This window comes from Pristiophorus japonicus, chromosome 22 (genome assembly GCF_044704955.1).
Source record: "Pristiophorus japonicus isolate sPriJap1 chromosome 22, sPriJap1.hap1, whole genome shotgun sequence".
NCBI lineage: Eukaryota > Metazoa > Chordata > Chondrichthyes > Pristiophoridae > Pristiophorus > Pristiophorus japonicus.
Window position 1 is genome coordinate 5,553,174 of NC_091998.1, and position 288,358 is coordinate 5,841,531.

Here is a 288,358-nt window from a genome sequence, read left to right on the forward strand (position 1 = left end):
CCCATCTCTCCTCCACCTTATTCTAAGACTGCCCGCTGCGCTTGGTCTTGTTGACTCCACCCCTGCCTGCAGGTAGTGGTGCAGTGTTTCTCTGGTTGGTACCAAGCTTATTCTTTCGAACATCTCGGGTAATGTGCACTTTTTGATGGGGTGGGGGGGGGGGGCTCAGGTGGTAATGTGGAAGGCCTGACTTGGGCCTCTTCAGAGGCTGGTCTGGGGATTGGAGTGGGAGTGGCCGTTGATTCTGTCAATGGGCGCAAGGTCTGGGCATGTTCCCTTATTGCAACAGCTAACTTTGACATTCCCTCCCTCATGTGCCCTGACAGTGTTTCAACTACCTGCGACATTCCCTCCCTCTGCACAGACATTGTATCCGCTGCCTGAGACATTCCCTCCCTCATGTTCCCGGACAGTGTCCCCATTTCTCGTGAGAGTGTTGTTACTTCTCCTGACAGTCCCGATACCTCATCACCCACCCCACTGATAGTGTCCAGGAGTGATCGCGTAAGGTCAATGCTCTCCGCACACATTGCCATCACCTGAACCACATCTGTTAGATCCTGCACCTCAGGAGAGTGCTGTCGAACTCTCCTTTCCCTCCTCACCCTGGATGTGGCTCACTGCATCATACTGGGACCCACTGGGACTGTGAGAAACCATGGCATGTCCCAAACTCGCACCACTCAGGAACATAAGAACATAAGAATTAGGAACAGGAGTAGGCCATCTAGCCCCTTGAGCCTGCTCCGCCACTCAACAAGATCATGGCTGATCTGGCCGTGGACTCAGCTCCACTTACCCGCCCGCTCCCCGTAACCCTTAATTCCCTTATTGGTTAAAATCTATCTATCTGTGACTTGAATACATTCAATGAGCTAGCCTCAACTGCTTCCTTGGGCAGAGAATTCCACAGATTCACAGCCCTCTGGGAGAAGAAATTCCTTCTCAACTCGGTTTTAAATTGGCTCCCCCGTATTTTGAGGCTGTGCACCCTAGTTCTAGTCTCCCTGACCAGTGGAAACAACCTCTCTGCCTCTATCTTGTCTATCCCTTTCATTATTTTAAATGTTCCTATAAGATCACCCCTCATCGTTCTGAACTCCAACAAGTAAAGACCCAGTCTACTCAATCTATCATCATAAGGTAACCCCTTCATCTCCAGAATCAGCCTAGTGAATCGTCTCTGTACCCCTCCAAAGCTAGTATATCCTTCCTTAAGTAAGGTGACCAAAACTGCACGCAGTACTCCAGGTGCGGTCTCACCAATACCCTGTACAGTTGCAGCAGGATCTCCCTGCTTTTGTACTCCATCCCTCTCGCAATGAAGGCCAACATTCCATTCGCCTTCCTGATTACCTGCTGCACCTGCAAACTAACTTTTTGGGATTCATGCACAAGAATCCCCAGGTCCCTCTGCACCGCAGCATGTTGTAATTTCTCCACATTCAAATAATATTCCCTTTTACTGTTTTTTTTTTCCAAGGAAAGGGCCTGGCACCTCAATGGGCGGCATCTGCACCTCCTCCAGAGTGAGTACAAGAGTGGGGGCTACATCCTCCTCCTCCCCCTCACTCCCATGGTCTGGAAGGTGGGATTGGAAGATGTTCTCTTCAGGCTCTGCATCATCAGGGTTGATCTCAAGTTCTGCAAAATATAACAGAACAGACAAATGGTTAGCAGCAGAGGAGGGGCCAGGGTGAGTGCCATGATTAGCCTCACACAGCGCAGGCAGCAGGCTGATTTGAAGGACCACGATGATTGATAGTACATTGCATCAACCGAAGTGTAGCTGATGGAGACATCCCCATGAACCGAAGCATGTCTAGCCCGCTCAGTACTTAACATTTAGCAAAGCCAGACTATGGAATTTGCAGGACTTGCCCTCTCCCTCGAGTGTGGGCCCAGCTTGTGCAGTGGTGATTGCTTTTCTCCAGGCAGGACCCATCAAAGCAGCGACCCTCTCTTCGAAGGGTGTCAGTGGCTGCAGATTTGCCGAGCCTCCTCCTGTTCGAGTTCTTTCCCTTTTGTTGTGTGCCACCTTCCTCTGCAAAGGTGAAAGTATAACTTTTTAGAGTGTCTTTCAGCTGGGTGGGACATATACAGATGGTCACATTTACAATTGCAATTCCATTGAATAAATTAAAATGTTACTTACAGTGGCGACTTGACCAAAGTCCTGCCACTTCTTTTTGCACTGGCCTCCAGACCTCGGGCTGGTCACCATTACACAGTTGGTTCCAGCGTTTCTTCATTTCTTTTGGTGAAACTTTTATGTGACCTCTGCTGGTGTCCAGCTCGTGCCATCTGGCCTCAATCACAGTGACCAGTGCCCCCACTTCATCCTGGAAGAAATTCTTGGTCCTTGAGCTGCAGCTCCAATTTTTCCAATGAGAATTAAAGTTCTCACACACAACTGGCTCTTTAAAAATGGCTGAATGCAGACTAGGAGCTGTACAGAGCATGTGCGCCCATAGCAATCACCTCAAAAACATCATTTTTTTTCCGCGCATCGCGGGTGGCATTGTATTTTCGTTGCAGACATTAGGCTCCACCCCCCCCGAAGCTAAAGGACAATCTGTGCGCCACCACTTTTGAAAATTAGAACGGGAAAACTTGCTAGTTATTTTTTTGGAGCAGTCGGGGCCACAAAAAACGAGAGTAACTCTGGCAATATGCCAAAAAACGGCATTGGGGAAAATTGAACCCCTTGTGTTGAAGTGCTTCCACGAGGCGTGAAAAGGTGCTGTTTCATACGATTATACGAATAATGACGGACAGGTAAAGACCCTCTGGTCCATTGAGCCCATCTCACATAATCCCAATACCTTGTGTATCACAACATATATACTCTCCACCCCATCCCAAAACCACGTGATCTCCTGGGAGAGGCAAAGAAACAGATTGAAAAAACCCAGGCCAATTTGGGGGAAAAAATCTGGGAAATTCCTCTCCGACCCATCTAGGCGATGGAAACTAGATCACTCTCGCCTTGAATTCCCTGCAGCACCTACCCTTCTGTAAGAGGCGATCGTCACCCCTGCCAGAAACTAATCCAGCTTTCGCTTGAAGGAATTCAGCGACTCTACATCCACTACATGAGAGGGCAACTTGTTCCAGAGGTCTAATATGCTCTGGGAAAAGAACCACTTCCTGACATCTAACCTAGATCTAACCCGATACAACTTAAATTTGTGCCCCTGGTCCTGCCTAACTTACTTAATTGATATAAACTGTTTTGATACAAATCATGTTTGGCGATTTTCCTCTATGTTTCTCTCTAACATTTCGCTTTTGATTCACTTTCGGAGATGGAACTTAAAGCACCGTTGGGTTCACGTTTCAGCACTTGTACAGACAGGGGATCAGGAGCAGCAGATTATGGGGATTAGTCTGTTTTTCGGTTCCATACAAATACCTCAGTAATGACCGGCAATCTCAGCTAAATCCAACAACTTGAGCGTGTGTTTTTTGGGTAAAAATTACATACCAATGTACATCAAAGAACATTTAACGCTGTCAGCCAATGGCTCAGTGGGCAGCACTCTCACCTTGGAGTCAGAAGGTTGTGCGTTTGAGTCCCACTCCAGGGACTTGAGCACAAAAATCCAGGCTGACATTCCCAGTGCAATGCTGAGGGAGCGCTGCACTGTCGGAGGTGCCGTCTTTCAGATGAGACATTAAACCGAGGCCCCGTCTGCTCTCCCAGATGGATGTAAAAGATCCCATGGTACTATTTTGAAGAAAAGCAGGTGAATTATCCCCGGTGTCCGAACCAATATTTATCTCTCAATCAACTTCATTACAATAGATTATTTGGTCGTTATCACATTGCTGTGTGTGGGATCTTGCTGTACACAAATTGGCTGCTGCGTTTCCTACATTACAACAATGACTGCGCTTCAAAAAGTACTTCATTGGCTGTGAAGCGTTTTGAGACGTCCGGTGGTCATGAAAGGCGTTATATAAATGCAAGTCTTTTTGTTAATCACTTAATTGGATACTCAGATCCCATAATGGCACTGCTGTGACCATTCACATTTTGATCATCTCTTTTAGCAAATAATTTTTAAGGAATTGTAGGATCACAGCATGATGCAGCAGAGAAGGAGGCCATTTGGCCGATCGTGCCTGTGCCAGCTCTTTGAAAGAGCGATCCCTTTAGTCCCACTCCCCCCGCTCTTTCCCCACAGCCCTGTAATAATTTTTCCCCTTTGTATTTACCCAATTCCCGGTTTGAAAGTTACGATTGAATCTGCTCCCACCGCCCTTTCAGGCAGCGCGTTCCCGATCACAACAAGTCGCTGCGTAAAAACCTTCTCTTCATCTCTCCCTCTGGTTCTTTTGCCAATTATCTGAATTCTGCGTCCTCTGGTTACAGGCCCTCACGCCAGTGGAAACAGTTTCTGTCTATCTACTCGAGCAAAAACCTTAACGGTTTTGAAAACCTCTTTCTTTTAATAACATTATTTTTAATTTTCGGCAAATATTAATTCACAACGTTCTTGAAATAAACTTGAAAAGAAAAAAGGAATTGCCACTTGTTCAGTCTTGAACTTGTGCGTACAGTTCAGTGGGAAATAAAGCTGTCACTTTAGTCAGTGCACTTAAGGTGCAGTCAACTGGTGCCTTTACCTGAATTGGAGTTATTTTAAACACCTACACCGTCACGCTATTTAACTTCATAACGAACGTTGGAAACAAAGAAGTCGGGTTCATTTTCTTTTATTTAATAAAGTCACATTTTAGCGAAAGGTTAAATTAGACGCTCCCCGGTGCAGTTGGCCATGAAACGGGCACAGTGGGAACCTCGGCATTTCTGCTCGACAGTTTGAGGTCAGACTTTATCCTGAGTGAGGTCAGCTGCTTCACAGCCCAACACATTTCAGTCAAAGGAGAGTTGGAGCCTGCTGTGAGATGCCGAACACTGAGAAAGGCGCCCCCCCACCCCACCCCCCCACCACACACAAACCGAGCGAGTGGGAGGATGAGAAGGTGGGTAGGCTAGCACAGAGGCAGCGGCTGTTACAGCCACGGCGAGACAGGCTACTGTTTTTTATTTTAGAAAAATATATATGGCCCTGAAATCCCGGCCTTCCCGGATCCGTACGGAGTGTGTACGGAGCGCGTACGGACCCGGGAAGGCATCGCAAAAGCCGGTTTTCAACGCACAATGCGCATGCACTGAAAACCGGCTTTTACGATCTGTCAAGCTGGAGCCTGACAGATCCTCCACATGTCAGGAGCGAGGACATTTACAAGGGCAATATTGCGGGATTTACCCATACCTTGCCCAGCAAATGTCCTGAAGACTCTTGCGCCTGATAAAGGCAGACGCGTCGCCTAATTTTACAGGCGGAAGAGTCTTAAAACACAATTAAACAAAAAATTAAATTAAAAATACACTTTATTTTTAAAAACCCTGTTCACTACATTAAATTTATTATAAACCATAATTTAAAAAAATATTTAAAAATTCGGAATTTTTTTTTCTTTAAGGTATTTATGAACTTTAATTTCAATTAATTTTAATTATGTGAGGTGTGTTTTTTATTTTTTATTTGGTGTTTTTGGGTTTGTTTTTTTTTTCTCCATTAACAGCAATGAGAACGGGTAGATAGGGAGTTCCCGTTGCTATTAATGAGAAAGCTGTGGAATACAGTACCTGATTGGCTGAGCAGTCACACGTGACTGCACCGTCTCCGTGGGAACCTGGAGGACGGGAGCGCGCTCCGCAGCGTGGGAAGAGAAGGCCTCCCCACCGGAATCCCACGCTCCTCCCGGTCCGCCAGGTACTGTCGGAAAAATTCTCCGGTCGGAGGCCTCCAGCCAGAATTTCAGGGCCATATATTATCCTCCAAGAAAAGTGATCAATGGGATCGCTTGGAACTGCCTGTGAACTTAGCTCGCAGGTTGTACACGTCTGACCCACTTCCCATCACATTACAGGAGCTGTCACCACGGATGTTTGGGCCCAAACAAATGTGTTCACTTCGGAGAAAGGTGATAGCTTTTAATCAACAGGAAATGTACAGCGGGTGAGAAACGTCACTGTAGAACAGATGTCCCTTTATCACCAACACTCAGGTATCTGCAGACGCCGGTCTTTGTCCCGTTATCAGTATTGTTCAGCAAAATCACACAGTATTTACAGCACAGAAACAGGCCATTCGGCCCAATGCCGGTGTTTATGCTCCGCACCAGCCCCCTCCCACCCCTCTTCATCTCATCCCATCACCATATCCTTCTATTCCTTTCTCCCTCATGTGTTTATCCAGCTTCCCCTTAAACGCATCGATACTATTCGCCTCAACCACTCCCCATGGGAACAAGTTCCACATTCTCACCACTCTCTGGGTAAAGAGGTTTTTCCTGAATTCCTTATTGGGTTTATTAGTGACCATCTTATATTGATGGCCCCAAGTTCTGGGCTCGCCCATAAGTGGAAACATCTTCTCTACGTCTACCCTCTCAAATAGCGCCTTTCACGGCCAACGGACATCTCAAAGTGCTTTACAGCCAATGAAGTACTTTTGAAGTGTAGTCACTGTTGTAATGTGGGAAACGCGGCAGCCAATTTGTACACAGCAAGCTCCCGCAAACAGCAATGTGATAATGACCTGATAATCTATTTTTAGTGATGTTGATTGGGGGATAAATATTGGCCAAGACACTGGAAGAATTCCCCTGCTCTTCCTCGAAATAGTGCTGTATGAAACCATACGAGGCACATTCTGGGGACAAGGTCACTCTGTGACCTTAACTCTTTATTCACAGGACTCCAAAGATGATGATCCTGCATGGGACCTCCCTTTATATACCTGTGTGATCAGGTAAGGAGTGTCTCCCACAAGTTCACCCCTAGTGGTCAAGGCGTGCATCTAGGTTGAGTGCATACAGTAATACAGTAGTGTTACATTGTGGTTACATACATGACAGTGCCATGGGAACTTTTACATCCACCTGAGAGGCCAGACAGGGCCCCGGTTTAATGTCTCATCCAAAAGATGACACCTCTGACAGTGCAGCAATCCCTCTGCTCAAGTGCATGCCCACAGATCCCTGAAGGTAGTAAGCCAGGTGGATAAGGTGGTTAAGAAGGTATACGGATTGCTTGCCTTTATTAGCCGAGGCATAAAATACAAGAGCCGGGGGGCTTATGCTTGAACTGTATAAAACACTGGTTAGGCCACAGCTAGAGTACTGCGTGCAGTTCTGGTCACATTACAGGAAAGATGTGATTGCACTCGAGAGGGTACAGAGGAGATTTACGAGGATGTTGCCAGGACTGGTGAATTTTAGCTATGAGGAAAGTTTGGATAGGCTGGGTTTGTTTCCTTTGGAACAGAGGAGGCTGAGGGGTGACCTTATTGATGTGCATAAAATTATGAGGGACCTAGATAGAGTGGATAGGAAGGACCTATTTCTCTTAGCAGAGACATTAACAACCAGGAGGCATAGATTTAAAGTAATTCATAGGAGGTTTAGGAGGGATTTGAGGGGAAATTTCTTCACCACCCAGAGGGTGGTGGGGGTCTGGAACTCACTGCCTGAAAGGGTGGTAGAGGCAGAAACCCTCACCACATTTAAAAAGTACTTGGATGTGCACCTGAAGTGCCGTAACCTACAGGGCTACGGACCAAGAGCTGGAAAGAGGGATTAGGCTGGGTAGCTGTTGGTCGGACAGCACAGACACGATGGGCCAAAATGGCCTCCTTCTGTGCTGTAAATTTCTATGATTCTCTGATTCCATGAAGAGAAGCCTCAAAACAGTTTCAGTTGATTGTAAGACTATGTTTGCCGGGTTTAGACAATGCTTAGATTCAGCAGCATCAGTGGGCTGAGTTTGGTGTGTGAGTTAGGTACAGTGGGTTGATGGATGACTTTGCCCCTTTAATGCACATTCCTGTGGAGGGAGTGTTTGGGGAATAGTAGCAGGCGAGTAAGTCAGGCAAACCACAGCAGGCACTGACTGCAGTCTCTCAGTCGCTGCAAATTAACTTAATGACAGAGTTCAGCACTAAGTATACAGCAGCACACACAAACTGTGCCTGGCTGAGAGTGAATCACATATAAGACACACCCGTTAAAAGTTGAGAATGAAAACTATCAGCCTGGAACTGTCTTTATGTGATATTATTGCCTTTCGTTATAGTCCAACCTTACCTGCAGTTTTTGGGGTCGAGCTTTGTCCCTGATATTCAGTTCCATTGCAGCCAGAGCCTTCCAAATAATCGGGGACATTATTGTGTCCTAATATTGCACAATATCTTTGCTAGACCTAAGCACAAAAATCTAGGCTGACACGCCCAGTGCAGTATCTAGGGAGGTTTCTTTATATTTGTTCCTGGGATGTGGGCATCACTGGCAAGGCCAGCATTTATTGCCCATCCCTAATTGCCCTCGGGAAGGTGGCGGTGAGCTGCCTTGTACAACCGAGTGTCTCGCTGGGCTATTTCCGAGGGCAGTTAAGAGTCAACCACATTGCTGTGGGTCTGGAGTCACATATCGGCCAGACCGGGTAAGGGCAGCAGATTTTCTTTCCGAAAGGACATTAGTGATCCAGTTGGGTTTTTCTGACAATCTGATAGTTACATGGTCACCATTACTGGTACGAGCTTTTTATTCCAGATTTTTTTAATTAACTGAGTTTGGGGAATCCTGGTGGGGTTTGAACTCGGTTCTCTGGATCATTAGTCCAGTACCATAACCACTATGCTACTGTACCCGATGCAAGTGCTGCACTGTTGGAGGTGCCGTCTTTCAGATGAGACGGGTGGTCCGTGCATCAGCGAGGGAGGGGGAGGGGAAGGGGTCCAGCGATTACCAGCAGCCCCCCTTAAACCAGTCAAACGAACCCCGACTCCTCCATCACCGCTTGCTCTGACCTCAAACATCATCTCCTCTGTGACGGTGGGCAGCTAACTCACCCAGTGTACCACACATGTACAGGGCCGCACAGCTGCAGGTGTGAGTGATCTGTCAGTCTTTACCGTGCATATCCTCTCCGGATTGGACACGTCTTTGCCTGATGGGAAGCAGCGACAACAACCTGTATTTATATAGCGCCTTTAACCTAGTGAAACGTCCCAAGGCGCTTCATGGGAGCATTATGAGACAAAAAATTTGACACCGAGCCACAGAAGTAGAAATTAGCGCAGGTGACCAAAAGCTTGGTCAAAGAGGTCAGTTTTAAGGAGCGTCTTGAAGGAGGAAAGAGAGGTAGAGAGGTTTAGGGAGGGAGTTCCAGAGCTCGGGGCCCAGGCAACAGACAAGGCGATGGTTGAGCGATTATAATCCGAGATGCTCAAGGGAGCAGAATTAGAGGAGCACAGTCACCTTGGGGGGGCGGGGGGGCGGCTGTGGAGCTGGAGGAGATTACAGAGATAGGGAGGGGCGAGGGCGATGGAGGGATTTGAAAACAAGGATGAGAATTTTGAAATTGAGGGGATGCTTGACCTGCAGTTCCTTTTCAAGAAGTGGTCTTTATTCCTGCGAACCCCAGTCTATCGAGGGTACATTGGCCATGTTAACCAGGCAGTCATTGAAAGAAGGAAATGTGCCTATTTCTGCAGCTCATGAAGTCTTCTAATAACTCACAGACCCAGTGAATGAATCCCAGGTGAGGCCTGCAGATAGAGTTTCCAGGGCTGGAGTTTTGTCTCCAACTACTCGATGGTTACATTTTGATTGGTAGCAGAGCACCAGAAGTTCAGAGGTCGCGGTAAGGTGGTTGGATTTCGAAGTAAGAATGTTTTGTTAATGAAAGCAATGTCTGGGCTGTACCTCCTGGTCCCCTTCCTGTGTTCCTGCCCCTGACTCCCACCTATACGGGCGGCATGGTGTCAGGAGGCACTAAGCAGAGCCAGGTCATCCCGACTTCATCCCTGAGCTAGTTTTCAGCAGATGCGCGAGTTAGAAATTCACCCGCTGCTTCAGAAATGGGGCTCCGGCGGTATTTTAACTGGCCGACCTCCCACCCATTCCCGGGGGGGGGCGATGGTGGGCCTGATTGGATCGCCCGTTCAAAGGGCCGGCACAGGCACAATGGGCCGAATGGCCTCCTTCTGTGCTGTAAGATTCTGTGAGCGTTTTCATACACCGCAGTTTTGAAGTACCCCTGGTATATTTATGAAATGAACTGAAGCAACGGGGCAGACACAGGTAGATATTGCAATATGTTGCTGGCATCGCTGTTGTAGCTTTACCCAGCATTCACCTGCAGCAGGCTGATAGATTGTAAGACTGGTAAATATGATAGCTCCTGTCCAGTTTCATCACGTCCTTCTGCTAGACTTCTACGTTCCTCCAATTCTGGCCTTTTGCAAAATTTTGATTTTAATCGCTCCATCTGTAACGTGTGCACCTGTGAGTATGCTCACGGGTTTGTGGAGCTGTTGCGTTGTGAGTGGCTTAGCCAGTCACGTGATGTTCACAAGATTCAATAAAACCCCAGCCAGTTGGGTTCGGGGGATCCACGATGAGGCAGGTGGTTGTGAGCCTGGTGGATGAACTGGTAATGTGTAGTGCGATTGTCAAACCTTTTGCTAATAAACCAACTAGTTCTTAATAGCAATGTGTTACTATGAATTACGATTGAACATAAGAATTGGGAGCAAGAGTCGGCCATTTGGCCCCTTGAGCCTTCTCCGCCATTCAATAAGATCTGATCTGATCATTGACTCAGCTCCACTTCCCTGCCTGCTCCCCAAAACCCTTCACTCCCTTATCGCTCAAAAATCTGTCTATCTCCACCTTAATGCATAATATGCAATGACCCGGCCTCCACAGCTCACTGGGGCAGCGAATTCCACAGATTTACAACCCTCTAAGAGAAGAAATCCCTCCTCATCTCAGTTTTAAATGGACAGCCCCTTATTCTGAGACTATGCCCCCTAGTTTTAGTTGCCCCTATGAGGGAAAATATCCTCTCTGCATCCACCTTGTTGAGCCCCCTCATTATCTTATATATTTTGATAAGATCACCTCTCATTCTTCTGAACTCCAATGTGTATAGGCCCAACCTACTCAACCTATCTTCATAAGTCAATCCCCTCATCACCAGTATCAACCTACTAAACCTTCTCTGAACAGCCTCTAATGCAAGTATATCCTTCCTTAAATACGGAGACCAAAACTGGACTCAGTTTTGCAGGTGTGGCCTCACCAATACCCTGTACTATTGTAGCAGGACTCTGCTTTTATACTCTATCCCCTTGCAATAAAGGCCAACATTACATTTGCCTTCCTGATTACTTGCTGTACCTGCATACTAACTTTTTGTGTTTCATGCACAAGGATCCCCAGGTCCCTCTGTACTGCAGCATTTTGCAATTTTTCTCCATTTAAATTATAATTTGCTTTTCTATGTTTTCTGCCAAAAAGTGGATAATCTCACATTTTCCCACATTATACTCCATCTGCCAAATATTTGCCCACTCACTTAGTCTGTCTATATCCCTTTGCAGATTCTTTGTGTCCTCCTCACAATTTACTCTCCCACCCATCTTTGTATCATCAGCAAACTTGGCTACATTACACTCGGTCCTTTCATCCAAGTCATTAATATAGATTGTAAATAGTTGAGGCCCCAGCACTGATCCCTGTGGCACCCTACTAGTTACTGTTTGCCAACTGGAAAATGACTCATTTATCCCGACTCTCTGTTTTCTGTTAGTTCGCCAATCCTCTATCCATGCTAATATATTACCTCCAACCCAGTGAACTTTTATCTTGTGCAGTAACCTTTTATGTAGCACCTTATCGAATGCCTTCTGGAAATCCAAATACACCACATCCACTGGTTCCCTCTTATCAACCCTGTTCGTTACATCCTCAAAGAACTCTAGCAAATTTATCAAACATGATTTCCCTTTCATAAAACCATGCTGACTCTGCTTGATTGAATTATGCTTTTCCAAATGTCCTGCTACTGGTTCCTTAATAATTTTCCCAACGACTGATATTCTTAAGCAAAGAACCCATGAAGCAAATACATTACACCACCATTTCTTAGTCATGCCTTCGGATGCCTGGGTCCTAAACTCTCAAATTTCCTCCCGAAACCTCTCCGCTTCTCTCTTCTCCTTTAAGATGCTCCTTAAAACCTACTTCTTTTACCAAGCTTCTGTCCTGATGTCTCCTTATGTGGCTCGGTGTCAAATCGGGGTTGATAATGCTCCTGTTAAAGGTGTGTTGTTCAGGGCTGTGCCGTGGATCTTGATGACTGGGGGGGCAGTGCTGTGTGACGGGGTCAGGTTGGTGGAGGACCTTTGTCTTACGGATGTTTAGTGTAAGGTCCATGCTTTCGTACATCTCGGTGAAGATGTTGTCTATGACTTGGAGTTCAGTTTCTGAATGTGTCCAGACGCAGGCGTTGTCCGCGTACTGGAGCTCGACGACAGAGGTTGGGGTGGTCTTGGACCTGGCCTGGAGACGGCGCAGGTTGAACAGGTTCCCACTGGTTCTGTAGTTTAGTTCCACTCCAGCGGGGAGCTTGTTGACTGTGAGGTGGAGCATGGCAGCGAGGAAGGTTGAGAAGAGGGTTGGCGCGATGACATAGCCCTGCTTGACCCCGGTCCGGACGTGGATTGGGTCTGTGATGGATCCGTTGGTAAGGATCACGGCCTGCATGTCATCGTAGAGCAGGCGGAGGATGGTGACGAACTTTTAGGGGCAGCCGAAATGGAGGAGGACGCTCCATAGACCCTCGTGTCAAAGGCCTTTGTAAGTTCAAAGAAGGCCATGTACAAGGTTTGGAGCTGTTCCCTGCATTTCTCTTGCAGCTGTCTCGCTGTAAAAATCATGTCCGTTGTACCCCGTAAAGAACGAAATCCGCACTGTGACTCCGGGAGGAGCTCCTCAGCCACAGGGAGAAGACGGTTGAGGAGGATTCTAGCGATGACTTTGCCAGTGGCTGATAACAGGGAGATTCCTCTGTAGTGGCCCCACTCTGGAGTTGCCGCACCTGTGACGGAGACTGTAATTCCCGTATTGGACTGTTCAGTCACCTGAGAACTCACTTTTAGAGTGGAAGCAAGTCTTCCTCGATTTCAAGGGACTGCCTCTGAATGAATATAAATGCAAGTTGTTGGTAATTTATCAGACGTTTTAAGGAAAGTTATTTATTTACGTTGGAGTTTTCTGGGATGATTTCCAACTGAGAGTTCTGCCAACACACTGTGGCCCTAATTTGCCGTCATTATCGTTCAAGATGAGTTGGCTCTCTGGAACCTTTCCCCCGCCCCTCTCCGCCCCACCCTCACCTCCCCATCCGGCCCGTCTGCCCTTCACCGCACTCCATGACTAGCTGGCAGTGAGTCTAACCCTGGATCCTGGCATCGCCGATCCTCCCTTCATTATCTCATAGCCTTGCTTCATTCTCACTTTGTTCTCTGAAAGGCCGGCATTATTTCTGATCTTCTTAACTTGTCAAAACCAATTTCCATTCCTATTAACAGACAGTGCAGTTCACAGCTCGACCCAGCTCAGATCCTTCCCCCCCCCCCCACCCCACCCCATCAGTGTTAATTTCCCCCCCCCTCATTCATCTGCAATTGAGAGGCGTGGCTGTGATCGGGACCTGCACCACAACAAACAGAGGAACCAACCAATTAGTAGCCAACTCGAATGCCAAGAATCTTAATTAGGAGAGGAGTCAATTATATCAATTGATATTTTTCCATATTTAATTATCTACACTGCTGTGCATTCAAAAGAATCCATTGTCCAACTGATTCAAGGCGATGACAGTTAGTGATGGGATTTGGCCACGCAGTAACCCAGGCACTGGGGACTCGACAGAAAACGGCCTCCTGTCACTACATCTTTCCAGGGATCCAGGGCAGCTTCGCTGGGTTACTAGACCTCGCTGTGAACTTTGCCCGTTGTCAGCCGTAGCTCAGTGGGCAGCACCCTCGCCTCGGAGTCAGAAGGATTGTGGGTTCAAGTCCCACTCCAGGGACATGAGTGCATAAATCCAGGCCGACACTCCCAGTGCAGCGCTGAGGGAGCGCCGCACTGTCGGAGGTGCCGTCTTTCGGATGAGACGTTAAACCGAGGCCCCGTCTGCTCTCTCAGGTGGATGCAAAAGATCCCATGACACTATTTCAAAGAAGAGCAGGGGAATTATCCCCGGTATCCTGGGGTCAATATTTATCCCTCAATCAATGTAACAAAAAACAGATTATCTGGTCATTATCACATTGCTGTTTGTGGGAGCTTGCTGTGCGTGAAATGGTTGCTGCGTTTCCCACATTACAACAGTGACTACACTCCAAAAAGTACTTCATTGGCTGCAAAGCGCTTTGAGATGTCCAGTGGTTGTGAAAGCCGCTGTATAAATTTATTTCTGCAATGACCATTTCCTCAACTTTTCCAATGGAACTTTTTAAATTTTGTGTAGACTACAGGCATACATCTACAACAGCAATAACAACGTATATTTATATAGCGCCTTTAACACAGTGAAACATCCCAGGGCACTTCACAGGAGTATTATGAGATAAAAAATTTGACACCGAGCCACATAAGGAGAAATTAGGGCAGGTGACCAAAAGCTTGGTCAAAGAGGTCGGTTTTAAGAAGCGTCTTGAAGGAGGAGAGAGAGGTAGAGAGGCGGAGAGGTTTAGGGAGGGAGTTCCAGAGCTTGGGACCCAGGCAACAGAAGGCACAGCCACCAATGGTTGAGCGATTATAATCAGGGATGGTCAGGAGGGCAGAATTAGAGGAGCGCAGAGATTTTGGCGTGGGGGAGGGGGGAGGGTTGTGGGGCTGGAGGAGATTACAGAGATAGGGAGGGGCGAGGCCATGGAGGGATTTGTAAACAAGGGTGAGAATTTTGAAACCGCAACCTGCTTGTCCAATCGGGCTGGTCTCCCGACTGCCACTTTGCAGCAGGAGGGGGGAAACGGCTGACACACACACACACACATTTCTCGGTTTGGTCTAAGTGCATACAAGATGCGCTGATTGACTGCCCCGGCATAATAACGTCGCTGAGTTGCACGCAAACACGGAGCCAGTGCCAGCTGCTCTGTTACATCGCACCTCTCTGCTGCATTAATCGACACGTCCCCACCACAAAGCGGGCCACAAGTTGTGACAGGAAACTGACATGACCCAAACGACAGGGTATCGGCGGGGGTCCATCTCCACTCCAAGTGTTTCTGAGTACTTTATAATGCCGTGTGATGGCAGAGAAGAATGGCATTGAAATTCGGCTTTTAATTTCTCTCCAGCTCCTTTGTGCGGCTGTAATCTATTTTTAATAAGAAGCATTCACCTTCGACACAAGGTCCCTCTGCCCCAGCTGACAGTTGTTCCCCCGACTTTACTCCTCGAAGGATTTTAATTTGACTACTTTCCAGAAATAGAGTTTGATTGGAGTCGGTGGGCAAAGATTCTTAGGCCTGCTGCACTCAGCAGCGAGGCAAGTCGACCTTAACAATGAAATGCTGGCAGAACTTTATGTGCTGCGGCAGACTATACTCGCACTTTGGTTTTCCGATCGGCTTTAAGGCCCCCGAGTCACTTGTACTTTCTGTTTTTTCAAAAAACTTGTTTTTGCACACCATTACCCTCTGAGTTAGAAGGCTTGTGGGCTCAAGTCCCACTCCAGAGACGTGAGTACAAAATCCTGGCTGACACTCCCAGTGCAGTACTGAGGGAACGCCGCACTGTCGGAGGGGCAGAACTGAGGGAGCGCCGCACTGTTGGAGGGGCAGTAGTGAAGGAGCGCCGCACTGTCGGAAAGGCAGAACGGAGGGAGCGCCGCACTGTCGGAGGGGCAGAACTGAGGGAGCGCCGCACTGTCGGAGGGGCAGTACTGAGGGAGCGCCGCACTGTCGGAGGGGCAGTACTGAGGGAGCGCCGCACTGTCGGAGGGGCAGTACTGAGGGAGCGCCGCATTATCGGAGGGGCAGTACTGAGGGAGCGCCGCATTATCGGAGGGGCAGTACTGAGGGAGTATCGCACTGTCAGAGGGGCAAAACAGAAGGAGCACCGCACTTTCGGAGGGGCAGTACTGAGGGAGTACCGCACTGTCGAAGGGGCAGTGCTGAGGGAGCGCCGCACTGTCAGAGGGGCAGTACTGAGGGAACACCGCACTGTCGAAGGGACAGTACTGAGGGAGCGGCGCACTGTCGAAGGGACAGTACTGAGGGAGCGGCGCACTGTTGGAGCGCCAGTACTGAGGGAGTGCCGCACTGTCGAAGGGACAGTACTGAGGGAGCGCCGCACTGTCGGAGGGACAGTACTGAGGGAGCGGCGCACTGTTGGAGCGCCAGTACTGAGGGAGTGCCGCACTGTCGGAGGGACAGTACTGAGGGAGCGCCGCACTGTCAGAGGGGCAGTACTGAGGGAGTGCCGCACTGTCGGTACTGAGGGAGCGCCGCACTGTCGGAGGGGCAGTACTGAGGGAGCGCCGCACTGTCGGAGGGGCAGTACTGAAGGAGAGCAGCACTGTCGGAGGGGCAGTACTGTGGGGAGTACTGCATTGTTGGTTGTTGTCTTTCAAGTGAGACATTAAACCGAGGCCCCATCTGCTGTCTCAGGTGGACATAAAAAATCCCACGGCACTAATTTGAAGAAGAGCAGGGGAGTCCTCCCCGGTGTCCTGGCCAATATTTATCCCTCAATCAACATAACATTGCAGTTTGTGGGAGCTTGCTGTGCGCAAATTGACTGCCGCGTTTCCTACATTACAACAGTGATTACACTCCAAAAAGACTTAATTGGCCGTGAAGCGTGTTGGGATGTCCAGTAGTTGTGAAAGGTGCTATAGAAATGCAAGTCTTTCTTTGTTCAAGACCCTCCTTAAAACCTACATCTTTGACCAAGCTTTTGGTCATCTGTCGTAACATCTCCTCCTATGGCTCGGTGTCAAATTCTGCTTGACAATCGGTGCTGTGAAGCGCCTTGGGACACTTTAGTACGTTAAAGGCGCTATATGAATACAAATTATTGTTGTTGGCCAATGCAGACAGATTGATTGAATGGCTTTGAGCCGAGAGAGACCTGCACAATACTGACTGAGGGAGCGCGCTGTGCTTTGCTGGCTCTAGACTGCGTTTAATGGAATTCTTTTCATTGCGAAGTACAAACCCCACATAACTTTGAACATTTTAATTGTACTGTGTGCACACTTCCTGTACGTTTGAAGGAGTTAGTGAAATTAGAGCGATAGAATCTCAACATCTGGTCCACAAAAACCCTAATGAAAGCCTTTAAGTTGTTAGCAGAGCTATAAATGAAACTGTGTGTACTTGAGATTAGAGGGTAGAACATTTCTCAAGACAGAAATTGCGACTGGCTCACTGTTAAATTACTGCAATGTGCCCATAAAAAGACCCAGCCAGTTTTAACTGCTCTGCACGTCTAAACTGGGGGGCGTTGCAGTTCCAGTTTAATATCAGCTTCGGGCATAAATTATTGCAAGTCAAACAATTCTCAACAACCCCTCAACCCAGTGGAGGAATCCACTGAGAGATTTGACTGTGTTTGTGCAGCAATCGTTGGTGCAAATGTTATCCTTGCTTTACAAATCACGTTTGTCGCTGAAATGAAATCAACCAGTGCTCTGGGAAACAACTGCCGTCTGGTTTCTGAACAGTGCATTCTTACATCGGATTACATCGCGTATACGGCACAGAAACAGGCCATTCGGCCCAACCAGTCCGTGCCGGCGTTTATGCTCCACTCGCGCCTCCTCCCGTCTTTCCTCATCTAAATCTATCAGCGTAACCCTCTATTCCATTCTCCCCACATATACTTGTCCAGCCTCCCCTTAAATGCATCGATACTATTCTCCTCAACCACTCCCTGTGGCAGTGAGTTCCACATTCTCACCGCTCTCTGGGTAAAGAGGTTTCTTCTGAATTCCCCATTGGATTTCTTGGTGACTATCTTATATTGATGGCCTCTAGTTATGCTCTTCCCCACAAGTGGAAACATTCTCTCTGTATCCACTCTATCAAAACCTTTCACCATTTTAAAAACCTCTATTAGGTCTTCTTTTTTCAAGAGAAAAGAGACCCAGCCTGTTCATCCTTTCCTGATATGTATACCCTCGCGTTTCTGGTATCATCCTTGTAAATCTTCTCTGCACCCTCTCCAGTGCCTCAATATCCTTTTTATAATATGGCGACCAGAACTCTACTCTCCTCTCTCAGTATTTCTTAGTCACCCACAAGTGCTGAGAACAGAGGCCAGAAATGATGAAGTTTTGGCAGCATGCTTCAGAAGCACCAAGATTCTGATGGCTTCATCGGAACGTCCTCCAGCTCTTGAGAGCTAAATAACACGTTGGAAATATTTTCATGCTGCAGTGCAGTCGTTCAAGGTGGTGGTCAGCGAGCTGAATTTACAGAAATATTTCCGACAAGTATTAACCAAGGAAATGAAACTTCTGTTACACTGCGATAGAAAGCAGGCTCACACTGGTCGAGTTTCATGTGGAGAGTTACCGACCTCAGCTGGCCTGTCGCGGTGAAGACCAGTAGAGAAAAGAAAAAGAAAGACTTGCATTTATATAGCGTCATTCACGACCACTGGACATCTCAAAGCACTTTACAGCCAATGAAGTACTTTTTGAAATGTTGTCACTGTTGTAATGTGGGAAACGCAGCAGCCAACTTGCACACAGCAAGCTCCCACACACAGCAATGTGATAATGACCGGAAAATCTATTTTGTTGTTATATTGAATAAGGGATAAATATTGGCCAGGACACCGGGGATAACTCCCCTGCTCTTCTTCCAAGTAGTGCCATGGGATCTTTTACGTCCACCTGAGAGAGCAGACGGGGCCTCGGTTTAACGTCTCATTCGACAGTGCAGCGCTCCCTCAGTAATGCTCCTCCGACAGTGCAGCACTCCCTTGGTATTGCCCCTCTGACAGTGCAGCACTCCCTCAGTACGCCCCTCCGACAGTGCGGCGCTCCCTCTGACAGTGCAGCACTCCCTCAGTACTGCCCCTTCGACAGTGTAGCACTCCCTCAGAACTGCCCCTCCGACAGTGCGGCTCTCCCTCAGTACTGCCCCTCCGACAGTGCAGCACTCCCTCAGTATGTCCCTCCAAGAGTGCTGCACTCCCTCTGACAGTACAGCACTCCCTCAGTACTGCCCCTCCAACAGTGCAGCACTCCCTCAGTACTGCCCCTCCAACAGTGCAGCACTCCCTCAGTACTGCCCCTCTGACAGTGCGGCGCTCCCTCAGTACTGCCCCTCCGACAGTCCGGCACTCCCTCAGTACTGATCCTCTGACAGTGCAGCACTCCCTCAGTACTGCCCCTCCGACAGTGCGGCACTCCCTCAGTACTGCCCCTCCAACAGTGCAGCACTCCCTTAGTACTGCCCCTCTGACAGTGCAGCGCTCCCTCAGTACTGCCCCTCCGACAATGCGGTGCTCCCTCAGTACTGCCCCTCTGATAACACAGGTGCCTCTCCAACTCTGCTTTTACCCCTTTCCCTGTGGGGAAGTGTCGGTGTCAGCCGTGGCTCAGTGGGCAGCACTCTCACCTCTGAGTCAGAAGGTTTGGGTTCAAGTCCCACTCCAGGAACTTGAATACAAAAATCCAGGCTGACAGTGCAGTGCAGTGCTGAAGGAGTGCTGCACTGTCAGAGATGCGTCTTTCGGACAAAGTTAAATCTCTCACAGCACTAGTTTGAAAAGCAGGGGAGTTCTCCCCGGTGTCCTGGTCAATATTTATCCGTCAACCAATGTCACTAAACCAGATTACCTCATCATTTATCTCGTGGCACCTTACTGTGCACTAATTGGCTGCCATGTTACCGACTCTACAACAGTGTCGACATTTCAAAAAGCGCTTAATTGACTGTGAAGTGTTTTGAGACGTCCAGTGGTCGTGAAAGGCGCTATATCAAAGTAAGTTCTTTCTTTGTGCAGAGCACTGTTGGCCCTTTAACCAGCTAAAGCTGCCCAGCTTCCCAGCACAGAACATGATGAAAGTTCCTGCTTCTTCTCCAACCCTGGCCTGTCCAAGCATTGGTTTCAGTGATATCTGGAGCCAAGTGGGTACAATGCCCAGTCACATGACGACCTCTCTCGGTCCCAACAATGGGCCAGGTTCATTTGGCAACAGTTCCCTGGATTACTGCGAGTGATCACCACCAGCCAACTCTGTGTTCAGAGAGAGAGAGAGACCCTCTACCCCGCCGCCCCAAACCCTTGAAAACTGGGGAATCTGTGAAGCAAATGACATAGAAATTTACAGCGCAGAAGGAGGCCATTCCGGCCCATCGTGTCCGCGCTGGCCGACAAAGAGCCGCACGGCCCTCAGTCAGCAGCCCTGAAGGTTACATATAAACCTATGAACAACGAAGGAAAGGCAAAGAGCACCCAGCCCAACCAGTCCGCCCCACCACAACTGCGACACCCCTTACACTGAAACATTCTACACTCCACCCCAACCGGAGCCATGTGATCTCCTGGGAGAGGCAAAAACCAGATAAAAACCCAGGCCAATTTAGGGAGAAAAATTCTGTGAAAATTCCTCTCCGACCCCTCCAGGTGATCAAAACTAGTCCAGGAGATCACCCTGGCTGTATTCTATTCCCTGTAGTACTTACCATTATATCTGCGCCGTCCAACAAAAGGTCATCCAGTCTAATCCCAATTACCAGCTCTAGGTCCGTATACCTGCAGGTTGCTGCATCCACCACTCTTCCAGGCAGCGAGTTCCAGATCCCCACAACCCTCTGCGTAAAGAAGCCCCCCCCCTCAAATCCCCTCTAAACCTTCCACCAACCACCTTAAAACTATGCCCCCTCGTAATAGCCCCCTCCACCAATGGAAATAGACCCTTACTATCCACTATGTCCAGGCCCCTCAATATTTTGTACCCCTCGATGTGCACCTGTCACACCGGGACACAAGTCCGTATACCAGGGTGCAGAGGAGATTTAGCGGAATGGTATCAGAGCTGAGTGTCTTCAGTTGTGTAGAGAGACTGGAGAAGAGAGTAGATAAGGAAAAACTTTCCACTGGCCAAAAGGCTGGCAGACACAGATTTAAAATAATTGGCAAAAAGGCCAGAGGGGGAGATGAGGAGAACTTTTTTTACCGCAGCGAGTTGTGATCTGGAACACGCTGCCTGAAAGGGCGGTGGGAGCAGATTCAATGGTAGCTTTCAAAAGGGAATTGGATAAATAGTTGAAAAGGGAAAAAGATTGCAGGGCTGTGGGGAAAGAGCGGGAGCGGGGAGTGGGGCTAATCGCTCTTTCGAAGAGCACGGGCACGATGAGCCAAAATGGCCTCCTCCTGTACTGTACCATTCTATGATTCTGCAATCAGCAGGGTGCATCACTGGCCCTTCTGACAGCTCGTCACCCAGCCCAGAGCGCAAAATCAACAAAGCCACAAGTAATCTCGTGATTAAAAGCCCTTTGAGAATGTTGCGTCATTCCTCGTAAAAACAAGAAATCCTTGCCAACTGCCACTGACTCCAGTTAAAAAATAAACATCTGTTCAGCCTCCACTGCTGACGGAGATGTACAAGGCCTGACATGTGGCTGTTTGTGTAAGCGAGCGGGGGGGTGGTGGGGGCATGCTGTCGACTGTGGCCTGACGGAAATAGCATGACGCAATTGCAGCTGCTGAGCTCACTCCCTTGGAGACGTTCCCTTCAGAATTGTCCGCGATCCCACGCACGGCTTCCCCTCTCCCTCCTCACCCAGGAGCTCGGCCTGTTGAGTCTTTGAGACGCGAAAAACCGAGTTTGTCAGATGGAGGGACGAGCCAACGACTGCGATCACGAGATGTTGCACCCACCTTTCTCTTTCATCCCCTTTCCGGCACTGACAAGGAAGATTACAACTGTGCATAAAGGCACGGAAATAATGAACTTGCAGATAATAGCTTGAGGGCACAAAATAACTAACTCTGTGGAATCCAAATCAGACGTTCGATGACATTTTACGGCTTATACAGTGAAGCTCAAATGAGTTTTCAGTCCATTGAGAGAAGGGGACATCCGTTTCAGCACCAGCAGATATAAATACCGTTAACTCTCCCTCTGCCAGATCTTCAATTCGCTTTGGTACCATCTTAATAACAGTGAGAGTGCACTGGTGGGATTCCCGCTAATTAGCACATCTTGTCTTCTCGTGTGATCAAGTCCTTTGGAAATCCTTCGCGCACTCACTGAACATAAGAACAAGAATTAGGAGCAGGAGTCGGCCATTCGGCCCCTCGAGCCTGCTCCACCATTCAGTGAGATCATGGCTGATCTTTGAGCTCAACTCCACTTTCCTGCCCGATCCCCACATCCTTTGATTCCCCTTAATATCCAAAAATCTATCGATCGCAGCCTTGAATATACTCAAAGACTGAGCCTCCACAGCTCTCTGGGGTAGGGAATTCCAAAGATTCACCACCCTCTGAGTGAAGAAGTTTCTCCTCATCTCAGTCCTAAATGGCTGACCCCTTATCCTGTGACTGTGACCTCTGGTTCTAGACTCTCCAGCTCAGGGGGAAACATCCTCCCTGCATCTACCCAATCAGACCCTGTAAGATGTGTTTTGCTAGCTCCTTGTAGAAACACACTCTCTGGGAATAGTTCTATCTTGCCTGAGGTAGTGATCAACCCTGTGTTGGTCTATGTGAGTCTACATGCCCGACACTGCCCACACACAAAGCAACAACAACTGGTATTTATACAGCGCCTTCAGCATAGTAAAACGTCCCACGGCGCTTCACAGGAGCGTTATCAAACAATGTTTGACACCGAGCCACATTAGGTATTCGGGAAGTAAAGAGGTTTTAAGGAGCATCTTGAAGGAAGAGAGTGAGATAGAGAGACGGAGAGGTTTAGGGAGGGAGTTCCAGAGCTTGGGGCCTCGGCAACAGAAGGCACGGCCACCGATGGTGGAGCAATTAAGATCGGAGATGTTCAAAAGGGCAGAACTGGGGGCAGCACAGACATCTCGGGCGGGGGGCAGGGAGGGGGTTGTGGGGATGGAGGAGATTACAAAGATAGGGAGGGGCGAGGCCACGGAGCGATTTGAAAACAAGAATGAGAATTTTGAAATCGAGGCGTTGCTTAACTGGGAGCCAATGTAGGTCAACGAGCAACAGCAAATTTTGGATATTGAGTGAATCAAGGGATATGGAGATCGGGCGGAAAAGTGTTGAGGTTGATAATCAGCCAGGATCTTATTGAATGGCGGAGCAGGCTCGAGGGGCTGAATGGCCGACTCCTGCTCCTATTTCTGATGTTCTTATGTAACAGGGGGTGATGGGTGAGCGGGACGTGGTGCGAGTTAGGACACGGGGCAGTGAGCACAGAGGGTGATGGGTGAGTGGGACTCGGTGAGAGTTTGGACACGGGGCACAGGGGGTGATGGGTGAGCGGGACTCGGTGCGAGTTTGGACACGGGGCAGCGAGCACAGGGGATGATGGGTGAGCGGGACTCGGTGCGAGTTTGGACACGGGGCAGTGAGCACAGGGGGTAATGGGTGAGCGGGACTTGGTGCGAGTTCGGACAGGGGGTGATGGGTGAGCGGGACTCGGTGCGAGTTCGGACAGGGGGTGATGGGTGAGCGGGACTCGGTGCGAGTTTGGACACGGGGCAGTGAGCACAGGCGGTGATGGGTGAGTGGGATTCGGCGCGAGTTCGGACACGGGGCAGCAGAGTTTTGGATGGGTTGAAGTTTATGGAGGGTGGAGGATGCGAGGTTGGCCAGGAGAGTGTTGGAATAATCGTGTCTGGAAGTAATACAAGCATGGATTAAACAAATCCCATTTAATTCGTTCTCTGAGTGACTGAGGCTGGGTTTTATTGTGTCAGAAGTGTTTATCTATCAATAATTTTCCCGTGCCAGCAGGTTTGTTTTGGCACGGTGCAATACCAAAAACAATTACTGGCATTGAAGAGGTGAACGGTGATCTCCCCCAATAGCCCCCTGCCCATGTTTGCTTCATCAACACTGGGTATCAGGATCTGTGTTGGTTTTTAAAATAACTGGATAACAGTTTCTGCGGAATCCGATGTGTTCAAGCTTTTCCGTCAGGGCTGCTCATGAATATTAATGTCCATTAGTTGTAGCGACACTGGGCCGGGGGTTTAAGTACAGGTCGGTAATTAGAGTTTGCAGTGCATTAGTCTGAAGGAGTGTGCCTGAGCGATTTTATCTCACTGAGTTTGCTCATCGTGGCATTGCTGGCCTCGAATTTACCGTGACCGCTGCTCCAGTCAATCAATTCATTAAATATTTACGTCTTTCGCAATTGATGCCGTTCGATTTCCTCACACAACGCTGGTGCAGATCAGGAGGACAGTGTCGAATGATTCTGCTGTCGGGACCTTTCCCGATCGCATTGCTACCAGTAAACGGCTGCTGTAACACCAGGCATGTCAGGAGCAAGTAACGACCCTCATTTTCCCGCACGTGTGAGCTGTGGAAGTCCCAAGGCGCGTCACAGAGCGTTATCGGACAAAGGCTGACACCGAGCCACATAAGGAGATGCAGGTTGTACGTCCGAAATCCAGAGTTCCGAAATTCGGAACGTTCCGAAATCCAGACTCTCCCGCCTCGGCCGCCCGCCCCTCCCTTCCCCTACTTACCTCGGCCTCCCGACCCCCCACCTCCCCACTCCCTCCCCTCCGCTACCTATCTCAGCCCGGGCGTTTCCGGATTCGGGATGACGCAAAGACGTTCCGAAATCCGGAAATACCCGAGGCCCGGAGTTCCGAAATTCGGAACGTTCCGAAATCCAGACTCTCCCGCCTCGGCTGCCCTCCCCTCCCTTCCCCTACTTACCTCGGCCGCCCGACTCCACCCCCACCTCCCCTCCCCTCCCTCCCCTACCTACCTCGGGCCGGGCGTTTCCGGATTCGGGATGTCGGAAAAACGATGAGGAAATACCCGAAATCCGCAACGGTTTCGGTCCCAAGGTTTCGGGATTTCGGACGCTCCAACTGTATTCGGGCAGATGCTTGGTCAAAGAGGGAGGTTTTAAGGAGTGTCTTAAAGGAGGAGAGAGCGAGGCAGAGAGGTTTAAGGAGGGAATTCCAGAGTTTAGGGTCCAGGAAGCTGAAGGCACAGCCGCTGATGGTGGTGCGATTAAAATCGGGGATACGCAAGAGGTCAGATTTGGAGAAGCGCAGAGATCTGGGGGGGGTTTTGGGGCTGGAGGAGGTTACAGAGATTGGGAGGGGTGAGGCCGTGGAGGGATTTGAGAACAAGGATGAGTGTTTTACAATCGAAGCTTGCTTCAGCAGTGCCGATTGCGTCATGTGCCTGGGTGATGCATCGGCATAATCGTTTGACTTGGCAAGAACCGATTTCACAAATGGCGCGCAATGGACAGTCAAGCTACTGACTGAACAAAAAATCTATTTGAACTTAATATTCAAAATTGTGCAGAACCTCACCACCTCTACCCGCTAAAAGAAACAGGAAAGAAAGACTTGCATTTATATAGCGCCTTTCACGACCACCAGATGTCCCAAAGCGCTTCACGGCCGATGAAGTACTTTTGAAGTGTAGTCGCTGTTGTAATGCAGAGAAAGCTGAAGGAGTAATGCCCGGAACAGATGGTGTTTCTGGAGCGAAGCGGTGTGCTGTACCTGCCCTGCCTGTTACCACACTGAGAGCTGAGGGTTCGATTCCTGCATCGGACCCCTCTGCCCCTCACTCAGTCAGCTGTGCCTGTAGTGTTAGATAAATAACTCAGTGGCCTTAATTGACCTTTACAAATCCATCAATAATCTGACATAGCCGTGACACGCCTGTCGTTTATAATATAATTCCTTTTACTCATCCAGGAGTTATTTGCACAACAGGACGTGCCTCTGTGAAATGTGGCGGTGTTAGCCGAGCCTTCGCTGGTCTGACAAATTACAATCACACGGCAAATCACTGCAATCGGAGAACTGCATTATCTTTATTTGAGATGATCTCCTGTCAAGTGCAGGGGTCACAGAGTGGGTCTCACTGTATTATCATCACCGACTCCCTTCCAGACGCACTCCCGCTAGTTTGCCTGGACAGTGTCTGACGCAATCCCAGTGGGGCCGAGACTCAGGGTCTCGGTAAGACCCCGTTACTGCCCGTTTGCGGTGGCCGTGCGCCGCGATCTCATGGCCGCCGCTTTGTGGTCAACTGGCTGCCCCGACCCAAATTCAGCGCGGGGATTTTTCGGGCGGTCCTCATGCCGGCCCCGCTGCTGCCGATCGCCGCAAACGTGTCATCAAAGCGCGCACCGCCGTGTTCCCGCGCCTCCAGAATACACCGACCCAAATTCACTGGAAAAAATCGCTGCCCCGCCGCGCGGTGCCCCCCGAGCTCTCTCTGTCGGTGCACCCTCTCCTCGCCGTGTGCGACCCGACAGCACGGCGGTCCTTCCAGGGGCGGGGCCACCGCCGCGGCCGCCATGTTGTTATTTTTTTTGCCGGCCAACTTCCCGATCGGCCGGTGAGATAGGGCCCGTGGGTTCGGCCGGGCCACCACCAAGCAGCCCGGCAACCCCCTTGGGCCCGGCCGAAACACTCCCTGGCGGCCCAGTAGCCGAAGATAAAAAAAATCCCCGATTCTCTCCCCTTTCACGGAGGGGAGCGAGTGTGGTGACGCACACGCGCAGTGACATCACCACCGCTCCGCACACGCTGAGTGACAACGGCCGAGACTCGATCCCGCCACAACCTCCGCTCCTCAGCCTGGCTTGCCGCCGCATGTTCTCCCCCACTTTGACCGACTTCCGGTCCAACGTCAAAAAAACGGCAGGGTCCCGAAAATCGACGGAAAGGCCGTCTCAACAATGCCGGTGGAAAACACTTGACGAAAATGTTCGGTCTGCCAGCTTTCTGCCGGCCCTGAATTTCGGCCCCAGTAAGTCTTCAAACCCCCGGTAAGCACGTGTCTGTGAGAATGAGAAGAGGCAATATAAACTGAAGGGTACAATCCTAAGTGGGGTGCATGAACAGAGAGACCCGGGGGTATATGTGCACAAATCATTGAAAGTGGCAGGGCAGGTTGAGAAAGCGGTCCTGAGCTTCATAAATAGAGATACAGAGTACAAGCACAAGAAAGTTATGATGAACCTGTATAAAACACTGGTTCGGCCTCAACTGGAGCATTGTGACCAATTCTGGGCACCACACTTTAGGAAGGATGTGAAGGCCCTAGAGAGGGGGCAGAAAAGATTTACGAGACTGGTTCCAGGGATGAGGGACTTCAGTGACGTGGATAGACTGGAGAAGCTGGGGTTATTCTCCTTGGAGCAGAGAAGGTCGAGAGGAGATTTGATCGAGGTGTTCAAAATCATGAGGGGTCTGGACAGAGTAGAGAGAGAGAAACTGTTCCCATTGGTGGAAGGGTCGAGAACCAGAGGACACAGATTTAAGGCGATTGGCAAAAGAACCAAAGGCGACACGAGGGAAAACGTTTTTACGCAGCGAGTGGTTAGGATCTGGAATGCGCTGCCTGAGAGGGTGGTGGAGGCAGACTCGATCGTGACTTTCAAAAGGGAGTTGGATAAGTCCCTGAAGGAAAAAACATTGCAGGGCTGTGGGGAAAGGGCGGTGGAGTGGGACTGGCTGAGGTGCTCTTGCAGAGAGCCGGCACGGGCTCGACGGGCCGGATGGCCTCCTCCCGTGCTGGAACCGTTCTATCATTCTCGGAGAGAGAGAGAGACTGAGGCCACATCTCCCGAGGCCATTCGCAATCTCCGAGATGGTGCACAGTCCCATCCCGATACTTAATCCGCCATAAAATCTTTCTTCGTAAAGATCGTAAAGGACCGACGATTTGTAAAATATCTTGCTCGGCTGTTAGTTTTGAAGCAGCGTGTTGTGGTAACGGGTCATCAGTGTCCGTGGGTCATGTGATCCGGGCCATTCGCACATGGAACATTCCGGCACCTGGAGCTTTTCCACTTGGCCTTTCATTTGAATTTTTGCAAAGTTCAAAATCAAAACATGTAAATGTAACAATAAAGAACGAGAAAACACAGACTCTCACACTCACTCCCATTCTCTCTCTCACACCTCACTCACTCACTCACTCTCACACAATCCCACTCTCAATCTCTCACACACACAACAGTCACTCTCACACACTCACTCACTCTCACACACTCACTCTTACACTCTGTCACTCTCACTCACTCTCACACACTCTCGCTCACTCTCTCAAACACATTCACTCTCACACTCTCTGTCATTCTCTCACACACAACACACACTCTCGCACATTCACTTGCACACACTCACTCACTCTCTCGCTCTCTGTCTCTCTCGCTGTCTCTCTGTCTCTCTCGCTGTCTCTCTGTCTCTCTCTGTCTGTCTCTCTGTCTGTCTCTCTGTCTGTCTGTCTTTCTGTCTCTTTCTCTCTCTGTCTTTCTCTCTGTCTCTCTCTCTCTCTCTCTCTCTCTCTCTCACTGTCTCTCCCTCTGTCTCTCTCTCTCTCTGTCTCTCTCACTCTCTCACTCTCTCTGTCTCTCTCTCTCTCTGTCTCTCTCTCTCTCTCTCTCTCTCTCTCTCTCTCTGTGTCTGTCTGTCTGTCTCTCTGTCTCTCTCTCTCTCTGTCTCTCTCTCACTCATACACGCACCACGGGACCCCTTGAGCGCTGCATGGCCGTGCAGCTTAAAGGGACCATCATCAGTATAAGGTAATCGCTCATAGATCCAATCGGCAGTTCAGGAGAAACTTCTTTGCCCAGAGTGTGTTGAGGATGTGGAACTCGCTGCCACATCAGGTATTTTAGTGGGAGCGGTAGCGTAGTGGTTATATTACTGGACCAGTAATCCCGAGGCCTGAACTAACGATCCGGACATATGTGTTCAAATCCCACCACGGCTCACCACCACCTTCTCGAGGGCAATTAGGGATGGGCAATAAATGCTGGCCTTGCCCGTGACGCCCACATCCCGAGAATGAGATAAAAACAAGTTGAGGCTGATAACAGAGATGTATTTAAGGGGAAGCTGGATAAACACATGAGGGAGAAAGGAATAGAAGGATATGGTGATGGGGTGAGATGGGGTGAGGTGGGAGGGGGCTGGTGTGGAGCATAAACACCGGCACGGAGCGGTTGGGTTGACTGGCCGGTTTCTGTGCCATACATTTGCTGTGATTGGTGGAGGAGAGTTAGATTAATCAGCTGGTACCAGTGGCAAGACCGGCTGATTTGCGACCGAGACTCGGTTAGTGTCACTTTGAGTGCATCATTTAGACACAGTCCCTGACACTGTAACAACTGGGCGATGGGTTAGAGACAGTCCCTGACACTGTAAACAACTGGGCGATGGGTTAGAGACAGTCCCTGACACTGTAACAACTGGGCAATGGGTTAGAGACAGTCCCTGACACTGTAAACAACTGGCCGATGGGTTAGAGACAGTCCCTGACACTGTAAACAACTGGGCGATGGGTTAGAGACAGTCCCTGACACTGTAACAACTGGGCAATGGGTTAGAGACAGTCCCTGACACTGTAAACAACTGGGCAATGGGTTAGAGACAGTCCCTGACACTGTAAACAACTGGGCCATGGGTTAGAGACAGTCCCTGACACTGTAAACAACTGGGCCATAGGTTAGAGACAGTCCCTGACACTGTAAACAACTGGACGATGGGTTAGAGACAGTCCCTGATACTGTAAACAACTGGACGATGGGTTAGAGACAGTCCCTGACACTGTAAACAACTGGACGATGGGTTAGAGACAGTCCCTGACACTGTAAACAACTGGACGATGGGTTAGAGACAGTCCCTGACACTGTAAACAACTGGGCCATGGGTTAGAGACAGTCCCTGACACTGTAAACAACTGGACGATGGGTTAGAGACAGTCCCTGACACTGTAAACAACTGGACGATGGGTTAGAGACAGTCCCTGATACTGTAAACAACTGGACAATGGGTTAGAGACAGTCCCTGACACTGTAAACAACTGGACGATGGGTTAGAGACAGTCCCTGACACTGTAAACAACTGGACGATGGGTTAGAGACAGTCCCTGATACTGCAGCAACTGGACGATGGGTTAGAGACAGTCCCTGACACTGTAAACAACTGGACGATAGGTTAGAGACAGTCCCTGATACTGCAGCAACTGGACGATGGGTTAGAGACAGTCCCTGACACTGTAAACAACTGGACGATGGGTTAGAGACAGTCCCTGATACTGCAGCAACTGGGCGATGGGTTAGAGACAGTCCCTGACACTGTAAACAACTGGGCCATGGGTTAGAGACAGTCCCTGATACTGCAGCAACTGGGCGATGGGTTAGACGGGGCTGCACCAAGCAGTTCGGCACATGGAGATAGTTGGTAGCAGAAACTGAGGTGCTGACTATGAGGTTGTTTCAAACGGGAATCAAGTTATTATTTTTTTCATTCAATCTTGGCGTACAATAAACCCTAAATAAGTTTCATTTGACACAAGCAATGTGCCTGTCACACCATGGAGCAGAAACAGTAATGACATCTCTGTAGAAAGAAGAGTGTGAAAGAAACGGAACTGAACTCTGAATGCTCAACGCTGAGAGTTTCACCTTTACAATTAGCCACAGCGCACGAAACTCGTTAAACTTTCAACTAATTATGAGCAGGGCGGGATCTGACCATTTGTTGGGGTGTGGTGTGGGCTGGAGTTAACATTTCAAGAGAACAAACTAATTATTTTATGCTATCGTTGACCTCAAACAGCTGTTGGCACAATATTTAAATGAAATTCATATAGTTGGCAAAGATCTGCAGATCTGGACATCGGACGTGCACCCATCCTCGCAGATCACCATCCCTCTCATCACACTCACTTTTTCTTATTCGTTCTGGGATCTGAGGATCGCTGACAAGGCCGGCATTTATTGCCCGTCCCTAACTGCCCCTTGAGAAGGTGGTGGTGAGCCGCCTTGAACCGCTGCAGTCCGTGTGGTGAAGGTGCTCCCACAGTGCTGTTAGGGAGGGAGTTCCAGGATTTTGACCCAGTGACGATGAAGGAACAGCCGATATATTTCCAAGTCAGGATGGTGTGTGACTGGGAGGGGAACGTGGAGGTGGTGGTGTTCCCATGCGCCTGCTGCCCTTGTCCTTCTAGTTTCACGAATGTCTGGTTCACTAATGTCCTTTAGGGAAGGAAATCTGCCGCCCTTACCCGGTCTGGGCCTATATATGACTCCAGATCCACAGCAACGTGGTTGACTCTTAACTGCCCTCTGAAATAGCCCAGCGAGACACTCAGTTGTGTTCAAGGCGGCGGCTCACCACCACCTTCCCGAGGGCTATTAGGGATGGGCAATAAATGACGGCCTTGCCAGCGACGCCCACATCCTGTGAATGAATAATACCTTTTTTAAAACAATTATATTTTGGAAGCTGTGCTTTCTACCATGAAAATACAGTTGTTGGTGATTCTGATTCACAAACATTTAACGTGGTTATAGAGCCGGCACAGGCAGAATGGGCTGACTGGCCTGCTCCTGTGCCGTCTGATTCTGAGACTGATCTGTAACTGTGCACTGATGTCACTGTGTAGAGCTACAGGCAAACAGAAGGTTTGTGTGTGGGTGAAACTCAAAACCAAAATAACTGGTGCTTGATCCAGCCAGGTCGGAAAAATCTTACACCATTCACACAACCCTCTGCTCTAATGGAATAACCTTTTCAGCCAAATGAGCATTCTTTCCCCATGTAGAGTAGGGTGCAGTGACAACTTAAACCGCTGCGGTTTTCCCCGGTTACACCAACTTCTCTTCATTCATTTCCTGACATATTTTCTTCCATCTCCTCACACTTCCTTCTATGTTCCAGCCCTGAACCAAGAGGGAAGAACGTTAATCTGTTCCCAACACACACGGGGAGGGCTAATGAGGCAAGGGAATACACAATAAATGGGAGGGTACTGAGCAGTGTCGAGGAACAGAGGGACCTTGGAGTGCAGGTCCACAGATCCTTAAAGGTAGCAGACCAGGTCGATAAGGTCGTTAAAAAGGCATACGGAATACTTGCCTTTATTAGCCAAGGCTAAGAATACAAGAGCAGGGGGATTATGCTTGAACTGTATAAAACACTGGTTAGGCCACAGCTGGAGTACTGCGTGCAGTTCTGGTCACATTACAGGAAAGATGTGATTGCACTAGAGAAGGTACAGAGGAGATTTACGAGGATGTTGCCAGGACTGGAGAATTTTAGCTATGAGGAAAGATTGGATAGGCTGTATTGTGTATGCAAGCACTCTCTTAATGACTCCACGAGGCAGAGGTATGGCACTTGAACTGTAGTGACCTTAGTCCTTTATTGCAGCTCCTGGAGTGAGGACACCAAGAGGCGAGCTCCCTTTTATACTGGGTTACCTGCAGTGTACAGGTGACCCTTGGGTCTCCATCAGCAGCACCCTCTGGTGTACAGGTATGGTATATACAGGGTGAAGGTACATTCAGGTCTAGTGTTACAGTACATACATTAACATGCATACACAACAACTCTCCCCTAAGCATTTCCTAAGTCCTTATTGCCATGACATGGGGAGGTGATCAGTAGTGAGCTGTGGGAGGTTGTGGTGAGGGTTGTGTGGGTGCCGGGTGTGATCCCTGTGCTCGTGGCTGCCCTCATCCATTCCCACCCCCGCCCCGCCATACAAAGACTCTGGGTGTCACTGTTGGAGGATTCCGCAGTGGTGGAACAGGTGCCATGGGTAAGGTGCATACACTGTAGAACGGGTAGGTGGTGGCGTTTAGTGGTGGGCAGAGCCACAGGGCTGGTGTGGCCTCCTTGTCCTCCATTGGCGGTGGAAGTCTGGTCATCCCAGGTTCCGCCGGGAAAGCTGGAGCGTACTGACCTCTCTCTCCAGGTGCTGGCCCTGGTGGCCAGGGGGTTTAGGGCTGATCTGAGGCAAGTTGCCAGTGGTGCCACCGCTGTCCCTGCAGTGGGTCTGCTCCCACTGGGTGTGTGTGAGACCTTCCTGGGGCATCACATTGGTCCCGAAAGCGCAGGCTACATGATCAGGTAGCCCGCTGGACCTGGGTGTTTCCCAAGGGGGGTTTCCTTTGGCATTGACATTATACCTGTAGAACCCGGTGTCATTTATCATTCTATCATTAGCGTACATGATACATTGGCTCCGATCGCAACTAGTCGACTCGACATTGTTATATCACTTTGCACTTTCACATTTTGCACTGACAACGCTTTCTTGTGCATTGGTATCACTGTACAAGGTTACATTTCTCCCATTAGCATTGCCGGCATCACTATTTAACAGTACATTTGTAGACCTGCATTCATTTATTACACTTTTATCTTTAATATCACTGGCAGCGCTGTGCCGAGAGTGGAACTGTCCCTTTAATTATTTTGGGTTGGCGGTCTCCTTTAAGAGGGCCTTGCAATCTTTACCCCAATCCGGTTCGCCGCTCGGTAACACATGTTGCTCCCTCAACGCTGCCCCTTGTGGTCTGATCATGGCCATCTAGATTCCAGGTTCTTCGCCTCGTGGTACGGGCGCCATCTTCTCTCTCTCCGCGAGGTAGGCTGCGGTGATCCTTTTCTCCTCAGGTTCTGCCACGGACACCGGGAATCTACCTTCTGCGCCGATCTTCTTCCCTCAGAGTCCTGCCACGGCCCGGAAAGTGAGGTCTGGTCGTTCAGGTTGGATCATCTCGCCACAGAGTTGTGCAGACTGTGTCGTCGCCGTGTAGTCGAGTCGGACGGTAGGATTTCCAGGCGCTGCGATGGATCCATGTAGGATGTTGATCACCGGGGCCTGAAGGCCTTTGTCGCTTTGACCGATTTGGATTTGTTTCATCCATCTTCTTCCCAGCAGCGTTGGACCATCACCGGCAACGATCCACAGGAGAAGCTTGTGCATCGCGCCGCCATGGGACACCTGGACCTCCACGCTGCCAACGACTGGGATGGTGCCTTTTGTGGAGGTGAGCAGCTTCGCCTGGATTGGGGACATTTTGGGTCGCTTGGCGGGGTTGTCCCAGAGTTTCTCAAAGGCCGTCTGACTCATCAACGACTGGCTCGCCCCTGTGTCGATCTCCATCGAGACTGGAACACTGTTGATTTCTACTTCCATTTTCCACGGGGAACTCTCGGTAGAGCAGGTATACACTCTGTCCACCTCTTCCAGGGGCTGAGCCACTCCGTCTACATCAGTGTCGGAGCCCGGGTGATCGGCCAACTCACCAGCGACTAGGTGAGTAAAACTTTTTCTACACATTCGCTGAAGGTGACCTTTAGTGTTGCAGCCTTTGCAGGTATAGTCTTTGTATTGGCACTGGTGGGCCCTGTGGTTTCCTCCACAGCACCAGCACGGGGCTAGCCGGTTGGCCCGATGTGGTGGACTCAGGGTTGCGGGGCTCGGGGCAGCATTCTTGCCTCTGAAAGACGCCATTCGGTTCACTGTGCTCGTCGGGTTCGAGTCCTGGGTGTGGGTCATCATCCGTTTGGACCTGGCTCAGTTTGATTGCCTTCTGCAGGGTGACCGTAGTGTCCGCAGAGAGCAGCTTGATGAGGAGGCCCTCGTGGCCGATTCCAATAACGAAGATGTCCCTTAGTGCTTCGGTGAGCTGGTCGCCAAAATCACACGGTGCAGTCAATCTTCTCAGATCTGCAGCATACTTAGCAATTTCTTGGCCTTCGGGCCGCCGGTGGGTGTAGAACCGGTGTCTGGCTGTGAGGATGCTCTCTTTAGGTTTGAGTTGTTCTTGTATTATAGTTACGAGCTCCGCATAAGTCTTGGTTGTTGTCTTCGCTGGGGCTAGCAGGTGCCTGACGAGGCCGTGAACATTGGGCCCACAACTGCTGAGCAAGATGGCTCTGCACTATGTCCGCCAGCGAGATCGGTGAGCCCCCAGCCAGGTCGTTCGCGATGAAAAAGTGTTCAAGTCTTTCCACAAAGGCATCCCAATCTTTCCCATCAGCAAATTATTGGATGTTGCTTAGGTTAGACATATTGTGCGTGGAAATTCATAGCCTCGTCGCCAATTATTGTGTATGCAAGCACTCTCTAGTAATGACTCCACGAGGCAAGGGTATGGCACTTGAACTGTATTGACCTTAGTCCTTTATCGCAGCTCCGAGAGTGAGGACACCAAGCTGCGAGCTCCCTTTTATACTGGGTTACCTGCAGTGTACAGGTGACCCTTAGGTCTCCAGCAGCAGCACCCTCTGGTGTACAGGTATGGTATATACAGGTTGAAGCTACATTCAGATCTAATGTTACAGTACAACATTAACATACATACATAACAGACTGGATTTGTTTTTTTTTGGAACAGAAGAGGCTGAGGGGAGACCTTATTGAGATGTATAAAATTATGAGGGGCCTGGATAGAGTGGATAGGAAGGACCTGATTCCCTCAGCAGAGGGGTCAACAACCAGGGGTCTTAGATTTAAAGTAATTGGTAGGAGGTTTAGAGGAGATTTGAGGGGAAATTTCTTCACCCAGAGGGTGGTGGGGGTCTGGAACTCACTGCCTGAAAGGGTGGTAGAGGCAGAAACCCTCACCACATTTATAAAGTACTTGGATGTGCACTTGAAGTGCCGTAACCCACAGGGCTACGGACCGAGAGCTGGAAAGTGGGATTAGGCTGGGTAGCTCTTGGTCGGCTGGCGCAGACACGATAGGCCGAATGGCCTCCTTCCGTGTGGTAATTTTTCGATGATTCTGTGAGCGCACTCGGAGATGCTGCCGGAGAGTGAGCTGTTGGAATTCCCCCTTCTCTTCCTTCAGCGAGATTCCTTCTCTCCCGACTCCACTCTCGGACAACCCGCCTGAGGTTGGAAACGACCACACGTGACAGTTCGTTTCTGCACTTCACTGTGCGGTGGTGAAATATTAAACTGCAGCACTTGGCTGCTTAAAGCTATTCATCTTCGTAGTTTACTGTGCTTTTTGTTACATTGACTGAACTGCCAAATTGATGTCCATTAAATACCCGCTGTACTGTGAGAGCGCAGTGTGCCGTGAGACAATCAGAGAGAATAAAAAAGAAAGAGGGAAAGACTTGCATTTATATAGCGCCTTTGACGACCACCGGACGTCCCAAAGTGCTTTACAGCCAATGAAGTACTTTTGGAGTGTAGTTACTGTTGTAATGTGGGAAACGCGGCAGCTAACTTGCGCACAGCAAGCTCCCACAAACAGCGATGTGATAATGACCAGATAATCTGTTTTAGTGATGTTGCTTGTGGGATAAATATTGGCCAGGACACCAGGGATTGTCCTAGAAATAGTGCCATGGGATCTTTTTTGTCCAGCTGAGAGAGCAGATGGGGCCTCTGTTTAAAGCATCATCCAAAAGCCAGGTTTTATGTCGTGTCTTGGAGGAGAGAGAGGTGGGAGGGTGGAGGGAGAGGGAGGGGAGGAGAGGGGTGGAGGGAGAGGGGCAGAGAGATGGGTGGAGGGGCAGAGAAAGGGGTGGAGAGATCAGTTGTGGGACAGAGAAAGAGGTGGCGAGGAGCAGAGGGAGAGTTGGGGAGAGGGGCAGAGGAGGAGGGGCAGAGGGAGGGTGGGGGGAGGGGCGGAGGGAGAGTTGGGGAGAGGGGCAGAGGAGGAGGGGCAGAGGGAGGGTGGGGGGAGGGGCGGAGGGAGAGTTGGGGAGAGTGGCGGGGGGAGAGTTGGGGAGAGGGGTGTGGGGAGAGTCGGGGAGAGGGGTGGGGGAGAGGGGCGGAGGGAGAGTCGGGGAGAGGGGCGGAGGGAGAGTCGGGGAGAGGGGCGGAGGGAGAGTCGGGGAGAGGGGCGGAGGGAGAGTCGGGGAGAGGGGCGGAGGGAGAGTCGGGGAGAGGGGCGGAGGGAGAGTCGGGAGAGGGGCACAGGGAGAGTCGGGGAGAGGGTCGGAGGGAGAGTCGGGGAGAGGGGCGGAGGGAGAGTCGGGGAGAGGGGCGGAAGGAGAGTCGGGGAGAGGGGCGGAGGGAGAGTCGGGGAGAGGGGCGGAGGGAGAGTCGGGGAGAGGGGCGGAGGGAGAGTCGGGGAGAGGGGCGGAGGGAGAGTCGGGGAGAGGGGCGGAGGGAGAGTCGGGGAGAGGGGCGGAAGGAGAGTCGGGGAGAGGGGCGGAGGGAGAGTCGGGGAGAGGGGCGGAGGGAGAGTCGGGGAGAGGGGCGGAGGGAGAGTCGGGGAGAGGGGCGGAGGGAGAGTCGGGGAGAGGGGCGGAGGGAGAGTCGGGGAGAGGGGCGGAGGGAGAGTCGGGGAGAGGGGCGGAGGGAGAGTTGGGAGAGGGGCAGAGGGAGAGTCGGGGAGAGGGGCGGAGGGAGAGTCGGGGAGAGGGGTGTGGTGAGAGTCGGGGAGAGGGGTGGGGGAGAGGGGCGGAGGGAGAGTCGGGGAGAGGGGCGGAGGGAGAGTCGGGGAGAGGGGCGGAGGGAGAGTCGGGGAGAGGGGCGGAGGGAGAGTCGGGGAGAGGGGCGGAGGGAGAGTCGGGGAGAGGGGCGGAGGGAGAGTCGGGGAGAGGGGCGGAGGGAGAGTCGGGGAGAGGGGCGGAGGGAGAGTCGGGGAGAGGGGCGGAGGGAGAGTTGGGGAGAGGGGCGGAGGGAGAGTCGGGGAGAGGGGTGGAGGGAGAGTCGGGGAGAGGGGTGGAGGGAGAGTCGGGAGAGGGGTGGAGGGAGAGTCGGGAGAGGGGTGGAGGGAGAGTCGGGGAGAGGGGCAGAGGGAGAAGGGTGGAAGGGTTCAGCGAGGGATTGAATTACCATTGTGTAAATACCTGCACAAGGCATTGGCACCCACACCAGAGGCTCCAGCAGGAACGTGCGTAACAGACCTTGCTCACCCAGCTCCTTACCGTTTACTTGTTGAAAGTTTTTCATTTCTTAACTTAGGGAGATAAAGAGTCAGAGAGCGGCAGACAATTGTCCCAAGCACCATTAACCTTGTCAACATCTATCTCTGGAGGATCTCGTGCCTTAATAGCAATTCAGTAGCCACTAGGGTTGCCTTTTCTTTTCTCCCTCTGTTTATTCAGCAGTCACAAACCTCATTTAAAGAGCGAAACAAGCAGATGTATACGGTACTGAAAGCCATTACAGAAACATTACACATTGCTCTTAGAACAACCCATAACAGACGTCTCTGGCAATTGGAGCAGTAATTAGAACCAGACTCCAGCCCACTTACGGCTCAGAGAAGCACTCCCCCTTTCATGGTTATTAGATTTGCGAGGGCCTGTGAGAGTGGCAGACAGTCCTGAAATGGCTGCAGGGAGAAGGAATTATTTCACCATTTAGACTGTCCTTAACTGAAGTCGTTTTTCATCAGGAACCATGTGGAAAACAGGCTGAAGTCTGAATGTGAGCGGCGGTGACTTTAATACCAACCAGGCAGTTCGAATCGCCCGGGTTATTTGTCCGCCAGAATCTTGCCGGCCGCGATTTTAACCCGCTCTCCCAAGCAGGCAGCAATAAGGCCGCTCGCCCAAAGCCAGCGGGGGTCCTTCTCGACAGGTGACGGTGCTTTACCAATATGATGGCCGGCGCATATATCGGAGGACAGTTTTGCTCCAGAAAGACGAGTGCAGCCCCATCGAATCTCTCGGCCTTCCTGTCCTACCTTCGCGTCGAGCGGGATTTGTCACAATGAAGATCCTACAGTGAATGGAGCTCATCGTAGGCGCGGGTGTGACACCCATAATGTGCGGGGGGGGGAACTGGCCCGACTGCATGAAGCTCACCTGTGTTGGTCGTGAGATTTTTATAGTCCATTTGCTGTCTCTGTTGGACCCTCTTTCAGCAAGAAATGGTTTGAAGACCCCCCCCACAGCCACCATCAATACCAGTCCGGATCGGAAGCAATGCTTCTCCGGTGTGGCAATGGAATTCATGACATCTTTGCTCCCTCCCTCTTCCATGGCGCAGTTTGCGTTAGTACAGCAAGGCACTCCGACCAGTACACACGCTGAGATCGCGAGTGTTGCCAACAGCAGACGCAGCCCTGTTGGGAGCATAAGCAATGACGTGGTACTCGCTGGGAAAAGAAAGAATGAACTTGCATATTCTACAGCGCCAATCACAAACTCAGGACATCCTGAGCACTTTACAATCAATGAAGTTCTTTGTTGAAGTGTTATAACGTAGCAAGCACGGCAAGCTCCCACAAACAGCAATGTGATACTCACCAGATAATCTGTTTTTGTCATGTTGATTGAGGGATAAATATTGGCCCCCGGACACTTGGGATACTCAGAAATAGTACCATGAGATCTTTTATGCCACCTGAGAGAACAGACGGGGCCTTGGTTTAACGTCTCATCCGAAAGATGGCACCTCTGACAGTGCAGCGCTCCCTCAGTACTGCCCCTCCGACAGTGCAGCACTCCCTCAGTACTGCCCCTCCGACAGTGCAGCACTCCATCAGTACTGCCCCTCCGACAGTGCAGTGCTCCCTCAGTACTGCCCCTCCGACAGTGCAGCTCTCCCTCAGTACTGCCCCTCCGACAGTGCAGCGCTCCCTCAGTACTGCCCCTCCGACAGTGCAGCGCTCCCTCAGTACTGCCCCTCCGACAGTGCGGAGCTCCCTCAGTACTGCCCCTCCGACAGTGCAGCGCTCCCTCAGTACTGTCCCTCCGACAGTGCGGAGCTCCCTCAGTACTGCCCCTCCGACAGTGCAGCGCTCACTCAGTACTACCTCTCTGACAGTGCGGCGCTCCCTCAGTACTACCCCTCTGACAGTGCGGCGCTCACTCAGTACTACCCCTCTGACAGTGCAGCGCTCCCTCAGTACTACCCCTCTGACAGTGTGGCGCTCCCTCAGTACTACCCCTCTGACAGTGCGGCGCTCACTCAGTACTACCCCTCTGACAGTGCGGCGCTCCCTCAGTACTACCCCTCTGACAGTGTGGCGCTCCCTCAGTACTGCCCCTCCGACAGTGTGGCGCTCCCTCAGTACTGCACTGGGAGTGTCGGCCTGGATTTTGTGCTGATGTCTCTGGAGTGGGAATTGGATAGGGCATGTCTGTGAATGCCAGAGCTGAAACATTAGTGCATGGTTACGCTGCACAATTAATGAATCAATAACATTTTCAAAGCACCTCGTTCTATTGATTTCCTTGTATCTGTACATCAACTGTCCCCAAAGCGGCTTCTCAAGCACAAGCTACACGGGGAGGATGGCCTGAATAGTTCGAGGGAGCACGCAGAGATGGCATAATTAACGGGAGGACATACTGTCAACTTGCCCAGAGAGAGAGAGACTGGAACATAAGTTGAAGCGAGAGTAGGGGATTTGTCGATTATCTGTAGCGAGCCTGAAATCAAAAAGCAAGTGAAGGCAGAAATGAAATTTAAAAAAATGACTGGCAAAGCCTCCAGGAAATAAAAAATAACCCCCAACCATCGGGAGATCTTAAACTTTGCACCACGCGGCATGGGGTCAATTTTAGTTCTTTAACCCAAGCCTCCCCTGGGAGGTAATGCATCCAGTGCAGACAAGCTCTTTCCATCAGCGAGTCTGATGGAGACCAGTTTCTCAGATTGCTGCCTGTTAGTGTAATCCACCCTGAGCCGTGCTTTCAGTACACTCTCCAAGTGTCGTGACACAGATCCTCATGTTTTCCTTCGTTCTGTTTTCGATCAAAGCAGCGACGTGGGTTTTTTTTTTTCTCCCCGTGGCAAACGCCCCTTTCGCTGTGTGCCGCAAACTCTTGAAAGTTCTCACGAGGCAGCCGAAATATTTTCCGCAAGTGTTGAAAGCTGCAAAGTTCGGACTCCGCCGCTCGTTAATGTCTCCGCAAAGGTCAATAAAATGTTTGCAAGCGAGATAAATAAGTCCCTGGGTATCTTGACATGCACTTCCTTTATTGAGTGTCAGGGGCTGGATTACCTGATCATTAAATGAACAGAGAATTGGAGGCTGTAATTCCTTGACCAGCAGTCCCTGCCAGCACCAAGCCCTGCTCGGATGCGACCAAGGGGAGAAGCTGGTGCTGGGACATGTTCGTGGGTGGAGTGACAATCGTCTCTTTGAAATGACTTCCCTTTGTTAGCTATTTCAGTGTGGCTGTTTAATGGGTCATTGCCTCTCTTGACGGGGGCAGATGGAGAGCAACTATTCCCTCTGGTGAGGGCAGTCCAGAACAAAGGGGGCGTAACATTAGAATTAGAGCCAGGCCGTTCAGGGGTGATGTCAGGAAGCACTTCTTCACACAAAGGGTCGTGGAAATGTAGAGGAACAAAGGGATCTTGGAGTGCAGGTCCTCAGGTCCCTGAAGGTAGCAGGCCAGGTGGATAAGGCGGTTAAGAATGCATGCTGAATGCTTGCCTTTATTAGCCGAGACATAGAATACAAGAGCAGCGGGGTTATGCTTGAACTGTATAAAACACTAGTTAGGCCGCAGCTGGAGTACTGAGTGCAGTTCTGGTCACCACATTACTGCCTGCTATACCTGCAAGTTAGGCATGCAGTTACAGCAGGCGGTGAAGAAAGCAAATGGCATGCTGGCTTTCATAGCGAGGGGATTTGAGTATAGGAGCAGGGAGGTCTTACTACAGTTGTACAGGGCCTTGGTGAGACCACACCTTGAGTATTGTGTGCAGTTTTGGTCTCCTAATCTGAGGAAGGACATTCTTGCTATTGAGGGAGTGCAGCAAAGGTTCACCAGACTGATTCCCGGGATGGCAGGACTGACATAGGAAGAAAGACTGGATCGACTGGGCTTATGTTCACTAGAATTTAGAAGAATGAGAGGGGTTCTCAAAGAAACATATAAAATTCTGACGGGACTGGACAGGTTAGATGCAGGAAGAATGTTCCCGATGTTGGGGAAGTCCAGAACCAGGGGTCACAGTCTAAGGATAAGGGGTAAACCGTTTAGGACCGAGATGAGGAGAAACTTCTTCACTCAGAATTGTGAACCTGTGGAATTCTCTACCACAGGAAGTTGTTGAGGCCAGTTCGTTAGATATATTCAAAAGGGAGTTAGATGTGGCCCTTACGGCTAAAGGGATCAAAGGGTATGGAGAGAAAGCAGGAATGGGGTACTGAAGTTGCATGATCAGCCACGATCATATTGAATGGTGGTGCAGGCTCGAAGGGCTGAATGGCCTACTCCTGTACCTATTTTCTATGTTTCTATGTTACAGGAAAGATGTGATTGCATCAGAGAGGGTACAGAAGAGATTTACGAGGATGTTGCCTGGACTGGAGAATTTTAGCTATGAGGAACGATTGGATAGACTGGGCTAGTTTTCGTTGGAACAGAGGAGGCTGAGGGGAGACCTTATTAAGGTATATAAAATTATGAGAGGCCTGGATAGCGTGGAGAGGAAGGACCTATTTCTTTTAGCAGAAAGGGGCATAGATTTAAAGTGATTGGTCGGAGATTTAGAGGGGATTTGAGGGGAAAATATTTCACCCAGGGAGTGGTGGGATCTGGAACTTGCTGCTTTTGGCACCTGCGCTAATTTCTCCTTATGCGGCTCGGTGTCAAATTTCTATCTCATAATACACCCTCAAAGTGTCTTGGGATGTTTCACTATGTCAAAGGCGCGTTATAGAAACATAGAAAATAGGTGCAGGAGTAGGCCATTCAGCCCTTCGAGCCTGCACCACTATTAAGTAAGATCATGGCTGATCATGTAACTTCAGTACCCCTTTCCTGCTTTCTCTCCATACTCCTTGAACCCTTTAGCCGTAATGGCCATATCTAACTCCCTCTTGAATATATCCAATGAACTGACATCAACAACTCTCTGCGGTAGAGAATTCCACAGGTTCACAACTCTGAGTGAAGAAGTTTCTCCTCATCTCGGTCCTAAATGGCTTACCACTTATCCTTGGACTCTGACCCCTGGTTCTGGACTTCCCCAACATCGGAAACATTCTTCCTGCATCTAACCTGTCCAGTCCCGTCAGAATTTTATATGTTTCTATGAGATCCCCTCTCATCTTTCTAAACTCCAGTGAATACAGGCCCAGTCGATCCAGTCTCTCCTCCTATGTCAGTCCTGCCATCCCGGGAATCAGTCTGGTGAACCTTCGCTGCACTCCCTCAATCGCAAGAATGTCCTTCCTCAGATTAGGAGACTAAAACTGAACACAATATAAATACATGTTGTTATTGGAACGCACTCCAGCAGTTTGGTGATCTAAACAGCCGCAGTGACTCACTGTCGCCCAGTAGTGCTCCTTGTCTAATGGTTGGCACAATACCACTTCACTTCTGCTATCCATATTGAATATGAGGCCATGGACCTTGAATCCACGAAGTGTGTCTCTTCAGCATTTTAATTAACAAACAAATAAACAGAATGGGTGATGCGAGTGTGTTCAGGGCCATTGGGATAATGACCCTCTCCAACCTCGCAGAAAGTGCACTCAGAGGTCTGTTTAGCTTAATGGAAATAACTCAAACATAAATGCCCTAATGCTCCAAATGCAGATAAAGGACACTATCTAACATGTTTGGCACTGTTTGAAATGTGTTCTGCATTTATGCCGAGAGAAGAAACACCTTTCTTTTATGAATCAACCTTTTATGCTCTCGGAATATCCCAAACCACTTCACAGCCAATGAAGTGTTCTGAAGTGTGCAGTCACTGTGGTTACACAGCCAAAAGGGCAGTTTCTGCAGCGAAAACACGAGCAGCAATTTAAGAACATAAGAAATAGGATCAGGAGTCGGCCATTCGGCCCCTCGAGCCTGCTCCGCCATTCAATAAGATTATGGCTGACCTGACCTTGGACTCAGCTCCACTTCCCTGCCCACTCCCCGTAACCCTCGACTCCCTTGTCATTCAAAAATCTGTCTATCTCCACCTTAAATATATTCAATGAACCAGCCTCCACAGCTCTCTGGGGCGGAGAATTCCACAGATTTACAACCCTATGAGAGAAGAAATTCCTCCTCATCTCAGTTTTAAATGGACAGCCCCTTATTCTGAGACTATGCCCCCTAGTTCTAGATTCTCCCACGAGGGGAAACATCCTCTCAGCATCCACCTTGTCAAGTCCCCTCAGTATCTTATATGTTTCAATAAGATCGCCTCTCATTCTTCTAAACCCCAATGAGTATAGGCCCAACCTGCTCAACCTTTCCTCATAAGACAACTCCTTCATCTCAGGAATCAACCTAGACATTAGCAGTTCTAAGCATCCTATCTAGTCTGAGGAGACTTTCAGTCTGTAATTCGAACATAACCATTTAAACACAGCATTCTTCATCCCACAGTTTTAATCAAATATACATTTTTAGGCATCTTTAGTTTCTAACAACCTGTACAAACACTTAATGCACGCATTCTAAATTCCTCTGCGCGCTCTCTTGCATCCGTTACACCAGTTATTTCACGTTGTGCGTTCGTGTAGTAACATCGCTAGTCGGCACTAGATCATTACTAGATGTAGCCCAGTAACTACCACCAACAGCTTGCATTTATATAGCGCCTTTCATGTAGTAAAACGTCCCAAGACGCTTCACAGGAGCATCATCAACCAAAGTTTGACACTGAGCAACAAGAGGAGATATTTGGACAGGTGACCTAGAGCTTGGTCAAAGAGGTAGGTTTTAATGAGCGTCTTGTAGGAGGAATAAGGTAGAGAGGCGGAGAGGTTTAGGGAGGGAGTTCCAGAGCTTGGGGCCCAGACAACAGAAGGCACGGCCACCGATGGTGGAGCGAAGGAAAAGTAAAAGGGTAAAAAAGAAAGACTTGCATTTATATAGCGCCTTTCATGACCCAAAGGTCTTTACAGCCACTGTTGTAATGTAGGAAACACAGCAGCCAATTTGCGCACAGCAAGCTCCCACAAATAGCAGTGTGGTAATGAACAGACAATCTGTTTTTGTTATTTTGATTGAGGGATATATATTGGCCCCAGGGCACCGGGGATAACTCCCCTGCTCTTCTGAAAAATAGTGCCATGGGATCTTTTACATCCACCTGGAAGGGCAGACCTCGGTTTAACGTCTCATCCAAAAGACGGCACCTCCAACAGTGCGGCACTCTCCCTACAATTCCACCATTCAGTAGGGTTGGAATTCAAAAAGGACAAGCTGAAATGGGCTGAACGGCCTTTTCTGTCTGATCTGACGAGGGAGGGAGTGAGTTGGCCCAACATGCTCCTTCAGCCGTACTTCTACCTCTCCGTGACCATTTGCCTTCTGTGTGAAAGCCATTCCACTTCCAGAGACTCCCACGTGACTACCAGGGCCGGGAAAAGGCTCCACTTCTGCATGGTGTGAGCAACTGTACAACCTAACACTGGAGCTAAATTCATGCCATGAAATTTGTGTCAGTGATACGAGTGGAGAAATACTTTCTACATTCTAATGACATCCCGCCGTCCGTGATTTGAATGCAGGCGATGAGCCATTTAAAATAATAGAGCTATTGAAATAGCAGACATAATGTTATCATCGAATCCCACAGTACAGAAGGAGGCCTTTCGGCCCATCGTGTCTGTGCCAGCTCTTTGGTGGCGTTATCCAATTAGAAAGAAAATAAATAAAATATAGCACCTTTCACGACCACTGGACGTCCCATAGAAACATAGAAACATAGAAAATAGGTGCAGGAGTAGGCCATTCGGCCCTTTGAGCCTGCACCACCATTCAATATGATCATGGCTGATCATTCAACTTCACTACCCCACTCCCGCCTTCTCTCCATACCCGCTGATCTCCTCAGCCGTAAGGGCCACATCTAACTCCCTTTTGAATATATCCAAAGAACCGGACTCCACAACTTTCTGTGGTAGAGAATTCCACAGGTTGACAATTCTCTGAGTGAAGAAGTTTCTCCTCATTTCAGTCCTAAATGGCTTACCCCTTATCCTTAGTCTGTGACCCCTGGTTCTGGACTTCCCCAACATCGGGAGCATTCTTCCTGCATCAAACCTGTCCAGTCCCGTCAGAATTTTATATGTTTCTATGAGATCCCCTCTCATTCTGCTAAATTCCAGTGAATATAAGTCTCAAAGCGCTTTACAGTCAATGAAGTACATTTGGAGTGTAGACACTGTTGTAATGTGGGAAACGCGGTTAGTTTTAATTAGTTCCACTCCCTCCGGCTCTTTCCGCATTGCCCTGCAAATTTTTCCTTTTCAAGTAGTTGTCCAATTCCCTTTAGAACGCTATGATTGAATCTGCTCCCACCGCCCTTTCAGGCAGCGCGTTCCAGATCACAACAACTCACTGCGTAAAAACATTCTCCTCATTTTCCCTCTTGATTCTTTTGCCGATTATCTTAAATGTGTTCAGTACTACTCCACTAACATCAGCAACATAAGAAATAGGAGCAGGAGTCGGCCATTCGGCTCCTCGAGCCTGCTCCGCCATTAAGTAAGGTCATGGCTGATCTGATCTTGGGCTCAGCTCCACTTCCCCGCCCGCTCCCCATAACCCTCGACTCCCTTACCGTTCACAAATCTGTCTATCTCCACCTTAAATATATTCAATGACAGCCTGTAGTTTTTGCAAACGCAAGATATTTGATAGAATGGTACAGCACAGAAGAAGGCCATTCAGCCCATCGGACCTGTGCCGCCCGTGTGTCACTGCTGATATTTTCCAGAGGGCAGAAAGGACCTGGTTTTGTCGGAGAACGTCCCGAGTTCTCGGTCTTTACATCTTTAAACCAGCTGATCCCTCAGTCATCTTTGCTGGCGGATATCTGGATTTGATGTAAAACGTACTTGTAATATAATTAATAGCTTTGATTCTGTTCAAAAAAAGCCCTATTATAACTGCCCTTTCAACTTGTGTTTAACTGTCCCATTATCATGATTAAAACAAAACTTTGTAAAATAACATTACTAGAATTAATGAAAACAGAATTCATTTTAATTCCAGACTGCTATAATTCAGGACTGTTAATGTGAGCCTTCAGGCTATGCAGCCACACGGCAAATGTAGAAGGCTTTTTCTTCTTGACTTCTCTGCGTTTTACAACATATTTAAATAATCAGGGGTTTTGCGCTTATTTATGCCGTGGCTCGATTCAGAGATTGCCGTTAGCTGACGGGCCAAGTGGTTATACAGTGGGTCTCAATCAATCAACACAATCCTTTATCCCTCCCCATAATCTAATGAAAGATAAACCGACTTATGATGTGGTAAGCGAAGTAACTCGTTGTGACTCCCTCATTCTTCAAATTGATGGGTCACTTCCTTGTAAGGCCAGTGAGAGATCATTTTTCTTTATGGTAATGAGCCGCTGGTGACATTTAACCTTTGTTTATACTACTACAGGAATGAGAAAGAAAGACTTGCATTTATATTGCGCCTTTCACGATCACCGGACGTCCCAAAACGCTTTACAGCCAATGAAGTACTTTTGGAATGTAGTCACTGTTGTAATGTGGGAAACGTGGCAGCCAATGTGAGCACAGCAAGCTCCCACACACAGCAATGTGATAATGACCAGATAATCTGTTTTTGTTATGTTGATTGAGGGATAAATATTGGCCCCAGGACACCGGGAATAACTCCCCTGCTCTTCTTCGAAATAGGGGATTTGATAGAGGTGTACAAAATCATGTCGCCTCTGGTTCTTTTGCCAATCATTTTATGCCCACCTGAGAGAGCAGACGGGGCCTCGGTTTAATGTCTCATCCGAAAGACGGCACCTCCAACAGTGCAGCACTCCCTCAGCACTGCACTGGGAGTGCCAGCCTGGATTTTTTTGCGCTCAAGTCCCTGGAGTGAGATACATCATTGAAGGAGGCCATTCGGCCCATCGTGCCTGTGCCAGCTTGTTGAAAGAGCAATCCAATTAGTCCCACTCCCCCCCTCTCTTTCCCCATAGCCCTGCAAATTTTCCCCCTTCAAATATTTATCAATTCCATTTTAAAAGTTATGTTTGAATCTGCTTCCACCACCCTTTCAGGCAGCGCATTCCAGATCCTAACCACTCGCTGCGTAAAATAATGTTTCCTCATCTCGCCTCTGGTTCTTTTGCCAATCACCTTAAATCTGTGTCCTCTAGTGTCAGCCGTGGCTCAGTGGGCAGCACTCTTGCTTCTGAGTTAGAAGGTTGTGGGTTCAAAACCCACTCCAGAGACTTGAGCACAAAAATCTAGGCTGACACTCCAGTGCAGTGCTGAGGGAGCGCCGTATGTTGGAGGGACCGTCTTTTGGATGAGACGTTAAACCGAGGCCCTGTCTGCTCTCTCAGATGGACGTAAAAGATCCCATGGCACTATTTGGAAGAAGAGCAGGGGAGTTATCCCCAGTGTCCTGGGGCCAATATTTATCCCTCCATCAACATCACTAAAACAGATTATCTGGGTCATTATCACATTACTGTCTGTGGGAGCTTGCTGTGCGCAAATTGGCTGCTGTGTTTCCCACATTACAACAGTGACCACACTCCAAAAGTACTTCATTGGCTGTAGAGCACTTTGAGATGTCCGGTGGTCATGAAAGGCGCTATATAAATCCAATTCTCTCTTCTTTCTTTCTTACCGGCCCTCTTGCCACTGAAAACAGTTTGTCTTTATTCACTCTATCAAAACCCGAAGCTGACTGGCAAAAGTACCAGAGACGACGTGATCTTGGATACCTCTATCAAATCCCCTCCGCCCTGAGGAGAACAATGTCCGCTTCTCCAGTCTCTCCAAGTAACTGAAGTCTCTCATCCCTGCTACCATTCTAGGAAATCTCCTCGGCACTCTCTCTTTTGTTGGCGGAGATTATACACTCAGGTCTTTGAGTGGAGCTTAAACCTACAACCTCCTGATGTCGAGGTCAGAGCGTGCTGGCAACTATAAGCCAGGAAATACAACGCTGGAAATAATTAAGATTGAGGGTTTTAATGCCCTCCCCTGATCCTCCCTTGTATGAAGTGCCTGAGCTGTGCTGGTTATTGAGTCAGGGATAAGCAGACGTTATCCATTTGCTGAGCCCCTTACGTTGTGGTGACTCTCCTGACCCCAGCAGAGGTAGCGAAAGTACTTTTGCCCGTTCATCCCGTTTCTGGGGGTGAGTGCAACTTGCAAGCAGCAAATTTGTAAGTGACACGGACACGTGTCATCGCTGAACAACGAGCTCAGTCTGCCTGTGGGGCATGAAGCTATACCCCTCTCACCCTTCTCCTAAAGGGATATATTGTACACAGCTATTGTACCTGGCTAATCACAGTGACACAGAGCAAGCCAGCACACACTGACTGATAGCCCCAATGCCCATAAATAAATTAGCCGCTTTTAAAGTTTAACATTAAAATACTGCATTTTTTTCCACCTCTCTCCGTAAGATTGAAGTCTATTGTCTCTACGCATTATTTACAAATGGCTTCTACTGATCTCAGTCTGAGGAACTTGCATTTATATAGTGCCTTTCACGATGTCCAAAAGCGCTTTGCAGCCAATGAAGTACTTTTTGGAGTGCAGTCACTGTTGCAATGTAGGAAACGCGACAGCCAATTCGGGTTAGGGTTAGCTCCCACAAACAGCGATGTGATAATGACCCAGATCATCTGTTTTTGTTCTGTTGAGTGAGGGATAAATATTACCCCAGGACACCGGGGAGAACTCCCCTGCTCTTCTTCGAGATAGTGCCATGGGATTTTTTACATCCACCTGAGAGAGCAGACACGGCCTCGGTTTAACGTCTCATCTGAAAGACGGCACCTCTGACAGTGCAGCGCTCCCTCGGCACTGCATTGTGAGTGTCAGCCTGGATTTTGTGTCAAGTCCCTGGAGTGGGACTTGAACCCACAACCTTCTGGCTCAGAGGTGAGAGTGCTGCCCACTGAGCCACGGCTGACAACTTAGCAAAGCTACTTCTTATTTTCTTCAATGGTACTGACAATCAAACCCTCAATATCTTTTAAGTGAGGACAGTCAAGAAGGAGCATGGGGCATTCGGTGAATGCACACTTACCCCGCCCCTTGGCATTTATTCGGAATCATGTCAACCCTCTGTGGTGGACTAGACAAGCCTGCGAGATTCTGTGGCACTGTTGGTGATTGGCCGGGCAGCTTGGCTCGTTAATGAGCCGGGGAGGAGTCGGCCCCACAGGCTCGGCTGTTGGGATTCTGCCCCATCCACCGGGCTCACAACCACCTGCCCCATCGTGGATCCCCCTGAACCCAACTGGCTGGGGTTTTATTGAGTCTTGTGAACATCACGTGACTGGCTAAGCCACTCCCAACTCAACAGCTCTACAAACTCGTGAGCATACTCACTGGCGCACAAATTACACTCTTTAACGTAGTAAAAGGTCTCGGGGCGCTTCACAGGAGTGTAATCCATGGATTTCCCTGGTGTGACCAGAGGAAGGGGGCACCCATGGATTCCAAGCAGCGTCCGCACAGAAGGAGGCCCTTCGGCCCATCGTGCCTTGTCAGGACTAGCTCTCGATTTTGCTCTTTCCCCGCCAACCTTTTTTAAGATTTTTCTTCATCGGAGAAGATGAGGAGAGAATAATCAAGTACAAAAATTAACTGCCGAGTAAATGTGTCTGAGCTTTGTAAATGGACATGGAATCCTGAATGTGCGACAATTTAAAATATATTAAAGATGTGGAATTTCTCATTTAACAGCTGCAGATTACATCTCGAGCGATCTGCAGTAATGATGCAAAAAGCCATTAAACTTCTCCTATGAATGGAGTCACGCTTCGATGCCACAGAGTGTACTGGCAATGATAACCACTGCAGGCTAAGGTGGCTTGGAAGGCGGATAAATCCCTCAGATAATATTCAGGCAGAGTGTCCTCCGCACCATCTCAGGATTCACACAACAGCAGACTTGTATTGTCTTTGCTTTATGGATTCTTTGTTTAAGAATTCATAGCAAGATAGAAACATAGAAACATAGAAAATAGGTGCAAGAGCAGGCCATTCGGCCCTTCGAGCCTGCACCACCATTCAATATGATCATGGCTGATCATTCAACCTCAGTACCCCACCCCAGCCTTCTCTCCATACCCCCTGATCCCTTTAGCTGTAAGGGCCACATCTAACTCCCTTCTGAATATATCCAACGAACTGGCCTCAACAACTTTCTGTGGCAGAGAATTCCACAGGTTCACAATTCTCTGGGTGAAAAAGTTTCTCCTCATCTCGATCCTAAATGGCTTACCCCTTATCCTTAGACTGTGTCCCCTGGTTCTGGACTTCCCGAACATTGGGAACAGTCTTCCTGCATCTAACCTGTCCAGTTCCGTCAGAATTTTATGAGATCCCCTCTCATTCTTCTAAATTCCAGTGAGTACAAGCTTGGCTGATCCAGTCTTTCCTCATATGTCAGTCCCGCCATACCGGGAATCAGTCTGGTGAATCTTCGCTGCACTCCCTCATAGCAAGCACGTCCTTCCTCAGATTAGGAGACCAAAACTGCACACAATATTCCAGGTGAGGCCACACCAAGGCCCTGTACAACTGCAGCAAGACCTCCCTGCTCCTATACTCAAATCCCCTCACTATGAAGGCCAACATACCATTTGCTTTCTTCACCGCCTGCTGTACCTGCATGCCTACCTTCAATGACTGATGTACCATGACACCCAGGTCTCGTTGCACCTCCCCTTTTACTAATCTGTCACCATTCAGATAATAATCTGCCTTCTTGTTTTTGCCACCAAAGTGGATAACCTCATATTTATCCACATTATACTGCATCTGCCATGCATTTGCCCATTCACCTAACCTGTCCAAGTCTCCCTGCAGCCTCTTTTAGCATCCTCCTCGCAGCCCGCACTGCCACCCAGCTTAGTGTCATTTGCAAACTTGGAGATACTACATTCAATTCCTTTATCTAAATCATTAATGTATATTGTAAATAGCTGGGGTCCCAGCTCTGAACCCTGTGGCACCCCACTAGTCACTGCCTGCCATTCTGAAAAGGACCCGTTTATTCCTACTCTTTGTTTCCTGTCTGCCAACCATTTCTCTATTCATGTCAATACATTACCCCCAATACTATGTGCCTTAATTTTGCACACTAATCTCTTGTGTGGGACCTTTTCAAAAGCCTTTTGAAAGTCCAAATACACCATATTTACTGGTTCTCCCTTATCCACTCTACTAGTTACATCCTCAAAAAACTCTAGAAGATTTGTCAAGCATGATTTCCCTTTCATAAATCCATGCTGACTTGGACCGATCCTGTCACTGCTTTCCAAATGCGCTGCTATTTCATCCTTAATAATTGACTCCAGCATTTTCCCCACCACCGATGTCAGGCTAACCGGTCTATAATTCCCTGTTTTCTCTCTCCATCCTTTTTTGCTATTAAGAACTAGTTGGTTTATTAGCAAAAGGTTCAACAATCACACTACACATTACCGGTTCATCCACCAGGCTCACAACCACCTGCCCCATCGTGGATTCCACGAACCCAACTGGCTGGGGTTTTATTGAGTTTTGTGAACATCACATGACTGGCTAAGCCACTCCCAACTCAACAGCTCTCATCATCATCATCATAGGCAGTCCCTCGGAATCGAGGAAGACTTGCTTCCACTCTGAAAGTGAGCTCTCAGTCCAATACGGGAATTACAGTCTCTGTCACTGGTGGGACAGATAGTCGTTGAGGGAAAGGGTGGGCGGGACTGGTTTGCCGCACGCTCCTTCCGCTGCCTGCGCTTGGTTTCTGCATGCTCTCGGCGACGAGACTCGAGATGCTCAGCGCCCTCCCGGATGCACTTCCTTCACTTCGGGCGGTCTTTGGCCAGGGACTCCCAGGTATCAAACCGACAACTACAATTTTAGTTGCACCTGCAAATCAAATTTAAATCAAGTGCCCCCTGATTAAAGAGGGGGCTGGGGGCACCATAACCGACACATTAAATAAATTAACTTTTAATAATAATGGTTCAAATTAAAGTTTGGTTGCCGGGGGTGATGATGCACTTTAGTCCTTCTGGTGTACACCTCTCGCGGAAGGCCGCGAGCATACTGGCGGACACCGTATCAAACCTACAAACCTGTGAGCATCCTCATAGGCGAATACCTTACACCTTTAATATCGTAAAACGTTTCAAGACCTTTCACAGCAGCGTAATCAGAGAAGATTTGACACCGAGCCACATAAGGAGATATCGGGACTGGTGACTTGGCCAAAGAGGTTGGTTTTAAGGAGCGTTTTAAAGGAGGAGAGAGAGGTAGAGAGGCGGAGAGGTTTAGGGAGGGAATTCCAGAGCTTGGGGCCCAGGTAGCTGAAGGCACGACCACCGATCGTAGAGCGATGAAAATGATGAATGCACAAGAGGCCAGAATTGGAGGAACAATCCAGGACAGGGTAGAACCACAAAGACTTAGAAAGACATTTTTTCAATGAATCTTTTCTTGCTTATTAAGTCTCAATGCCAACTCTTTTCTCAGAACATCTTTCTTTTGCCACAGAATTGGGGTCAGTACACATCACCTTTTCACCGTTGAAAATTACACTGGGGTTTGGGAAAACAGGCCCTGGATGGCACGAGTCTGTATACTGGTTGCACCATAGTCTGCTGTTGCACCAATAGTGGGCTGTAGTGAGAACTTTACCGGGCTATGGGGAAAGAACAGGGGGAGTGGGACTGATTGGATCGGTCGGTCATAGGCACGTTGAAAAGAAAGAAAGACTTGCATTTATATAGCGCCTTATATAACATGCTGCGGTGCAGAGGGACCTGGGGGTCCTTGCGCATGAATCCCAAAAAGTCAGTTTGCAGGTGCAGCAGGTAATCAGGAAGGCGAATGGAATGTTGGTCTTCATTGGAAGAGGGATGGAGTACAAAAGCAGGGAGGTCCTGCTGCAACTGTACAGGGTATTAGTGAGGCCGCACCTGGAGTACTGCGTGCAGTTTTGGTCATCTTACTTAAGGAAGGATATACTAGCTTTGGAGGGGATACAGAGACGATTCACTAGGCTGATTCCTGAGATGAGGGGGTTACCTTATGATGATAGATTGAGTAGACTGGGTCTTTACTCGTTGGAGTTCAGAATGATGAGGGGTGATCTTATAGAAACATTTAAAATAATGAAAGGGATAGACAGGATAGAGGCAGAGAGGTTGTTTCCACTGGTCGGGGAGACTAGAACTAGGGGGCACAGCCTCAAAATACGGAGGGGCCAATTTAAAACCGAGTTGAGAAGGAATTTCTTCTCCCAGAGGGTTGTGAATATGTGGAATTCTCTGCCCAAGGAAGCAGTTGAGGCTAGCTCATTGAATGTATTCAAATCACAGATAGATAGATTTTTAACCAATAAGGGAATTAAGGGTTATGGGGAGCGGGCGGGTAAGTGGAGCTGAGTCCACGACCAGATCAGCCATGATCTTGTTGAATGGCGGAGCAGGCTCGAGGGGCTAGATGGCCTACTCCTGTTCCTAATTCTTATGTTCTTATGTTCTTGTTTTATTTCATGACCACCAGATGTTCCTAAGTGTTTTACAGCCAATGAATTAATTTTTGAGTCTAGTCACTGTTGCAATGTGGGAAACGTGGCAGCCAATTTGTGCACAGCAAGCTCTCACACACAGCAATGTGATAATGACCCAGATAATCTATTTTTTGTGATGTTGGTTGAGGGATAAATATTGACCCCAGGACACCAGGGAGAACTCCCCTGCTCTTCTTTGAAATAGTGCCATGGGATCTTTTACACGGCCCGAGAGAGCAGACGGGGCCTCGGTTTAACGTCTCATCCAAAAGACGGCACCTCCGACAGTGCAGCACTCCCTCAGTACTGCCCCTCCGACAGTGCAGCACTCCCTCAGTACTGCCCCTCCGACAGTGCGGCACTGCCTCAGTACTGCCCCTCCGACAGTGCGGCGCTCCCTCAGTACTGCCCCTCCAACAGTACTGCGCTCCCTCAGTACTGCCCCTCCGACAGTGCAGCGCTCCCTCAGTACTGCCCCTCCCACAGTACTGCGCTCCCTCAGTACTGCCCCTCCGACAGTGCAGCGCTCCCTCAGTACTGCCCCTCTGACATTGCAGCGCTCCCTCAGTACTTCCTCTCCGACAATGCGGCACTCCCTCAGCACTGCCCCTCTGACAGTGCAACACTTCCTCAGTACTACCCTCCGACAGTGCGGTGCTCCCTCAGTACTGCCCCTCCGACAGTGCGGGGCTCCCTCAGAACTGGCCCTCCGACAGTGCAGCGCTCCCTCAGCACTGCCCCACCTACAGTGCACCGCCCCCTCAGTACTCCCCATCTAACAGTGCGGCACTCCCTCAGTACTGCCCCTCCAACAGTGCAGCGCTCCCTCAGAACTGCCCCTCCGACAGTGCAGCACTCCCTCAGTACTGTCCCTCCGACAGTGCGGCACTCCCTCAGTACTGCCCCTCCGACAGTGCAGCACTCCCTCAGTACTGCCCCTCCGACAGTGCAGCACTCTCTCATTACTGCCCCTACTTCAGCGCAGCACTCCCCCAGCACTGCCCCTCTGACAATGCACGCTCCCTCAGCAATGCCCCTCCGACAGTGCGGTGCTCCCTCAGTACTGACCCTCCGACAGTGCGGGGCTCCCTCAGAACTGGCCCTCCGACAGTGCGGTGCTCCCTCAGCACTGCCCCACCTACAGTGCACCGCCCCCTCAGTACTCCCCATCTAACAGTGCGGCACTCCCTCAGTACTGCCCTTCCGACAATGCGTCACTCCCTCAGTACTGCCCCTCCGACAGTGCAGCACTCCCTCAGTACTGTCCCTCCGACAGTGCGGCACTCCCTCAGCACTGCCCCTCCGACAGTGCGGCACTCCCTCAGTACTGCCCTTCCGACAATGCGTCACTCCCTCAGTACTGCCCCTCCGACAGTGCAGCACTCCCTCAGTACTGCCCCTCCGACAGTGCGGTGCTCCCTCAGTACTGCCCCTCCGACAGTGCGGCGCTCCCTCAGTACTGCCCGTCCGACAGTGCGGCACTCCCTCAGTACTGCCCCTCTGACAATGCGCGCTCCCTTACACAAACATTTGACACAAAAACAAGCTGTTTTTTTAACGTCAGCGAAGAAGAAAAAGACAATTTGAGCTCAGCACAATCGCACAGCGATGATTGGAATGCAGGAGCAGGGTCAGTGAAGGGATTAAGTGTAATTGTTTTTGCATCTCACATGGAGAGAAATAAACAGTCTATGGATGAAAAACTTGGGCTAATTTAACGGTCCCCGTGGCTAATCGTGCTCCAGAGAGGCGCAGACACAACACGGAGAGGGACCACAGCTCACATTTGTTGCAACTGAGCAACGTGCAGCGTTCTCTGTCGCTGGCCCCGATACTGCACGTGCTCTCTGACCCCCCGGGGCCTTAACTCCTGCTCAAACCAGGGTGTCAGGGTAATGTTACACATACATACAGTCACTCACACTCACTCACACACACACTCACTCACACACTCACACACACACTCACACACACACTCACACTCACTCACACACTCACGCTCACACACACACTCACACTCACTCGCACACACACACACACACTCACACACTCACACATACACACACTCACACACACTCACACTCACTCACACACACTCACACTCACTCACACACACACACTCACACTCTCACACACACACTCACTCTCACACTCACACACTCACACACTCACTCACACACACACTCACACTCACTCACACACACTCACACTCACTCACACACACACACTCACACGCGCACACATACATTCACTCACTCACTCATACAATCACACACACACACACACTTACAGACACACTCACACACTCACTCACACACTCACTCACACTCACTCACACACACACACACACTCACACTCACTCACACGCACACTCGCACACACTCCCTTACTCACTCCCTCACTCACTCACACTCACACACACTCACTCACACACACACTCTCACACAGACTCACAGAGTTATTTATATAATTGTTTCATATTGGCAAAAAGCAGCATCTGCTATTCAAAAGGCTCGTTTTTGCTGTTGCTTTTCAAATCTTGAAATGAATACAAATATTTAATACAATGGACGGCTTAAATGTTTTTTTCCTATCATTTTCCCCTCGGATCACCACCTCAGCGTGTCCTCCTGCCTCTTGGTGCTCCCTAAACAGAAAACCGCGCCGATTGTGCCTGAATACTGGATTTAACGTAGTGAAACACCCGGGGCGCTTCACAGGAGTGTTACAAGACGAAAAATGTGACACCGAGCCACATAAGGAGAAATTGGGGCCGGTGACCAAAAACTTTGTCAAAGAGGTAGGTTTTAAGCAGCGTCTTGAAGGAGGAAAGAGAGGTAGCGAGGCGGAGAGGTTTAGGGAGGGAGTTCCAGAGCTTGGGGCTCAGGCAACAGAAGGCACGGCCACCGATGGTGGAGTGATTATAATCAGGGATGCTCAAGAGGGCAGAATTAGAGGAGCGCAGACATCTCGGGGGGGGGGGGGGTGTGGGGCTGGAGGAGATTACAGAGATAGGGAGGGGCGAGGGCCATGGAGGGATTTGTAAACAAGGATGGGAATTTTGAAATCGAGGCGTTGCTTAGCCAATGTAGGTCAGCGAGCACAGGGGGTGATGGGTGGGCGGGACTTGGTGCGAGAGACACACATGTACACACAGTGGCCTGGATTGTATTTGGGATAGGATCGGGTATTGCAGTTCAGCGAAGTCATTTGGCTATCGTTCCATCTCAATTGTAATGTTGCAGCTTTTAAGAGCAGGGGAAATGACAATCTGTGGGCTGGAGCTTTACACAGACCAGCTTCTGATGACACGGATCCTGTTACCGACACACAATAGATACATTTACTTGTTAAAAAGGCTCAGGTCACGGTGGGGGTCTCGCAAGATAAATAGGTGTCAGCGAGTATTGGATAGAGATGGAGAGAGAGATCCCGTGGGTAAATGGTCCTGCTCACACAAGGCCCTCTTGTTCTTGCTTGTGTTTCTATTCAGATCTGACTCACTGCCTAATTGACTTCGCTGTCCTTTGGAAATGTGAAACTACTTTCCACTGTTTACAGTTTAAAAAAAACCTTCACATATTCTGTTCCTGGAATTGTCGACTGCTACAGCACACAAGGAGGCCACTTGGCTCATCGACTCCATCGAAGAACCATCCCGTCAGTCCCACTCCCCCCGATCTTTCCCTGTACCCCTGCAATATTTTTCTTCTGCGGGTACTTATCCAATTCCCCTTTGAATGCCACGATTGAGTCTGCCTCCACCACCCTCTCAGGCAGCGCATTCCAGATCCTAACCACTCGTCCCTGGGATGGGTTCTTTTGCCAATCGCCTTAAATCTGGCCCCTCTGGTTATCGACCCTTCCGCCCCTAGAACTTTCTGCTCTGGAACATTGTTAGTGTAATTACTGCTTCAGGTCAGAATGGTTGTGGGGAGGTGGGGGGGGGGGGGCGCTGGGGTTGGATAGGGGGGGGGGGGGCTGGGGTTGGATTAGGGGGGGGGGCTGGGGTTGGATAGGGTGGGGGGGGTGGGTTTGGAGAGGGGGTGGGGGTGGGGCTGGAGAGGGTGAGGGGGGTGGGGAGCTGGGGTTGGAGAGGGTGGGGGGATTGGGTTGGGTTGGGGGGGGCCTGGGGTTGGAGAGGGTGGGGCTGGGGTGGGTTTGGAGAGGGTGGGGGTGGGGCTGGAGAGGGCGGGGGGGGGGGGATTGGGTTGGGTTAGGGGGGGTGCTGGGATTGGAGAGGGTGGGGCTGGGGTGGGTTTGGAGAGGGTGGGGGGGGTGGGGAGCTGGGGTTGGAGAGGGTGGGGGAATGGGGGGAATAAACCTGAGGCACAAAGAGCCACTCAAGCAACGACAGAGGAAATGAATGTGACAATCTCTAGCAACTGTAAACTGCTTTCGGCGAGAGATCGTGGCGGAGGTGCGGTGAATGTTTGTGGCGGAGGTGCGGCGAATGAGAGTACGGGGCCCAGAAGAGCCGAGGGCCCAGGGGCAGCACGGGCCCAGCCCACACTGTGCGATATGTGAGCGCACTGGGTCCGTGCAGCAGAGCAGGTCTCCAGTCGTCCTGGGTTAACCCTTACCACTGGACCAAGACCTCGCTCTGTCAAGCCCCGTGTGGTGGCTGGTGTGCAACGGCCACCCCACGTTAAAAAAATCCACGCACAGGCATCTTCCACCTTTCAATTGGAGTTCAAGACTGGAACATCGGGACCTCCATTGAAACACCTGCGAACTCTTGTGGAAGCAAGTCATCCTCGCTCGAGGGACCGTCGACGATGAAGATGGTGAACAGTCGGCACAAACTGAATCCGGGGCGAGCAACCTGAATACACTGAACAGATAGCAGAAGCTGGTCCCATCAGTCATTTTCAGTGGGATGTGGACAGGTCCTGGAGGAGGTGGAACTTACAGGGTTACAGACTAAATGGGGGAAGAGTTGCACAATGAGCGTTAGGTGACCACGGTACGATTCCCATCCACACACAGCCTACAGGTGTGCTTCAGACTCTCGACTGTATGCTCTCGAGCCTGTCCTGTGGTACAGAACTGTCTGTGTAACTGATTATATCCACAGTGGGAACTGTTCCAGCTGATCAGACCATCACAAGTCATCTTCGGCAACTGGAATTGTTTGTAAAAAAAAGTCTTCATTCTCAGAGGGAGGGCACCACTGGCAAGGCTGGTGTTCATTGGCCATTCCTACTTGCTCCAAGAAGGAATTGGACGTTGGTGAACCAGTTGGGTTTTTAACAACAATCTGACCGCTTCTTCCACTGGCGGCAATTGATGCAGCGTCAATTGTAAATTTTCAATCTGAGATCAATAGGTTTTTGTCAACCAAGGGCATTAAGGGATATGGGGCAAAGGCGGGTAGATGGAGTTAGGTCGCAGATCAGCCATGATCTCATTGAATGGCGGAACAGGCTCGATGGGCTGAATGGCCTCCTGTTCCGAAGTTCTTGGCCACTTTTACTGATGCCAGTATTGTATTAATTTCCAGATTTCCAACTCAAATTCTCCAAATGCCGTGGTGTGATTTGAACTCATGTTTTATCTGAATTATTAATCCGGGCTTCTGGATCGGTCCCTTGAAGCGAGGATGACTCGCTTCCACGTCAAAAAGGGATGAGTTCACAGGTCTTTCAATGAAGGACCTAATATTCCAGATCCTGAACTACATCCTGAAGGGTGGAAGATGCCTGTGGGTGGATTTTTTTAACGTGGGGTGGCCGTTGCACACCAGCCACCACACGGGCTTGACAGAGCGAGGTCTCGGTCCAGTGGCAAGGGTTAACCAGGACGACTGGAGACCAGCTCTGCTGCACGGACCCAGTGCGCACACGTATCGCACAGTGTGGGCTGGGCCCGTGCTGCCCCTGGGCCCTCGCCTCTTCTGGGCCCCGATCACATCCCTCTACGAGCTCATGCTGCTCCTTCGCCCCGACCTCACCGCTCCTGCTGTATCTGCCCACGCGCCAATCACCGACCTGGACCTTGATGACGTCACTCTTCGCTGCTGTCGCCCTCCTGCACCAGCTCGCGCTGCCCCCTGGATTACCAGTGCAGTAACACAACCACAACACCGCCGCACGTGGTCAGTGCACTGGCCATGGTCCTGTGATTTGCACTGCTGATTGTTGCAGACCGAGAATCGGGTCTCTGGCTCCAGGTCACGAATCTGAAATGTGGGTTTTCATTTAAATCTCAATCTGGTGCATTCGTGGCGAAGTGATAAAAGGCCCATGTCGGAGAGGGTTCTGTGAGGACGCGGAACTATCTCAGGTGCATATGTAGACACCAGCCAGGCCACGGGTCTTGTCAGCCGTGGCTCAGTGGGCAGCACTCTCTCGCTTCCCCTCAGAAGGCCGTGGGTTCAATCCCCATGCCAGAGCTGTGAACGCAAAAATCTAGGCTGACACTCCCAGTGCAGTGCTGAGGGAGTGCTGCACTGTCGGAGGTGCCGTTCTTCGGATGAGACGCTAAACCGAGGCCCCGTCTGCTCTCTCAGGTGGATGTAAAAGATCCCACGGCACTATTTTGAAGAGGAGCAGGGGAGTTATCCCCGGTGTCCTGGGGCCAATATTTATCCCTCAATCAACATAACAAAAACAGATTATCTGGGTCATTATCACATTGCTGTTTGTGGGAGCTTGCTGTGCGCAAATTGGCTGCCGCGTTTCCCGCATTACAACGGTGACTACACTTCAAAAAGTACTTCATTGTCTGTAAAGCGCTTTTGGACGTCTGGTGATCGTGAAAGGCGCTATATAAATGCAAGACTTTTTTTTGTCAATACCACATGATCAAAATATCCTCTTCATGTGGCCATGGCTTACTTGGTGTTTGAATTTTACACGACCTTGGGTTTTTTGGTGCGTGTGTGAGTGTCGATTTTCCAACTCTGCTCGAAACTTAATCATCTTCATCGCTTTGATCTGATTGGATGAAGTTAATGTTGATGTCGAGACACCTGAAGTCAATGGTTACAAGGAACCAGTTTGGGGAGAAGGAGTTGATGGACATTGGGAGTGATGAGTATCCACAGGGCCGGAAATTCCCAACAATTCAAAATACTAGGAATTGTGAGACTGCAATTTGGGCAAATTTACATTTTCATGGGAAAATCCCACAATTATTCTTGCGTATTAATTATTCCTTACACTGTGCTAATGCATTTCTTCACGGTAAATCAGAAGATGCATTTATCCGAGCAACATTTCAGGGTAGATTTTATGAGTTTGCACTCCCAGTGTAGAGTTTGACCAATGGGGTCACAGGTCAGGAAGTACACTTGGATCACAGCCGTTCCCCGCAGGGTCTTCCATCCGTCCTTAACAGATGGAACTCTGCACCCCCCAGGCCCACTAACCTCCTGCTCTGTTTCAGAAGCATGAATTTACCAAAACTCTCAACCTGGCCTCCGTAACCTTGTCAGTCTGCTCACTTTTGGCCTTCATAATATCCAGTTAGTTGAAGAAGGAAAGAAAGATTTGCATTTATATATGCCTTTCACGACCACCGGACTTCTCAAAGCGCTTTACAGTCAATTAAGTACTTTTGGAGTGTAGTCACTGTTGTAATGTGAGAAACGCGGCAGCCATTTGCGCACAGCAAGCTCCCACAAACAGCAATGTGATAATGACTCAGATAATCTGTTTTTGTTATGTTGATGGAGGGATAAATATTGGACCCAGGATACCGGGGATAACTCCCCTGCTCTTCTTCAAAATAGTTCCATGAGATCGTTTACGCCCACCTGAGAGAGCAGACGGGGCCTCGGTTCAACATCTCATCCGGAAAAGGCTGCAGAATACGATCTCTCTCGTACAAAGGCTTGTACACCCAACAGCCCAGTTCTTATTTAGCTCCAGCAGTTCCCCCTGAGTCACCTTGAGGATAATCTTTCCATGTTTTCAAATTGCTTCACAGCCTTACTTGAGTGATCTCCAACAACATCTCTGACCTCAGCCTACCTGGATGTCTCATTCCAGGTCACCGCTGAATGCCCACCTCCTGTGCTCCACAATTGAGCTGTATGTCCCACAGTACAACACTAACCACACCTCTAATGTGCTCCATTGGTTGCAAGGCGCTTTGGGACCTTCATGGGCCTCTACTCTCTGCAGTTTAAAAGAATGAGAGGTGAGCGCATTGAAACTTATAAATTTCTGAGAGGGCTTGGCAGGGTAGATGCAGGGAGGATGTTTCCCCCCGGGCTGGGGAATCTAGAACCAGGGGTCACAATCTCAGGATAAGGGGTCGGCCATTTAGGACTGAGATGAGGAGAAACCTCTTCACTCAGAGGGTGGTGAATCTTTGGAATTCTCTGCCCCAGAGGGCTGTGGAGGCTCAGTCTTTGAGTATATTCATTTCATATATTTTTATGTATAGATTTTTTATTATAGATTTATATATAGATATATTTTAATATATAGATTTTTGGATATTAAGGGAATCGAGAGAATTGGGGATTGGGCGGGAAAGTGGAGTTGAGGTAGAAGATCAGCCATGATCTCATTGAATGGCGGAGCAGGCTCGAGGGGCCGAATGGCCAACTCCTGCTCCTAATTCTTATGTTCTTATCTCTCAATCGCTGTTCAAGCTCTGGCGGTACTATTTCTACAAGTAAGCTTGGTGAGTTGCTGCAGTGTATCCTGTAGATGGTATATACTGCACCCACAGACCACGAGTGCTGGAGCGGGTAGATACTAAGTAAGCGCCTTGGGACATTTTACTATGTTAAAGGCGTTACGTAAATGTAAGAGAAAGTTAGATAAGTACATGAGGGAGAAAGGAATAGAGGGATATGCTGATGGGGTGAGATGAAGAGGGGTGGGAGGGAGCTGGTGTGGAGCATAAACACCGGCACGGACCCGATGGGCCGAATGGCCGGTTTCTGTGCCGTATATTCGCTGTAATTAATATTGACCTACAAGGTCAGGCTGAGAGAGGGACTGGGGCTTTCCTACGAATGTTAAGTGTTGATGTCTTTGAAGGCAACAAGAATGACGTTAGACCTCTGCTGAATGAGGAAGCAAGATCTTCAGTATCAGGCTCGGTGACAGGAAGAGGAGGAGGAGAGGGTGGGAATCTGCATCATAGAATCAGAGAACGGTTACAGCACAGGAGGAGGCCATTCGGCCCGTCGAGCCCGTGCCGGCTCTCTGCAAGAGCACCTCAGCCAGTCCCACTCCCCCGCCCTTTCCCCGTAGCCCTGCAATTTTTTTTCCTTCAGGTTCTTATCCAACTCCCGTTTGAAAGCCATGATTGAGTCTGCCTCCACCACCCTCTCAGGCAGAGCATTCCAGATCCTAACCACTCGCTGCGTAAAAATGTTTTCCCTCGTGTCGCCTTTGGTTCTTCTGCCAATCGCCTTAAATCTGTGTCCTCTGGTTCTCGACCCTTCCACCAATGGGAACAGTTTCTCTCTACCTACTCTGTCCAGACCCCTCATGATTTTGAACACCTCGATCAAATCTCCTCTCAACCTTCTCTGCTCCAAGGAGAATAACCCCAGCTTCTCCAGTCTATCCACGTCACTGAAGTCCCTCATCCCTGGAACCATTCTCATAAATCTTTTCTGCACCCTCACTATGGCCTTATCAGTTCAATAACTTCTCCTCAAATGTCCTCATCTAACATTCTCCATATCTCAGACGTCCTGATGTTTGGGCTGGGGGAGGTAAGAACATAAGAAATAGGAGCAGGAATTGGCCATTAGGCCCCTCAAGCCTGCTCCACCATTCAATAAGATCATGGCTGATCTGATCTTGGGCTCAGCTCCACTTCCCCGCCCGTTTCCCATAACCCTCGAGTCCCTTATCGTTCAAAAATCTGTCTATCTCCACCTTAAATATAATCAATGACCCAGCCTCCACAGCTCTCTGGGGTAGAGAATTCCAAAGATTCACGACCCTCTGAGGGAAGAAATTCCTTCTCATTTCCGTTTTAAATGGGCGGCCCCTTATTCTGAAACGATGCCCCCTAGTTCTCGATTCCCCCACGAGGGGAAACATCTCCTATTCTCCATCATTCAGATGTCCTGATGTTGGGGCCAGGGGTGATTCACCATCGTGTTTAACATCAATTCTGAAGCATCAGTTTCCAGGTGTTTGTTGGCCATCTTGCCATCGTTCCAGAAGTATGTGTTTTTTGAAGTGCAGCACAATGAGATTTTTAAGTATTCTTCTCGTTTTTAATTGCATCCGTCTCTCGATCCTATTATTTCATGTGTGCGAAATTGCCTGCCGAGCTTTTCGGTATCTGTACCTCCAGTATTCAGCTGATTGACAACACTTGATGCACCAGAGGAGTCACCAGTAGTGAAGCCATTAATGAGATTGATCTGAAAGTCTAATGTATTAAATTGCCAGAGTACCTTTGCAGCATCTGTCCCACTTTAACTGGTCTAATTGCCTGTGACTCTGTTCACTTCTACCCAGCTGTCAGTCCTCGTCTTGGAACCACTTCCCCACCATCCCAATCTTGATCAACTCACTCAGTATGTGTCACAGTGTGCTGCCAAATAATTTGGTGCAATTTAACTCTTCAATCCTAAAACATCGCTGAGGAGAAAAGGGAATTTTGTACAATATTTACAGCAGGATCTCAAGGCAAAATAAACCGTCATGCATGGATTAATGGGCACGGGAATCAAATCTTTGGTGACGGGGTCAATGGCAGACTTTTAAAACTGTGGTTGGAACTTTTCGATGTCCACTTCAAGAAAAATCGTTAAAGGGTGCAATGTGTGCACCTATGAGTATGCACAGGTTTGTAGAGCTGCCGCAATGGGAGTGGCTTAGATGGTCACATGATGCTGACAAGACTCAATAAAACCCCAGCCAGTTGGGTCTGGGTCATCCACGATGAGGTATGCAGTTGTGAGCCTGGTGGATGAACTGGTAATGTGTAGTGTGATTGTTAAACCTTGTTAATAAACCAACTAGTTCTTAATAGCAATGTGTTGCTGTGAATTCTTAAGCAAAGAACCCATGAAGCAAATACATTACAGAAGGGAATGGCATTCATTTTAAATCCCAATTTGCTGCTGGAAGTGGGTGAGAACTAGGGCTTATCCTGTCACACTCTTTGTCCATCCATTTATCCCCGGGAACCCCTCATCCCCGAAGCAGTGTCCTGTCGCGGTAACTACAAAGGAAAGGAGGACGATTAGGTGAAAGCAGAAGGCCTTTAATGGGGCCTGAAGTCTCTCTGGAGGAATCGAAAGCTGTGGGATTATGTTACAGTGCGCTGTGAAGCCAGGAGGACTATTAAGGAGATGAAGTGGGCTCAGTAGAACGTGTTTATCCTTAAGGGTGTTCTTTTGCTGGCTGAAGTTGTTGGTCAGATGGGTTCTGCTGGTCGAGTGATTGACAAGTCTCCAACAGATCTATTGGGAGACCCTTGAGGTCTGAAGATAAGATTATGCTGAGTTGGTGTCATAATGTATTTGCTTCGTGGGTTCTTTGCTTGAGAATTCACAGCAACACATTGCTGTTAAAAACTAGTTGGTTGATTAACAAAGGTTTAACAATCACACTACACATTACCAGTTCATCCACCAGGCTCACAACCGCATGCCTCATCATGGATGACCGAGAACCAACTGGCTGGGGTTTTATTGAGTCTTGATGACCTTTTATTGGACGGCGCAGATATAGTGGTAAGTACGGCAGGGAATAGAACACGACCAGGTGATCTCCTGGACTAGTTTCGATTGCCTGGATGGGGCGGAGAGGAATTTTCTCTTTTTTTTCTCCCCCAATTGGCCTGAGTTTTAAATCTGGTTTTTGCCTCTCCCAGGAGATCACATGGCTCCGGTTGGGGTGGAGTGTAGAATGTTTTAGTATAAGGGATGTCGCAGTTGTGGTGAGGTGGATTGGTTGGCTGGGTGCTCTTTGCCTTTCCGTCATTGTTCATCGGTTTATATGTAACCTTTAAGACTGCTGACCAAGTGCCGTGTCGGCCAGTGCGGACACGATGGGCCGGAATGGCCTCCTTCTGCATTGTAGCGTTCTATGTTTCGATTACAGTGTCTGATTCAACAACACGTAGAACAACAACAACTTGTATTTATATAGCGCCGTTAACGTAGTGAAATATCCCAAGGCGCTGTTCAGGAGTGTTATGAGACATAAAATTCTTGAAGGAGGAAAGAGAGGTGGAAGGGTTTAGGGAGGGAGTTCCAGAGCTTGGGGCCCAGGCAACAGAAGGCACGGCCACCAATGGTGGAGCGATTATAATCAGGGATGCTCAAGAGGGCAGATTTAGAGGAGCGTGGACATCTCGGGGGGTTGTGGGGCTGGAGGAGATTACAGAGATAGGGAGGAGCGAGGCCATGGAGGGATTTAAAAAGAAGGATGAGAATTTTGAAATCGAGGCGTTGCTTAACCGGGAGCCAACCGCGAGCACAGGGGTGATGGGTGAGCATCACCTACATTAAGCAACGCCTCAAGTTTGAAATTCTCATCCTTGTTTTCAAATCCCTCCTTGGCCCTCGCCCCTCCCTATCTCTGTAATCTCCTCTAGCCCCACAACCCCCCGAGATGTCTGCACTCCTCTAATTCTGCCCTCTTGACCATCCCTGATTATCCATCGGTGGCCGTGCCTTCTGTTGCCTGGGCCCCAAGCTCTGGAACTCCCTCCCTAAACCTCTCCGCCTCTCTATCCTCCTTTAAGATGCTCCTTAAAACCTGTCTCTTTGACCAAGCCTTTGCTCACCTGCCCTAATTTCTCCCTATGTGGCTCAGTGTCAAATTTATTTGTTTTGTCTTATAACACTCTGTGAAGCACCTTGGGACGTTTCACTAAGTTAAAGGCGCTATATAAATACAATTTGTTATTGTTGAGTCTCGAAGCAGAAGACTGTCCCAAACAGCACATAGACAATAGGTGCCTTGAAATGATTTCAAGCCAGTAATCTAATATAGAACTTCAAACATTGTCCACAAAGAATAATGGATACCTGAGAGTAATTACAAGCGGATAATCTAATCAAGATGTTCAGATGGTTTATATGTATTTAATAATGAACCTTCAAGATATCAGGAGGCAGTAATCTAATTGAAGAGATCAGATAACATCATAAACCCCACGAGTTAAGCTCAAGTTGTTGATAACTGATCTGAACACTCAGATTAAAAGCCAGCTTGCAGTATCTCTGAAATATCTTTCATATCAAATCTTTCCATCATCAAGATGTGATAAGAAAATTATTGTGAAATCACCTTCGTAGGCTGAGCAAGAAATAACTTGCAACTCCTTGGTGAGAGAGGTTCAGTATTCATATAAAGGTTCATTTTATTCTCGATAAACTTCAGGATGCACTGGTGCCTCCCTTCGCTTGGTCAGCCCTTCCATTCTGAGCGTGTCTGCGCTGGAGGTGGACTTTATATAGGACCGAGATGAGGAGAAATTCTTCACCCAGAGAATTGTGAACCTGTGGAATTCTCTACCGCAGAAAGTTGTTGAGGCCAGTTCGTTAGATATATTCAAAAGGGAGTTAGATGTGGCCCTTATGGCTAAATACGAAGGTGATTTCACAATAATTTTCTTATCACATCTTGATGATGGAAAGATTTGATATGAAAGATATTTCAGAGATACTGCAAGCTGGCTTTTAATCTGAGTGTTCAGATCAGTTATCAACGACTTGAGCTTAACTCGTGGGGTTTATGATGTTATCTGATCAGGAGGCATGGTGAGAAAGCAGGACTGGGGTACTGAAGTTGCATGTTCAGCCATGATCATATCGAATGGTGGTGCAGGCTCGAAGGGCCGAATGGCCTACTCCTGCACCTATTTTCTATGTTTCATGGCCCAGTAAATTGCGGTCAGAGGCAGGGAAGTTGGACTGGCTGAGGGGCTCTTGCAGAGAGCCGGCACGGGCTCGATGGGCCGAATGGCCTCCTGCTGTGCTGAAACCTCGATATGATTCTATGATTGGAATGGGAGTGATTGACCCCCCCCCCCCCAGAGTGGTCTCCTGCTTAGGGTACTGCAGACAAAGACTCATTCAAGAAGCAGGTCGATCCTGCGATGAAGGGATTCGTAGGCTTCCATGGACTGAATGGTCTCCCTCGCCTATGCTTCTCTTTGTCACCTTTATCATTCACTCTGGACCTTCATATCCAGTGGAGGAAGAGACATTTATTCCATCTTTCTCAGCCTTAAGAACAGTGTGCCAACTCACAGTGCGTTCCATTCCCCTCCCCCTTTACCAGAGCAAAATACCGCGGGTGCTGGAAATCTGAAATAATAACAGAAAATGCTGGAAATACTCAGCGGGTTTGACAGCATCTGCGGAGAGAGAAACAGAGTTAACGTTTCAGACAATAGCCCTTTACCAGAACTGGAAAAAGTTAGAGACGCAACAGGTTTTAAGCAAGTTCGGTTTTCTTCACTTGTCCCATTACCCATCTCCTTTTGCCTCGCACCATCATCCCTCATGTCTCTCTAATCTCTCCTGCCTCCCGCCCTATCACAGACCTTCCCCGTTGTCCTTTCCTCCCCTCCCCCACTTTCCCTGCCCCCGACACTTGCTTAAAACCGTGTTACATCTCAAACTTTTTCCAGTTCTGACGGAGGGTCACCGACCCGAACCGTTAACTCTGTTTCTCTCTCCGCAGATGCTGCCCGACCCGCTGAGTGTTCCCAGCATTTTCCGTTACTGTTTCCCCCCTCTCCGCTTTATCGTTTGCCGTTACGTCTGAGTGCGCTGATCAAAGGAGAGCTTGCTGGGCAGGTGGACACGTCTGCAAGCCATGAGGTTGATCAAGTGGAAAAAGAAACACTGTTTGCAACTGAGAAAATAAATAGCTTTAACTCATATCTTTCTGCCAACTGAATATTCGGGGATATCGATTGGACTGTAAAATACATCAGTAGATTTATAGCATCATTGTGAGGCAAGCGCTCTTAAACTTTAAAGTAATGTGTGGGCAACCTTTAGTCAGCTATGTTTTTGTATTTTATGGAGGCAATCAAACTGGTCCCCACCAACTACCGCCGTGATAGAGCTAATTAAGCTTGTCCTTCGAAAAGTCAAAGCTCTGTTCCCTTGTCAATTTATTCAGATAAAGATCAGCAACAGATTCCATATTACTAGACTTTAGAGAATAGGGACAAGGTGTACGCGGGAGTGATTGAGTTATTTCAGATAACGACACATTTCCATTTTGGGAATTACCCGCGTACTGACCTTTTAGCGGTATTTCATATCACCGCACCAACCATAGACAGAAGAAAGAAAGACTTGCATTTATATAGCGCCTTGCACGACCACCGGACGTCTCAAAGCGCTTCACAGCCAATGAAGTACTTTTGGAGTGCAGTCACTGTTGTAATGTGGGAAACGCGGCAGCCAATTTGCGCACAGCAAGCTCCCACAAACAGCAATGTGATAATGACCAGATAATCTGTTTTCGTGATGTTGGTTGAGGAATAAATATTGGCCCCAGGACACCGGGGATAACTCTCCTGCTCTTCTTCAAAATAGTGTCCGTGGGATCTTTTACATCCACTTGAGAGAGCAGACGAGGCCTCGGTTTTATCGTCTCAGACGGCACCTCCGACAGTGCAGCGCTCCCTCAGTACTGAACTGCAGTGTCAACCTAGATCATTGTGCTTGTGTATTTGGAGTGGGACTTGAACCCACAATCTTCTGACTGAGAGACGAGGGTGCTACCCACTGAGCTACGGTTGACACTGTGGCTGAGTGGGTAACATTGGGGGTATTGAGCCCATCGTACACTGAGAGACTGTACATGGAACGAGTGTGCTACCCACTGAGCTACATTGGCTCTCGGTTAAGCAACGCCTCGATTTCAAAATTCTCATCTGTGTTTACTAATCCCTCCATGGCCCTCACCCCTCCCTATCTCTGTAATCTCCTTCGTCCTCACATTGCCCCAAAATATCTGCACTCCTCCAATTCTGCCCTTTTGAGCATCCCTGATTATAATCGCTCCTCCATTGGTGGCCGTGCCTTCAGCTGCCTGTGCCCCAAACTCTGGAACTCCCTCCCTAAACCTCTCCGCCTCTCTACTTCTCTCTCCTCCTTCAAGATGCCCCTTAAAACCTCCCTCTTTGACCAAGCTTTCGGTCACCTGCGCTAACTTCTCCTTGGTGTCAAATTATTTTTTTAAAATCTCATAATACTCCTGTGACGGGTCTTGGAACATTTTGATATGTTAAAGGCGCGATAGAAATACAAGTTTTGTTGTTGTAATAAGAGTCTATTGGCACTCGATTGGCCGTGGGGAGGCGGGGCTGGACACGGCAGGCAACCAATGGTGGGAATCTTGGGGGCGGGGCGGTTGGAGGCAGGAAGTCATGTGATGAAGCCTCCAGGATCACGCCCAACCAGAGTCGGCGAGCTCGCCGGTGACACCTTGTGGCAGAGAATGAACACTGCGACTCAGGGTTTCTTCGCTTCACAAGCTGTGTGACTGGCACAGCTTGGGCCCGCTGCTAATGGCGACTAAGTGGAATATCAACCTTTCATTAGACAGAGCAACATATGGCAAAGGCCCAGTGCCACGCATAGCTATGTTGCAGTTTGTAAAAATGAACAGCTTGTCTCCAAATCCTCAATTATTCCAAAGAAATTATACTTTGAGATAAAGCTCAGCAGTACCAAGTCATCATTACGAGGTACGTGACTGTGATTGTTATCGGTAGAAGAGATGCTGCTGTTATTGTGCAGTAACCCAGGATAACTGGGCGGGCTCTCATTGTCCTGAGAGATTGTCTTGCTTTCTTGCCCTGTTTGCGCCTCTGGCACAGGCGAGTGAAATAAGTGGCATCTCATCGGGAATTCAGAATAAAATACTTTCCTGCCAGTGCCAGCTGTGGCTCAGTGGGCAGCACTCTTGCCTCGGAGTCAGGAGGTTGTGGGTTTCAGTCCCACTCCAGAGACTCGAGCACAAAAATCTAGGCTGACCCTCCCAGTGCAGTGCTGAGGGAGTGCCGCACTGTCGGAGGTGCTGTCTTTCAGATGAGACGTTAAACCGAGGCCCCGTCTGCTCTCTCAGGTGGATGTAAAAGATCCCATGGACACTATTTTGAAGAAGAGCAGGGGAGTTATCCCCGGTGTCCTGGGGCCAATATTTATCCCTCAATCAACATCACTAAAACAAATGATCTGGTCATTATCACATTGGTGTTTGTGGGAGCTTGCTGTGTGCAAATTATCTACTGCATTTCCCACATTACAACAGTGACCATACTTCAAATAGTACTTCATTGGCTGTAAAATGTTTTGAGACGTGGTTGTGAAAGGTGCTAAATAAATGCAAGTCTTTCTCTTTCAGAGGGCGGTGAGAATGTGGAACTCGCTACCACAGGGAGTGGTTGAGGCGAATAATATCGATGCATTGTCATCATCAGTGCAGAGGGACCTGGGGATTCTTGTGCATGAATCCCAAAAAGTCAGTTTGCAGGTGCAGCAGGTAATCAGGAAGGTGAATGGAATGTTGGCCTTCATTGCGAGAGGGATGGAGTACAAAAGCAGGGAGGTCCTGCTGCAACTGTACAGGGTATTAGTGAGGCCGCACCTGGAGTACTGCGTGCAGTTTTGGTCACCTTACTTAAGGAAGGATATACTAGCTTTGGAAGGGGTACAGAGACGATTCACTAGGCTGATTCCGGAGATGAGGGGGTTACCTTATGATGATAGATTGAGTAGACTGGGTCTTTACTCGTTGGAGTTCAGAAGGATAAGGGGTGATCTTATAGAAACATTTAAAATAATGAAAGGGATAGACAGGATAGAGGCAGAGAGGTTGTTTCCACTGGTCGGGGAGACTAGAACTAGGGAGCACAACCTCAAAATACGGGGGAGCCAATTTAAAACTGAGTTCAGAAGGAATTTCTTCTCCCAGAGGGTTGTGAATCTGTGGAATTCTCTGCTCAAGGAAGCAGTTGAGGCTAGCTCATTGAATATATTCAAATCACAGATAGATAGATTTTTAACCAATAAGGGAATTAAGGGTTACGGGGAGCGGGCGGGTAAGTGGAGCTGAGTCCACGGCCAGATCAGCCATGATCTTATTGAATGACGGAGCAGGCTCGAGGGGCTAGATGGCCTAGTCCTGTTCCTAATTCTTATGTTCTTCTGTTCTTATTAATGTTGGGGAAGTCCAGAACCAGGGGTCACAGTCTACGGATAAGGGGTAAGCCATTTAGGACCGAGATGAGGAGAAACTTCTTCACCCAGAGAGTGGTGAACCTGTGGAATTCTCTACCACAGAAAGTTGTTGAGGCCAATTCACTAAATATATTCAAAAAGGAGTTAGATATTGTCCTTACTACACGGGGGATCAAGGGGTATGGCGAGAAAGCAGGAATGGGGTACTGAAGTTGCATGTTCAGCCATGAACTCATTGAATGGCGGTGCAGTCTCGAAGGGCCGAATGGCCTACTCCTGCACCTATTTTCTATGTTTCTATGTTTCTATCATCATAGGCTGTCCCTCGGAATCGAGGAAGACTTGCCTCCACTCCTAAAGTGAGTTCTTTGGTGGCTGAACAGTCCAACACGCGAGTCACAGACTCTGTCACAGGTGGGACAGACATTCGTCGGGGGAAGAGGTGGGTGGGACTGATTTATTGCACGCTCCTTCCGCTGCCTGCGCCTGACCTCTTCACGCTAACAACTTTGAGATTCGAAGAGCTCAACGCCCTCCCGGATGCACTTTCTCCACCTCGGGCGATCTTCGGCCAGAGTCTCCCAGGTGTCAATGGTGATGTCGCACTTCACCATGGAGGGTTTGAGGGTGTCCTTGTAACATTTCCGTTGCCCACTTTTGGCTCATTTGCCATGAAGGAGCTCCGCGTAGAGCAATTGCTTCGGGAGTCTCATGTCTGGCATGCGAACTAAGTGGCCTGCCCAGCGAAGCTGATCGAGTGTGGTCAGTGCTTCAATGCTGAGGATGTTGGCCTGGTCGAGGACACTGATGTTGGTGCGTCTGTCCTCCCAGAGGATTTGCAGGATCTTGTGGAGACATCGTTGGTGATATATCTCCAGCAACTTGATGTGTCTTCTGTAAGTCGTCCATGCCTCTGATCCATATAGGAGGGCAGGTATTATTACAGCCCTGTAGACCATGAGCTTGGTGGTAGGTTTGAGGACCTGGTCTTCGAACACTCTTTTCCTCATTGAAGGAGAGGCTGGATAAACATATGAGGGAGAAGGGAATAGAGGGTTATGCCGATAGATTTAGATGAGGAAAGATGGGAGGAGGCTCGAGTGGATCATAAATGCTGGCATGGACTGGTTGGGCCGAATGGCCTGTTTCTGTGCCGTATATCCGAGGTAATCCAGTGTAAAGTGTCAGCTGGACAAAGCTGCTATCACACTTGCTTCTGTATCGTACATTTTTGGGGTTCAAGCCCCATTGCAGGACTTGAGAGTGTGAACCTGGTATAAATCGTATGTTCCTAACTCTGGATCGAATCTGGAGCCACCAATATCAGATCAGGAGCATGGTCCAACTGCAGCCTCAATTAAATTAGTGAGAAAACAAGTCCCAAAACTCTTAAAACCTCTTTACAAACCTGTGGATGTGCTTGCTGTGCCTTGTGAAAGCTCATCCAATGATTGCTGAGGTACCTAAATATCGATCTGACCCAACAGCCCTGTTCCCACCACTTCCCCATTGACTGATAATCGGTTGACAGAAATATTGGGGTTTATTCAGCTTCTGTTAATATTGCATGACTTTGTTGGACTATTCACTGGCTTTTCTTATATTTATACCAATATTTAACCCTCAACCAACATCACTAAAACAGAATAACTGGTCATTATTGTACTGTATGCACCTGTGAGTATGCTCACGGGTTTGTAGAGTCGTTGGGGCTCGTGCAGCCCGACTGCCTGCCTCTCTTCCGCGGTTCCATCCGAGCCAGGGTGTCCCTGGAGATGGAACACGCGGTGTCCACCGGTACGCTCGCGGCCTTCCGCGAGAGGTGGGCGCCGGAGGGACTGGAGTGCATCATCGCCCCGGCAACCAAACTTTAATTTGATGATTTTTGTCTAAAGTTTAATTTGTTTATTGTGCCACTTTTGTGCCCCCATTTTAGCCAGGGGCACATGTATAATTTGTGTTTTAGTGCCCTTAAAAAAAAATAACAAACAAGGGGACACTTGATTTAATTGTTCACAACAAAATAGTTGTAGAGCTGTTGCATTGTGAGTGGCTTAGCCAGTCACATGATGTTGACAAGACTCAATAAAACCCCAGCCAGTTGGGTTCGGGGGATCCACAATGGGGCAGGTGGTTGTGAGCCTGGTGGATGAACTGGTAATGTGTAGTGTGATTGTTAAACCTTTGTTAATAAACCAACTAGTTCTTAATAGCAATGTGTTGCTGTGAATTCTTAAGCTAAGAACCCATGAAGCAAATACATTACAGTGATCACATTGCTGTTTGTGGGAGCTTGCTGTGCGCAAATTGGCTGCCGCGTTTCCTACATTACAACAGTGACTACACTTCAGAAGTACTTCATTGGCTGTGAAGCGCTTTGGGACGTCCTGAGATTGTGAGAGGCGCTATAGAAATGCAAGTTCTTTCTTTCTATGGTCGAACCAGCTGGCCCCTTGAATTTAGTTTAGGTATAAAAATAACCTCGGACTACCCAGTGGGGAATATTCACACTTGGGCTTTGAGGGACTTTTAGGAATAGTCGCCAGTGTGGAATGCCTGCCCTGTAAAGTGCAGGAGGATGCTCCTGTGGAACTACGGAAATACTGCAAGCCACAGCATTAACTGGTCATAGGAGGGAAAGAGAATCGTTTCAGAAACTGCCTCGTTGACTGTAACTGCAGTTGGGAGAGTCACGCTTGCAAACACCAAACACATTATAACACATCCTCGAACTGTGAGTCACTGACCTTACATAGAAGGCTACAAGTAAACATTTAGCACGCACCATTAACCTTGTTAGAGAATTGCAGCAGTATTTTATTTTTACATCCTTTCTGTTGGGTTTTATGTTGATGACGTGCTCATCCTTTATCCCGCTGTAGAAGGAGGGTTTATTTAATTTTTCATAATTCCGCCATTTCCTTAATTTTAGCTGAAAGGCCCAATCCTCGGTAATGGTGTCTTCAATCAAGGGGGCTGGGTGTTGTGTGACTGGGCTACATTAATCAGAAGCTTTTGACAGTCAGGCTGCAGGCCCCAGGAGAAGCCTGAGGCCTTGGAGGTATGAGCAGGATTGGGGGCCTTCTGGGACGGCAGTGGGATCACTGTTGCTTAGCAACTATTTCCGGAACGGAAGGAGGCAAAGTAAATGGGGAAACTCCTGATTTGCTGCACATGGGAGTTGTCAAAACTGCTTTTGCTTTTCGAAGCTGGATTTCGCTTCATTAAAGCTACAAAGAAATTACATCGGATATACAGCACAGAAACAGGCCATCCGGCCCAACCAGTCCATGCTCCACTCGAGCCTCCTCCCGTCTTTCCTCATCTAAATCTATCAGCATAACCTTCTATTCCCTTCTCCCCCATATACTTGTCCAGCCTCCCCTTAAATACATCGATACTATTCGCCTCAAACACTCCCTGTGGCAGCGATTCTCACCGCTCTCTGGGTAAAGAAGTTTCTCCTGAATTCCCCATTGGATTTCTTGGTGACTATCTTATATTGATGGCCCCTAGTTATGCTCTTCCCCACAAGTGGAAACACTCTCTCTGTATCCACTCTATCAAAACCTTTCAACATTTTAAAGACCTCTATTAGGTCACCCCTCAGCCTTCTTTTTTTAGACAATGTTTAGGCGTTCATTCACAGTTCCCCAACAACCACTGTTTGCTAGTGCTTTTGGGGAGGGTTTAAACTAATATGGCAGGGGGATGGGAATCTATGCAGGGAGGCAGAGGGTTGAGCTTCAATGGGCTGAGTCGCTTTTCCTCCCTGGGCAATGGAGTGACCCCCCTCCCTGGGCAATGGTGGTACCTCCCATCCATTGGGCAATGGTGGTACCTCCCATCCCTTGGGCAATGGTGGTACCTCCCATCTCTTGGGCAATAGTGGTACCTCCCATCCTTTGGGCAATGGTGGTACCTCCCATCCCTTGGGCAATGGTGGTACCTCCCATCTCTTGGGCAATGGTGGTACCTCCCATCCTTTGGGCAATGGTTGTACCTCCCATCCTTTGGGCAATGGTGGTACCTCCCATCCTTTGGGCAATGGTGGTACCTCCCATCCCTTGGGCAATAGTCGTACCTCCCATCCCTTGGGCAATGGTGGTACCTCCCATCCCTTTGGCAATGGTGGTACCTCCCATCCCTTGGGCAATGGTGGTACCTCCCATCCCTTGGGCAATGGTGGTACCTCCCATCCCTTGGGCAATGGTGGTACCTCCCATCCCTTGGGCAATGGTGTGCCCTGGAAGACCATGACCATTCCACGAAACAAAAACCTTCGGGAAATCCCTCTCTGACTTCTAAAGCTCCCTGAAGCTAATATTGTTTTCAAAATTGAAATGATAAAGTGCGAGGACATGAGAGCGTGGAGCTCACACCATCATGTCTTTGTATAGTTAGCCATTTGCTGCGGACAGTATCATCCGCTGTAATCGGATAGTGCAGGGCGCATTCATGGAACCTGGCATATCCAACAACTTGTATTTATATAGCGCCTTTAATGTAGTAAAACGGCCCATGGCGCTTCACAGGAGTGTTGTAAAACAAGACAAATAAATTTGACACTGAGCTGCATAAGGACAATTAGTGCAGGTGAGCAAAACCTTGGTCAAAGAGGTAGGTTTTAGGGAGCGTCTTGGAGGAGGAGAGAGAGGCGGAGAGGCAGAGAGAGTGGCGGAGAGGCGGAGAGAGTTAGGGAGGGAGTTCCAGAGCTTGGGGCCCAGGCAACAGAAGGCACGGCCACCGATGGTGGAGCGATTATAACCAGGGATGCTCAGGAGGGCAGAATTTGAGGAGTGCAGACATCTCGGAGGTTGTGGGGCTGGAGGAGATTCCTCTTCTTCTTAGGCAGCCCCCCGGAGTCGAGGATGACTTGCTCCCACACTAAAAATGAGTTCTCAGGTGACTGATGAGTCCAATGTGGGACCTACAGTCTCTGTCACAGGTGGGGCAGACGGTGGTTGGAGGGACGGGTGGGTGAGGTGCTTGGGTTGCCGTGCACTCCTTCCGCTGTTTGTGCTTGGTCTCCGCGTGCTCCCGACGAAGAGGCTCGAGGTGTTCGGTGTTTTCCTGGATTATTCTCTTCGATTTTAAACGGTCTCGGGCCAGGGATTCCCAGGAATCGGTGGGGATGTTGCACTTTTTCAAGGAGGCCTTGAGTGTGTCCTTGAAGCGTCTCCTCTGCCCACCTGGGGCTCGTTTGCTGTGCCGTGGAGGAGATTGCAGAGATAGGGAGGGGTGAGGGCCATGGAGGGATTTGTAAACAAGCATGACAATTTTGAAATTGAGGCGTTGCTTAACCGGGAACCAATGAGCACGGGGGTGATGGGTGAGCGGGACTTGGTGCGAGTTAGGACACGGGGCAGCCGAGTTTTGGATCACCCCCAGTTTACATCGGGTAGAATGTGGGAGGCCAGCCAGGAGTGCGTTGGAATAGACAAGTCTAGAGGTAACAAAGGCACGGATGAGGGCTTCAGCAGCAGATGAGCTGAGGCAGGGGCAGAGGCGGGCGATGTTACGGAGGCTGTTATAGTTATGCTGCGGATATTTCAGGGTCAAATATGACACTTGGGTTGTGAGCGGTATGGTTCAGCCTCAGACAGATGCGAGGGAAGGAATGGAGCCGGTGGCTACAGACTCCAGCAACAAACCTAAATTGTAATGGCAAGATTGCGAAAGCATCTTGCGTTAATGATTGTATCTCGGCAGTTGTTAATTCAGCTCCCACACACTGTTGGGTTTAGAAACCCCAAGCCAATTCCCACAGCAATAACATCAACACTGACTGTTCAAATATTCAACATGAACGTGACTGGAGAGGACAAATGTTAAAAAGACCGTTAATCATGGCTTTTTGAACAGTTTGATTGCTTTGTTTAACAAAAAAAGAGGGCGCCCACGGCAGGACATCGTCCTGAAAGAATTGGTTTGGAAAGTAAGGAATCCCTCGATGATGACATCAGTTACTAAATGGCGTCTGAATGTGCAGCAACTGGCACTGGGAAAAGAATTGCTTTCAGGCTGTGGGGCTGAGGAATTGCAGTTGGAGAGGGTCTGGTCCTCATTTCTAAGCTTCCTCCGAGTCTCGGGCATTCCGACGCACAGATCATCCTGCTGATAGGCTGACCAGACAAGCGACCTCTGACCCTGTGGCTGCTCGCACCTTCTCTGCCCGAGGGGGTGAGAAATTGGGTGCGTTTGCGCCTCGCAGGGGCGCTAACTGGGCGCAAATGCCTCTGTGACTGGGCGTGGTGCTGACATGGACGTCCGCCATAGTGCGCGGGGGTTTAGCGGCAGCTCTACGGCAATGCGCCCCGCTTCTTGCGCCCGGAGATCGTGACGTCATCACCATGGGGGGGGGGGGGGGGGAGCTGGGAGGGAAGTAAACGAACCCACTGAGACGGTAGAAAGATCACCTGCCATGCTCTTGTTAAATGGCGGAGCAGGCTCGAGGGGATAGCAGTGGCCTGCTCCTGCTCCTATTTCTTACGTTCTCATTGAAAAGGTTTGTATGTCAATGGGGAAAATCCATGCCTTCAAGCAGATCAGCCCTAAAACTCTAGCGGGCGAAATTCATTAAATAGTTGAAGGGCAGAAATCTGCAGGTCTGTGGGGAAAGTGCCAGGGGGAGTGGGACTAATTGTTCTTTCAAAGAGCCGGCACGATTGGCCAAATGGCCTCCTTCTGTGCTGTAAGAGTCTACGATAAATAAATTATTATTCAAGTTTTCATGTTGGGAACCATGTCTCGAATATCATGTCTTACAGGTGCGCTTCCGTCTTAAGTTGTAAGCCAGCTGCTGCATGCTCGGTGCAATGTTCGTGCCCCTGTGTGTCGGGTGGTGCCGGGCGCAAACACCGAGAGCGGCAGGAGGCGGGGATCGAGCGGCCGGCCAGCTGTTACCGGGGCGATCATCAAACGCGAGGTGGCCGAGGTCGGTAAAAAAAATACCTTACCTTTGTTGATGCCGTTTGGCTCGTGGGTCCCTGCGAGCAATCGGCGAGAGCGATCGGCCTGACCGCGCGGGAATGCCGCTCCCTGGGTGGTCCAGGTCGGTGTCCTTTATTTTGCAGAGACTGCAGCGAGAGCCCGTCCCTTTCAGGGAGGGTAGAGCCCTTTGAATGCAGTGTGTTCGCACGGCCCAGTGTGCAGCACTGATGAGGTCTCTATCCCGCCCGTGTCCTTTAGTGCTCCACTTCCTTCCTGGAGCGCTAAAGCCAATTTAAAAAAAAAAAAGCTGGCACACATTAGCACCTGCCGCGAAGTTTGCCGCTTTCAAAACTTACCGTCCCCAATCGGGGCGGCAATGAATTTCGCCCGCTAGAGTTTTAAGGCTGATCTGCTTGAAGGCATGGATTTTCCCCATTGACGTACAAACCTTTTCGATAAGAACATAAGGAATAGGAGCAGGAGCAGGCCACTCTTATCCCCTCGAGCCTGCTCCGCCATTTAATAAGATCATGGCAGGTGATCTTTCTACCATCTCAGTGGGTTTGTTTATGCCACAGCCCCCCCATGGTTTCTTGTGTACAAATTATCCCGAGTACTTGCCTCTAATTATTAGAATTCCTTGCTCTAACAGGCAGCAATTTTCAGTGCAGTCATTGGGAAAAGACTCAGCTGATGGCAGTGCTCCCTGTCGAAGTGATTTACAATGGGGACGCCAATGTATAATACATATACAGGGGCAAGAACATTGCACAGAGCATGCAGCAGCTGGCTTAGAACTTAAGACGGAAGCGCATCTGTAAGACATGATATTAGAGACATGTTTCCCAACATGAAAACTTGAATAATAATTTATTTATTGTAGACTCTTACAGCACAGAAGGAGGCCATTTGGCCAATCGTGCCGGCTCTTTGAAAGAACAATTAGTCCCACTCCCCCCCGGCACTTTCCCCACAGATCTGCAGATTTCTGCCCTTCAACTATTTAACCAATTCCATTTTGAAAGTTACGATTGAATCTGCTCCCACCGCCCTTTCAGGCAGCGCGTTCCCGATCACAACTCGCTGCGTAAAAACAGTCTCCTCATCTCCCCCCCACCCCCAGCAATGTGAAAATAACACGTTTATTAAGAAACAAACTTTAATTAGTTCTGTGGCTCCTGGGTCAGCTCTGCGATTAACCTGCACATTTTAAAAGGGTTAGCATGAGCACCCCCCCTTAAAATGGTGAAAGAGGGCAATGCGGGAGAACGGACTCAACATTGACACAAATATTTGCACAGCGTGCTTTTTAAGACATTTGTCCTGCACGGCAACAGGCTTTTTATATGACTTTCTAAACCCAACATTATAATGAGCGCACTGCATTTAAATGAGTGGTTGTGATATTGAAAGGTCACATCGACCTTTTCTGAATACCAATAAGTATCAGTCGGCTTTCTCTCTTCCTTTTAACTCCGTGCCGAGGGACGGAAGGTGTGTGCCCTGCCTGGCTGTGTTCCACTTTCAGCACAATGCTCCGTTTGCTAATAGAGTATTTTTAACATAATCTTGTTAATGACAATGAAGGTGCTTTTAAATCGAAGTTCTTAAAGCCTTGATTGCTGCAAGCTGTCGGAACCTTTTAAAATATTTGTTCCTGGGATATGGCCTCGCTGGCAAGACTGGCATTTATTGCCCATCCCTAATTGCCCTCGAGAAGGTGGTGGTGAGCCGCGATTTCAGAGGCGACCACATTGCTATGTGTCGGGAGTCACATATGATCACACTCGATCAGCTCCGCTGGGCGGGTCACATCGTTGGCATGCCAGACACGAGACTCCCAAAGCAAGCGCTCTACTCGGAACTCCTTCACGGCAAATGAGCCAAAGCTGGGCAGAGGAAACGTTACAGGGACACCCTCAAAGCCTCCCTGATAAAGTGCAACATCCCCACCGACACCCGGGAATCCCTGGCCCAAGGTCGCCCAAAATGGAGGAAGAGCATCCGGGAGGGCGCTGAGCACCTCGAGTCCTGTCGCCAAAAGCATGCAGAAATCAAGCGCAGGCAGCGGAAGGAGCGTGCGGCAAACTAGTCCCACCCTCCCCTTCCTCCAACCGCTGTCTGTCCCACCTGTGACAAGGACTGTGGCTTTTGTATTGGACTGTTCAGCCACCTAAGGACTCATTTTAAGAGTGGAAGCAAGTCTTCCTCGATTCCAAGGGACTGCCTATGAATGAAAGAAAATAGGCCAGACCGGGTAAGGGCGGCAGATTTCCTCCCCTAAAGGACATTAGTGAACCAGATGGGTTTTTACAACATCCGGTAGTTTTATGGTCACCAATACCTACTTTTTATTCCATTTTATTGAACTAACTGAATTTAGCCCAGGGAACTGAAGCAGGTGGCTGTTGAACCAGGAAGATGGGAAGTGCAGTTTTATTGTGGGCATCACTGGCATGGCCAGCATTTATTGCCCATCCCTAGTTGCTGGAAAGGTGGCAGCTTCAACTGAGTAGCTCATAAGGCCAATCCGGAATTTTCACAGTCACCGTCAGGCTTTTTATTCCAGATTTATTTGACTGAATTTAAATTCCCCAAGCTGCCGTGGTGGGATTTGAATTTGTGTCTCTGGATTATTAACCCAGTAACATAACCACGATGCTACCACACCCAGTGCAATACGATCAGCTCACTCTGCACTACTTTACACACAGGCTGATCAACAGCTGCTTCGGGTGACCAGAAAGAAAGCCTTTGACATCCCGGTCCGCTTCACAGCCAATGGGATGAAATCCCGCGAGGGTTCTGCCAAGTAGGCTCTGATTTTGGCAGAAGGTTGACTGAAATCCCAGGGAACCGGCATAAACGGATCAGCTTTCCCACAATCTCCCACCAGTTACAGCGGGATATTCAGAGCACAATTCCACACCGATGATCCACCTTGAGGTGCGGTCACTGATACAAAGCCAACAAGCAATCTGTGCACATCCAGGTCCCACAAACAGCAGTGAGATAATGACCAGCTGTTTCGTTTTGGTGGTTTGGGTTGAGGGATGAATATTGGCCAGGACACCGACGATAACTCCCCTGCTCTTCTTCGAATAGTGGGGCGCTCCCCCAGTACTGCCCCTCCAACAGTGCGGCACTCCCTCGGTACTGCCCCTCTGGCAGTGCGGCGCTCCCTCAGTACTGCCCCTCCGACAGTGCGGCGCTCCCTCAGTACTGCCCCTCCAACAGTGCAGCGCTCCCTCAATTCTGCCCCTCCGACAGTGCAGCGCTCCCTCTGCACTGCCCCTCCGACAGTACGGCACTCCCTCAGTACTGCCCCTCCGACAGTGCAGCGCTTCCTCTGTACTGCCCCTCCAACAGTGCGGTGCTCCCTCAGCACTGCACTGGAGTGTCAGCCTGGATTATATGCTCAAATCCCGGAGTGGGGCTTGAACCCACAGCCTTGGATGAATGTTCTTTGTTGGCACTTCCGCCAGAGAACTTTGGCCGATATTGGGAACTTGCTCTTCGAGGTCTGCATGGTGAGAATGTTATAAATAATGAAATTCCACCGGAACAATGATTAAGTAAGCTCTCACATTCTGTGAGGATCTGTGACCTTGCCAAGCGCATTGTTACATACATCATCAGCACGCTGCGAAACTTTGAGGGGTATATGATTGTTTTATAATAAACTGAGTTGGAGTCCAATCAATGTTCACACCAGATAAATATAACTTATATTTAGCTCCGACACGTTAAGCATTCTAATTGTATGAATAGGTGGGGGAGGGAGCAATTTACACATTGGTTTGCTTAAAGTAAGCAAGCTTAAGGTTTTTGGTGTTAAATTGTCCACATTGTCCATCTAGTACATTTGTTGCAAAGTACCTCTGTGAATGATGACAGCCACAGTCGGGAAAAAAAAATGAAAGCCTTGCATTTATATAGCACCTTTCACAAACACCAAACATCCACAAAGTACTTTTTGGAGTGTGGTCACTGTTGTAATGTGGAAATGCAGCAGCCAATTTTCACACAGCAATCCCCCACAAACAGCAATGTGATAATGACCAGATAATCTGTTTTTTAATCATGTTGATTGAGGGATAGATATTGGCCCCAGGACACCAGGGATAACTCCCCTGCTCGTCTTAGGACAAGTGTCATGTCCACCTGAGAAAGCAGATGGGGCCTCGGTTTAACAACTCATTCAAAGTACTGCCCCTCCGAAAGTGCAGCGCTCCCTCAGTACTGCCCCTCCGACAGCGCAGCACTCCCTCAGTACAGCGCTCCCTCAGTACTGCCCCTCCGACAGTGCAGCACTCCCCCAGTACTGCCCCTCCAACAGTGCGGCACTCCCTCAGTACTGTCCCTCCAACAATGCGGTGCTCACTCAGTACTGACCCTCTGACAGTGCTGCACTCCCTCAGTACTGCCCCTCCGACAGTGTGGCATCCCTTAGCACTGCCCCTCCGACAGTGTGGCACTCCCTCAGCACTGCACTGGGAGTGTCTGCCTCGATTTTTGTGCTCAAGTCCCTGGAGTGGGACTTGAACCCACAACCTTCTTGACCCAGAGGCAAGAGTGCTGCCCACTAAGCCACGGCTGACACTGAGCCAAAGCCAACACAAGAAGACAGTAGTGTTAGCAACGGAGCCACAGGCAATCGGTCACACTTTCCAGAACCTTCTCCTTTCTGTAAAAGCCTGGATGTTATTTTACTTTCCCCGGTCTCCAGTCGTGGCCTGCTCTCCGCCAATGAGGTGCGGATTGAACTGCCTGTCTGTGCTGCTTGATAAGATCTGATGGACGTGTTCTGATTGGAGATGTCAGACAGTGCAGCAAGCGCGCAAATCAATCACAGACTGCAGCCTCAAAGCAAACACAATCAGACAGCTGACAGAACTCGGGAAAGATTGAAGCTTTTGAGAAAATATTACCACGAGGGTGTTAAGGACCTTTTGAGGACAAAGCATGAGAACATTTTAAGTTAAGACAAACACAATAAGACGAGTGCACCCCTCATATTTATGAATTCTATCACTGATGCCTGTTACTGTTTGCTAGCTAGTTTGGGAAGCAACTTCCTTGGCATGTGCTTTGATGCCCCTCCCTAGCTCTGTAATCTCCACCGGCCTCACAACCACCCCCTCGAGATGTCTGTGCTCCTCGAACCCTGCCCCCTTGAGCATCCCTGATTATAATCGCTCCACTATCGGTGGCCGTGCCTTCTGTTGCCTGGGCCCCAAGCTCTGGAACTCCCTCCCTAAACCTCTCCCCCTCTCTCACCTCCCTTAGAACCTGCCTCTTTGACCTCACCTGTGCTAATTTCTTCTTATGTGGCTCGGTGTCAAATTTATTTATTTTGTCTTATAACACTCTGTGAAGTGCTTCGGGATGTTTTACAGGTCGAACTTTGTTATCCGACACCCTCGGGACCTGGCCTGAGCCGGATAAGAGGATTTGCCGGATGACGGGAGGTCAGCATTTGGAGCCCAGCTTCGGTCGGCCCGGAGACGGCAGTGAGAGGAGGTTCTGCGGCGAGAAGCTGGGACTTCGCGTCGCCTGACTATTTGCGACCAGAGCACAGCCGGACTACACCGGGGCGGTGGGCACCCAGGACAGCCGGCGCGTCGGGCTGCAGCTCAAGCCTGCATCTGGGCAACAATGGCCGGGCGCGTGTGCAGGACGGGGCGGCCACCGAGTGGGCCAGGCTGCTGCAGACCCTCTCCTTCCGTAACAACCGGCGCCCCGTCACCCTCGAGCCCTCCCGGGGTCAGATCGCCGTCTCCGGCAGCACCGGGCCGGCAGCACCGGTCACGGCTTCAGCGCCGCCCACCAGATGAAAGGCTACCGCCTCCCGCGGGAGAGGCCGCGCGGCCAACGACGGGCGCTTCTTCACCGACGTGCAGCGCTGCGACGGGCGGCGCCAAGGACACGGAGAGCTGCGCGCGCGGCCTGCCAAAAGGACCAGTACCCGTTGCGCGGGCAAACAGCGGAATGTGCTACCCACCGGCAGGCGGCCGCATCAGCCAGAGGACCCTGCCCCGATGGCTCCGCCAAGAGGAACTGCTTCTCCTGCCAGCCGGGGAACTTCCACCACGGCACCAAGATCTGCATCTTCGAGCGGTGACGGTGCGACGGGCAGGAGGATTGCCAGGGCCAAGCTGACCCGGCCTCGGAGCGAGCACCGGAGGCGGCGGAGAGAGGAGGAGCGGCTAGTCTCAGGACACAGCGCCGGTCTGATGCCGGACGAGGGAGGTGGCCGGATAAAAAAGTGCCGGATTGGAGAAGTTCAACCTGTTCTACGTTAAAGGCACTAGACAAATACTAGATGTTGCTGTAGTTGTTTTTATACCGCGCTGGGGCTGGTGGGAATGTGGACCGGACACCAGACTTGTGCTGCCCAGTGGGCGGGGGTCGGGGGCAGGGAGAATCCAAACCTCCGACCCCATCATCATCATAGGCAGTCCCTCGAAATCGAGGAAGACTTGCTTCCACTCCTGAAGTGAGTTCTCAGGTGGCTGAACAGTCCAATACAAGAACCACAGTCTCTGTCACAGGTGGGACAGACAGTGGGTTGAGGGAAGGGGTGGGTGGGACTGGTTTGCCGCATGCTCCTTCCGCTGCCTGCGCTTGCTTTCTGCATGCTCTCGGCGACGAGACTCGAGGTGTTCAGCGCCCTCCCGGATGCACTTCCTCCACTGAGGGCGGACTGGTCTTTGGCCAGGGACTCCCAGGTGTCAGTGGGGATGTTGCACTTTATGAAGGAGGCTTTGAGGGTGTCCTTGTAACGTTTCCTCTGCCCACCTGGGGCTCGAGTTCCGAGTAGTGCGCTTGTTTTGGGAGTCTCGTGTTGGGCATGTGGACGATGTGGCCCGCCCAGCGGAGCTGGTCGAGTGTGGTCAGTGCTTTGTGCCTCAAGCGGTAGCGCTAGGCTGTAAAACTGAGCGGAATATCGGGCCCCTGCGCCTCCCGTGCTGGTCCACCCAACACCTCTGAACTGTCCTGAGCCTATCCATCTTTGTCAAGCCGTGAATCTTCCGAGGTTACCATTGCCGACAATTACGGGAAAATAAATCACATCATACTTTCAATAAGAAAGGTATAATTGAACATGGAGCCTTAAAAAAAAAATCCTAACTTCAAAACCCCAAAGGCAAAACACAAAACGGTTGCTAAGAATGTAAAATTAAATTAAATGTCATATTCCACCGGTGGAAATAATGTATATTTGAAACATGCTTATTTTTTTCAAGCACTCGCGGATCACCCATGTCATCACCGATAGTAAGTACTGCAGGGAATCGAATACAGCCAGGGTGATCTCCTGGACTAGTTTCGATCGTCTGGATGGGTCGGAAAGGAATTTTCACAGATTTATTTCCCCCAATTGGCCTGGGTTTTTATCTGGTTTTTGCCTCTCGCAGGAGATCCCATGGCTCCGGTTGGGGTGGAGTGTAGAATGTTTCAGTGTAAGGGGTGTCGCAGTTGAGTGGGGCGGACTGGTTGGGCCGGGTGCTCTTTGCCTTTCCGCCATTGTTCATTGTTCATCGGTTTATATGTAACCTTCAGGGCTGCTGACCGAGGGCCGTGCGGCTCTTTGTCGGCCGGCGCGGACACGATGGGCCGGAATGGCCTCCTTCTGCGCCGTAAACTTCTATGTTTCTTCTATTGCTCACAGTAAGTTGATGTTAAATTGCTTCCTCATGACCAAGAAAGTTACATCATGAAGCGTCTTGGGATGCTTTACTACCTTAAAGGTGCTATATAAATGCAAGTTGTTGTATAATAGATACGTATTATTTTGCTGCAATGACGTGTTTCAGCTGTGACCTTCCTTTTAGACCAAAAGAGTTGTCATTGAGCACAAACCTGAGATCGGTTGGAGTTTAATTCCTGTTGGTTGTTTCTCTTGTATCTCTGATTGCTTCTCCAGTGAGGCGGGGTTTGATAATGGGGCTGCAGTCTCGTGGGATTTCACCTCCAGTGTCAGCTGTGGCTCAGTGGGCAGCACACTCGTCTCTGGGTTAGGAGGTTGAGGGTTCAAGTCCCACTCCAGGGACTTGAGCACAAAAAAACCTAGGTTGACTCTCCCAGTGCAGTACTGAGGGAGTGTCGGAAAGGCAGTACTGAGGGAATGCTGCATTGTCGGAGGGGCAGTACTGAGGGAGTGCCGCACTGTTGCAGGAGCAGTACTGAAGGAGCACTGTACTGTCGGAGGGGCAGTACTGAGGGAGTGCCGCATTGTCGGAGGGGCAGTGCTGAGGGAGTGCCGCACTGTCGGAGGGGCAGTGCTGAGGGAGTGCCGCACTGTCGGAAAGGCAGTACTGAGGGAGTGCCGTACTGAGGGAGTGCCGCACTGTCGGAGGGGCAGTACTGAGGGAGTGCCGCACTGTCGGAGGGGCAGTGTTGAGGGAGTGTCGCAGTACTGAAGGAGCACTGCACTGTCGGAGGGGCAGTGCTGAGGGAGTGCCGCACTGTTGCAGGAGCAGTACTGAAGGAGCACTGTACTGTCGGAGGTGCTGTCTTTTGGAGGAGACATTAAATCGAGGCCCTGTCTGCTCTCTCAGCTGGATGTAAATGATCCCACGGCACTATTTCGAAGAAAAGCAGGGGAGTTATTCCTGGTGTCCCGGCCAATATTTATTCCTCAATCAACATCACAAAAACAGATTATCTGGTCATTGCTGTACGTGGGAGCTTGCTGTGCGCAAATTGGCTGCCAAATTTCCAACAGTGACTACACTTCAAAAAGTACTTCATTGGCAGTAAAGCGCTTTGAGACATCCAGTGATCGTGAAAGGCGCTATAGAAATGCAAGTCTTTTTTTTCTCCGACACTGCGACATCAGCACGCCCACCCTTCACTGCTGGGATGTGGGTTTGTATCAGCACGGGCTGAGAATGAAAGAACCCTCTCTCCTGCCTGTGAGGTCCTTCAGTCATATGTGTGTGGCCAGCTTTTAGCTCTGGCTTGTAGAATCATAGAATAGTACAACACAGGAGGCCATTCGGCCCCTCGAGTCTGCGCGGGTCTTTCGAAGAACAATCCAGTTAGTCCCACTCCCCTGCTCTTTCCCCGTATCCCTGCAATTCTTTCGCCTTCAGTTGCGTCCTGGGGGCGTGCAGGCCCTTGGTGCCGAGGCAGGGTCTGTTCAGCGCCCGCTCCATGTAGCACAGGATGAGCGTATGGCCCGGCAGAGTGGGGGGGGCGCGGGGGGGACATTGCGCGTGGCCAATATCACGATGGCCGTGTCCAGGGTTTATTGTTGCTTTGGGCTCACGGCAGAAAATGGCACGAAGGCTTGCCGATAAATTGCCCGTCTCACTCAGAGACCCAGAAGGAAAGGGAAAGATTCGTTAATGCTCTTCTGAGTCTGAGGTCGGGGTACAATTTTGTGAGCAGAGTAAATGGTGATTCATTCGCAACCCCCGCAGATAATGGAGCTCTCCGTGCCTGCATGCAGCAAGACCTGGACAACATTCACGCTTGGGCTGATAATTGGCAAATAGCATTCACGCCACACAAGCGCCAGGCAATGACCATCCCCAACAAGCGAGAGTCTAACCTCCGTCCCTTGACATTCAACGGTATTACCATCGCCGAATCCCCCACCATCAACATCCTGGGGGTCACCATTGACCAGAAACTTAACTGGACCAGCCACATAAATACTGTGGCCACAAGAGCAGGTCAGAGGCTGGGTATTCTGCGGCGAGTGTCTCACCTCCTGACTCCCCAAAGCCTTTCCACCATCTACAAGGCACAAGTCAGGAGTGTGATGGAATACTCTCCACTTGCCTGGATGAGTGCAGCTCCAACAACACTCAAGCAGCTCGACACCATCCAGGACAAAGCAGCCGCTTGATTGGCTCCCCATCCACCACCTTCAACATTCACTCCCTCCACCACCGGCGCACCGTGGCTGCAGTGTGTACCATCTACAAGATGCACTGCAGCAACTCGCCAAGGCTTCTTCGGCAGCACCTCCCAAACCCGCGACCACTACCCCCTAGAAGGACAAGGGCAGCAGGTGCATGGGAACACCACCACCTCCACATTCCCCTCCCAGTCACACACCATCCTGACTTGGAAATATATCGGCCGTTCCTCCATCGTCGCTGGATCAAAACCCTGGAGCTCTCTCTCTAACAGCACTGTGGGAGCACCTTCACCACACGGACTGCAGCGGTTCAAGATGTTATGTAAAGCAATCATAAGAACATACGGATCAGGAGTAGGCCATTCGGCCCCTCGGGCCTGCTCCACCATTCTGTAAGATCATGGCTGATCTTCGACCTCAACTCCATCTTCCTGCACTATCCCCATATCCCTGGATTCCCTTAATAGCCAAAAAATCTATCGATCTCAGCCTTGAATATATTTAACGACTGAGCATCCACAGGACTCTGGGGTAGAGAATTCCAAAGATTCACCACCCTCTGAGTGAAGAAATTTCTCCGCATCTCGGCCCTAAATGGCCGACCCCTTATTCTGAGACTGTGACCCCGGTTCTAGACTCCCCAGCCCGGGGGAAACATTCTCCCTGCATCTACTCTGTTAAGCCCTGTAAGAATTGTGTACATTTTAATGAGATCACCTCTCATTCTTCTAAACCCTAGGGAATATGAGCCTAGTCTACACCATCTTTCCTCATAGGACAATCATAAATTATCACTCAGGCAAGCAGACAATGGGACAGAAATCCTGATTCTAGTAATGAGATCATCTTTTGTGAAATATGTATCACTTATTGGGCTGAATCTTGCTGGAGAAATAGCGATGCACAGTGTTATTGATACGCAAATTGGCCACCCGGTTCAGGGGATTGAGAGATACGCCATGAGTTGCGAATATCCAGAACTTGCTGTTTGATTTATGTCCCTCCACTGTTTGCTTCTGTAGTGTATGCACCTGTGAGTATGCTCACAGGTTTGTAGAGCTGTTGTGTCAAGGTGGCCATTAACCGGTCCAGGCAGCGGGCGGTCGATGGGGTCGTTCAGCCCGACTGCCTGTCTGTCTTCCACCACTATGTTCCACACTAGGGTGTCCCTGGAGATGGAGCACGCGGTGTCCACCAGTACTCTCGCGGCCTTCCACGAGATTTGGGCACCGGAGGGGCTGGAGTGCATCATCACCCCCGGCATCCAAATTCTAATTTGACTTGCAAAGTTCCCAGTTAATTTCTAAATTTGTGGGCTCTAGTACCCTTACCAAAAGAGGGTGCTTGCTTTAAAATTATGTTTTAAAATAGTTGTAGAGCTGTTGCATTGTGAGTGGCTGAGCCAGTCACGTGATGTTCACAAGACTCAATAAAACCCCAGCCAGTTGGGTCTAGGTCATCCACGATGAGGGATGTGATTGTGAGCCTGGTGGATGAACTGGTAATGTATCGTGTGATTGTTAAACCTTTGTTAATAAACCAACTAGTTCTTAATAGCAATGTGTTGCTATGAATTCTTAAGCAAAGAACCCATGAAGCAAATACATCACAGTTTCCTTAGCCTCCGTTATTTTTCAGAATGTGTGCTAGATTTGCACATTACTTGCCCGTTAAACCCACCGCAGAATCTAACGTCTCACTAACGGGGCAGGGCCTGAGATGTCTTGCTCCTGCAAGCTGCGGCCCATTATATTTAAGACCCTTATTAGGGATCACTTTGGTTGAAAAGCCAGAGTCTGCACGCCTTTGAGGACTGGACTGTGATCTTAAACCTTTACTGTACGAGTTTACGGGAGTGAGATAATCCAGACGTTGGTTTCCCTCCAGCTGAGTCCCAAATAAAAAGAAACCCACAATGTTATTAATGTCAGAAATAATTTATTCTCTTCTAATAATATAACTAATAGTTTGTTTGAGACAGCAATTAAAGCTCTCTTGAAAAGCAGTTATTAAAAACCAGCTTTTTTCTGTCAAGTGATGATAAAAATCTTGCAGCTACTGATGCTTTACTATTGTTTCGAAGGTTCAAGAAAGAGGGAGAAGAGGGAGGAGAAAGAGGGGGGAAGAGAAAGAAGACTTATGTGGGAGAGAGGGGGAGAGGAGAGTGGAATCGGTGAGAGTGGAAGAGAGAGAGGCTAAATTAAGAGGTGAGGGAAGTGGATAAAGGAGATGTGAAGGGGTGAGTCTGTTTGACCGGTAATTCTTTGCCTGAGGCTAGCAGGTGCTCCAAGCACATGCCTTCTGAGTGTCAGGTTGGGCAAAGCAGCGGTTAAAGGGCTGCAGTGCTGGGCATGAGCTGCAAGTAAAGGACTGCAGTGTGAGGGACAAGCAGCAGGTAAAAGGCTGCACTGTGGGGCACAGGCAGCAGATAAAGGGCTGCAGTAAGGGGCATAATCAGTAGGTAAAGGGCTGCAGTAGTGAGCACAAGCAGCAGTTAAAGGGCTACAGTATGGGGCATGAGCAGCAGTTAAAGGGCTGCAGTAGTGAGCACAAGCAGCAGTTAAAGGGCTACAGTATGGGGCATGAGCAGCAGTTAAAGGGCTGCAGTAGTGAGCACAAGCAGCAGTTAAAGGGCTGCAGTATGGGGCATGAGCAGCAGTTAAAGGGCTGCAGTAGTGAGCACAAGCAGCAGTTAAAGGGCTACAGTATGGGGCATGAGCAGCAGTTAAAGGGCTGCAGTAGTGAGCACAAGCAGCAGTTAAAGGGCTACAGTATGGGGCATGAGCAGCAGTTAAAGGGCTGCAGTAGTGAGCACAAGCAGCAGTTAAAGGGCTACAGAATGGGGCATGAGCAGCAGTTAAAGGGCTGCAGTAGTGAGCACAAGCAGCAGGTAAAGGGCTGCAGTACTGAGCACAAGCAGCAGGTAAAGGGCTGCTATTGTCTGTCCACTTTGCGTGGTTTTACAGTGGGGAGGAGGCGAGTTGCCATGGGACATGTTTGTTTCCCCTTCAGTGCCCAATGGCTGGTGTGCCACAGAAGCACTGAGCGGACAATCCAGCCCATTACGGGGCGGATGCTAACTCGCCTTGTGCATCGTTTTTTAGCACTCGGGGCTCACACTAGGGTACGCTGTAGCCTCATGCCAACACTTCAGTGCATCAGGAGCCCACCAACATGCGGCAGGGAACACAGCAGCCAACTTGTGCACAGCAAGCTCCCACAATAACAGCAATGTGATAATGCCCAGATAATCTGCTTTTGTTATATTGATTGAGGGATAAATATTGGCCAGGACACCGGGGATAACTCCCCTGCTCTTCTTCGAAATAGTCCCATGGGATCTTTTATGCCCATCTGAGAGAGCAGACGGGGCCTCGGTTTAACATCTCATCCAAAAGACGGCACCTCTGACAGTACGGTACTCCCTCAACACTGCACTGGGAGTGTCAACCTGGATTTATGTGCCCTCCCTGGTGCAAGGGTCAAGGATGTCTCCGAGCGAGTGCAGGACATTCTGAAAAGGGGGGGAGAACAGCCAGTTGCCGTGGTGCACATTGGTACCAACGACATAGGTAAAAAAAAGGGATAAGGTCCTACGAGACGAATTTAAGGAGCTAGGAGTTAAATTAAAAAGTAGGACCTCAAAAGTAGTAATCTCGGGATTGCTACCAGTGCCACGTGCTAGTCAGAGTAGGAATCGCAGGATAGCACAGATGAATACATGGCTTGAGCAGTGGTGCAGCAGGGAGGGATTCAAATTCGTGGGGCATTGGAACAGGTTCTGGGGGAGGTGGGACCAGTACAAACCGGACGGTCTGCACTTGGGCAGGACCGGAACCAATGTCCTAGGGGGAGTGTTTGCTAGTGCTGTTGGTGAGGAGTTAAACTAATATGGCAGGGGGATGGGAACCAATACAGGGAGACAGAGGGAAACAAAAAGGAGACAGAAACAAAAAGGAGACAAAAACAAAAGACAGAAAAGAGATGAGTAAAAGTGGAGGGCAGAGAAACCAAAGGCAAGAAACAAAAAGGGCCACTGAATATAAAAGGGCTGCAGGAGGGGTAAAAACTAAAAATCATGGTTTAAAAACTAGGATGAAAACACTCTACCTAAATGCACGCAGCATTAGAAATAAAGTAAATGAGTTGACGGCACAAATCATTACAAATGGGTATGATTTGGTGGCCATTACAGAGACATGGTTGCAAGGTGGCCAGGACTGGGAATTAAACGTACAGGGGTATCTGACGATTTGGAAAGATAGGCAGGAAGGGAAGGGAGGTGGGGTAGCTCTGTTAATAAGGGATGATATCAGGGCAGTTGTGAGGGATGATATTGGTTCCAATGAACAAAATGTTGAATCATTGTGGGTGGAGATTAGAGATAGTAAGGGGAAAAAGTCACTGGTCGGCGTAGTTTATAGGCCCCCAAATAATAACTTCATGGTGGGGCGGGCAATAATCAAGGGAATAATGGAGGCATGTGAAAAAGGAATGGCAGTAGTTATGGGGGATTTTAACCTACATATCGATTGGTCAAATCAAATCGCAGGGGGTAGCCTGGAGGAGGAATTCATAGAATGCATATGGGATTGTTTCTTAGAACAGTATGTAACAGAGCCTACAAGGGAGCAAGCCATCTTGGATCTGGTCCTGTGTAACGAGACAGGAAAAATAAACGATCTCCTCGTAAAAGATCCTCTCGGAATGAGTGGTCACAATATGGTTGAATTTGTAATACAGATTGAGGATGAGGAAGTTGTGTCAGAAACGAGAGTACTATGCTTAAACAAAGGGGACTACAGTGGGATGAGGGCAGAGTTGGCTAAAGTAGACTGGAAACAAGGACTAAACGGTGGCACAATTGAGGAACAGTGGAGGACTTTTAAGGAGCTCTTTCATAATGCGCAACAAAAATATATTCCAGTGAAAAAGAAGGGCGGCAAGAGAAGAAATAACCAGCCGTGGATAACCAAGGAAATAAAGGAAAGTATCAAATCAAAGACCAATGTGTATAAGGTGGCTAAGGTTAGTGGGAAACTAGAGGATTGGGAAGATTTTAAGCAACAGCAAAGAATGACTACAAAAAGCAATAAAGAAAGGGAAGATAGATTACGAAGGTAAACTTGCGCAAAACATAAAAACAGATAGTAAAAGCTTTTACAGATATATAAAACGGAAAAGAGTGACTAAAGTAAATGTTGGTCCCTTAGAAGATGAAAAGGGGGATTTAATAATGGGAAATGTGGAAATGGTTGAGACCTTAAACAATTATTTTGCTTCCGTCTTCACAGTGGAAGACACAAAAACCATGCCAAAAATTGCTGGTCATAGGAATGTGGGAAGGGAGGACCTTGAGATGATCACTATCACTAGGGAGGTAGTGCTGGACAGACTAATGGGATTGAAGGTAGACAAGTCCCCTGGTCCTGATGAAATGCATCCCAGGGTATTAAAAGAGATGGCGGAAGTTATAACAGATGCATTTGTTATAATCTACCAAAATTCTCTGGACTCTGGGGAGGTACCAGCGGATTGGAGAGCAGCTAATGTAACGCCTCTGTTTAAAAAAAGGGGGCAGGCAAAAGGCAGGTAACTATAGGCCGGTTAGTTTAACATCTGTAGTGGGGAAAATGCTTGAAACTATCATTAAGGAAGAAATAGCGGGACATCTGGATAGGAATAGTGCAATCAAGCAGACGCAGCATGGATTCATGAAAGGGAAATCATGTTTAACTAACTTACTGGAATTCTTTGAGGATATAACGAGCATGGTGGATAGAGGTGTACCGATGGATGTGGTGTATTTAGATTTCCAAAAGGCATTCGATAAGGTGCCACACAAAAGGTTACTGCAGAAGATAAAGGTACGCGGAGTCAGAGGAAATGTATTAGCATGGATAGAGAATTGGCTGGCGAACAGAAAGCAGAGAGTCGGGATAAATGGGTCCTTTTCCAGTTGGAAGTCAGTGGTTAGTGGTGTGCCACAGGGATCAGTGCTGGGACCACAACTGTTTACAATATACATAGATGACCTAGAGGAGGGGACAGAGTGTAGTGCAACAAAATTTGTAGATGACACTAAGATTAGTGGGAAAGCGGGTTGTGTAGAGGACTCAGAGAGGCTGCAAGGAGATTTGGATAGGTTAAGCGAATGGGCTAAGGTTTGGCAGATGGAATACAATGTAGGAAAGTGTGAGGTCATCCACCTTGGAAAAAAAGCAGTAAAAGGGAATATTATTTGAATGGGGAGAAATTACAACATGCTGTGGTGCAGAGGGACCTGGGGGTCCTTGTGCATGAATCCCAAAAGGTTAGTTTGCAGGTGCAGCAGGTAATCAGGAAGGCAAATGGAATGTTGGCCTTCATTGTGAAAGGGATGGAATACAAAAGCAGGGAGATCCTGCTGCAAATGTATAGGGTATTGGTAAGGCCGCACCTGGAGTACTGCGTGCAGTTTTGGTCACCTTACTTAAGGAAGGATATACTAGCTTTGGAGGGGGTACAGAGACGATTCACCAGGTTGATTCCGGAGATGAGGGGGTTACCTTATGATGATAGATTGAGTAGACTGGGTCTTTACTCCTTGGAGTTCAGAAGGATGAGGGGTGATCTTATAGAAACATTTAAAATAATGAAAGGGATAGACAAGATAGAGGCAGTGAGGTTGTTTCCACTGGTCGGGGAGACTAGAACTAGGGGGCACAGCCTCAAAATACGGGGGAGCCAATTTAAAACCGAGTTGAGAAGGAATTTCTTCTCCCAGAGGGTTGTGAATCTGTGGAATTCTCTGCCTATGAAGCAGTTGAGGCTAGCTCATTGAATGTATTCAAATCACAGATAGATAGATTTTTAACCAATAAGGGAATTAAGGGTTACGGGGAGCGGGCGGGTAAGTGGAGCTGAGTCCACGGCCAGATCAGCCATGATCTTGTTGAATGGTGGAGCAGGCTTGAGGGGCTAGATGGCCTACTCCTGTTCCTAATTCTTATGTTCTTATGTTCTTATTAAGTCTCTGGAGTGGGACTTGAACCCACAACCTTCTGACTCAGAGGTGAGTGTGCTGCCCACTGAGCCACGGCTGACACTCTTTTTTTTTTTTTTCCGTAGCCAATCTTTCCAATTCTTTGTCAGATCACAAACGCCAGAGGTCACCTTGCACACATCAAGGATCACCCTGCGCTAATGCTCTTAGCCAAAAGGCCTCGAGCCCAAGCACCGTTCCTGGAAGTACTGCAATACCAGGTTCGTGCCATGGAGGTGGATGGATCAGCAACCCCACAGCCCTCCTATTTCCACAAAGCATAGGAGAACCACCTTCCTGATCCAGGGAGAACCACGTTGGGGTCATGGTTACTCCCCTGTCAGGTCAGTTACGCATGATCTTAGCCAAAAGGCTGAGCTACGGCTGACATTCTATGCCAGTCAGTGTCTCTCACCCTGTAAACATTTCCAACGTAGCCTCACTGTTCACCTGGGTAACGAAGACTGCGCACCTCGGGTCACTTATACAAACTGCCAGGTTTAAATAAATATGTATATCTCATTAGAAGCAGATCAGAGATAGAAATTGGGATTAGCTTTGTGACAAATGGCTAGACCACACAGCGACTGTTAGTGTTAAACCCCGGACCTTGATGGAACAGCCCCAATACCTGAATAAATTATGCAAACGCACTATGTTGAAGAGGAAACTGTATTGAATAACCTTCCTCTTCTTCAATGAATGGAATAAAACTGTTGAAACCACAAATGTGGGGATATGGATGTAGGGCAAGTTTGTTCCGCTTGTTATTTATTTTCTGCTCCCGTGTTCCCTCCAATTGTCACACTCAGAACTCCAAAACTTTTATACTTCACTAATTTATCGCCAGGACCGTAAATCCATAGTTTTTATTGCATTTCCCTGCAATAGCTTCTCTGGGCGAGTTCACTCTCCCTCCTCTCTTCCTGACAGTGTACACTCCTCCCTGACTCACAGAATACACAGCACTCAGGAGGCCATTAGACCCGGCAAGCCTGAAACAGAATATCTTTGAAACAGATATTCAACTAGTCCCACCCCACACCCCCCGGCTCTTTCCCCATAACCTCCAAAACTTCTCCTTTTCAAGTATTTGTCTAATTCCCGGTTTGAAAGTTACGATTGAATCTGCTCCCACAGAGATTTCAGTCAGCGCGTTCCCGATCACAACAACTCGCTGCGTTAAAAAAAAATCTATTCATCTTTCCCCTCGGGTTCTTTTGACAATTATCTTAAATCTGTGTCCTCTGGTTACCGACCCTTCCACCAGTGGAACCAGTTTCCCCTTATTTAACTCTATCAAAACCCTTCATAATTAAATCTGCCCTTAGCCTTCTCTGCTCCAAGGAGAACAATCCCAGCTTTACCAGTCGCTCCACGTCACCAAAGTGCTTGGTAACATTCTGGGCAAGTATCAGCCATGGCTCCGTGGGTAGCACTCTCGCCTCGGAGTCCGAAGGTTGTGGTTCAGGTCCCACTCTTTTGTGCCCACTTGAGCACAAAAATCTAGGCTGACACTCCCAGCGCAGAGCAGTGCTGAGGGAGTGCCGCACTGTCAGAGGTGCTGTCTTTCGGATGAGACGTTAAACCGAGGCCCCGTCTGCTCTCTCAGGTGGACGTAAAAGATCCCACGGGCACTATTTTGAAGAAGAGCAGGGGAGTTATCCCAGGTGTCCTGGGGCCAATATTTATCCCTCAGTCAACATAACAAGAAACAGATTATCTGGGTCATTATCACATTGCTGTCTGTGGGATCTTGCTGTGTACAAATTGGTTGCCGCGTTTCCCACATTACAACAGTGACTACACTTCGAAAGTACTTCATTGGCTGTAAATTGCTTTGAGACGTCCGGTGGTCATGAAAGGTGCTATAGAAATGTAAATCTTTCTTTCTTTAAATAAGATGCAGATCATGATAGGTGGTCCCTCGAACGAGCACGACTTGCTCCCACGCGAGTTCACAGATGTTTCAATGAAGGACCCGATGTTCCAGTCCTGAACTCCAGTTGAGGGGGTGGAAGATGCCTGTGCGTGGATTTATTTAACATGAGGTGACCATTGCACACCAGCCACCACACGGGCTTGACAGAGCTCGGCCTTTATCCAGTGGCAAGGGTTAACCAGGACGACTGGAGACCAGCTCTGCTGATACAGACCAACTACGATCTAATTGAATGGTGGAACAGGCTCGAGGGGCTGAATGGCCTTGTCCTGTCTCTGTGTTCCTTTGCAGTGGTTTATCGACCCGGAGGGCAGCTGTGTAAGTCCACACTGTGGCCAGTGGGTGATGGATCCACCGGTGAACAGACTGAGCAAGGGCCTGATCAGGCCAGCCACTTGCACTGCCGCCTGAGTTTTTGCAGTAGCTTTGCCTGAGGGACGATTTGTGCGTTGCAGAGCTGGACTTTGAGGGCGTTGAGTAGAATCTCACAGACAACACCACAGAACTCTGGGCTCTGTTTGAGATTGTGTGCGTAAGCTGCAGTCTGTGCTGGACCCATTTGTTCCTTCACTCTAGCCCAGGGTAATCAGATTGTCAGACCTGTAAAGGGCAGGTCAGTGCAAGTTGCCACTACATTAGGCTTCTCTCACATTGACTTCAGTCTGCGAATAAAACCATTCTGTATATATGTGTATTGAAAGAGAAAAAGATCGACCATTATTACCCAGTTATCAGAATTTATAAGTTGGGTAATCTCTCCTGAAGTCATACTCACTTCAAAATAGTTAATTTGTGTTACTCTTTGAATTGCGTTCGACACGATGATGCTTGAAGGCTTTTTATTTACTCAAAACACAATACTTCCACCAACAGTTCTTTTGCCGGGATAAGATTCCTGTATATTAATTTGCTTCCTATCATTCTCAAACCTTCTACTTAACCTTGGCAAGTTTGATTGATGTGTTTCGGGGGATAGGCTGATGCATGCTGCCTGGTATTTTAAACATCTTTCTATTAAATTGCAGTTCACAGAACATGATTTTCTCATTTAGAGTCATCAAACCATAAAGATGAGAATGTTGACACTTTAATTTTTTTAGCGCTGGGAGCAGGAGTTAGAATGCAGTAAGCTGATTGCCTGCAGAGAGAGAGGGAGAGAGAGAAAAGATGCAATTAGCTTTTACCGAGCCGGACCTGGTTTCAAGGGACAGCAGACACCAGCTGTTGCAAGGGTCTCTTGACAGATCATCAGGGAGCAGTAAAAGATATTATTGCAGGTGGCAAGATGGAGTTTTCTGCACAGGTCTGCACTGGTAAAGCCTCCCGGATAAAGTGCAACATCCCCACCGACACCTGGGAGTCCCTGGCCATAGACCGCCCTAAGTGGAGGAAGTGCATCCGGGAGGGAGCTGAGCACCTCGAGTCTCATCGCCGAGAGCATGCAGAAACCAAGCGCAGGCAGCGGAAGGAGCGTGCGGCAAACCTGTCCCACCTACCCCTTCCCTCAACCACTGTCTGTCCCACCTGTGACAGGGACTGTGGTTCTCGTATTGGACTGCTCAGCCAGCAAAGAACTCACTTCAGGAGGAGAAGCAACTCTTCCTCGATTCTGATGATGATGATGCACTGGTACACGGGCCGCTGTCTAATACACCCTCAGCATCCTCATTGTATTTTCCTTTCCTTTGCTGAGACAGGACGGGAGAACCTGCACAATTTAGTTTTTTTTAAGTGCGGATGTTAGAAGATTTACGCCGGCCAATATCGCGCTGGATGTCGCCTGGGTTTCTGGCGCAAGAGCAGGTAATCATTTGCAGAGACTGGTGGGCGCAGTAATCACCCCGGACTCTGCCCGAGACATGTTTCCAAACAAAACTGTCACCACTGTTCAGCGAAAGAGGGAAAAAAAAGGCAATCTTTGAGGCAAAATAATCAAATTGAGTTTCGTGTGGAACATAATACATCAACAGAAAAGAAAACACATTGGATATAATAAAGTTGTCAGTGAAATCAAGATTTTGTTCCCCTGATCTTTATTAAAACTGCTTTTCACACTGACTGGTCGCTTTTCTCAAATACCTAATCCTGCCAGCCACATAGGAACGGAGAACTTGCATTTATATCATCACAGGCAGCCCCTCGGAATCGAGGAAGACTTGCTTCCACTCCAAAAGTGAGTTCTCAGGTGGCTGTACAGTCCAATACGGGAATTACAGTCTCTGTCACAGGTGGGACAGACAGTGGTTGAGGGAAGGGGTGGGTGGGATTGGTTTGCCGCACGTTCCTTCCGCTGCCTGCGCTTGTTTTCTGCATGCTCTCGGCGACGAGACTCGAGGTGTTCAGTGCCCTCCCGGACACACTTCCTCCACTTAGGGCAGTCTTTGGCCAGGGACTCCCAGGTGTCGGTGGGGATGTTGCACTTTATCAAGGAGGCTTTGAGAGTGTCCTTGAAACGTTTCCTCTGCCCACCTGGGGCTCGCCTGCTGTGTAGGAGTTCCGAGTAGAGCGCTTGCTTTGGGAGTCTCGTGTCGGGCATGCGAACAATGTGGCCCGCCCAACGGAACTGGTTGATGCTGGGAATGTTGGCCTGATCGAGAACACTGACGTTGGTGTGTCTGTCCTCCCAGTGGATTTGCAGGATCTGGCGGAGGTAACGTTGGTGGTATTTCTCCAGCGATTTGAGGTATCTACTGTATATGGTCCATGTCTCTGAGCCATACAGGAGGGCGGGTATCACTACAGCCCTGTAGAGCATAAGCTTGGTGCCAGATTTGAGGTTCTGATCTTCGAACACTCTCTTCCTCAGGCGGCCGAAGGCTGCGCTGGCGCACTGGAGGCAGTGTTGGACCTCGTCGTCGTTGTCGGCCCTTTATATAGTGCCTTCCCTACATTACAACAGTGACTACACTTCAAAAGTACTTCATTGGCTGTAAAGTGCTTTGAGAAGTCCGGTGGTCGTGAAAGGCGCTATAGAAATGCAAGTCTCTCCTTTCTCCCTTCCTTCCTTCCTTCTTTCCCTCCTTCCCTCCTTCCCTCCCTCCTTCCCTCCTTCCCTCCCTCCCTCCCTCCTTCTTTCCTTCCTCTTTAGTTTTCCCGCCAATGACGTGCTTGTTGAAGAGTACTCGCTGTAGTACTGTCGGAAATGCGGCGGCCAATTTCCGCACAGCAAGCTCCCAAAGGCAGCAATACGATATTGTATTCAAAGCTCCTTTAACCTTTTCTCGAGTTGGAAAACTTTGGCCACCCAAAAAAGAAATGTTTTTTGGATGAGAGCTTCATTATGCAAAGGGTTAAAATGCTGCATTTTATTTTAGAAATGTGGAACAGAGCAGACGATGCCCCGATCAGCCACAATTCCTCGTGTTGGAAAAACGAGACAGAAGACGAGTTACCTGATACCTGGGGGATAGTCTGCTGTGGGCAGACAGAGCCACTGAGATAGCAAGTACAAATTAAATTCCTGTGAAATGCACCAGAATAGTTGAATAGGAGTCACTTGTGGCCTCAGGTGCTGTTATATGACTGATGCTGAGTCTCTACGCTCTGCCCTTTCTACATGTGAAGCACAAATCCATCGAATGCTGTTACACAAGGCAGTAATGTGATGGTTCATAGACTTCAGTCAAAACCCCCAAAGTCTGACACCTAACAAAGGGTGGAATATTTATGTATGTCATACATGCAACATTTTCAGAAAATCTTCTGGCTCAGAGAGAAGACATTAGCTGAATTTGCAATACCCATCGTTTCAAACTCTCTGAAGTACGTGTGTCTTTGTCCGGAGCTGTGTGTAGACTTTGCAAACTATTGCCTTGGCTGTACATTACTTTATAACCTTCTGGACTCAACGTCGAATGCAACAATTTCAGACCATAACCTCGGCCCATGTTGTTTCCTTTTCTCCCTTTTTTTCTTACAAACCCCCTGCCCCTCCCCCACCCTTTTATTGTATTCTTCTCTCTTTCCCGCGACAGCTGGTGATGATTCCGCCATTCACACCCTCTCTGGATTCATCTTTTGTCTCCTAACTTGTCCCGTTACCATCGCGTTTTTGCCCATCGTCCCCTTTGTCTCTCTAATCTCTCCTGCCTTCCACCCTATCACAGATCTTCCCTTTTGTTCTTCCCTCCCCTCCCCCTTCCACTGCCTCTGCACTTCCGGAACAATCTGTTACATCTCAAACTTTTCCAGTTCTGACCAAGGGGAACCGTTAACTCTGTTTCTCTCTCCGCAGACGCTGCCCGACCCGCTGAGTGTTTCAAGCATTCTCTGTTTTTATTTCAGATTTCCAGCCTCCGTGGTATTTTTCTTTTGTACATTACTTGCCCTGTGTGCAGTGACTCACGATAAGCATGCAGGTAGTCCTGATTTGAATTGGCTTGTGCACCGGGTCTGGTAGTTTAGTAGTTATGCCAATCCAGAGTCCAGGACTAATAGAAACATAGAAACATAGAAAATAGGTGCAGGAGCAGGCCATTTGGACCTTCGAGCCTGCACCACCATTCAATATGATCATGGCTGATCATGCAACTTCAGTACCCCACTTCTGCTTTCTCTCCATACCCCGTGATCCCTTTAGCCATAAAGGCCCCATCTAACTCCCTTTTGAATATGACCAACAAACCGGACTCAACAACTGGAGACATGAGTTTAAATCCCACCATGGTAGCTGGGGAATTTAAATTCAGTTAATTAAATAAATCTTGACAGAAAAAGCTAGCATAAGTAATGAAACTACAGGATTGTTGTAAAAACCCAACTGGTTCACAGGTGTCCTTTAGGGAAGGAAATCTGCCGCCCTTACCTGGTCTGGCCTATATATGACTCCAGTCCCATACCAATGTAGTTGATACTTAACTGCCCTCTGAAATGACCCAGCGAGACACTCAGTTATATTCAAGAAGGTGTCTCGCCCCACCTTCTCGGGGCAACTAGCGATGGCCAATCAATGTTGGTCTTACTGGCGACGCCCACATCCCTTAAATGAATTTTTTTTAAACTACACTGTCCGATTCGACAGCTTCAGTGCCCTGGACCAATGTCCCCTCAGTTTTTGGGTGAGTGCGATCCTTTTAACAGGCTGCGCGGTCCATTCAAGATTTTGCACATGCACGGAATCGCCCATTGAGAAGCCGGGACCTCCAGGTAGCTGCGTGGCCGGCCAGCTTAGCGGAAACGTTGATCTGGGCTATTTCCTGAGGTTCTGGTCACTGTGAACTACATGGGGGATATCTAGATGCTAGGAGCAGCTCAGAGTTGTACAGTTACACAGTGGTACAACACAGAAACAGGCCATTTGGCTCGTCTGGTCCGTGCTGGTGTTTATGCTCCACACCAGCTTCCGCCCCCCTCTCTTCATCTCACCCCATCAACATGACCTTCTGCTAGAGGTTATCCAAAGCTTAGCAGCCCGTGTCCTAACTCGCACCAAGTCCCGCTCACCCATCACCCACTATGCTCACTGACCTACATTGGCTCCCGGTTAAGCAACGACTCGATTTCAAAATTTTCACCCGTGTTTCAAATCCCTCCGTGGTCTCGCCCCTCCCTATCTCTGTAATCTCCTCCAGTCCCACAACCCCCCGCCCTGAGATGTTGGTGCTCCTCCAATTCTGCCCTCTTGAGCATCCCTGATATAATCACTCAACCATCGGTGGCCATGCCTTCTGTTGCCTGGGCCCCAAGCTCTGAAACTCCCTCCCTAAACCTCTCCGCCTCTCGACCTCTCTTTCCTTCTTTAAGACGCTGCTTAAAACCTACCTCTTCGACCAGCTTTTGGTCACCTGCGCTAATTTTTCCTTATCTGGCTCAGTGTCAAATTTTTTATCTTATAATACTCCTGTGAAGCGCCTTGGGACATTTCACTACGTTAAAGGCGCTATATAAATACAAGTTGTTGTTACTCCCTTCTCCCTCACGTACTTATCCAGTCTCTCCTTAAATGCATCTATACTATTCGCCTCAACCAATCCCTAGGATATTGGTTCCGATCTTGCCCAGATGCAGACCGTCCGGTTTGTACTGGTCCCACCTCCCCCAGAACCGGTTCCAATGTCCCAGGAATTTGAATGTTTCTATTCTACCACAGAAAGTTGTTGAGGCCAATTCACTAAATATATTCAAAAAGGAGTTAGATGTAGTCCTTACTACTAGGGGGATCAAGGGGGTATGGCGAGAAAGCAGGAATGGGGTACTGAAGTTGCATGTTCAGCCATGAACTCATTGAATGGCGGTGCAGGCTCGAAAGGCCAAATGGCCTACTCCTGCACCTATTTTCTATGTTTCTATGTTTTTATGTTTCTATGTGGTAGCCAGTTCCCCCTGACTGCAATGGAACTGAATATTGGGCTATGCATATATGGGACGGCCAATCCAATATGCACCACGGCCCGAGAGGAACTTCTAGGCCTAAGTTTCTGAAGTTTGCACTGCCTGATCCTGTCCTACTGTTGGTGCAACTTGGGAAATATTTTTATCTGAAGTCAGCATTGTGTTTTTATTGGTTTGACATTTACAAGAACTAGTAATGTTTTTCATAATCCATATGACTGAGTATTTCAGGTCTGTATCAAAAAGATTTATGCGCTCTATAGTATCTGCTTCTCGACATCATCTAGTAAAAGACCTCTTCCCTATCACAGCAGGGCACGGTGCATCATCACTTCAGTCCAAAGCTCTCTCTATATTCAGGCATTGCGCCTGCGGATTGGAAAATTGCAAATGTCTCTCCGTTATTTAAGGAGGATGGGGCAAGAGGAAACGGATAACTACAGACTGAGCTGATTAACACCAGCTACTGGAATCTATCATCAGAGACAGGCTGAGCACTTGGACAAGTATGAGCGGGTCGCAGAGTGTCAGTGTGGATTTGTGATGGGTTGGTCATCTCTGATTGATTGAGTTGGATTTTTTGAGGATGTCACTTCCCCAGCATGGCGGATAGGGGAGTGTCTATGATTGACGGGATGTGATAAAGTACTGTTCCCCAGGCTTCTGTATTGTGTGTCAGCTGTGGCTCAGTGGGCAGCACTCTTGCCTCTGGGTCAGAAGGTTGTAGGTTCAAGTCCTGCTCCAGGGGCTTGAGCACAAAAATCTAGGCTGACACTCCCAGTGGAGTGCTGCACTGTTGGAGGTGCTGTCTTTCAGATGAGATGTAAAACCAAGGCCCTGTCTGCTCTCTCAGGTAGATGTCAAAGATCCCATGGCACTATTTTGAAGAAGAGCAGGGGAGTTATTCCTGGGGCCAATATTTATCCCTCAATCAACCTCACTAAAAAAATATTATCTGGTCGTTGTCACATTGCTGTTTGAGGGAGCTTGCTGTGCGCAAATTGGCTGCCGCGTTTCCCACATTACACCAGTGACTACACTCCAAAAAGTACTTCATTGGCTGTAAAGCGCGTTGAGATGTCAGGTGGTCGTGAAAGACGCTATATAAATCTAAGTCTTTCTTTTCTTTAGGTCTTGTCCTGTTTGTAATGGATGCCAAGAGATTCCATAGTAGCTTTCAAAGAATAAGAGCATGTTCTCCCGGTCTCATTGGAAATATTCTTCCCAACAAACCACAGAGTTTGTGAAATGGCTGCTGTATTGGCCAGAGGAGCAGCCACAATACTTCATGGCCATTCATTGTATTTGTGTCTCTGTGAGGTGTCTCAAGGTAAGGTCTTTCTTTGTTTATAGCGATGTCATTCTACCAAAAACTTCAGAAAAGTGTATTTGCGGTATTTCAGCACGAGTGCAACCACCTCACAGAGCACAGAAAGAGCCCAGCCGGTGACAGCAGGCACTTTGCTGGAACCCACTTATTTCCAAGACTGTGATGTGTTTGCAGATCTTTGTAACAACAGAACATTTTTGAAGGCTGTTGCAGACGGCCCATTTTAACCTCGCGAATGGCCTAAGGCACAAAGGGAAGTTAAGCCCCTTAAATCTATTACATGTCTTGAATAAGATGCTAGGCAGTCTTTTGGGCAGTGATGTAGGTTGCTGTGATGTGCTTTTACCCTAAAGGTATGCTGTTTTATTGTTAGAACATGAAATGCCTCATTCATAAGAACATAAGAAATAGGAGCAGGAGTCGGCCATTCGGCCCCTCGAGCCTGCTCCGCCATTTAATAAGATCATGGCTAACCTGATCTTGGGCTCAGCTCCACTTCCCTGCCCGCTCCCCATGACCCTTCACTCCCTTATCATTCAAAAATCTGTCTATCTCCACCTTAAATATATTCAATGACCCAGCCTCCACAGCTCTCTGGGGCAGAGAATTCCACAGATTTACAACCCTCAGAGAGAAGAAATTCCTCCTCATCTCAGTTCTAAATGGGCGGCCCCTTATTCTGAAACTATGCCCCTAGTTCTAGATTCCCCCACGAGGGGAAACATCCTCTGTGCATCCACCCTGTAGAGCCCCCTCAGTATCTTGTATGTTTCAATAAGAATGGAAACACAAGTAAATGGAGTTACTCTTTTAACCTTCCTTCCCAAAGTGGTTAGTCAAAGAATAAAAAGTAGAGGGCATGTTTGGTGCAAAAAGTTTATTTTCATCGGCTCCAACACAAACTGATGGAGAAAATGTATTTTGATTCACGAGTCGGTGATACGTTCAATCGTACAACTTTCAATTTTGGGATCTGACGTTTATCCAGCCCGCATTAACCGGGCAAATGCCTCTGCCCTCTGCCGAACTTTAGGGTTCTATGTGAATTGAGGTGACGTCTGTTATATCTGTAATGCACTTATGGATGACTCCACGAGGCAATGTGTTGTACTCAAACTGTCGTGACCTTGGTCCTTTATTCGTAACTCCAGGGTGAGGCACAAGCATAGTGGGTAGCCTTTTTCACTGGGCCCTGCACACCTATACAGGTGACCCTCAGGTCTCCCACCGCAGTGCCCTCTGGTGATCAGTCTCTGCCACAGGGACAGGAAACCCCGGTCTCCACCAGTTGCACCCTCTAGTGGTGCCAGCTTAGTATATACACAGTGTAAACCTTATTAATAGTACATCAGGTAACAAGTCTCCATCTAATGCAACTATACAGTGACTACACAGAGAGTATATCTATAGTCGGCATATATAACAACGTCATTCCCGTCCAGTTGGCAACCCAAGTCTGCAGCTCACAACAGTTCATAGTTTGGACACCCAGTTGTTGTCGTACAGTCTCACTCAAAGTGTGGAGGGGGAAATGGAACTGGTGCACTGGACAGTGGGAGGTGCCCATCTGAGATGGGGGTCAGAACGCAGTGAGGCAAAGAAAGTGGGTACGGTAATGTCCATGTCCGATTGTCCAACCTGCCTTCCCATAGGAACAAAGAAAGACTTGCATTTCTATAGCGCCTTTCACGACCACCAGACGTCCCAAAGTGCTTTACAGCCAATGAAGTACTTTTCTGAAGTGTTGTAATTTAGGAAACGCAGCAGCCAATTTACACACCGCAAGCTCCCACACACAGTAATGTGATAATGACCAGATAATCTGTTTTTTAGTGAGACATGAATATTGGCCAGGGCACTGGGGATAACTCCCCTGCTCTTCTTCAAATAGCGCCGTGAGATCTTTTATTTCAGCCAGAGAAAGTAGATGGGGCCTTGGTTTAATGTTTATCCAAAGACTGCACCTCCGACAGTGCGGCACTCCTACCAGTACTGCCCCTCTGACAGTGCGGCACTCCCTCAGTACTGCCCCTCCGACAGTGCAGTGCTCCCTCAGTACTGCCCCACCGACAGTGTGACACTCCTCAGTACTGCCCCTCCGACAGTGCGGCACTCCCTCAGTACTGCCCCTCCGACAGTGCGGCACTCCCTCAGTACTGCCCCTCCGACAGTGCGGCGCTCCCTCAGTACTGACCCTCCGACAGTGCGGCACTCCTCAATACTGCCCCTCCGACAGTGCGGCACTCCCTCAGTACTGCCCCTCCGACAGTGCGGCACTCCCTCAGTATTGCTCCTCTGACAGTGCGGCACTCCCTCAGTACAGCCCCTCCGACTGTGCAGCGCTCCCTCAGTACTGCCCCTCCGACTGTGCAGCGCTCCCTCAGTACTGCCCCTCCGACTGTGCAGCGCTCCCTCAGTACTGCCCCTCTGACAGTGCAGCGCTCCCTCAGTACTGCCCCTCCGACAGTGCGGCACTCCCTCAGTACTGCCCCTCCGACAGTGCGGCGCTCCCTCAGTACTGCCCCTCCGACAGTGCGGCGCTCCCTCATTACTGCCCCTCCGACAGTGCGGCGCTCCCTCAGTACTGCCCCTCCGACAGTGCGGCGCTCCCTCAGTACTGCCCCTCCGACAGTGCGGCGCTCCCTCAGTACTGCCCTTCCGACAGTGCGGCGCTCCCTCAGTACTGCCCCTCCGACAGTGCGGCGCTCCCTCATTACTGCCCCTCCGACAGTGCGGCGCTCCCTCAGTACTGACCCTCCGACAGTGCAGCGCTCCCTCAGTACTGCCCCTCCGACAGTGCGGCACTCCGTCAGTACTGCCCCTCCGACAGTGCGGCGCTCCCTCAGTACTGCCCCTCCGACAGTGCGGCGCTCCCTCAGTACTGACCCTCCGACAGTGCAGCACTCAGGTGCGCTGGCTGTTTTTGCAGCTTCAGTTTTGGCTTTTTGTAAAATCGTTTTGGTGATATGGCGATGAGAACTGTGCACAGGGCTCCTAGTGTTACCTAACCAAGGTTCTTTACACGTTTAACAAACCTCTGCTTTTCACTGCTCTTCCTGTAGAAATGAACCCCAGTGTTTTATTTCAATAGTGCCACTTGTTTTTTGGCATTACAGCGCAGAATAAAGTGACAGGGCTCTGGGGAAAGAACAGAGTTGTGGGGCTCGTTGGATCGTTCTACCAAAGGGTCGGCACAGACACGATGGGCTGAAGGGCTTCCCGCAACGCTGTATCATTCTATGATTCTCTGAAAAGTAGGCTGAGCCCTTGTTTAACATTTAATCTGGTCATCATCACCTTGAGCAGTCCCTCGGAATGGAGGAAGACTTGCTTCCACTCTAAAAGTGAGTTCTCAGGTGACTGAACAGTCCAATACAGGAATTACAGTCTCTGTCACAGGTGGGACAGACAGTGGTTGAAGGAAAGGGGAGGGTGGGACAGGTTTGCCGCACGCTCCTTCCGCTGCCTGCACTTGATTTCTACATGCTCTCGGCGACGAGACTCGAGGTGCTCAGCGCCCTCCCGGATGCACTTCCTCCACTTAGGGCGGACTGGTCTTTGGCCAGAGACTCCCAGGTGTCGGTGGGGATGTTGCACTTTATCAGGGAAGCTTTGAGGGTGTCCTTGAAATGTTTCCTCTGCCCACCTGGGGCTCGCTTGCCGTGAAGGAGTTCCGAGTAGAGCGCTTGTTTTGAGAGTCTTGTGTCGGGCATGTGAACAATGTGGCCCGCCCAGCGGAGCTGGTCGAGTGTGGTCAGTGCTTCGATGCTGGGGATGCTGGCCTGATCGAGGACGCTAACGTTGGTGCATCTGTCCTCCCAGGGGCTTTGTAGGATCTTGCGGAGGCATCGTTGGTGGTATTTCTCCAGCGACTTGAGGTGTGCAGGGCTGTGTCATCGGGCCAGCCATCTAATTTGAAGCAGAGCACCTCAGACAATGCAGCACTCGTTTGGTGGAATGTTGGCATGTTTAACAATGCGTCTTTTATTTTTAAAAATCAGATTAAGAATCACAGAAATTTACAGCACAGAAGGAGTTTTTTTTCAAGCATTCGGTCAAAACTGTTTTTAAGGTCAATGCTTGGCGGAGGTTGTGAGGCCTGCTCGGGAAAGGGAGCTAAATTCAGACACGGTTGTGGGTGAATTATCCTATGCGCTATTTGCTTCTTGCGTGCAGAGTAATTACCAGCCAAGCACTAATATGAAATCGAGGAATTTATTTTTCAAGTTTTAATTTGTTGCCAATGGCAAATTAAACCATTAAATGGAGCATCAAATGCAGCTTTGACCAAGGTCAACACTCGATGCAACAGGAGGCGGCCATTCAGCCCCTCGGGCCTGTTCTGCCATTCACTGAGATCATGGCTGATCTGTGACTTAACTCCATATACCTTCCATATACCCCTTAATATCTTTGGTTAACAAAACTCCCAGATTTAAAATTAACAATTGATCTCGCATCAATTGCCGTTTGTGGAAGAGAGTTCCAAACCTCTCCCACCCTCTAGTGTAGAAGTGTTTCCTAATTTCACTCCTGAAAAGTCTGGCTCTGATTTTTAGACTCTGCCCCTAGTCCCAGACTCCCCAACCAGCGGGAACAGTTTCTCTCTATCTCTATCAGTTTCCCTTAACATCCCGATAACTTCGATCAAATCACCCTTTAATCTTCCAAATTCTTCGAGCGACACAAACCTTAATTCACATTTTCTACTTTTGAAAGCCATCACTTTGTCGTGACATTTATACACAGAATAATTATCATTTACCCCAGGACTCCCTTGACTTTGTATTGCTTTTTATTCCCTAAACTACAACAGCTGCTCTCTGGCTGATGTTTATTCAGTCGTGAATGAGACGTAACAACTGAAAAAAAGACCATTTACTCTCAGTACCGTTCCTGTCGATGCATTTCATTCATTTGCTGGCAGCCCAGTGCTCACCTTAGCATTTGTAGAGTTAAACCAGGTTCCCATAGACTAAAAGAAAGACTTGCATTTATATAGCGCCTTTCACCATCTCCCACAGCGCCTTACAGCCAATGAAATAGATTTGAAGTATAGTCACTGTTGTAATGTGGGAAACGTGGCAGCCAATTTGCGCACAGCAAACTCCCACACACAGCAAAGTGATAATGACCAGATAATCTGTTTTTGTGATGTTGGTTGAGGGATAAACATTGGCCCCAGGACACCGGGAAGAACTCCCCTGCTCTTTTTCAAAATAATGCCATGGGATCTTTTACTTCCACCTGAGAGAGCAGACGGGGCCTCGGTTTAATGTCTCAACCAAAAGGCAGCACCTCCGACAATGCAGCGCTCCCTCAGTACTGTCCCCCCGACAATGTGGCACTCCCTCAGTACTGCCCCTCCGACAGTGCAGCGCTCCCTCAGTACTGCCCCTCCGACAGTGCAGCGCTCCCTTAGTTCTGCCCCTCTGACAGTGCGGCACTCCCTCAGCACCGTCCCTTCGACAGTGCGGCGCTCCCTCATCACTGACCCTCCGACAGTGCAGCGCCCCTCAGTACTGCTCCTCCGACAGTGCAGCGCCCCTCAGTACTGCCCCTCCGACAGTGCGGCGCTCCCTCAGTACTGTACTGGGAGTGTCAGCCTGGAATTTTGTGCTCGAGTTTCCAGAACGAGACAGTGGGGAATGACTTCAAACTGTTAGTGTGCAACAGATGACATTTGATTAAGGGCGGGTGTGCCTTGTTCTGGAGTTCAGTGTACATGCCTTTCACAGGGAATAAGTAATCGAAAACATTCCAGATATTCAACAGAAGAGAACCACTATATCCAAACAGATGTTCCATTGCCTTGATATCAGTGTGGAAGGACAGTAGTTGCTTTTGCCAAGTGTTAATCGGGTTGTGACAGAGCCAAAACCAATGAGAACTAAACGCTGTTGAGGCTAGGGGCGGGGCGGAGGGTGGGTACAATTGAAAATGTAAAAACTGAGACCAGTAGGTTCTTGTTCAGCAAGGGTATGAAGCGTTAAGTCAGGTGGATGGGATTAAGATACAGATCAGCCATGATCTCACTGAATGGCGGAACAGGCTCGAGGGGCTGAATGGCCTCTTCCTGTTTCTGTGAGGGTCAGCTTATTTATATGCGGAAAATAAAATCAAAAGCTGCTGGAAACATTTGCAGTTGTGCTGAGAGATGGACTTGGCTGAAAGATTAACCTTTCCTTCCGAGACTGACTGAAATGTTGTGTACGATTCAACATCTGCTGTTTCCATTTCGGATTTCCTGCGTTTACAGTTTTTGAACGTTACATCTCCAGTGGTTAGATTGTTTGTTGTTTTGTTACAAAATAAATTGCCCCAAACTTACCGTAGCAACACTGCCATTCTTATTGCTTTCTACCAGACATGATCTGTTCCCCCTAACCTCATTAATTAAGGTCGGTAGCTCGTTCCCCTGGTGGAAAAGGAGAGAGGTGTGCGATTAAAGCAGAGCAGTGGCCTTAGTGGGATTGTATGAGCCCCATTTAGCCGTTCTCGCCATCAAACACCGCCCCACCCCGCCCCAACATCGCTGACACTGATTCATCATTGAGGTGGCACCAACTGCTCCAGCCCTCCCAAACCCAATCTTTGGCCTCTTGCTATCCATCCAACTCTTGTTTCCATTGCACAGAAACTGCGCTGAGCTGTGGCACAGTGGGTGGCATTTCCCTGAAGAAGAGCAGGGAAGTTATCCCCGGTGCCCTGGGCCAATATTTATCCCTCAACCAACATCACTGAAAGCAGATGATCTGGGTCATTATCACATTGCTGTTTGTGGGAGCTTGCTGTGCGCAAATTGGCTGCCGCGTTTCCTACATTACAACAGTGACTACACTCTAAAAGAAGCTCATTGGCTGTAAAGTGCTGAGGTGGTGAACGGCGCTATATAAATGTTAATTTAGCCGTAGCAATAAACCTTCAAGCATTTGACTGTACAATGACTTCACCCTTGGCATCAGAGCAGGATTGTCGGCATTGTTTGAGGGATAAATATTGGCCCCAGGACACCGGGGATAACTCCCCTGCTCTTCTTTGAAACAGTGGCCGTGGGATCTTTTACATCCACCTGAGAGAGCAGATGGGGCCTCGGTTTAACGTCTCATCTGAAAGACGGCACCTCTGACAGTGCGGCACTCCCTCAGCACTGCACTGGGAGTGTCAGCCTGGATTTTTGTGCTCGAGTCCCTGGAGTGGGACTTGAACCCAAAACCTTCGGACTCCGAGGCGAGAGCGCTGCTGGGATTCTATAACGTAGACGGAAAAAAACGCAGAAAGCTGAATTTTTTATTGATGGAATATTTAATTTCTTAACTAACGACCCCACTGTGCATTCTGAATAATAAAACAGATTGTCGGTGCACTATTACCTCTCGTGCAGTTCTCAAGTTTCATTTTGTAACTGGTGCACGATGTGCCATTTTCACACCACACATTTTTTGCTGCATGCTGCATTGACGCTTTGCTTCCGTTCCCTGTTTCGGAGCCAGTGCCAATTGTAGAGAAAGCCGATAGACTGAAGCGAGGCTCAGCAAATAATGACAGCTGAATGTCGGTGATGGGGGATAGGTAGACTATCCATCATCCACTGCCAACAGTAGGTTTCCACTGCCTTCCTTTGCTGGCTGGTAATTTTTGCAGCCAGGTCCCTGGTGGCCTGTCCTGCTCTCTGGGTCAATGCAATGTCTCAAGTTCCTTCAGTAAGGACAGTTGCCCACAGGGCTGTCATCAGCTGTTAGTTCGAATTCCGGCCTCTCGGCTTCCCAGACAGTCTTTGTCTCTCTCTCTAACTTTTAATGAAATCCTTATTAGCCCATCGTTTCTTTCGGGGCAGCTTCTTTAAGCACTTGTCTTGTGTAGCGGGTGAATCTCTGCACGTACGACGCTGTTCGTTTTCTGCGATTTGTACGGCGCTGGTTGCTGATCTGGAGCTGCTCAATTATTAATATTTGGTGACTGACCCATCGCTGATAAATTGGCAGGCACTTACTTCAATTATCATGCAGCTCCATTTAGAGACTGCGGCAGATTGTGACAGTGTCATATTCGGGGAGTTCTGAAAGGGATCGTCACTGGGGGATGGACAAAATGCTGGTCAAGAAAAGAAATTGGAGTCTGGGTCATCCACTCGATCATTAATCAGGTGGAAGTGTAGCCACGGGATGTATGTTGGGGGGAGGGGGGCCGCTGGTTGTGTCCCAAACACCAACCGATTTTCTGACAAGAGAGTCATCTGCATAATCCTGCTTTGACCAGAAACTTAACTCAACCAACCACATGACTATTGTGGTCAGAGGCTGGGTATTCTGCGGCGAGTGTCTCACCTCCTAACTCCCCAAAGCCTTTCCACCAGCTACAAGGCACAAGTCAGGAGTGTGATGGAATACTCTCCACTTGCCTGGATGAGTGCAGCTCCAACAACACTCAAGCAGCTCGACACCATCCAGGACAAAGCAGCCGCTTGATCGGCTCCCCATCCACCACCTTCAACATTCACTCCCTCCACCACCGGCGCACCGTGGCTGCAGTGTGCACCATCTACAAGATGCACTGCAGCAACTCGCCAAGGCTTCTTCGGCAGCACCTCCCAAACCCGCGACCTCTACCGCCTAGAAGGACAAGGGCAGCAGGCGCATGGGAACACCACCACCTCCACGTTCCCCTCCCAGTCACACACCATCCTGACTGGGAAATATATCGGCCGTTCCTTCATCGTCGCTAGGTCACAATCCTGGGGCTCCCTCCCTAACAGCACTGTGGGAGCACCTTCACCACACGGACTGCAGCGGTTCAAGGCGGCGGCTCACCACCACCTTCTCAAGGGGCAATTAGGGACGGGCAATAAATGCCGGCCTTGCCAGCGACGCCCACATCCCGTGAATGAATAAAAGAAATACTTCTCAATCTCCTCCAGAAGGATTTTCCTGGAGTGGGGAAGGGTAGAGGGGACAGATTGGTGGCTACAAGCCTCGACATAATGTGACCAGCAACCTCCTCGATCCAACACCGATACAATCGATCACACAGGAGCCCTCGGACACCCAGAGTCGTGATGGGCAGGTAGAGAGCTTTTGTGTGTCACCATCCCACAGAGTAATTCCAGTTGCACCGTCCCGGGAACCAGGAGCCAATATTGATTTGCCTTTCACCACAGTAGATTGCCGCAGACTTCAGCATAATCTCAGCACCATATTCGACATGTGGATTGCTTTTTCTTTGTTGAGTGTTCCTTGTACAATATTGTAAGCGGTAAAGAGTGGGCGCAAGGCCACTGAGTAAGCTCTATGCTTCAGATCATGTCCATAATCATTTGGGGGGGGAAATTGATTAGCGACCATTTTGTGGCATTAACGTCGCCAGGATGCTAATTTTAGCACTGGGTGTTAAGCCTTTAGCACCCCAATAGCGCCCTTCACCAACACTAACAGGTAGCGCTAATCTATTCAATTTCTCGCCCTTGAGTTTTAAGTGTATAAGGTTAACATGCTTTCTCAGGATGATTTGCTAACTTGTGCACTATAGTACAGGTCTCAGTGTAATGCATACAATGAGGGTCACATCTATATATATATGTGTGTCTCCGTCTCGCCTCAGCTATTCTGCTGCTGAAACCCTCATCCATGCCTCTCCAGGCTCGATATTTCAACATTCGCTTGGCTGGCCTCCCATCTTCCACCCTCCATAAACTTGAGCTCATCCAAAACTCGGCAGCCCGTGTCCTAACTCGCACCTATTCCCGCTCACCCATCACATGCTGTGCTCGCTGACCTACACTGGGACCCAGTCCAGCCAGGGCTCGCTTTTAAAATTCTCATCCTTGTTTTCAAATCCATTCCATGGCCCTCGTCCCTTCCTAGCTCTGTAACCTCCTCCAACCTCACAACCCTCCGAGATCGCTGCGCTCCTCCAATTCTGGCCTCTTGCACATTCCCCGATATAATCGCTCCACCATTGACGGACGTGCCTTCAGCTGCCTGGGCCCTGAGCTCTGGAACTCCCTCTCTTACCACCCCCCCGACATCCCCGTCCCCCGCCTCTCTACCTCGGTGTCTTCCTTTAAGATGCTCTTTGAAACCTGCCTCTTTGACCAAGCTTTTGGTCACCTGTCCTAATATCTCCTTAATGCAGTGTCAAATTTTGTTTGATAAATGCTCCTGTGAAGCACCTTGGGACGTTTTGCTACCTTAAAGGCGCTATATAAATGCAAGTAATTGTTGTGTAAGCGATGTAACATGGGTTGCTCATTCAGTATCACTCACTATCGCCGTTTTACACCAACTTTTTTTAAATTTCAAAATATATTTTATTCATATAAAAAATTTGCACAATATATTGGAAGACAGTTCAGTAAATTTGGATGCGGTCAGCAAGTCCATTCAATATATTTGGACGCTAACGGCAGTTCCGTTCAATTCATTTGCTTGCTTTACATTTTGAGGTACATTTCAGTACAATCCAGGATACATTGTAATACAGTCATCAAATTAATTTACTAGTGGCACAATACGGTACACGGAATGGTACAGTTACATTTCTTTGCAACACACATTACTAAACAGAACTTGCATTATACATGGCACTACATAGGTTTTTTCAGATCACGGTGCTCTATGTATACAGAAAGTTTACAAGTACAGCCCAAGGGGAGTTTTGTACTGATTCCATTCCCTGGGTTTACCGTGACGGAAGGGCTTTAAACTGTGGCTCTTCCCCACCGTGCCTTTGCGGCGACTGCACCAACTTTTAGTGCTTACCCTCAGCACGTACCAACACGCAGAGTCAGAATCAATCCGCTTGACTCCATTTACAGCGATATTCTGAGCAGCACCTATCGGAAAATAGCCTTTCCTCCCTTTAAAGTCATGGTGTCCTCTCGGAGAACTCCTTGCACTCTGTTCTCAGTTACCTCTGCATAAATAAATTGTTAGGAAATTAAGCGACTATTTCAGTCCTCGGGTCGTGCAGGTTTTAAATACAGGAATGCGGTTTTTGCATGAAGTGTAATTTGATGCCCGAACGTTATTTGACATCTGGTTCTCTGGTCTACGAGTAAATGGAAGTCAGGCTCTGACACAGTGATAAGCTGCTCCCAACCCTCGGCTCACACGGAGTCTGTCCACCTACTTGCCTGTGTCGCAAAGGCCTCACATTATTCGAACAAGTAACATAAGTGAGAATCGCCAAGTCCCATTGCGAGCCCAGGCCGCACTGTGCCCTGATGTGGTTTATCTTCACGTGAATTTGGTTGTTTTTGTGGGAGGAGGAGGAGGGTGGAGTTCAAAGATATGTCCAACCCACAAGCCCACCCCCACCCCGCTGTGACTGATGGAGTAGGGGCTTTATACAAGTAATCTGATTACAGCCCTTTGCTGCAGCTTTTCGTCAAACACTGAATGAAACATGCTGGGGATTAAACAGTTACAAAAACAAGGCCAAACAAGCCTATGTTCCGTCGCTGAAAACACAGGCGAATAGTTCTTTGTGGGAATCACAGAAACTTCGGGCTGAAGTGGCAGATTATATCGAAGACCAAACAGAACATCTTTGAGAGGACTGAGCTGTCAAGGCAGCATTGAAAGCTGAATACTGTAATTCTGAAGGAATTGTCCAGGCCACTCAATAGCATTTTGTTTACAAGTGGCGATGTATAATCAGGTTTCATCCTGGGCTCGGTGATAACACTCTCACCTCTGAGTCCAAAGGTCGGAGGTTCAAGGCCCACTTCAGAGACTTGAGCACATAAAGTGGAGTTGAGGCGGATGATCAGCCATGATCTTCCCCCGTCCTCCCATCTCCATAATCCCTTGATTCCCCTATGGGGCCCCACTATATCCCGAGGATCTGAGTGATAGAACATAAGAAATAGGAGCAGGAGTCGGCCATTCGGTCCCTCGAGCCTGCTCCGCCATTCAATAAGATCACGGCTGATCATTGACCTCAACTCCACTTTCCCGCCCGATCCCCATATCCCTCGATTCCCCAGACCCCAAAAATCTCTCGATCTCAGCCTTGAATATATTCAGAGACTCCGCATCCACAGGCCTCTGGGGCAGAGAATTCCAAAGATTCACAACCCTCTGAGTGAAAAAATTCCTCCTCATCTCCGTCTTAAATGGCCGACCCCTTATCCTGAGACTGTGACCCCCGGTTCTAGACTCTCCAGCCCGGGGGAAATATCGTCTCAGCATTTACCCTGTCAATCCCATTCACAATCCTGTATGTTTCAATGAGATCACCTCTCATTCTTCTAAACTCCAGAGAGTATCGGCCCATTCTACACAATCTTTCCTCATAAGGCAGCCCTCTCACCCCGGGAATCAATCCAGTGAGCCTCCGTTGTATTGCCTCCAAGGCAAGTATATCCTTCCTTAGATAAGGAGATCAAACCTGTGCACAGTACTCCAGGTGTGGTCTCACCAGGGCCCTGTACAATTGTACCAAGACTTCCTTACTCTTATACTCCAACCCCGTTGCAATAAAGGACAACATGCCATTTGCCTTCCTTATTGCTTGCTGTACCTGAACGCTCGCTTTCTGTGTTTCTTGCACAAGGGACACCCAAATCTCCCTGAATACTAACATTTAAAAGTTTCTCACCATTTAAAAATATTCTGTATTTTTATTTTTCCTACCAAAGTGAATAACCTCACATTTCGCAACATTATACTCCATCTGCCACCTTACTGCCCACTCACTTAGTCTATCTATAATCCCTTTGCAGACAATTTGTGTTCTTCTCACAGCTTACTGTCCCACCTAGCTTTGTATCGTCAGCGAACTTGGATACGTTATACTCGGTCCCTTCATCTAGGTCATTAATATAGATTGTAAATAGCTGAGGCCCCAGCACTGATCCCTGTGGCACCCCACCATTTACAGCCTGCCAACCTGAAGAAGACCCTACTTTCTGTTTTCTGTCCGTTATCAAATCCTCTATCCATGCTAATACATTACCTCCAGTCCCGTGAGCCCTTATCTTGTGTAATAATCTTTTATGTGACACCTTGTCGAATGCCTTTTGGAAATCCAAATATACTACATCCATGGTTCCTCTTTATCTACCCTGCTAGTTACAACCTCAAAAAACTCTAATAAATTTGTCAAACATGATTCCCTTTTCATAAAACCGTGTTGACTCTGCCTAACCATCTTATGGTTTTCTAAGTGCCCTGATACCACTTCCTTAACAATGGATTCCAGCACTTTCCCGACGACTGATGTCAGTTTTACCAGTTGGGTTTTTATAAGAATCCAGCCGCTCTTCGTAGGCCATGCTCTGGTTTTATAGTTTTGCTTTCCAATAGCAGCCCTCCCGTGGTTTGTTCAAAGGGAATTTCCCCAAAGGCTGAGTTGCTGCTCCACCACCGGGGGCATCATCGGCTGACCCACTCCAACCACCAGCTCGCCTGTGCAGGAGAGACAGCAGGAAAGCGGTTAGGAACCGGGGACCGGGCTATGTCTGTTGTCCTCTCTCACCAACCCATCAATTCGGCAGTTCCGGTAGCGCATTCCAGAACGTAACAACTCGCTGCATCAAATAAATTCTCCTCATCTCCCTCCTGGTTCTTTTTCCAATTATCTGAAATCTGTGCCCTCTGGTACCTTTAGTGTTTTTAATAAAAAAAGACGTGAAATGAAATTAGCCAGCTGTAGGGATCACTTTTATCACAAATGTTAACAGCAGTAAAATTACAGAAAAGAACGTCTTTGTCTGCCAAACTATGGTCGATATGAAATGCAAGTCAACTTTGGATGAGGAGTTGAGATTAATTTTACGAATATGCACTGATGGGGCGGGAGCCAAGGATGGACCCTGGGGGGAACTCTAGAGGTTATAAGAATATAAGAATTAGGAGCAGGATTTGGCCATTCATCCCTCGAACCTGCTCCGCCATTCATCGAGCTCATGGCTGATTTTATACCTGTGCTGCCCCTGGGTCCTCGCCTCTCCTGGGCCCCGATCACGTCACTCCACGATCTCTCGCCCCTCCTGCTGTACCTCCCCACACTCCACTCACTGACCTGGATTATTTTGACGTCCAATCCAGATGCCCTCTTCACAGCCGTCGCCCTCCTGTGCCAGCACGCGCTGTACCTTGAAGTGTTACGCCTCCACACACTGCTCCTTTGACACCGACCTGCTGATGGTCCTTGCAGGTCGGGGGCGTCCGGCGGCTACTTAAAGGGATGAGGAAGTGCTTCCCTCGGAGGTCACAGTCAGTGCAATGTTCACACACAGCATGGTGTGAGCCTCAGTCACAGACAGTGCAAGGTTTACACACAGCACGGTGTGAGTCTCAGTCACAGTCAGTGCAAGGTTTACACACAGCACGGTGTGTGTCTCAGTCACAGTCAGTGCAAGGTTTACACACAGCACGGTGTGAGTCTCAGTCACAGTCAGTGCAAGGTTTACACACAGCACGGTGTGAGTCTCAGTCACAGTCAGTGCAAGGTTTACACACAGCACGGTGTGAGTCTCAGTCACAGTCAGTGCAAGGTTTACACACAGCACGGTGTGAGTCTCAGTCACAGACAGTGCAAGGTTTACAAACAGAGCACGGTGTGAGTCTCAGTCACAGTCAGTGCAAGGTTTACACACAGCACGGTGTGTGTCTCAGTCACAGTCAGTGCAAGGTTTACACACAGCACAGTGTGTGAGCCTCAGTCACAGTCAGTGCAAGGTTTACACACAGCACGGTGTGAGTCTCAGTCACAGTCAGTGCAAGGTTTACACACAGCACAGTGTGTGAGCCTCAGTCACAGTCAGTGCAAGGTTTACACACAGCACGGTGTGAGTCTCAGTCACAGTCAGTGCAAGGTTTACACACAGCACGGTGTGAGTCTCAGTCACAGTCAGTGCAAGGTTTACACACAGCACAGTGTGTGAGCCTCAGTCACAGTCAGTGCAAGGTTTACACACAGCACAGTGTGTGAGCCTCAGTCACAGTCAGTGCAAGGTTTACACACAGCACGGTGTGAGCCTCAGTCACAGTCAGTGCAAGGTTTACACACAGCATGGTGTGAGCCTCAGTCACAGTCAGTGCAAGGTTTACACACAGCACGGTGTGAGTCTCAGTCACAGTCAGTGCAACGTTTACACACAGCACGGTGTGTGTCTCAGTCACAGTCAGTGCAAGGTTTACACACAGCACAGTGTGTGAGCCTCCCAGTTTGCAGCGGCAGACAGACATAAGAGTCCAGCTTGAGAAAAAGTGATTTTGAAAATGTTAATGGGTGCGTTACTATGCCGCGCCTGGAAGACTTGGCTTTTCCCGGGATCTGACTCAGAGTTCTGCGCATGCGCAATGATTGGTCAAATTTAGCGCCGCCATTTTTGTTAGTGCCCCCCCCCCCCCCAACTCTGGCGTGCAACGACTGATTTTGCGCCCCTGTCAGCTCTTTGACCGATTCTGGCGAATTTGTGGGCGAAGGGCGCAAACTTTTTCAGGCGCTAAATTTACCGCTTGGCCTGGGTTACCGCCCCGAATGAGGCACGACCGACTTTCTCCCCCAATGGCTCAGTCTTCCCAATAGTTCAGTGAAGCAAATTGTGGACCATCCAAGCCTGGATGGCGGACAAGCAGTGTGATGACATGCTGGCAATGGAGAAGCTCAGAGAGGCAGAGCCGGTGTCATCAGCACACGTCTAGAAGCTCACTCTTTGGAGGTGCAATTTTACCTGGGCAGTGATGCTAAGTGTACAGAGTCTCACCTGTCCGTCAGTTATATACCCCATCCAATATTCAGTTCCCGTCACTTCAGGCGGGGTATATAACTGGCAGCAGATAGAATACCCCATGTTTCACACTCCAGCCCACATTGAATTTCACCCCCCTCTGCCTTCAGGTGATGTCGCCAAGGAGCAGCATGTAGATGACCAAGTGTGGCCAAGGACAGATCCTTCTGGGAAGGCAACCTGTCACTCCGAGCTGATCTGACCTACTTGTGACTCCAGTCCACACCGTGATTCACTCTCAGTACTCTCTTTCGGGGTCTAGAAAACCAGTCAGTTATTTTTACAGAAAACTGATTTCAGATTAGATGGTGCTTGTAGGGGCCTGCAAGGTTGATCGGGGCAGAAAAAGTATTTGGCTATGCACTTGAAGGGCCGTAACCTACAGGGCTATGGATCAAGAGCTGGAAAGTGGGATTAGGCTGGATAGCTCTTTTTCAGCCAGCATGGACACGATGGGCCGAAATGGTCTCCTTCTGTGCCGTAAATTTTTATGATTCTATGGTAACATTGCAAACCCTGAAAGAAATTCCTTCCTTTCTCTTCTCTTCGACACTTCGAATAGGAAGTCTAGTGTGAAGACCATTGTCCAGAATGGTGACGTTTTTCTGTTAGTCATTGCAACACTTGAAAATCTCCATCACTATTTTTATATCTCCAAGCCAAGTTACAAGGAAATCCACACCAACAGAGCTAACATATGCCGAATATGCAAAAAGAGATCTATTAGCCGAGAAGGTTTCGAGAGTAAAAAGCTCCACTGGATTCCGGTTGCGCGACCAGTCACCTTGAGTCATGTAAGGTTTGGATCACGGGTCACACACAGATTACCAAAACGGTCTTAGGAGTCATAGGTCATTACCCAAGAGGGTCTTAAGAATCATAAGGCATTTTATTGAAGAGTGGTAGTTCAAATATAGTCAAACACAACACACAGTCAGGCTAGACATAGTAGACATATGACCATGACAAGTAGCTGGTACCAATCCCGATCGGACAGATGGCTGGTGGCATGAACAGCTCTCCTCTGCACCATCTGCCCTTTAAAGCTCTTTCAATATCTCTGTTATTCTCTTTTTAGGGATAGGCCTGGGGTAAAATGAAGGACAGGACCATTTAACCTGTAAGGGCTCTTCCCAAACCAAGGTGCCCAATGGCTCGTCGAGTTCTTTGTCCCAACTCTTCGGTGAAACCTTCCTCTCCACATGTCTTTCCTGACTATACTTTCTGAAGGCCTATCTCTCCTGTCCTTACCCTCCCACGGTTGGAGTCAGACAGGCCATTCTTAGCCTTCAGATATTTGGAGCTGCCCGTTATCAGTTATTGATGTTCACACTGTTCGAGTCGCTTTAGCTACCCTGGAATGAATCCTCAATTCTAACACCAGTCTGAGGAGACTTTTTTGCCTCAAATTATTTCTTCCAATCCACGATCCCTTACAGTCAGTCGACCCATCCCTCGATATCTGCTTCCGTCTGAGGAACGTGAACTGAAAAAAAAGATTAAAACTGGGCGGGGGGAGGGGGGGAATGGGTGGGGGGGGGGCAGGAGTGCGGTGCGGCGGGGGGGTGGGGGGGGTGGGTGAGGTGGTGGGGGTGGGTGGGGGCCGCGACGGGTGAGTGGTGGGGTAGTAAGTGGGGGCGGCAGGGGAGGTGGTGGATGGGGGCTGGGGTGGGGGGGTGTGGTGGGGGTGAGAGGGGTGGGGGAAGGGGGTTGGGGGGCAGGAGGGGGGTGGGGCGGAAGTGGGTGGGGGCGAGGGGGGAATGGGTGGGGCGGTGGGTGGTGGGCAGGGGAACTGCTTAAACAGAAGAACATTGCATTCTGACAACTCAAAATGGATTGGATATAATTAGCGAGTGATTTACCAACCCTTTACACAATGCACTTCCTACGGACTTATTGCTTTACAAAGACTTTATACAACATTTCCTCCTGGTTCACGGATAGAGTTAAAACCGACTTCATTCTTTGGCAGCCAATGTTGGCACCAGTGCCACTTTGACAGAGAAGCAAGTGTTTTCCATTTCTCAGTAGAAAATATGAAGTCATAGTTTGTGAATGCTTTTTGTTTTTTTTATTCCCCCTTTGGAAAAGCGCTGAGAGCTAATGAGAGCGTGGATATTTTTAAACGTTAATCACTTCACTCCCTTTGCAAATAGACAGGAAGAGCAGCGTTGCCAATGGCCGCTTGTTGGCATCACCAGAATTGCAGCGTTCCATTGCGGGGGTGTCCATGGAATCCTACAGCTCAGGAGGAGGCCATTCGGCCCTTCGAGCCTGCACCGCCATTTAACATGATCATGGCTGATGCTCTATCTCAACACCATAATTCCCGCTTTCTCCCCATACCCCTTGATGACTTTTGTGTCTAGAAAAGACGTTTGAAAGAGCCTTTCAATTAGTCCTAACCCCCGCTCGATCCCCACTGCTCTGCAATTTTTTTCCTTTTCACGTATTTATCCAATTCTCCTTTCGAATGTTATTACTGAATCTGCTTCCACCTTTCAGGCAGCGCGTTCCAGATTACCCCTGCTTCATGGGCTCTTTGCTTAAGAATTCACTGCTACACATTTGTTGTCAAGAAATAAGAACATAAGAATTAGGAACAGGAGTAGGCCATCTAGCCCCTCGAGCCTGCTCCGCCATTCAACAAGATCATGGTTGATCTGGCCGTGGACTCAGCTCCACTTACCCGCCCGCTCCCCGTAACCCTTAATTCCCTTATTGGTTAAAAATCTATCTATCTGTGACTTGAATACATTCAATGAGCTAGCCTTAATTCCCTTATTGGTTAAAAATCTATCTATCTGTGAATTGAATACATTCAATGAGCTAGCCTCAACTGCTTCCTTGGGCAGAAAATTCCACAGATTCACAACCCTCTGGGAGAAGAAATTCCTTCTCAACTCGGTTTTAAATTGGCTCCCCCGTATTTTGAGGCTGTGCCCCCTAGTTCTAGTCTCCCCGGCCAGTGGAAACAACCTCTCTGCCTCTATCTTGTCTATCCCTTTCATTATTTTAAATGTTTCTATAAGATCACCCCTCATCCTTCTGAACTCCAACGAGTAAAGACCCAGTCTACTCAATCTATCATCATAAGGTAACCCCCTCATCTCCGGAATCAACCTAGTGAATCGTCTCTGTACCCCCTCCAAAGCCAGTATATCCTTCCTTAAGTAAGGTGACCAAAACTGCACGCAGTACTCCAGGTGCGGCCTTACCAATACCCTATACATTTGCAGCAGGACCTCCCTGCTTTTGTACTCCATCCCTCTCGCAATGAAGGCCAACATTCCATTCGCCTTCCTGATTACCTGCTGCACCTGCAAACTAACTTTTTGGGATTCATGCACAAGGACCCCCAGGTCCCTCTGCACCTCAGCATGTTGTAATTTCTCCTCATTCAAATAATATTCCCTTTTACTGTTTTTTTTCCCCAAGGTGGATGACCTCACACTTTCCGACATTGTATTCCATCTGCCAAACCTTAGCCCATTCGCTTAACCTATCCAAATCTTTTTGCAGCCTCTTTGTATCCTCTACACAACCCACTTTCCCACTAATCTTTGTGTCATCTGCAAATTTTGTTACACTACACTCTGTCCCCTCTTCCAGGTCATCTATGTATATTGTAAACATCTGTGGTCCCAGAGCACCGATCCCTGTGGCACACCACTAACCACTGATTTCCAACTGGAAAAGGACCCATTTATCCCGACTCTCTGCTTTCTGTTAGCCAGCCAATTCTCTATCCATGCTAATACATTTCCTCTGACTCCGCGTACCTCTATCTTCTGCAGTAACCTTTTGTGTGGCACCTTATCGAATGCCTTTTGGAAATCTAAATACACCACATCCATCGGTGCACCTCTATCCACCATGCTCGTTATATCCTCAAAGAATTCCAGTAAATTAGTTAAACATGCTTTCCCCTTCATGAATCCATGCTGCGTCTGTTGATTGCACTACAGGCAACTCTCGATTATCCGCACATGGATCCAACGGGAAACCGTTGTAACGGGATTTAAAATTTCGGCCCGGGAAGACATCAGGTTTTAACTTTATAATGTCAATTGCTCTAATGGAGAAATCATTTAGCCGGCATAGCCCAATCCCCGAGGGACCCGGATAATCGAGAGTTGCCTGTAGTTGGTTTATGAGCAAAGGTTTAACAATCAAGCCGAACACTACCAGTTCATCCACTAGGCTCACGACTGCATACCTCATCGTGGAGAAGCTGAACCCAACTGACTGGGGTTTTATTGAGTCTTGTGAACATCACGTGACTGGCTAAGCCACTCACAAACCTGTGAGCATACTCACAGGTGCAGACATTACAACAACAACTAAAGAAATGCTGCTGTCCGCCCGCACCGCCCCCCCCCCCGCCCCCGGTTCTTTCACCAATCTAAAATCTTTGTCCTCTGGTTACCGATCCTCCTGCCACTGGAAACAGCTTCTCCTTATTTACTCTATCAAAACCCTCCGTGATTTGGAACACCTCTATTAACTCTGACCTTAACCTTCTCTGCTCTAAGGAGAACAACCCCAGCTTCTCCAGTCTCTCCATGTAACTGAAGTCCCTCATCCCTGGAACCATTCGAGTAAATCTCCTCTGCTCCCTCTCCCAGGCCTTGGCTCTGCTAACGTATAGGCAGCGCCGACACTTACAAATAGGCCTCTTTTATTCGTAAGTGGACAGGAATAGGTTAATTTCCTGTGATAGTTTCAGCATCCCAACCAGGTGCTGTAAGAAAGGACCCACGATGTCCACATTGAATCACCGAGCCACATGGACAAGCCTGCCATCAGATGCAGAATATCGCTACGTCAATGTCTTACTTCAACTTCTTAACGCCAACGGTTCACTCTTACAACCTGAATTGCAACTTTAAATGGATTCTTACATTTCTGAAATCGTTGCAGCATTTTGAACTGTGTTTTGATCTATTTGTGAACATTTTTCTCCATTATTTCATGACTTTTCCCCCTCCTTTTCCAGTTTATTTTCGATAGCCACGACTTTCTTTCAGTCAGGAAGCAAAGCAACTATTGTTAACCCTATTTCATAGGGGAAGGTTTTATTTTGTGGACCATGGGAAAAGACCTTCACACAAGATCACAAGATACATGCAGATGAGAAAGGCCACTCAGCCCATCTTGCTTTCAGATGAGACGTTAAACCGAGGCCCTGTCTGCTCTCTCAAGTTGCCGTAAAAAATCCCATGGCACTATTTGGAAGAAGCGCAGGGGAGTTATCCCCGGTGTCCTGGGGCCAATATTTATCCCTCAAACAACATCACTAAAACAGATTATCTGGTCATTATCACAGTGTTGTTTGTGGGAGCTTGCTGTGCACAAATTGGCTGCCACGTTTCCCACATTACAACAGTGACTACACTCCAAAAGTACTTCCAAAAGTTCGAGAAAGCAGGAATGGGGTACTGAAGTTGCATGTTCAGCCATGAACTCATTGAATGGCAGTGCAGGCTCGAAGGGCCGAATGGCCTACTCCTGCACCTATTTTCTATGTTTCTATGTTTCTATGTACTTCATTGGCTGTAAAGCGTTTTGAGATGTCCGATGGTCATGAAAGGCGCTATATAAATGCAAGTCATTATTTCTTTCTTGCTTCATCCATCCAAAGACATCCGACACTCTCCATTGCAGCACCCAATTTTTTCCTTTAATAATGTGAGGGTTCTTGTCTCCATTGCTCTGCCTGGAAGCCTGTTCCATCTCCTGATCACTTTTACTTTGAGGAAGAACATTCTGATATCGATCATGAATTTTCCTTTTGAACTGGCCTTTCTCCTTGCCCCGCTCTCACAATTTACTATTCCTGATTTTTCTTTCTGCTCAAGTTTCCCTTCCTTTTTCTTGGATAGCCTGGGCCAAAATCGACAGACTTCAGCTCAAGGCAAAGTTTGGACCTCGTGAGACAGCGGTTTAGACTTTCCATTAGTTTTGCATCGATACCGCCCAGATATCGCCCATTTAGCAACAAAATGGAAAGTAGGGGTTTTGAAAATGGGCGATAATCCAGCAATCTCAAAACCCATAATAAACGCTAGCGCTGGAAATAACGCCCATTTTTGGGCGATTTGAACAATAATGGAAAGTCTAGCCCAGGGACCCAACTCAATGACTTCCAGTTGGTAACCTGGAACTCCGGTGGTGTAAACCTTTTATGCGCTGGCTTCCTATTCATGTGGGTCTGAAACTAATGCAGGTTAGCGGGGAACAGGCCTATTTGCACCTGACTACGGTGCTGTGGCTGCTGTGGTACCCGCCCTCCTGTATGGCCCAGAGACGTGGACCATGTACGGCAGACACCTCAAGTCGCTGGAGAAATACCACCAACGATGTCTCTGCAAGATCCTACAAATCCCCTGGGAGGACAGACGCACCAACATATTGCATCCTCGACCAGGCCAACATCCCCAGCATCGAAGCACTGACCTCACTCGACCAGCTCTGCTGGGCAGGTCACATTGTTCGCATGCCAGACACGAGACTCCCAAAGCAAGCGCTCTACTCGGAGCTCCTTCATGGTAAACTAGCCAAAGGTGGGCAGCGGAAACGTTACAAGGACACCCTCAAAGCCTCCCTGATAAAGTGCAACATCCCCACCGACACCTGGGAGTCCCTGGCCAAAGACCACCCTAAGTGGAGGAAGTGCATCCGGGAGGGCGCTGAGCAACTCGAGTATCGTCGCCGAGAGCATGCAGAAATCAAGCGCAGGCAGCGGAAGGAGCGTGCGGCAAACCAGACTCCCCACCCACCCTTTCCTTCAACCACTATCTGTCCCACAAGTGACAGAGACTGTGGCTCTCGTATTGGACTGTTCAGCCACCTGAGAACTCATTTTTAGAGCGGAAGCAAGTCTTCCTCAATTCCGAGGGACTGCCTATGATGATGAGGGTAACTGGCTTGACTGTTACAACAAACATTTCGTGTCGTGTTTCCAACTGATTTGAAAACCTGTGCTCGGTAAATCACCTGACGTAGCAGAACACTGAAATGAGTCACGGAGGAATTGTTTACATCTTGGCTGGAATTTACCGCTGATCGCTGCTGTCATGTTCAAACATCCGGCTTCACAATATAGCTAATGAGTGGCGTCATATACCTGCTGAAATTTACAGCAGTGAGGTGATGATGCATGAAGGGAAGTCCAGCCAGAGTGTTCAGAAGAGAAACAGGCAAAATGTGCTAATTTTTCATTCTGATAACCTCATGCCCCAAAGGCACTGCAGAGTTGATGGATTCTAATCCCACAGTGAGGTTGGAGGTCTAAGTGAATAGATGAAATGCAGCCTAAACGTGACCCCATCTCTTTGACCTCAGTTTAATTGATCAAAATGCTGCCATATTTTCCGCCCTGCGCCCTGCGTATTACCATCCCGTAATGAATTGGAGCAGCAATGGGACTGGCATTCCCATTTTGGAAAATTACATTAACACAATTCTTAAATGCGATGAAAGGTTTTCCTGAGAATGAAAAATAACCGCGCCACTTTGCTACAGGGACAGGTGACGAAAATAGGAACTGCTCCCATTGTAAGAAGGGTTTGCGTCAAAAATATTAAAGCTCAGTGTTGTCGAACGTGACCCTTGGGCCACCGTGAGAATCTCACCAGGATGAGGGCATCTTCTGGCCCGCACATAATGCGGGCTGATTTTTTTTTCTGACGTGTGATGAAATTGTAGACACGAGGTGGAATTAACAAGGTAAATCCTGTTGGACAATTTCAACAAAAAGCGTGACTCCAGGACAAGGGGAACTCGGCAGAAAGCATCAAAGGGTTTATGTCAGGAACCACCTTCTTCACACAAGGAACAAATGCATTACAACAGTGACTACACTTCAAAAGTACTTCATTGGCTGTACAGTGCCTTGAGACTGCCCGAGGTTATAAAAGGTGCTATATAAATGCAAGCCCTTCCTTCCTTCCTATATTTCCGTTCCTCCGTCCCTCCCTCCATCCCTCACATTACAACAGTCACTACACTTCATTGGCTGTAAAGCAATTTGAGACATCTGGTAGTTGTGAAAGGCGCGATATAAATGCAAGTCTTTCTTTATTCTTTTGTCTCTCTGTCTATCATCCTATCTTCTTCCTGTTAAAATCTGGAATGGTCTTCTGGGCAAGGACATGAGGCAAAGTTGCTGGACATTCCAGAAGCAGTTTGATACTGAGATGGTGGAGGGGGATGGCAACGTATTCAGTTCAAGGTTGAACTAGATGGGCCAAATGAACTTCCTCATCTGTCTTTATCGATGTTTTTCTAAATTCATTCTTTGGATATGGCCATCTTTAGCAAGGCTGGCATGTATACTAATTGCCCCTTGAGAAGGTGTTGGTGAGCCGCCTTCTTGAACCGCTGCAGTCCGTGTGGTGAAGGTGCTCCCACAGTGCTGTTAGGGAGGGAGTTCCAGGATTTTGACCCAGCGACGATGAAGGAACGGCCGATATATTTCCAAGTCAGGATGGTGTGTGACTGGGAGGGGAACGTGGAGGTGGTGGTGTTCCCATTCCCCTTGTCCTTCTAGGTGGTAGAGGTCGCGGGTTTGGGAGGTGCTGCCGAAGAAGCCTTGGCGAGTTGCCACAGTGCATCTTGTAGATGGTACACACTGCAGCCACGGTGCGCCGGTGGTGGAGGGAGTGAATGTTGAAGGTGGTGGATGGGGAGCCAATCAAGCGGCTGCTTTGTCCTGGATGGTGTCGAGCTGCTTGAGTGTTGTTGGAGCTGCACTCATCCAGGCAAGTGGAGAGTATTCCATCACACTCCTGACTTGTGCCTTGTAGCTGGTGGAAAGGCTTTGGGGAGTTAGGAGGTGAGACACTCGCCGCAGAATACCCAGCCTCTGACCACAATAGTCATGTGGTTGGTTGAGTTAAGTTTCTGGTCAAAGCAGGATTATGCAGATGACTCTCTTGTCAGAAAATCGGTTGGTGTTTGGGACACAACCAGCGGCCCCCCTCCCCCCAACATACATCCCGTGGCTACACTTCCACCTGATTAATGATCGAGTGGATGACCCAGACTCCAATTTCTTTTCTTGACCAGCATTTTGTCCATCCCCCAGTGACGATCCCTTTCGAGCTTCTTGAGTGACCTTTATAAATGCAGCTATTACTTTATTATATATAGCAATCTTCTTCGAATGTGATTTTATAAATGATAATGTATTTTAGTATTGTTATTCGGCCCAGAAAACGTAAGTAGATTCGGATCAGAATGACAAACAAATGGCCAATCCAGCCCGAACGTTTCTGCAAAAGGACTCAAAACCTGACTCCCTATGAACCGATTAGATTTGAGCATGAATATGTGATTAGCAATGGGACTGAAGGAGAGAAGGATAAGCATAAACAGATGGTCAAATATTATATGGACTATGATAGTTCTTCTGTTGTTGGTACATGGGAATGTCATCTGTGGCAAACATCTGGCAATGTAGGTTCGAAGGTCATGTTCCAAACTGACTTTGAGGGCCAGGGAACATTTATACATAATTTAATCTGGCGAATGAATAAATTGGGTAGTCCATTTAAATAATAACTTGTTCTTTGATTTTTTTTCTGACAAAGTGCATGACCTCACACTTTCCAACATTACACTCCATCTGCCAAATTTTTGCCACTCACTTAGCCTGTCTATGTCCTTTAGCAGATTTTTTTGTGTACTCCTCACACATTGCCTTTCCTCTCGTCTTTGTATCATCAGCAAACTTGGCTACGTTACACACAGTCTCTTCTTCCAAGTCGTTAATATAGATTGTAAATAGTTGGGGTCCCAGCACTGATCCCTGCGGCACTCCACTAGTTACTGATTGCCAACCAGAGAATGAACCATTTATCCCGACTCTCTGTTCTCTGTTAGTTAGCCAATCCTCTATCCTTGCTAATATATTACCCCCAACCCCGCGAACTTTTATCTTGTGCAGTAACCTTTTATGTGGCACCTTGTTAAATGCCCTCTGGAAGTCCAAATACACCACATCCACTGGTTCCCCTTTATCCACCCTGTTCGTTACATCCTCAAAGAACTCCAGCAAATTTGTCAAACATGACTTCCCCTTCATAAATCCATGCTGACACTGCCTGACCGAATTTTGCTTTTCCAAATGTCCTGTGGAATATAGTCTGTGGAAAGTACAACACCAACTTGTATTTATATAGCACCTTTAATGTGGTGAAACATCCCAAGGCGCTTCACAGGAGTATTATGAGACAAAAAGAAATTGACACCGTGCCACATAAGGAGGAATTAGGGCAGGTGACCAAAAGCTTGGTCAAACATTGCTTCCTTTCTCCCAGAGGACAGACCCTGGTCTTTATTTTTTTTACTTAAAGAACATAAGCATTAGGAGCAGGAGTTGACCATACGGCCCTTCGAGCCTGCCCCACCATTTAATATCATGGCTGATCTTCGACCTCAACTCCACTTTCCCGGCTCATCCCCATATCTCTTGATTCCCCTCGAGTCGAAAGGGATATGGAAATGTATTCATTCCTGGGATGTGGGCGTCGCTGGCAAGGCCGGCATTTATTGCCCATCCCTAACTGCCCCTTGAGAAGGTGGTGGTGAGCCGCCTTCTTGAACCGCTGCAGTCCGTGTGGTGAAGGTGCTCCCACAGTGCTGTTAGGGAGGGAGTTCCAGGATTGTGACCCAGCGACGATGAAGGAACGGCCGATATATTTCCAAGTCGGGATGGTGTGTGACTGGGAGGGGAACGTGGAGGTGGTGGTGTTCCCATGCGCCTGCTGCCCTTGTCCTTCGAGGCGGTAGAGATCGCGGGTTTGGGAGGTGCTGCCAAAGAAGCCTTGGCGAGTTGCTGCAGTGCATCTTGTAGATGGTGCACACTGCAGCCACGGTGCGCCGGTGGTGGAGGGAGTGAATGTTGAAGGTGGTGGATGGGGAGCCGATCAAACGGGCTGTCACTGAAACAGTTGCTATGCGCGGGGTTCGAAACCTTACGAAGACAAGCACTTCCAAGCTCTTACTTTTAATCTGAGAACTGTGAGCATCAGAGCAAAATATGTTCCATAAATGGAAGCTAGGTAAGTACATGGGGGAGAAGGGAATAGAGGGATATGGTGATGGGTGAGATGAAGAGGGGTGGGAGGGGGTTGGTGTGGAGCATAAACACCGGCACGGAGCGGTTGGGCCCAATGGCCTGTTTCTGTGCTGTAAATACGATGTAATTCTATGTAATAATATTCCTTGTGGAGGGTTATGTCAGCCCAGAGATACCCGCAACCTACTGGAGCAGGAGCTGGAGTCGGCCATTTTGGCCTTTCAGCTTGCTCCGCCATTCAATAAGATCATGGCTGATCTGATCTTAGCTTTAAGATATGCAGTAGCAATGTTTAGACTGCCCCATAATCTCACAGTTCCTTTTCAATTTTATTCACGTGAAGAATAAATGACAAAGTTGTCCCAGTGACAAAGTCTCGGAGTGTCCATTCATATAGTAACAGGAACCAGACTCCAAGTCACTGACCTCTGACATTTGAAACCAAAAGCTCATTTTGATGACTGGCCTGTCATCTTAAACGTGGTTGAAATTGGGTTAAACTCTCATCCTTATTTGGAGTACATATTTTTGGATAAGTACATCAATTTCAAACATGCATTTTATTGAGCTTGTCAGCTGTGGCTCAGTGTGTAGCAACTTTGCCTCTGAGTCAGAAGGTTGTGGGTTTAAGTCCCACTCCAGTGACCTGAACACAAAAATCCAGGTGGACACTCCAGTGCAATGCTGAAGGAGTGCTGCACTGTCACAAGAACATAAGAAATAGGAACAGGAGTCGGCCATTTGGCCCATCGAGCCTGCTCTGCCATTTAATAAGATCATGGCTGATCTGATCTTGGGCTCAGCTCCACTTCCCTGCCTGCTCTCCATAAGGGGTATGGAGAGAAAGCAGCAAAGGGATACTGAGGGAATAATCAGCCATGATCTTATTGAATGGTGGTGCAGGCTCAAATGGCCTACTCCTGCTCCTATTTTCTATGTTTCTATAACCCCTCGACTCCCTTATCGCTCAAAAATCTGTCTATCTCCACCTTAAATATATTCAATGACCCAGCCTCCACAACTCTCCTAGGGCAGAGAATTCCACAGATTCACCACCCTCTGAGAGAAAAAATTCCTCCTCATCTCAGTTCTAAATGGGCGACCCCTTATTCTGAAACTATGCCCCCTAGTTCTAGATTCTCCCACGAGGGGAAACATCCTCTCTGGATCCACCCTGTCAAGCCCCCTCAGTATCTTATATGTTTCAATAAGATCACCTCTCATTCTTCTAAACTCCAATGAGTATAGACCCAACCTGTTCAACCTTTCTTCATAAGTCAACCCCCTCATCTCAGGAATCAACCTAGTGAACCTTCTTTGAACTGCCTCCAATGCAAATATATCCTTCATAAGGGGACTAAAACTGTATGCAGTACTCCAGGTGTGGCCTCACCAATGTCCTGTACATTTGTAGCAGGACCTCCCTACTTTTATACTCCAACCCCCTTCCAATAAAGGCCAAGGCTCTGTCGGAGGTACTGCCTTTCAGATGAGACGTTAAACCGAGGCCCCATCTGCTCTCTCAGGTGGATGTAAAAGATCCCACGGCACTATTTCAAAGAAGAGCAGAGGAGTTCTCCCTGGTGTCCTGGGGCCAATATTTATCCCTCAATCAACATAACAAAAGCAGATTATTGGGTGATTATCAAATCATTGTTTGTGGGAGCTTGCTTGTGCGCAAGTTGGCTGTCACGTTTCCTACATTACAATAGTGACTACACTTCAAAAAGTACTTAATTGGCTGTATTTAGATGTCCGGTGGTCCTGAAAGACGCTATATAAATCCAAGTCTTTAATCTTTCTCCCAATCCCCTTTTCAGTGACTGCTTGTTTAGTACTGGGAAGGAGGAAGGCAGTGTTGAGGAGAGAAGTGTTGTACACACAGTACCAGTTACGCGTTGTCATATTGAGGCAGTGGGGAAAGCTACACTGCTGGCAGAAACGTCTGTAAATAAACTAGGCCTGTCAGCATCTGTACAGAGAAAAGCCAGGTGAGTGTTTTGGCTGCTGAAACCATTCACAGTTAAGATCTGTGTGCTGTTCGTTTTATTGGAGACCATTTGGAGAATGAGAGCATGGTTGTAAATGTTCCGACAGCCAGAAACCTTTGCAGTGAATAAAGCTCAGAATTGCCACCGCTGCAATGGAACATCGAAACATTCAGCACGTCTGAGACCCGCCTCCCTCAACAACAACTTGCATTTAAATAGCGCCTTTAACATAAAATGTCCCAAGCAGATGTCAACTCCATTACCATCGCCGAATCCCCCACCATCAACATCACCATTGACCATGAACTTAACTGGACCTGCCACATAAAATTAAAGCTCCCCCAGCCAAGGGTCCTGCTAAGTAGGTTGTTTATCTTTCAGTTACCAGTTCTGGCCATCTTTTCTCTCTACACACTGATGGTCTTTGTAATGTATTTGCTTCATGGGTTCTATGCTTAAGAATTCATAGCAACACATTGCTATTCAGAACTAGTTGGTTTATTAACAAAGGTTTAACAATCACACGACACATTACCAGTTCATCCACTAGGCTCACAACTGCATACCTCATCGTGGATGACCCAGACCCAACTGGCTAAGCCACTCACAGTTCTACAACTATTTTAAATGTAACTTTAAATCAAGTGCCCCCTTTTGCAATAAACAAATTAACCAATAATCATTAACGGGAGCCTTACAAATCGAATTCAATTAAAATTTTGTTCCCTGTTGAAATGATGTACTCCAGTCCCTCCGGTGCCCACCTCTTGCGGAAGGCTGTGAGCGTACCGGTGTACACCGCGTGCTCCATCTCCAGGGACACTCTGGCGCGAACATAATCGCTGAAGAGAGGCAGGCAGTCAGGCTGCAACAGCTCTACACACCTGTGAGCATACATTACCGTCTCGCTGTGTATTCCCACCATTTTCTTTACAGTCCACATTTGCATCATTCACAATTTCTTTTATCCCTCAGACACTGTTATTTTGTTTTACACAACAACAATTAAAAATTCCTCTCTGCCAACTGAGTGACCTCTCCCTCATGCTCACTCTACCCAAAGTGGAATGCTAAGTGGCATCTTCCACTGGTCAACAATAGGCGGGGTGAGGTCAGCTAACTGGAGGTTTCATCACATGACCTCGAACCGCCCCACCCCCCGCACTCCCGCCATTGGTCTGACCTGCAGAAGCGACTGCCCGCAGCCAATTGGAAAGGTAATGGTCATCTCTGTGACCCAATTGGATTAATCTTCGACTTTGTTCGTGAAACAGCATTTTCTTACAACCCCCAGCTCTCCAATATCTTTACAACTAACAAAAGAAAGTGTTGAAAGAAAATAAAATAAAAAAACAATTTTTTAAAAGTGCTCCCAATAACTTTTCTCCTGAGTGGTGCTGGCAACAGCGTCCCGGAGATTAATCTTCAATTGCTGGAGACACTTTGAACTATTCTGGAGGGCTGACAACCCTAAATTGGTGGAATGAACACAAAATGGAGGAACTCCCAACGGTGGGAAAGCGAGAGACTAATTTGCAGCTCCCTTTCATGGCCGTGTGCCATGTATGGTTGGAATCTCGCTTTCCCCCCTTTTTTAAATTCAGTGCGGTCAATGTCAAGGACACATTTAATAGAGTCTTTTTATGTATTGGATTGCGACAGGAGAGAAAGCCCTTTACTGTCTGAGGACCAGCCCCTGATCCCCATAGCAACAAAGGTCAAAATGCTGCTGAATCAATCACTTCCCAGGGTTCGGCAGTTAATATTACCAATGTCACTTGAGGGTGTTCCAAGCAATAGGTGTGCAACAGATAGAGTATATTTTGTGTAATTCTGTTCGTGTTTTGTTTGTTTTAAAGTCCCACTGTGTTGCTATTGCAGAAAAGATTTGTTTAAAGAGCTTCCAAGTGTAGCTTGCTGCTGAGCTTCAAGTAGTGTATTGATCCCCCCCCATCCACTATAACCTCTCTACTGTTTATGATAGATTGAGCTGCCCAACCAATAATTAGTTCCCATGTTGCCTGATCTGAACCCAGTTCTCAACTCTGGACTGTTTAACTTGAGCATTCACGGTCTCTACGTGTTAGTGATTTAGACACAGCACCAAAGTTGGGGTCAGCCTGCTGGGGCGGGCGGGGGCAGGGGGGCGGGCAGGGGCAGGGGGGCGGGCGGGGGGGATCTAGACACCCAGAGCATGTATTGGACAAGATACATCTCAGCCCCATTTTAAGCAAGGTACGTAAATCAATCTTATTAAATTGTGTACCGCGATGAATTAGTTGACCCAATCAACCCCCATGGCCACAAGACTGACGGGACAGGACGGGGTTAGATGCAGGAAGAATGTTCCCGATGTTGGGGAAGTCCAGAACCAGGGATCACAGTCTAAGGGTAAGGGGTAAGCCATTTAGGACCGAGATGAGCAGAGAGTTGTGAACCTGTGGAATTCTCTACCACAGAAAGTTGTTGAGGCCAGTTTGTTAGATATATTCAAGAGAGAGTTAGATATGGCCCTTATGGCTAAAGGGATCAAGGGGTATGGAGAGAAAGCAGGAAAGGGGTACTGAGGTGAATGATCAGCCATGATCATATTGAATGGTGATGCAGGCTCGAAGGGCCGAATGGCCTACTCCTGCACCTATTTTCTATGTTTCTATGTTTCTATGTTTCTGTTATGGGCCCAAGTTGCAAACGATCCTTAGAACGGCGCACCTCCGAGAGTTTCTGGAATAAAAAGCGCGCCTATTCCTTACCGCGGTATTCTCAACGTTCATCAGGCCTCCATCGGACTCGGCGCAGCGCAACAGGAGCAGCGGGGGGCGGAGCTATGGACGTGCTGTGTCAACACAGCCAGCGGGGGGGGGGGGGGAGGGGGGTGCTGGGGCCCAGCGCGTCTCTGAGAGCCGGCAACGTTGCGCATGCGCGTTGGAACGTGTGCGCATGCGCAATGGCTCTCAAATATTGGCAATCGGCCATCTTTACAGGTAGCCCCTAGCCCCTGGCCGAACAGCTCAAATGGATAGGCGTTGCGTGCTGCAGTAGACGAGATAGGAACTTTTGATTTTTTATTTATTGATTTATTTATCAATTATTTATGATGGTTCTTGATTATTAAATGTGAAGTGTTCAATGCTTTGGAAAATTCTCTAACTTCCCTCCCTCCCCCCCACCCCCTACCCCCCTCCCCCCGCCTATCTCTGGCTACCTGCGCTCATTTCTTAAGTCTATACAAGGTTTTTCTGAGCATACAAAAGTGGACACATACGCTGGCCTAAGTTAGTTTGGAGTAACTTTTAGCTATCTAAACTTGCTTAAATGGCCAAAACAGGCATAAGTGGCTGGTAACACCCACTTTTGAAAAAAAAACTGAACTAAAAAGAAACTGAACTAACTCACTGAAACTGGAGCAAACTAAATGGGGAGAATTGCGATTTTTAAGATACTCCAAAAAAAACTAGTTGCACCAAATTACTAGGAGCAACTCCTGTCGAAACTTGGGCCCTGTACAATTCTGAGCACGTGGCCTTATTGAGGAGAAAGCATCCACAAACTCGACACATTAGTCTGACATTCCTCTCTCTGCTATTTCAGTGCAATCGCTCACCTGATTAACATGAAAGGATTAGCACTTTCTTAAACCACAGCTAAGCGAAGAATGCCAGACTTGCATTTATATAGCGCCGTTCATGTCCTCAGGATGTCCCAAAGCACTTTACAGCCAATTAAGTACTTTTGGAGTGTAGTCACTGTTGCAATGTGGGAAACGCAGCAGCCAATTTTCACACAGCAAGCTCCCGCAAACAGCAATGCGATCATGCCCCAATAATCTTGTTTTTGTGATGTTGATTGAGGTAAAAATATTGGCCCCAAGACACTGGGGATAACTCCCCTGCTCTTCTTCGAAATAGTGCCATGGGATCTTTTACATCCACCTGGGAGCACAGACAGGGCCTCGGTTTAACGTCTCGTCTGAAAGACGGCACCTCCGAAAATGCAGCCCTCCCTCAGCACTGCACTGGGAGTGTCAGCCTGAATTTTGTACTCTGGAGTGGGACTTGAACCCACAACCTTCTGACTCAGAAGGCAAGGGTGCTGTCCACTGAGCCACAGCTGACACCAAAAACTTCAAATATTGAAGAGCTATCATCCAACAATGCCATTTGTCAAATCTATTGTACATTAAGGCACACAAGTTCTGAAGAAGCTTTCTCTTTAAGTGGATTGTGTCAACTGGACCAGTTTTACAAACCAAACAGTTAAAAAAAAAATTAAGATTTATATCAACACCCCTTATTGCGTTAGTCTTTATCTTTGCTAATTTCTGGGCTATTTTTCATACTGATGACATTATGAAGGATACGAGCTCCCTCTTTGCACACTAATTGTATGAGCGAGCTGATTATGTTCATTTATCTCAAGGTGATTTGGTATCTACTGTGAGAAATAATTAAATGCCGTTGCACTGTCAGACGCGATGACATTTCCAAACCAATATTCCTGATGAAGTCATCTTAACTTTCTGTTTCAGCCTCGGCTCAAACCAACCTCGGCACGACCAAAGTAAAGGAAAGTGATCATTAGGAACAAAGCTTTGAATGGTGACTGCAATGTATTTGCTTCATGGGTTCTTTGCTAAAGAATTCATGGCAACACATCGCTAGTAAAAACTACAGGTGCAGCGGTGAGAGAACCGGTGGCAGGGTCGACCGGACCGTAAAATGTTCCAGAATCCGGACCCCCCGATCTCGGAGCCCCGCCGCTGCCCTACCTGGAGGCCTCGGCTCGCCGGCCTGCCCTAACACCACCTCCACGGGGCCGGATAGCCCGATCATCTCCTCGGCGGGAACCCCCAGCCCTACCCTTTTCTGACGTTCCGAAATCCGGAAATACCCGAACCTGGGCTCGGGTGTTTCCGGATTCATGACGTCAGAAAGCAAATCGAAAGTCCGGAAAAGCCAGGAATCCGGAACGGCCTCGATCCCGAGGGTTCCGGATTTTAGGCGCTGCCCTCGTAGTTGGTTTCCGAGCAAAAGGTTTAACAATCACACGACACATTACCGGTTCATCCACTGGGCTCATCCACCACCTGCCTCATCGTGGATCCCCCGAACCCAACTGGCTGGGGTTTTATTGAGTCTTGCGACCATCACGTGACTGGTTAAGCCACCCACAATGCAACAGCTCTATAAGTATTTTAAATAAACTATAAAGCCGAGTGCCCCCTTATTAAAAGGACACTAGAACTGATAAATTAACAAATAAAACATTGTGAACCTTAAACGGTCAAATTAAAATTTGGTTGCTGGGGGTGATGATGCACTCCAGTCCCTCCAGTACCCATCTCTCACGGAAGGCCGCGAGCGTACCGGTGGACACCGCGTGCTCCATCTCCAGGGACACCCTGGCTCGGATGTAACCATGGAAGAGAGGCAGGCAGTCGGGCTGAACGACCCCCTCGACCGCCCGCTGCCTGGACCGGCTGATGGCACCCTTGACCAGGCCCAGAAGCAGCCCTACAGGGAGGCCCTCGGACCTACCCGCTCCCCTCCGCATTGGGTGCCCAAAAATCAAGAGTGTGGGACTGAAGTGTAGCCAGAAATCAAGGAGCAGCCCTTTCAAATATTGCCAGGACACCGAGGAGAACTCCCCTGCTCTTCTTTCATGGGATCATTTATGTCACCTGAGAGAACAGGCGGGACCTCGGTTTAACGTCGAAAGACAGCACCTCCGACAGTGCGGCACTCCCTCAGTACTGCCCCTCCGACAGTGCGGCGCTCCCTCAGTACTGCCCCTCCGACAGTGCGGCGCTCCCTCAGTACTGCACCTCCGACAGTGCAGCACTCCCTCAGTACTGCCCCTCCGACAGTGCAGTGCTCCCTCAGTACTGCCCCTCCGACAGTGCAGTGCTCCCTCAGTACTGCCCCTCCGACAGTGCAGTGCTCTCTCAGTACTGCCCCTCCGACAGTGCGATGCTCCCTCTGTACTGCCCCCTCCGACAGTGCAGTGCTCCCTCAGTACTGCCCCTCCGACAGTGCAGTGCTCCCTCAGTACTGCCCCTCCGACAGTGCGGCGCTCCCTCAGTACTGCCCCCTCCGACAATGCGGCACTCCCTCAGTACTGCCCCTCCGACAGTGCGGCACTCCGTCTATAATGCCCCTCTGACAGTGCGGCACTCCCTCAGTACTGATCCTCCGACAATGCGGCACTCCCTCTGTACTGCCCCTCCGACAATGCAGCACTCCCTCTATAATGCCCCTCTGACAGTGCGGCACTCCCTCAGTACTGCCCCTCCGACAGTGCAGTGCTCCCTCAGTACTGCCCCCTCCGACAGTGCAGCACTCCCTCAGTACTGCCCCTCTGACAGTTCGGCGCTCCCTCAGTACTGCCCATCCAACAGTGCAGGGCTCCCTCAGTACTGCCCCCTCCGACAATGCAGCACTCCCTCTATAATGCCCCTCTGACAGTGCGGCACTCCCTCAGTACTGCCCCTCCGACAGTGCAGTGCTCCCTCAGTACTGCCCCCTCCGACAGTGCAGCACTCCCTCAGTACTGCCCCTCTGACAGTTCGGCGCTCCCTCAGTACTGCCCCTCCGACAGTGCAGTGCTCCCTCAGTACTGCCCCCTCCGACAATGCGGCACTCCCTCAGTACTGCCCCTCCGACAGTGCGGCACTCCGTCTATAATGCCCCTCTGACAGTGCGGCACTCCCTCAGTACTGCCCCTCCGACAGTGCGGCACTCCCTCAGTACTGCCCCTCCGACAGTGCAGGGCTCCCTCAGTACTGCCCCTCCGACAGTGCAGCGCTCCCTCGGTACTGCCCCTCCGACAGTGCAGCGCTCCCTCGGCACTGCACTGAGGGTGTCAGCCTGGATATTTATACAACATTGCAGTTCAAAACCATTGGATGGTGAGTACTTGGAGACATTTCTGAGAGATGTGATTTACATAACGGCCAACTCCTTTCCTGGAGGGATTTGTTTATCTCTGTGGTGACGTAAATTCAACAGTTCGCCATGGATCATATCTCCTGATCCTCGGTCCATGTGATCAGACTGAGTTTAGCCAATAGACCTTGGCCCCCACCATGATTCTGCTTGCATGCGAGTTGGGAAATGAAGTTTCCATCTTGCTTTTTGTACTGTCGGCTCAATCCCAAAGCAGTGGACGCTCTCTGATCCTGAATGAGCCCTATCGCTGAGCATAGGTAAACACGCCAATACTATCACTCCTTAATGCCTGTTAATGCTTCAGCCTTGTAGATTCATTTAGCTTAATAGAATATTTATAATTATTCTCCTCTAATTTTACGACAATTAGCTGGCTAAAGTAGATAATTCATTTCAACTAATAGAATCTAATCTAATGCTACTTATCATTCCTTGGCACCAAGTCAAAACATGTGGAACACACTGTAATAAATCTATTGCCGCTACACTCACTGTGCACCTTTCATTCAAATGAGTGACACGTCTAAATTGTGGCCAAGTTTCAATCTTGTTTTTCCAATTTTATTAAATCCAATGGGGAGTTGAGGAGAAACCTCTTGACCCAGAGAGTGGTGAGAATGTGGAGCTCGCTGCCACAGGGAGTGGTTCAAGCAAATAGTATCGTTGTATTTAAGGGGAAGCGAGATAAACTCTTCCATCTTTTGGATGAGACGTTAAACCGAGGCCCCGTCTGCTCTCTCAGGTGGACATAAAAGATCCCACGACACTATTTCGAAGAAGAGCAGGGGAGTTATCCCCGGTGTCCTGGGGCCAATATTTATCCCTCAATCAACATAACAAAAACAGATTATCTGGTCACTATCACGTTGCTGTTTGTGGGAGCTTGCTGTGCGCAAATTGACTGCCGTGTTTCCCACATTACAACAGTGACTACACTCCAGAAGTACTTCATTGGCTGTAAAGCACTTTGGTACGTCCGGTGGTCGTGAAAGGTGCTATATAAATGTAAGCCTTCCTTCCTTCCTTCCTTCCTTCCTTCTCTCTCTCTCTCTCTCTTTCTTTCTTTCTTTCTTTCATCCATCCATCTGATGTTTGGGGACCTGGGGCTAAGGTACATTGCTGGGCTGGCACAGACAATCCAGCCCTCGCGATTGCAGTAGAGAAGGTACAGAGGAGATTTACGAGGATGTTGCCAGCACTGACGAATTTTGGCTGTGAGGAAAGACTGGATAGGCTGGGGTTGTTTTCTTTGGAACAGAGGAGGCTGAGGGGAGATTTAATTGAGGTACTGTATATACAATTATAAGGGGCCTGGATAGAGTGGATAGGAAGAACCTATTTCCCTTAGCAGAGGGATCAACAACCAGGGGGCATAGATTTAAAGTAATTGGTAGAAGGATTAGAGGGGAGTTGTGAACTTTTCTCACCCAGAGGGTGGTGGGGGTCTGGAACTCACGGCCTGAAAGGACGGTCGAGGCAGAAACCCTCACCACATTTAAAGAGTACTTGGATGTGTCCCTAAAGTGCTGTCACCTACAGGGCTACGGACCCAGAGATGGAAAGTGGGATTAGGCTGGGTAGCTCTTTGTCGGCCGGCACGGACATGATGGGCCGAATGGCCTCCTTCCGTGGTGTAAATTTCTCCATTTCTGCGATAATGGGTTAAAGCGAGTAATTCAACTTTAAACAGTAGAAGCAAAAATGACAATCAAAAGGGAAGGCAGATAGATGGAGGTTAGCGACTGGGTACCTCAATCTTACATACAGTGGCATCGGTGCTTAATGTGCCACTTGAACAGCATTGATCCAGCAGTCAGTAAATGAGACAACTACACTCAGTGATAGAGTCCGAGTTAGGTTGTTAATGGGGAGAAATTGCAGTCGGAGGCTTGCTGCGGGCGAACGCCTCCAACCGGAAACGTTTTTACGGAAATACTCGATGGTCCCGGAGGAACGTAGGATTGCGGTCGGAGGCGTAGTTTCGCAGTCCAGCATATGGGAACATGTCTTCCAGGAGCGTCTGCATATCCTGGGATCACCTGGGCCTGGACTACAAATCACAATGGAGCATTCTCATTGATAGTAACGGTGAGTGCCGTTTGTACGAGCTCCCATTGCCATCAATGAGAAACCCCCAAAACACAGAAACACAACACAACAAATTAAAAAAAACACCTCACATATTTAAAATTAATTGAAATTGAATGCTTTAGAAAAAAAAATATTTTTTTGACATTTTCTTAATGTGTTTTAATAAGGTTAAAAATAAACTTACCTTAATGGACAGGGTTTTTAATATAAAAATTATTGATTAAATTAAATTTTTCTATGTTTTAAAACTCTGGCGCTGGTAAAGACAGGTCTTACGCTTGCTTTTACCAGGCGTAAGAGTTTGAAGGACATTCGCTGGGCAAGAGTTGGGCAAACAACCCAAATCTCCGCCTGGGAATGTCCTTCTCCTGGGGATGTGTGCGATCTGTTCAAAGACATTTCGACGGATCGCAAACGCTGGTTCTCTGCGCATGCGCATTGCGCGCCAAGAACCGGCATTTGCGGGGCCTCTTCAGGTGCGCAATTTTCGGCCCAATATCAGCTTTCCAGGCCCGGTGTAAATCAGCAAAGCTTTAAATCCACTCTCGCTTGTTGAACCACGGTAGCAACGTGTGAGAATAAAGAAAGAAAGACAGACTTGCATTTATATAGCGCCTTTCATGACCACAGCCAATGAAGCACTTTTGGAGTGTAGTCACTGTTGTAATGTGGGAAACACAGCAGCCAATTTGCGCACAGCAAGCTCCCACAAACAGCAATGTGTTAATGAACAGATAATCTGTTTTTGTTATGTTGATTGAGAGATAAATATTGGCCCCAGGACACCAGGGATAACTCCCCTGCTCTTCTTCGAAATAGTGCCGTGGGATATTTTACCTTTACCTCAAAGAGCAGATGGGGCCTCAGTTTAGCGTCTCATCCGAAAGACACACTTGGGAGTGTCAGCTAGATGCAATGTCTCAACATTAATGTGCAGTGTGCCTGCAGATGGCCAACACTCTTTGCTGTAACTATTGCTGTATCGATCATCATTACCGAAGTTTGTTTTCACAGGTTTAGGGTTAAGTGCATGAATATTATTCATTTCAGATTGGAAAGAGTGAGGCATCAGGGTATGCATTACACCTTGAAATTAGGAACACAACCCCGTTATAAGCCTTGCCGAGGACTAATCTCGGAGCAACCTCCACTCAGTGAGCAGTGTACGTAACCAGCTGTGTTATACACTGATAAGTGTAAATCTCCCTGAATAAACGCAGCAATCTTTTTCTGAAGAGGGGGTGGGGTGGGTTGGTGGGGTTGAGGGTGATCCATCAGTTTGATAAATTAACCGTAAAATGCCAGAAATTAAAAAGCAGAGTTCAGAGCAGCCAATGATGGCCCCCATTAATACTTTACGATTTTGACTGGTAGCTGTTCAGAAGCCAATTATGACTTACCTCATTAACATCCAGGTTAATTATGTAGAGGACGTGGGTATTTTGGCACACGCATTCTGCCCGTTGGATCTGAGGAGAGGATTTTAAGCTTCCCTTCCCTGGTAATGATTTTTAATGGTTCTCTATTTATAATGGGCAGACAGCTAGAACAGAGGCAATTTTTCAAATCGTGAATATTGCAATGGTTTTAGCACATCCCAGTATGCCACAGCTTCCCATCCTGCTGACTGACATTGAGTTAATGGCAAAAAAAACACATTCAGGGCCCGGAATTGGTTCTGGCCATTTCTAAGACGGTGTCACTGCCTGAGTGCTGATAGCCCCGGGCGTTAGGCACAGCCTCAAAGTCCTAAATTCAGTTTTTACGCCCAAAGATGAGAGAGCAGCGCTAAAAAGTGTCGTTGCACACTCCCCCTCGGGCAGGGGCTCAGGGGGCCGACTGAATTTCCCCGCCGGAGGTTACCGCCATGTTAGGAAAAAAAACGGAAAGTAAAAAAAAAAGAACTAAAACTTCTTCTGAGTAGTGATCTTATCGAAACATATAAGATAACGAGACGGCTCGACAAGGTGGATGCGGAGAGTGTTGTCTATAGAAGAACTCTACGAGGCTGAGTACTATGAGCTAAACTTAGTGTGACCTTAGTCTGCTTTATTACAACTCCAGAGTGCCTAAACAACATGGCAGCCAACCTTTTATACTGGCCCTGCACATGTGTGCAGGTGACCATAAGGACTCCAACAGTCGCGCCCTCTGGTGGCAAGTATTACATAATTACATACATAACATCACTCCCCCACCCCCCCGCCCCCCCCAACCCCAAAGTCTTCAGTACAAGTTATTTATAAGTTGAGGCGATCCAGAGCCCTTTGCTCCCTGGTTGATTGTCTAAGTTCAAACCCTGGCGTGTGTGAGTTGGTCGGACCAGTGCTGCACTGCACCGCGGCTGGTCTGACCGGGCTGTCAGGAACAGTGGGTTCATCCTCGTGATTGACAGCGAGGTCGATTGCTGGTTGGGTGTGTGTTGGTGGATCGTCGATGGGATGTCCTCTTCAAGTCGTTCCTGGTTGTCAGTAAATCGCAATTTGGTCTGATCTAAATGCTTCCTGCACGTTTGGCCATTTAACAGTTTGATTACAAACACCCTTTTCCCTTCCTTGGCCAAAACAGTGTCAGCAACCCACTTGGGACCATGACCACAATTCAGGACAAACACAGGGTCGTTAACATCAATGTCACGTGAAACAGCCGCGCGATCGCAGTACATGTTCTGCCGATGTCGCATGATCATTTACATCTGGGTGGACTAGGGAAAGCCTGGTTTTGTCGGCTCTCTTCATTAACAATTCTGCTGGGGAAACCCTGATGAGTGAGTGGGGTCACGTCCGGTAACTGAGCAGAATGCGAGACAAGCGGGTCTGCAGGGAGCCGTCTGTCATGCGTTTCATGCTCTGCTTGATTGTTTGGACTGCCCGCTCTGCTTGACCATTAGACGCGGGCTTAAACCTGACATGCTTGATGCCACTGCGGGTCATAAACTTGTTGAATTCCGAGCTGGTGAAACATGATCCATTGTCGCTGACAAGGATGTCGGGCAAGCTATGGGTGGCATTCAATCCATTTGGAGTAAGCGTCCACTACCACTAAAAACATCTTTCCTAGAAAGAAGCCGGCAAAGTCTACATGGATCCTGGACCACGGTTTGGAGGGCCATGTCCATGGACTCAGTGAAGCCTCCCTTGGTGCATTGCTCAGTTGCGAGCAAGTGTTGCACTGATGCACGCGTGACTCCAAGTCCGTGTCAATGCTGGGCCATCAAACATGCGACCTGGCAATTGCCTTCATCATGACAATGCCTGGGTGGGTACTGTATAGGTCGGGTATAAACATTTCCCTGCCTTTTTTTGGCAAAACCACACGATTACCCCATAAGTGACAATCCGACTGGATGGACATTTCATCTTTGTGTCAGTGAAATTTCATCTTGCATTTCCCTGGGAACGGCCGACCAGTTCCCATTTAGGACACAACTCTTTACTAATGATAGCACAGGATCCTGGCTGGTCCGGGTCCTGATCTGGCGAGCTGTGACGGGTGACCCCTTGCTCTCCAAAGCATCCATGACCAGTAGCAAGTCTGCGGGCTGCACCATTTCAACCCCAGTGTTGGGTAATGGTAGCCGGCTGAGAGCATCGGCACAGTTTTCAGTGCCTGGTCTGTGGCAGATAACATAGTCATCAGCAGATAATGTTAGTGCCCATCTTTGGATGCGGGACGAAGCATTGGTGTTTATACCTTTGCTCTCTGAAAACAGCGAAATGAGCGGCTTGAGGTCAGTTTCAAGCTCAAACTGAAGTCCAAGTAGGTATTGGTGCATTTTCTTAACCCCATATACAGATGCTAACACCTCTTTCTCGACCATACTTAGCTCTCTCAGTCTCAGACAGACTTATAGACGTGTATGTAACCGGTTGGAGGTTGCCCGATACATTGGCTTGCTGTAACACACAACCGACCCCGTACGATGAGGCGTCACAAGCTAGCACTAAACGTTTACATGAGTCATAGTGTACAAGTAACGTTTTTGAACATAGCAGGTTCCTGGCCTTCTCAAAGGCTGTGTCTTGAGATTTGCCCCAAACCCAGTCATCACCCTTACGTAGCAACATGTGCAAAGGCTCTAACAACGTGCTCAACCCGGGTAAAAAGTTATCAAAGTAGTTGAGGAGTCCCAGGAACAAACACAGCTCCGTCACATTCTGTGGTCTGGGTGCATTCTTGATGGCCTCTGTCTTTGAGTCCGTGGGCCTGATGCCGTCTGCTACAATCTTTCTTCCCCAAAAATTCGACTTCTGGCGCCAGGAAAACACAGTTGGAGCATTTCAGCCTGAGTCCCACTCTGTCTAGGCGACCTCTTCCAGGTAATGTAGGTATTCGATGGTGTCACGACCGGTGATCAGGATGTCGTCTTGAAACACAACGGTGCGCAGAACCGATTTCAGCAGATTCTCCATGTTTCTCTGGAAAATGGCGCCTGTGGAATATAAGCAGTACTTTGTGTGTGTTGATGCACGTCAGTCTTTTCGCAGATTCAGCCAGCTCCTGTGTCATGTAGGCGGAGGTTAGGTCCAACTTGGTGAATGACTTCCCCCCCCCGCTAACGTTGCGAACAGGTCATCTGCCTTGGGCAGCGGGTACTAGTCCTGTAGTGAGACTTGGTTAATCGTTACCTTGTAGTCTCCGCAGATTCTGACCGTGCCATTGCTTTTCAACACTGGAACAATTGGACTGGCCCACTCGTTGAACTCGACTGACGATGTGATACCTTCACGTTGGAGTCTGTCCAGTTCAATCTTGACTTTCTCCCTCATCATATACGGAACCGCCCGAACCTTGTGATGGATGGACCGTGCATCGGGGCCTCGATGGATCTGTGAAGTTACCGATGCCTGGTTCAAATAGCGAGGGAAACCTGTTCAGCACTTGAGCACACGAGGCGTCATCTATTGAAGATAGTGCTTTGATGTCGTTCCAATTCCATCTAATCTTTTCTAGCCAGCTTCTGCTGAACAGCGTTGGGCCATTGCTTGGAACAATCCACAATGATAGGTCATGCACAGCTCCATCATACGATACCTTCACTGCCGCACTCCCAATGACTGGTATGAGCGCTTTGGTGTAGGTACGCAGCTTTGCATTAATCGGGCTCAGTTTGGGCCTATGTGCTTTATTGCCCCACAGTATCTCGAAAGCCTTCTGGCTCATTACTGACTGACTCACATCTGTGTCCGACTCCATGGATACTGGAACTCCATTTAATTTGACTTTCAGTATTATGGGAGGGCTATTTGTGGTGAAGGTATGTACCCCATACACTTCTACCTCGGGTTGAGTTGCCTGTGCTGCGTGATCCGCGCCGGATCGATCATCCTCTGCCACGTGGTGAGTCGCAGCATGTTTGCACATTCGCTGGAGGTGCCCCATTGTTGCTCAGCCTTTGCACACGTAGTGCTTGAATCGACATTGATGGGCTGATGGTTACTCCCACTGCACCAACACGGTGCTAATGGATTCTCATTCACCCCCGATGGCGGACTGTGAGTCATCACAGGTCTTGCAGCCGCAGACGTATAGGCCCTGCCATATGCAGTTCGGCCTGCTAGTGACGTCATTTTATGCACAGTACTTGCCGGTGAGCTTCGATGTTGCGAAGATATCTGTTTGGTGTTATCGCCCGTGGCCATGCACGCCTGGGCGATCGCGATGGCCCTGCTCAGGTCTAGGGTTTCGACAGCCAGCAGCTTTCGAAGAATGACCTCGTGGCCGGTGCCCAGCATGAAAAAGTCCCGCAGCATTTGCCCCAATGCAGCTCTGAAATCGCAAGGTCCCGCGAGGCGTCTCAGGTCAGTGACATAATCCGCCACTTCCTGGGCCCCCGGAGCGATGGTGCGTGTAAAAACAATATCTGGTCATGAGGATACTCTCCTTTGGCTTGAGGTGGTCCCGAACCAGCGTGCACAACGCTGTGTATCCCTTCTCCATTGGGTTTGTCGGTGCGAGCAGATTCTTGATAAGGCCTTATATTTTAGGCCCACAGCCGGTGAGGAGAATCACCCTGCGCTTGGCCGCATTAGTGTCTCCTTCCAACTCATTAGCCACGAAGTACTGGTCGAGACTCTCGACGAAGGCTTCCCAATCATCACCCTCTACAATTCTCTCAATATTCCAACGGCAGCCATGATTGCGTGAAGGTTCGTATTCTGTTACTCGTCGCCAATTGTTATGTATAGAAGAACGCCACGAGGCTGAGTACTGTGAGCTAAACTGTGTGTGACCTTAGTCTTCTTTATTACAACTCCAAAGTGCCTAAACAACATGGCAGCCAACCTTTTATACTGGCCTTGCACGTGTGTGCAGGTGACCATTAGGACTCCAACAGTCACGCCCTCTGGTGGCAAGTATTACATAATTACATACAGAACAGAGAGGATGTTTCCACTCATATGGGAAACTAAAACTAGGGAGCATAGTCTCAGAATAAGGGGCCTTCCATTTAAAACTGAGATGAGGAAAAATTTCCTCTGCCCCTGAGAGTTGTGGAGGCTGGGTCATTGAATATATTTAAAGTGGAGATAGACAGATTTTTGAGCGATAAGGGAGTAAAAGGTTATGGGGAGCGGGCGGGGAAGTGGAGCTGAGTCCATGATCACATCAGCCGTGATCTTATTGAATGGCGGAGCAGGCTCGAGGGGCCGAATGGCCGATTCCTGCTCCTATTTCTTATGTTCTTATGTTCTCCGACCCACACACACACTTCCCCACTCTTAAACCTAAGGAAAATACACAGAAATAAATAAAGAGAAAAGCTTACCCTCCTCTCTGGGCGATTCCGCCCGAGATCCGCTCTTTCACCACCACTTTTCCCGGGCTGTACGGCCGCTTGTCAGCCGCACAAAGCAAATGTCGCGACAGAGGCTCCAGGGAGGCGATGCACGCTGGATGATGTCACCACGCGGGCGGCGATAGCCGGAGCAGCCTTGCCTCGTGGCGCCTCTGCCAAAGAGCCGACTGAGTTTAAGACGAGACGTTGAAGCCGCTTACCGTCGAAGGTTGGCCTTTGCCGCCCATTCACCGCCGAGCATCGGTGCTAACGGGCGGAGTTATAGAGCGAATTTTGGCCTCTCATTGCTTTCCATGGCCAACTTCCAGCACCTCTTACACGTCTTAAATTATGTTTATGTTCGGAGTTAAGCAATTAGGAAAATGAAAGAGGACTGAGAGCAGAAAAATGGCCGTTTCCATCACTCCACCATCGGCGGCCGAGCTTTCCGCTGCCTGGGCCCCAAGCTCTGGAACTCCCTCCCTAAACCTCTCCATCTCTCCACCTCATTCCTCCTTTAAGACGCTCCTTAAAACCTATCTCTTTGACCTGCATCCCCATGTGTGGCTTGGTGTCAAATCTTGTTTGATAACGCTCCTGTGAAGTGCCCTGGGGCATTTTACTACATTCATGGCGCTGCGTAAATTCAAGTTGTTGTTGTATTTGTAGCGAGCCAAACCACATCTCAGAATCGCAAGGCGTCTTACTTATTGCGAGCGACTGTTGTCATTTTAAGCACAAGGTTCCACAAACAGCAATGAGTTGAGCCGATTCTAATTGAGGGAGGAACTTTGACCAGGACACAACAACAACTTGTATTTATATAGTGCCTTTAACATAGTGAGACGTCCCAAGCCGCTTCAAAGGAGTATTATGAGATAAAAAAATTTGTTACCGAGCCGCATAAGTAGAAATTAGCGCAGGTGACCAAAGAGGTAGGTTTTAAGGAGCGTCTTGAAGGAGGAAAGAGGTAGAGAGGTTTAGGGAGGGAGTTCCAGAGCTTGGGGCCTAGGCAACAGAAGGCACGGGCACCAATGGTTGAGCGATTATAATCAGGGATGCTCAAGAGGGCAGAATTAGAGGAGCGCAAACATCTCGGGCGGTTGTGGGGCTGGAGGAGATTACAGAGATAGGGAGGGGGGGCGAGGTCATGGAGGGATTTGAAAACAAGGATGAGAATTTTGAAATCGAGGCGTTGCTTAACCGGAAGCCAATGTAGGGCAGTGAACACAGGGGTGATGGGTGAGCGGGACTTGGTACGAGTTAGGACACGGGGCAGCCGAGTTTTGGATCACCTCTAGTTTCCGCAGGGTAGAATGTGGGAGGCCAGCCAGGAGTGCGTTGGAGTAGTCAAGTCGAGAGAACGTGTTACTTTTCTTCAAGAAAAATGGCTCTTTAACATTGACCTAAGTCAGGGGGATAGATGGGACCTTGGCTTAATGCCCCGTTTGAAAGAGGCTAATTTCGACAATGCAGCACACCCTCAGTGGCAGATTGCGTGCTGCAGTGGTTCTCAAATCCACAACCGTCTGGTTCCAAGGCAAAGGTGCTGTCAAATAGCCCGAGCTGACACTGCTCAGTAATTGCTGAACTGAAGATATCCTATTTGGATAAAGCAGAGAACAGGTTTAATACTGTGCTCCATATTCCTCTAATGTACAGCTACATGTCTGATTGCTATCTGGATAAATTTCCATTAACACAGAATGAACATTTTGCCTTTGAGGAATGCATGTACGGAGTTTCTTTCAAATGCTGAAATCCGGGGAAGGACGCCGCACTGCTTGGATTGAGCATGAGGCCATTGAAAAGGAGGCATTTTCTCCTTTACAGAAAATACGTGTTAAAAGACTTTTGTGTTTGACGCCAGCAGCTCGGAGCGCCTGTCATCAACGGGAACGCAAATCGAGTGCGGAGCTTTTCTCAGAGCCGCCGCTTCGTGTGTGTGTTTTCTGCCTCTCCCACCTTGCTGTGAGGAGGCTGTTTATGAATAAGCTGCGGTTGATGCCGTTAGCAAAGAAGGAACTGTTTGCTCAACAAAGGGCCAATTTGTGAGGCTTCTAGCAATGTCGAAAAAAAACAAAGAAAGAATTGCATTTATATTGTGCCTTTCACAACCTCAGGACGTCCCAAAGCACGTTACTTTTTGAAGTGTTGTAATGTGAGAAACACGGCAGGCAATTTGCGCACAGCAAGCTCCTACAAACAGCAATGTGATAATGACCAGATTATCAGTTTCTGGTGATGTTGATTGAGGGATGAATATTGGCCCCAGGACACCGGGGATAACTCCCCTGCTCTTCTTCGCAATAGTGGCCATGGAATCTTTGACAGCCAGTTGAGAGAGCAGACAGGGCCTCGGTTTAATGTCTAATCTAAAAGATGGCACCTCAGCGCTCCCTCAATACCGACCCTCCGACAGTGCGGCGCTCCCTCAGTACTGCCCCCCGACAGTGCGGCGCTCCCTCAGTACTGCCCCTCCGACAGTGCGGCACTCCCTCAGTACCGCCCCTCCGACAGTGCAACGCTCCCTCAGTACCGCCCCTCCGACAGTGCAGCGCTCCCTCAGTACCGCCCCTCCGACAGTGCAACGCTCCCTCAGTACCGCCCCTCCGACAGTGCAGCGCTCCCTCAGGACTGCCCCTCCGACAGTGCGGCGCTCCCTCAGGACTGCCCCTCCGACATTTCGGCGCTCCCTCAGTACTGCCCCTCCGACAGTGCAGTGCTCCCTCAGTACTGTCCCTCCGACAGTGCGGCGCTCCCTCAATACTGCTCCTCCGACAGTGCGGCGCTCCCTTAGTACTGCCCCTGCAACAGTGCGGCACTCCCTCAGTACTGCCTCTCCGACAGTGCTGTACTCCATCAGTACTGCCCCTCCGACAGTGCGGCGCTCCCTCAGTACTGCCCCTGCAACAGTGCGGCACTCCCTCAGTACTGCCTCTCCGACAGTGCTGTACTCCATCAGTACTGCCCCTCCGACAGTGCGGCGCTCCCTCAGTACTGCACTGGGAGTGTCAGCCTGGATTTGTGTGCTCAAGTCTCTGGAATGGGACCCAGAGGAGAGAGTACTACCCACTGAGCCACAGCTGACGGTGACCAAGAGTAAGTCTCCGAGCTGAATTTTCCCCTTCTCACTCCAATGATTATAAATTGCCGCCTCGATTTAACGTCTTATCCGAAAGACGGCAAAAGGTAATGAGTGTATTATGGCTGAAACCACAGTATCTACGGCAAACAGAGCTTTTTGCATTATTAATATTTGTATTTTTCCTGTGGTGGTCAGCCGATGAATATGTTTAATTTTATATCCTAGGAAGCGTTGGGAGGGAGACTTTGCAAATTTGCTCTACAGGCCCACCTACTGGCCAGTGCCTGCAACTGCTGGGCTGCAGGACTTCCGTTGTTCAGGCCGCTTCAATGTTAAATGTTGGATGCCGAGTCCGAGCTGCTGAATAGTTTTAAATGTTATTGAAGCGATGTTTTCAATCAATCTTGGAATGAGTCTGAAGCAAAGTACGACTGAAAACTTGACAGTTACATCATCATAAGTGCCGCAATTCTGTCATCGCACTTTGGGTTTAGAGAAAGACTCACAAAATTGCTAGATTTCATTACTTCATGATGGACTGGACTGAACTCCTTGCCTAAACCGCGGGTTTAGATCCCAGACGTTCCTCTCCAACACTCAAGAGCTACTTCCACTTACTGAGGAGAAAACAACATTTCTTTGGTAAACAGAGGGAATAAATTTAATATCCTCCCCAGAAGAAAAGAGAGGGATCCAGGAGATTGCTTTATCTTGAGTGTTTTGACTATTCCAGCGCACTCTTGGCTGGCCTCAGCTCATTTGCTGCTGAAGCCCTCATCCATGCCTCTCTTACCTCTAGACTTGACTATTCCAACGCACTCCTGGCTGGCCTCCCACATTCTACCCTACGTAAACTTGAGGTGATCCAAAACTCGGCTGCCCCCGTGTCCTAACTCGCAACAAGTCCTGCTCACCCAACACCCCTGTGCTCGCTGACCTACTTTGGCTCGCTGTCCAGCAAAACCTCGATTTCAAAATTCTCACACTTGCTTTCAAATCCCTGCAGGGCCTCGTCCCTACCAACTCTGTAACCTTCTCCAGCCCTCTGAGATCTCTGCGCTCCTCCAATTCTGCCCTCTTGAGCATCACTGATTATAATCGCTCCACCATTGGTGGCCGTGGCTTCAGCTGCCTGGGCCCCAAGCTCCTGAAACGTTAACTCTGTTCCTCGCTCCACAGATACTGCCTGACCCGCAGAGATGTCCAGCATTTTCTGTTATTATTTCAGATTCAGATTTTTATTTTTATTTCAGATTCCAGCATTGGCAGTATTTAGCGTTTGTCCCCGAGCTCTGGTACTCCCTGCCTAAACCTCTCCGCCTCGCTACCTCTCTTTCCTCCTTCAAGACGCTCCTTAAAACTGACCTCTTTGACCAAGCTGTCCTAATATCTCCTTATGTGGCTCGGTGTTAATTTTGTTTGATAACACTCCTGCGAAGCGCCTTGGGACTTGTTTACTAGGTTAAAGGCGCTATATAAATGCATTTTGTTGTCCGCAATGACCAAACACTTCAGTTTGTTGATCATGAATTGCTCCAAAATATAATTGATATATAATTGCTCCTAATAGAATACTCCATCAACCAAAGTCTTACACTGAATTTTAATATTTTGTTTTCAGCTCTCTTGAGGGGTAACACAAGATATTTCAAAAACCATAACATGACATTTTTGTTGTGTTAGAAGCAAGTTACTTTTCCCAAAAGGAAGTTACTGCAATTATAATTCTGCAAAGAAACCAAAACTGTCTGCCTCGATACAGTAAAGTTGCTAATTGCCGTTACTTAACCTTCATTGACCAAACGTGGGCGGAGGACTGTGCAATGCTTAACGAAGGCAGAACTTCACCACATATCTGCTTTAATTAGCTGGAGAGCTCGCTTTCCAGTTTCATGTCTGTAATTCTGAAGCAGGATGCCTGCAGGCATGCACAGTCATCTGAAGCATTCCTGGGCAGCTGACTGATTAATAGGCCCTTTTCAATCACTGATGTTAAAAGCCAGGCCTTTATTATCTCAGTTAGGAACCCTTTTATGACAAAAGATGCAGTGGCGAGCCTTAATGTACACATTGTGCCCCTATCATTATGCTACAAAACAGCTTCCTGTGTCCTTGACACAAAACAAGCTACAGTATTGCTCCATCTGACAACCATTTATTTCCCCCACTGCCCCCTCCCCCCGTCATCCGTGCCCGCTGCCAGACTTCTGTTCCTGGCTGGGTCTGTTCGATTGGAGAAGCAGCGGGAGTGAGAGCTGTGTGCTTTTTATAAGAACCCCGAACTTCTGGTTTGTGAGGTTGACGTAAAATCCACCTCCCTCCCCCCCACCCCCAAGAAATTGGCTTTATGGCTGATTACTGCTAACGCGGGTGCTGCAGTTTTAATTTTAACTCCGCGTTGACTGAGCTCACTGCCTTGCTGCTCACGGTTGGGGCTGATCGAATTATTAAATATTACTTCGGGTAAAAAATTCAATTTAAAAGCATAAACGACAGTCAGAGTAGAACGGCTTATATTTAGACAGCAATTCGTCACATCTCTCTCAAAGGTCCCAGAGTGTTTCACTTTGTCTGTTGGTTTGACGTGCCGTGGCTGTTATTGTGTACGGATATCTGTGACATTTTACTACCTTAAAGAAAGAAAGACTTGGATTTATATAGCGCCTTTCACGACCATCGGACGTCCCAAAGCACTTTACAGCCATTGAAGTACATTTTGGAGTGTAGTCACTGTTGTAATGTGGGAAACGCAGCAGCCAATTTGTGCACAGCAAGCTCCAGCAATGTGATAATGACCAGATAATCTGTTTTTGTTATATTGATCGAGGGATAAATATTGGCCCAGGACACCGGGGATAACTCCCCTGCTCTTCTTTGAATAGTGTCATGGGATTTTTTTTACCTCCATCTGAGAGAGCCTCTGTTTAACATCTCGTCCGAAAGATAAGCGATTAAGAGATATCCGGTTCACGTCTCATCAACGGTGCGGTGCTCCCTCAGCACTGCACTGGAGTGTCAGCCTAGACTTACGTGCTCAAGTCTCTGGAGTGGGATTTTGCCGTCGCTCAGAGGGTGGGTTTGGAGGCATGTCTGCGCTGAACCCGCCTCCGTGTCAGTTTCCCAAGCTTCGCAAACCCGGCACTAAGCGACGGGTCAGGCAATTAAAATACTTAAAAAGATGTTTGAAGGTATTTAAGCAGCATTTTACCAGCTGCTAAACATTTTCTCAACTTTTTCAGGTGTTTCCTGTCACTCGGGGATCACGTCAGGTAAGTACGTTGGGTTTTTGGTGACTCTCATAGAAACATAGAAACATAGAAAATAGGTGCAGGAGTAGGCCATTCGGCCCTTCGAGCCTGCACCGCCATTCAATGAGTTCATGGCTGAACATGCAACTTCAGTACCCCATTCTTGCTTTCTCGCCATACCCCTTGATCCCCCTAGTAGTAAGGACTATATCTAACTCCTTTTTGAATATATTTAGTGAATTGGCCTCAACAACTTTCTGTGGTAAAGAATTCCACAGGTTCACCACTCTCTGGGTGAAGAAGTTTCTCCTCATCTCAGTCCTAAATGGCTTACCCCGTATCCTTAGACTGTGACCCCTGGTTCTGGACTTCCCCAACATCGGGAACATTCTTCCTGCATCTAACCTGTCTAAACCCGTCAGAATTTTAAACGTTTCTATGAGATCCCCTCTCATTCTTCTGAACTCCAGTGAATACAAGCCCAGTTGATCCAGTCTTTCTTGATATGTGGATCAACTGGGCTTGTAACTCTCCATTGCTTTGACTAGGTGACAGCTGCAAAACTGGTATAAATGCTACCATTTCATAGTTGTTCACTTTCCAATGTTAGAAGCTGGAGCCTTCAGGGTTTGGAATACACTTTTGAGCTTTATGTAGGTTGGAAGTGTTTGGAGTATACTCCCTGTCCACTGTCACCTCCTTGGAGCAACCTCTCTCACCATTGACAGATCGCTTCTGTCATCTCAATTTCAGCTGCCATCTAATCCATCAGCATCGGTGCCCTTGAAAAAAATCTCACCTTGGTCCTCAGAATCCCACCACGATCAGCCCCAACACCAGCAGCACCAACAACAACACCAACCTTCTTCGCAATCACCTGATGCTGCACAGGACACCGGACATCAGCACCCGACCACATTGCTGCCTGCGGTGGCCACATTCACTTCACTTGATGCTGAACACCCTGGCTGCCACATGATGCGCCAGGTTGGCACTACCCCACACCAGCTCCATACAGCATCCCTACAATGTCCAAGCCATTCCTTTCACACTCAGCACCATTACGAGGGGTACCGTTATGTCTCACCATTCACTACAACTCATTAAGCCACTTTCAAAGGAGTACACAAATTTGTCCAAGAAGGACAAAGTGTTGAAAATAAAGATTTAAATGTTTGACAACACTTTAACAGAAACTTTACATGAATACTGGCTAAAAGACACAAGTGCCTACCCTTGTGTGTTGTTAGTTGGTATGATTGGACAATGAGGGTAAGTGTGAGAGGTGGCTAGTGAGATGGGGAAGTGATAATGTAGATAGAGGGAGAGGGATGGGTGGAGGTGCAAGGTCAGTTGGTGTGAGTAAGGATCTGCAGTTGTAGGGTAGGGAAGGCAGAGTGATGGCGATGTGATGAGTGACACAGCAGGATGAGGTTGAGTGTGGCATTGCTACATCTACTGAGATCATTGAAAGGTTTACACCACTGCAGTGTGGTCCTTCTGACCACATCCCTGCTTGTGCCCTCCTGTGCAATGTGCAAGCAGGCTGCGTTGGTCTCCTGGGGAGGTCTCTTCCGCCCATTGGAAGGGAAGAGGAACTCCCTGCTTGCTGTGACTCCCTCCATAAGCATATGGAGTTAAAATTACAGGTGGGTTTTAATGATGTCATTGGGCTGCACCATGCCCGTGTAAAGAAGGACCCTGTTGGCTTCAGGTGCCTGTCCTTGCTGCCCGCTCAGGGAGAGCAGGTGTTGCTATCGTGAAGGCATTTGGACAGGTAAACGAAAGAAAGACTTGCATTTATATAGCGCCTTTCACGACCAGATATCTCGAAGCGTTTTACAGCCAATGAAGTACTTTTGGAGTGTAGTCACTGTTATAATGTAGGAAATGCGGCAGCCAATTTGCGTACAGCAAACTCCCACAAAAAGCGATGTGATAATGCCCAGATAATCTGTTTTTGTTATATTGATTGAGGGATAAATATTGGCCAGGACACCGGAGAGAACTTCCCTTCGAAATAGTGCCGTGAGATCTTTTGCATTCACTTGAAAGAGAAGACGTGGCCTCGGTTTAACACCTTATCCAAAAGACAGTGCGGCACTCCCTCAGTACTGCCCCTCCGGCAGTGCAGCGCTCCCTCAGTACTGCCCCTTCGATAGTGCGGCGCTCCCTTGATATTTCCCCTTAGACAATGCGGCGCTCCCTCAGTACTGCCCCTCTGACAGTGCAGCATTCCCTCAGTACTGCCTCTTCGACAGTGCAGCACTCCCTCAGCACTGCCCCTCCGGCAGTGCAGCGCTCCCTCAGTGCAGCATTCCCTTAGTACTGCCCCACCGTCAGTGCGGCGCTCCCTCAGTACTGCCCCTCTGACAGTGCAGCATTCCCTTAGTACTGCCCCACCGTCAGTGCGGCGCTCCCTCAGTACTGCCCCTCTGACAGTGCAGCATTCCCCCAGTACTGCCCCTCCGACAGTGCGGCAGTCCCTCAGTACTGCCCCTCCGACAGTGCAGCATTCCCCCAGTACTGCCCCTCCGACAGTGCGGCGCTCCTTCAGCACTGCACTGGGAGTGTCAGCCTAGAATTTCGTGCCCAAGTCCCTGGAGTGGGACTTGAACCTACAACCTTCTGACTCCGAGGCGAGGGTGCTGCCCACTGAGCCACGGCAATAAATGGCAACAACAGAGCCATCACCAGCTGTCCAAAAAAATAGAAGGTGCAAGAGGTGGTTATGATCCAAAGTTATTGAAATCAATGTTGCAGCCGAAATGCTGTAACGTGCCGAATGGAAAGATTGCGGTAAGTTTTATTGGAACAGTGGAGGAGGCCGAGGACGGAGAGGTCAGAGTTTTCAGTGAAAGTCTCCATGGTTGAATGATGCTTGAAGCGGAGCGAGGACCTTTGCTGGTCGATGAATATTCTGCTCATCGCCTGCTGTTTTGTCAGTTGTGCTTTGGGTGGAAGCACATGACTGGGTTCGATCTCCTGTTGCCGTGTTGAGGGGGCTTGAGAGCTCATTTTCGAGCAACCTGCGAGCTCTCACTCTGACACTGCTGTTGTTTTCTGCAGAATGCACGTATTAGTTACGCTTGGGCACCAAGACTGCGTGCGAGCTTTGAGAGTGAGGAGCGGAGTGAGTCTGTGTTCAGTCCGGATCGAGTAACGCACGTCCACAGACAGGAATGGCTTGCTCTTGACCACCCGGCATATCGCCACTCATGAAAGACAGAGAGAGCGAAATAAAAGCGAGCTAAAAATACCCAGAAACACAATTTCCAAAGGCATTTCTTTCCCAGCCTACAATTAATTAGACCTACAAAGTAACCCTGAATTCTTGAGGCAGCAGAGAGTTATGAACCAGCGATCGGAAACATATTAACAGTCTGATGCCAACTATTCATTAAAGCGTTGAGGCGGTACACAGTCCAAAATTAATTGGAGGATTCTAATCTTCCCTCCGACATAACAGCAATATATAAGGGCAGGTTATCCGGACGCGATTATGTTGCTGAAACTCTGGAATGGATTAAAACGAGTGGTCAAATATATCAAATGGCAGTTTTCAACCGTAGGTTGAGATCTTTATTCGGTGGTGAAATCAAAGCTGATAGAATCAGTTGAAACGTGATATTGCAAAGAAGAAATTGTATTAAAGGCATAAATTTTGCAAGGGAGATGGTTATTAAAACCGGATTTTGCAAAAGGCACGCAGTTATGCAGCCCAGTATTGTGTGTCAAGTTAACTCGCCCAAAAGAAAAGGAATTGTCCTCAGTGCTGTGTAACAGGATCCCACCAACGCTAATGAGGTCGCGGACCAGTTTTGGTGATTATAGGAGAGATGTTGGCGGGCACCACACCAGGTGCACTTCCTGCTCTTCACCTTTGGCACAGGGCCTTCAACGTTCACTTGGACCAGCAGCACAGGCAAGTTGGGCCTGACTGGAGCAATTCCTCTGAAAGATGTCACCTCCAACAGTGCGACACTCCCTCAGCACTGCCCCTCCGACAGTGCGGCACTCCCTCAGTACTGCCCCTCTGACAGTGCAGCGCTCCCTCAGTACTGCCCCTCCGACAGTGCGGCACTCCCTCAGTACTGCCCCTCTGACAGTGCAGCGCTCCCTCAGTACTGCCCCTCCGTCAGTGCGATGCTCCCTCTGTACTGCCCCTCCGACAGTGCGGCACTCCCTCAGCACTGCCCCTCCGACAGTGCGGCACTCCCTCAGCACTGCCCCTCCAACAGTGCGGCACTCCCTCAGTACTGCCCCTCTGACAGTGCGGCACTCCCTCAGCACTGCCCCTCCAACAGTGCGGCGCTCCCTCAGTACTGCCTCTCCGACAGTGCGGCACTCCCTCAGTACTGCCCCTCCGACAGTGCGGCACTCCCTCAGTACTGCCCCTCCGACAGTGCGGCACTCCCTCAGTACTGCCCCTCCTACAGTGCGGCACTCCCTCAGCACTGCCCCTCCGACAGTGCGGCACTCCCTCGGTACTGCCCCTCCGACAGTGCATCGCTCCCTCAGCACTGCCCCTCCGACAGTGCGTCGCTCCCTCAGCACTGCACTGGAGTGCCAGTTCAGATGATGTGCTCAAGTCTCTGGACCACAGCACTCCATAACATTTCTTTATTTCCCTTTGGATTTTCCATCACTTTAGAGAGCAGAATCACCAATATTGATGGGGGATTGTTACTCAATATTGGATTCCACTGGCAGATGTTCCTTCTTCATATCGGCTTGCTGCCCAAAGTTATGGGATCTTGCCGTGTGCAATCTAGCTGTCGCGTTTCCCTACAGTCCAACACTGACTACACTTCAAAAATACTTCATTGGCTGTAAAGCGCTTTGGGATGTCCTAAGAACATAAGAAATAGGAGCAGGAGTAGGCCACCTGGACCCTCGAGCCTGCTCCGCCATTCAATAAGATCATGGCTGATCTGATCATGGACTTAGCTCCACTTCCCTGCCCGCTCCCCATAACCCTTGATTCCCTTATTGCTCAAAAATCTCTCTATCTCCGCCTTAAATATATTCAATGACCCAGCCTCCACAACTCTCTGGGACAGAGAATTCCACAGATTTACAACCCTCAGAGAAGAAATTCCTTCTCATCTCAGTTTTAAATGGGTGGCCCCTTATTCTGAGACTATGTCCCCTAGTTTTAGTTTTGCCTATGAGTGGAAATATCCTCTCTACATCCACCTTGTTGAACCCCCTCATTATCTTATATGTTTCGATATTCTTCTGAACTCCAATGAGTATAGTCCCAACCTACTCAACCTATGCTCATAATCAACCCCCTCATCTCCAGAATCAACCTAGTGAACCTTCTCTGAACTGCCTCCAATGCAAGTATATCCTTCCTTAAATACGGAGACCAAAACTGTACGCAGTACTCCAGGTGTGGCCTCACCAATACCCTGTACAGTTGTAGCAGGACTTCTCTGCTTTTATACTCTATCCCCCTTGCAATAAAGGCCAACATTCCATTTGCCTTCCTGATCACTTGCTGTAACTGCATGCTAACTTTTTGTGTTTCATGCACAAGGACCCCCAGGTCCCTCTGTACTGCAGCACTTTGCAATTATTCTCCATTTAAATTATAATTTGATTTTCTATTTTTTTTGCCAAAGTGGAACGAACATAAGAATTAGCAGCAGGAGTAGTCATTTGGCCCCTCGAGCCTGCTCCGCCATTCAATAATATCACGGCTGATCATCGACCTCGACTCCACTTTCCCGCCCAAACTCCATATCCCTTGATTTCCCCGAGAGTCCAAAAATCCATCGATCTCAGCCTTGAATATACTCAACGACTGAGCCTCCACAGCCCTCTGGGGCAGAGAATTCCACAGTTTTACAACCCTCTGAGTGAAGAAATCCCTCCACATCTCAGTCCTCAAGGCACGATATAAATGTAAGGCTTTATTTTTTATTTGAGATGTGCAAGCTCGTGTTTCAGATGTTGCACAGTATCATGGCGTGCTTCAGTGTGCACGTAGCTCTGAGGGAAATGGATTTTGTTCCTTTAAATGATAAGAATCTTCATTGAATGCATGTATGCAGCAGTTGGTGATCCATTAGCTTCAGATAATTATGATAGTGTGTCTGACATTTCATTTAATTGAACTTTTCTGTTTCGTTTGCAGATCAAGATAAAGCAAGATATTAGTAATCCGCATGCTTCCTCTCAGGTAGATTTAACCTGCTAATGGCCAAGATTATTTAAGTAAAAATATAAATTATTTATTTCACACTTTTTCCCCCTTAGCTTATTGCCAGGAAAGAGTTTTCATCAAGGAGTACAGCTATGTGATTAAGAGTGTAAGAAAGAAAGACTTGTATTTATATAGCGCCTTTCACGACCACCGGAAGTCCCAAAATGCTTTACAGCCAATGAAGTACTTTTGGAGTGTGGCCACTGTTGTAATATGGGAAACGCAGCAGCCAATTTGCGCACAGCAAGCTCCCATAAACAGCAATGTGATAATGACCAGATAATCTGTTTTTGTTATGTTGATTGAGGGATAAATATTGGCCCCAGGACACCGGGGATACCTCCCCTGCTCTTCTTCAAAATAGTGCCATGGGATCTTTTACGTTCACCTGAGAGAGCAGACAGGGTTTCAGTTAACGTCTCATCCGAAAGACACCACCGCCGACAGTCCAGCACTCCCTCAGTACTGCACTGGAGTGTCAGCCTAGATTTATGTGCTCAAGCCCCTGGAGTGGGACTTGAACTCATGACCTTCTGACTCAGATATGAGAGTGCTGCCCACTGAGCCACAACTGACACAGATAGTTCTATGTTTATGAGATGTTTATGAGTGTAGCTTACATTGATTATGATTCTCATATTATGGTGAAATGGGAAATAGTTAACATGCACTTTTAGTGAACAAAAGAGTCACGTATCTAACACCTTAGACTCTAGATTTACACATGTGATCCAGTACATGGTGGATTCCTGATCCGAGGGAGTCATTATGTATGAACAGGTGCTTCCTTACATCGAGGACAGAAAAATCAGCGTAAGTTAACACAAACCATCCTCAAAGATCGCACAATGCTGGCTCTTCTTAACAGGAGAGAGTACTTCTGCTATCGGGTTCTTCCGACTTCAATGCCTCAGGATGGGACGATCTTGGATCTGGCCTGGAGGCGGTGGAGGTTGAACAGATTCCCATTAGTTCTATAATTTAGCTGCACTCCAGCGGGGAGCTTGCTGAGAGTGAGGTGGAGCATTGCAGCAAGGAAGATCGATAAGAGCATTAGTGCGATGGTGCAGCTATGCTTGACCCCAGTCTGGACATGAATCTGCTCCGTTGGACGGGCCACATCGTCCGTATGCCCGACACGAGACTCCCAAAGCAAGCGCTCTACTCCGAGCTTTGACACGGTAAGCAAGCCCAAGGTGGGCAGAGGAAATGCCTCAAAGCCTCCCTGATAAAGTGCAACATCCCCACCGACACCTGGGAGTCCCTGGCCAAAGACCGCCCTAAGTGGAGGAAGTGTGTCCGGGAGGGCGCTGAGCACCTCGAGTCTCGTCGCCGAGAGCATGCAGAAACCAGACTCCCCACCCTCCCTTTCCCTCAACCACCGTCTGCCCCACCCATATTGGACTCATCAATTACCTGAAACTCATTTTTAGAGTGGAAGCAAATCATCCTCGACTCCGAGGGATTGCATAAGAGAGAGAGAGATTTCCGACTTCCATCATCATCAGAGGCAGTCTCTCGAAATCGAGGAAGACTTGCTTCCACTCTAAAAGTGAGTTCTTAGGTGACTGAACAGTCCAATACAGGAATTACTGTCTCTATCACAGGTGGGACAAACAGTGGTTGAGGGAAAGATGGGTGGGGCGTCTAGTTTGCCGTATGCTCCTTCCGCTGTCTGCGCTTGGTTTCTGCACGCTTTCGGCGACGAGACTCGAGATGCTCGGCGCCCTCCCGGATGCACTTCCTCCACTGAGGGAGGACTTTGACCAGGGACTCCTAGGTGTCGGTGGGGATGTTGCATTTTATCAGGGAGGCTTGGAGGGTGTCCTTGAAACATTTCCTCTGTCCACCTGGGGCTCGCTTGCCATGTAAGAGTTCCGAGTAGAGCGCTTGCTTTGGGCGTCTTTTGTCAGGCATGCGAACAATGTGGCCCGCTCAGTCTTCTCCCTCTGGCTGAGGAGCTCCTCCCGGAGTCACAGTGCGGATTTCGTCCTCTACGGGGTACAACGGACATGATTTTTATGGTGAGACAGCTGCAAGAAAAATGCAGGGAACAGCACCAACCCTTGTACATGGCCTTCTTTGACCTTACAAAGGCCTTTGACACTGTCACCGCGAGGAACTATGGAGAGTGTCCCCCTCCGTTTCGGATGCCCCCAAAAGTTCGTCACCATCCACTGCCTGCTCCACAACGACATGCAGGCCGTGATCCTTACCAACGGATCCATCACAGACCCAATCCACGTCCGGACCGGGGTCAAACAGGGCTGTGTCATCGCCCCAACCCTCTTCTCGATCTTCCTCGCTGCCATGCTCCACCTCACAGTCAACATTCTCCCCGCTGGAGTGGAACTAAACTACAGAACCAGTGGGAACCTGTTCAACCCCCCGATTTCCAGTTCAAAGGTTACTACGCTGTTCAAACCATTTTCTGTGTGCAGATTTCAGTTTGTGCTCACGGGACAAGAAATGTTATTCTTATTAATAATAATAGTTTTCAAAAGTATTTGCCAATTGAAGGTATAAGATGCCAAGAATGAGGTTAATGTGCAGGAAGCCAGCAATCATGAGAAGATAGTTTGTGGAGGCAGAATATTTCAGACACTGTTTAGTTTCACAGTATGATCATGTTATTTGAACTTTGCCAGGTTGAATAAATATTTAAGTGTTCATTGTATGTATTCTCTGATGTAAGGAAGTGCGGCGTGAATATTTCTGACATGGGTATGTTCGATGTTGACGCTGGATTCCTGAACTGAAACGTGGTCTATTCTCTCACCTTGAGGAGCTGAGTAATTCCCAGAGGAAGCCTCACAGAGGGACAGCTGGCTCAAGTTCTCCAGCGGCTTAGCTTGGATTGCAAGGGGGAACCGTTGGAGTGGGTCATGACTCAATGGCCTTCTGACCCAGAGGCAAGAATGCTACCCACTGGGCCACGGCTGGGTCTTATAGTTGAAGACTATGTAAGTCCCTTGAGTCGAAGTGGAGGGGGATTAGCAGAGACCTTGGCTGTTTCATCTTCATCGGCAGTCCCTTGAAATCGAGGAAGACTTGCTTCCACTCTGAAAGTGAGTTCTCAGGTGACTGAACAGTCCGATACAGGAATTACAGTCTCTGTCACAGGTGGGACAGACAGCGGTTGGAGGAAAGGGTGGGTGGGGAGTCTGGTTTGCCGCACGCTCCTGCATTTGGGGATGGTGACACTCGCGGGGCACGGGACTTTGCGTCAGGCACAGGCGTCTTGCCGCTCGCGATAAATTGGGGTTACCGCCCCTGAAAGAAGGTGGGCGGAGCTAAATCAGGCGCTCCACTTCCTTCCTGGGGCGGGGGTGGGGCTCAGGGGCGGGGCTCGTTGGCGGGGCGCGGGGGTGGGGCGCGGGGCTCGGGGGCGGGGCGCACTGCTCGGGGGTGGGGCGCACTGGGCTGCGCAGCGCTGTCGCGTGCGAGGGGCTCTTCCTGCACACGGGGAACCCACCTACCCGGGCTCCCGGGGAGCGGGGGTTGCTGCGCGTTTAGCCCGGTACTTGAGCAGAGCGCCGGGCTGAGCGATCCCGGCACCGACCCCGCGGCCAAGGCGGTACCGGAACGGGAAGCAAAACGGGAGGGTATTATTTCCCGGCAGCAGCCGGCCCCCTCCCCTTTAACGTTCTCCCCAGTAGCGGCCGCCCGCCCGCTACACGTCCCCCTTGAAGCCGTTGGTGTCATCGCTCTGCCACAGCTTCGGGGGGGCGAAACACAATTCCGGGTCCGGGGCGACGCGCACGGCGATGATGTCATGAACTCTGGGCGCAGGGCATGGCGGAGCAACACCGCAGCACCGCCGCTGAATTTAGCGGGGGCGCCGCGCCTGGTCACAGATTCACCTGCGTCCCCCGGGGAACTAACGGGAGTGGCAAATGACCCCAATTTATCCTGCTAAGTGTCATCTATCGGCAGAAATGAGGACAGAGAGGATAAGAGTCCCGAACATTCCCTATTGTCGGCCTGTAAAGGGATACCTTGTCACAGAATCTTAAATATGATCAGATTCAGTAAATGAGCCCTTCTGAAAGACAAACTGGGCTTTCTTCAGCGAACAAAAGACGAAAGTTTCTGACAGTTCCTGTACTTCTTTCTGTGCCTGTCTCAGTTACAGCTTCTCACTTTACAACAAAAGGCCGAGAGCCAGGACTCAACAGGCTTCTTGTGAATGAAATGCTTTAAACGTTAATACAAAGAGCTAGTGAGAGTTAAATATCACTTGACTCAAATCTTTTGAAGACTCTGACATACTGTAATGTACCTTATCCATAAATAAATAAGTTTAGCATTCCTTTCCTCGGTTCCAAAAAATACTTTTAATATAAAGATGTCGCTGTGGATTGCAGCAAGTAGCCGGGCGGGTTCTGGTATTTTATTGAAGCAGCCCGGACACTCCTATGTTCAGTGTCGCCGATCTTTCACATTGGTTTTTGAAGACTTGAGAACATGCTCTCAGGAATTAAACTTCATCTCTCCGTAGCTTTTACTAATTGTATAACTCCGGCGATCCTGTGCGATGTTCCGTGGCGGTAGTCTGGGGTACGCAGCACAGTTGTAATGTCGAAACGTTAATCTGACCTGTCCCTTTAAAGGCACTGCCCACGTACCCCCACTCAGAATCCAGGTTCATCATAGCGGCTGGAAAATCACAGAGGTCAATTAGAGGTCACAGCACAGACAAGAGACTCCACTCAGTCCATCCATCCACCCACAGTGAAGAATAAATCGCCTAATGTACTCTGATTCAAGGTCCACCATATACTTGCCGCAGTGTATACCATCTACAAGATGCACTGCAGCAACTCGCCAAGGCTTCTTCGGCAGCACCTCCCAAACCCACGACCTCTACCGCCTAGAAGGACGAGGGCAGCAGGCGCATGGGAACACCACCACCTCCACGTTCCCCTCCCAGTCACACACCATCCCGACTTGGAAATATATCGGCCGTTCCTTCATCGTCGCTGGGTCACAATCCTGGAACTCGCTCCCTAACAGCACTGTGGGAGCACCTTCACCACACGGACTGCAGCGGTTCAAGAAGGCGGCTCACCACCACCTTCTCAAGGGACGGGCAATAAATGCTGGCCTTACCAGCGACACCCACATCCCAGGAACTAATTCAGAAAAACCTTCCTCTGGGCCCAAGCACCAAAGTCGCCTGGTGTAACTCAGTGCAAGCGTGTCGGGAACTGGGGCATGAGCTGGGGCAACAGAGTGGATTGTGAGCTCACATCTTGTCTCTGAATTTTTTTTGGACATCACTTCAGAAGCTGATTAATATTCGTCATGACACTGATACCCAGCATGTCCCACTTGCTGGGTGGTACCAAGTCGATGGAATCCAACCCCTGTAGCCTGGGTAACTCAGTGCGACTTATTCTTACTGTTTTTTATCCGCTGTTTTGTCCTGTTTGAAGGTTATGGCCGAGAGATTTGGAAAGACGTCCTGGTGTCTCATTGACACAGAAACCCGAACAAATCATATTTAATTCCACAAACTGCGTTCCCTAGCCACTGACTAGTAGGCTGAACCAGACTGTTCGCAACCTTGGTGTCATATTTGACCCTGAAATAAGTTTCTGACCACATATTCGCAGCATAACTAAGAGCACCCATTTCCACCTCTGTAACATCATCCGTCTCCGCCCCCTGCCTCGGCTTATCCGCTGCTGAAACCCTCATCTGTGCCTTTGTTACCTCTAGACTTGACTATTCAAACGCACTCCTGGCTGGCCTCCCACATTCTACCCTACGTAAACTAGAGATGATCCAAAACTCGGCTGCCTGTGTCCTAACTCGCACCAAGTCCCGTTCACCCATCACCCCCTGTGCTCGCTGACCTCCATTGGCTCCCGGTTAAGCAACGCTTCGATTTCAAAATTCTCATCCTTGTTTACAAATCCCTCCATGGCCTCGCCCCTCCCCTATCTTTGTAATCTCCTCCAGCCCCGCAACCCCCCCGAGATGTCTGCGCTCCTCTAATTCTGCCCTCCTGAGCATTCCTGATTATAATCGCTCCACCATCGGTGGCCGTACCTTCTGTTGCCTGGGCCCCAAGCTCTGGAACTCCCTCCCTAAACCTCTCCGCCTCTCTTTCCTCCTTCGAGACGCTCCTTAAAACCTATCTCTTTGACCAAGCCCCTGCGCTAATTTCTACTTATGTGGCTCGGTGTCAAATTTGTATCGCATAACACTCCTGTGAAACACCTTGGGATGTTTCACTACATTAACGGCACTATATAGATACAAGTTGTTGTTGTTGTTGTACTGGGTTGGCTCCACCTGTCTAGCCCAACAAGGCAAAGTGCTCAAGTGATTAATGTTCAGTCAGACCAGACCCAGTTCCTGCTAGGGCCCACACATTCTCATTGTCAGAGCTGCTTCCCAATTACTGCCATTTGTGATTTTAGTGTCTTGAAGGAATATCCTTTTAACCTCTGTTGGTTACATGCTTGTTAAATTTAACTCCATAATCAATAGAGTTTACACCGCTGTGCAATTTATTCTCAGCAAAACATCCCTGTGTAAATGCCTTGCACAGTCCAAGGAGTTCCTTATTGTGTGAATGAACAGATCAGTCCACACAGTTACCTTAATTGCATTTCTCAGTGCTGGATGCTCCCCTGTGCACTCCGTGGTCTGGCGCTCAATGCATCATGGGCAAATGTGCTGTTCATGCCGCTTAGCTCCACTCTTTAAATACTGTGTGCTCAGGTCGCTGTGCAGTGGGGGAGCCTCATGCCACAAAAGGTTTGCTTGAGAATGTCTGAAATGGCTTCTGCGGAATAATGGACGGCTTTTGCGAATTACCTTCCTGCAATGTATTTGCTTCATAGGTTCTTTGCTTAAGAATTCGCACCAACACATTGCTATTCAGAACTAATTGATTTATTAACAAAGGTTTAACAATCACTTGACACATTACCAGTTCATCCACCAGGCTCACAACCACCTGCCTCATCGTGGACCCCCCGAACCCAACTGGCTGGGGTTTTATTGAGTCTTGTGAACATCACGTGGCTGGCTAAGCTCATCATCGGCAGTCCCTCGGAATCGAGGAAGACTTGCTTCCACTCCCAAAGTGAGTTCTCTGGTGGCTGAACAGCCCGATACGAGAGCCACAGACTCTGTCACAGGTGGGACAGACATTCGTCGAGGGAAGGGGTAGGTGGGGCTGGTTTGCCGCACGCTCCTTCCGCTGCCAGCGCCTGACCTCTTCACGCTCTTTGCGTTGAGACTCGCAGAACTCAACCCCCTCCTGGATGCATTTTCTCCACCTCGGGCGGTCTTCGGCCAGGGTCTCCCAGGTGTCAGTGGTGATGTCGCATTTTACCAGGGCGGCTTTGAGGGTGTCCTTGTAACGCTTCCGCTGCCCACCTTTGCCTGGTTAACCATGACGGAGCTCCGCATTAAGCATTTGCTTAGGGAGTCTCGTATCTGGCATGCGAACTGTATGGATCTGAGGCATGGACAATGTATAGAAGGCACCTCAAGTCGCTGGAGATATTTCACCAACAATGTCTCCGCTCGAGCCTGCAAATCCCCTGGGAGGACAGGCGCACCAACATCAGTGTCCTCGCCCAGGCTAACATCCCCAGCATTGAAGCACTGACCACACTGGCCCAGCTATTCCCCAACTCAACAGCTCGACAAACCTGTGAGCATCCTCACCAGGTGCACACATTACACCTTTCAACCAGCGGCAGGGATGAACGATCGCTTCGGAGCACAGATGTGGCACCAATCACAGCACCTCGGTCCCAGCAAGGGCAGGGACAAGCCGGTTTGCTTGTGTGCTCCCTGAAGACGTGGCGAGGATCTCGGCCACTTGAGCCGCGGCAGCGCGGGGTTTTAATGCCGCAATGCTGGCCACTCGTCTGCTGCGAAAGCCATTTTGTGTCGTACAACCTTGGGCCCGAATTTAGTGAAGGCTCTCGCCCACCCAAGTACCTCCCTAAGGACCGCCGATGGCCGCCGAGGTCTCTGACGGTACTTTGGGCGGAGTTTTCATCACCCAGGTCCCTCGAAGGTCGGCGGACGGCAAATGGACGACGTACGCCACCAATCTGGGCAGTAGCGGGCGGGAGCTCTCATTCTCGGCGGCAGAGATGCTTGCCGCCCAAGTGCCGTCGAGGATGGAGTCGAAGACCTGAAAATAAAGAGCATAAAATAAAAACATCTGATGACCTTCAGCGGACCCCATCCGGGTAAGTCCCTGTACTGTAAAGAAATAAATGTTAAAAATGTCACTAACCTGTTTTCCCCCCATCTTGACACTTACCATCGGGGACAGAGCAGTCTCCACCCAGCGGTCCACCGCCGACTGCCACCGACTCCCGCCCGCACCAATCCGGCATCTCGGTGGGCGGGAGCCTACGTGCGCGCCTTTTGGCCGTCCGCTGACGTCGGCAGGCGCTTCCCGGCTGCTCTCCCCTCCCGCCCGCTCCAGGCCACGACGAAAGTGGCACTGGGCGGTTCGAGCAGAGGGATGGCCCCCTTGTGTCAGTATCACATCGATGGCCCGGTAATTGTTTGTCCAGTGACCCGTAATCCAGTGAACACTCGCTCCACCACTCACAGCCAACAGCAAACCCGGCGAATCATGCAGCAGATCGCAGTCATTGCAACAAGCTTGAAATTCAGCCGCAAGAGCAGAATCGCTCCATTTGTAAGTCATGAACTTTACTCTGCATTTGGCTACTGTAATGTATTTGCTTCATGGGTTCTTTGCTTCAGGATTCATAGCAACTAATTGCTTTTAAGAACTAGTTGGTTTATTAACAAAGGTTTAACAATCACACTACACATTACCAGTTCATCCACAAGGCTCACAACTGCATACCTCGTCGTGGATGACCTAGACCCAACTGGCTGGGGTTTTATTGAGTCTTGTGAACATCACATGACTGGCTAAGCCACTCACAATGCAACAGCTCTACAAACCTGTGAGCATACAATCTGTACGAGACCTGTCAACATGAGGAAGGTTATATTTGCCCGATATCTGTTTGAACTTTCCTTTAATAAAATCGGTGTTGGTTTTCCTTAGTAAATTTTCAGGGAATGTTTCATGGAAAATTACCAATCCTTCTCTGTTTGAAAATCTGCAATGAGAACAGAAGAATTATGGGCAGGAGAAAGCCCTACGGCCTCTCGAGCCTGTTCCGCCATTTAATAAGATCATAGCTGTTCTTCCATCTCAACTCCACTTCCCCGCCCGATCCCCATATCCCCTGATTCCCCTAGTGTCGAAAAATCTATCGATCTCAGCCTTGAATATACTTAACGTCTCAGCATCCACAACCCTCTGGGGCAGAGAATTCCAAAGATTCATAACCCTCCTCATCTCTGTCTTAAATGTGCAGGTGCCAAGGGCAGACATTTGACACACAAGATCTAACAGCATAGAGATGAATGACCAATCAATGCAGAGACTTTTTGGGTGAATGCTGGGCCTGGTCACTGGGAAAACTCCTTGCTCCTCTTGGTACAGTGCCAATGGATTGTCAACAACCACCTGAAATAGAAAGGGCCTTCGTTCAATGTCCCATCCAAAGTACAGTATCGCTTACTCTCTTTTCTCTTTTCTTTATCTTCGCTCAAGTTCTAGACTGGGGTTTAAACCCACAGTTCATAATATCGTAAGAAATAGGAGCAGGAGTCGTCCATCTGGCCCCTCGAGCCTGCTCCGCCATTCAATAAGATCATGGCTGATCTGATCATGGACTCAGCTCCACTTCCCTGCCCACTCCCCATAACCCTTGACTCCCTTATCAATCAAGAATCTATCAATCTCCACCTTAAATATATTCAATGACCCAGCCTCCACAGCTCTCTGGGGCAGAGAATTCCAAAGATTCACAACCCTCTGAGAGAAGAAATTCCTCCTCATCTCAGTTTTAAATGGGCGACCCCTTATTCTGAAACTATGCCCCGGTTCTAGATTCCCCCATGAGGGGAAACATCCTCTCTGCATCTACCTTGTCGAGCCCCCTCAGAATCTTATATGTTTCAATAAGATCCTCTCTCATTCTTCCGTGATTGAGTGATACTAACTGAAGCAAACTGATGTAGATTCGACAGAGGAGATTTACCAGAATGCTACCTGTCATGTAATCTACATGGCTACTGTTGGTACTATCTCAAGGTGTGCCACCAGAGGGCACTGCAGTGGGAGACTCGTAGGTTACCTGTACAGGTGCGCCTGGCCGAGTATAAAAGGCAGGCCACCAGGTGTGATCCTCGCTCTGGAGTTATCAATAAAGGACTAAGGTCACTACAGTTCAAATACAACACATTGCCTCGTGGAGTCATTGTTAAGAGCATCCAAGGACACAACAATACCATTCTGGTGAGGGACTTCAGTTATGTGCAGAGACTGGAGAAGCCGGGATGGTTCTCCTCAGAGCAGAGAAGGTTTAGGACATTTGATAGACTTCTTCAAACGCATGAGTTGTTTTGATAGAGTAGATCTGAAGAAACTGTTTCCAGTGGCAGGAAGGTCGGCAACCAGAGGACACAGATTTCAGATAATTGGCAAAAGAACCAGAGGGAGATGAGGAGAAGTGTTTTTACGCAGCGAGTTGTGATCGGGAACGTGCTGCCTGAAAGGACGGTGGGAGCAGATTCAATAGTGACTTTCCAACGGGAAATGGGTAAATAATGATACAACAACAACTTGTATTTATATAGCGCCTTTAACCCAGTGACATATACCTCGGCGCTTCACAGGAGTATTATGAGATTTTAAAAAAAATATTTGAAAAAGAAAAGTTTGCAGGGCTGTGGGGAAAGATCAGGGGGAGTGGGACTAATGGGATCACTCTTTCAAAGAGCGGGCACGAGCACGATGGGCCGAATGGCCTCCTTCTCCGCTGTCAGATCCTGCGATTACTTAAAATAAAATGATTTGCATGTTCGGTGACAATGAGAAAAATAACACCTCGTTCTTTTTAAAAATTAGTTCCCGGGATGTGGGCGTCGCTGGCAAGGCCGGCATTTATTGCCCATCCCTAATGCCCCTCGAGAAGGTGGTGGTGAGCCGCCTTCTTGAACCGCTGCAGTCCGTGTGGTGAAGGTGCTCCCACAGTGCTGTTAGGGAGGGAGTCCCAGGATTGTGACCCAGCGACGGTGAAGGAACGGCCGATATATTTCCAAGTCGGGATGGTGTGTGACTGGGAGGGGAACGTGGAGGTAGTGGTGTTCCCATCCGCCTGCTGCCCTGGTCCTTCTAGGTGGTAGAGGTCCCGGGTTTGGGAGGTGCTGCCGAAGAAGCCTTGGTGAGTTGCCGCAGTGCATCTTGTAGATGGTACACACTGCAGCCAGGGGGCGCCGGTGGTGGAGGGAGTGAATGTCGAAGGTGTTGGGTGGGGTGCCTGTACTCTCCCCAGACATTGAATAAAAACTTGCCAAACATTTTTTTTTCCATTTTTAGACCGTGTCCCTTTAAATAAATGGGGTCATAAGTACTTTGTTGATGATGATGGGACAGAAAACATATGCTTGAAAATGTGCGAATGAAACGCATTGTGTGATTTCCTGTTTATCGAACCAGGCTGGATTGGAAAATCACACACCATAAATGGAACTTGGTGGTGAGGGAAATAATTTCTTTGTGCAGTCAAAGAGGTGAATGAGGTTGGAGGGGAAAATGATTGCAAAGCAACGTTGAAGACATCTGATCATTTCCTTATTGTGAGGCGAAGATGACTTTTTAAAGATTATCCTAATGCTTTATGTTGCCGGGTGATTGAAAAGTGTAAAGGTGTTGGCAACACAAAGATATGGTGGGAGGGAGGATGATCGAAGATTTCAGTTTCTTTTCACCGTGAGCATGTATGTCCCGCAGGAGCAGGACGAGAGAAGGAACCAATATTCCGAGGCGCCGTGCTCATAGAAGGCAACAAAACCCCAAACACTGCCTTGAAGTGAATAAAGGATCGGGAAAGGAGAAAGATCTTGATTCACTGGATACCTTTTCAACGTCTCTTCACAAAGCTAAATACATTAGAGGGAAGCTATGCATCCCACCCAGCTCACCTGTGGTTCCACCCCTCCCCAGTAGTAATGCTCTACCTCATGAATGATTGTGTTTTTTTTGTCAGCTCAGTGGGCAGCACTCTCGCCTCTGAGTCAGAAGGTCGTGGGTTCAAGTCCCACTCCAGGGAATCGACCACATAAATCTAGGCTGACACTCCCAGTCCAGTGCTGATGGAGTGACGCACTGTCGGAGGGGCCGTCTCTCGGATGAGACGTTAAACCGAGGCCCCGTCTGCTCTCTCAGGTGAACATAAAAGATCCCATGGCATTATCTCTAAGAAGAACAGGGGAGTTATCCCCGGTGTCCTGGGCCAATATTTATCCCTCAATCAACACAACAAAAACAGATGATCTGGGTCATTATCACATTGCTGTGTGTGGGAGCTTGCTGTGCGCAAATTGGCTGGCGCGTTTCCCACATTACAACAGTGACTACACTCCAAAAGTACTTCATTGGCTGTAAAACGCTTTGAGACGTCCGGTGGTCGTGAAATGCGCTATATAAATGCAAGTCTTTCTTTCTTCCTCTCCACCTCCTCTTCTTCCTACACCTCCTACTCTTCTCCTTCCTCTCTCTCCTCCTCCCTCTTGCTCCACCTCTTCCACTTCCACTTCCTCCTTCCTCCTTCCTCCTCTGTGGGTAACTGGCCTCGGGCGCGTGGCCTGAAGTGGCAGGCGACCAAAGTCAGGCCGAGCCAGAGTTGGGTAATTGAGCGGAGCTGGGAGAGGGCAGCTCACGTTCCAGCTTCAGTAAAGGCGAAAGACATGCATCAGACGGTCAGGTGCACTGACATCCGACTCTGTGATACTTATTAGCTTTGATTATTGAACGATTGCCGGACAAATGATCTAACGTCAGGACCAGTCAAAATTTATTGCGGAGTAAATTAAAGTGGGAGGCACTAGCTGGACAACGTCAGTTTGACATAAAACAAATACTTTGTGCAATTGTACGGGGCAGACAGTTGCCAAGCAGAGCTATTTTCTTCGATTGAAATCCATTCCTTTTGACACACTGTGTAGAAAATCACCCACAGATAAATAGCATCATCGATTAGTTCGCTTTCAGAAGCGGAATCAACAATCATTAAATACAATACAGAGCATTACGTCGGCAACCAGAGAGACCGGGGAAAAGTCCGGGAGCAGTCCGGGATCTAACCTCTGCTGTTCGTACAACAACAACTTGTATTTATATAGCGCCTTTCACGCAGTAGAATGTCCCAATGTGCTTCACCGGAGCGTTATCAGACACAATTTCACACCGAGCCACATGGGGAGATATTAGGACAGGTGACTAAAAGTGTCTTAAAGGAGGAGGAGAGAGAGAGAGGCGGAGAGGTTCAGGGAGGTAGTTCCAGAGTTTAGGGCCCCAGGCAGCTGAAGGCACGGCCACCAATGGTGGAGCGATTATAATCGTGGATGTGAGCGAGGGCAGAATTGGAGAAGCGCAGATAGTCTCGGGGGGATTGTAGGTCTGGAGGAAGTTTCAGAGGTAGAGAGGGGCTCAAAACTTATGATGCATTTAAGGGGAAACAGGATAAACACATGAGGGAGAAAGGAATAGAAGGATATGGTGATGGGGTGATGGAGAGGGGTGGGAGGGGGCTGGTGTGGAGCATAAACACCGACACGGAGCTGTGGGGCCGAATGGCCTGTATCTGTGCTGTACATTCGATATATTTAAAACTTTAGCAAACTGAAAAGGGAAGTCTGAGCAGGAGTGGTTAGGTTTACAGACAAGCTCCATTTACATTTGATTTTGTTCGAGTTGGGGGACTGCTTGGTGTCTACGAACAGTGCTTCCAGGATTTAATTTGTTCAGCCAGCTTAGGCATTGCTTTTATTCTGTCGGCCTCCTAGCGACGGGTGAAGTAACCATGGTTCCTGTCCGCTGCGCGGTGCTACTGGTTGCTGGTGCGATGTTAGCTCCTCGCTGACCAAAGTCAGGCGCCACCTCCGGCAATTTACTGACCAATGCAACGGTTGTGGACAAGCAAACCCAGAGTTCAAATCACACCCAACTGTTCAATTTCATACAATAATTCTGGCAATTTGTGAGGATGCTCACAGGTTTGTCGAGCTGTTGCTACGTTCGCGCCAGGATGTCCCTGGAGATGGAGCACACGGTGTCCACTGGTACGCTCATACAAACATAGACATAGAAAATAGGTGCAGGAATAGGCCATTCGGCCCTTCTAGCCTGCACCGCCATTCAATGAGTTCATGGCTGAACATGCAACTTCAGTACCCCATTCCTGCTTTCTCACCATACCCCTTGATTCCCCTAGTAGTAAGGACCTCATCTAACTCCTTTTTGAATATATTTAGTGAATTGGCCTCAACAACTTCCTGTGGTAGAGAATTCCACAGGTTCACCACTCTCTGGGTGAAGAAATTCCTCCTCATCTCGGTCCTAAATGGCTTACCCCTTATCCTTAGACTGTGTCCCCTGGTTCTGGACTTCCCCAACATTGGGAACATTCTTCTTGCATTTAACCTGTCTAAACCCGTCAGAATTTTAAACGTTTTTATGAGGTTCCCCTCTCATTTTTCTGAACTCCAGTGAATACAAGCCCAGTTGATCCAGTCTTTCTTGATAGGTCAGTCCCGCCATCCCGGGAATCAGTCTGGTGAACCTTCGCTGCACTCCCTCAATAGCAAGAATGTCCTTCCTCAGGTTACGAGACCAAAACTGTACACAATACTCCAGGTGTGGCCTCACCAAGGCCCTGTACAACTGTAGCAACACCTCCCTGCCCCTGTACTCAAATCCCCTCGCTATGAAGGCCAACATGCCATTTGCTTTCTTAACCGTCTGCTGTACCTGCATGCCAACCTTCAATGACTGATGTACCATGACATCCAGTTCTCTTTGCACCTCCCCTTTTCCTAATCTGTCACCATTCAGATAATAGTCTGTCTCTCTGTTTTTACCACCAAAGTGGATAACCTCACATTTATCCACATTATACTTCATCTGCCATGCATTTGCCCACTCACCTAACCTATCCAAGTCGCTCTGCAGCCTCATAGCATCCTCCTCGCAGCTCACACTGCCACCCAACTTAGTGTCATCCGCAAATTTGGAGATACTACATTTAATCCCCTCGTCTAAATCATTAATGTACAGTGTAAACAGCTGGGGCCCCAGCACAGAACCTTGCGGTACCCCACTAGTCACTGCCTGCCATTCTGAAAAGTCCCCATTTACTCCTACTCTTTGCTTCCTGTCTGACAACCAGTTCTCAATCCATGACAGCACACTACCCCCAATCCCATGTGCTTTAACTTTGCACATTAATCTCTTGTGTGGGACCTTGTCGAAAGCCTTCTGAAAGTCCAAATATACCACATCAACTGGTTCCCCCTTGTCCACTCTACTGGAAACATCCTCAAAAAATTCCAGAAGATTTGTCAAGCATGATTTCCCTTTCACAAATCCATGCTGACTTGGACCTATCATATCACCTCTTTCCAAATGCACTGCTATGACATCCTTAATAATTGATTCCATCATTTTACACACTACCGATGTCAGGCTGACCGGTCGATAATTCCCTGTTATCTCTCTCACTCCTTTTTTAAAAAGTCGGGTTACATTGGCTACCCTCCACTCCATAGGAACTGATCCAGAGTCAATGGAATGTTGGAAAATGACTGTCAATGCATCCACTATTTCCAAGGCCACCTCCTAAGTACTCTGGGATGCAGTCCATCAGGCCCTGGGGATTTATCGGCCTTCAATCCCATCAATTTCCCCAACACAATTTCCCGGCTAATAAGGATTTCCCTCAGTTCCTCCTCCTTACTAGACCCTCTGACCCCTTTTATATCCGGAAGGTTGTTTGTGTCCTCCTTATTGAATACCGAACCAAAGTACTTGTTCAATTGGTCCGCCATTTCTTTGTTCCCCGTTATGACTTCCCCTGATTCTGACTGCAGGGGACCTACGTTTGTCTTTGCTATCCTTTTTCTCTTTACATATCTATAGAAACTTTTGCAATCCGTCTTAATGTTCCCTGCAAGCTTCTTCTCGTACTCCATTTTCCCTGCCCGAATCAAACCCTTTGTCCTCGTCTGCTGAGTTCTAAATTTCTCCCAGTCCCCGCTATTTCTGGCCAATTTGTATGCCAATTCCTTGGCTTTAATACTATCCCTGATTTCGCTTGATAGCCATGGTTGAGCCACCTTCCCTTTCTTATTTTTACGCCAGACAGAAATGTACAATTGTTGTAGTTCATCCATGCGGTCTCTAAATGTCTGCCATTGCCCATCCACAGTCAACCCCTTCAGTATCATTCGCCAATCTATCCTAGCCAATTCACGCCTCATACCTTCAAAGTTACCCTTCTTTAAGTTCTGGATCATGGTCTCTGAATTAACTGTTTCACTCTCCATCCTAATGCAGAATTCATTATGGTCACTCTTCCCCAAGGGGCCTCGCACAACGAGATTGCTAATTAATCCTCTCTCATTACACAACACCCAGTCTAAGATGGCCTCCCCCCTAGTTGGTTCCTCGACATATTGGTCTAAAAAACCATCCCTTATGCACTCCAGGAAATCCTCCTCCACTATATTGCTTCCAGTTTGGTTAGCCCAATCTATGTGCATATTAAAGTCACCCATTATAATTGCTGCACCTTTATTGCATGCACCCCTAATTTCATGTTTGATGCCCTCCCCAACATCACCACTACTGTTTGGAGGTCTGTACACAACTCCCACTAACGTTTTTTGCCCTTTGGTGTTCTGCAGCTCTACCCATATAGATTCCACATCATCCAAGCTAATGTCCTTCCGAACTATTGCCTTAATTTCCTCCTTAACCAGCAATGTTACCCCACCTCATTTTCCTTTTATTCTATCTTTCCTGAATGTTGAATACCCCGGATGTTGAGTTCCCAGCCCTGATCATCCTGGAGCCACGTCTCCGTAATCCCAATCACGAGAGGTGGGCGCCGGAGGGACTGGAGTGCATTATCACCCCCGGCAACCAAATTTTAATTTGATTTAAGTTTCCTTTAAAGTTTTTATTTGTGGGTTCTAGTGCCCTTACCCAAAGGGGGCACTTGATTTACAGTTAGAATTAAAATAGTTGTGGAGCTGTTGCATTGTGAGTGGCTTAGCCAGTCACATGATGTTCACAAGACTCATCCACGATGAGGTATGCAGTTGTGAGCCTGGTGGATGAACTGGTAATGTGTCGTGTGATTGTTAAACATTTGTTAATAAACCAACGAGTTCTTAATAGCACTGTGTTGCTGTGAATTCTTAAGCAAAGAACCCATGAAGTAAATACATTACAGGCACCAGTTAAAATGACCTAGATTGTCATTGAAACCCCAACTGGTTCATTAATGCCCCTCCGCCCCTGCCTCAGCTCATCTGCTGCTGAAACCTTCATCCACGCCTTTCTTACCACAAGACTTGACTATTCCAATACACTCTGGCTGGCTTCCCACATTCTACCCTACGTAAACTTGAGCTCGCCCAAAATTCTTTTGCCTGCATCCTATCTCACACCAAGTCCCATTCCACCCATCACCCCCTGTGCTCCCTGACCTACATTGGCTCCCGGTCTGGCAACACCTCAATTTAAAAATTCTCGTCCTTGTTTACAAATCCCTCCATGGCCCTCGCCCCCTCCCTATCTCTGTAATCTCCTCCAGCCCCACAACCCCCCGAGATGTCTGCGCTCCTCTAATTCTGCCCTTTTTGAGCATCCCTGATTATAATCGCAACCATTGGTGGCCGTGCCTTCTGTTGCCTGGGCCCCAAGCTCTGGAACTCCCTGCCTAAACCTCTCCGCGTCTCTACCTCTCTCTCCTCCTTTAAGACGCTCCTTAAAACCGATCTCTTTGACCAAGCTGTTGATCACCTGCCCTAATTTCTACTTATGTGGCTCAGTGTCAAATGTTAAGTGCGGGCTTGCCTGTGGGAGCTGAATTTAATGTTGGGCACAAATTATCCCAGTTGTGCTACAAGACCCCACTTGCCTTCCATATGGTTTCTGTAGTATTGCAGGAGATTATCGCCTGTATGTGTTTTGGGTCTGAGACACATTATTTACACTCTTCAATCTAAACCATTATTTTTATTGTCCTGTGAAACGCCTTGGGATGTTAAAGGCGCTATATCAATACACGTTGCTGTTGGTATTACAGAGGAAGATCCCAGGCCATTACTGTGAGTTCTCCCTCCCTCCCGCCCTCTTCACTTCTACTGCAAGGAGATATCCAGAAGCCAGGAGTATTTTGCAGGTCCACAGTTAATCGTTGAATGAAACCTTGCAATCAATTATTCCCAAAACGGGAATCTATACAAGTGGAAAGTTTCCAATCAATGTCCCTGACGGGATTAATTGTTGTACAGACATGGCTGTCACTGGTATCAGCCCTTGGGCTGTTAGATATTTGCTGACCCCAGCCTAATTACGCCAATCACAATCGATTGTCTACTGATTGCCCTGGGGACCTGGGTTCAATACGAGGAAGAGACACGTGTTATTTATTTTGTTGTCTAAATAAGCAAAAAAAAAACATTTCAGCAACCATGACACTATTTTCCTTTTGGGTAACTGATGTTGTTCTTGAAGTTAGGACACAGGTTCCTTAGTGGAGGGAGCAGCGTACAGCGGCCCGGCCCGGAAATCGGCACTGTCCCGGCCAACAAGACCATCAGCAGGCCGGGGCCATTGGAGGTAGCAGCGTGCGGTGGTATACCACTGCAGCGAGCAGCGCGTGCTGCTGCAGGAGGGCGATGACTGTGAAGCCAGGTCGCTGATTGCAGTGCGGGCAGGCACAGCAGGAGGGGCGAGGGAGCGGCAAGAGTCCACAGAGGGAAGTGACCGGGGCTCAGGAGAAGCGTGAATCTGGGGCCCAGAAGAGGCGAGGGCCCAGGGGCAGTACGGGCCCAGCCCACACTGCGATATGTGTGCGCACTAGGTCCGTGCAGCAGAGCTGGTCTTCCAGTCGTCCTGGTTAACCCTTGCCACTGGACCAAGGCCTAGCTCTGTCAAGCCCGTGTGGTGGCTGGTGTGCAACGGCCACCACACGTTAAAAAAATCCACCCACAGGCATCTTCCACCCTTCAACATGTAGTTCTGCATCTGGAATATTAGGTCCTTCATTGAAACAGCTATGAACTCATCCCTTTTTGGCGTGGAAGCAAGGGACTGCCTATGATGATGAGTGTGACAGTATTTACAGGGTGTCCCGGGAGTGTATTAGTATTTACAGAGGGTACCCTGGAGTGTGTCAGTGTTTACAGGGGGTCCCCGGGAGTGTGTCAGTGTTTACAGGGAGTACCCGGGGGTATGTCAGTATTTACAGGGGGTCCCCGGGAGTGTGCCAATATTTACAGGGTATCCCTGGGAGTGTGTCATTATTTACAGGGGGGGTCCCCGGGAGTGTGTCAGTATTTACAGGGGGTCCCTGGGAGTGTGTCAGTATTTACAGGGGGGTCCCCGGGAGTGTGTCAGTATTTACAGGGGGGTCCCCGGGAGTGTGTCAGTATTTACAAGGTGTCCCTGGGAGTGTGTCAGTATTTAAGGGTGTCCCTGGGAGTGTGTCAGTATTTACAGGGGGGTCCCTGGGAGTGTGTCAGTATTTACAGGGGGTCTCTGGGAGTGTGTCAGTATTTACAGGGTGGTCCCCGGGAGTATGTCAGTATTTATGGGGGTCCCCGGGAGTGTGTCAGTATTTACAGGGGGTCCCCGGGAGTGTGTCAGTGTTTACAGGGGGTCCCGGGGAGTGTGTCAGTGTTTACAGGGGGTCTCTTGGAGTGTGTCAGTATTTACAGGGGGTCTCCGGGGGTGTGTCAGTATTTACAGGGGGTCCCCTGGGAGTGCGTCAGTATTTACAAGGAGTCAACTCAGTGACACTCAATGTCTAAGAACACAGCCTTAATTCCGGGAAGTGATCCAATCTAATTCTGCTTTGAACAAATTTTCTAAAACGATTTCAATGTCTAGCTGCGCAGAAGCCCACTGGTCACTGATCGCACGGTCCATTTCGATCACTGCCAAAGTCACACTTGGAATCATCATCATCATAGGCAGTCCCTCGAAATCTAGGAAGACTTGCTTCCACTCCAAGAATGAGTTCTCAGGTGGCTGAACAGTCCAACACGGGAATTACAGTCCCTGTCACAGGTGGGACAGACAGTGGTTGAGGGAAAGGGTGGGTGGGGAGTCTGGTTTGCCGCACGCTCCTTCCGCTGCCTGCGCTTGGTTTCTGCATGCTCTCGGCGACGAGACTCGAGGTGCTCAGCGCCCTCCCAGATGCTCTTCCTCCACTTAGGGCGGTCTTTGGCCATGGACTCCTAGGGGAAGTTGCACTTTATCAGGGAGGCTTTGAGGGTGTCCTTAAAACGTTTCCTCTGCCCACCTTGGGCCCGCCTGCCGTGTAGGAGTTCCGATTGGAACGCTTGCTTTGGGAGTCTTGTGTCGGGCATACAAACAATGTGACCCGCCCAACAGAGCTGGTCGAGTTTGGTCAGTGCTTCGATGCTGGGGATGTTGGCCTGGTCAAGGACGCTAACATTGGTGCATCTGTCCTCCCAGGGGATTTGCAGGATCTTGCTGAGACATCGTTGGTGGTATTTCTCCAGCGATTTGTGGTGTCTGCTGTATATGGTCCATGTCTCTGAGCCACACAGGAGGGCGGGTATTACTACAGCCCTGTAGACCACCAGCCTGGGGTGAGTGGTGCTGAAACTCATCAGCTTCAACCCGGTCCTCTGCATCTGTCTGGCTGCCCAGGAGGACGCGAGACATTACGAGATGATTATTAGATGATTTAACCTGGTTTTTGCTGAGGTTACAAGCTTTGGTCCCCTCCGCAGTTGTGAGAGAACAAAGACAAATCTTTGATTCCAATCAACGGGTCTTCTTGAACCGTCCATGTGCCTCAAAGGTGTCTTTGGGCTGAAGGGAGGTGGAAAGAGAGTCAGTCATTTGAAATAAAGCAAACCCTGAATTTTTCAGGCACATTACGGGATCTCTATGAGGTCACAGCGGTATTGGATGACAAATGCACAGTGCATTTTATCACCTCCGTCCGCCATTCGGACTCCAGACCCCTCTTTAATCGCAGTCCTTCCAATGCATTTCCTCCTTTAAGCTGCTTAATTACAGGCAAAGTATTGATCGCAATTCATTTGCAGTAAATCTTTATTGACAGCCATCCTCATTAAGTCGGAAGAAAGAGTTTATTAATCCCCACGTCTAGGATAAGGTGCTCGCTGTGTCATGCTAGCGATCTCCATCCTTCCATTAATCTGTTGTTGCAACTGGTATTGACAGCAATGACTGCACTTTATAGAGCAGTCAGGAAAGAAATACTTGCATTTATATAGCGCCTTTCATGACCACCGGAAGTCTCAAAGCGTTTTACAGCCAATGAAGTACTTTTGGAGTGCAGTCACTGTTGCAATGTGGGAAACGCGGCAGCCAATTTGCGCACAGCAAGCTCCCACACACAGCAATGTGATAATGACCAGATAATCTGTTTTTGTTTTGTTGATTGAGGGATAAATATTGGCTCCAGGGCACCGGGGATAACTCCCCTGCTCTTCTTCGAAATATTGTGCCGTGGGATCTTTTACATCCACCTGAGAGAGCAGGTGGGGTCTCAATTTAACAGAAGGTCTCGGTTTAACATGTGAAAGATGGCACCTCTGACAGTGCAGCACTCCCTCAGCACTGCTCTGGGAGTGTCAGCCTAGATTTTTGTGCTCAAGTTCCTGGAGTGGGACTTGAACCCACAACCTTCTGACTCTGAGGCGAGAGAGTGATACCCATTTAGCCACGGCTGACACTGGGTTTGAAGTGGAGACGCTTATTTCCCTGATACTGCTTATGAAGCCATTCCTTTTTCATTCAGTCTTGGATCGCAATTAACTGTAAAACAACTTCAAACACAAACTATAACAGAAAATGAGCAATGCTGGCAGACTCCCCATGGTAAACGACACAAATTGCTTCCTTCCATTCCATGGTGTCTCATTTTCCGTTGCACGTGTCTGCTTTTTATAGATGATCCCTTACTTCAGTAAACCAATGTTCACATCTGGTTAAGGCAGCACTTTAGAGATAGTCCCTTAATGATCAGCACCTGATCATTTACCAGGCAAATGATGGAGCTTCGATGTGGAGATGCTTATTGGCTGTCCCTAATACTGCTCATGAAGCCATTCCTTTTTCATTCAGTCTTGGATTGTAATTAACTGTAAAACAACTTCAAATACAAACTTTAATCTCTGATTTCATATGTATGAGATCTGGAGTATGCCCATGAATATAGTTAGGTCTTTATTGCTGCAAACATTATTATTACAAGGCAGATCTTTTCCCTTGGTCTGGCAGAAACTCCACCTCAGTTCATGCAGATATTCAGCTCCTAATTCATGCAACCAAAGGCCACAACTGCTGTATTTTTAATGGTGAGCTCTGACCACTTATCCAAAGAATGGTCACTGGGTGTGTTTGGTTGGCGAAATGAACTCCAGTTAATGTCCATCTTACTGGGAGGAAATGTATAGTTGATTCTGTGAGACTCAAGAGGAGCTGTGTCTGTTCGATTAACTTGCTCAGCAAGCACCTCGTTACTTTTTCCCAATCGGTTCAGCGTCACGGTTTAGTTGTGACACCACGGTTCACAGGGGGCGGTGGGAGAACCAAGGTGCTCGGATTCCTACTTCCAGCAATGGCAACCCTGGAAATAATAGCAAGACGCGAATTTGAAAAGCCAAACTCCTGCAAGGAATGCAGATTAATACGCAGCAGAGACAGAAACTGGCCATTGGAACAATTCCTGTGCATGAGGAGGTACAGCTTTTGTAGTGAAGTGGTGTCTGGGGCGAGGGAGGGAGGGAGGGAGTGAAAGGTTACCTCTTTGCAATTTATTTTGAGGTTGCGCGGACCATTCACATTTCCGCGCGTGCGCGGTGTGTCCGGTCAGATGCCGGTGAACAGCCCGCGCAGGACCTCCACACCGCTGTGTGGCCACGCAGCTTAACGGGAACGTCGCCCATCAACAATAAGGTGCGCATCCCAAAAGTGCGAGAGAAAACTGAAATCTGATTGTGAGGGTAGATGCAGATGTAGATGTCTCCTCTCGTGGGGGAATCTAGAACTGGGAGCATCATTTCAGAATAAGGGGCCGCACATTTAAGACTGAGATGAGGAGGAATTTCTTCTCTCAGTGTGGTGAATCTGTGGAACTCTCTGCCCCAGAGAGCTGTGGAGGCTGGGTCATTGAATATATTTAAGGTGGAGATAAGACAGATTTTTGAACGATATGGAAATCAAGGGTTATGGGGAGCGAGCGGGGAAGTGGAGCTGATCCCAAGATCAGATCAGCCATGATCTTATTGAATGGCGGAGCAGGCTCGAGGGGCCGAATGGCCGACTCCTGCTCCTATTTCTTATGTTCTTCTGGACGAACCCGGCCACTCTCGTAGACGGGAGGTGTTTGAAGTATAGCGCGAGGCATTCTGGATGTTCTGCAACTTTGTTCCCGTATCTGTGTTTGTTGTTTTTCACATCACCTTGATCGAGCGTTAATGAGCGGTCCCGTCACAATCGGCCTCAGTGCACGAGGCAGGTCCAGGTACTATTCGACTGGGACAGTCCGTTCACCGGTCTGCAAGGTGAAGATTGTACAACGAGAGCCAAAGGCTTTATGAGCAATGGGTTTGCCAGCTAACTAGATCTTTTCCTTCATCATAAAAAAAAAACTGTTTTTACGCAGCGTGTGGTTAGGATCTGGAATGCGCTGCCTGAAAGGATGGTGGAGGCAGACTCAATCACGGCTTTCAAAAGGGAGTTGGAGAAGTACTTGAAGGATAAACTTTTGCAGGGCTACGGGGAAAGGGCGGGGGAGTGGGACTGGCTGAGGTGCTCTTGCAGAGAGCCGGCACGGACTCGACGGGCCGAATGGCCTCCTTCTGTGCTGTAACCGTTCTCTGATTCTATAAACATTTCTGGCTTGAATGTTAATGAGTCCTTAAAGAAGTTTAACGTATGAGTAATGGAACAATAACCGTAGAGAGTGGAGTTAGTCAGCAGGAAGTGCTTACTGCAGTTGTACAGGGCCTTGGTGAGGCCTCACCTGGAATATTGTGTTCAGTTTTGGTCTCCTAATCTGAGGAAGGACGTTCGTGCTATTGAGGGAGTGCAGCGAAGGTTCACCAGACTGATTCCAGGGATGGCAGGACTGACATATGAGGAGAGACTGGATCAACTGGGCCTTTATACACTGGAGTTTAGAAGGATGAGAGGGGATCTCATAGAAATATATAAGATTCTGACGGGACGGGACAGGTTAGATGCGGGTAGATTGTTCCCGATGTTGAGGAAGTCCAGAACCAGGGGACACAGTCTTAGGATAAGGGGTAGGCCATTTGAGATGAGGAGAAACTGCTTCATTCAGAGAGTTGTTAACCTGTGGAATTCCCTACCGCAGTACCGCAGTTGATTGGATATATTCAAGAGGGAGTTAGATATGGCCCTTACGACTAAAGGGATCAAGGGGTATGGAGCGAAAGCAGGAAAGGGGTACTGAGGGAGTGATCAGTCATGATCTTATTGAATGGTGGTGCAGGCTCGAAGGGCCGAATGGCCTACTCCTGCACCTTTTTTCTATGTTTCAGAAGGAAAGACTTGCATTTATATAGCACCTTTCACAACCACCGGACACTTCAAAGCACTCCACAGCCGATGAAGTACTTTTGGAGTGTAGTCACTGTTGTAATCTGTGCACAGCAAGCTTCCACAAACAGCAATGTGATAATGACCCGATAATCTGTTTTTGGTTCTGTTGATTGAAGGATGAATATTGACCAGGATACTGGGGATAACTCCCCTGCGAAATAGTGCCGGGAGATCTTTTATGCCCACCTGAGAGGGCTGACTGGGCCTCGGTTTAACGTCTCATCCAAAAGATGGCCCCTCCGACAGTGCAACACTCCCTCAGCACTGCACTGGGAGTGTCAGCCTGGATTTTCGTGCTCAAGTCTCTGGAGTGGGACTTGAACCCACAACCTTCTGACTCAGAGGCGAGGGTGCTGCCCACTGAGCCACAGCTGACACATGTTATCGGAGAGGTGGGGGTCAGGAACAGACTATCAATAAAACTATGCAATCCTCCCCCGCCCCCAGTAAAATTTACCATCGGGCAGTAATTCTAAGCAGTAAATGTAATTGAAGATGTGCTCTCAGTGGGGACATGACGGGTATGTACTAATCAAGCTAGTTCCAATTTCACTGCACTGAAATAATCACATAAGTAAATGGGAAATTTAATTTTATCAAATGCTGTTCATTAGGGAAGATTGAAATGTTCTACAAGGCTTGGTGCGACACCCGTCAGCATTCAGGCAAATTAATATTTTATTAAATTTAAATTTCCATGATGGGTTTTTTTTGGAAGATAATATTGCATTTACAGTAAAAAAATCTAAATGATACAGACACTGCAATAACTCCCAGCAATTCTTGTATCTTTAAACACAGAGCTTGGTGTGTCCTCTCCACTAACGAGGTGGCTGCAAGCAATAAAGGGCCGGTTCCATTCTCGTCTTGCAATGACTGTTTAAGAGGACAAATTTCATCTGCAAAATGTTCTAATTTTCAAAAATATCATCTGTGCTCCTGTACAGCCATGGCTCAGTGGGCAGCACCCTCGCCTCTGAGTCAGAAGGTTGTGGGTTCAAATCCCACTCCAGACAAAAATCTAGGCTGATACTCCCAGTGCAGTGCTGAGGGAGTGCTGCACTGTTGGAGGTGCCGTCTTTCGGATGAGACATTAAACCGAGGCCCCGTCTGCTCTCTCAGGTGGACATAAAAGATCCCACGGCACTATTTCGGAGAAGAGCAGGTGAGTTATCCCTGGTGTCCTGGGCCAATATTTATCCCTCAATCAACATCACTGAAACAAATGATCTGGTCATGATCACATTGCTGTTTGTGGGAGCTTGCTGTGCGCTAATTGGCTGCCACGTTTCCCACATTGCAACAGTGACTGCACTCCAAATGTACTTCAATGGCTGGAAATCACTTTGAGACGTCTGGTCGTGAAAGGCGCTATATAAATGCAAGTCTTTCTGTACATGGGTATGGAGTATACTCTCCTGCATGTTTTTGGGATGTGGGAATCGTTGGCAAGGCCGGCATTTATTGCCCATCCCTAATTGCCCTCGAGTAGGTGGTGGTGAGCTGCCTTCTTGAACTCCTGCATCCGTGTGGTGAAGGTGCTCCCACAGTGCTGTTAGGGAGGGAGTTCCAGGATTGTGACCCAGCGACGATGAAGGAACAGCCGATATATTTCCCAGTCAGGATGGTGTGTGACTGGGAGGGGAACGTGGAGGTGGTGGTGTTCCCATGGACCTGCTGCCCTTGTCCTTCTAGGTGGTAGAGGTCGCGGGTTTGGGTGGTTCTGCCGAAGAACGTATCGCGTACACTCCTGTTTGTTCAACCTCCAGTGACTCTTTATGAAGCGGCTACACTGAACAATCACGGCCTGCTACCATTCAAGGTATGAATTTCCCAGTCTTACAGTGCTTGTCAGGAACTGCAGCTGAAAACTTCTTGTTAATTCTCTTATCAGCCCAGCAGACTAAGCTAAGCAAGCTGGGGTTAGAGACATCTCCCAGCGGTCAGTCAAGTGTAACTTTGATCATGCAAGATATCTTTGAACAATTACATTGTTTCGCAGAATACCCGATGCAGTCGAGCTTTTAGTCTGACAGACGGAGTGACAGAATGCAATTAAATCAAATGTTTCTAATTTAACTCAAAAACTTTGGCGAGTCTGGATGGAATGTAACTGCTAAAATTACTTTAATAATGTACAGGTGGAAATTGGACTCGGTGAAATACATGTGCAACCAACTTGCACACTGGGACTCAATATGTTGGTGTGCAATACATTCACACAGACAGTAACCCGGGCGAATGTGTTTAGGGCTACGGGGAAAGGGCGGGGGAGTGGGACTAGCTCGGAACAGCTGAAGTGCTCTTGCAGAGAGCCGGCACGGGCTCGATGGGCTGAATGTCCTCCTTCTGTGCTGTAACGAGTCTGAGAGTCTGTGAGTTAATTAGAAGCAGCAGTCCGGGGAATGTGGGGTTGTTCTGGACAGATGAAGGGACATTCTCGTCCACTTGTATCTTGCGGTTACACACTAAATAGATCATCACAAAATAATGTAGAGCGGAACCTAAAATCAGAGTGCGGAAAGATCATTCGACTGACTAAGCTCCCTCCATCTCACGGTCATGTCTAACCAGAAGCTTCCCACTCCACTCCTCTCCCAAGATCTCGTTTTATATTTCTATCACATCTGCGAGAATGCTGAACAGGCTCGAGGGGCTGAGTGGCCTACTCCTGCTCCTATTTCTTATAGTCATGAGAGTATATTCAAGACAGAGGTCGCTAAATTTTGTGGAATTAAGGGATATGGAGTAGAAGTGGAGTTGAGGTCGAAGATCAGCCATGATCTTGTTGGATGGCGGAGCAGGCTCGAGGGGCAGTGTGGCCGATTCCTGCTCCTAATTCTTATGTTCTTATCTGCTTCGATATTCGAGAATAATGATTCATTTTAAAACAAAGCTCTTCAAAATAGCTGTTCGTTTCTTGAAGTTGGATTCGTTTAATCGCTATGTTTTCCTACCTTGAGTGTGATTCGTCAGGTTAACTCTGTGGCGAGGGTTAGGATCGGTCACTGATGCAGCCCCTCACCGCATTGCTCCGAATGTGGCCGGCACTCGGCACGAGCACAGGTTGGAATGAATTCCCTCTTCCCATTCTCCTCCTCCCTCGTCACGCAGTCCCTCCTCCAGCTGCTGAAGAGCGAGCTGTGTGGGTCATAAACGTCTCCGCGGTGCTCGCTGCCGCTGCTCCGTGAAAGGAAGAAAAGACTTGCATTTATATAGCGCCTTTCACGACCTCCGGACGTCCCAAAGTGCTTTACAGCCAATTAAGTACTTTTGAAGTGTCGTCACTGTTGTAATGTGGAAAACGTGGCAGCCAAGTTGAGCACAGCAAGCTCCCACAAATGTGATAATTGCTTTGTGGGTTCTTTGTTTAAGAATTTCCAGCAACGCATTGCTATTAAGAACTAGTTGCTTTTTTAACAAAGGTTTAACAATCACACTACACATTACCAGTTCATCCACTAGGCTCATAACTGCATACCTCATCGTGGATGACCTAGACCCAACTGGCTGGGGTTTTATTGGGTCTTGTGAACATCATGTGACTGGCTAAGCCACTCACAATGCAACAGCTCTACAAGTCTGTGAGCATCCTCACCAGTGCACACATTACAGTTGTGATGTTGATTGAGGGATAAATATTGGCCAGGACACCGGGGATAACTCCCTGCTCCTTTTGCGAAATAGTACCACGGGATCTTTTATGTCCACCTGAGCGGGCAGATGTTTAACGTCTCATCCGAAAGAAGACACCTCCGACTGTGCAGCACTCCCTCAGCACTGCACTGGGAGTGTCAGCTTGGACTATGTGCTCAAGTCTCTGGAGTGGGAGTTGACTCCGAGCCGAGATTGCAATCCACAGAGCCACGGCTGAAGTGAACATAAGAACATAAGAATTAGGAACAGGAGAAGGCCCTCTAGCCCCTCGAGCCTGCTCCGCCATTCAACAAGATCATGGCTGATCTGGCCGTGGACTCAGCTCCACTTACCCGCCCTCTCCCCGTAACCCTTAATTCCCTTATTGGTTAAAAATCTATCTACCTGTGACTTGAATACATTCAATGAGCTAGCCTCAACTGCTTCCTTGGGCAGAGAATTCCACAGATTCACAACCCTCTGGGAGAAGAAATTCCTTCTCAACTCGGTTTTAAATTGGCTCCCCCGTATTTTGAGGCTGTGCCCCCTAGTTCTAGTCTTCCCGACCAGTGTAAACAACCTCTCTGCCTCTATCTTGTCTATCCCTTTCATTAACTTAAATGTTTCTATAAGATCACCCCTCATCCTTCTGAACTCCAACGAGTAAAGACCCAGTCTACTCAATCTATCAACATAAGGTTAACCACCTCATCTCCGGAATCAGCCTAGTGAATCGTCTCTGTATCCCCTCCAAAGCTAGTATATCCTTCCTTAAGTAAGGTGACCAAAACTGCATGCAGTACTCCAGGTGCGGCCTCACCAATACCCTGTACAGTTGCAGCAGGACCTCCCTGCTTTTGTACTCCATCCCCCTCGCAATGAAGGCCAACATCCCATTCGCCTTCCTGATTACCTGCTGCACCTGCAAACTAACTTTTTGGGATTCATGCACAAGGACCCCCAGGTCCCTCTGTACCGCAGCATGTTGTAATTTCTCCCCATTCAAATAATAGTCCCTTTTACTGTTTTTTTTCCCAAGGTGGATGACCTCACACTTTCCGACATTGTATTCCATCTGCCAAACCTTAGCCCATTCGCTTAACCTATCTAAATCTCTTTGCAGCCTCTCTGTGTCCTCTACACAACTCGCTTTCCCACGAATCTTTGTGTCATCTGCAAATTTTGTTACACTACACTCTGTCCCCTCTTCCAGGTCATCTATGTATATTGTAAACAGTTGTGGTCCCAGCACCGATCCCTGTGGCACACCACTAACCACCGATTTCCAACCCGAAAAGGACCCATTTATCCCGACTCTCTGCTTTCTGTTAGCCAGCCAATTCTCTATCAATGCGAATACATTTCCTCTGACTCCGCGTACCTTTATCTTCTGCAGTAACCTTTTGTGATCAGGTGGGCCTGAATCTACCCTGGATATGTTCCCCACCCCTCCACCGGCTGAATTCACTCCTGGCCCCCCAGCCAACGGATCAAACACTGCTTGATGAAGAAACTTGTGTAACTGAGGCAAGAGCATTGGAGCTAATGGCAACCCTGAGGATTCAGTATCATGATTCAAAGCTTACAAATGTCTCCCTGGGAGGCGGACTGAGCTTCCAACCTACACCGTTCCAGCAGTAACGTTCTAATGAGCTTTTCGGTATTTAAATTACTCGTACATCTCTAACATGATGCACCAACTCTTCAAAAGAGAAAATTCTGCTGCAAAATAGAATGCACGAGGAGCCCTGAGGGTCTTAAAACCTTCGAACCATTCTCCTTAATGTTTTATAGCCTGAGCAATAGGCTGAGTAATGAACAGACCAGAACAACCAAGGACTGAGATACATGTAAAAGAAAGATTTGCATTTATACATCGCCTGTCACAACCCCAGGAAGCCCCAATGCGCTTTACAGCCAATGAAGTACTTTTGGAGTGTAGTCACTGTTGTAATGTGGGCAACGCAGCAGCCAATTTGCGCACAGCAAGCTCCCACAAACAGCAATGTGATAATGAGCCCGATAATCTGTTTTTTATTATGTTGGTTGAGGGATAAATATTGGTCCCAGGACCCCTGCTCTTCTTTGAAATAGTGCCATGGTTTCTTTCAGGTCCACCCGAGTGGCTCGGTGTCAAATTTTGTTTCATAATGTCTCGTTGCGATTTGTGGGAGCTTGCTGTGCACAAATTGGTTGCTGCATTTCCTACCTTACAACAGTGACCACACTTGGGATGTTTTACTACATTAAAAGTGCTCTGTAAATGTAGTTATAAACGAAGAGAAGCAAATGTGTTGAACTCCAATTATTTCCATCTTGCGTCATGCCCGAGGACCCCCACTGTATCGAGGAGGAGATATTGAGCCAAGTTGGATTTGTGCTTCAGTGTGGAGACCATTTCCACTTCCTTCAACTCGGGACAAGATGAATGGTATAGCAGGCAAAGAAAAATATAGAGCAGGAAGGAACATTAAAAAGAGTAATGCAGAGTTAGAATCTCAGTAAACCGTGGGGAGAGAGTGGGACCCCCAATAATCACGCAAAATTCTGACAGGGCCTGACAGGGTAGATGCAGGGAGGATGTTTCCCCCAGGCTGGGGAGTCGAGAACCAGGGGTCACAGTCTCAGGATAAGCGGTCGGCCATTGAGGACGGAGATGAGGAGAAATTTCTTCAGAAGGTGGTGAACCCTTGGAATTCTCCAGCCTCCACAATCCTTGGAGGGCTGTGGATGCTGGATCGTTCAAGACAGAGATCAATAGATTTTTGAATATTAAGGGAATCGAGGGATATGGGGATAGTGCAGGAACATGGAGTTGAGGTCGAAGATCAGCCATGCTCTCATTGAATGGCGGAGCAGGCTGGAGGGGCCAAATGGCCTACTCCTGCTCCTAATTCTTATGTTCTATCACTCAGACCCTCGGGATATAATGGGACCCATACGAACAATGACGGACAGGTAAAGACCACTTGGTCCATCGGGCCTGTCCCATGTAATTGCGATACCTTTTGTATCACAACATACACACCCCACCCCAAACCATGTGATCTCCTGGGAGAGGCAAAAAAATCAGATTAAAAAAACCCAGGCCAATTTGTGAGAAGAAAAATCTGGGAAATTCATCTCTGACCCATCTAGGCGATCGAAACCTGTCCAGGAGGTCACTCTGCCTATTAAATTCCCTGCAGTACCTACCTTCTGTAAGAGCTGATCTCCGCCCCAGCAATCACATATCACTCAGACCCTCGGGATCTAGTGGGACCCCCCCTCTCAACAATCACATCACTCGGACTCTTTTTCAGAGCGAGCCCCAGGTGGGCAGAGGAAACGCTTCAAGGACACCCTCAAAGCCTCCTTGAGAGAGTGCAACATCCCCACCGACACCCGGGAATCCCTGGCCCACGGCCGCTCAAAGTGGAGGAAGAGCATCCGGGAAGGCGCCGAGCACCTCGAGCCTCTTCGTCGGGAGCACGCGGAGACCAAACGCAAACAGCGGAAGGAGCGCACGGCACCCCAAGCACCCCACCCACCCATCCCTCCAACCACCGTCTGCCCCACCTGTGACAGAGACTGTAGGTCCCGCATTGGACTCTTCAGTCACCTGAGAACTCGTGTTAGTGTCGAAGCAAGTCATCCTCGACTCCAAGGGACTGCCTAAGAAGAAGACGACTTTCGGAAGGAAAATCAGAAACCTGATTCTTGTCCCACGCAATGTTAAATTGCTTCTCCCCTCTTTGCTTTCTCTTTGAGGAAAGGATTAGTGAAAAATGGAAGCAATTTTGCAAGCTGCCAAATTCAAAATGCTTCCATTGTTCATCTGATTTGTTCCTTTGTAGCTTGTGAAACATTTTGCAATGGATTCAGAATTAGGAATGTCAGTACATGACATGCCCTTCAATTATGTTTCACTGATAAAACTCCAAGGTCCTCTGGCGAAGTATAAATTACAGGCAAGCGAGGTTTTTACTGCTTTGCTCGGCAGTGATACAAGATGGAGGTTTGCTCGTGTAACAGAGGCCAGAACTGCTTGAAGATCTTGTGTGTTCGTCCAGGCTCAACCCTACCTTACAAAAATACAACGGAAATGCTGACCATATAGCCAAAGCCTCTCATCATGGGCCATAAGGGTGTACTGTCAGAATGGTCCAATGGCATTTTTAGTTGTCCAACTTTTTTTTTGTCCATGAATTTCTGCTTCTCTGGGTAAGGGAGGACCTTGCTGAGGAATGGAATTTTTGTTTTATTTCATTCACGGGATGTGGGCGTCGCTGGCAAGGCCGGTATTTATTGCCCATCCCTAATTGCCCCTTGAGAAGGTGGTGGTTAGCCGCCTTTTTGACAACTTGCTTGGCCATACTGCTGAGGAATACTCCCCCCCAAGTTTACGTGCCCGTCATTACCTCGGTCAAGCACAGCGAGGAGCCTAAATGCAGAGTCCGTGTTGTTTTCAGTCACCTCCTGAGACACAAAGTTGAGGGTTCAAGCCCTGCCCCAGCTCTTCAAGATGATTGACAGTCCAGTACAGCGGTGAGGGAGTGCCGCATTGTCAGAGGCGCCATTGTTCTAGGGAGACAATAAACCAGTCTGCCGACTGGTGATAGATTCTCACGACATCACGAACAAACACACTCTACAGGACGGCTCCAACTGTCACACATGACCCTTTTATTATTGACATCAGTAGTTGCAGTACATCGGTCGTCCATGGGTTGGGCAGTGGTCCAAGAGGGGGCGCTCTATCACACTTACTCCCATGGCTCGGATAGATATCATAGAATCTTACAGCACAGGAGGCAATGCAGCCCATTGTACCTGTTCTAGATCCTTTGAAAGAATGATCCAAGTAATTCCACTCCATTTCTCTTTTCCCATAGACCTGCAATGCTTTCCTTTCCCTCTTAAAGATTCCTCTGTCCCCGGGATTAATTTGTTGAAGTACTGCCTCTGACTGGCTCGATAATCTGATGGCTTCTTCCGCTTGTAGGAGTAACACCACATTCATGTGCCTTTTTGTACTCGGTCTCGCATTAAGCCAGCACAGACTAGTTGGGCCGAATGGCCTGTTCTCGATTCTATGTGATTACCGCCATTCCCGTTTCAAACGCCCCTGGCCATCCATTTAATGGGACGAAACTCATGGAGCCATTGGCCTCCATCATGCCAAATGGTTTGATTGAAAGCTGAATGGAATCCTGTTCCATTGGATCACTGTTTGTGGAGATCAGTGACTTGTAGCAAAACGAACCGCAGACCATTTTGCTCAGTTATTACAGTTATCCACACCGATCTATCAGTTCACTTAAGTGGCAGTTTCCAACTGTTGCAAGACCCTTGTTATTAATCTGCACCATCCAGCGTGTGAGTGGATAATGACATTATTAATCGCCGGCTCATTGTCTTTAGCCAACCCACAACAAAGTGCCTCGAGCAGAGTGAGTTTCTGCGTTGCTTCCGTCAGCACGGGTGGGCAAGTGCGGCCGCTTCCAGATCGGGAGCAACGGACGCAACCAAATAGTAACGTTCTTCTCCAATGCCGTTGACGTTTTTAGAATTCCATTTACTCCGGAGCTCTGGGCAATGCTGCTGAGCCACACAGCAATGTCGGGACAGGGAATGGGCAGATGGGGTTCTGTATGGAGAGGGGGAATGGGCAAATGGAGTGTCTGTGTGGGCAGGGGGATGGACGGAGGGACAGAGTAACTGTCGCTGGGCTGGGGAGCGGGAGGAGGGGGGGGGGGTTGAATGGGCAAATGAGATGCACACATTTCAAGTTTTATTGGAGATTCCATCCAGCATAATACTTGGGAACTGCAATAAAAGTGATTTAACAGAGGTCTTTAAATTTATGAAAGGTTTTGATGGACTAGACACCGAGTGTTCTAGTTATGGGGAAGAGGCTATCAATATAAGATCGTCAAGAAAGTCAATGGGGAATTCAGAAGAAACTTCTTTACCCAGAGAGCGGTGAGAATGTGGAACTCGCTGCCACAGGGAGGGGTTGAGGCGAATAGTATCGATGTATTTAAGGGGAGGTTGGATAAGCATATGGGGGAGAAGGGAATAGAGGGTTACGCTGATAGATTTAGATGAGGAAAGACGGGAGGAGGCTCGAGTGGAGCATAAACGCCGGCATGGCCTGGTTGGGCCGAATGGCCTGTTTCTGTGCCATATATCCGATGTAACAACTTGCATTTATACAGCTCCATAACCTTGCAAAACACCCCAAGGTGCTGCACAGGAGCGATTGTCAGGAAAGATTAACACCGAGCCACATATTAGGACAGGTGACCAACAGCCTGGTCACCACAGTGCGCACCGTATCGCGGGATCTGTACTCATCGGGGAATTGCCCCTCCTGATCAGGAAGGTCATTGGCCAAACCGATCACAGTAATGCGATTGGACTGTGCGTAGTTATAGAGTTTTCAGAACTATTTTTTGCCCAAGTACGTTGCCGACAAATGTACCCAAACTTAACAATGTATCAGCCAGTGTTTAAATCGCTTCCCCCCTCTCTATTGTTTAGCACCTGTATACCTCACCCTTTGTGTAAGCTGTGGCTCAGTGGGCAGCCCACTTGCCTCTGAGTCAGAGGGTTGTGGGTTCAAGTCCCACTCCAGAGACTTGAGCACAAAATTCTAGGCTGACACTCCCACTGCAGTGCTGAGGGAGTGCTGCACTGTTGGAGGTGCCATCTTTCAGATGAAACATTAAACCGAGGTCCCCTCTGCTCTCTCTCAGGTACATTGGGCAAGGGAGTTCTCCCCGGTGTCCTGGGGCCAATATTTATCCCTCAATCAGCACAACAAAAGAAGATGATCTGGGTCATTATCACATTGCTGTGTGTGGGAGCTTGCTGTGCCCAATTTGGCTGCCGCGTTTCCCACATTACAACAGGGACTACACTCCAAAAAGTACTTAATTGGCTGTAAAGTGGTTTGGGGCGTCCGCAGATCTGAAAGGCGCTATATAAATGCAAGTCCATCCTTTCTTTACCTGGAAGTCCATTCCAGATAATAGTCGCTCTTTGCCTGATGAAACACATCCTGACTTGTCCAGATCTTGCCTTTTTTTTTTAAACCAGTTTTGCACTGGGGTGCCCTGGATCCGCAGTCACGGTTTAACATAGGACAGCACTCGGCATTAACCTTGGCTGCAGCCGGGTAAATTGCGACACCTTTCATTGCCGCATTTGGCTGTCCTGTTGAGCTGCACCACCAACAGCATCTCAATTTGTCGGAAATAGGATGTCTATCAGTACAACGGGACGGGGCCATGCTGCAGCGTAATTGACAATAAACATACTATAATACAGCGAGATAACAAATCAAATACTTTCATTTCATGCATGAGAGCCTCTTCATTTACTGGTTGGTGTCCTGTTCTGTCAGAGGAGCTGTGTCCCTGAACCTGGTGATACCCTTGCAGTCTGTCGCACCTCCCGACCAATTCTATTCTCTGTCTGCTACACTCTTTCTCCCAGAGACAGAGGAGCGCAGAATGCAGACCCAGATGTAACCTTGTTTTCAAATCCCTCCATGACCCTCGCCCCTCCCTATCTCTGTAATCTCCTCCAACCCCACTGCCAAGATGTCTGCGTCTTCTAATTCTGCCCTCTTGAGCATCCCTGATTATAATCGCTCAACCATCGGTGGCCGTGCCTTCTGTTGCCTGGGCCCCAAGCTCTGGAACTCGCTGCCTCTCTACCTCTCTTTCCTCCTTCAAGACGCTCCTGAAAAACCTAGCTCTTTGACCAAGCTTCTGGTCACCTGCGCTAGTTTCTACTTATGCAGCTCGGTGTTAAATCTTTTGTCTCGTAATACTCCTGTGAAGCGCCTCGGGATGTTTCACTATGTATGTTAAAGGCGCTATATAAATACAAGTTGTTGCTGTAACAGATTTTCCATGTCCAGGTTACTTATCCATAGTCAGCTGGCCAGAAAGTTTGCAGACAAATTCATAATGGCCGTCCCTGAAACTGCCACTTCCGCCTGCACACCCCTTTCCCCAACTTGAAGTGTATGAAAGGGATTCGATACCTCACCACTTTTAAGAGATGGTTGGATGGGCACTTAACGTACCGTAACCTGCAGGGTTACGGACCGAGAGCTAGTAATTGGGATTAGACTGAATGACCTTTTTGTCATGTATAGAGAAAGAGTCAGTCTGAACACTGTGAGCTCAAAGTAAAGTGTGACCTTAGTCTTTTATTGCAGGTCTCCAGAGTGCCTCTTCAACCTGTGAAGCCTCCTTAAATACCTGTGCTCCCAAGGGATTATGGGATCCCTTTGGATTCCTGGGGATGAGCCCTTTGGTGGCTGTACAGAGTAAATACAAGTTTACATATATAACACTTTTGTAGGCCGACGCACTATTAATGGTAAGTACTGCAGGAATCGAATACGGCCAGGGTGATCTCCTGGACTAGTTTTGATTGCCTGGATGGGTTGGAGAGGAATTTTCCCAGATTTTTTTCTCCTTAAATTGGCCTGGGTTTTTATCTGGTTTTTGCCTCTCCCAGGAGATCACATGGCTCTGGTTGGGGTGGAGTGTAGAATGTTTTAGTATAAGAGGTGTTGCAGTGGTGTGAGGCAGATTGGTTGGGCTGGGTGCTCTTTGCCTTTCCGTCATTGTTCATAGGTTTATCTTTAGGGCTACTGACCAAGGACCGTGCGGCTCTTTGTCGGCCGGCGGGGACACGATGGGCTGAAACGGCCTCCTACTGCACTGTAAGTTTCTACAGGGTAGACCTCGAAGATGTTTCCACATCTGGGGAAGACCAAATCTAGGGGCCGTAAAAATAAGAATAGAAAGAAGAAAGACTTGGATTTATATAGCACCTTTCACAACCACCGGACGTCTCAAAGCGCTTTACAGCCACTGAAGTACTTTTGGATTGTAGTCACTGTTGTAATTTAGGGATGCATAGCATATACAGCGCAGAAACAGGCCATTTGGCCCAACCAGTCTGTGCTGGTATACTCCACATGAGTCTCCTCTCGTTCCATCTGCATCTCGGCCTTTCAGCCCATCTTTCTATCCCTTTTTCTCTCGTGTTCTAGTTTCCTTTTAAAAGTACCTCGGCGATTCGCCTCAACCACGTGCGGTGGGAGCGAGTTCCACATTCTAACCACTCTCTGAGTAAAGAAATCTCTCCTTATTTCCCTATTGGATTTATTAGTAACTATCTTGTATTTATGTCCCCTAGTTTTGGATTCCTCCCACAAGTGGAAACATTCTCTCCACATCCACCCTGTCCAACACATTCATCATTTTAAGGATGTCTATCAGCTCACCTCTGAGCCTTCTCCTTTCTAAAGGAAAAAAAAACCAACCTTCAATCGTTCCCGATAGCTGGAATCTCTCCGTTCTGGTACCATCCTTGTAAATCTCTTCTGCACTTTCTCCAGAGCTTCTGTGTCCTTTTTACAGCATGGAGACAGACCTGTGGCCAGTGCTCTCAGTGTGGACGACCAGGAGCCTGGACACGATGAGCATATCGTCACTCCTTTTGAATTCTATACACCTAGAAATAAATCTCCCGGAAATATACCAAGACACTTCGCACGCGATGAATTACTTTGAGGTGTAGTGACTGTTGCAACATAAATTAGGCACTATATTCTATGCACAGCAAGATCCCACAAAGGACAATGAATTTGACCAGTTACCCCAGTTTTGGTGGTGTAGAATGCTGATTCAGGGTCATCCCACCCTGCACTTCAAATAGTGTTGTGGAATCTTGAATGGGACCACAGCCTCATTTAACGTCCCATCTGAGAGACCGTACCTCCCTCGGTGTCGCACTCCATCTGTACTACATCGGAGAGTCAGCCGAGATTAGTGATAGGACTGTGGGAGCCTCGGGGGTGGAAATGCCTAACTGTCCCCATCCCGTGCATCATCATCATCATCATAGGCAGTCCCTCGGAGTCGAGGAAGACTTGCTTCCACTCTAAAAGTGAGTTCTCGGGTGGCTGAACAGTCCAATACGGGAATTACAGTCCCTGTCACAGGTGGGACAGACAGTGGTTGAGGGAAGGGGAGGGTGGGACAGGTTTGCCGCACGCTCCTTCCGCTGCCTGCGCTTGGTTTCTGCATGTTCTCGGCAACGAGACTCGAGGTGCTCAGCACCCTCCCGAATGTACTTCCTCCACTTAGGGCGGTCTTTGGCCAGGGACTCCCAGGTGTCAGTGGGGATGTCGCACTTTATCAGGGAGGCTTTGAGGGTGTCCTTGTAACGTTTCCTCTGCCCACCTGGGGCTCGTTTGCCATTAAGAAGTTCCAAGTAGAGCGCTTGCTTTGGGAGTCTCATGTCTGGCGTGCGAACGATGTGGCCTGCCCAGCGGAGCTGGTCGAGTGTGGTCAGTTCTTCGAAGCTGGGGACGTTGGCCTGGTCGAGGACGCTAACGTTGGTGCGTCTGTCCTCCCGGGGGATTTGCAGGATCGTGTGGATACATGGTTGCTGGTATTTCTCCAGCGACTTGAGTTATTTATAAGGTGCAGACGTGGTTACTGATGTAACAGCATCACTTTTCTGTTGATGTTGCATGACTGACTAAAAAGCTGGGATAGTGTCGGTGGCAGCTCAGCGGGCAGGAGATAGTGCTGTGAGACGATGAGATATTTCTGCGGTCTGCTCGTGAACACCAGACTTATTGGCAGTTTAACTCCATAAAATTCTGTCTGTAGTCCAGCTGAACTGCTGCTGTTCTTTCTCCCGAGGGTGTACAGATCAATCCTTTCTTGTCTGCTAAAACATTTAAATATTTTTCTCTCTTTTTTTTTAAATCACGAGTATAATTGAACCATGACAATGGACTTTTTGACATCCAGTGCGTTGTCACTGAGGAAAACAGTTTAACTGAAGGGCTTATTCTACAGCCTCCTCCAATACTCACGCTCCCTGGCCTCAATCACCGCTTACTCGACTTGCGCACACACATGGTGTCTTTCGGATGAGACGTTAAACCGAGGCCCCGACTGCTCTCTCAGCTGGACGTAAATGATCCCACTGCACTATTTTTGAAGAAGAGCAGGGAAGTTATTCTGGGTGTCCTGAGGCCAATATTTATTCCTCGATCAACATAACAAAAACAGTATCTGGTCATTATCACGTTGCTGTTTCTGGAAGCTTGCTGTGCACAAATTGGCTGCCGCGTTTCCCACATTACAACAGTGACTACGCTTCAAAAGTACTTCATTGGTTGTAAAGCGCTTTGAGACGTCCGGTGGTCGTGAAAGGCGCTATATAAAGTCTGTCTGTATCACTTTGGGATCTCTGTTAGAAATGGCAACTTCACCAGTTCAATCCCTCCTCCCACTCGAATCTGGGTAAGTCAGCTTGGATCAAAACAATCTACAAATCCACACTTTCTTTGTTACCTTGCCAACAATTGTTAAAGTTGGAATCATAGAAGTTTACAGCACGGAAGGAGGCCATTCGGCCCATTGTGTCCGCGATGACAAAGAGCCATCCAGCCTAATCCCACTTTCCAGCTCTCGGTCCATAGCCCTGTAGGTTACGGCACTTCAGGTGCACATCCAAGTACTTTTTAAATGTGGTGAGGGTTTCTGCCTCTACCACCCTTTCAGGCAGTGAGTTCCAGACCCCCACCACCCTCTGGGTGAAAACATTTCCCCTCAAATCCCCTCTAAATCTCCCCCCAATTACTTTAAATCTATGCCCCCTGATTGTTCACCTGTCGGCTAAGGGAAACAGGTCCTTCCTATCCACTCTATCCAGGCCCCTCATAATTTTATACACCTCAATAAGGTCTCTCCTCTGGTGCAAAGAAAACAACCCGAGCCTATCCAATCTGTCCTCACAGCTAAAATTCTCCCAATCCTGGCAACATCCTTGTAAACCCCCTCTGCACCCTCTCTAGTGACATTACATCTTTCCTGTAATGTGGTGACTAGAACTGCATGCAGTACTCCAGCTGTGGCCTAACCAGTGTTTTATACAGTTTAGGCATAACCTCCTGCTCTTGTATTCTATGCCTCAGCTAATAAAGGAAAGTATTCCATATGCCTTCTTAACCACCTTATCTACCTGGCCTGCTACCTTCAGGGATCTGTGGACATGCACTCCAATGTCCTTCTGTTCCTCTACACTTCTCAGTGTCCTCCCATTTATTGTCTATTCCCTTGCCTTGTTAACCCTCCCTAAATGCATTACCTCACACTTCTCCGGATTGAATTCTATTTGCCACTGTTCTGCCCACCTGACCAGTCCATTGATATCTTCCTGCAGTCCGCAGCTTTCTCCTTCATTATCAACCACACGGCCGATTTTGGTATCATCTGCAAACTTCTTAATCATACCTCCTACATTCAAATCTAAATCATTGCTATATACCACAAAAACCAAGGGACCTAGTACTGAGCCCTGTGGAACCCCACTGGAAACAGCCTTTCAATAACAAAAACACCCATCACCCATTACGCTTTGCTTCCTGCCTCTGAGCCAATTTTGGATCCAACTTGCCACTTTGCCCTGAGTCCCACGGCTTTCATCACTCTACCATTGGTGGCCATGCCTTCAACTGCCTCAGTCCTAAGCTCTGGAATTCCCTCCCTAAACCTCTCTCTCCCTTTCTCCAAGCTTTTGGTTATCTCTCCTATTGTGGCTCAGTGTCAAATGTTGTTTGATAATGTGTCGAGGAACGTTTTACTGCGCTAACGTGCTAAAGCAGGCGAGACCTGTGCCACTTACAAAAATATATCAACCATTTTTTAAATGCTAAATCTTTCTCCGACTGTTCAGTTCATAAGAACATAAGAACATAAGAATTAGGAACAGGAGTAGGCCATCTAGCCCCTCGAGCCTGCTCCGCCATTCAACAAGATCATGGCTGATCTGGCCGTGGACTCAGCTCCACTTACCCGCCCGCTCCCCGTAACCCTTAATTCCCTTATTGGTTAAAAATCTATCTATCTGTGACTTGAATACATTCAATGAGCTAGCCTCAACTGCTTCCTTGGGCAGAGAATTCCACAGATTCACAACCCTCTTGGAGAAGAAATTCCTTCTCAACTCGGTTTTAAATTGGCTCCCCCGTATTTTGAGGCTGTGCCCCCTAGTTCTAGTCTCCCCGACCAGTGGAAACAACCTCTCTGCCTCTATCTTGTCTATCCCTTTCATTATTTTAAATGTTTCTATAAGATCACCCCTCATCCTTCTGAACTCCAACGAGTAAAGACCCAGTCTACTCAATCTATCATCATAAGGTTAACCCCCTCATCTCCGGAATCAACCTAGTGAATCGTCTCTGTACCCCTCCAAAGCCAGTATATCCTTCCTTAAGTAAGATGACCAAAACTGCACGCAGTACTCCAGGTGCGGCCTCACCAATACCCTATACAGTTGCAGAAGGACCTCCCTGCTTTTGTACTCCATCCCTCTCGCAATAAAGGCCAACATTCCATTCGCCTTCCTGATTACCTGCTGCACCTGCAAACTAACTTTTTGGGATTCATGCACAAGGCTCAAAAGAGTTTCATGCACAAGGACCCCCAGGTCCCTCTGCACCATTTCTCCCCATTCAAATAGTATTCCTTTTTTTTGTTTTTTTTCCCAAGGTGGATGACCTCACACTTTCCGACATTGTATTCCATCTGCCAAACATTAGCCCATTCGCTTAACCTATCTAAATCTCTTTGCAGCCTCTCTGTGTCCTCTACACAACCCGCTTTCCCACTAATCTTTGTGTCATCTGCAAATTTTGTTACACTACACTCTGTCCCCTCTTCCAGGTCATCTATGTATATTGTAAACAGTTGTGGTCCCAGCACCGATCCCTGTGGCACACCACTAACCACCGATTTCCCAAAGTTCCTTTTGCTCAGAGCTCCAATTTGGTATAAATTTATAAAGTTTTTGAAGAAACTGAACGTGGCTGCTCCACGGCAGTGTGACAGGGTTCTTGACGGACTTGCTCGAGTTTAGAGCACTTTTATACTCTACTCTTCATCCAAAAAACTAGAGACATCTTCACATTGCTATTCCGAAGCAGTCAGTCGTGCAAAGCCCCGGGATATTGACATGCAAAATTTCTATAATTAATTTTGCGAGAGGGAGAAAGGACTACAGAAATGTACGATTTTGTTCAGTTACCCCGGTAAGGATATGATGAACAAAGGGACCTTGGAGTGCAGGTCCACAGATCCCTGAAGGTAGCAGGCCAGGTAGATAAGGTGGTTAAGAAGGCACACGGAATGCTTGCCTTTATTAGCTGAGGCATAAAATACGCTTGAACTGTATAAAACACTGGTTAGGCCACAGTATGGAGTACTGCGTGCAATTCTGGTCACCGCATTACAGGAAGGATGTGGAGAGTGCACCGGGACTGGAGAATTTTAGCTATGAGGACAGATAGGCTGGGGTTGTTTTCTTTGGAATAAAGGAGGCTGAGGGGAGACCTTATTGAGGTGTATAAAATCATGAGAGGTCTAGATATAATGGCTAGAAAGGGCCTATTTTCCTTAGCAGAGAGGTCAACAAGCTGGGGGCATACATTTAAAGTAATTGGTCGAAGGTTTAGAGGCGATTTGAAGGGAAATTTCTTCATGCAGAGGGTTGTGGGGGTCTGGAACTCACTGCCTGAAAGGGTGGTAGAGGCAGAAACCCTCACCACATTTTAAAAAGTACTTGGATGTGCACCTGAAGTGCCGTAACCTGCAGGGCTACGGACCGAGAGCTGGAAAGTGGGATTAGGCTGGGTAGCTCTTGGTCGGCGCGGACACGATGGGCCGAAATGGCCTCCTTCCGTGCTGTAAACTTCTCTGATTCTACGTCTCCTTCTTTCCTTCCTCCTCTTTTCTTTCTCTCATAATTCCGGTGGCTGTGTGTATAAAAGTAAGGCAGGAGAGGGAAGGAAACGTTGGGCAGATGGGCTGAGCAAGCAGAGGAACTTTCCATTACCAGCTATCTGTTATCAAATCATTATCATCACACATCATCATAGGTGGTCCCTCGAAACGAGGATGACTTGCTTCCACACACAAAAAAGAATGAGTTCACAGGTGTTTCGAATGAAGAACACGAACTACATCCTCAAGTGCGCTGCACTAAATTGGGTGTTCAGAAGTACCACATACAGACGCGTTTTCATTTCAATCCTGCTTGGTGCAAAAATCAGTTGGCTCTCGCTCAATGCTACAGTCTCTGTCACATGAATTGATTTCCTAGTGTTTCATTAGAAGTGTGTTGTTTGACTTTCCTTTCTCATTCTGATTGAGTGCGCACGCCGTGTGAATAAGTACTCAGCAGGTGAGTGGTGTCAACACTTGGAAATGGAAATCATTTCAACTTCACACCAAATGATGCAAAGGCTTTGAAAACTCCCCCGATCGTCAGGCCAAAGACAACCACAGCTCCCAATCGCCCCCCCCCCGCTAAATATTCCGACAAGATCCCTCAACCCTGTCTCAAAAACGCACCTCTGATGCGTCTGCTGGCAAAAGCATTCATGTTTAGGTGCAGACACCCTCCAGTTTCTAACTGTGTGAAGTTTGTTTCCGTTGCTATATCGCTGGGGACATGAACAGACAAATGCTTAAAGCATTTATGTCTTGTATCTCGAGCAGGAGTTGGTATGTTTCTTCATTGTCTCTTCTTTACCGAAACAATGTACATTTATTTCAAGTGCCAGAGTGAGTCGAAGGTACAAGACATCCACCACCTTCAACATTCACTCCACCACCAGCATACTGTGGCTGCAATGTGTCATCATCATCGGCGGTCCCTCGAAGTGAGGATGACTTGCTTCCACGCCAAAAAGGGATGAGTTCGCAGGTGTTTCAATGAAGGACCTAATATTCCGGATCCCGAACTACATGTTGAAGGGTGGAAGATGCCTGTGCGTGGATTTTTTTAACGTGGGGTGACCGTTGCACACCAGCCACCACACGGGCTTGACAGAGCGAGGTCTTGGTCCAGTGGCAAGGGTTAACCAGGACGACTGGAGACCAGCTCTGCTGCATGGACCTAGTGCGCTCACATATCGCACAGTGTGGGCTGGGCCCGTGCTGCCCCTGGATCCTCGCCTCTTCTGAGCCCCAAATTTTCGCTGGTTCTTCGCCCCGACCTCGCAGCTCCTGCTGTGCCTGCCCGCACTGCAATCAGCGACCTGGCTTCGCAGCCGTCGGCCTCCTGCAGCAGCACGCCCTGCTCCCTGCAGTGGCATACCGCCGCATGTTGCTCCCTCCAATGGCCCCGGCTGCAGTGTGGACCATCTACAAGATGCACTGCAGCAACTCGCCAAGGCTTCTTCAGCAGCACCTCCCAAACCCGCCACCTCTACCACCTAGAAGGGCAAGGGCAGCAGGCGCATGGGAACACCACCACCTCCACGTTCCCCTCCCAGTCACACACCATCCCGACTTGGAAATATATCGGCCGTTCTTTCATCATCGCTGGGTCAAAATCCTGGAACTCCCTCCCTTACAGCACTGTGGGAGCACCTTCACCACACGGACTGCAGCGGTTCAAGAAGGCGGCTCACCACCACCTTCTCGAGGGAATTCGGGATGGGCAATAAATGCCGGCCTTGCCGACGTGTGGGATTCGACGATGGTAATGTCATTGAAGGTCAAGGGGGAGGTGGTTCGGCCCTCTGTTAGAGATTGTCATTGCTTGCCGCTTGTTGCCAGTTGGAAAATCGTTTTTGGAGTAAGGAGACGTGTATTTGGATAGCACTTAATCACGTCTCTAAGAAATGTCTCTCACACACGATGAATAAATTTGAAGTGCAGCGAGTGTTGTATATGAACAACTGTGACAGCCATTTTTCACACAGCAGGATCTCACAAACAGCAAAGGGATGAGTGAGCAACTAATCAGTTGCAAAGAAGGAAAATGGTAGAAATAGACAGCCGATACATCAGCACTGGGATAGGAAAAATAGGCGAACATTTCAGCCCTGGACTCTCTATTAGAATTGCTTTGTCAAAATCTGTATTTGGTGATGGATCCTTTTTAGGCTGTGTCTGTTGTAAGAATTATAACATTGCTCATCGGTTACAAGAGCTTTTCAAGCCCCAGAGATCTCTATCTTTGATAATGAAGTGAGGTAGCTCCTCACTCTAAACATTCATTGCAAAAGCAGACGTTACCAGTCTGTCTTGTGCAGAAACAGCACTGGATTCCTCGGTATCATCGTCCTCCATGAGTCCCAAGACAGGGGCAGTCTCCGACTGAGATGTCCTCTCTGTGGGCTGTGCATCTCTTGTCTCTCCCCCTCTTGTGGGTATCGGGGTGCAGGGGTTAGGTTACTGGACTAATAATCCAGAGAACGCGAGTTCAAATCCCACTATGGTAGTTGCTGAATTTGAACTCGGTGTATTACACAAATCTGGAATAAAACGCTGATATGAGTATTGGTGACCCTGAAGCCATTGGATTGTCCTAAAAACCCGACTGGTTCACGGGGAGGGAAATCTGACATCCTTACCCAGTCTGGACTATCAGTGACTCCAGACTCCCAGCAATGTGGTTGACTCGGAACTGTCCCTGTGAAATGGTCCAACGAGCCAAACCATTGCATCAAACCTCTACAAAGAAGTGTAATAAGAATACGGACTGTAGCGATTCAAGATGGCGGCCCACGACCTTCTCATTCTATGATTTCACGCTACACATTACCACTCTGGATCGTTGCCGTGTGCAGGCACAGCTCAGTGTGGTTGACACGCATGGAGTCAATCTTTAATGTCGTCTGTAAAGCGTTTTGGGACGTCCCAAGGGAGCAAAAGGCGCTAGATAAATGCCAGTTCTTCCTTCCACCTGATAAGGGCAGACAGAGCCTCACTTTAACACTTGCAATGTATTTGCTTCATGGGTTCTTTACTTAAGAATTCATAGCAACACATTGCTGATAAACCAACTAGTTCTCAATTGCAAAGGTTTAACGATCACACTACACATTACCAGTTCATCCACCAGGCTCATAACCACATCCCTCATCGTTCAATGACCTAGACCTAACTGGCTGGGGTTTTATTGAGTCTTGTGAACATCACATAACTGGCTAAACCACTCCCAATTCAACAGCTCTACAACTATTTTTAGATAGAACTTTTGGAAAGGGCACTTGGATCCACAGATTTCCAATTCAACTGGGAACCTTGCCAAATCAAATTAAAATTCTGTTGCCGGGGTTGATGATGCACTCCAGTCCCTCCAGTGCCCAACTCTCGCAGAAGGCCGCGAGCGAAACCGGCAGACACCCTGGCGCGAACGTAGCTGCGGAAGAGAGGCTGGCAGTCGGGCTGAACGATCCCCTCGGCCGCCCGCTGCCTGGACCGGTTAATGACCACCTTGGCCATGCCCAGGAGCAGTCCTACGAGGAGGCCCTCCGACCTGCCCGCTCCCCGTCAACAGCTCTACAACTATTTTAATGTAAAATGTTAAACCGCTCTACAACTATTTTAAAGTAAACTTTAAATCAAGTGCCCCCTTGTTAAAGAGGCACTAAAACTGACAAATAATCCAATTATACTTTTGAGAAACTGTGGTCAAATTAAAATTTGGTTGCCGGGGGCGATGATGCACTCCAGTCCCTCCGGCGCTCACCTCTTGCAGAAGGCCGCGAGCGTACCGATGGACACCGCGTGCTTCATCTCCAGGGACACCCTGGCTCGGATGTAACCGCGGAAGAGAGGCAGGCAGTCAACAGCTCGACAAACACTGAGCATACTCCCAAGTGCATACATTACAATGTCTCATCCAAAAGACGACACCTCTGACAGTGCGACACTCCCACTATACTGCACTGGGAGTGTCAGGCTGGATAATGCACTCCAGTCTCTGGGGTGGGGCTCAAACCCACAACATTCCGACTGTAGAGGTGAGGGTGCTACCCATCGAGCCATGGCTTGTGCTGTTAAATCCCAAATAAGCAGTGGCCAGTCATGCTGTATTGCAGCAAATAGAGAATTAATGTTGGCACCTTGCTCCAGTCAGGTGCTACCTTAATCGTTATATTCTGAAATGCATGATAACACACAGTTCCATCTTCATGATTCCTATTAGATTATAAAAGTCCTCTGTGTACTTAAATTCTTTTACAGCTCACAGCTTATTTATATGATGCCTATCACATAATAGCTTTTTCTATGTTCCTGGTGAAGTTATCACAGTCATTTCCATGTCGGAAAGATTATCTGAGAATGTAGCGAGTGTACACAACAGACCATTGTTATTGTGGAACAGATAACGGTGAGCTGCGGGTCGTGTTGTGAACGTGAGTGGGGTGGTATAGGCTGGGAATGAACGCAGGCAGCAACAGTGGATGCCCTCGTTCATATCGCGGCTTGCTGTGACAGAGAGGCGGTATTGATCTGTTAACTTGTCAGCCGTGGCTCAGTGGGTGTCTCTCTCTCTCTCTCTCTCTCTCTCTTGCCTCTGAGCCAGAAGGTTGTGGGTTTGAGTTCCACTCCAGAGACTTGAGCACAAAAATCTAGAATCAGAGAACGGTTACAGCACAGAAAGAGGCCATTCGGCCCGTCGAGCCCGTGCCCGAGCCCCTGCAGGAGCACCTCAGCCAGTCCCACTCCCCCGCCCTTTCCCCGTAGCCCTTCAGGTACTTATCCAATTCCCTTTTAAAAGCCAGGATTGAGTCTGCCTCCACCACCCTCTCAGGCAGCACATTCCAGATCCTAACCACTCGCTGCGTAAAAATGTTTTCCCTCGTGTCGCCTTTGGTTCTTCTGCCGATCGCCTTAAATCCGTGCCCTCTGGTTCTCGACCCTTCCACCAATGGGAACAGTTTCTCTCCCTCTACTCTGTCCAGACCCCTCATGATTTTGAACACCTCGATCAAATCTCCTCTCAACCATCTCCGCTCCAAGGAGAACAACCCCAGCTTCTCCAGTCTATCCGCGTCACTGAAGTCCCTCATCCCTGGGACCATCCTTATGTAGGCTGCGAGTTCAGGGTGGGTGGAGGTTGTACGGCTGGAGGAGGTAACTGGGATAGGGAGGGGCAAGGCCACGGAGGGATTGAAAAGCCGGAGCAAGATTTTAAAATTTGAAGCCCCCATCCAGTGTAGGTCGGTGGGAAGGGGAACGCAAGAAAAATCAGCATTTATATAGCGCTGTTCAAGTCCCCCAGACATCTCAAAGCACTTTACAGCCAATTAAGTACTTTTGAAGTGTAGTCACTGTTGTAATGTGGGAAACGCAGCAGCCAATTTGTGCACAGCAAGCTCCCACAATCAGTAATGTGATAACGACAAGATAATCTGTTTTTTAGTGATGTTGGTAGAGGATAAATATTGGTCAGGACACCGGGGAGAACTCCCCTGCTCTTCTTCGAAATAGTGCCATGGGATTTTTTACATCCACCTGAGAGGGCAGACGGGGCCTCGGTTTAACGTCTCATCTGAAAGACGGCACCTCCGACAGTGCGGCGCTCCCTCAGCACTGCCCTGGGAGTGTCAGCCTGGATTTTTGTGCTCAAGTCTCTGGAGTGGGACTTGAACCCACAACCTTCTGACTCAGAGGCGAGGGTGCTGCCCACTGAGTCACTGGCTGACACCGGCTGATGGGCAAGTGGGACAGGTGATGGGCCACAAAGTTCTGGATCTGTTTACAGAGGGTGGAAGACTGGCTAGCTGGCTTTGTTCAGCGCTTTGTCTCTGTTATGTTTCTCACTTGCGATTAATGAGGTGTTGCTGCTGTGGTTAATAAAATATATAATGGAGCAGGACCGATGGGCTGAATGACCAACTCCAGCGCTTACCAGTCTGAGGTAACTGCAATTATTTATACATAATTTACAAGAGTATTGAAAGGGAATTAATTCTGCTCAGTCAGCCCATCCTGTGTCCTGGGACTAAACTCATCCAGATTGAAACCATGCCGTTGATGATATTAATTAACAAATTGAGGAATTTGTATGAAATTCTTCTGCCTAGTAAGTTTACTCAGTCCTTGATTAAAATAATATGCCAAATAAATTCATGCAAATCTATTAATTATTCATGTTGTGCAATGCAACTTTGAGCCAATAGTCTGGTCAAGCAACCCAGTTTCCTGTCACCTGATGGGAAACCACAACACAAAACACAGGTGACCCAGAGCCAGGAGTCGACAGCAAGTGGCTAGAACTGTATACAACACTATCATGTTTATAACTACAATGTAACACCACTGTATTACTGTATACACTCAACTCAGATGCACACCTTGACCAATAGGGGTGAACTTGTGGGAGACACTCCTCACCTGATCGCACAGGTATATAAAGGGAGGTCCCACGCAGGGTCATCACTTCTGGAGTCCTGTAATAAAGAGTTAAGGTCACTGAGTGACCTTGTCCCTGGAATGTGCCTCGTGTGGTTTCATGCTGTAGAGTAAGGACTTTACATCGGCGACGAGAAACGGGAATTCACGACCCACGAGAATGGCCACCGGCAGCACAGAGGAACGGTACTGTGTTGGGGAAGACTGGGATGATTTTGTCGAGAGGCTTCAGCAAAGCTTCGTTACTAAAGACTGGCTGGGGGATGCAGCGGCCGACAAGCGAAGGGCTCATCTCCTGACCAGCTGCGGGCCAAAGACTTATGCGCTCATGAAGGACTTACTGGCACCCGAAAAGCCGTCGGACAAAACCTTTGAAAAGCTTAGAAAATTAATTGGGGAGCACCTCAAACCGGCGAGTAGCATACACATGGCTCGACACAGATTCTACACCCACCGACGTCGTGAAGGACAGAGCATACCGGACTTTGTAGCAGACCTCCGGCGTTTGGCCAGCCTCTGTAAGTTCACAGACGCCTGCAAGGGGAGATGCTAAGGGACTTCTTTATCGAGGGTATCGGTCATGCGGGATTTTTTCTCAACTTAATTGAGACCAAGGACTTGACCTTGGAAGCGGCAGTGTTGTTAGCTCAAACTTTCATTGTGGGGGAGGAAGAGACGAAAATGATTTCCGTGCGCAATTCTGCCTCTAACGCGGCGATGTCTCTGGGAATCAACATCATCAAAGCTACTCAGAGCCCCGCAGGCAGGCAGGGGCAGTCCGACATTTACCAGGCAGCAACAGACCCCAGAGCAGGACCTCAACAGAGACAATGGCAGGCTGAACGGACGTTCACGCCATCACAGTGGACAATGCGGCCCGGGATGGGGCCATTGACACCCACTAATAGGGTACTTAAGAGCAGTCCAAGGGACAGTCAGCACGGAATGCCTGGCCATAGTCCCTTTGTCCCCAACAATGGAAGCTTTAACTCAGTCTGGCGGTGTGGGGGAAAACACCTAGCCAGATCTTGCAGATTCCAACAGTTTGTCTGCAGAATCTGAAATCTCAGTGGCCATTTAGCTTGAATGTGCAGGAAGCCTGCAACCAGACTAATATATGAGGCAGATGGACCAGAAGAGGGTTCTGTGAGGCAGGATGACTTTTGGGGCAAATCGATGGATGTCGAGGTTCAGCGGGTCCATGTGGCGAATATTCACAGTTCATACACCAAAACGCCACCAATGATGATGAGGGTTTTGTTGAACGGTATCCCAGTACGCATGGAGCTGGACACTGGGGCCAGCCAGTCACTCATGGGCGTTCAGCAATTTGAGAAGCTATGGCCACTTAAAGCCAGTAGACCAAAATTAGCACGTATTGAGACACAATTACGGACTTACACTAAAGAAATCATTCTGGTGCTAGGCAGTGCAATGTTGGCTGTCACACACAATGGGTTAGTGAATTGGCTGCCACTCTGGATTGTCCCGGGCAATGGTCCCGCACTGTTGGGGAGGAGCTGGTTAGCTGAGATGAACTGGAAATGGGGGGATGTTCACGCAATGTCCTCAGTGGAGCGAAGTTCATGCTCAAAAGTCCTACATCAATTCGAGTCACTATTCCAACCGGGCATCCGGACTTTCAAAGGCACTAAAGTAGTGATACACATCACCCCGGATGCCAGGCCAGTGCACCACAAAGTCAGAGCTGTGCCGTATGTAATGCAGGAAAAAATCGAGAGCGAATTGGACCGGCTGTTGCGAGAGGGCATCATCTCGTCTGTTGAATTCAGCGACTGGGCGAGCCCCATCGTTCCTGTTCTAAAAGCGGATGTCTCTGTCAGGATCAATCGGGTGTCCCTACAAGATCAATACCCGCTCCCAAGAGCAGAGGACCTCTTCGCCACGCTGGCAGGTGGCAAGCTGTTCACCAAGTTGGACCACACTTCAGCCTATATGACCCGGGAACTGGCCGACGAATCCAAACTACTGACCACCATCACCACGCACAAGGGACTGTTCGATTATAACAGGTGCCCGTTTGGCGGCTTTCACGCTGGCTGCTTATGACTACTCCATCCGGCACCATCCCGGCACCGAAAACTGCGCTGACGTGCTCAGCAGGCTTCCGCTGGCCACCACCGAGGGGGCAGCTGAGCAAAGCGCTGAGATGGTCATGGCTGTCGATGCCTTTGACAGTGCAGGTTCCCCCGTCACAGCCCGCCAGATCAAAATCTGGACAAACAGAGATCCCCTCCTATCCTTGATTAAGAAATGTGTTCTGACTGGGGATTGGGCGCCTGCACACGGAGCATGCCCTGAGGAGGTCAGACCGTTTCACAGACGGATGGATGAGCTCTCCATCCAAGCCGACTGCCTACTATGGGGCAGCCGGGTAGCCATGCCCCAGAAGGGCAGGGAGGCATTCATCAGGGAACTCCACAGTGAGCACCCAGGCATTGTGATGATGAAGGCCACTGCCCGGTCACACGTTTGGTGGCCTGGAATTGATTCAGTCTTGGAACACTGTGTTCGCAGGTGCACGACCTGTGCCCAGCTGGGTAATGCCCCCAGGGAGGCCAAGCTCAGCCTGTGGCCCTGGCCCACCAAGCCATGGTCACGCATTCTCATTGACTATGCGGGCCCGTTCATGAGGAAGATGTTCCTCATTGTAGTAGATGCGTACTGGAAATGGATCGAGTGCATCATCCTGAATTCATGCATGTCATCCACCACTGTGGAAAGCCTACGTGCGATCTTTGCAACCCATGGCTTGCCGGACATCCTGGTTAGTGATAATGGCCCGTGTTTCACGAGCTATGAATTCCGAGAGTTTATGTCGGGCAATGGCATCAACCACGTCAGGACTGCGCTGTTCAAGCCGGCCTCCAATGGCCAGGCGGAACGTGCGGTCCAAATCATTAAGCAAGGTATGCTCAGGATTCAAGGACCCTCCCTACAATGCTGCCTATCCCGCCTCCTGCTGGCCTATAGATCCCGCCCACACTCGCTCACGGGGGTCCCGCCCGCAGAACTACTCATGAAACGGACACTCAAAACTCGGTTGTCCCTCATCCACCCAGTCCTGACCGACATAGTTGAGGGCAAGCGCAAGTCACAAAACGAGTACCATGACCGTAATTCAAGGGGGAGATATATAGAAATAAATGATCCTGTATTCATCCTCAATCACGCCATGGTGCCCAAATGGCTTGAGGGTACTGTAAGTGGCAAAGAGGGGAATAGGGTCACCGTGGTAAAACTCAACAATGGTCAGATATGCCGTAAGCATCTGGACTAAGTTTAAAAAAAAAGGTTCAGCATGGACACGGAGGAACCTGAAGAAGACCATGAGATGGAGCTCACACCACCACCAGTGAATGAACAACAAGAGCAATCAGAAGAATGCACAATCCCTGCGGTCAGCCCAGACAGGCCGGAATCACCACAGGTGACAGACACTCACTTCAGTGTCCAACAACCAGAGCCCCAACTGCGGTGCTCCACGAGGGAGCGTAGACCACCTGAAAGACTAAATCTATGATCCTAATAAGACTTGGGGAGGGGGGGGGGGGAGGTGATATCATGTATGTAACCACAATGTAACACCACTGTATTACTGTACACACTCAACCTAGATGCACACCTTGACCACAAGGGGTAAACTTGTGGTAGACACTCCTTACCTGATCGCACAGGTATATAAAAGGAGGTCCCACGCAGGGTCATCACTTCTGGAGTCCTGTAATAAAGAGTTAAGGTCACAGAGTGGCCTTGTCCCTGGAATGTGCCTCGCGTGGATTCATGCTGTAGAGTAAGGACTTTACAAACACTAGTTAGGCCACAGCTGGAGTACTGCGTGCAATTATGGTCACCACATTACAGGAAGGATGTGACTGCACTCGAGAGAGTGCAGAGGAGATTTACAAGGATGGTGCCAGGACTGGAAAATTTTAGCTATGGGGAATGTTTGGCTAGGCTGAGATTCGTTTTCCTTGGAACAAAGACTCTGAGGGGAGATCTTATTGTTGTGTAAAAAATTATGAGAGGTTTGGATAGAGTGGATAGCAGAGAGGTCAATAACCAGGGGTCATAAATTCAAAGTAGTTGGTAGAATGATTAGAGGGGAGATGAGGAAACGTTTCTTCCCCCAGAGGGTGGTGGGGTCTGGAACTCACTGCCTGAAAGGGTGGTAGAGGCAGAAACCCTCATCGCATTTAAAAAGTACTTGGATGTGTACCTGAAGTGCCGTAACCTACAGGGCTACGGACCCAGAGCTGGAAAGTGGGATTAGGCTGGATAGCTCTTTGTCGGCCGGCGTGGATACGATGGGCCGAATGGCCTCCTTCTGTGCTGTAATTGTTCTGTGATTCTATTGTATGAGCACACCACAAATCAAGGAACTCGAAGCTGTCAGAAGTGCTCATCAGTAAATTCTAACTGAGAGACTGCGCCACCGATGAACTGCAGGGGTGCCGGAGATCTGTGAAGTGCTGGACCTTGTCTCTGACAGATCGGTGTGTCACTCAGCTCCGCCAGCACTCCTCCTTATTCTCTCCCTTTCACCAGTCAAGAAAAACAGCACACATGGGCTCAGATATTACACTGCCGCACACCAGCATCTGAATTCTTAATGCAAAGTTCCTTTCAGAGAGTCAGCTGTGGCTCAGTGGGTAGCGCTCTCGCCTCTGAGTCAGAAGGTCGTGGGTTCGAGTCCCACTCCAGGGACTTGAGCACAAAAATCTAGGCTGACACTCCCAGTGCAGTGCTGAGGGAGTGCTGCACTGTCGGAGGGGCAGTACTGAGAGAGCACCACACTGTTGGAGGGGCCGCACTGTTGGAGGGGCAGTGCTGAGGGAGCGCTGCACTGTTGGAGGGGCAGTGCTGAGGGAGCGGCGCACTGTTGGAGGGGCAGTGCTGAGGGAGCGCCGCACTGTTGGAGGGGCAGTACTGAGGGAGTGCTGCACTGTCGGAGGGGCAGTACTGAGGGAGTGTCGGAGAGGCAGTATTGAGGGAGTGCTGCACTGTTGGAGGGACAGTGCCGAGGGAATGCTGCACAGTTGGAGGATCAGTACTGAGGGAGCACCGCACTGTCAGAGGGGCAGTACTAAGGGAGCTCTACCCTGTTGGAGGGGCAGTACTGAAGGAGCCCCACACTGTTGACAGTGCCGTCTTTGAATGAGATGTTAAAACAAGACCCTGTCTGCTCTCTCAGGTGGACAAAAGGTCGCATGGGCACTATTTTGAAGAAGAGCAGGGGAGTTATTCCCAGTGTCCTGGGGCTAATATTTATCCCTCAATCAACAGATGATCTGGGTCATTATCACATTGTTGTGTGTGGGAGCTTGCTGTGCGCAAATTGGCTGCTGCGTTTCCCACATTACAACAGTGACTACACTCCAAAAGAACTTCATTGGCTGTGAAGCGCTTTGAGACGTCTGGTGGTCGTGAAAGGCACTATATAAATGCAAGTCTTTCTTATTTATTTCTGCTCCCGCTCAATAGAAGCAGCTTAAATAGTGCGGTCGGCAAGTCGAGATGCACATGTTTGGCAGCTGGGTTCCTGGGATGTCTCATTTTCGGGGCCGTGGCATCAAGGAATTGGCGGAGTCATACAGTCATACAGCTGACTGACAAACCGAGTCGTTTCTTCGGTGTAAATATGAAAATGCGCGCTTGGTTCAAAAAAAAATGAATTATGTGAGCATTTGAATCTCGCAACTTTGTCTGAAGAATTGTCTGCCTGTAACCAGCTCAATCAAGTTTTGTTGTGCACTGATCAAAGTCTTTGCTGTGGCCTTTGTGGTCACAGTGTTTACACACTCGTTTGTTGCTGACTTCAATATTTTGTGTTCCTCCTCCGATTATTTGTAACCAGCAAATTCATAAAATATGCAGCGAAGTTTATGATCAAGTTAACAAAAAAATCTCAGTTGCTCATTTATTAAACCCCCAGGCTTTCTCCCTCCCGCTTTATCGATAAATATTAATGCTTTCCCGACTCTCCCCACAGTACTATCTCGATGTGTACCAGCATTCACACTAATTGCACGCACTCTTCTCTGCTTGGCTGTTTTGTACCCGACTCTCTCTCTCTCTTTGTTTCTCTCTCAAATCTCTCTTCAGAATCTGTCGGGACCTAATTAAAAGGGTTGGAAAAAAAAAAGTTAAATGTTTCTCTGCAAAAGGAAATCTTGAGGATTATCGCTGCTTGGATAAAATGAAGATTTTGCGAGTCACTGTCATTGTGTGTGGCAGCCTGCAGAAATCAGTTGCTCTTGTCTCTCGGGGCGGAAGTTCTTGGTCTTCAGTCGTCCTGGTTAACCCTTGCCACTGGACCAAGGCCTCGCTCTGTCAAGCCCCGTGTGGTGGCTGGTGTGCAACGGCCACTCCACGTTAAAAAATTCCAGGCACAGGCATCTTCCACCCTTCAACATGGAGTTCGTGATCCGGATTGTCAGGTCGCTCATCGAAACACCTGTGAACTCATCTATTTTTATGTGGTCATCCTCAATACGAGGAACTGCCTAATACCATACTCTGGGTTCAGGCACACACACTCTGCCGACACGCTGGTGCAGTATTGAATGAGTGCGGCAGTAAAAAAACAGAAATAACTGTATTTATATAGCACCTTTCACTCACAAAGCGCTTACAGCCAATGAAGTACTCTTGACATGTAGTCACTGTTGTAGGAGACACGAAGAGGTGGGGGCCTCAGGGGCTAGCGTGCATCATCACCCCCGGCAACCAAATTTTGATTTGAATTGAGTTGATGTCCAAAATGTAATTTGTTTGTTGTGTCGGTTTTAGTGCCACCATGCTTCCCCATTTTAGCCCGGGGGTACTTGTATAATTTGTGTGTTGGTGCCCTCAAAAAAAAAAACAAGGTGGCACTTGTTTGAAAGTTTTTGTTTAAGTGCCCCCTCCCTTTAATCAGGGGGTGTTTGAATTAACGGTTTATATTTTACAGCAGCCAATTTACACACAGCAAGCTCCCACATACAGCAATGCAATAATGTCCAGATAATCTGTTTGTGTTATGTTGTTTGAGGGATAAACATTGACCAGGACACCAGGGATAACTCCCCTGCTCTTCTTCGAAATAGTGCCGCAGGATCTTTTACATCCACCTGAGAGAGCAGACAGGGCCTCGGTTTAACGTCTCATCTGAAAGACGGCACCTCCGACAGTGTGGCACTCACTCTCTGGAGTGTCAGCCTAGATTTTTGTGCTCAAATCCCTGGAGTGGGACTTGAACCCACGACCTTCTGACTCTCAGGCGAGGGTGCTGCCCACTGAGCCACAGCTGACACAACATGCCCTCATCTGGTGTCAACACCGGGCAATAAAACACCCCTGTAGTATCCAGCTTTCCCACGTCCTAATCTTGCCTTCGGAATAAGAACATAAAAAATAATAACTTTTATTCATACAGCGCCTTTAACGTAATAAACTGTCCGAAGCCGCTTCACAACCATTTTACAACATGTTAGATATTGACCATTGAGGGAAAGAGAGAAAAAGCAGGAGAAGGAATTGTAAAAAGAGGTTAACGGCTCGGTCCGAAGCCGCAGCCAAACTGCGCTCGCAGATAGATGCAGGCGAAAAAAAAGAAAAAAAAATTCAAATAGGAGCAGGAGTCGGCCATTCGGCCCCTCGAGCCTGCTCCGCCATTTAATAAGATCATGGCTGATCTGATCATGGACTCAGCTCCACATCCCCGCCCGCTCCCCATAACCCTTCATTAACTTAATAATGGAGCTGCTTTTAAGAATGGAAACAGAGAGGCAATACAGAAACATTACTCTTCCCCATGGTCTCAACCGCACACATGTGAAAAGAAACGTATTTCATGCAACTGAGGAAAAGCAGTGATCCAGGAAAAAACAGAGGGAAAAAAGCCTATGTGCAAATTCAGTTAATGTATCATCAATCCCTCAATTCACAGAGCAGGTATGAACATATCTTCAATTAAAATATTATATTATGTTTATTAGGCTTGTTCTTTCGGTAGTGTTGTCGTAATCCTCAATAATGAAATAGGAAGCTGTTGAAAATGTGTTTGCATTTGAATTCTGTGGAGACAAAGAACTCGAACACCATGAAGTGTTTGGACTTGTTGAGTTAACGTGTTGGGAGGGAGATTGCGATTGGCTGTTTTATATTAGCGAGTGTAAATTTAGCGCGGACGTTTCCTATGCTCACTATTTCTAATCAAAATTGTAAAAGCTTCTTGAAAAGGCAGGCTTTTGATTTCACAAAAAAAAACACCGACCAGTGGGAAATTTCCCACGGGAGAATCCCAGAATGATCCAACACAGAAGGAGGCCATTCGGCCCATCGTGTCTGTGCCAGCTCTTCGATAGAGCGATCCCTTTAGTCCCATAGTCCTGTAATTTTTTTTCCCTTAAAGTATTTATCCAATTGCAAAGTGCCGCAGTACAGTGAGACCTGGGGATACTTGTGCATGAAACACAAAAGGTTAGTATGCAGGTACAGCAAGTGATCAGGAAATCCAATGGAATCTTGGCCTTTATTGCAAAGAGGATGGAGTATAAAAGCAGGGAAGTCTTGCTACAGCTATATAAGGTATTGGTGAGGCCACACCTGGAATACTGCGTGCAGTTTTGGTTTCCATATATACAAAAGAATATACTTGCTTTGGAGGCAGTTCAGAGAAGGCTCACTAGGTTGATTCCAGAGATCAAGGGATTGACTTATGAGGGAAGGTTGAGTAGATTGGGCCTCTGCTCATTGGAGTTTAGAAGAATGAGAGGTAATCTTATCGAAACGTATAAGTTTATGAGGGAGCTTGACAAGGTGGATGTAGAGAGGATGTTTCCACTGATAGGGGAGACTAGAACTAGAGGGCATGATCTTAGAATAAGGGGCCGCCCATTTAAAACTACGATAAGGAGAAATTTCTTCTCAGAGGGTTGTAAATCTGTGGAATTTGCTGCCTCAGAGAGCAGTGGAAGCTGGGACATTGAATAAATTTAAGACAGAAATAGACAGTTTTTTAAATGATAAGGGAATAAGGCGGGGAAGTGGACCTGAGTCCATGATCGGATCAGCCATGATTGTATTAAATGGCGGAGCAGGCTCGAGGGGCCGTATGGCCTACTCCTGCTCCTATTTCTTATGTTCTTATTGTAGTATATGCCAGCACTCTAATAATGACTCCACGAGGTAAGGGTATAGTACTTGAACTGTAGTGACCTTAGTCCTTTATTGCAGCTCCTAGAGTGAGGACACCAAGAGGTGAGCTCCCTTTTATACTTGGTCACTTGCAGTGTACAGGTGACTCTTAGTTCTACAGCAGCAGCACCCTCTAGTGGTACAGGTGTGGTGTATACAGGATGAAGGTACATTGTGTGGTTTAGTGTTACAGTACATACATTAACATACATACATAACAACACTCCCCCCTAAGTCTTTCCCAAGTCCTTATTGCCATGACACGGGGAGCTGATCAGTAGTGGACAGTGAGAGGTTGTGGTGAGGGTTGTTTAGTGGTGAGCAGAGCCACAGGGTGGTGTGGCCTCCTTGTCCTCCAGTGGGGGCTGTAGGGTAACTCTGCTGCTCTTCATGGTGGTGGAAGACTGGTCATCCCTGGTCCCACTGGGAAGGCTGGAGAGTACCGGCCTCTTGCTCCCGGTACTGGCCCTGATGGCCATGGGGGGGTAGGGCCGATCTGGGGCAGGTTGCCAGTGTTGGTGGCTGTGCTGTCCATTGACTACTGTCGCTGCAGTGGGTCTGCTCCCACTGGGTGTGTGTGAACCCTTCCAGGGGCTCATATTGGTCCCGGAAGCGCAGGCTATATGATCAGGTAGCTCGCTGGACCTGGGTGTTTCCCACGGGGGGGTTTCCTTTGGCATTGACGGTATACATGTAGAACCCGGTGTCATTTCTCATTCTATCATTAGCATACATGATACATTGGCTCCGATCGCAACTAGCCAACTCGACATTGTTATTTCTCTTTACGCTTTCACATTTGTCAATTACAATGCTTTCTTGTGTACTATCAATATCTCTGTGCATGGTTACATTTGGATACCTGTCTTTGTTAGTTACATTTATCTCGTTAGCATGACTAGCATCACTGTTCAACAGTACAATTTTGTCACTTACATCACCTTTTGGATTATTAGTTACATTTTTCTCATTAGCATTAACAGCATCACCGTTCAATAGCATTTGGAAAGAGGTGACATGATAGGTCCAAGTCAGCATGGATTTGTGAAAGGGAAATCATGCTTGACAAATCTTCTGGAATTTTTTGAGGATGTTTCCAGTAGAGTGGATAAGGGAGAACCAGTTGATGTGGTATATTTGGACTTTCAGAAGGCGTTCGACAAGGTCCCACACAAGAGATTGATGTGCAAAGTTAGAGCACATGGGATTGGGGGTAGTGTACTGACATGGATTGAGAACTGGTTGTCAGACAGGAAGCAAAGAGTAGGAGTAAATGGGTACTTTTCAGAATGGCAGGCAGTGACTAGTGGGGTACCGCAAGGTTCTGTGCTGGGGCCCCAGCTGTTTACACTGTACATTAATGATTTAGATGAGGGGATTAAATGTAGTATCTCCAAATTTGCGGATGACACTAAGTTGGGTGGCAGTGTGAGCTGCGAGGAGGATGCTGTGAGGCTGCAGAGCGACTTGGATAGGTTAGGTGAGTGGGCAAATGCATGGCAGATGAAGTATAATGTGGATAAATGTGAGGTTATCCACTTTGGTGGTAAAAACAGAGAGACAGACTATTATCTGAATGGTGACAGATTAGGAAAAGGGGAGGTGCAAAGAGACCTGGGTGTCATGGTACATCAGTCATTGAAGGTTGGCATGCAGGTGCAGCAGGCGGTTAAGAAAGCAAATGGCATGTTGGCCTTCATAGCAAGGGGATTTGAGTACAGGGGCAGGGAGGTGTTGCTACAGTTGTACAGGGCATTGGTGAGGCCACACCTGGAGTATTGTGTACAGTTTTTGTCTCCTAACCTGAGGAAGGACATTCTTGCTATTGAGGGAGTGCAGCGAAGGTTCACCAGACTGATTCCCGGGATGGCGGGACTGACCTATCAAGAAAGACTGGATCAACTGGGCTTGTATTCACTGGAGTTCAGAAGAATGAGAGGGGACCTCATAGAAACATATAAAATTCTGACGGGGTTAGACAGGTTAGATGCAGGAAGAATGTTCCCAATGTTGGGGAAGTCCAGAACCAGGGGTCACAGTCTAAGGATAAGGGGTAAGCCATTTAGGACCGAGATGCGGAGGAACTTCTTCATCCAGAGAGTGGTGAACCTGTGGAATTCTCTACCACAGAAAGTTGTTGAGGCCAATTCACTAAATATATTCAAAAAGGAGTTAGATGAGGTCCTTACTGCTAGGGGGATCAAGGGGTATGGCGAGAAAGCAGGAATGGGGTACTGAAGTTGAATGTTCAGCCATGAACTCATTGAATGGCGGTGCAGGCTAGAAGGGCCGAATGGCCTACTCCTGCATCTATTTTCTATGTTTCTATGTTTCTATATTTATATACCTATATTCATTAATTACACTTTTATTATTAGTATCACCGGCATCATTGTGTCAAGAGTGGAACTGTCCCTTTAATTGTTTTGGGTTGGCGGTCTCCTTTAAGAGGGCCTTGCAATCTTTACCCCAATCCGGTTCGCCGCTCGGTAACACGTGTTGCTCCCTCAACGCTGCCCCTTGTGGTCTGATCATGGCCATCTTGATTTCAGGTGTTTCGCCTCGTGGTACGGGCACCATCTTCTCTCTCTCCGCGAGGTAGGCTGCGGTGATCCTTTTTTCCCCAGGTTCTGCCACGGACACCGGGAATCTACCTTCTGCGCCGATCTTCTTCCCTCAGAGTCCTGCCACGGCCCGGAAAGTGAGGTCTGGTCGTTCAGGTTGGATCATCTCGCCTTCATCGCTCCAACAGATTTGGATTTGTTTCATCCATCTTCTTCCCAGCAGCGTTGGACCATCACCGGCAACGATCCACAGGAGAAGCTTGTGCATCGCGCCGCCATGGGACACTTGGACCTCCACGCTGCCAACGACTGGGATGGTGCCTTTTGTGGAGGTGAGCAGCTTCGCCTGGATTGGGGACATTTTGGGTCGCTTGGCGGGGTTGTCCCAGAGTTTCTCAAAGGACGTCTGACTCATCAACGACTGGCTCGCCCCTGTGTCGATCTCCATCGAGACTGGAACACTGTTGATTTCTACTTCCATTTTCCACGGGGAACTCTCGGTGGAGCAGGTATACACTCTGTCCACCTCTTCCAGGGGCTGAGCCACTCCGTCTACATCAGTGTCGGAGCCCGGGTGATCGGCCAACTCACCAGCGACTCGGTGAGTAAAACTTTTTCTACACATTCGCTGAAGGTGACCTTTAGTGTTGCAGCCTTTGCAGGTATAGTCTTTGTATTGGCACTGGTAGGCCCTGTGGTTTCCTCCACAGCACCAGCACGGGGCTAGCCGGTTGGCCCGATGTGGTGGACTCAGGGTTGCGGGGCTCGGGGCAGCATTCTTGCCTCTGAAAGACGCCATTCGGTTCACTGTGCTCGTCGGGTTAGAGTCCTGGGTGTGGGTCATCATCCGTTTGGAGTCGTAGACCGAAATCATGAAGGCCTGGCTCAGTTTGATTGCCTTCTGCAGGGTGACCGTAGTGTCCGCAGAGAGCAGCTTGATGAGGAGGCCCTCGTGGCCAATTCCAATAACGAAGATGTCCCTTAGTGCTTCAGTGAGCTGGTCGCCAAAATCACACGGTGCAGTCAATCTTCTCAGATCTGCAGCGTATTTAGCAATTTCTTGGCCTTCGGGCCACCAGTGGGTGTTGAACCGGTGTCTGGCTGTGAGGATGCTCTCTTTAGGTTTGAGTTGTTCTTGTATTAAAGTTATGAGCTCCGCATAGGTCTTGGTTGTTGTCTTCGCTGGGGCTAGCAGGTGCCTGAAGAGGCCATGGATAGTGGGCCCACAACTGCTGAGCAAGATGGCTCTGCGCTTGTTCACCAGCGAGATCAGTGAGTCCCCAGCCAGGTCATTCGCGATGACAAAGTGTTCTAGCCTTTCCACAAAGGCATCCCAATCTTCCCCATCAGCGAATTGTTGGAAGTTGCTTAGGTTAGACGTGTTGTGCGTGGAAATTCGTAACCTGGTCACCAGTTGATGTATATGCAAGCACTCTAATAACGACTCCACGAGGTAAGGGTATAGTACTTGAACTGTAGTGACCTTAGTCCTTTATTGCAGTTCCTAGAGTGAGGATACCAAGAGGCGAGCTCCCTTTTATACTGGGTTACCTGCAGTGTACAGGTGACCCTTGGGTCTCCAGCAACAGCACCCTCTGGTGTACAGGTATGGTGTATACAGGGTGAAGGTACATTGGGTGGACTAATGTTACAGTACATACATTAACATACATACATAACACTTATGTTCTCTTTCCAAAGTTACTATTGAATCTGCTTCCACCGCCCTTTCAGGCAGCGTGTTCCAGCTCACAACAACTCACTACATTAATAAAATGTATCCACTTTTTCCTATCATGTTAAATCTGCGTCCTCTGGTTCTCGACCCTTCCACCAATGGGAACAGTTTCTCTCTATCTATTCTGTCCAGACCCCTCATGATTTTGAACACCTCGATCAAATCTCCTCTCAACCATCTCTGCTCCAAGGAGAACAATCCCAGCTTCTCCGGTCTATCCAAGTCCCTCATCCCTGGAACCATTCTTGTAAATCTTTACTGCACCCTCTCTAAGGCCTTCACATCCTCCCTAAAGTGTGGTGCCCAGAATTGGTCACAATACTCCAGCTGAGGTCTAACCGGTGTTATATAAAGGTTTCGCATAACTTCCTTGCTTTTGTACTCTATGCCTCTATTTATAAGGCCCAGGATCCTTTATGGCTTTTTAACAGCCTTCTCAACCTGCCCTGCCACCTTCAAAGATTTGTGTTCATATATCCCCAGGCCTCTCTGTTCCTGCACCCCCTTTAAAATTGTAGTATTTAATTCATATTTGCCGTCTCTCATTCTTCTTAACAAAATGTATCTGAATGTGACCAACAGATTATAACCTGAGAAACTTTTTCAATTCCGTAGAGCCTACTGATGCTCCTTTAAGCATTCACACACTGTTGCAAAATAGATAACCCTTTATCCGTTCTTTAGAATGGGACATTAAACCGAGGCCCTGTCTGTTCTCTCAGGTGGACGTAAAAGATCCCATGGCACTATTTCGAAGAAGAGCAGGGGAGTTATCCCCGGTGTACCGGCCAATATTTATCCCTCAAAAAACATCACTAAAAACAGATTATCTAGGCATTATCACATTGCTGTTTGTAGAGGATAGACGCACCAACAACAATGTTCTCGATCAGGCCAACATCCCCAGCATCGAAGCACTGACCACACTCGACCAGCTCCGTTGGGTGGGCCACATTGTCCACATGCTCGACACGAGACTCCCAAAGCAAGCGCTCTACTCGGAACTCCTACACGGCAAGCGAGCCCCAGGTGGGCAGAGGAAATGTTACAAGGACAGCCTCAAAGCCTCCCTGATAAAGTGCAACATCTCCACCGACACCTGGGAGTCCCTGGCCAGTGACTGCCCGAAGTGGAGGAAGAACATCCGGGAGGGCGCTGAGCACCTCAAGTCTCGTCGCCGAGAGCGTGCAGAAATCAAGTGCAGACAGCGGAAGGAGCGTGCGGCAAACCTGTCCCACCCACTCTTTCCTTCAATGACTGTCATAGAAACATAGAAACATAGAAAATAGGTGCAGGAGCAGGCTATTCAGCCCTTCTAGCCTGCACCGCCATTCAATGTGTTCATGGCTGAACATGAAACTTCAGTACCCCCTCCTGCTTTCACGCCATACCCCTTGATCCCCCGAGTAGTAAGGACTTCATCTAACTCCCTTTTGAATATATTTAGTGAATTGGCCTCAACTACTTTCTGTGGTAGAGAATTCCACAGGTTCACCACTCTCTGGGTGAAGAAGTTTCTCCTTATCTCGGTCCTAAATGGCTTACCCCTTATCCTTAGACTGTGACCCCTGGTTCTGGACTTCCCCAACATTGGGAACATTCTTCCTGCATCCAACCTGTCCAAACCCGTCAGAATTTTAAACGTTTCTATGAGGTCCCCTCTCACTCTTCTGAACTCCAGTGAATACAAGCCCAGTTGATCCAGTCTTTCTTGATAGGTCAGTCCCACCATCCCGGGAATCAGTCTGGTGAATCTTCGCTGCACTCCCTCAATAGCAAGAATGTCCTTCCTCAAGTTAGGAGACCAAAACTGTACACAATACTCCAGGTGTGGCCTCACCAAGGCCCTGTACAACTGTAGCAACACCTCCCTGCCCCTGTACTCAAATCCCCTCGCTATGAAGGCCAACATGCCATTTGCTTTCTTAACCGCCTGCTGTACCTGCATGCCAACCTTCAATGACTGATGTACCATGACACCCAGGTCTCGTTGCACCTTCCCTTTTCCTAATCTGTCACCATTCAGATAATAGTCTGTCTCTCTGTTTTTACCACCAAAGTGGATAACCTCACATTTATCCACATTATACTTCATCTGCCACGCATTTGCCCACTCACCTAACCTATCCAAGTCACTCTGCAACCTCATAGCAACCTCCTCGCAGCTCACACTGTCACCCAACTTAGTGTCATCCGCAAATTTGGAGATACTACATTTAATCCCCTCGTCTAAATCATTAATGTACAATGTAAACAGCTGGGGCCCCAGCACAGAACCCTGCGGTACCCCACTAGTCACTGCCTGCCATTCCGAAAAGTACCCATTTACTCCTACTCTTTGCTTCCTGTCTGACAACCAGTTCTCAATCCACGTCAGTCCCACCTGCGACCTGTAATTCCTGTATCGGACTGTACAGTCACCTGAGAACTCACTTTTAGAGTGGAAGCAATTTTGAGAGACTGCCTATGATGATGACGTGTGTGGGAGCTTGCTGTGTGCAAATTGGCTGCCGCGTTTCCCACCTTATAAAAGTGAGTACAAAAGAACTTCGTTGGCTGTAAAGCACTTTGGGATGTCCGGTGGTCGTGAAAGGTGCTATAGAAATGCAATTCTTTCTGCATTTTTAGTTATCCCTGTTAAAAAGATACTTACCAAAAATATCAAAACAAATATAACTGGAAGTGGGGTTAACCATGTTGCTCAACAATTGCTAATCCTCATAATTATTCATGGTAAAGCCTGATGTTGTGGGTCTTGTGTATGTGGCCCTGTTCAGTGAATTCTTTGGAAAGTGACTTCCGCAGTATTGAACTGGCCGTGGTATACTTTACTGACGCTGCTTTTCCCTTATTTTTGGTAAAAGTGTATTCATCCGATGTGGTGACAGTGGCTGAATCATCCTCTGATAATTCAGCAAAAAATCATTACCTTATTTGACAGAATTCAAGCCCATTCTGAATTAATTTGATGAATTATTGAGCGAGAGAGAGCCCATTTCTGCTCTGCTGTCATTTAGTAATTTGACGAAAGTTCAATGGATGCGTTTGGACAAAAATTCAGCAATGTCGCACTTCTGGAGTGATGCTCGCTGGATGGGAGTGCAAATTGGACTCGAGTGTTGTTGCTTGACTTCTAACCTCTCACTCCCATCTACTGAGGCTGTGTTTCAGGAGTGCAGCTTCACTCAATTTGCTCTCCAATCTTGTCTCTGCATTCTTCACCTCCCCCCTGGGGCCATAAGAACATAACAATTAGGAGCAGGAGTCGGCCATTCGGCCCCTCGAGCCTGCTCCGCCATTCAATGAGATTGTGGCTGATCTTCGACCTCAACTCCACCTTCCCGCCCGATCCTCTCCGTGTCCAAATCGATCTCAGTCTTGAATATACTCAACGACTCAGCATCTGGGGCAGAGGCCCAGCCATCTGTATACAGACCTGAGGTGAGGTGGGTTTAGTGGGATTAACACCCACTCCTTTGGGGGCAAACTGACCTCAGCAGTCGTTCTGGAGGCAGCCTCCTTTTAATCATTGAAAGGGTGCACCCGACAAGACGAAAGCTTCCAATTGGGTGGTTGCTGTTTGTCGGAGGGGAGTGGGACTCGAACCCACGACCTACTGACTCAGAGGCGAAGGTGCTACCTACTGAGCCACAGCTGACACATACCTTGCACGACAGGGCACACTTCACCCTCGGAACTCAACACGCCCGAGTGTTCCATCAGTCACCATCCTTTCAATCCAGAAGCAATCCTTCCAGCTCAGTGCAGCTGCAATGATGCACGAAGACGTTATCATATCCATAATTCACCCCTCCACCTGTGTTTACTGCTGCTAAGCAAAGCAGAAAATTCACCCATTAGATTCTCCTCCAACAGAAAATAATGTAGATTCAATTGACTGCTGTGAATAAGACAAGCTAGACCTGACCATTGTGGTTGCTCCTTAAAATTGCAGCATTTCTCCAGGTCGGCAAACCGGTCGGGACAGTAATTGCCCAGAATGCTCCATCTTTCCTGACTCCTGATGTTCTTGGAAACTAAAGGAAGCCCCGCAAATATCTGTGGAGGGGGAGGAGCCAGGAAGAAACGTCGTGACAAGTCACCTTTTCTGTTTCACATCTTTCCAAAAACTGCACGCCTGCGAGCACAGGAGACGGATTGCAAGGCACCTCGTTCACATAGAATAACATAAGAACATAAGGAATAGGAGCAGGAGTCGGCCATTCGGCCCCTCGAGCCTGCTCCGCCATTCAGTAAGATCATGGCTGATCTGATCTTGGCCTCAACTCCACTTCCCCGCCCGCTCCCCGTAACCCTTGACATCCCGATCGCTCAATAATCTGCCTATCACCACCTTAAGTATATTCAATGACCCAGCCTGCAATAAAGGGTTAAATTGAACAGTGCCACTCCATTTGACGTTCCTTGGTAAAATGGAAGCCAAGGAACTGAGTGTAAATGGGGCCCTCGGTTAAATAAAACCCTCCTTATCTCTGTTTCCTCCTCCTGCCCCACGACCCTCTCAGAACTCTGCGTTTCCTCAATTCCCTCGGCCCACCATTGGCGGCTTTGCCTTCAGCTGTCGGGGGCCTAAGCTCCGGATATTCCTTCACTTAGCATCTCCGCCGCGCTCCTTTTAAGGTGCTCGATCAATGGTTACTTTTAAATCTGAGATTGATCATTTTTTTGGTTAACCAACGTTATTAAGGGATATGGGCCAAAGGCAGGATATATGGAGTTAGGTCGCAGATCAGCAATGATCTCATTCAGATCCGAGGGGCTGAATGGCCTCCTCCTGCTCCTCGGTTCCTTAAAATCTACCTCTTGACCTTTGTGGCTTATGTCCTTATCTGGCTCAGTGTCACATTTTGTCCGATTACGCTCCTGTGGAGCGCCTTGGGGCATTTCACTGTGTTCAAGGCGCTACGTAAATGCAAGTTGTTGTTGTACAGATCTCGGCCACTTCTCGTCACAGTCTCTCTCTCTCTCTCTTTCTCTCTTTCTCTCTCTGCAACAGCCCCTCGTGTTTGATCGGTTCTCTTGCAATATCGATTGGTCACTGAGCAACAGCCTGATTCAGAGAGAAGGGTAGAGAAGTGGCAAAAATGGAAGGAAGGAAGAAATGAAGGAAAAAAAGGAGGGAAACCATGAAAGAGAATCTGTCTAGATTTGTTTTTTGATGAGCGAGATATCTAACCCATCATCGTGTGTATGAGTCATAAACTGAGCAACTAACGAATCCATACAGGTCGAATTTCTGTTGGCCCAATATGAAGTGTACACTTTCTGTCCCTGTAGAGAGACGCTCGGCATACCTATGTCGAGCAAACTTGTGGTTTGGCAATAGTTAAGGTTTATGGATTCTTAAGTATGTGCACAGAGATACTCCTGGCCAGAAGTGGCCAGCTTACCAGCACAGACCATTAGTTGGCTCCCTGCCTCTGGTTCAGGGAAGGTTCACCCTTCGCTTTCGGACACATCCTGCTGGGGTTTTTTTTGATCCCAATGTGAGGGGGAGGTGGAGAAATCCCAGCTCTACTACAACAACAATTTGGATTTATATAGTGCCTTTAACGTCGTGAAATGTCCCAAGGCGCTTCACAGGAGTGTTATGAGACAAACACCGAGCCGCATGAGGAGAAATTAGGACAGGTGACCAAAAGCTTGGTCAAAGAGGCAGGTTTTAAGGAGCATCTTGAAGGAGGAGAGAGAGAGAGACGGAGAGGTTTAGGGAGGGAGTGCAAGAGACAGCGCTCCTGTTCCTTTGAAGGGCGCACGGCTCCAATTCTGCATCGGGGGGGGGCAGGACTTCCGGACCGAGCGTAGGAAGTCCCGCCCCCCTGAAAGTTAGCGCCCCCAATTGGGGCGAGGGGCAATTTCTAGCCCCTATAGTCAGGTGTCCATGCACACTTAGAGTTGGAGTTAAGTTATACATTACAAAAAAAGATTCCATCTAAAGTACTTCACTCGGTAGCCTATTCTGTGAAAATAAGCAGAACCCCTGGTTTACTGTGTCGGAGTTAAATTCTAATTTAGTTACATAGAATTTCAAGATTTGCACCAATGTTCTGAGAACAGCACTTCACAAATCTGTCCATTTAGAATCAAGGCCATTGGCTTCTGGGGACAGAGAAAATCAATTTTGTGATTACACAGAGTTCTTACATTTTTACCAGTGTTTTGCGAATTACGTTTTGAGATTCCGTACATGCTTTTTTTTTGTTGGGAAAAGCACAAACTAATAGCTTTAACAGTATGTTCGTCTGCCTGTTTGGAGCTGGGTCTGTGTGCAGGATGAGGTTCAGGCACGCTCAGCTTGATACTAGGAGAAACTGCACTGTGTTGAGCACATCTTGCCCTGGACCAATCGGGGTCAAGCCCAGGGCCCACAGTTCGACTTTCTTTGCCAACGTTGCTTTTCCGAGAACATCAGCAGGCCGATGTCATCGACCGACCACGTGCTTGGCAAGGCAAACGCACGCACTGGGTTTGCGGAGCAGAAAGTACCACACGACCCGCGTGACCTGCTCTTCTGACAGAGAAGGACCATAAGGAGACCATTCAGCCCCTCGAGCCTGTTCCGCCATTCAATGAGATCACGGCTGGTCTGTGCATTACCCCCATCTACCCGCCTTGGTTCCATAATCCTTAACTGCGAACCTTGATTCTACCCTACGTAAACTACAGGTGATCCTAAACTCAGCAGCCCGTGTCCTAACTCGCACCAAGTCCTGCTCATCCATCACCCCCTGTGCTCGCTGACCTACATTGGCTTCTGGTTAAGCAATGCCTCAATTTCAAAATTCCCACCCTTGTTTTCAAATCCCTCCATGGCCTCCTCGCCCCTCCCTATCTCTGTAATCTCCTCCAGCCCCACAACCTTCCGAGATGTCTGCGTTCCTGTAATTCTGCCCTCTTCAACAACTCTAATTATAATCGCTCCACCATCGGTGGCCGTGCCTTCTGTTGCCTGGGCCCCAAGCTCTGGAACTCCCTCCCTAAACCTCTCTGACTCTTTACCTCTCTTTCCTCCTTTAAATGCTATTTCAAACCTACCTCTTTGACCAAGTTTTTGGTCACCTGCGCTAATTTCTCCTTATGTGGCTCGGTGTTAAATTTATCTGTTTTGTCTTAAAATACTGCTGTGAAGCGCCTTGGGATGTGTTACTATGTTAAAGGCGCTATATAAATGCAAGTTGGTGTTGTTCATCATCCAAGGAGAAGGGGAGGAATTTTGATTGTTGATGGCTCTGAAATCTCTTCACAATAATCAAGACATGGTCATGACTGTAACTGAGTTATGTAGCTTGGAAGATTGGGTAAATACTGTTAAGGAACACTTAGTGGAACTTTTTATTGTCCATTACAGCAGTATAATAATTTTCAGAATAAATGCACTTAGGAAGTACTTGTGTTGTGGCGAAGTCCCAATAGAATTGCTTTATGAGTTACAAATGGGTTAGACTAATTCCGTGAACAATACTAACTGTCTGGGTGCCTTTATTACACCAATTAACCCTTTACAATCACCCCACTAAATGGTCTTTCCTTTCCCATCGGGAATAGTGCCTCTTGGCTGCACTTTGCGACAAGCATTCAGGCAGCTCCACAATTGCTTCCTATACAGTCGCTTCTCTCTGCACGTGCTGTACTTTTGCAAACTGCGTCTGACAAAGTAGGTTTTAAGGAACGCCTTAAAGGAGGAGAGATGAGGCGGTTTAGGGAGGGAATTCCAGAGCTTGGGACCCAGGCAGCTGAAGGCACGGCCACCGATGGTGGAGTGATGGAAATCGAGGAGGCACAAGAGGGCAGAATTGGAAGAGCGCAGAGAACTCTGAGGATTGTGGGGCAGAAGTAGATTACAGAGGTAGGGAAGGGCGAGGCCATGGAGGTATTTGAACACGAGGATGCGAATTTGAAATTCAAGGCGTTGCCGGACCGGGAGCCAATGTAGGTCCGCGAGCACAGGGGATGATGGGTGAGCAGGACTCGGTGCGAGTTAGGACACGGGGCAGCTGAGTTTATGAAGGTAGGTGGGAGGCCGGCCAGGGGAGTATTGGAGTGGAGGAAGTGCATCCAGGAGGATGCTGAGCACCTCGCGTCTGGTCGCCGAGAGCATGCAGAAAGCAAGCGCAGGTAGCGGAAGGAGCGTGCGGAAAACCAGTCCCACCCACCCTTTCCCTCAACCATTGTCTGTCCCACCTGTGACAGGGACTGTGGTTCTCGTATTGGATTGTACAGTCTCCTCAGAACTCATTTTCGGAGTGGAAGCAAGCCTTCCTCTATTCCGAGGGACTGCCTATAATGATGATGGAATAGTCAAGTCTGCAGGTGACAATGTGAACGCCCGAGGTAACATCGCACTTTGAGATGCAGACGCTGATGTTCAGATGTGTGCCATTACTTCTTGGGAAAAGGAGCCATCTGTAATATGCAGGGCAATTCTATGGGGAACTGGGGAAGACTTTCAAAGACGGATGGTAGCATTAAAAGCACTCCCTGTGGATGCTGAATGTAAGGAGTAATCAGATGTGTATTTAATCCTATTTCACTGTTTCACACTGATAGCAATGCACCTGCCGTTCACTAACCTTGGCCGCCTTTGATAATCGGGCATTTTAATATTAACACAACTGCCCAGTGCACTTCAGTCCCACGCATCGAGCGCAACTAATTATCTTACAGACTTGCCTCGGCCTGAACCCAAGGCACCTCACTGTATTATCTGCCATCATCCAGCCCCGGTGCCAGAGAGAGAGAGCGATACATTCGCCCCGATGCTGATGATCAGCGAGCCCATCGAGGAATGGCACAGGGCCACATTGCATGAGGCCCCCTGAACCCTGCCCGCTGCTGCTCTGTCCTCTCACTCAGCACTGTCAGATTCCCCCGCAACAGTCGAGTTAGTCAGTGAATAAAGACATGCTATTCGATCAATGCCAGAAGCAGCTTTGTAATGAACCCCCTAAGGATTGTGATCTCTGTATCAATACCTGTTTCCAATCAATACCGTAGGTAGTCATTTTTCTATTTTCCACACTGTTCCAAACATCTGACTTATAAGCTATGGGTCTCTCAAGCAACCTGCATTAGTGGCTTAAAGCAACATCGCTGTATTATATATATTCCTACATATCCTCTGCATTAACTCGGTGCTATTTGAAGAAGAATAGGAGGATTTCCCATTACCCCCTGTTGAGATAAGGGGTATGCTCAATAGTGTGAATGCGCTGACTGGCTTCAGTGGAATTTTTCTCTCGTTGCACTTAAGGAATTGCTGTGGTTTGAAAATAAAACAGGGAGTGGGTTGGCATGCTAACGATTGCTTCTTTAATTTTTTTATCTGTGCTCGTTGGCCTACATTGGCTCCCGGTTAAGCAACGGCTCGATTTCAAAATTCTTCTCCTTGTTTTCAAATCCCTCCATGGCCTTCCCGCCCCTCCCTATCTCTGTAATCTCCTCCAGCCCCACAACCCCCAAAATGTCTGCGCTCCTCTAATTCTGCCCTCTTGAGCATCCCTGATTATAATCGCTCCACCATCGGTGGCCGTGCCTTCTGTTGCCTGGGCCCCAAGCTCTGGAACTCCCTCCCTAAACCCCTCCGCCTCTCTACCTCTCTTTCCTCCTTCAAGATGCTCCTTTAAAACCTGCCTCTTTGACTGAGCTTTTGGTCACCTGCCGTAATTTCTACTTATGCGGCAAATTTTTCAAATCTCAAAATACTCCTGTGAAGCACCTTAGGACGTTTCACTACATTAAAGGCGCTATATAAATACAAGTTGTTGTTGCTCTATAGGCAAGCCTTGTTGCATATTAATCATAATTTATATTCAACGTAACCCGCACGCAGTTACCTTTAAGTGTCACAACGATAAAAATATCGACAATAAAAATTCATTAAATAAAAGAATTCTCATGAAAGCTGTGACTCTTGTTACCAAAATGCTATCAATTATGTGTGTTTTATTTTTACACACTGGAGGAAGCCAAGCTTTGAAATCGCTGCTGAAGACACAGCCCAGCTATTTTGTGATTGAATGAGACGTCGGGGCCATGAAAGGATTTGCCCAGAAACAGGTAGAGCTGTCGGAAGACAAGGAAATACTTCCCCTGCCTCATCATTCTTCTTGCTTCCTGACAAGCAAGTATTGATTTTCCTGTAAGCATCTCTGTTAGTCTTTTTTTTCATCTGCCATTTCGATGGAGAGGGCCTGACACATCCTGCACAAATAGTCAATTAGAACAAAATTTTATTCTTTCGTGACTGATGCCTCGAGTCAAAACTTTTAAAGGCATTAAAAAAAAAATGACTTAACAGCGTTCCTTCCAATTGGTTTCCAGTTAACTTTGTCTGGATCTGTAGAGCTGGTAGTTTATTTATATCCATCTATCTACCCACCCACCTGCATCTGTCTGTCTATTTATCCATGCGTCTACCTATCCATCGATATCTATCTTTCTGTCTGCCTGTCAACCTGTTTATCGATCTACAGCTGTCTATCTATCTCTCTATTCATATCTGTCTATATATGGCTATCGCTCTATATGTCTATCTGTCTATTTATCTTTCTATTTCTCGCCATCTAGATCTCTATCTATGTATGTTTTTCTATATCTCTATGTTTATCTCTATCTATCTCTCTGTTTGTCTTTCCATCTCTCTATCTATATATGTATCGATCTTTCTATCTCTATCTCTGTCTGTTTACTTATCTATGTATGTTTATCTGTATGTCTACTTATCTATCTGTCTATCTGGCTCTCTCTGTCTCTATCTATGTCTCTCCCTCTTTGTCTCTCTCTCTCTCTCTCTCTCCCTGTCTGTGTCTCTGTCTGTCTCTCTGTCTCTCTTGTCTCTGTCTCTCTCTCCCTTTCTGTCTTCTGTCTTTCCCTCCTCCTCTCTGTCTGTCTCTCTCCCCCCCTCTCTCTCTCTCTCTCCCTCCCTCTCTCTCTCCCTCTCTCCCCCTCTCTCTCTGTCTCTCCCACCTCTCTTTCTGTCTCTCCCGCCTCTCTCTCTGTCTCTCCCCCCTCTCTCTCTGTCTCTCCCTCCTCTTTCTGTCTCTCCCCCCTCTCTCTCTGTCTCCCCCCTCTCTCTCTCTCTCTCTCCCCACTCTCCCCTCTCTCTCCTCTCTCTCCCCCCTCTCTCCCCCCCTCTCTCTCTCCTCTCTCTTCCCCCTCTCGCTCTCCGTGTCTCTCTCTCCCCTCTCTCTCTGTCGCTCCCTTCTCTCTCTCTGTCTCTCCCCTCTCTCTCTCAGTCTCTCTCTCTCTCTCTCTCCCCTCTCTCCCTCCCTCTCTCTCTCCTCTCTCTCCCCCCTCTCCCTCTCCTCCCTCTCTCTCCCCCTCTCTCTCTCTCCGTGTCTCTCTCTCCCTTCTCTCTCTGTCTCTGCCCTCTCTCTCTCGGTCTATCTCTCTCCCTCGGTCTCTCTCTCGGTCTCTCTCCCTCGGTTTCTCTCTCTCTCTCTCTCTCTCTCTCTCTGTCTCTCCCCCTCTCACTCCCCCTCTCTCTCTCTCTGTCTCTCCCCATCTCTCGCTCTCTCGCACTCTCTCTGTCTCTCCCCCATCTCTCTCTGTCTCTCCCTCGGTCTCTCTCTGTCTCTCCCCCTCTCTCTGTCTCTCCCCGTCTCTCTCTCTCTCTCTGTCTCTCCCCTCTCTCTCTCTGTCTCTCCCTCGGTTTCTCTCTCTCTCTCTCTCTGTATAGAATCTCATGGAGAGTGCATGCATCATATCCCAAATTGCGCTCCCGGGAAGTGAGGCTCTACGCAGGGAGTGCACATTTGGAAATGTCAGAATTCTTTCTTTTTAAAAAAAAAGCTGTAAAAAGAAAGACCGTCAATTCGCTGCTTTCTTCCAAGTAGCCACCCACATGCAAACAGCCCTCCCTCACAGTAACTGGCCTCGGGATGGGCGAATGTGTAGCGAGTAGACTCTGGGGCACAGGACACAGTGACAGCGTTGCTGCAGAATAATCCACTGTGCATCACATGGAGTTTGGCCACGATTGTTGTCTCACTTTGCTTTCAGCAATGCCACAGGAGATTGCCCAGTGTTACAAGCAATGTTGCCTTTGCATTCCACCTTGTGTGACTTCTTCCGTCTACACAAAGAATACACCCACAGGCATCTTCCACTCTTCAGGATGTAGTTCGGGACCTGGAATATCAGGTCCTTCATTGTAACACCTGTTAACTCTTCCCTTTTTGGTGTGGAAGCAAGTCATCCTCGATACGAGGGACTACTTAAGAGAGACACAAATGGATATTCTGCAACTGTAAATCCTGCCGTAAAATACAGTCTATAAGTTCCTTTTCCTATAAGTTGCACGTTTATTCTGTGATTTACAAAGGCTGGTTTAGGCAAGGAGGCTTACCTTATTTAAGATGCTAATATCTCCCTTTCTTTTTTCAGTCAGCCGTGGCTCAGTGGGCAACACGCTTGCCTTTGAGTCAAAAGGTTGTGGGTTCAAGTCCCACTCCAGGGACTTGAGCACAAAAATCTAGGCTGACACTCCCAGTGCAGTGCTGAGGGAGCGCAAAAATAAGTGAAAGATAGAGGAAAGAAAGACTTGCATTTATATAGTGCCTTTCATGACCACCGGATGGCTCAAAGCGCTTTGCAACCAATTAAGTAATTTTGAAGTGTAGTCACTGTTGTAATGTGGGAAACGCAGCAGCCAATTTGTGCACAGCAAGCTCCCACAAACAGCAATGTGATAATGACCCGATAATCTGTTTTTGTGATGTTGAGGGATAAATATTGACCCCAGGACACCGGGGATAACTCCCCGGCTCTTCTTCAAAATAGTGGCCGTGGGATCTTTTACGTCCACCTGAGAGAGCAGACGGAGCCTCGGTTTAACGTCTCATCTGAAAGACGGCACCTCCGACAGTACGGTGCTCCCTCAGCACTGCACGGGGAGTGTCAGCCTAGATTTGTGTGCTCCAGTCCTTGGAGTGGGGCTTGTACCAACAACCTTCTGATGATGGTGTTAATCTGTCTAAAATAAATGCACGCATCTTAATTTTAAGGGCAGATAGAGATATATCAGATAGACAGGCTGACTCGTTTGCTTCTGATGTCGTACATTTAGATTCCAGCTCCTGAACTTCACAATCGTAAGCAGTGATTGTACCAGAAGTGTTGCTGTAATGCGTGTACTTTGCAGACAGAGCTCTGCCTGGTTTTCAAAGGGTGTATTGGAGGTTGTGAAAGCTTCAGAGCATCAGTGAGGTGAGTGTTATTAAGAGGGCATTGGAAAAGATTGTTACAGTGCACCAGAGTTGGGAATTGAGGATTTGATGTAGCTTTGAATGTCATGTGGCAGATTAGAGAATTTTATCTCCAGGCACAATAAATAAACTGAATAGTCACTTTGCTCGGAGAGTTGAATTTGTTTCTGTCAAAGTGAGCTCACTGCTATCAGATTGAAGCGTATTGGCAGCCCACTCAGTGACTGGACACAGGGGAGTTCCCATTCTTGCTGTCGCTCTGTAACACAATTACACTTCATCGCTCGATACCCTAAGTTCGAAACGCAATAAGCCCAATTAGTGCAAAAGCAATCACAATCCAAATTGGAATTCGAATTATTCAAATTTGGCCATTTGTTTTACTCCAATTTTAGAGGATTATTTTCTCATCTCGAACTGATTGGATAGACCTGCAGGAAGATCAGCCCAGATTACCAAACGCACAGTCTTTGCTTCATAGATTTTAACAACAACAACTTGTATTTATATAGCGCCTTTAACATAGTGAAATGTCCCAAGGTGCTTCACAGGAGTACCGCAAAAGTAGGAATTAGCGCACTTGGTCAAAGAGGTCGGTTTTAAGGAACATCCTGAAGGAGGAAAGAGGGGTAGAGAGGTGGAGAGGTTTAGGGAGGGAGTTCCAGAGCTTGGGGCCCAGGCAACAGAAGGCACGGCCACCAATGGTTGAGCGATTATAATCAGGGATGCTCAGGAGGGCAGAATTAGAGGAGTGCAGACACCTCGTGGGGGGGGGGGGGGGGGGCAGGGGGCGGGTTGTGGGGCTGGAGGAAATTACAGAGATAGGGAGGGGCGAGGCCATGGAGGGATTTAAAAATAAGGATGAGAATTTTTACATCCAGTTAAGCAGGCAAACACCGCCTCATTTCAACAACAACTTGCATTTATATAGTGCCTTTAACACAGTAAAAACGTCCCAAGGTGCTTCACAGCTGCGATTATCAAACAGAATTTGACACCGAGCCACATCATGAGATGTTAGAACTTGTGGCCAAAAGCTTGGTCAAAGAGGTAGGTTTTAAGGATGGTCTTGAAGGAGGAGAGTGAGGTCGAGAGGTTTCTGGAGGGAGTTCCAGAGCTTGGGACCTCGGCAGCTGAAGTCACGGCTGCCAATGGTGCAGCGATTATAATCAGGGATGCGTAAGAGTCCAGAATTGGAAGAGTGCGGAGATCTCGGAGGGTTGTGGGATTGAAGGCGATTACAGAGATAGGGAGGGGGCGAGATCATGGATGGGAATTTTGAAATCGAGGCGTTGCTGAACGGGGAGCCAATGTAGATCAGCGAGCACAGGGGTGATGGACGAACTGCCTCATCTGAAGGAGACCGTTAAAATCATATGCCATAGAAGGAGATGGTCTTCTTCTTTCGTACAGTAGTAGCAAGGCAAATCAAACGCCAATATCTAAGTTGGATATCCAGGCCAAAGCTTCCGGTGTAACAGCGTGGATATCCTGTTGGCTGCCTGCGAACTCCCGCTGAGGGCAGTGCTCGATGATGTGCTCCAGGGTCTGATTAGGAGCCCCACAGTCACATGACGGGGAGGCTTTAATCTCCCACCTATGGAGAAGGTGGCAGCATCGACCGTGACCGGTTCTGAGGCGGTCGATGGTTGTCCACTGTTTGCGAGGAAGGTTTGATCCTTCAGGTTGTACTGTGGGCTCCTCGATGAGGAATCCATTCCGTGTGTCGCAGTCCTTCCAAGCATTTCTCCGTCGGTCATCAAGGCTGAGGGAGATCGCTGAAGGGCTTCGGCGACGGTCCAAAATGGCCTTCTAGATTTGAGAGGGGTTGAGGGTAGCTTGTTTGGCCCATCGTGCCTCTGACTCTGTCACGCTCCTTGAGTATTGACGTGTCGGCATAGGGAGAACTCCCAGCTTTCTTTTTTAAACGAGTGCCATGGTATCTTCAAATCTACCTGAGCAGGTACCTGCCAATACCTGAAAGAGGACACCTCCAACAATGCAACAAGTGTCAGAACAAATGATCCGTCCAACATGCATCAACACCAACGCTTTAAGAATGTTCTGGGAGTGTTACGTTCCGGGGAGCTGCGACAGAGCTAATATACGTATAACAAATCTGGTCTGCACCAACTGACCATAACTGCGCACACCATGTTTCCCGCCTGCTGGTTAATTTAGACATCCTTTATTGCAAGGGGGTGTAAGGAATCGTGAATTGGAAGAAATAACTTGAGACCAAAAAGTCTCTTCAGACTGGTGTTAGAATTGAGGATTCATTCCAGGGTACATTGGTTAAAGCGACTGGAACAGCGTTAAAATAAATAACTGATAACGGGCAGCTCCAAACATCTGAAGGCCAAGAACGGCCTGTCTGACTCCAACCTTGGGAGGATGTGGAGAGGAGGGTTTCACACAACAGTTGAGACAAAAAACCCGACATACCATGGGTTAAATGGCCTCGCCAATATCCTACACCAGGCCCATCCCGAAAAAGAGAATAAAAAAAAGACTTAGAAGGCATTTCAGGGCAGACGGTGAAGATAAGAACTGTCCGTGCCACCAGCCTTCTGTCCGATCGGGATCGGTACCAGCTACTTGAAATGGCTGTATGTCTATTATGTCTACCCTGATTGTGTATTGTGTTTGACTATATTTGAACTATCACTCCCTTAATAAATGCCTTCTAACTCCAAAGACCCTTTGGGCATCTGTGTGTGACCTGTGATTCTAAATGGAATATAAGAGTAAGGAAGTCTTGCTACAACTGTACAGGGCCTTGGTAAGACCACACCTGGAGTACTGTAAACAGGTTTGGTCTCATTATCTAAGGAAGGATATATTTGCCTTGGCGGCGGTACAATGGAGATTCATTAGATTGATTCCCGGGATGAGAGGGCTGTCTTACGAGGAGAGATTGTGTAGAATGGGCCTATACTCTCTGGAGTTTAGAAGAATGAAAGGTGATCTCATTGAAACATACAGGATTCTGAGGGGGATTGACAGGGTAGATGCTGAGAGGTTGTTTCCCCCGGGCTGGAGAGTCTAGAACCAGGGGTCACAGTCTCAGGATAAGGGGTCGGTCATTTCAGACGGAGACGAGGAGAAATTTCTTCACTCGGAGGTTGGTGAATCTTTGGAATTCTCTGCCCCAGAGGGCTGTGGAGGCTGGGTCTCTGAATATATTCAAGGCTGAGATCGAGAGATTTTTAGGGTCAAAGGGAATGTGGGGATCGGGCGGGAAAGTGGAGTTGAGGTCAATGATCAGCCATGATCTCATTGAATGGCGGAGCAGGCTCGAGGGGCCGAATGGCCGACTCCTGCTCCTAAATTCTTTTGTTCTTGTGTACCAGACATGTGTAATATGCACAAATGTTAGTAGCGATGGCGATATAAATGCTGGTTGTACCTGAGGCTTGCTCGCAGGAGACTGTGGAAACGCGCGCTCTCTTTTTATTTTCATGTGTCTCTGAGAGGAATTGTCGAGTTTAGATGTAATTACACTGCTTGGTTTAATTCCAGTCATTAGGCTGAGAAGCTGCAGCAACATTATCACATATATATCAGACTGCACCTCCAAACAATTGTTCCAGTGCTGTCGGAACAGTGCAAGGCTTTACATGATAATCCAGTGGAAGTAATAAGATGTGACTTCTCTCATTTGTTTCTTAACTCACTTGAACATAAATTAGCCTCCGAAGACCGGATTAATCCGTGTTTTATCAGCTTGGTCTGATGAAATGAATTCATTTTCTCTCTCTCGGCGTGTAATAAGGTTGACTTATTTGATTGTTCATTTTTTTTTTTGCGTCTGCTTTTGTTTGGGTATTCTCTGACTGCTTCCCCGGGGTTCTATCAAATAAAGATTTGCTCTCTGTGAAAGCTCTGATGATGTCCTTGCTCTGGGCTTGGGACATTGCCTTAATTAAAGGACCACAACGGTGGGACCCAGGAGGTTGCTTCGTACATCTCTCTGTCTATCGAGCAAATATCGACCACAAGTACAGATTGACTTGCAACTTCCCAGCCCGAGACTTTCATTAGCTGAAGCCACGCTATGCAAACCTTGACCTGGGTACTTTCTTTCTTCTTCAATCCATTGCTCCCGACACAAAGGGAGAGAAAATACCCAACTTCCCTTGTGTTCCTCCGGCTCACACCTTGCTCACCTTGCCCCTGAGTCCGACAGTTGTAGGTTCAAGTTCCACTCCAGGTACTCAGTGTATAATCCAGGTCGACAGTCCGGTGCAGCACTGAGGGAGAGTACCCTTAATGGAGATGTCGAGACATTAAGTGAAGGCTGGTTCAAAGAAGAAAGAAAGACTTGCCTTTATATAGCGCCTTTCCCGACCATCGGACGTCTCAAAGCGCTTCACAGCCAATGAAGTACTTTTGGAGTGTAGTCACTGTTGTAATGTGGGAAACACAGCAGCCAATTTGCACACAGCAAGCTCCCACAAAAAGCAATGTGATAATGACCAGATAATTTGTTTTTTATACATTACAACAGTGACTACACTCCAGCCCTTTAAGACGTCCGGTGGCCGTGAAAGGCGCTATAAAAATGTAACTCTTTCTTTTCTTTTGTTATGTTGATTGAGGGATAAATATTGGCCAGGACACCGGGGATAACTCCCCTGCTCTTCTTCGAAATAGTGGCCGTGGGATCTTTTACGTCCATCTGAGAGAGCAGATGGGGCCTCGGTTTAACGTCTCATCCAAAAGACGGCTCCTCCGACAGTGCAGCACTCCCTCAGCACTGCCCCTCCGACAGTGCAGCACTCCCTCAGTACTGCCCCTCCGACAGTGCGGCGCTCCCTCAGTACTGCCCCTCCGACAGTGCGGCGCTCCCTCAGTACTGCCCCTCCGACAGTGCGGCGCTCCCTCAGTACTGCCCCTTCGACAGTGCGGCGCTCCCTCAGTACTCCCCATTCAACAGTGTGGGGCTCCCTCGGTACTGTCCCTCCGACAGTGCGACGCTCCCTCAGTACTGCCCCTCCGACAGTGCGGCGCTCCTTCAGTACTGTCCCTCCGACAGTGCGGCGCTCCCTCAGTACTGTCCCTCCGACAGTGCTGCGCTCCCTCAGTACTGCCCCTCCGACAGTGCAGCGCTCCTTCAGTACTGTCCCTCCGACAGGGCGACGCTCTCTCAGTACTGCCCCCTCCGACAAGACGGCGCTCCCTCAGCACTGCCCCTCCGACAGTGCGGCACTCCCTCAGCACCGCACTGTTCAGGTGAATACTTAGGATCTTTTGCTACTCTTTAATTAACTAATTAATTAATTAGTGTATTAATTAACTAGAAACGAAAACTCGCAAAAAACTCTGTTTGTTGGCGCCCATTAGTAACAGCCTCCACTACAACGACAACTTGCATTTATATAGCGCCTTTAATGCAGTCAAACATGCGAAGGCGCTTCACAGGAGTCATTATCAATCACTGAGCCATATAAGGAGATATTAGAGTTGGGCAGAGAGGTAGGTTTTGCAGTGTTAGTCTTAAAGAATGAGGGAGAGGTTTGGGGAGGATGTTCGAGAGCTTATACCCAAGCACTGAAGGCGCGGCCAGCACTGCTGGGGCGAAGGAAGTCGGGGGTATACAAGAGACCAGGATTGGAGAAACAGCGAGTTGTCGGAGGGTTGTAGGCCGAACGTTATGGTTCCAAGTTTCCTCCTCTTAAGATTTTGAAGCAATGTTCAGCTCGTTGGCTCATTACCTGAGAGAATTCCCAAAGCAAAGCTACATCAGACAACATTGTGGGCCCATTGGGCTGACATGGCCATGCACTGAAGGCCCACAGTCCAGGTGACTGCTGTTTGAAATCCCCGGCAAGGCAAGATCCTGATTGCTGCTGGGATGAGGTACAAAACCTCCATCATCATCATCGGCAGTCCCTCGGAATCGAGGAAGACTCGCTTCCATTCTAAAAGTGGGTTCTCGGATGAATGAACAGTCCAATACGGGAATTACAGTCTCTGTCACAGGTGGGACAGACAGTGGTTGAAGGAAAAGGGTGGGTGGGGAGTCTGGTTTGCCGCACGCTCCTTCCGCTGCCTGCGTTTGCTTTCTGCACGCTCTCGGCGACGAGACTCGAGGTGCTCAGCGCCCTCCCGGATGCACTTCCTCCACTTAGGGCGGTCTTTGGCCAGGGACTCCCAGATACAAAATCTCCACACAGGTAAGGAAACTCGGGTAAAGAAGGGAGGGTCCGAAACAGGCACCTTCTAGCAACTCGGGTAGAGAGAGAGAAAATATTTCCTCTGGTGGATGGAGTCCAGAACATGGGGCATAACCTCAAAAATCAGAGCCAGGCCGTTCAGGGGTGATGTCAGGAAGCACTTATTCACACAACGGGCAGTGGGAATCTGGAACTCTCTCCCCCCTAAAAAAAACTGTCACGGCTGTGGGGATCAATTGAAAATTTTTAAAACTGAGATTGGTGGATTTTTGATAGACAAGGGATACGGAACCAAGGCGGGTAAATGGAGTTAAGGTACAGATCAGCCTGATCTAATTGAATGACGGAACAGGCTGGAGGGGCTGAATGGCCTCCTCCTGTTCCTGTGACCAGTGAAAATAGCAACACTGAATATCCTCCTCCTCAGCATTGTACAGCAAATGTCCTGGAACCAGCTAAAGATTGAACAAAAACACAATTTTGAAATGGCGGACAAGTATGATTTAGGAAAGACTTGCATTTATATAGCGCCTTTCACGGTTACCGGATGACCCAAAGCGCTTTACAGCCAATGAAGTATTTATTGGAGTGTAGTCACTGTTGTAATGTGGGAAATGCAGCTGCCAATTTGCGCACAGCAAGCTCCCACACACAGCAATCCGACAATGATCAGATAATTTGTTTTTGTTTTGTTGATTGAAGGCTAAATATTGGCTCAGGACACTGGTGGGGTAAGTCCCTTGCTCTTCTTTGAAATAGTGCCATGGGATCTTTTACTTCTACCTGAGAGAGCAGAGGGGACCTCGATTTAACGTCTCATCCGAAAGACAGCACCTCCGACAGTGTGGCACTCCCTCAGCACTGCACTGGAGTGTCAGCTGGGATTTTTGTGCTATGGAGTGGGGCATGAACCCACAACCTCTGACTCAGAGACAAGTGTGCTGCCCACTGAGCCATTGGCTGATGCAAATTTATTCTTGTTTTATTTGGTGTGGTGTGCAGGTACTATTTGAGGATGTTCTGGCAAAGTGCAAAGAGATTCCTGAGCAGTGTGGTTGGTGGAGTGTTAAGCGACATGACCCGCGAGTGATTTATCATTTTAACTCGCTGCCGTGAATTATCAGTTGAGGACAGTGAGATTGTCACTAACGACCATGGAATAAATAAGCATCAATCTTTATTCATTGATCCATTAAAAAAAAAGCTTTATAACATGCAAATTGACTGAAGTCAAATTGCATTGAACATTTACGAGAAAGTGAGATGATTTTAATATGTCTGTTGTGTTGTGAGATTTTTCAAAGGCTTGAATTACAACCCTGGAGAATGACTAATAGGGAGATGTTTTAAAATAAAAAAATTAATACATTTTTAGGTTTATCATTTTGATAACCAGATTTCCACATCACAAACTTGCCATTATTTTACTCATAGTATCTCCACGTTAGTTATGTGTTTTGTAAATATATATATATATCTGTACCGATAATTTAGGCTAAATTTCTTGCAGATTGCACAGGCCTATTTCCCAGAATTTGCATTTAATTACTTCATACCGTCACACCACTTCCACCATAACAAGCTGTCACACCTGTCTGTCACACCCACATTTTACCGACCCATAAAAGAAGCGCCGATTGAGTCTTGCCAACTCCAAGGTAGCAAGTTCTGTGGCGCAAGTTCATAGTCCTCCCAACTCCTGTCTCCAAGGTATGTGTAATGTATTTGCTTCATGGGTTCTTTGCTTAAGAATTGATAGCAACATTAAGAACTAGTTGGTTTATTAACAAAGGTTTAACAATCACAATACACATTACCAGTTCATCCACTAGGCTCACAACTGCATACCTCATTGTGGATGACCTAGACCCAACTGGTTGGGGTTTTATTGAGTCTTGTGAACATCACGTGACTGGCTAAGCCACTCCCAATGCAACAGCTCCACAAACCTGTGAGCATGCTCGCAGGTGCATACATTACAGTATATGACACTAAGTCCCTAGAAGTCCTCTTGGTTTTGGTCACCGGACTGAGTGTTACTGTGATTAGCAACAAAGCACTGACCACACTCAACCAGCTCCATTGGGCGGACCACATTGTTGGCATGCTTGACTCAAGACTCCCAAAGCAAGCGCTCTACTCAGAACTCCTACACCGCAAGCGAGCCCCAGGTGGGCAGAGGAAACGTTTCAAGAATGCCCTCAAAGCCTCCTTGATAAAATGCAACATCTGAGTGTAACGTAGCCAAGTTTGCTGACAATACAAAGATGGGAGGAAAAGCAATGTGTGAGGAGGTCATAAAAAAGCTGCAAAAGGACATAGACAGGCTAAGTGAGTGGGCAAAAATTTGGCAGATGGAGTATAATGTTGTAAAGTGTGAGGTCATGCACTTTGGCTGAAAAAAAATCAAAGAGCAAGTTATTATTTAAATGGAGAAAGATTGCAAAGTGCTGCAGTACAGCGGGACCTGGGGGTACTTGTGCATGAAACACAAAAGGTTAGTATGCAGGTACAGCAAGTGATCAGGAAGGCCAATGGTATTTTGGCCTTTATTGCAAAGGGGATGGAGTATAAAAGCAGGGAAGTCTTGTTACAGCTGTATAAGGCATCGGTGAGGCCACACCTGGAATACTGCGTGCAGTTTTGGTTTCCATATTTACGAAAGGATATACTTGCTTTTGGGGCAGTTCATAGAAGATTCACTTGGTTGATTGCGGGGATGAGGGGGTTGACTTATGAGGAAAGGTTGAGTAGGTTGGGCCTCTACTCATTGGAATTCAGAAGAATGAGAGGTGATCTTATCGAAACGTATAAGATTATGAGGGGGCTCGACAAGGTGGATGCAGAGAGGATGTTTCGACTAGTAGAGGAGACTAGAACTAGAGGGCATGATCTTAGAATAAGGGGCCGCCCACTTAGAACTGAGATGAGGAGAAATTTCTTCTCTGAGGGTTGTGAATCTGTGGAATTAGCTGCCTCAGAGAACCTTGGAAGCTGGGACATTAAATAAATTTAAGGCGAAGTAGTCAGTTTCTTAAACGATAAGGAGATAAGCGGTTATGGGGAGCGGGCGGGATATGGAGCTGAGTCCATGATCAGATCAGCCATGATCTTATTGAATGGCGGAGCAGGCTCGAGGGGCCAAATGGCCGACTCATGCTCCTATTTCTTATATTCTTATGTTTATCCCCACCAACACCTGGGAGTCCCTGGCCAAAGACCGCCCTAAGTGGAGGAAGAGCATCTGGGAGGACGCTGAGCACCTCGAGTCTCGTCGCCGAGAGCATGCAGAAAGCAAGTGTAGGCAGCGGAAGGAGTGTGTGGCAAACCAGAATCTCCACTCACACTTTCCTTCAACGACTCTCTGCCCACCTATGACAAAGACTGTAATTCCGGTATTGGACTGTTCAGTCACCTAAGAACTCACTTTTAGAGTGGAAACAAGTCTGTCTCGATTTCCAGGGATTGCCTGTGATGATAGAAACATAGAAACATAGAAAATAGGTGCAGGAGTAGGCCATTCGGGCCTTCGAGCCTGCACTGCCATTCAATAAGATCATGGCTGATCATTCACTCAGTATCCATTTCCTGCTTTCTCTCCATACCCCTTGATCCCTTTAGCCATAAGGGCCAAATCTAACTCCCTCTTGGATACATCCAATGAACTGGCATCAACAACTCTCTGCGGCAGGGAATTCCACAGGTTAACAACTCTCTGAGTGAAGCAGTTTCTCCTCATCTCAGTCCTAAATGGCCTACCCCTTATCCTAAGACTGTGATCCCTGGTTCTGGACTTCCCCAACATCGGGAACATTCTACCTGCATCTAACCTGTCCCATCCCGTCAGAATCGTATACGTTTCTATGAGATCCCCGCTCATCCTTCTAAACTCCAATGTATAAAGGCCCAGTTGATCCAGTCTCTCCTCATATGTCAGTCCTGCCATCCTGGGAATCAGTCTGGTGAACCTTCGCTGCACCCCCTCAATAGCAAGAACGTCCTTCCTCAGATTAGGAGACAAAAACTGAACATAATATTCCAGGTGAGGCTTCACCAAGGCCCTGTACGACTGCAGTAAGACCTCCCTGCTCCTATACTCAAATCCCCTAGCTATGAAGGCCAATATACCATTTGCCTTCTTCACCGCCTGCTGTACCTATATGCCAACTTTCAATGACTGATGAACCATGACACACAGGTCTCGTTGCATCTCCCCTTTTCCTAATCTGCCGCCATTCAGATAATATTCTGTCTTCGCGTTTTTGCCCCCAAAGTGGATAACCTGACATTTATCCACATTATACTGCATCTGCCATGCATTTGCCCACTCACCTAACCTGTCCAAGTCACCCTGCAGCCTTCTAGCATCCCCTTCACAGCTCTCACCGCCACCCAGTTTAGTGTCATCTGCAAACTTGAAGATATTACACTCAATTCCTTCATCCAAATTATTGATGTATATTGTAAATAGCTGGGGTCCCAGCACTGAGCCCTGCGGCACTCCAGTAGTCACTGCCTGCCATTCTGAAAAGGACCCGTTTATCCCGACTCTCTGCTTCCTGTCTGGGATGGATTAGGAACTTGCTTTTATATTCTTTTGAGCGTTTAGAACATTGTAAAGTTACTTTTTTTTTTAAGTGCCATGCATCTTGCAGAAAGCCCAAGATGGTACGTTACAAAGTGTTGGCACTCAAGTGGTTCCACATTTACTACTCGTCCGTGTCAAGCCTTCGCACACATCTACACTTATTTTAATTGCATTTGTTGCGTACCCATATTTGGGTACGGCACACATTCCAAATGCAATGTATAATTTCCCTCACTACAACAGTGACTACACTCCAAAAGTACTTCATTGGCTGTAAAGCACTTTGAGACGTCCAGTGGTCGTGAAAGGCGCTATATAAGAAAGAAGGAAAGACAACTTGCATTTATATAGCGCATTAATGATAATGGTCAGATAATCTGTTTTAGTGATGTTGATTGAGGGATAAATATTGGCCCCAGGACACCGGGGATAACTCCCCTGCTCTTCTTCGAAATAGTGCCGTGGGATCTTTTACATCCACCTGAGAGAGCAGACATCGGTTTAACATCTCATCCGAAAGACAAAATCTGTGTTGGGACTCACACACACAACCTTCTGATCCAGAGGGAAGGTTGATACCAACTAGGCTGAGCGGGCACCTGATTGTAACTGACAAACTTTGTTGGGCCCGAACCTAACTTCGGAGAATTTTGATAATCTGTCAATTCGCTGTTAATTTCTGCTCTTTCTGCCGACAAAAGCATTGATAATGATGCCGGGTTAAGTAGTCAGATGATTCATTGCAGTCTGGGCGAGACTAATTAGCTGGATAATTTGAGCAGAACAATAGCGATTCAAAGACCTGTATCTGGTGGGCAGGACTTTTCTTATCGGAAGAAAGGTCACTGCTTAGCAACCAGAGATAGGGACAGCTGGGCAGTTTGTAAATACCTAGGGGGGGTGGGAGGGGTTATTTTAACCGAACCCCCACCCCCTTCGCCGGGGGAGGGGAAACGGAATAGGTCGGGTTGAAAGGCGGGATTATGCCTCGTGTGATTTTACTTTCCATTCATAGAATATTGCGTAATAATCAGCGTCACAAAAAAACCCAGATTATCTGGTTGTTCTCACATTGCTGTTTGTGGGAGCTTGCTGTGCGCAAATTGGCTGCCGCATTTCCCACATTACAACAGCGACTGCGCTCCAAAAAGTACTTAATTGGCTGTAAAGCGCTGTGAGACGTCTGGTGGTCATGAAAGGCGCTATATAAATGTAAGTCTTTTTGCTTACAGCATAGCAGGAGTCCATTTGACCCGTGCCTGCAGCGGAGCGTTGTGGGGGGGGGGGGGGGGGGTGTGGGGGGGCAGGGAGCGCTGAAGTCAACGGTGAGCATGCTCTATGTTGGAGGGGGGGGGGTGAAACCCACGTTCGACACGGTCTGGTCAGAGTAAAATGACCCCCATCTCCGACCCCAACACTCGAAGCTGCTGGGATAACAGAGAAAGTGCCCTGAGTGCCCTCGAGCTCTCAACAGTGTTGGGTCATCGCAGGCTCAGCCGTGTAGCTCGGGGAGACACCAGTCTTCAGGCTTAATCCACGCTGAGCTGGCCGATGTCAGCCGAAGGCAGGACTAGCGTGGCCATGATTGACCCAAAAAAACCGAGCAGCGGACTTGATGGCTATGTAGCGACCTCTAGTGGCATCGTGTGGACAGAGCGGGAACCCCAAGTGGCTCTCGTGTGACGTTCCTGAATAGCTCACTGATGGGCAAGGCTCACGCATAAAAAGAGAAAGACAACTTTGCATTTATATAGCACCTTTCATGACCTCAGGATGCCCCAAAGCGTTTTACAGCCAACAAAGTACTTTTAAAGTGTAGTCACTGTTGCAATGTGGCTGCCAATTTGTGCACAGCAAGCTCCCACATACAGCAATGAAGTAATGAAGGGATAATCTGTTTTAGTGATGTTGCTTGAGGGATGAATATTGGCCAGTACACCCCTGCTCTTCTTTGATTAGTGCCTTAGGAGCTTTTAAGTCCACCTGAGAGGGCAGAGGAGGCCTCTGTTTAACGTCTCATCCGAAAGATGGCATCTCCAAACCGTGCATCACTCCCACCGCACTGCCCTGGGAGTGTCAGCCTAGATAATTGTGCTCAAGGCTCGGGAGTGGGACTTGAACTCTTGACCTTCTGATACAGCTACCAACTGAGCCAAGATATTTACCAGACATAGCTGACATTACTATCAGGGTCTGTGGTAGTGGGCATTTTGCGGTGTTATCGGGTAGGTATATATCAGTGTGTCTCAGCACTCCTTCATGCAGGGTTGTTTACCTGTATAAAACAGAAAACAAACCCTCAAATAATAGCAGGAAGAATGAGGAAAGCCAGACTCTGGTTTGAGAAGATATTGTTTGGTCTTGGTTGACCATCTGCAGTAACTGCGGCAAGCAATTGCTGCACATTTCCGAGGGTGCCTTGTGGTTTGTGTTGCATGGAAAGGAAACCTGGGAAAGGGACGCAATGCTGATACTCCCAGGCAGTGTCCGCGGGTAACGGTTTGGAGTTGGGGATTACGAAGACAAAGGAAAAAGTCCTTAAACTCGGGGAAACTCCTGCTGCACAATGAAATAGTGTTTATGCTGCCCCCACTCTGCATCTGAGCTGGCAAGAGGCACACACTGAATCTGGAGCCCGTGCTTTAATCCTAGATTTACATCCAGCTCCAGGACTTCCTTCTGATCAAAACATTGAGCGGTATCGCAGTCGCTCCCTCTCTGCAAAGTACACTGCATCCAGAATCCTGCCGATCGGGCAGGCCGGCCATCTCACTAACTGTTCCGTGCGCAACACCCTGTTCAACAACAACAACAACTTTATTCATATAGCGCCTTTAACATAGTGAAACGTCCCAAGATGCTTCACAGGAGTATTATGCGCTAACAATTTGACACTGAGCCGCATAAGTAGAAATTAGCGCAGGTGATCAAAAGCTTGGTCAAAGAGGTAGGTTTTAAGGAGCGTCTTGAAGGAGGAAAGAGAGGTAGAGAGACGGAGAGGTTTAGGGAGGGAGTTCCAGAGCTTGGGGCCCAGGCAACAGAAGGCACGGCCACCAATGGTGGAGCGATTATAATCAGGGATGCTCAAGAGGGCAGAATTAGAGGAGTGCAGACATCTGGGGGGGGGGGCGTTGTGGGGCTGGAGGAGATTACAGACATAGGGAGGGGAGAGGCCATGGAGGGATTTGTAAACAAGGATGAGAATTTTGAAATCGAGGCGTAGCTTAACCAGGACTCAATGTAGGTCCGCGAGCACAGAGGGGTGATGGGTGAGCGGGACTTGGTGTGAGTTAGGACACAGGCAGCGAGCAGAGGGGTGATGGGTGAGCGGGATTTGGTGTGAGTTAGGACACGGGCAGTGAGCAGAGGGGTGATGGGTGAGCGGGACTTGGTGTGAGTTAGGACACGGGCAGCGAGCAGAGGGGTGATGGGTGAGCGGGACTTGGTGCAAGTTAGGACACGGGGCAGCTGAGTTTTGGATCAGCTCTAGTTTACATAGGGTAGAATGTGGGCGGCCAACCAGGAGTGCTTTGGAATAGTCAAGTCTAGAGGTAACACAGGCATTGGTGAGGGCTTCAGCAGCGGATGAGCTGAGGCAAAGACGGAGACGGGCGATGTTATGGAGGTGGAAATAGGCAGTCTTAGTTATGCTACAGAAGCTCTTTTCGGGGTCAAATATGACCCCAAGGTTGTGAACAGTCTGGTTCAGCCTCAGGCGGAAGTTGGGGAGAGGGATGGAGTCAGTGGCTAGGGAACGGAGTTTGTGTTGGGGACCGAAAACAATGGCTTTGTTCTTTTCAATATTCAATTGGAGAAAATGTCTGCTCGTTGGACAAGCAGTCTGACAATTTAGAGTCTGTGGAGGTGATATATCCTTACTATACAATATAAATGCACACGAGGCCCATACTTGAGAGAAGGTCACTTTGTGACCAGTTACCTTTATTACCAAGACCTCAAGTGATGAAGGTGGGTGGAGCTTCCCCTTTTATACCTGAAAGTCCAGGTTAGGAGTGTCTCCCACAAGTTCACCCCTTGTGGTCAATGTTCTCAAGGTGTACAACTTAGGTCAGCTTATACATGGGTTACAATGATAGTTGAATACATGACAGGAGAGATCGAGAGAAGTGGTGTTGAGATAGAGCTGGGTGTCATCAGCATACATGTGGAAAGTGACTATTCGAAATATCTTCAGACTCTATTCAAAGACAAAGCGAAACATCAGCTTTCTTTTTAAAGAGGCTCAAATTAAAAGGATACACATTGCGTTCTTTTGGAGAGAGTTAAGCCTCTTAAATATTAAGTGTCCAACAGTGGCAGAACAAAAGTTGTATCCCTGTTGAACTAATGAAACTGTATTGTGTCTTTTCTCGTCTGGCCTAATCGTATTTATTGGGGAGATGACTGTGTGCAATAACATTAATGGAAGGGGCCTTTCTCGCTCTTTGGAATCTTGTGACTGTCTGGAGAGTGACTGATTTCAATTGCACCAGCTCAAGATGAAGAGATATTGTATCATGGCCAAGACAGACACTGCCTTTTCAGACACAGACATCTAATTCATGATAATCCCTTAATCTCGGGCTTGTAATACACCGCCATTTCCCTCCTGAACCGAACATTGTCCAAAGCAAGACACATTTGCTGATTTTGTTCTGACTGAATGCCCTGAATAGATTATCCTTGCTGATTCTTTTTTTAAACACTATTAAATTCAGTTTTCCACAGAACTGTCACCTCTGAGTCCAGAAGGATTAATGGTTTGGCTGCAGGCAATGGACAGATCATAGCAGAAAAAATGAAAATGCACTCTGACTTAGTCTAATTATAACCATGCTGCCATTCTTTCCAACAAAAAAAATAGTTTTGGTAGAATTCAGAGAGCTGAATATTCGGAGGACTTTCAGGTGATTATTGAGGCTAACACCGAACCCGAACTCCTAATGTAACTGTTCCTGAGATATTTTATGATCAATGCTGCACTTGATGTCTGAATTCACCTTTGTTCCAGGTCCCTTTAATATTCCGTTTGATAAACGGGAATAAAACAATTATTTCCAAAAGCGGACAACATGGTCGGAGTGACTGCAGATGTCATCTGTAATTTTCGACAGCATTTGAGAAGTGGCGATTCAAAAGACGTGTGGCTGCCTTTGATGCTAACCGCATCAGGCAATGCCAAATGGAGAATCATTACTAACACGGGGCTGTTGCAATATATTTTGATTGAAACAAAATCACAATACTAGGACCATTTCGGGATGCAGGCGGCCGAATTTTAATGTCGATTCTTTTTGTTTTCTGCTATCTCCGAAATGAAACTTTTTCCTGCTCCACAAATAGTGTTAGCCAGACCCTGAGCCGCAAAGACCGACCTCTGCCGTCTCACAATCATTTCCATATTAATAGATGTCAGGAGCTAACTTCCTGACGCTCATTAAGCTTGTTCACACCAATTCCAATCTTGTCTCCATGGACCAAATTGAAATGACCTGATGTGCTCTCAATCAGGGGTTGGATGTCTGCCTTGGCATTCACACCGTCCGATCTACATACTGCATTTGTGCATCAGACAGAAGCAGAAAGAAAAGTCATGCGACTAGCATCAATATTGGCTCAGAGAAACATACTATTGATGGTAGTTTGAACTGACGTGTTCCTACATTCTTCTTCGGCAATCCCTCGGAGTCGAGGATGAATTGCTTCCACATTAATAGGAGTTCTCAGCTGACTGATGAGACCAATGCGGGACCTCCAGTCTCTGTCACAGGTGGGGCAGACGGTGGTTGGAAGGATGGGTGTGTGGGGGTGCTTGGGTTGCAATACGCTCCTTCCGCTGTTTGCACTTGGCTTCTGCGTGCTCCCGGCAAAGAGACTCGAGGTGTTCAGCGCCTTCCCAGATGCTCCTCCTCCGCTTTGAGCGGTCTCGGGCCAGGGACTCCCAGGTGTCGGTGGGGATGTTGCACTTTTTCAAGGAGGCTTTGAGGGCGTCCTCAAAGCGTGTCCTCGAAGCGTTTCCTCTGCCCACCTGGGGATCGCTTGCCATGTCAGAGCTCTGAGTAGAGCGCTTGCTTTGGGAGTCTAGCACCGGGTGTGAGGACGATGTGGCCTGCCCAACAGAGCTGATCAATACTTCGATGCTACAATAGTGACTACACTTCATAAAAGTACATCATTGACTGTAAAGCGCTTTGAGACGTCCGGTGGTCGTGAATGATGCTATATAAATGCAAGTCTTTCTTTTCACCGTGTTCGGGTGTTTTAATCAATTGCATGCTGGCGTGTTGTTACATTGGCCCAGGTGCTGGAATCAAACACTTGCCCTACATTTCACACCAGGATCTTTCTCCCCTTCCCCAACAATGTCCCTCAGCACGAGGACCCACCGTTGCCTGCACGGCATAAACACAAGCCTCAGCCAACATCGAGCACGAGGAGGTCTCGAAAACAATAATCTATTTGTTGATGAAGGGGTTGTCGTATGAAGAAAGGTTGAGCAGGTTGACAGGGAGTTTAACAGATTGAGAGGCGATCTTATTGAAATGTATAAGATACTCAGGGAGGCTTGACAGGGTAGATGCAGAGAGGATGTTTCCCCTCGTGGGGGAATCTAGAACTAGGGGGCACAGTTTCAGAATAAGGGGTCGCCCATTTAGAACTGAGATGAGGAGGAATTTCTTCTTTGAGAGTCGTAAATCTGTGGAATTCTCTGCCCCAGAGAACTGTGGTGGCTGGGTCATTGAATATATTTAAGGCGGAGATAGACAGATTTTTGAATGATAAGGGGATAAGGGGTTATGGGGAGCGGGCGGGGAAGTGGAGCTGAGTCCATGATCAGATCAGCCACGATCTTATTGAATGGCGGAGCAGGCTCGAAGGGCCAGATGGCCGACTCCTGCTCCTATTTCTTATGTTCTTATTTCCATTTCCCAGGTGCGCTGTTGTGCGAGTGTTGGGTAGTAGCCAGAGGAAGGACCACCATAGCACGAATATCTTAAACCAGATTACGGTGATCAAAGCCAACATTGATTCTCTCCTGTAAAGGTTAGGATACGTGTCACTCGGCTATATTTCCATTCATTGCTTATCAGCAACCTGCTCTTACTGCTCACTCCACAAAGCTGTGACTCCCTTTCATTCAATCATAGGGAAGAACTGAAGTTTAGAACAATGCCAGTGATTGACTGAAGTTGACAGGGCCTTTCTTGTGTTTGACAATCTTTGGGAAGCAAGATTACCTGACGGCAGTAATTAGCATGGAATTCAGCAACGGTTAAAATAAATTATCGAACAACTGCATGCGCAATCTGCTCCACTTTTCTCTCTTAAAAGTCCAAACCTTCTGAGGGATAGAGACAAGAGAATGCTGAACTGACATGCCCCATCATCAAAGAATTGACGAGATTGAAAATCCAGTTCTGATTCTCTGCACAAATTATATAGTGCATGTATACGCATACTATATATATTGGGGTAAGTTTATTCTAATAGTGTAAAAGAAAGATGTACATTTATATAGCACCGGTCATCAGGACCACCGGACGTCTCAAAGCGCTTTACAGCCAATGAAGTATTTTTGGAGTGTAGTCACTGTTGCAATGTGGGAAACGCGGCAGCCAATTTGCGCACAGCAAGCTCCCACACACAGCAACATGATAATGACCAGATATTCTGTTTTTGTGATGTTGATTGAGGGATAAATATTGTCAAGGATAACTCCCCTGCTCTTCTTCGAAATAGTGCCATGGGATCTTTTACGTCCACCTGAGAGAGCAGACGGGGCCTCGGTTTAACATCCCATCCAAAAGACGGCACCTCCGACAGTGCGGCACTCCGTCAGCACTGCACTGGGAGTGTCAGCCTAGATTTATGTGCTTCAGTCCCTGGAGTGGGACTTGAACCCACAACCTTCTGACTCAGAGGCAAGAGTGCTGCCCACTGAGACACAGGTGATACGGGATGAGCGCCCATTATACGTCTCTCCCGATTTAACAGGAGATGTATTGCGGTCGGCCCATCCGATATCGGCCGTTATACAATCTTATCACAAGTTAAAGTTATCCCATATGTATCTGTACATATGGTATAAAGGTACAACGTCCCGAATCCGGCTGTCCGTAAACTGGACATTTTTGAGGCGGCCAAGATGGCGACATTGGGCGGCGAGGGATGATGAAACCGGTAAAGACCGCAGCGCTGGGGGGCTGCAGCGGTGGGAATTGGTGAGGAGCGCCAACAGTGAGGTCCAAAATTGGAAAACCGGCACAGTCTCAGTCCCGAGGTTGTCGGATTTCAGACATTGTACCTGTGTGTGTGTGTGTGTATGTGTATATATATGTGTGTATGTGTGTATATGTGTATATATATATATATATATATATGTGTGTATATATATATATATATATATATATATGTGTGTATGTGTATATATGTGTGTATAGGTATGTGTATATATATAGGTATGTGTATATATATATGTATGTGTATGTGTATATATATATGTATGTGTATGTGTGTATATATATGTATCTGTATGTGTGTATATATATATATATATATATATATGTATGTGTATGTGTATATATATATATATATATATGTGTATGTGTATATATATATATGTGTGTATATATATATGTGTGTGTGTGTATATATATGTGTATATATATATGTGTGTATGTATGTGTATATATATATATATATGTGTATATATATGTGTATATATATATGTGTATGTGTGTGCATATATATATATATATATGTGTGTGTATGTGTATATATATATGTGTGTATGTGTGTATATATATGTGTACGTGTATATGTATATATGTATACACAGGTATACGTACATATATACTATACACGCACACACTAACACGTGTGTATCTATATCTATATCTATATCTATTACTACAATTTTCACATGTTTGTCTTGTGATTTTAAAACCCCTCAGGAAACCTTCCCTACATTACAATAATGACCACACTTCAAAAGTAATTCATTGACTGTAGAACCCTTTGGGTAGTCCTGTGGTTATAAAAGGCGCTGTATAATTGCAAGTTCTCAGAATCATAGAATGGAACCGCACCGGAGGAGGCCGTTCAGCCCACCCTCCTATGCCTCTGTCTTTCTAGACATGGATGCACACACCATATCTGACGGCTTCCAAAGCAGCGAAGTATTGATCACAATGAATGATGCCCAGGGCTGAGACCATCATTGTCCACTAATGGTGACCTCACAGCCTACAAACTGTAGTCAGTACTTGACTTATCACCCCATTGGATTTACAATATGGAGATCAAAAGATCCAACAGGGATTTGCTCGGGGCGCGGAGGGGGGGGGGGAAAGAAGTGGATCTAACCATACTGGCTGCAACCAATGACGTCAACATAAAAGTGCTCCAATTTTCACATGTGGGGGGGGTGTATGCCCAATGATGTTAAAAAATACCTCAGGAAAACCTTCCAGCAGATTGACCCAGACACCATCTTATGTTTTCCTTCACAACTCTGGGCAGCAGTGAGTGCCTCCTGGGGTCACTCACTGAGGTTCATTGATGTCCATTAAAGAGTGATTAAGAAGAACTCTTTGCTCACTCGTTATGGCTCTTCATCCAGTGATGATTGCATTGTAGTCTCTGGATATAACAGACAGTGTGTGTTATTTACTGAGGGGGCTATCTTTCATTGTAATCAATGGCCACCTATCACTCGGGAAGCTTGTAGCAATGATGTGACAATTGTCGGTGATAAGAGCAGGTCATCACTGATCAACCCGACGGGCGTTAAACCGGGGCCCCGTCTGCCCCCTCAGGTGGATGGAAAAGATCCTACAGCACTATTTTGAAGAAGAGCAGGGTAGTTATCCCCGGTGTCCTGGGGCCAATATTTATCCCTCAATCAACATCACTAAAACAGATTATCTGGGTCATTATCACATTGCTGTTTGTGGGAGCTTGCTGTGCGCAAATTGGCCATCGCGTTTCCCACATTACAACAGTGACTACACTCCAAAAGTACTTCATTGGTTGTAAAGCACTTTGGTGCTCGTGAAAGGCGCTATATAAATGCAAGTCTTTCTTTATTTTCAACTTAATTGATTTATTTCTGATCAAAAGCTTTCTTCCTGCAGACCATTAATAATCCATCCCCTCCTAAAGCCATAAAGCAGACTTGGCAGCCCCTGCTCCAAGCTCACGGACTTTAATGAATGGTATTTTGGGGTAATTTTAAACTCCTGTGTTTAAACTATGTGAAAACAACAGAAATAGACTCCTGATAATTGTGAATGGAAACCTCATTTCAGAACCTTCAGTCTAACAAGAAATCCCTTGACATTATGGTGCCGAAGTTATAATGGATGCTGTCAATGGTGTGTCGAAAACAAGCCATTACCACGTCAATGCTGGGCGGTCCCAGAGTGGGTTATGTTGGCTACATATTGTGATTTGCATTCTGTTTCAACCACATGTACCAGCATCTTTTCGAGATTCCACTTATTTATTTTAAGTTTATTTTTATTATTTTGGATCAGGTGTTAAACTGAAACATAAAAACATAGAAAATAGGTGCAGGAGTAGGCCCTTCGAGCCTACACCACCATTTAATAAGATCATGGCTGATCATTCACCTCAGTTCCCCTGTCCTGCTTTCTCTCCATACCCCTCGATTCCCTTAGCCGCAAGGGCTCCTCTCCGTTTCCTCAAACTGAGGATTGGATTGCCTTTTCCAGTGGGCCGTGAGCATCCCACGGTAAAGATCAAGGGGCAGGACGATCTCTCGGCATTCTGGCTAACATTCCCCTCTCAAGCAACACCCCCAGAAACAGAGTAACATCACCGGTGCAGAGTGGCCGTGATGTTCACTCAAAAGAGCAATCACTACATGCGTGCAATGTATGCCCCTGTGAATATGCTCACAGGTTGTAGAGCTGTTGAGTTGGGAATGGCTTAGCCAGTCATGTGATGTTCACAAGATTCAATAAAACCCCGGCCAGTTGGGTTCGGGGATCCACAACGAGGCAGGTGTTTGTGAGCCTAGTGGATGAACTGAGATATTACAATATAATATTACATAAGAACATAAGAAACAGCAGCAGGAGGAGGCCATTCAGCCCCTCGAGCCTGCTCCACCATTCAATAAGATCATGGCTGATCTTCTACCTCAACTCCACTTTCCCGCCTAATCCCCATATCCTTTGATTCCCTTAGTGTCCAAAAATCTATCCCTCTCCGCTTTCTCACACACCCGGTAGCAATGGTAGCCACTCATCGACTGAGCCTCCACAGCCCTCTGGGGCAGAGAATTCCAAAGATTCACCACCCTCTGAGTGAAGAAGTTTCTCCTCATCTCAGTCCTAAATGGCCGACCCCTTACCCTGAGACTGTGACCCCTGGTTCTAGACTCCCCAGCCCGGGGGAAACGTCCTCCCTGCATCTACCCTGTCAAGCCCCTTAAGAATTTTATATGTTTCAATGGGATCACCTCTCATTCTTTTAAACTCCATGGAATATAGGTCTAGTCTACTCAATCTCTCCCCATAGGGCAATCCCACCATCCCAGGAACCAGTCTGGTGAATCTTCCCTCTAAGGCAAGTATGTTCTTCCTTAGGTAGTGAGACCAAAACTGTACACAACACTCCAGGTGTGGCCTTACCAAGCCCTGTATAATTGTAGCAAGACGTCATCTCTCTTCTACTCAACACTTTGCAACAAAAGCTAACTTACCATTTGCTTTCCTAATTGTTGCTGTAATATAATAATAACTTGTATTTATATAGCACCTTTAACGTAGTAAAACATCCCAAGGCGCTTCACAGCAGTGTAACAAGACAAAACTGATAAATTTGACACCAGGCCTCAAAAGAAGAAATTAGCGCAGATGACCAAAAGCTTCTTAAAGGAGGAGAGAGAGGTAGAGAGTCAGAGAGGTTTAGGGAGGGAGTTCCAGAGCTTGGGGTCCAGGCAGCTGAAGGCACGGCCACCGATGGTGGAGCAGTTGCAATGAGGAATGTTAAAGAAGGCAGAATTTGAGGAGCGCAGAGATCTTGTGCGGTTGTAGGGCTGGAGGAGATTACAGAGATAGGGAGGGGGCGAGGGCCATGGAGTGATTTGTAAACAAGGATGAGAATTTTGAAATCGAGGCGTTGTTTAACCGGGAGCTAATGTAGGTCAGCGAGCACAGGGGTGATGGGTGAGCGGGACTTGGTGCGAGTTAGGGCACGGGGCAGCCGAGTTTTGGATCACCTCTAGTTTACGGAGGATAGAATGTTGGAGGCCAGCCAATGTTGGAATAGTCAAGTCTAGAGATAACAAAGGCATGGATGAGTGTAGAATGTGGGAGGCCGGCCAGGGGTGAGTTGGAACAGTCAAGTGTAGATGTATAGATCCATTCTGCTCAATCTCTCCTCAAAGGACAGCGCATTCATCCTAGGAAGTATCTCATCTAGTTGAAGAGGTATTTGCCACAGTGTCAGCTGTGGCTCAGTGGGCAGCACTCTTCATCTCTGAGTTTGAAGGTCATGGGTTCAAAGCCCACTCCAGTGACCTTAGTACAAAAGAATCCAGGCTGACACTCTCAGGGCAGTGCTGAGGTGCTGTCTTTCGGATGAGACATTAAACCGAGGCTCCATCTGCCCTCTCAGGTAGATGTAAAAGATTCCATGGCCACCATTTCGAAGAAGAGCAGGGGAGTTATCCCCGGTGTCCTGGGGCCAATATTTATTCCTCAATCAACATAACAAAAAACAGATGATCTGGGTCATTATCACATTGTGCACAGCAAGCTCCCAATGTGGCTGCTGTGTTTCCTACATTACAACAGTGACTACACTCCAGAAGTACTTCATTGGTTGTAAAGTGCTTTGAGATGACTGGTGGTCGTGAAAGGCGCTATATAAATGCAAGTCTGTCCTTTTTTTTACTTGCTGAGTTTGTGTTGTTGAAGCACGCTTCAGGCCATTGGCCAGCCAGCACTAATTCTCCAGGTGTGACATCTGTCCCCATTACCATTGCCTGCAGTTGCCCACTGTTCTTGTACACCTAATGACCAGAGCGGGAAAGATGTCACCTTCATACAATCACAGCAGCTTTTTTTGAGTGAGGCAATTTATTACCAATGAGTACAGTTTTTGTGGAGGGAATTCAAGAGCACCAGACCCTGGTTAGACTGTACACCCCTTGCTTAAAGGGGAAATACAGCAGAACTGAAAGCCACTTAATCTGTGTTTGTGTATTCGTTGAAGAAATGATTGCCAGGACAATAGATGAACTTCGCACTCGGGAGGCGGAGGAACAGACAGACGGGCTCAACGTCCCATCCAAAGGACAGCATTTCTGATAATCCAACACACTTTCAGCAAGTCACTGGTGGGTCAACCTAGTTAGTGTTTAGGTCATGGGGAGGCCATTCAGCCCAACCGTTCCATGCTAGTGTTTATGCTCCACACCAGCCCCCTCCCCTCTTCATCTCACCCCATCAGCATATCCTTCTATTCCTTTCTCCCTCGTGTGTTTATCCAGCCTCCCCTTTAATACATCGCTACTATTTGCCTCAACCACTCCCTGCGGCAGCGAGTTCCACATTCTCACCGCTCTCTGGGTAAAGAAGTCCCTGCTGAATTTCATCTTGGATGCTAAGAGTGGAAGCAAGTCTTCCTCGATTCCGAGGGACTGCCTATGATGATGTACTGATGTAAGTATGGGCTTCCTGCAATTTCACACAGAGGGGCCACAGCTGGTGTCAGGAATGGGGACGTCACACTGCTACAGCAGGGGTCCTTGCCACTGGACCAAGACCTAGCTCTGTCAAGCCCGTGTGGTGGCTGGTGTGCAAATCCACGCACAGGCATCTTCCACCCTTCACGATGTAGTTCGGGTTCTTCATTCGAAACACCTGTGAACTGATCTTTTTTTCTTGGCAGGGAAGCAAGTCATCCTGGTTTCGAGGGACTGCCTATGATGATGATGACAGGATTGGGTCTAAGGCACATTGTGGAGATGGCTTTACCCGGCATTGAGCCATCCTGACACTTGATGTTGACATCGAGTGCCCAAGATGGGAATTGCTCCTCGTTCCAACATCCTTGATCTTGATGAATCAAAAATTCAGGACAAAAAAATCCCCACTCTGGTCTCAATGGTGGAGTGCTTTAAAAAAAAAATCTGCACCTAATTAAAATAATGTTTGTTGGTTTTTGCTTCATTTGCATTAGAGCAAATACATTTTAAATTACTGTCAACGTTTGCTTTGAGAACCATGCTTCTAATCAACGCAAAACCAACTGCTTTATATTATCTAGACCACAGGATCATGTGGCCATAAATTCACCCAGATGTCTTCAGAACGAGTTTCTGTTAATTCCATATATCCAACCTTCCTGAGAAAAATTTACAGTATGGCCAATATTTACAGTCCTGACCAATATTTATCCCTCAGCCAACACCACCTCATTATGCGTAAATTGACTGTCACATTTCTTACATTACAACTTTGCTTCATGGGTTCTTTGCTGAAGAATTCGTAACAACACATTGCTATTCAGAACTGGTTGGTTTGTTAACAAAAGTTTAACAATCACTCTACACATTACCAGTTCATCCACCAGGCTCACAACTGCATACCTCATCGTGAATGACCGAGACCCAACTGGCTGGGGTTTTATTGAGTCTTGTGAACATCACGTGACCGACTAAGCCACTCACAATGCAACAGCCCTACACTATTTTAAAGCAAAACTATAACTCAAGTTCCCCCCCGCCCCCTCCTTAAAAGTGGGCACTAGAACCAACAAATTCACAAATTAAACATTTTAAACAAGTAATGGTCAAGTTAAAATTTGGTTGCCGGGGGTGATGATGCACTCCAGTCCCTCTGGCGCCCACCTCTCGCAGAAGGCCGTGAGCGTACCGGTGGACACCGCGTGCTCCATCTCCAGGGACACCCTGGCCCGGATGTAATCGCGGAAGAGAGGCAGGCAGTCAGGCTGAACAACCCCCTCGATTGCCCGCTGCCTGGACCGGCTGATGGCCCCCTTGGCCGTGCCCAGGAGCAGTCCTACGAGGAGGCCTTCCGACCTGCCCGCTCCCCTCCGCACAGGGTGCCCAAAGATCAGGAGTGTGGGACTGAAGTGCAACCAGAATTTGAGGAGCAGCCCCTTCAAATAATGGACGAGGGGCTGCAACCTCGCACACTGAACATATATGTGGAGCACGGACTCCTCCAGACCGCAGAAATTGCAGGCGGCCTGGGAGTCCGTGAACCGACTTAAAAACATGGGACTGCTCCATGCAACACCCTCCAGGCCAAGTCTCCGATAAATAAAGGGAGGACTCCCGCGTAGAGGCAACAGGTCTATAAACCTGTGAGCATACTCACAGGTGCACACATTACAACAACGGTGACTACACTTTAAAACTCCTTCATTGACTGTAAAGTGCTTTGCGATGTCCTGAGCATTGTATAAGTGCAAGTTCTTTCAATCATGATATTTATGCTAACGGTATGGAACATGTGTGTGCGGTGAAGGATAATGGTTAGAATAATTGATCTTGTCCCTTTGTTTGAAAATAGATGTTTGAAGGTAAACATTGCTGGGGTCATGAGTAGGTATAGATAGATGGTTTCTTTGGGACAGATACCAGAAAATATTTCTTTATGCACAAGTTAAGGAAAAGTATTAGTGCTGGAATAATTTCTGAGGTAGGGGATTGGAGGCAAAAAACAAAAAATTCATTCAAGAGGCAGTTGGATGAGGTCCTGAGGTTGAGAAAGTGCAATATAAATGAAAGTTCTTTCTTGGTCTTATCCTTCCATATCTTATTACGTATTAGCGCTCGCTCCTGTACATAAAGAATTGATTCATTTCCATTTATCAATTCCAATTTAAATACTTGTATCATATCCCCTCTTAACCTTTCTGCCTATTGGAGAATAAAGCAAGCGCCTTCAATCTATCCTCAGAGATTCTGGATCGGAGCCCAGAAACCATTCCAGTTGGTTTTGTTTGCCTGTTCTCTGCAGCATCTATTAGCGACCACAAAGTAATCCTTTGTTTCGAAACAATGAGATATTATGTCATAACCCTATAATGCATATCTCAAATTTTTCAGCTCATCGAACCCTCTCGCATCGCATATATTCCTCTGGTATGTTCATATGTTCACAGTGAAGCTCTATTACTGTGTTTGCCAATTCTCAGGGCAAATATTGTTCTGGGGTTTTCATCGTGATAGTTCAATTGTACCAGTCAAATGTTACAAGGGTGTTCAAAATAAAATACTAGATACTTGTAACGTATGCAGCAGTGTGTATGCTCACAGGTTTGTAGAGCTGTTGAGGTAGGAGTGGCTTAGCTAGTCATGTGATGTTCACAAGACTCAATAAAACCCCAACCAGTTGGGTTCTGGGGATCCACGATGCGGCAGGTGGTTGTGAACCTAGTGGATGAACCAGTAATGTGTAGTGTGATTGTTAAACGTTTGCCAATAAACCAACTAGTTCTCAATAGCGATGTGTTGCTATGAATTCTTAAGCAAAGAAGCAAATACATTACAGCACTAATCACGAAGCTTGTCAGCTTGGCTGAGTTGGTAGCCTGCCCTTCTTTGAGTCAGGAGGTTGTGATTTGAAGATTGAACAGATAAACTGAGTAGTTTGCATTATTGGAGAAAAACAAGGAAGTAAACTTGCGTTATTATAGCCCCTTTCATGATCTTCAGACATCCCAAAGGGCTTTACAGCCAATGAAGTGTAGTCGCTCTTGCAATGTAGGAAACGCAGCAGCCAGTTTGTGCACAGCAAGCTCCCACAAACAGAAACGTCCTGAAACAAAAGCAGGAAGTGCTGGGATCAGACACACAGCGAGTCTGTCGGCATCTGCAAAGAGCAAAAGCTGGAGTGAGAAAGAGAAGGATGACAGACAAAATGCTAGAGTCAGGGACAGAGCTGGGATAAAAGCTGGAGTATCCAACAGTCACCTTTCACCTTGTGACCTTTCCCCTCTTTCTTTCTTTTCTTCCTTCCTGTAAACACACTCGGCTGTGACTTTGCTGTCCTGGTGAGGGGTTGGCACCTGAAGTATACAGCTGTCTCTCCTGTTTTCAGATGCTGTCTCTGTATTCCTAGCCTTGTCTGTTTCAGCTGCCAGTATTTAAAGTTTGTTTTAGGTTAATTACAGTGAATGTACAGTGCAGCACAGATACAGGCCATTGGGCCCAACAGGTCCGTGCCGGGGTTTATGCTCCACACCAGCCCCCTCCCACCCCTCTCTCTCCATCTCACCCCATCACCATATCCTTCTATCCCTTTCTCCCTCATGTGTTTATCTGGATGTATCTCTGCTATTCGCCTTAACCACTTCCTGTGGTAGCAAGTTCCACATTCTCATCACTCTCTGGGTAAAGAGGTTTATCCTGAATTCCCCATTGGATTTCTTGTTGACTATCTGATATTTACAATCCCTAGTTCTGGTCTCCCTATCGAACCCTTTCATAATCTTAAAGACCTCGATCAAGTCACCCCTCGAGAGGAAAGAGTCCCAGCCTTTTCAATCCTCACATAGTTCTACCAGCTCATGTTATTGATATCCCTGACTTTAAACAGGGCAAAAAATACCATCATTAATAAAATGAAAATATTGTAATCTGTTTTATCTCCCATCTTTAGTGTCTGCTCTGGGTTAGATGATGAACTCTGTCATAAGATTCTTGGGCTCAAAATTTGACCAATTGCATTTTACAAACCAACTGAAGGGTGTTGACTAGTCTCTGTTGCTGTTAGTTTTTACTCAGCCGGGGCTCAGTGGGCAGCACCCTCGCCTCTGAGTCATAAGGTTGTGGGTTCAAGTCCCACTCCAGGGACTTGAGCACAAACATCTAAGCTGACACTCCTGAGGGAGTGCTGCACTGTCAGAGGTGCTGTTTTTCGGGGACCGAGGCCCCGTCTGCTCTCTCAGGTGGATGTAAAAAATCCCGTGGCACTATTTTGAAGAAGAGCAGGGGAGTTATCCCCGGTGTCCTGGGGCCTATCTTTATCCCTCAATCAACATAACAAAAACAGATTATCTGGATCATTATCACATTGCTGTCTGTGGGAGCTTGCTGTGCGCAAATTGGCTGCTGTGTTTCCCACATTACAACAGTGACTACACTCCAAAAATACTTCACTGGCTGTAAAGTGCTTTTGGACGTCCTGTGAAAGGCGCTATATAAATGCAAGTCTTTCTTTTCAGATGCTTCCTACTTGCAGGAACAGGCTCCCGCCTGACTCACGCCTACAATGAGAATAAAGGGATTAATTGTACGCTTTAGCTAAGAAATTATTCCAACGTTTGCCAGAGGTTGGTGAGTGGCAGAGGTCGGCTGTAAAGTAAATGGCCAAATGAGAGTTTTTTTCATTAAGCAAAATGCTAAACTGCGGGACTGGTAAAAGAATTTAATTAAATTTGGGATGATTTTCGTAATTATAAAACTTGCTGCCGTGCTAAATGGGATGAAAAAGCAATATGAAAGCATATGGACAATTAGAGAAATCACTCCTGCCCATGGCCAAAGCTTTGAGGACATTTTCCTGCAGTCAGCAAAACACGCAATGTTAATTTTACTTTACAAATCTGGTTAATTAGATTATAAATCACCTCTCGTGACATTTCATTATCCTTTTCAGCACTGATGTCCCCCGCAGCCTGCAGCCTGGGAAGCAGTCGTCTATTGCATAATAAGCCCGACATTCCATCCTGAAAATGGAGCGAAAATATTGTTCCAGCAATGAACTGGACTCGCGGTTTCAGGAACCATCCGGGCAGTTCACTAAAGTAAATGCTGGTGTGGGAGGTTATCTAGTTCATCCTTCGATCGAAACCCAATTCTGTGGACAAATCCACGAGCTGCTCCAACTCACCCACACTGCGATCTCTGAAAATCAGGGAGCAGGCTCGAGGGGCCGTATGGCCTACTCCTGCTCCTATTACTTCCAGTTTTTTTCTGCCCTTATCACACCATCCACTGTCTATTCAATGATTTTATCCTGGGGTTTTTTGTTTTTTGCCTTCATTTCCCTATCATGGAGATTATTCCAAATGCGAGTCCTTTTCCTTAACTCCTGCATAAAGACATGTTTTCTGCAATCTGTCCTGAAGTTACCATCTATCAATATGTACACCTGACCACAGCAATGGTTGACATTCAACCATTTATGTTTGAAGTTAGGGACAAGTTCCACACAGTTAGCACAAATGTTGTGATTGAAAGCAAAGAAAGACTTGCATTTATACACCAATTCCTGTCTGAGGCTGAACCAGACTCTTCGCAACCTTGGTGTCATATTTGACCCTGAAATGAGCTTTCGACCCCATATCCGCAGCATAACCAAGACCGTCTATTTCCACCTCTGTAACATTGCCCCTCTCCATCCTTGCCTCAGCTCATCCGCTGCTGAAGTCTCATCCGTGCCTTTGTTACCTCTAGACTTGACTATTCCAACTCATTCCTGGCTGGCCTCCCACATTCTACCCGACGTAAACTAGAGGTGAATCAAAACTCGGCAGCCCCTGTCCTAACTCGCACCAAGTCCCGCTCACCCATCACCCCCTGTGCTCACTGACCTACATTGGCTCCCCGTTAAGCAACGTCTCGATTTCAAAATTCTCATTCTTGTTTTCAAACCCCTCCCTGGCCTCGCCCCTCCCCTATCTCTGTAATCTCCTCCAGCCCCACAACCCCCCGAGATGTCTGCGCTCCTCTAATTCTGTCCTCTTGAGCATCCCTGATTTTAATCGCTCCACCATTGGTGGCCGTGCCTTCTGTTGCCTGGGCCCCAAGCTCTGGAACTCCCTCCCTAAACCTCTCCACCTCGCTACCTCTCTTTCCTCCTTCAAGACGCTCCTCTTTGACCAAGCTTTTGGTCACCTGCGCTAATTTCTCCTTATGTTGCTCGGTGTCAAATGTTTTATGTCATAATACTCCTGTGAAGCATCTTGGGACATTTCACTATGTTCAAGGCACCATATAAATACAAGTTGTTGTTCTAATTGTTGGGGTGAATATCCTTCTCTCAACCAAAACCACTAAAAACAGATTAACTCGGCATTTATCTCATTTATTGCTTGTGGAATCTTACATTATAACATAAGAAATAGGAGCAGGAGTTGACTATACGGCCCCTCGAGCCTGCACCGCCAATCAATAAGATCATGGTTGATCTGATCTTGGCCTCAACTCCACTTCCCTGCCCGCTCCACATAAACCTTGACTCCCTTATCTCTCAAAAATCTCGCAAAAATATGTCTATCTCCGCCTTAAATATATTCAGTCTCTGAGTCTCCACAGCTCTCTGGGGCAGAGAATTCCAAAGATTCACGACCCCCTGAGAGAAGAAATTCCTCCTCTTCTCCGTCCTGAATGGGCGACCCCTTATTCTGAAACTGTGCCCCCTAGTTCTAGATTCCCCCTCAAGGGGAAACATCCTCTCTGCATCTACCCTGTCCAGCCCCCTCAGAATCTTGTATGTTTCAAGAAAATCACCTCTCGTGCTTCTAAACTCCAATGAGTATAGGCCCAACCTGCTCAACCTTTCCTCATAAGGCAATTCCTTCATCCCAGGAATTAACCGAGTGAACCTTCTCTGAACTGCCTCCAATGCAAATATAACCCTCCTTAAATAAGGAGACCAAAACTGTACGCAGTACTCCAGGTGTGGTCTCACCAACCAGTTGTACAGATATAGCAAGTGTACAAATTAGGTGTCACATTTTCCCACATAACAGTGCAGCACCCCTACTCCTAAACCTTGGAAGTAATTTGTTATCGGTGAAAGGGTTTGAAATATTACGAAGGTATCTTTTTTTCTTATCGCCTTGCCTTTTTATTTTTCAATGCATCCATCCATCATGATATTCTGTAATTGTCATCAATATTTGTCAGCCCAGAATGTTATTTCATCCACTTCTTTTTTTTCCCTAACAAAACGGTTTTTAAGTTTCAAACTCTTAAATCACGAAATCTACCCAATTCTTTATTAAATGCGTTCAACCAAGAGCTGTACTCTGTGATTGCAAGCGAGGCACGCACTCTATAAATCCGACTGATTGATGGGAGGGCACAGGAATCAAACCTCTGTCTTCGCTTGTACTGTAAACCATCTGCAGTGTGTTTCCCCTTGACGCCCTTGGCTCTCCGTTGCCTTTAGTGCTACCGTCTGGAGGCCTGACTGGCAAGGCCTCACCTCGCGCCTCGTTGGCGGCCATTTAGAAGCCCCGCGGTAAAGCCAAAGGCTTCCCAGATGCAGCCGCCGGTGAATTAATACATTCCATTTTTTTTTTAAAGCATTACACACAATAGATTACAGATTTATTTTGGACAGACTATTACCTCTTATCAGCACAAAAAAGCAATCTAACAGAGAGGCGGAAAAATAATGGCATTTTTATTATAAGTTGTGCAGCATGCTGGGATCAATCCATCCATTTGATGTTTGATCTATTAAGAGCAGTAGGAGAGGCACGCAAGTCCTTATGGCAGAAACGTTATTGATGGATTTTTAATTTAAAGAAAGGAATCTGATTATTGCTGCGTAACTCTGCGTAACAAGCCGCACTGAAAGTGGATCCAGCAGCAACAACAATACCTTGCATTTATATAGCGCCTTTAATGTAGAAAAACACGGCAAGGCGTGTAATCAACAACAATAACAACTTGCATTTATATAGCACCTGTAACGTCCCAAGGCGCTTCACAGCGGTATTAGAAGACACAAAATTTTACACCGAACCGCATAAGGAGAAATTAGCGCCGATGACCAAAAGCTTAGCCAAGGAGGTAGGTTTCAAGGATCGTCTTAAAGGAGGAAAGAGAGGTAGAGAGGTAGAGAGGTTTAGGGAGGGAGTTCCAGAGCTTGGGGCCCAGGCAACAGAAGGCACAGCCACCGATGGTGGAGCGATTATAATCAGTAATGCTCAAGAAGGCAGAATTGGAGGAGCGCAGACATCTCGGGGGGGTTGTGGGGCTGGAGGAGATCACAGAGATAGGGAGGGGCGAGGGCCATGGAGTGGATTTGTAAACAAGGATGAGAATTTTGAAATCGAGGCGTTACTTAACCGGGAGCCAATGGAGGTCAGCGAGCACAGGGGGTGATGGGTGAGCGGGACTTGGTGCGAGTTAGGACACGGGGCAGCCGAGTTTTGGATGACCTCAAGTTTACATAGGGAGGGAGTTCCAGAGCTTGGGGCCCAGGCCAGCCAGGACTATGTTGGAACAGTCAAGTCTAGAGATAATAAAGGCATGGATGAGGGCTTCTGCGGCAGATGAGTTGAGGCACAGCCTGTTTATTATCCAACAAATTAGGACAGGAGACAAAAAGATTGGTCAAATAGGTTGCTTTTAAGGAGCATCTTAAAGGAGGAAAGAGATTGGTGGAGAGGCTTGGCGAGGCAAATTAAGTGACAATTTTAGCCTCGCTACACAGTCAGTTGTGTTTCACAGTGTTATTGAAGTGACAGTATAACCCTGGAGGCAGGTACTGACCTGCTGGAGGGAAATACGTCCGAGGCGGTGGAGGAGCCAGACTCGGACCATGTGGGTTTAACACTGCAAACTGAGTAATGTCTTCAACAGCACCTCCCAAACCCGCTACCTCTACCACCTAGAAGGACAAGGGCAGCAGGCGCATGGGAACACCACCACCTCCACGTTCCCCTCCAAGTCACACACCATCCCGACTTGGAAATATCATCGCCGCTGGGTCACAGTCCTGGAACTCCCTCCCTAACAGCACTGTGGGAGCACCTTTACCACACGGACTGCAGCGGTTCAAGAAGGCGGCTCACCACCACCTTCTCAAGGGGTAATTAGGGATGAGCAACAAATGCCGGCCTTGCCAGTGACGCCCACATACCATAAAGGAGTTTAAAAAAAAAATAGGTTCACTTTATTTCCTCCACAGGTTTATAACCTTACCCAGAGCTGATTTGAGTGGGTGGTAAGTAGACCTCTGCACTCAGTGCAAATTGTTACTGGACTTCAGCAGAGTGTTGTGTAAGCATGTAATAGTTCTCTCCTTGATTGCACATTCCCTAATCCCAGCCAAAGAGCATATACCACTTGGCTCAGTTGTTAGTACTCTTGAAAAAAAGACGTGCATTTCTATAGCGCCTTTCACGACCACATGGAAATCTCAAAGCACTTTACAGCCAATGAAGTACTTTTGGAGTGTAATCACTGTTGTAATGTGGAAAATGCAGCAGCCAATTTTCGCACAGCAAGCTCCCACAAACAGCAATGTGATAATAACCCAGATCATCTGTTTTTGTGATGTTGATTGAGGGATAAATATTGGTCCCAGGACACCAGGGAGAACTCTCCTGCTCTTCTTTGAAATACTGCTGTGGGATCTTTTACATCCACCTGAGGGCAGACGGGGCCTCGGTTTAATGTCTCATCCAAAAGACGGCACTTCCGACAGTGCGGTGCTCCCTCAGCACTGCACTGGGAGTGTCAGCCTAGATTTTTGTGCTCAAGTCCCTGGAGTGGGACTTGAGCCCACAACCTTCTGATTCAGAGGTGAGGGTGCTGCCCAGTGAGCCACAGCTGACACTAGGCTGAGGGGTGTTCTTTAAAATTGTTGCGTATGGAGAAAGAGTCAGACTGAACACTGTGAGCTCAAAGTAAAGTGTGACCTTCATCTTTTATTGCAGGTCTCCAGAGTGCCTCTCCAACCTGTGAAGCCTCCTTAAATACCTGTGCTCCCAAGGGATTGTGGGATCCCTTGGGACTCCAGGAGGTGAGCCCTCTGGTGGCTGTACAGAGTAAATACAAGTCCACATATATAACAAAAATGATGAAGGGCTTTGATAGGATAGACGTGGAGAAGATGTTCACACCTGTGAGGGAGACCAAAACTGGGGGCCATAAGATCGTCACTAATAAATCCAATGGGGAATTCAGGAGAAACGTCTTTACCCAGAGAGCGGTGAGAATGTGGACCTCACTACCACAGGGAGTGGTTGAGGTGAATAGTATCGATGCATTTAAGGAGAGGCCGGATAAACACACGAGGGAGAAAGGAATAGAAGGATATGTTGATGGGGTGAGATGAAGAGGGGTGGGAGGGGCTAGTGTGCAGCATAAACACCGGCACGGAGCAGTTGGGCCGCATGGTCTGTTTCTGTGCTGTACATTCTATGTCATTCTTGCTTGAAGTCATACCCAAGGACTTGGTGGTGCTCCACAGCTGTACTGAGGAGCAATGTTCCCCTTAAGCTGCGCAGCCGTGCCGATCTCTGGTGCCCCCGCGCACAGTGAGTAAAGCCGCACATCGGCGGTACGTTGAGTGGGCTTGGGTATACAGGGCATCATTTCAAAGTTTGCAGACGGTACGGAATTTGTAAATGCAGTAAACAATGAGGGCGATAGTAACAGACTTGTGGAGGACAGAGACTGGTCAAATGGGCAGAGACACGGCGGACGGAAGTTAACGCAGGCAAGCGTGAAGTGATGCATTCTGGTAGGACGAATAAGGAGAGGCAATATAAACTAAATTGTACAATTTTAAAGGGGGTGCAGGTACAGAGAGACCTGCAGGTGTACGTACACAAATCTTTTGAAGGTGGCAGGGCAAGTTGAGAAGTTGTTGGTAAAAGCTTACTTGATCCTGGGCTTAATAAATAGAGGCATCGAGTACAAAAGTAAGGAAGTTATGCTAATCCTTTACAAAACACCTGGAGTATTGTGTCCAATTCTGAGCACCGCACTTTAGGAAGGATGTGAAGGCCTTGGCACAGAGGAGGTTTACGAGATTGGTTCCAGGGCTGAGGGACTTCGGTTATGTGGAGAGACTGGAGAAGCTGGGGTTGTTCGCCCTTAGAGCAGTGACGGTTAAAAGGAGGTTTGATAGAGGTGTTCAAAATCATGAAGGGTTTTGATAGAGTAAATAAAGAGAAATTGTTCCCAGTGGCAGAAGGGTCGGTAGAATCAGAGAATGGTTACAGCACAGAAGGAGGCCATTCGGCCCGTCGAGCCTGTGCCGGCTCTCTGCAACAGCACCTCAGCCAGCCCCACTCCCCCGCCCTTTCCCCGTAACCCCGCAACTGTTTTTCCTTCAGGTACTTATCCAACTCCCTTTTGAAAGCCAGGATTGAGTCTGCCTCCACCACCCTCTCAGGCAGCGCATTCCAGATCCTAACCACTCGCTGCGTAAAAACGTTTTTCCTCAAGTCGCCTTTGGTTCTTCTGCCAATCGCCTTAAATCTGTGTCCTCTGGTTCTCCACCCTTCTACTACGAGGAACAATTTCTCTCCATCTACTCTGTCCAGACCCCTCATGATTTTGAACACCTCGATCCAATCTCCTTTCAACCTTTGCTGCTCTAAGGAGACCAAACCCAGCCTCTCCAGTCTATCCACGTCACTGAAGTCCCTCATCCCAGAGTAACCAAAAGACACAGATGCAAGCTGACTGGCAAAGGAACCCGTGATGATTTTCTTTACGATCTGAAATGCACTGTCTGAAAGGGAGGTGGAAGCAGATTCAATCGTAATTTTCAAAAGAGAATTGGATAAATACTTGAAGAAGAAGAAAAGTTGCAGGGCTACGGGGAAAGAGCAGGGGGAGTGGGACTGATTGGATCCCTCTACCAATGCACCGGCACAGGGACGATGGGCCGAATGGCCTTCGGTGCTGATACACTCACAATAAAGGGGGGACACTGAGTACTGTGTACAATGAGCAAGTGTGACCTTAGTTCCTTTAATAAGATTCCAGGGTGCGGGTACTTCGTTGGAGGCCTGCTTATATACTGTGCTCCCAAGGGATACCGGGATCCCTTGGGACTCCAACAGGTAGGCCCTCTGGTGGTCAGGTGATATGCAGGTTACAAGGGGTTAAATACATAACAGGTGCTGTATCATTCTAGGATCTATGCTAACTTTTTGCCAGCGATATGTAAAAGAACCTTTCGCATCAAATATTATGGAGGGAATGACATAAAATTTTACTTTCAATTAATACACTGAGCACCGCACCGAGACTGGGAGCAAGCTCCGATTTTTGAATGATTGTATAATTCAGATGTAACCAGGACATTATTTCCTGCTGTTCTTTAATTAATGGAAATTCATTTACCTCAGCCATGGTGTTATTTCATTCATTTCCCCCAGAAAATAAAGAGATAGAAATCATTAGCTGATCCCACTTTTCTGTTCTGATCCAATTACCAAATCTTGGAATAGAACTGCAGAACTTGAAGTTAATTCATTGGTAATTAACAGATTTATGTAAATGAATGATTTTAATTAAGGGAGTTAATGGTAGGAATGATGTAGGCGAGCAGTGGTTGGTGGGGTAATTTCTGATACACGTTTCACCGAGGTGTCGAGCGCTCGCCACAGAAAAGGAAATCGGAATAAAATCAAATGTAAGAGGTGCCAAGAGAAATCAGAGAGCCACTCTGTCAATCCAAACATCAGCTCTCAGTGCAGCCTAGCAAAGCAGATTGAAGAATTGTTATCATAAATTAGAGTTATGTTAGGCCCAGGAAAAGCCAGCAGTAAATAATAAAACAATCCCTTTCACGCAACCTTAGTTAATCCAGTTTGAACTCCGACCCGTGGTCTGTAGAGTGGAATATTACCCAGGGTTCCTCAGGAAAGCTAGTGGCCATTTGAGCACGGTTCCCAGAGATGAATGAAAAGAAGGAAATGCTTGCATTTGTATAGCGCCTTTCATGACCACCAGACGTCTCAAACCGCTTCACAACTAATGAAGTACTTTTGAAGTGTAGTAATGTGGGAAACGCAGCAGCCAATTTGCGCACAGCAAGCTCCCACAGATAGCAATGTGATGATGACCAGATAATCTGGGTTTTTTTGTTACGTTGATTGAGGGATAAATATTGGTTGCGGGACACCGGGAATTTGTAGTGTGAGTGGGGAGTTTATTTTCAGTTTTAAAGGGGGTGGGAGCGAGAGGCCAAATGTTGAGACCTCTGCCAGACAAAGAACCATCTAAATCAGTCAAAGCTTCCAGACCACATGCTCCCCAATTGCTTTCCCATTATATTAGATGTCCCGTGTTTATAGGCCATTTTTCAAACTGTCCCACTGTGCATCTTTCCCTCTGTATTTATTGTCTGCCATTATTCGGCCGCTGAGTGATTATGTGAATCGCGATGAAATACTGCCGTGATATGCTTTTACTGGGAGCAGGTTATCTAAACACCAAGGCAGTGCAGGTTGCTTTTATATTCCTTCCTGTTGCCACAAAGGCTCCTGGATCTTAAAGGTCAGTAATATTACATTTTAGAAGCTGTGATGCTTCAATGTTGTGGAACTTTGATATATGGTCGAGCAGCGGGAACTGAAACCTCTGTGTGAAAGCGTTAGATCTGAGGTTACAGTTACATGGAACTACATCGAGTGTACAGCACAGAAACAGGCCATTCGGCCCAACTGCTCCGTGCCGGGGTTTATGCTCCACACCACCCCCCTCCATCTCACCCCATCACCATATCTTTCTATTCCTTTCTCCCTCATGTGTTTGTCCAGCCTCCCCTTAAATGCATCGATACTATACGCCTCAGCCCCTCCCTATGGCAGCGGGTTCCACATTCTCACCACCCTCTGGGTAAAGACGTTTCTCGTGTAATGTATTTTCCTCATGGGTTCTTTGCTTAACAATTCATATTGCTATTAAAAATTAGTTGGTTTATTAGCAAAATGTTTAACAATCACATTACACATTACCAGTTCACAACCACCTCATTGTGGATTCCCCGAACCCAACTGGCTGGGATTTTATTGAGTCTTGTGAACATCACCTGACTGGCTAAGCCACTCCCAACTCAACAGCTCGACAACTATTTTGGTAACAACAGCTTGACAAACCTGTTAGCATACTCACAGATGTATACATTACACTCCTGAATTCCCTATTGGATTTATTAGTGACCATCTTGTATTTATGGTCCCTAGTTTTTGTTCGCACCTCCCCCTCCCCTCCACAAGTGCAACCATCTTCTCTACGTCTACCCAATTGATACCCCTTCATAATTTAAAATACCTCCATCAATGTTATACTGTCAGTTATGTGTCAAAGCAAGCGCTCTACTCGGAACTCCTTCACGGCAAATGAGCCAAAGGTGAGCAGCGAAAACGCTACAAGGACACCCTCAAAGCCTCCCTGATAAAGTGCAACATCCCCACTGACACCTGGGAGTCCCTGGCCCAAGACTGCCCTAAATGCAGGAAGTGCATCCAAGAGGGCGCTGAGCACCTCGAGTCTCGTCGCCGAGAGCATGCAGAAACCAAGCGCAGGCAGCGGAAAGAGCGTGCGGCAAACCAGTCCCACCCACCCTTTCTCTCGGCGACTATCTGTCCCACCTGTGACAGAGACTGTGGTTCTCGTATTGGACTGTTCAGCCACCAAAGAACTCACTTCAGGAGTGGAAGCAAGTCTTCCTCGATTCCGAGGGACTGCCTATGACAATGATTGCAATGGAATCCCAAGCATGCTTCGGAGCTGAGTGAGACCTCCGGGGATACTGTCCCACACACCCTGGGGAACTGTGAACAGTTCAGGTCTCCGTATTATAAAAAGGACACCGGAGAAGGTGCAAAAAAGATTGACTAGAAAGGTACCAGGACTAGAAAGGTTATACCTATCGGGAAAGACTGAACAGGCCGGGGCTATTTTCTCTCGAAAAGAGAAGGCTGAGGGATGACCTGATCGAGGTCTTTAAGATTATGAAAGAGTTTGATAGGGAAGGCGTAGAGAACGTTTCGATTTACGGAGGGGGCCACAACTGGGGGCCATCAGTATAAGACAGTCACTAATAAATCCAATGGGGAATTCAGGAGAAACTTCTTTATCCAGAGAGTGGTGAGAATGTGGAACTCGCTGCCACAGGGAGTGGTTGAGGCGAATAGTATCGATGCATTTAAGGGGAGGCTAGACAAACATATGAGGGAGAAAGGAATAGAAGGATATGGTGATGGGGTGAGATGAAGAGGGGTGGGAGGGGGCTGGTGTGGAACATAAATACCAGCACGGAGCGGTTGGGCCAAATGGTCTGTTTCTGGGCTGTAAATAGTGTGTAACTTGTGTCAGTTACCAAATGGGGTTTAATTCCATTGTAGTCTCAGGCCCAGTCTGAACATAGGCAGAGTCTAGAATGTGAGTGTTTACAGAGTTAATGCCCCCTCCGCCCATACTCTCAAACACATTTATAATTTTCTGGCTGGGAGTGGAGCTCTGGCCTTGCGTGACTGAAGTACCGCCAGCGCTGCCTGCGCAAGATCCTGCAAATCCATCGGCATGATAGGCACACCAACGTCACTGTTCTGGCTCAGGCCAACATCCCCAGCATTGCAGCATTGGCCACGCTCAATCAGCTCCATTGGGCGGGCCACGTTGTCCGCATGCCCGCCGCTAGACTCCAAAAACAAGCGCTCTACTCGGAATTCCTACACGGCAAGCGAGTCCGAGGTGGGCAGAGGGAACGCTTCAAGGACACCCTCAAAGCCTCCCTGATAAAATGCAACATCCCCACCGACACCGGGGAATCCCTGGCCCAAGACTGCTCAAAATGGAGGAGAAGCATCCGGGAAGGCGCTGAGCACCTCGAGTCTCTTCCCCGGGAGCACGCAGAGACCAAGCGCAAACAGCGGAAGGAGCCAAGCACCCCACCCACCCGTCCCTCCAACCATCTGTGACAGAGACTGTAGGTCCCACATTGGACTCCTCAGCCACCTGAGAACTCGCGTTAGTGTCGAAGCAAGTCATCCTCGACTCTGGAGAAGAAGCTACAACTTCACGGCACGATGCTCCATCGCCAAGTTCAGGAGCGGTGCCGTGAGACGGACTCGCGTGATATCAACGGTTAACATTAGTCAGTACCTTTCCTCACTTGTAAAAAGCCGTTCAGGAGAACATTTCTGGAAATGCTTTCTAATTGTTTTGGAAAGTACGCTCGCAAAACAATGTTGTCTGAATTTGATGAAATGCTGAAATCAATGCAACAAAATCCCAAATCATCACAATCAAAGGGATGAACCAACCATGGGGAAAGGAATCTATCTGACTCGAACCTCACTCAGTTCAGGGCCATTAGAAACGTCAGCAGAAAATACTGGTATCACATTCGAGATGCATTTGTCTGTTAATTACTTCAGTTAACCAATTCCTGACAAACTATGTGCGGGCTTACTCCTGAGACTTGAGCACAAAAATCGAGGTTGACACTCCAGTGTAGCGCTGAGGGAGCGCCGTACTGTCTGAGGGGCAGTACTGAGGGAGCGCCGTACTGTCTGAGGGGCAGTACTGAGGGAGCGCCGTACTGTCTGAGGGGCAGTACTGAGGGAGCGCCGCACTGTCTGAGGGGCAGTACTGAGGGAGCGCCGCACTGTCTGAGGGGCAGTACTGAGGGAGCGCCGCACTATCGGAGGGGCAGTACTGAGGGAGCGCCGCACTGTCGGAGGGGCAGTACTGAGGGAGCGCCGCACTATCGGAGGGGCAGTACTGAGGGAGCGCCGCACTGTCGGAGGGACAGTACTGAGGAGTGCCGCACTGTCGGAGGGGCAGTACTGAGGGAGCACCGCACTGTCTGAGGGGCAGTACTGAGAAGTGCCGTACTGTCGGAGGGGCAGTACTGAGGGAGCACCGCACTGTCTGAGGGGCAGTACTGAGGGAGCGCCGCACTGTCAGAGGGACAGTACTGAGGAGTGCCACACTGTCGGAAGGGCAGTACTGAGGGAGCGCTGCACTGTTGGAGGGGCAGTACTGAGGGATTGCTGCACTGTTGAAGGGGCAGTACTGAGGGAGTGCCGCACTGTCTGAGGGGCAGTACTGAGGGAGCGGCGCACTGTCTGAGGGGCAGTACTGAGGGAGCACTGCACTGTCGGAGGGACAGTACTGAGGTGTGCCGCACTGTCAGAGGGGCAGTACTGAGGGAGTACTGCACTGTTGGAGGGGCAGTACTGAGGGAGTGCATCACTGGTGGAGGGGCAGTACTGAGGGAGCACTGCACTGTCTGAGGAGCAGCACTGAGGGAGTGCTGCACTGTCGGAGGGGCAGTACTGAGGGAGCACTGCACTGTCTGAGGAGCAGCACTGAGGGAGTGCTGCATTGTCGGAGGGGCAGTACTGAGGGAGTGCTACACTGTTAGAGGGGCAGTACTGAGGGAGTGCTGCACTGTCTGAGGGGCAGTGCTGAGGGAGTGCTGCACTGTCAGAGGTGCCACCTTTTGGATGAGACGTTAAACCGAGGCCCCACATGCCCCCTCAGGTGGACGTAAAAGATCCCATGGCCACTATTTCAAAGAAGAGCAGGGGAGGTCGTCCTCATGTCCTTGGCCAATATTTATTCCTCAATCAACATAACAAACACAGATTATCGGGTCATTATCACGTTGCTGTTTGTGGGAGCTTGCTGTGCACAAATTGGCTGCTGCATTTCCCACATTACAATAGTGACTACACTTGAAAAAGTACTTCATTGGCTGTAAAGTGCGTTGGGATGTCCTGAGGTTATGAAAGGCGCTATATAAATGCAAGTCTTTTTTTTTACATGTCCGATAGATTGCGTGTGTGGTTATCACAGTGCTAGAGGCTGGAAAGCCAAAGAATAGATGAGTGAGCTCCACTGCCAGAGGGAGGTTACCCATGCCACCTAGCATAGCTTGGAACATAGTGAAAACACAGGAGGAAAAGGAAGAATGGACCTAGGCATTGACAGCTGAATTCTCAAAGAGGCAAAAAAAGAATCTGAGGATAAGAAAGGGTATGGCTCTTTAAGAAACCACACCTTTAAGAGGAAGGGCATGGCCCTTTAAGAATCTTGCCTTGTAAAGCTAATTGCAACTGAAGGAGGAGGGGTTTGGGGGACTTTACGCAGCATGTTGAGCATAAAAGATTGAGGTTGAAGAGAAGCAGGGAAGCTGAAAGCGGCTGGGAGTTGGAAAGTTTTCTCGGAATACTGTTTATAGGAGAAAGGAGGCTTTGAGAGGGTTGGACCGTGTAACAGCATATACAGAAGGATCCCACAATGCCAGGTCCATGAACCATGCTATGTAACAGGCTGAGGCACCCCTCAATTATACCCCTCCCTCATCGTCTTCCAAAACCATCTGCAGACCCTCTCTGCTGGCGACAGCGACCTTCCTCTCTCACGCTGGTTATCCTTTAGCCGGGACGTTAAACCGAAGTCCCACCTGCCCGTTCAGCCGGGATGCTGAAGCTCCCACAGTGGCACTGTTCGAAGGACAGCAGGGAGCTCTCCTGGTGTCTTGGCCAACATTCCGCCCTCAATCAGCGCCATCAGAAACAGATTAACCCGTCATTCATCTTACTGCTGTCTATGGGATCCTGCTGTGCACACGGTGCCAACTGTTCATGCACTAGAAACGTTACTGCACTACAGACAGTACGTTTGTTGTATGTGAAGCACTTTGAGATGTTCTGGTGACATCATGAGGTACTATATAAAGACAGGTCTGCCTTTTTTTTCCTGGCAATTGCGGCACAGAATGAGACCATTTGGCCCATTGAACCGATATCAGTATCAACTCTTCACCTGGAGTTATTTACTGTCAACCCATTCCAAAATTCTGTCCCTGTATCCTTTTAAATGCTTCCTCCACAAATATCTATCTGATTCTCTATTAAATGATGTTGCAGTCTCTGTCTTGTCATTCCACTTTCATCTATCTGCAATACATTCTTGTACCTTCGTCCTTCAGTCCTTAGTCTATCCTTCCTCCATTAACATTAACCTTTTACTCTTTGCCCTCTTAAAATATTTAATATTGTTGATGACCTTTATTAGCTCTCCCTCTGAAACATCTTGGATTATGAAGATCAAGCTCTAATATTTCTTCATAACTAAAACCTCATTCCTGTTACCATTCCTGTGAAGCTTCCATAATATAACGGAGTGCCTAGGATTATATGCAATACTCCCGCTGTGGTCTAACTGTGATCTATTCTTTATGACATCGCTAACACACGCAATTCACAAGATGGCTCTTACTGGAAACTGTCATCATGTGTTGCACTTTATCAGGGAGGCTTTGAGGGTGTCCTTGAAACATTTCCTCTGCCCACCTGGGACTCGCTTGCCACGTAGGAGTTCCAAGTAGAGCGCTTGCTTTGGGAGTCTCGTGTCTGGCATGCGGACGATGTGGCCTGCCCAATGGAGCTGGAGTCGAGTGTGGTCAGTGCTTCGATGCTGGGGATCTTGGCCTGATCGAGAACGCTAACATTGGTGCATCTGTCCTCCTAGTGGATTTGCAGGATCTTGCGGTGATATTGTTGGTGGTATTTCTGCAGCGATTTGAGGTGTCTGCTGTATATGGTCCATGTCTCTGAGCCACACAGGAGGGCGGGTATCACTACTGCCCTGTAGACCATAAGCTTGGTGCCAGATTTGAGGTCCTGGTCTTCAAACACTCTCTTCCTCAGGTGACCGAAAGCTGCACTGACGCACTGTAGGCGGCGTTGGATCTCGTTGTCGATGTCTGTCCTTGCTGATAGTAGGCTCCCGAGGTATGGAAAATGGTCCACGTTGTCCAAGGCCACGCCATAGATTTTGATTTCGGGGGTCAGGTTGGTGGAGGACTTTGGTCTTAGCGCAAGGCCCATGCTTTCGTATGCCTCGGTGAAGATGTTGACGATGGCTTGGAGTTCGGCCTTTGAATATGTGCAGACGCAAGTGTCGTCTGTGGACTGTAGCTCTGACAGAGGATGGGACGACCTTGGATATAGCCTGGAGGCGACGAAAGTTGAAGAGATTCCCACTGGTTCTATAATTTAGTTCCACTCCAACAGGGAGCTTGTTGAGAGTAAGATGGAGCATTGCAATGAGGAAGATCGAGAAAAGTGTTGGCACGATGACGCAGCCCTGCTTGACCCCGGTCCGGACGTGGATTGGGTCTGTGGTGGATCCGTTGGTCACGAGAGTACTTCAGTACTGTGTTATAGAGGCAATCGATAGTGCCAAGTCAGGGAATTTAGTTGTTCGTAAAGTGAGCGGTGTATAGCACGGAAAGACTATCGCCCTAACCACTGGTTGGAGACGCTTTGCTACGTTAGCTGCTTATCATTCAAAATTAGAGCTAAAGTTATAATATATGTTCCAAATCTGTGAGGGGGAATATGAAAAAACAGAATTATATTCCCAATGATCTGAAATCACAAGGAATGCATCAGGTCACAAGGCAGCAGCCACACGCTTCCTTGGGTTACATTTAAATTGATTTTCTCATTTTGAAAACATACTGCAAATGCAGTGAGCAGAATATTTCATCGGCGGATGTAATGTGATAAACGTCTGCAGCGGTGAGGAGGCTATAACTCACTTCTGGCTTTCATCACTCAGGAGGTACACTACTGGAGATAATTACCATATGTCATGGCTGGCTGTACTGTGCCCTCCATTTACTCCAGCATCACCATGGTCCCGGCCTCTGAAAACGGCTTCCTTTTACCCAGCGGTCTGGCATTTAGAAAATTTATTCCCGTTCCGGGACCGGTACTTTTTCCCAACAGTGTACTCCGTTGCGAGAAAGTGCTGGAAAGAGTGTATAGATTTTAATCATTTCTCACAGGACTCCTCTAAATTTCCTCCTTTATTGACCCATTGCCGTGGGGAGAGTAAAAATAACATCAAATTCTGCAATTGGAAAGTGCTAAAACCAGCAAGACATCTCTGTTGCTCTTGGCTACCCGGCAGCAACAAGCGAACACTGACTTTTCGTTTTTTACATCCATTGTATTATAATTTGTAAAAAGAACTTTGTCAGGTATGGAAGAACTCCACAAGACTGAGTGCTGTGAGCTAAAACTGATGTGACCTTAGTCTCTTTAATACAACTCCAGAGTGCCCAAGCAGCATGGCAGACAACCTTTTATACTCCCTTGCATGAGGTGTGCAGGTGACCCTTAGGCCTCCAACAGTTGCGCCCTCTGGTGGCAAGTCTTACACAGTTATAATGTTTACATACATAACATCACTCTGCCCCGCCCCCCCCCCCTAAAGTCTTTGATACAAATTATTTACAAGTTGAGAAGATCCGGGGCCCTACACTCCCTGGTTGATCGTCTGAGCTCAAACTCTGCCATGGGTGACTTGGTTGGACCATTGTTGCACTGCTGCACGGCTGGTCTGACAGGACTGTTGGGAATGGTGGGTACATCCTCTTGATTGACAGCGAGGTCGATTGCTGTTTGGGTGTGTGTTGGTGGATCGATGATGGTGATGTCCTCTTCAGGTTGTTCCTGGTTGTCGGTGAACCGCAGTTTGGTCTGATCCAAATGCTTTCTGCACGTTTGTCCAGTCAATAGTTTGACTATAAACACTCTATTCCCCTCCTTGGCCAAGACAATGCCAGCGACCTATTTAGGACCATGACCGTAGTTCAGGACAAACACAGGGCCGTTAACATCAATGTCACGCGATACAGCCGTGCGATCGTGGTACATGTTTTGCCGGTGACGCCGGGTTTCCACATGATCATTTAGATCTGGGTGGACTAGGGAGAGCCTGGTTTTGAATGCTCTCTTCATTAACAATTCTGCAGGGGGATCCCCAGTGAGCAAGTGGGGTCATGTCCGGTAGCTGAGCAGAACCCGAGATAAGCGGTTCTGCAAGAAGCCTTCCGTCACGCGTTTCAAGCTCTGCTTGATAGTTTGGACTGCTCATTATGCTTGACCGTTGGATGCGGGCTTAAACGGGGCAGACCTAACATGCTTGATGACATTACGGGTCATAACTCGTTGAATTCTGAGCTGGTGAAACACGGTCCATTGTCACTGACAAGGACGTCGGGCAAACCATGGGTGGCAATCATGGCCCGGAGGCTTTCAATGGTGGCAGTGGATGTGCTGGATGACATGATACCGCATTCAATCCATTTAGAGTAAGCGTCCACTACAACTAAAAACATCTTCCCGAGAAAGGGACCAGCAAAATCTACGTGGATCCTGGACCACGGTTTGGAGGGCCATGACCACTGACTCAATGGAGCCTCCCTTGGTGCACTGCTCAGTTGTGAGCACGTGTTGCACTGGTGTACACATGACTCTAAGTCCGAGTCAATGCCGGGCCACCAAACATGCGACCTGGCTATAGCCTTCATCATGTCTATGCCTGGGTGGGTACTGTGTAGGTCGTGTATGAACATTTCCCTGTCTTTTTTTGGCAAAACCACATGAATACCTCATAAGAGACAATCCGACTAGATGGACATTTCATCTTTGTGTCGGTGAAACGGCTTAATTTCATCTTGCATTTCCCCTGGAACGGCCGACCAGCTCCCACTGAGGACGCAACTTTTTACAAGTGATAGCACAAGATCCTGGCTTGTCCACGTTCTGATCTAGCGAGCAGTGACGGGTGACCCCTTGCTCTCAAAAGCATCCATGACCGGAAGCAAGTCTGCGGGCTGCGTCATTTCCACCCCGGTGGTGGCAATAGTAGACGACTGAGGGCATCAGCACAGTTCTCCGTGCCTGGTCTGTGGCGGATAACATAGTCATAAGCCCATCTTTGGATGCGGGATGAAGCATTGGTGTTTATACCTTTGCTTTCTGAAAACAGCGAAATGAGCGGCTTGTGGTTGGTTTCAAGTTCAAACCGAAGTCCAAATAGATATTGGTGCATTATCTTAACCCCATATACACATGCTAATGCCTCTTTCTCAACCATACTTTAGGCTCTTTCAGCCTTAGACAGACTTCTAGATGCTTATGCAACTGGCTGAAGTTTGCCCGATACATTGGTTTGCTGTAACACACAGCCGACCCCGTACGAAGATGCATCACAAGCTAGCACTAATTGTTCACAACGGTCATACAGTACAAGTAACTTATTAGAACAAAGTAGGTTTCTGGCCTTCTCAAAGGCTGTCTCTTGAGATTTACCCCAAACCCAGTCATCACCCTTACGTAGCAACATGTGCAACGGTTACAGCGAAGTGCTTAACCCGGGTAGAAAGTTACCAAAATAGTTGAGGAGTCCCAGGAACGAACGCAGTTCAGTCACATTCTGTGGTCTGGGTGCATTCTTGATGGCCTCTGTCTTTGAATCCGTGGATCTGATGCCGTCTGCCGCAATCTTTCTCCCCAAAAATTCGACCTCTGGTGCCAGGAAAAGACACTTGGAGAGTTTCAGCCTGAGTCTCACTCTGTCTAGTCAACTTAGAACCTCTTCCTGGTTGTGCAGGTGTTCGGTGGTGTCATGACCGGTGATCAGGATGTCATCTTGAAACACAAAAGGTGCGCGGAACCAATTTTAGCAGACTTTCCATGCTCCTCTAGAAGATGGCAGCAGCCGAGCGAATCCCAAAAGGGCACCTGTGGTATATAAACAGTCCTTTGTGCGTGTTGATGCACGTTAATCTTTTCGAAGATTCAGCCAGCTCCTGTGCCATGTAGGCGGAGGTTAGGTCCAACTTGGTGAACGTCTCCCCCCCCCCGCTAACGTTGCGAACAGGTCATCCACCTTGGGTAGCGGGTACTGGTCCTGTAGTGAGACTCGGTTAATCATTACCTTGTAGTGTCCGCAGATTCTGACCGTGCCATTGCTTTTCAATACCGGAACAATTGGACTGGCCCACTCATTGAACTCGACTGGCGATATGATTCCCTCTCGTTGAAGTCTGTCCAGTTCGATCTCGACTTTCTCCCTCATCATATATGGAACCGCTCGAGCCTTGTGATGAACGGGCCTTGCATCGGGGACTAGATGGACCTGCACCTTGGCATCTGTGAAGTTGCCAATGCCTGGTTCAAATAGTGACGGAAACTTGCTCAGCACTTGGGCTGAAGATAGTGCTTTGTTGTCGTCCCAGTTCCATCGAATCTTTCTCAGCCAGCTTCTGTCGAATAGCGTTGGGCCATCGCCTGGGACAATCCACAGTGATAAATCATGCACAGCTCCATCGTACGATACCTTAACTGCCGCACTGCAAATGACTGGTATGAGCTCTTTGGTGTAGGTGCGCAGCTTTGTCTGAATTGGGCTCAGTTTGGGCGTTTGTGGCTTGTTGCCCCACAGTTTCTCAAAAGCCTTCTGGCTCATAATTGACTGACTCACCACCGTGTCCAACTCCATTGACACCGGAATACCGTTCAAGTTGACTTTCTGCATAATAGGAGGGCTCTTGGTGGTGAAGGTGTGT